We start from the raw sequence: 288,358 nt of genomic DNA on the forward strand, positions 1-288,358 counted from the left end.
AGGTGTTGATTAACTGTGAACAGAAACTTCCCTTTCAATTTCATTTTCAAAAGTTTATATAAGTAGGCTATGTGCGTTCAATAGGCCTAAACATTCTCAGTTTTTTAAAACAAACATTGCTGAAAACAAGTTGCTGTTGCACCTACATTCATTGATTTTGTTAAAGATTTGGTTGATTCAACCAGTGCAGTCCCATACATATATAAGAGGCAGACTATAGATTCAATAACATATTCTAGTCTCTTGACAACAATGTGCTAAATATGAGCCTAGATATTTATCCCAACTGATTCAACACCTTAACCTCAAAGATGCTTGGATTGCAATCTTTCAAACACAAATACAATGTCCACCTATTTTATATTAAGTATTGTAGGCATATTGTATAATTTGCTATGGACTATAGAAACAAAATAGAGATCCAGGATCATAAGAATAATGCCAATTTTAATTTTAAAAAGTATTTATTATATGACCAATCTATAATATTTTAATGTATAAACGTCAGGTCTGTATAATTAATATTATATAAGAAAATTGAAAAAAAGAAAAACAAACTTATTTTAAAAAGATACATGTAGGTAACTTAACACAAATGGCATCAACTTTTAAACCTATCAACTCAATTTCTGATTTGAGTGAAATTTAACAATCATTGTAATTGGATTATTGAAAACAACACTTTTCACAGAGGGTAAAGTTAGGTCTGTTGTTTGTTAAAAAAAAAAAAAAAAGATGCAATTATTGTATTTAAGATTTGAACAGTGTCATGAGAAGAATGAGCTAATATTTGATGCACTACTTACTATTGAAAGAAGTTAGAATCTTATTGAAATTTCTAATAAGATCCTTAGATTACTGAAGTTTGAGCATTTCATATTTTATGCATGATCTCGAGGTTTAGCAATATAATATTTAACATGTGTATGCTTCATTAGTCATCTAGGCCACTTTGGTCAAGGCTTATAATAGCCGAAATATTTATAATAAAAACATGTACTGAAAAACAACAACAACCGTGTCACTAGTACACATTCAGGGTTAGTAGCACTTTTCCATGACAAAATTTTAGGAGATTTTAGGAGGTTTTTTAAGGATGAAATGTATGATGTGTGTGTGTGTGTGTTTCCTATCCATTTGTGTGATACATAGTAAAACATACACAAAACTAAGCATTTATCAAATCAATTATTGTTATTTGATTTTTAAAATAATAAATATCTTGCCAATATGCACAGAAACAATGTTATCAGCTGTTGTATGTCCACAGAAAATGTAATGAAAGTTATCTTTTAATCAAGTAACAACTTGACTGTCATCTCAAAACCTCAAACAAACATTTTTTTTTCAAAGATTTATTTAAAAACATAACAAATGGTTACTTTTCCATTTTTTTTAAATAAGAAGCATTATTAGAGATGCCTTATTCATGATGTATCTTCTCTGTGATGGAAATGTACATTTTTAGTTCCTATGTGTATCTTATAGATACTAGAGTCATGGTGTGCATTTGAGGTAATGTTTTATTCTTTTATTAGTTAACTTAAATCCTTTTCATAAACAGAGCCAGTAATATATAGGGTAATAATGGCCTATTTGAATGTTTAGTTGACATTTGCTTACTAAAAATGGCTTTTGGGTTGGGGGGGGGGGGGGGGGGGGGGGGAATTAGACCTATTCACGTTTTTTTTCCTAGCAGAATCTTTTTCAACCATATAGGCCTAGTTTCCCTGGCTTTTATGAGTGAAATAATTTTTACGGACTTTTCATAGCTGTATGCGAAATATTTTCGTTAAATCTACAGTAGATCTAGACTCTTTTGATCTAAATCACTAATCACTTTTCACGGCTGTGTGAATATTATCTTCACTAAATTTACAGAAGATCTAGACTCTAAAGCTAATTCGGTAAAATTCGCGGACTTTAACTCTAAGTCACTAAATTTTGCGGACTTTTCACGGCTGTGTGAGAATTATCTTCACTAGATTCTAGTGCTTTATAGTTAATCTAGAGTCTATATATAATTTCACTAAAATTCGCGGACTTTTCGCGGCAGTATGCAAATTATCTTCACTGGATATACCGTAGATCTAGAGTCTAGATCTAAGTCACTAAAATTGCGGACTTTTCACTTCTTTGTGTTAATTATCTTCACTAGACTCTAAGTGATTTAGCGTAAATCTAGAATCTAGCGTATTTCTAGAGTAATCTAGACATTAGATGTATCGAGATCATTAAATTGACTAAAATTCACGGAGTTTTCAGGTTAGATGCGAATTATCTTCACTAGATCTAATTTAGATCTAAATCTAAATCTAGATACTATTACAGTTACTAGAGATTAGCTAGATCTAGAAGATTTACCAACTTTCCGCGTGAAGTCACTCTTACACTTACAACAAGAAGATTTTAGGTGAGGGAGGGCCCGGAGGGATGTAGCCTACAAATTAGTCTGGTAATTGCTCTAATTATAGACAATAGTCACTACAGACTAGATCTAGCGCGTCTTTAGTGGTAACAATAAATGGAAACAAACATTTCTAAAATGACTTCAGAAAAATACTGCCAGGTGAAATGCTTGCTTGAGCCAAGGCCATCTTCAATCACGAGATCGCGCTTCACAAGTGGGTGAAAGGCGGTGTAGACGCGTCACTGGTCAGGTCATTAATACAGCCAGCCCGTAAGGTCATGCGATCAGAATGCCTAGTAACGCTGTTGTTATCCCCTCACATTTTTAGCAAGAAATAAGCAAAATTATATTTAAAAAAAAATATTGGGTAAAAATTTTAGGAGAGTGGACAAAATTTTAGGAGACTTTCGGCAATTTTTAGGAGAATTTTAGGATTTTAGGAGACTTTTCATTTTTTAGGAGATTTTAGGAGTTTTTAGGAGCGCTACGAACCCTGACATTACAAGTAAAATTGCAAAACATAAAAACATGTAAAATTGCAAAACATAAAAACATGTTCCTCATTCACTCACACAGCAACATCTAATCACAGCTTCAATGGCTCGCTTCACGTGTCACCTGTCATGATAGCTATAAATTCCTCTTCATTGACTGTGGAACAAAAAAAAAAACAACACTGCTATTAAAATGAAAATCTTTAAATTATAGGCCAGTTCCTTTAAAAAAAAAAAAAAGCTTATTGACCTAAATACAGACATTATTTCTACATTTAATAACATGAATTATAATATATGAGATGAGTTTCTACTTTCATCTTTGTAAACTGTTAAGCTTTTTAAACATTACATATAAATTTAAATTCCATAGTCTTTATTTTTAAAAAATATTGCCACCGAAAATATTTTATATCACAAAATTAGAGAAAATGTGAATTTGTTTTGAACTTTGAAATGTTTAAACAAAGTAAATGGCAATCTTTTTTATTCCAAAAAATAAATTTAACACATTATTTCCTCCTCAGCAGCTAGTTCAATATTAACTGCCGTCAAAATCATTCACCATGATTTCTCAACAAAACATTCGTGTTGGTATGTAAAAAAAAAAATATTTTAATACACACAAATTTGAAGTAAGCTAAGTGAAAAAGGTCATTATTTGTTGCGACTTAAAATGACCATTTGTTAGTGAATAATGAAAAAACTTGGTCAATCATAACATGGTTTGAAACAGGGAGAAGACATTATTTGAACAATAAATTTGTTGAATATGTCACTTTTTGCTATGAATGATCTAATTTTTTTAAAGCTAAAAAAAAAAATAAAAATGTAAAAAATCATCTTTAAATATTATGAAATTCTCAGTATTATGTCTAAGGATTCAGATAACTAGTCCTATATATAAAATGAGCTACTAGTGATTCTTAGATCAGACTGCATTACGCACAATTTTTCTTTTATGGGGGTGTTTTGGGGCCAGTATCTTATTTGGGCCTCTTGATAAAGCATGCAGATTTGGATGACATAGTAGGCATTCTCTGGTGGTACTTCACCAGGGCATGCTTCTTTAGTTCTAGAAAATGTTTTGTCTCTTTCTGCTGTATCCTATTCATAGGCCAAAAAATATTGTTGATAATGTCGGGACAAGTTATATTGTGCATTATTTTTGCCAAAGTTTGGTTGAGAAAATCCATTTTTTGGTTTATATTACTCTCTATTATTTTCTTACTCTCTTTCGGATAGTGAGAAATTTTTTAATGCTTACTCATAATTTCCAGGTTGAAGGATTTTAGGGTATCGTATCCCTGAGTCCATATGTTAAGGAGAGTCAACTGGTTGAATGTTAAGCTGATCACAAAAAACTTTAATTTTCAGACAGAGATTTTTATGTTCACATTTGTGGGTCTTATTTCAACAATAATGAGTAACTAAAAACATGATTCTCAGCTCCAAATTCTATTTTAAAATAGGTGCAAAAGACTTTTGATTGGTAGACTTACTCTCGCCATCGCCATCTCTGTCAAACTCATCGATCATGGCCCTCAATTCCTCATCTGTCATATTTTCACCCAGTTCCCTAGAGATGAAATGAACAAAACAAAAAACATAACTTGAATACTAATACTAATATAATAATTTATTTTTATTATAAAGAAATATATTTTTACAAACAAATGTTTTAAAATAAACAAACCGTGCAACTCTTCTTAGATTACGCAAACTAATTTTCCCAGATGTGTCATCATCAAATAATTTAAAAGCTTTAAGTATCTCTTCTTGTGGATCCCTGTCTAGCATCATGTCTGTCACTATTAGATAAGAAATGAACAAACTGTTGACATATTCAGAAAAAAAAAAAAAGATTTAAATATAAGCGTAAAAAAAATTAAAACTTTATAATAATTTTACAAAAATTTTACTTACTAACTTCATTGAAATCCTCAAAAGAAATCTTGCCTGTACTTTCTCTATCATAATCTCGTAATGTCTTTAATACATCTGCCTTTTTAACATCAAAACCCAGGGCTCTCATGGCCACCTACAGAAAAAAAACAACAATATGAATGTATTGGCAGAAATACTTTCTTTTTGTCACCAATTAACTTTCTTTAACTTAATCTTGTGCTCCAGGGGAGCATAGGCCCACAACCACACCTCTCCACCGAACTTGGTTCTGAGCAGCTTTCTTCCTCTGCTTCCATTTCATTTCAGTATCCTAAACCTCACTGATGACTGACCTCTTCCGGTTTTGCTTGGGACTGCCCACTTTCTTCTTTCCTAGCGGATTCCAATCAAGTGCATGTCTTGCAACATTGGTCACTGGTTTTCACAGGAAGTGTCCTATCCAGCTACACTTTCGTTTTTTGATATCTTGGGCTATGGATTTTTGCCTGGTTCTCTCCCATAAGTTAACTGGTTATCTTCTCCATCCACCTAATCCCCAATATCTGGAGTAGGCTGGAGTTTTTCCATATTTTTTTTTTGACTCTCCATGTCTCTGAGCCATACATAAGGTCCAAATTAATGTTTGCGTTATAGATTCATATCTTGTTTTGTAAAACAGTGACTCTAAGCACCAGATTGCTTGAAGGGTGGAAAAGGTAAAACTAGCTTTATTAATTCAATTTTGTATATCATCATCAGTTCCACCATCTTTACTAACTCTACTTCCCAGAAAGATGATGTGGTCTCTAACAAGGATGTATTTCCCCTGTAGCATGATTGGGTTCTCTTATCTGTTATTTATCCTCATAATGTCCATTTTCTTTTTGTTGACTAGAAGTCCAGTCTTTTTCACAACTTCTGAGAGTCTGGTCCATTTGGTCTGAGCAATTTGTTGTGTCAAAGAGAGGAGGCAGAGTCCTCCAGATATTGTGTTAAGGTCCAATGTACATGTTGCTTTTATTGTCTAACACTGTTTGTCTCATGTCGCCACATTAGCTTATTATTATTAAAATGTACAACTTTATGCCATTTTTGGTAGGTATTTCACCAGCCTTAAGATGGCTGCCTGGTGGGGTGGTATGCTTTCTAGACTGTTGTCACCATGATCATGAGCTCAAACCTTGTCTGCCATAATCCCTTGCTATTGAGCAGAAGTTGGGCTAGGACATAATAATCTTCCACCCCAAAGCTTATAAGCTGCATTTGACTGATGCCAACTGAAGGAGAGGGTTTTTCATGATTTAAGCAATCAATCAATCATTTGACAAGAAAATTTAACTCTTTCTCTGCTTAATTATTTTTCTCGTTACGATAGTATTATTCATTTTGCTCATTTATATTTCACTATCCTTTTATAATTTAACTTCAATAACTTTGTATTTGTTATCAGAAAATGTAATATTTGGTATTGAATTATAGGAGAATGCATGCTCTTTTTACACAACACAAATTTAAGTTTATAAATCCAAAAACTAATTTAGTTTAAAGGGAGTCAAATCAACCTTTGCATCGTCAATTAGGAGAGAAAGAGTTAAGATGTAAATTGAATTGTGTAGAAAGAACAAATTTAAGATGTAAATTGGATTGTACATTTAAACTTCTTTATCTTGTTTAAAAAATATAATGTGGCATTACACACAGTGATACAAACAGAACAAAAGTGAGACCAACTTACTTTAAGCTCATGGTAATCAATGGCTCGATCTTTATCTGTATCAAACAAATCAAAGGCTTCTCTTATTTCTTGCTTCTGTTCTTCAGCAAGTTCACGTTTCTTTTTTTTCTTATTCTTATCCAAGGCAAATTCAGCCCTGTTGCAAAACAAATCATACTAAGTCTTTTTTTTCCCAGGTGGTTAAATCAAACAGAATAGAATAAAAATAACATTTCAACAAAAGAAATTGTGCTGAACAGTTGACCACACTTCAAGACAAATGAATTTAACTCAATGGTTATTATAAATGTCTAAGTTTCACGTTATGAACTTATTTCTATAGCTCAAGTCAAATAAATAAATAAAATGTGCAGGATGTGTCACATTTACTTAACACTAAATTGAGGGGGATAGAAAAAGGATACAAAAGTAATGCAAAGATCATTATCCAGAAAAAAACAACAACTAACTACAAATATGGTCTTATCAAACCCGACTATCTGGGGTTAGTTAAATGTTTAATTTTTAAGATCCAATATTTGAGGGACTTACAGAAAACTCATGCCATATTCTCATTATCGGTACTTCCAGTTACCACCTCCTTCTCAAAAGAAACAATAACAAATCATCTTATAATAACTATGGCCTCATTCAGTCATGGTGCAGCGACTATGGATCATATCATAGAAATGAGAAGAATGCATGGCATTAGCTATGCTCCGAACAATGTTGCCAACACAGCAATTCTTCCTCTCTGCACAGCTGATAGCCAAAGAAACAGCTGATACAGTTTAGGATCAGCTGTATTGCAGGCTCTGCTAGGGTGTAGTACTGCATGATGCAAACTGCCAGCTCCTGATTTTTCATCAGGGTTGACTCCTGAAGCCTTTTGGGTATAGCTGCAAGGTAGTAGAGGTTTGAATTCAGAGTTTTCATTATCCTAGAAAGGGTAGCAAGTCAAGGCTAGCAAGCCTCTCCTGCCCAAAGCTTACTGGTTTAGGCACCTGTTACTAGCCTTTGCCCCTTCTCCTGTTAGTGAAAACAGTTCTGCCATGCCCAATATCTGAGCCACACGTAAAATCCAGGAGTAGGACTGGTTATCAGAGGCTAGTTGAGACTTAAGCCATTGGAAGCCTTTTATAGGTAGTGGAGTGCTTATATCCATTACTACTTCTGATAATAACAAACTTACAGAACCACTGCTCAAAATAGATGGGTGGGAATGAATGACCAAAGAGTTGAATTTTTAAAATTTGCTGTCATCAGACTTTCAAATTGACTACCCAAGTTTGACAACTATAGCCTAAAAACCTTTTGAGCTGAATGGGGGCACAGTGGCTGAGAGGTTAAATTACTATGAAAGAAATTATGCTACTAGAATCTAGATCTAAGAGTCACTCATAATGATCAGAATTCTAATTCTAAATCTAGGCTGATCTCTGGTAATCTTTCTAAACTAGTCACAAGAAAATAAGTCAAGATACAACTAGTCTAGATTGTCTAGATCTAGATTTATACTTTTTTCTGACAGTGAATGAGCATCATCTGAATTAAATTTAATGAAAATTGTATGCAGTATGAGTAATGGCAGTATCAACAGCATTAATATTATAATAAATAATCATATGTCATATGAGTATGCTGCATACTATAAAACTATTATCTATTCTACTTAGATGACTTGACTTAGCCTACTAATACTATTAAACTTTAAAGTACTATCTAGAAGTACTATCTAGACTTCTGACTTAACTCATGATAATACTATTTATAATACAGAATATACTAATAGTAATATAGAGTCTAGTAAGTTAAGTAAGTATTATTATATTATTATTTATTATTATAAATTATAGTATTAGTATAAGTTATAGATCTAAGTATAACTTTACTGACTTTAGTTAAACTTAGTTTAAGTCAGTTTAAGTTTACTTACAAACTTTAAACTTAGTATAATAATTAACAATAAGTCATTGTCATTATTATTAATTTAACTTATTATAAGAGTAATAAGTTAAATAAGTAGATCTAGATCTATATTTATTTAATTTATTAATATTATATTACTATTACTTACTAACTCACTGACTAGTCTAGACTTGTTCAAATAATATAGATCTAGAAATATAAATATATCTACACTCTACAGTGGAACAGGAGAAAATCTAGGTCCTATCCATATTCTAGAAACCTATCTTTTCTACATACATCTAGACTAGATCTAGAGTAGATAGATCTAGATCTACATCTAGACTCTATTACCTTAACGAAAGACTCATTTTTGTTGGTAAACTAGGAACACTAGGTTCAACTTTTTAAAAAAAAAATCGTCTCTATATACACAAATGCAAAATAATTTTAAAAATTTGATTCGAAATAGACTAAAAAGTGAATACCGAAACAAAAAAAAACTGTTTATGTAGTAGTGTAGATCTGATTGTAGGTCTAGATCTAGAATCTAGTCTACTTGGATTATTTTGTTCATTTTTTTTTTTTTATAAATAATTATTAGTGATAGATCTTTATATTAAATAAATAGAGTAGATATAGAGTCTTCTAGATAGATCTAGACCTAATCTATTAATGAATATTATAATATTATTATATAAGTGAACGAAAAGTTCAAAAGGGAATCAATTTACAGATTCGGGATATTTAATGAAACAGTGTTTTGTTTATTTATAGATCTACATCTAGTCTAGATCTAGATCTAACTTTTTAGGCATTCGATTCACCCCGATTCACTGATTAGACCATATAGTCTAATTAGACCTAGATCTACAGATCTATAATATAGACGTCTAGTTCAAGCTGATTAAGTTAAGTTATAAGATTAGACAGAAATGATCAATTCAATATCATGAGACATGATGCAGCGATCACTGTCACTCAAGTCACTGTGTCACACTGCTGTGTGAGTAGTGTGACTCACTGACTGAGTAAAGCCAGTAAAAGTAAAGGTGATTGTTTATGTTTGTCACTTTGTGTCTTAGACAGACGACTTAGAAGTTAGTCCACTCACTTGTCACTAGTCTGTCTATAGTCTATAGTTATAGTGACTATAGTAAAGACTAAAGTATAGATTTAATTAGAATCAGATCTAGTTTGATTATGATAAGATCGACATTATTATTATAAATCTATAATTAATCTAGATCGGTTACCATCTACTAGAGATCTAATTTAGAAAGCCTTCAGGACAGAAGGCTCAAAAGTAAAGTAGCAATAATACATAAAACACTGAACCATAATCTTCAAATACAAAAACAAAATTTAATAAAATACTCTGAAAGACACAAAGATAAAGGCACATTCCTCGTCCCATATGCTAGGACAAATTTGTACAAATACTCCTTCTTCCCTAGTGCTATTAGAGCATGGAATGGGTTGCCTGAGCTAGCCAGGAAAACCAGTGACTTGGCAGAATTTAAGTCATTGGTTAATATGCATGACTAAATGCATGACGCGTAGGACGTAATCATCTTCTTTTTTGAAGTAACGTCTGTATTATATAAGATAAGATAAGATCTATTCTATCTAATTATCTCCTATAGTCTATAGCTAGATCTAGATTCTGGAGTCAGTCTACACTCTTTAATTTTAATACTCTTTTTAAATGATGCTCTGTCACAACCTTACTAAGGAGTTGACTCCCAGTTCAACAAAGGATTTCCTTCATTGAGACCCAATCTCTATAACTGACTCCTAAAATTCGTTTTAGCCATCTTTGTTGAGCCACATTTAGCCTTTTTCAATTTCGGCAGATGACTTTTCACTGCACTTAATTGCACTGGTAGAAATTTGTAACCTCTTTTGGCTATGCTCTTGGAATTAGGTGACTATAGTTTGCTTTATGTTGTATATCGAACAGGAAAGTTTTAGCGTCAAATTATCTGTTGCAGGGTTTTAAACTAAAAAATCTCTGGAGTTTTTTTTTACAAATTCAAAACCCCCTTAGTTACGTTCATAGAATTTGGTGAATTTAGTTTGCTTTCGAACAATATTGAAGAGAGAGGTTTTCAACCACAAAAATCTATATATGTGGATTTTAAACTCAAATCCCGTTGGAGGGGGTTTTAAACACAAAACCCCTCTTTGCTACACTCAAAGAATCTGGTGAATGATGTATGCTTTAGTCTTATATTGAAAGGGGGGTTTTATCGTAAATTTCGGAGGGGGTTTTAAAACCAAAACCCCCTTTAGCTATGCTCTTGGAATTCTGAAATTGTCATTTACATTATTTTATTTTTGTTTTGTTTTATAGAAAAGGGGGATTTAACTGCAAAAAAAAAAACCTTGACTGCGCTGGGGCAAGTGATGGTTTAGTATTAAAATCTCTCCTAAAATAAAGAAAATCAAAGTAAAAAATCTGTCACAAAATTTAATGAATGACCTTGACTAGTGTGTAAATGTGTTAAGAAATTTTAGTTATGATTTTTCTTGATTGAGGATTGTTTTCTATTGTGTTCTTGAATCTGGATATGTAAATTTGATTTGGAGATTGTGACATTATTTCTTTTTATCGGGGGTATTGATTGATCATAGTTGGATTGTGCTTCTGCAATTAAAGAGATACTAGCGATCTGAGAATCGGTGAGTTATTTTCTTTAGTTCAACCCCACGTCTTAACAACTGGTGTCAGAAGTGGGATAGCGCCTATTTTACTTACCAACATGTCTACTTCTAAACGCATTCATGAGCTCCAGATCAACAAAATCCGTAAGGAGTTAAAGAGGCGGGACATCGCAGAATCAGGAAACAAAGAAGCCCTCGTTAGATGTCTGAGAGATGCTTTGAAAGAAGATGGGTTTGACCCGGACACTTACAAGTTTGAAATGAAGGCTGATCTCATCAGAATGTTGAGTGAAATAAAAGAGGAACTTCTAGGGTCAATGCGAGCAATAGCGACTGGTCTGAAAACAGATCTGGAGGAATTCAGAAGTAAGTTAAGGGAGAAAATCGCCGCTGTGAAATCACAGCTTACAGTAAAGATGGAGCAAAAGATTTATATATACACACACACACATACAAATTTGAGTTACTCTTCTAAAAGTGTTATATTCAACAAAGAAAAGGGAATATTTTATGCGCTTAAGTTAAAGCATTTTGTGTTAGCCATTACAATTTGGAATGAAACCAACAAATTTTCTTAGTGTTGGCCATAGTAGTAAGTTTGTAGTGAGTAATGAAGTGTAATAAGAGTGTTTAGTATTCCAAGAACATGTCACAAATATCTTGGTAAAAACTACAAAGTCTAAGTGGTTGGAAGAATTAGTAGTGAATCAGTGAAGGAGTCAGAGCTTTGAATTTTATATTCAGATTTCTGTATTCAAACTGGGACTAATATTTTTGTTTCATTATAATTATTTTCACTTAATGCGCAGTCATGAATGTTCAGGTGACATATACAGTTGTTAGAGGAATGAATCAACAACAACAAAGAAAAAAGAGTGTTTTTTTGTAAACCATTTGTTATTGCTTAATTACATTTTTAACTAGGTATCATTTTTTCTTTGTTTTTGTTTTTTTTTTTATAAAAAAAAATATATAGTCATATTGTATTTTGATTATAGTAAAAATTGAAGACTTGGTCCTTACTGTGAAAACTTTGGCCCATTTTTTTTTTCTACAGTGATTCAGCAATAGTTTTTAGTTCTGCTGTTGTTAATTTTAACCCCCATTCTGTACTATGCTGTCTAGAAATAACCAACTCTATCACAACTAAAAAGTACATTTTTAATGCTTTGTCTAAGTATGAAAAACTTAGAATTCTTTTTTTTTTCTTTTTTTTAAATTAGCAGGTTTAAACTAATTTTGTGGATAATGTAAAAAATCAAAAGAAAATTGTAATGGACATTAATCTTTACTCTTGATTTTTTATATTTTTTATTGAAAAGCCTTTTCCCTAGAAATAATTTCATGATTATTAAAGAATTAAAAGATTCACATAAATACAAACTAAAAAGTCTTAAATAAAAGCATTCATTAGAGGAAAAAAAAAAAAAAACTTTGCATGCAGGATTTAAAATTCCTTAAAAATGTCTTTTTAACTAAATTTGTTTATATATTATGTTAAAAAAACATGATAATATTTTCATTAAAAGTTCTTTGCTAACATTCCTACAATTTCTTTTGAACCATCTAAATTTGATGGAAGTCTGTTTTAGTGAGTCTCACAAGGTTAGCTTTAGGGGGATGCTGAGTTAGTGGCAGGGATATCAAGTGTTCAGTGTGTTTTCTGGTAAAAATACTCTTACACAAGTAGACAAAACTGGCATATAAATTCATTTTAAACTGCAGGTCTGTAGTCAAATAAAATATGATATCATGGAATACTGAAATAGCAGCAGAGCTAAGTTTACAACCACTACCTGAATAAAGAAATACAGATTTATGAAGTGAATGGATATAACAGAGAGATGTGCAACCAATATTTGGTTAAACATTATTTTTATTATTGTTCTCTTTAAAACCCAAGGTAGTCATATAGTGAAAAATGTGGTATAAAAACCCGTATTTAATAGTTTCTTGGTTCAATCTCAACAATATCTAAGTAACATTATTGTTTACTTTTTTTTTTTCAGACATTTTCTTCTTTAGTATCAACTTGTTGGATTGGATGATTTCTGATTGTGTTAAAAACAAATTTGATGGTTTGAAGTTTGAAGTGTTTTTCATAGTTGACACATTTTCTTTATATGTCAAAAATACAACAAACATTTACTGATCTGAAATCTACATTATACCAGACTAATAAAAAATATTGTGTGCTTAAGCTTAGCATCAGTGTTATTGCTGATATTGACCACCTTGGTGGAATGTGCCGCTGTTAATGGGATTAAGTTATTCTGTAATAAACAGGAGAATGAGCGGAAGAGATCAGGATCAAGACCCATCTGAACCTCATGATATTCTACAGTCAGCATCAGTTGGAGAAGAACCTGATCTGCCTTCAATTGTGGCATACCTGATTAGAAGGTAGTCATAGTGTCTGTCTCTGAAACCTCCCAAATGTGCTTAAAATTTATATAGTACTAGACATTGGCTTAATTGAACCCATACAACTGCCTGACAAATGCTAAAACAGTCCCGTTAAAGGATCATCAGTAAATGAGTATTTTTTGTGACAGCAGGATTTCTGTTGTAGGCTAGTCATGGGAGCTCGCTGCTGTACCATCAGAAGGTTAATAGCATTATTCTAAAAATAAAATACTTCCCTTAGTTCAAAGAAATATCCATTTAGTAATGCTAACCAGACTAGTCCAACTTTTTTTTTCTTAATGTTATCTAAAGCTATAACAAAAATGGTACAGATATATGGACAAAAATATATACTTATTTAAAGATAGTGTTCTATGTGAATGCTGCTCCTAGAGTGTAATCATGTTTCTACCCTAAAGGTTTAAAAGCATATCATAAATTTAAAATCAAGTAAAACAGAAATAAGTTAAAAGTAGTCATCACCTTTAAGCTAGATGATCAAAAAGAAGTTGAAAAAAAAAAAATTGTTTTGATACAAAACATAATTTCAATCATAACAAAATAACTACCATTACATTCATTAAATATATTTTTTTAGAAATAAATGCATTTTTATTATTATTTTATTAGCTAGTTCTTTTCATGTTATTGTTGTAGGAGTTTTGGAAAAAAAAATTTTCATGCATGTTATTACCATCTCCAGTGGTCAGATTCGATTCATCAGTCAGGATACAGGAAATTCAGATGACAGTGACGCCTCATCAGATAATGAGTTTACACCATGCACCAAACCCCCTCCTGCCAGTAGGTCAAGGTTTTTATGTTTAATTAATTCTGCATATATTGTAGAAGTTGAAATAAAACATGTTTAGTTGAAGTTGATAATGCTGAGGTAGAACTTGTTTTAAACTAGGTCTTATGTAATGTAACTTATTTGAGAGTAGTGATTGGAGTTAGGGTTATTTCCAACAATCAAAGTCTGTTAATAAAAAGTTACTGTTGCAACTGTCCATAACTGTTATCAATTCACAATTGCTTATGTACTGAGGTATCTTAATTAACAAATAAAACAACACAAAATGATTTTTATACAGCCAACTCACCTATTTTTGTTTCAGTTGAGACACAGCCCAATGTTAAAGCTCTGAAGGTTATATCTGTTATCATAATTATTAATTCTTTTAATTTAAGATAAGTGTTTCAATTCAAGTGTTAACTACACTTTTTTTTATGTTGGACAAATTTTGGTAGAAATAAATTACTTTTACTTAGTTGAACTGCTACTTTATGTTGTGGTTTGTAATTACCACAGGAAAGTGATATCTATTCCTCCATAATGCAGTCATCTGGAAGATGGACCAATAAACTTTGGACCAAACAGTACAAAAGCATAACTATACCTAATTTTATTGCACAGGTTAGTGTTTGCTTTTTTTTTTTCCATTGTAAATGAACTATGGAAACAAAACAAAAAACAAATGAGGGCATTATTAATGCTAGCTAGGGAAGTATTATTAATTGAAGCTTTCTGAGAATTTCTGTGATAGACAAACTGTTAAGAGTAAATACAGAGAAACTCTTTTCTGTTTTTGTTTTTTTAAATGACACATTATGTTCAACTTATTGCTTGCACTCAATAGTAAATAATAATTTTGTCCACCTAAGTCTGCACAACAAAGTATCCAAAGTAATTTTTTTATCTTTTACTAGTAATAATAATTTTGTATTTATTTATTTTTTTAGAGAGAACTAGGTATGAAATCTCAGCAGCAGTTTACCCATGGAGACATGTGTGTTTTAAACTCAAAGTAAATTTATTTTTCTATAGATATTTATATGTGTACTTTAGTAAATCACAAGATCTTCAGTTAAGAACAGATAGATGTATTTAAGCATTAATCACTTTGAACAAGAATAGTACTTGTTACATTAATGATAAAGTCATTGTGTCTAAGTTAAAGTATCTTGTTCACTTGAAGTTTTTCAGACTAGTTTGTGTGTGTCTGTGTGTGCACAATATACTTGTTTTTTTATAAACTTATATACTTTTAAAGTCCTTTTTTTGTGCATTTTGGGAGAATTGTAATGTCTATTGTCTAAAGCAGGAGTGGCCAACCTTTTATTTCCATGTGCCAATTTTTTCCCTTTCTAATTCACATGTGACCCATTTTCCCCCCTTCAGTCCCCTTTAGACATAGTCAGTTATGCACACCCTGTGTACCCTCTGTTTTTTTCATGGAGTGACTCAAGGCCAATAAGTTTTTCAAAGATGTTGCAATGTTCACCAATTCCTCTTATAAAAATGCTTCTATTGGGCAACATCATATATATTATCAGATGTAATCAAGGCTAATAAAGAGAACAGCAGATGTTGCTTCAGATCATCATCTTTTGGTCACCAGAGTGAAACTGCAAGTTGAAGAAGAGTTGGACAGGAGGACACAGAACATCTGGGGATCCAGGGAAATAACTCCACCACCAATTTATGGAGTAGAGACCTGGAGAACCACTATGAAAAAATACAGGTATTAATCAATACCTGCCTCATGAAGATCCTTATGATCCGCTGACCAGACTAGATTTCGAATGAAGAACTGTAGCAAAGAACAAACTAGCAGCCCAATGAAATAAATATCCTTCAGATATGCTGGAGATGGATAGGACATAAACCTACAACCAACATTACAAGACAAGCCCTTACCTGGAACCACCCAGAAAAGAAGAAGAGGGGACGGCCCAAAAATACATGGCACTGCTATTGGGAAGCAGATGGCAAGATAGTTGAAGAAACTCACCCTGAACCGAGATGCCTGGGGGAAGCTGGTTTGTGGTCTATGCCCCAGACAGGACCACAGGCAGAGATGAGATAAGAGATGAATGAAAAGAAGAGCTTGCATGGACATGTAAAAATTTGATGCTAAACAATTAAATTATATAAAACCTTTATGTCCTGGGATTTCGTACCGATTAGTATTAACATGTTGGTCAGTATGAGTGTCATATAGTAGTGATTTAAATTTCTTTGGTACATTTTTATCTAGAAATCAGTTATTATTATTCTTACGAGCAGGCATTCTTTTTCTTGTTTTGTTTTTTTTCTTCATTGCGCGCCACTTGCAATTATGCAATGCCCCATTTTTTGCACATGTACCATAGGTTGACCTCTCCTGGTTCAAAGCATCATGCTTTTAAATATTTATTGATTTTTAAACATTTTCTTTTAGGTTTTTGCCCAACAGATTACGCAAGATTGTTAATTATCATCATAAAAAAGCTTTTTGTGGTATTTACTCAGAAGATGGGAATGTTTTTCTTTCTGCATGTCAAGGTAATATGGTTTTTAACAATTTTCTGTAATATATATATATATCACTACTGCAGCATGGATAGTAAAAATATTTTGTTGTTTCAGAAGGTATACAATTATTATGGTTATCAAAAATACAGTGTATATAATTATAGTTTAGTAAACAGTACTTGACTTCAACAAAAACACTAGAGTTCTTTAAGCAGTGATGCCTTCTTTTTTGAAGTAACGTCTGTATTATATAAGATAAGATAACAAACAATGTAGAAGACATTGTACACAAAAACAAATTAATATTTAAAACTTAAATGTCTTATCTTGTTATTGGCTATTGTGTCAGGAAATAAAAACCACCAGCCATTTTAAAAGCATAGGAAAAAGATGGTTAGACTAATGTTAAGGTGAAAAAAAAAGGAAAGTTTAGGGGGGTGTTTATCTCAATCGCATTTGATAGAAATGTGTGTTCTGGTTGTTAATCCCTCATGAATGTATGGTGCAGCTGAAAATGAGTTAGTTCTTAGTCTGCAGATGGGGATTTCAGCCATCTCGTTTTTGTATTGCTGCAATAAGGATTTCAGTCATACCCCTTAATTTGTGTACTATTACAACATATAGAAACAGGCTAATTTTACAACTCAGATGTCTGTAATGTCTTCTTTGAGTCATGTTTTGAATGGCTAACCAATGTTTTCATACATATCATTTGATTTCTTTAGCATATTATTGCTTTTAAGTTGAATTGGCTATTGATTTTTATTTGTAGATGGGATGAAGTCCATTGTGTAATTGTAAATCTTAATAGATTTTGTGTCTTGTCTTACTGCTGCAAGAGATAGGGGAAAATATGAAGGTATCCTTAATCTTTTGAAGACATTGCCAAAACTATGTCAGCCACATGGAATTTTAGATTTTTAGAAAAGATTCTTGGCTGCCTGGTCGTGCGGTTTGCATGCTGGACTGTCGTTCAGATTCATCGATGGTCCCGGTTTCAAACCCTGCCCGCTCCCATCCCCCGTCGTCCTGCGGGAGGTTTGGACTAGGAAGTAATTATCTTCAACTCTGAAGGAACATCCGAAACATATAAAACAAACAAAACAACAAAACAAACTTTAATATCAGTTGAGACCTTTTATCCTTTAATAGATTTCTTGTTTAACTTGAAAGCTAGGACAAGTAGCTGTGGCTATTGGTTAATTTGTTTTGACTAAATTTTATGTTGATCAGATCTATCTTGATGTCTGTAATTATGCCGTAATGTCCTTTGTTTCAAGCTCTATATGTTGAATATTATTATACATTTGTCAACTCATTTAGCTATAAATCATTATTTATGGTTATGAAATTTTAGATTCTTTTATATTTTAACAACAGGATAAACATATTAATTTATTAAAATAGGGTTCCTACCTTTTTGGCTTGTACTAATATTTCTACATTTTGTTAAAAAATATATAACTTTTTGCTATATTGTGTTCCAAAGAAACTTTTACTCAAAATTAATCAGGAGTAAAATTGTGTTTTCTAGATCAGAATATCCGTGTCTACAATACCAGCAATGAAGAATTTAAATTGATCAAGTCTATCAGAGCTAGAGATGTAGGTTGGAGTGTATTGGATACAGCTTTCAGGTAGCTAGTAATGCTGTTTTCTATTGATCTGTTTGCGTTGAAACTTTGAAACACTTGTAGGTATTGCTAATTAATGTATTGTCACTTGTTTCTTAGAACAAATTATACAAAAAAATACAATCAATGAAATAGCTTGTAATGTAATGTGTTCCTAGTTTTATGATCATCTTTATATAGAATTTTTTTTTCAGCCCTGATGGTAGATATGCAGCTTATTCAAGCTGGTCTGATTGCAGTAAGTATATTAAAAATCTGGTCACTTTTAAAAATTACCATTAATACAGTGTTGCATAAAAAAATATTCACCGGATTATTGTGTTTTCATATTTTTAAAATTAATTATATTAGTGACAACTTAATTGACAGAAACATTTGTGTTTATACATTTATTATATATATTTTATTATACATTTGAAAAATCTAAGTTAACTGTATCTATCCATACAATATTTTCATAGATAAATAAAGATAGTATAATATTTGCATAGATAGATAATTAAAATTTCTGTACAGTAAATTATGTACATCAATGTATTTTTTATAGAAATAAAATGCCTAAATTCTGCTCTTTAGAAGTTACAAACTAGTGCTGTAAGAAAATACCTCTTTTGCTATATACTACAAATATAGGGAATTATATTACATTTCACTCCATACCTTAAAATAGGGCAGAAAAAACAACAACTTTTAATTCTACTTATATATTTAGAAGTATGGTTTCATTATAAATTAAAATCAAGCATCTTTTATGCTATATTTTTATGGTAAAATAATAAAATCAGAGGTAAAAGGCAATTAAATTAATTTTAGAAATGTGTATGTCAAAGTCGTCAGAATTGTTCCCTCTTAATGTATTGCTTCCTTATGATTTGTCTAGTTCACCTGTGCAGTATATATGGTGATCATGATGTCCATGAGGCCTTGCACTTTGACCCTGGAGATCACAGCTTCTGTATCTTTTCCCTCATGTTTTCCTCTGATAACAAAGAGATATTAGGAGGGTAAAGATGATTACTTAAAACTGAATTTATTTTTATTATTACAAATAAGAGAGCTGAGAGTCAAATGCAAACAGAAAAGGAAAAAGAGATCCTTTTTTTTAATACAGCACATGCATTTATTAGTAGTAGAAAATTGGTAGAAAATACTTAAATTAAAATTATTTTTATTTTTTTAATGCTTAATTGTCATTTATATTGTATTATATTATATTGTAATTTATAACTTCATTTCTTTTTCAAAAAGAGCTAGTACATTTTAAAAAAATTAAATTAAACAGTTCATCATATTAGCAATTCATGTTTACTTGCTTGAATGTGATGATAATGTCAGGATCATATTTTTTTTTAGACTTATTTTTTTTTTATGAATAATTATCAAAGTAGGACTTACTGCAAATAATTATCAAAGTTAGCAGGGTGGATTTTTGTCTTTTTTTTAAGTTATTAATTTTAAGATTTTAAATGTGATTTGCATTTTATAATTTCTTTACCAAAAGCTTCATTACCGGTACCATATACTTTTTTCCTGTTAAATTTTTCAGAGAAATTACTTTGTAATCTTTCCTATTGTTACACTGCCAAAACCTTGGATCTGTGTGCCCAATGTAGATTTTTCACATTTAATGATGATTTAAATTTTTTTTTTTAATCTTCAATTAGAATTTCTTTTATTCTTCACTAGCATTTTAGTTTCTAAGCCATCATAAAAAATATGCATTACAGATAGTTCTATAAATCTAGAGTTGAGATTTAATTTATAAATAAAAAAAAACAATATATTTTCTGGCCAACACTTTAGCAACATTTAATTTTATTCAGAAAAAAATGTGCAATGTCTAGAATATATGTCATTGTCTTTTTTGTTGACAGAGCCAATGATGGGAACTTGTATGTATATGACTTAGAGTCCAACAAAAGAACACTGAAGGTAGAAACAAAAAGTAACTCTTTCAATAGGATTTATATGTTTTCTTTCAGAGCTATGTGTGCACATCACTTCTCTTTTCACTTTTCTATTATTCACTGAAGACATTGTAGTTAAAGTTCTCTACAGTTTAAACTTAGTCTAGTCAAGTAAACCTGACAAGAAAATGACTGGAAAGACTTTCATTGAGTGTTTGGTTCCTATTACAGTAGTTGTTAGGAGTTTAAGGTCTAAGTGCAGGTACCAAGAGTTCATAGAGTTTCATCTTGCAAACCAAAGTTCCATCACTTAAAGTGGCTATCATTCAAACCAAACCACCAGCCCTTGACATCAATTCATTCAAAAGTGACAGGATGTGTTCGACTTCATTGAGAGAGAAAACAAAAATAGATCTGTCAGAATTTGAACATAGTGCTTTTTGGTTGCTACTTCAGCAATTCTTAGATTAAGCTGAAGTCGACGTGTTGCACGAATCCTCCTCACTTTAATCAAAATTTTCTGTGCGTCACTTAGTCATCCCTCCAAGCCGTTAGCCCCCTGGATGACAAAAGTGGTCATCATCGAACCACGATGGATGAACTATATATACATACAAATAATTTTCACAGTCTACACATAAACATTTTATTTGGGATGGACTGTGCTTGAACTGTATCATTGGAGAGTGTTTTGTACTTCTATTTAGGAATGATTTATGGGTAGCTAAATTTCATCCTGTTATAGATAGAATGCATATTTTATGTTGTCTTTCTTCTGCCTAGTTCAGTGCATTTTAGATTATTTTCACAAAACTTTAATGTCTCATGTTATAGTAGTTTGAAAATGTAGACCTTTATTCTTTTGCTGACTTTGGTTTTATTGGATAGATTGATGCACATGATGATGATGTCAACACAGTCAGGTTTGCTGATGAAAGTTCACAGATTTTATACAGTGGTGGAGATGATGGTTTGTGTAAGGTGAGTAGACATTTTTGTCTTAATATTTCTTTTCTATACATTTCTATGATTAATTTTGTCAGGCATAATTTTATGAAAAGTTCATATTTAAATTTTTTTATTTAAATGACAAAAAAAAACATTACTAATGTATTTCATTTATATGTTTATCATTGTCCCCTTAAATTACTGGAAGTCACTTGTTTAATTTAATGGTCTTGCAATTCAATTAAAAAAGAGAAGAGCTTCTTGACTTTTCTTGATAATTTTAGAAGAGGATACTGGCAAGTACCTCTAAAGGAAGAAGCTAAACCACTATCCGCATTTAAGACACCATTCGGAGTCTATCAGTGGAATGTGATGAGTTTTGGCTTAGTAAATGCCCCAGCCACTTTTAACAGGATGATGGCAAAGATACTGGGCCACAGAAGAGACACTATTTGCTATTTAGATGATATCTGCATCTTCAGTGAGGACTGGAACGAACACTTACAGAGTCTAAGAGAGATATTTGCTATTATCAAGGGAAACAATGTCCATAAAATGAATGGGACTATAGCATACAGATGAACTATACAAAAATAATATTTGTCAGATTTTTTTAGGTGGTAATATTATTGCTTACTCATTGATTTTTAAAGATATATGTTAATACTAGTCCACCCCTGGTGTAGCATACGCCACTATTTTGCAGGACCAGCCTTAAGCCAATGCAACCTTTGCAAACGCAGTGGGCCCTGCAATTTCAAAGGACTTGTGCTAATTTTAGGTGTAAATTATTAAATTAAACCATTTTATAACTTATAACAGATTCCCGCAGCCTCCTGATTTACCAGGAGCTCCTTGAAATCTCCTGAAAGTGCAAAATATACGAAGTCCTGGAAATCTCCGGAAATTATTAAAATCTTTTGAAAACTCAAAAAAAATCTGAAATATATAGACAAAAAATTTTGTCATTTTGGGTTGTCATTCAAAATGGAAAACGCCAATCTTATGCGCAATGAAAAAAAAACAGCTCCACAATGATTCAGTTCGGCCCTGCTATTTAGTGACGTGTGAATACAGAATAGATTACTTGTTCTCTTTCCATGACTTCTTGGTCACAATGGTTAAGTCCGGCCCTGCCCCTCTTTTTTTTTCGGCTCTTAAATTACATAGGGTAACTCAAGTCCGTCCGACTTGCAAAAATAAAAGAGCGATCTTTCTTTTACATGATGTCCAAACTCTTGAGCCATGAAGGGAATTATATATAGAGATACTGTATGACTTCACTACACGCAAGGCTCATAAAGTAGTTCTGTACATAGTAAAAATGAATAAAATGCAAAGACGAATTTATTTTCTAATACAAACTCTTAAATTTTACTCATTATCCGTATCCCTACCCAAACTTGGCACTGCGAAATCCGTTTTGCATAGGGTCCCACAACGGTTGAGTCCGGCCCTGCTATTTAGTGACTAAAACTATGTAAGGTAGAAATAAAAAAGAGTGATCTTTCCATGACTTCTTGGTCACAATGGTTAAGTCCGGCCCTGCTATTTAGTGACTAAGACTAAGACTGCTTTATTGATCCTTACGGAAATTTGTTGTGATTACAAGGACTCTTTTCTCATATAAAGACAACACAACAGAAAAATACACATAAATACAACAGACACAACATAAAGAGTACATTCAGCAACTACACACAGGTATCTTGATGCTTTTCATGTTCCCTGACCAATGAGTGGCGGTGATAGAGTCTGACTGAGTGAAGTACGAACGAGTTTTTGTACCGCTCTGTTCTTGTTTTGATTGACAGCAGTCGCCCACTTCGTGACGACCTGACGTAGTTCTGATGGAGCGGTTGGCCGTTGTCTTCCAAGATTTTTTCAATTTTTCTTAGGCACTTTTGTTCAAAAAAAGGGAGAATAATACACATTCTCTCCCCCCCCCCCCCCCCCTCTTTTTTTTTTTTCGTAGAGTAACTCTAGTCCATCCAACTTGCAGAAATAAAAAAGTGATCTTTCCTTAACTTCTTGCGTGTCCAAACTCTTGAGCCATGAAGAGAATTTTATATTTTAATATTCTGAAGAGTAAAGCACCTTTTTTAAGTTAAATAAAAATTAGATAATATTTTCATAGAAACTTGTTTTAATACCGTTCAATGTTCGTTACTTCAGGTGTGGGATAGGCGAACACTTAGGGAAGAGAGGCCAGTACCTGTAGGGACACTTGCTGGGCATTGTGATGGAATCACCTACATTGATTCAAAGGTAATGATGGTTTAAAATAGGTTTCAGTTTGATTATAGTTATAATTTAATTTAAAGCATTTCTAGTTTTAAAAAAAAGGGTCTGCATCAGGACATGCTGTTTATCAGTAATGACATGAATTGCCTTAATCATTTGTCCATGTTTTGACATTGTAAAATAAACAAATAACAGAATTACTTCTTATGTCATGCCCCATTTGTGTATTAAATATCTCTAGTAGTTAAAAATATATTTATGTATAAAAAATTGTAATGTATATAAATGATTTATCTTATTCAGGGTGATGCTAGATTTTTTGTGTCCAATTCAAAAGACCAGACTCTAAAATTGTGGGATATTAGATGTTTTTCTGACCAGACAGGCATTGAGGTCAGTTTCATTGCTTGCTTTAGATAGAATTATTTTGACAGTTAATGTGTTGTCCAACTTGATCTGTCAATAAAGTTTTTTGCTCTTGTGATAAACATTTGAAATAATGGTCCAGATTGGATAACAATATTTTGTTTATAAACTTACCACTTGAAATACTCCTGGTAAAAAAAATTAATATTGCTGTTAAGATATTTTACTGTTTTTGTAACCCACTTGCCCCTATTTTCTGTTTGAAAAATATTCTCTACTAGTCGACCGGTGGCGTAGCAAATGCCGCTATTTTGCTGGGCTGGCCTTAGGCCAATGTAACCTATCCCACACTTTCATATTTCATATTAATTCTAGGTGTATAAATTATTAAATTAAACCATTTTATAACCTATAACAGATTTTCCGCTGCCTCCTGATTTACCAGGAGCTCCAGGAAATCTCCTGAAATTGCAAAATATACGAAAAAGTCCTGGAAATATCCGGAAATTATTAAAATCTTTTGAAAACACAAACACAATGGTTAAGTCCGGCCCTGCTATTTAGTGATGGGTGAATACAGAGTAGATTACTTGTTCTCTTTCCATGACTTCTGGGTCACAATAGTTAATTCCAGCCCTACTATTTAGTGATGGGTGAATACTACTTGTTCTCCCCCGTCTCTTTTTTTTACGCCTCTAAAATTACGTGGGGTAACTCTCGTCCGTCTGACTTGTATAAATAAAAGAGTGATCTTTCCATTACTTGGTGTCTAAACTCTTGAGCCATGAAGAAAATTATATTTATAGATTGTCTACCAAAGAGAGATAACTTTGATTACAAAAATAATCAATAAACTATTTTTAAAAAATAAAAAAATAGAAAAATATGTATTGTTTAAAAAATATATACTTTTTATACCTTTAGACTAAAAACAAGTTTAAAAAATGTATGCACTGTGGTATCAACACTTTGGTTTCCAATTTTTTTTTTTATTAATAAATAATATATATATAGTCTGGTTTTCAATTTAAAAAAAAGATGGATTACCTACCTTCTGTTCTGGTTATGAACAAGACATTATGAGATCTTTTTATAGGAGTGTTTTAAAAACTGCTGCTAGGGTTCTACAACATTAGGGAACTAATGTTAACAGCACAGCCTAGCAGTAGGCTCTATTGGCTTACTCTCCAACTTAATGCTGTTAATGAACATTTTTATATTCGTGAATGTTTAAAATGTTAGAAAGATGTTCAGTCAATTTTGGGCTATGTGCTTCATGCTCTACCTCTCAACATTTCCTGTATACTCAGTACACATGTTAAGATGTTAATGTTAAGAAAATAATTATTATTTTATAGGAGACCAAAAAAGTAGTTTCATCACAGCGTTGGGACTACCGTTGGCAGCAGGTTCCCAGAAGAAGTATGTATTTGTTTATGGTACCTGTTATTAAACACTGTGTAAGAAACATGGTGAAAGTAGGAACAATTCTAATTATCTCATGCTGTTTTTATTTTAGTGGCTAAGAAACGTGACCTTAAAGGAGATTCCTCTGTGATGACCTATCGTGGTCACTGTATACTGCATACATTAATTAGATGCAAGTTTTCTCCAGAGGCAAGTACAGGTCAGCGATATGTATATACAGGCTGTGCAACAGGAAGTGTTGTTGGTAAGATGATGATCAAAAGTTATTTCATTGGGCTTGAAAAATAGTATTATAAACTTCTGCATAAAATTGAAGTCTGATTTAATTAAATGGATGACTTTGTAGTCAAGATTTTATGTCATTATTATATAGGGATAGTCAAACTTTTAAGAACGGTTTTAAAAAGCCTGTGAATTTTAATATTTAAAAACCTTTTTTAGGGTAATTTTATTTCCCCAATTTTATTTTTTTTTGTCCTTTCTTTTGATTAGAAGATAATTTGTGCTACCTATGATGTGGAAAATGTGGTCACAAAATCATAATAGTTGTAGCTATTTCTCAAGTGTTGATGTTTGTTGAGTCCTAATCTTAACTGTGCTGGAGTAAAACATTTTTTTTATTGTTAAGGAACTTTTGTGTACCACATGCTCTCAACATTCCATTACTTAATCAATATTATTCCAAGATTTTATTTCAGTAATGGATGGCATTTTTTCAAAGTTTAGTATATATCTAAAATATTTTATCCTTGAGCATGTTTGATTTTTTCTTCTATTCAGTGTATGATATTCTGTCTGGGAAAATAGTACGCAAGTTGGAAGGCCATTCTTCTTGTGTTCGTGATGTTTCATGGCATCCCTACAAGAACACCATCATTAGTACTTCAGTAAGAAAGAAATTATATATTTAAATTTGTATTCATATATATAGTGGATAGCAGGGCTTTTTTTGTGACGGTACGCACCGGTACAGCATACCAGAAACTTTTTCAATGTGGGGAAAAAAATATTACTTTTCTTGTATTTTGACGTAATGTTGAAAGCCCTACACTAAAGAAAAAGTGTGTAATACTGAGATCCTCGCGAGAACAGGCCATCCCAGTATCTTTACGGTCATCAGGCAACGCCACCTGCGCTGGCTTGGATATGTTCGACGGATGGAGGACAATGGCATCCCAAAAATCTGTACGAGCAACTTGCATCTGGCTCAAGAAAAACTGGTTGCCCCCCACCTCCGTTACGTTGATGTGATAGAAAGGGATTTAAAATCAGTAAACATTGATACTGACCATTGGGAAGACATAACCTTAGATCACACTAGTTGGAGAGAGACAGTGACCAAGAAAGCTATAGACAGTGAGAAAACATGGCCTCGATTCTTGAAGAAAAGCGTGCCACACTGCCAGCTCCTCTACCACCAAAGCAAAAGCTACCTTGACATGCAATTTATGTGGACAGGAGAGTCTCTCCAAAATAGGGCTCTACAGCCAGTGTTTGAGATGAACCATAGTCGTTTCATGACTGAAGGAGGCTAATGATGATGATGATGATCTTAACATATATTATTAATTTATTAGTATTTAAAAGTTGGGCAATTAATCACTGAGTAACGGCACCTAATCACTGCATACCGGCCCCTTTATTTTTTTACAAAAAAAAGCACTGTATATAATATATCCTAAGTAGACCAGATACTTCAATTGTTTGTGAAGTTTTAAATTTTTTTTAATAATTTTTTTTTTCAATGTACTGGGTATAAATCATTTTTTAAAATTCTGATGGGTTTTTTTTTCAGTGGGATGGTACTTTAGGCATGTCAGATTTCTGTGATTATAATGCACAAGACATGGAGCCAGATGAAGAAGAGGTCAGTTTATGTCATTTTTTTATGTTGATGCAAGAGCAGATTCAGAACACTTTTAAAGAGAGGGGTGTCATGGTAACCTTCACAAAAATAAAAATGATGACCTCCCTTTTTTTTTTCAGCAAACAAAAAAAAATATAAAGAAATTTCATATTCAGTTAAACAAGACTCGTGATTAGTAAAACACAAAATTTAGAGACACTAAGACACTAGGATAAAAATGATCTTTTCTATCATGGAAACACTCTGATAATTGATAGTCCTTAAAACTTGGTTTGGTTTTCTTTATTTCTTATGTTTTTTTTTAATTTCTCACAGTCTGATATTGAATAGTTTCCCTTTTAAAAAAAACATCCATATTTTTTTTTATTTGACATGTTTCAGATTGTAGTGACATTGGTTAATGAGCACTAATTTCCCATTTTTTGAGTTTTTCAATGTTTTTAATTCTTCTTTTTGTGAACATATGGATACATTTAAAAAAAAAATTGATTCAATTAGGATCAACAATCTACGATTTGTTCTGTTTAGCCTAGATCTAGATATAGTGTCATGGTGTCACAACATATGTATTGACAACTATTACATTAACTGTAACAGAAATAAATTTATTTTATGGGTGCCACCATTTCTGGTACTGCTATAGTGCAAGATTGATAAATTGGGTTTGGGAGACAAAAAGAAAAGAAATATTGAGATTCCAGGTTTAAAAGGTCTCGTTCAGTTGAAAATTAGCTAATACAATTAGATTAATACATGAATAAGCAAAGAACAAAATTTCTTAAAGATATAGTAAGAAGTAAAACATTAATGTAGTTTCTTTTCCTATTAACAATTTTTCTTTTTTTGGACATTGCTCTTGTAAGCCTTGGGTATTGTTAAGGCTTCCGCACGGTGCTGCTTCTTGACAATATGTCTAGTGTAGATCTGACTGGAAGTAACGCTGAACTCAACTAATTCAGTAACACCGGCGAAAGGCCGAAACAATCAAATATGTAGTCGACGCTGGTGTTGTTCTATAACGATCTTTAATACTCAAGAAGGGAATCGTCTGATGTCAGCTATGTCTGTAAATCTGTATCTATTCTATTATACTCAAGTCTACTACTCTACAAGAAGCGTCTTCCTTTTAGCGTCGCTTAGAGCGTTCTTCTTTTTTAAAGATCTGTCACGTCACTTGTCGCTAATTAAAACTTTCCCCTTATTCCCGAAACAAATAACTAATTCCTAATCATGTCATAACAGTATTTATTTGACATTTTTACTTAATTCTGTGTTTCTGTTGTATAGTGTTCAGAGTTCAGGTATGACTAAAGTATAGGTGTAAACATTTTGCAAGTGTGATCTTAGTTTCTGAGTTAATTTTTAATTCCTCAGGAGGGAATCTGTCAAGAAGTTTGACTTCTCTATGTTCTACTTTCAGAGTCCCCTATTTTTCTTTTTCTTTTAATTATTTTTTCACAAACAAAATTAGCAGCCAAAAAAATGAATACATATCTTTTTTTTTTCTTTTAGGTAACCATATTGTCTAGAGACAGTCCAAGATTTGCGACTAAACGTCAGCGCATTAAAAGAACTAGAGAGACTGCTTTTCCAGGACTTTATGATTGAAAAAAAAGGTTAATGTACAAAGTAACATAATCAGTTACATCTGTGTTAAACACCAAGAGCTTATGGTGTAAATATTTACAAGATATCCAGGATGACTGGCTATTTTTGTATTCCTCAAATAACATTCATACATATGCAATTTTTATCTAGTACTGTTTGTCATGAGATTAATGTAAAGTTGACCCTTTATTTTTTGTCTTGCATCTCTATAAATCTGAACAGGGATTAGTTAACTGCTAATTTTAGACATTGATGATTGTAACAGTTGGACATTTGAAATCTACATTTTTTTTTCACTTCAGGTTAAAGGATCTAGGTCTAATCTTGGAGGTGACTGAATGAAACATTATTATTGATTTTTACTATTGTATATAAACAAAATTCATGCAGTGAACAATTAAAATGCCAAGCATGAAATAATTGTTCTAAGCGAAAATTAATTTGGGAAATATGGGTATATTTGTCTTTCAGTGAATGTACTAAAGTTGTTTTTTTTTATAATCAATCTTATCTTGTATCATTTGTTTATTTCTTTCTATTTTGTTGGTTATAGCCTTGTTTTTCTTCTAAGTTAGAGTAGTAACAAAAATATCAAGAATATATATTGATAACTATCTTACAATCTCCAATTCAATATACAGTCTGTGCCTTTTTGTATCTAGTGGTATGTGTAATATTAATGTAGATTAACATAGACTAATGAATTTGCAAGAAAATCATAAATAATACATTTTTTTCTCAAAAGGTTACATGAACATCCTTGTATAAGGCATATTGAATAATAATTCATTATAAGTTTAGTGGTAAGATGTATATTTGTAAATAAATTATAATATACATCTTGTTGTATTATTACTGTGTAAAATGTTGACCACATTGTTAAAATTTTTTTTTTTGTTGAATTGATTTCTGACTCTGTTAAAAGTTCTGTTTTGTGTCCTGTGCATCATCTTTGTTAATTGTTAAGTGCCTTGAATCCCCAATAATATCCTCATGTGTTAAAACAGTTTTTATTTGAGATGTAAAAGCTTAGGGAGTAAAATTCACTTTGAGAAAATGGCTGATTGGTGTGCTTGTGCACTGTCTGCTTTTACTCATCTTAGTCAGAAGCAGTAACCCATTTGAAACTATGAACTCCCAGTCTCCACCATATCTTCAACCTCTAGATCTTTGGACCATGTTATCTCAAGTAGTAAAATTGTATTGACAGTTCTAACATTGTTAACATATAGTGAAAGAACTCAATACTGTGGTTTCTCATGAGCAGAACATTGTTTTCACATCAACCATCTTCTAATTCACAAAATTGTTTCCTCAATAAAAGTTATATTAAAAAAGGGTTAAAACTAATAGTAAATTTTATCTTTTTTTTACATAAGAAAGATGAACACCTTAATATAAATTTTTAACTTTTGCTTTTAGCAAACCAGTAATAGCCTACACTAATCAAGAGCAGTATATCTATAAAAGATAGTTTGTTTTGTCTTTGCTTTTTTTTTAATCAATATTTCTGTAATAGATAAGTCTTGATTTTTTTTTAAATTGTTGGTGAAAGATGTATAGATGTTTTTCCACCACATTGCATTTGGGATTCTTTTCACCACAAGTTCAATAAGTCAATAGATAGTAAGAAATTATTGTACAGATAAAAAAAAGTACATTGTAACTTCTTTGATTAATAAGATTGCAGAAAGCAGCACATTTTTTATTTTATTGAATTCTTGTGTACAATCTAATTCATTCTTATTTGAATACCCAATAACTTGTTTTATAACCTAAACTTAATGATAGAATTAAATATCTACCGTGACAATATATTTTGAACCACATATCTTGTTCATTTATTCGTATGCGACTTGGAGAGGAAATATATTTCAAAAAAAAAAAATCATACTCATTAGCCCTGTTCACTAAAGAGTTGTAAGTTGAGCCAGTGTTGTATTCAAACTTAGTTTGTTATTATCTTGTAAAAACTTTTTCTTCCTCCTTAGTTGTGCTGCTACTTGCTATATTATAAGAGTTGTTTTAATGTTTCTTTTTAATACACTGAAACTGTTGGGAGTGTGATTACAAAAAGTTTGTGTGGTGGATAAAGAAAGTAAAACTATTTTATTTTCTTTTTGAATGTGTTTTCATTATTTAGTCAGAAAAGGTTGTTGTTGTTTTTTTGTTGAATATGATTTTATATTTAGGATCTCAGAATCAATAAGGTTAAATTTTTTTTTTGTATGATGTATCTTTAGAGTCATTAAATTCAAAAGGTTCTAAATTTTCTTTTGGAACATGTACAATGCATCTTTTATTTACAGGTTGGCCTCCTCACTCAGTTTCTATTTTTGTGGACAAGAATTGTATAGTTATGTCTTGTTCATGTGAATGTCGTTTGCTCTTGTTTGAAATATGAAACATTGTATTAAATGTTATTTGAGAAACAATTTTTCTTCTTCATTAATGAAATGTTTAATACCAATTAGTTAACTGAAATCAATACTCAATAATCAATACTTCTTACTTTCATAAGAAAGAAAAGTCAAAAGTACTAAATAAAATACTTTTGAGCATAATGTTGGCATCATTGAGTGATTAACAAAATATAAATGCAATACAATACAATACATAAAGTGGGATGTGTGATTGAAAGGCATAAAGCTCTTAACTACCTTACATGGGGGCTTGAGTTATCTCTTCATGTAGACTGGGAATTCTGTGAGAGTTGTAATTGTTGTGCTTCCAAAGGCAATGTACAATAACACTAGTACTAAAAGTTGTAGCTGTGTCACACATCTGTCTTGTTGTCTTGTTGTTTGTTCCTTGAATTGTTCCATTATTAAATGCTCTGGACGTCAACTGTCAGTGTAAAAAAAAAAGTATGATTGTACCACAAGATCTTGGTAATATTTTGGATCATATCTAAATTAAAGTAATGTAATTCCAACTGATATTCATGTGGAAAACATGTACCTTGATGTCAACCCTGATAACTTCTAGTTCACTTTTGTACCTTTAATAATTAGGACGGACCTGGTGTTTCACCTGTTTGTGTGGTATTCACTCACCTCGATGGTACCGAGTTCATTGGCTGCCATTCCCGTCATCCTGGGAGAGATTTGCACGAAGAAGTAGATCTAGATCATCTTCAAGGAACATCCGAAACGTGTCAAACGTTTTAGAATTGTATGAGCTATTTGTAAGAAGTTTTACTACTACACATAGAGCTGCTGCCTACTCCATAAAGTCTCGCTCCTATATTATCAAATATCCTTAACGTAGGAACAGAATCTTTTCAAACATTTTTTTTTATTGTGGGTAGGGGATTTTCTACACTTTGTTTCAGCGGCCTGATGGAATCATGACGTGGGCAAAGGCGGACTGGCTATATGGGCATTCGGGCAAATACCCAAATGGGCCGGCAGGGACACAGAAAAGACCGCATGGATGCCACTATGAAGGTTTTAAAATATTCTCCGATAATAGTGACACTTTGAGAGTCGTGTGAAAAGAAAAATTAACAGACGTTACGGTGTACTACTAATTTAATCAAACGCATTTTCCCAAATAATGTGATAGCCTACACTCGTAGACGGTGCTACTTTTAGGCTTCCTCCATTTAGGACCTACACACTTAGATATCAAAAAGCAACATAGGTAAGGCTTATATCGCGTAGGCATGCATACAGTTATCGATATATTAGGAATCTAAACCTAATAATTTTGAGGACAGATAGACCTATAATTGGATACCCGTCATACACTAGTGGATCAAGAACTTTGAAATGGGGGTGGGGCGATTTTTTCCCAAACCCTAACGCCCAGTAAACCCTAAGTATATACGCGCGTATAGCATATAAATATCATGAGCGTAGCAAGGAGCGGAACCCCAATCCCCAAATTCCAAGAGCATAGCTAAGAAAGATTTTGATTTTAAAACCCCATCCGAAATTTACGATAAAACCCCCTCTTCAATATAAGACTATCCATACATCAGTCACCAGATTCTAGAACGTAGCCAAGAGGGGTTTTGTGTATAAAAATCCCCTCCAAGGGGTTTAGAGCTAAAAACCACCTCTTCAATATAAAAAAGCAAATTACACACTTTAAATTCTATGAGCGTAGCTAAAGGTTTTGAGTTTAACCCCCCCCCCCTCAGTGGGGTTTGAAGCTAAAAAAATACCTCACCGAATCGGCTAAGATACCAGATACAATATAAAACAAGGTTACAAAAGACAGTTTGTGTGGAAACACAAACTCAAAATCGGCCCCGAAGAGGTCCACCCAGGCAGGCTTCAATATTTTCAGAAAGAACATCCAAATGAAATTATATCAAAGACAAATGAGAGATAAGAATGGAGAAAGAAGGTTAACAGATCTTGTGTAGTGCCCCAACGGTCCCGCACATCAGAGGATAGGTGTAAGTGAATGTAAAGTTAGATGTGAACCTGGCCTAACTAGTTCCCCTTTTAGACCTTGTGGTCTATAGGCCAGATGATGTAAAGTTCATCTGTTTTTGTGGCCTACGGTTAGCGAGGGTGTCATGTAGCCAGCACAACGACCAACCGACTATACTTTTCACCAACTAATGTCAGGTACCCATTAGAGCTGAGTGGACTCAGCCTAGTGGCGCCCAAAGATTCCAAAGTTGAAAATCCCAGTCTTCACCAGGATTCGAATCCGGGTCCCCCGGTTCGGAAGCCAAGCGCTTTACCGCTCAGCCACCGCGTCTCCCCTGGCCTAACTGATGTCTTATAATTGATCTAATTGTTTTGAAAAGGCTCAATCTCTTATTCGAATCCTCAAAAAAAAAAAAAAAAAAAAAAAAAAAAAAAAAAATTCTGCAATATAAAAAATGTTCAGAAAAACAATAAAGTTTATAAGATTAATATTCATTTTAAATTAGGTCTAACTTATAAAGCATACTAATTAGCTTTTTCTATTTAAAAAACTGCTTGCATAACTGATTTTAAAAATGAGATTTTTCGCTTTCAGAAAAAAAAAGTAGCCGTTGCATCAGAACTTTGAATGGTCTAAAATATTGTGATATCGGATTTTCAATATCTTTTCTAGTTTACGAGATCTAAACGGGACGAACGGACAGACGGACAGACGGACAGACATTTCGCACAAAACTAATAGCGTCTTTTCCCCTTTCGGAGGCCGCTAAAAATACATAGTAATTCAACTAATTTTGTTCACAAGCTATGATTTCTAAATAAAAGTAGGAACCACCCCCCCCCCACTCAAAGGTTTTAGGTGGGAAGGGCAGAAGATGTATTCGCCCCCTCCCCCCCCCCCCCAATCGGCTAACAGGGAAACGACATAATATAATGATCTGTTAAAATTCAAGGTGTATAAATTATTAAATTAAACCATTTTATAACTTAAAACAGATTTCCCGCGCCCTCCTGTCGATTTACCATGAGCTCCTGGAAATCTCATGAAATTGCAAAATATACGAAAAAGTCCTTAAAATATACGGAAATATATACACAATAATTATTGTCATTTTGGGGTGTCATTCAATATGGAAAACGCCAATCCTACCCGTGATAAATAAAAACGGCATTATGCATTAGCCGTAATTGTGTAATCATGTGAAAGAAGCTTCTCGCGCCTTAACCTAATGAAGAATTACATGAGGTCAACAATTCTCAAAGATAGATTGAAACATTTGGTAATTCTTGCTATAGAGCGGGATCTATGTAGGAAACAGAATTATTATGATTTACTGTATGACTTTGCTACACGCAAGGCTCGTAAAGTAATTCTGTAGTAAAGATTGAATAAAATGCATAGACAAATTTATTTTCTATTACAAACTCTTTAATTTCACTTATTGTCCGCTTCCCTACCCAAACGTGGCCCCGCGAAATCCGTTTCGAATAGAGCCCCAAAATGCTTAAGTCTGGTCCTGCTATTTAGTGTTTGTAAAATATTTTACATGTTTCGGATATTCCTTCAGAGTTGAAGATAGTTTACTTTTTAGTCCAAATCTCCCGCAAGACGAAGCGGGCAGGGTTTGACAGTCCTGCGACGTGTTCACACTCCCCCCACCCCTTGTTTTCTCGTGGACTATCAGCAGAAATAAGAGAGTGATCTTTCCTTTACTTCTTCTCGTTTAAACTGTTAAGGGAAGAAGAGAAGTATATATATATATATATAAAAAAACTACAAAAAAATCAAACAAAGCATTAGGATTTATTAAAAGAAATTTCTATAAATCAAATAAGAACATAAAACTAAAATGTTACTTAACCTTGGTTAGGCCAATAATAGAATATGCATCCTCCGTTTGGGACCCCTCAACCCAAGAAAACATTAAAAAACTGGAACAGACACAAAATAGAGCAGTGAGATTCATAACAAACGAATATTCACATTTGACTAGAATAACACCTTTAGTAAAATCACTAAATTTAGAAAGCCTTCAGGACAGAAGGCTCAAAAGTAAAGTAGCAATCATACATAAAACACTGAACCATAATCTTCAAATACAAAAACAAAATTTAATAAAATACTCTGAAAGACACAAAGATAAAGGCACATTGCTCGTCCCATATGCTAGGACAAATTTGTACAAATACTCCTTCTTCCATAGTGCTATTAGAGCATGGAATGGGTTGCCTGAGCTAGCCAGGAAAACCAGTGACTTGGCAGAATTTAAGTCATTGGTTAATATGCATGACTAAATGCAAGACGCGTAGGACGTAATCATCTTCTTTTTTGAAGTAACGTCTGTATTATATAAGATAAGATATATATATATATATATATATATATATATATATATATATATATATATATATATATATATATATATATATATATATATATATATATATATATATATATATATATATATATATATATATATATATTAGTATATATTATTAACATAACTAATAAATTCGTATACAAATTGTGTGACTTCTTTACTAAAATTCGTCTTACCCCCCCCCCCCCCCCCCCAAGGGGGTCGGCCGAGAGTGGGGGTCGATCGCCCCTATACCGCCCCCTGGATCCGCCAGTGCAGTCATATTATATAGGCCTACTATGTATGGGCCGTTTATGGTATAAAAATGCCTGGGCCGATTTTGACACCCAGTCCGCCGTTGCTCGTGGGCTGTATTTTGGGCATCACTTTTATAGACAGAAGCTATATAGTTTTAGATAATAGGGCCTACCTAGATTTTGGAGATTCATATAGGCTACATCATATCCAACAACACTCTACTGGATAAAGACATAAACAACAGGATAGCCAAGGCAATAGCCACCATGTCACGGTTGCATAAAAGAGTCTGGGACAACATATTGCTGACTAGCAGTACTAAAGCCCTAGTCTACCGGACCTGTGCGTTGAGCACCTTGCTGTACGGAAGTGAAACATGGTCAACCTACTCATGGCAGGAAAAAAAGCTGAATGTCTTCCACCTCCGATGCCTAAGGCGGATCTTTAAAATAAGGTGGCAAGATAAGATAACAAATGAGGAAGTGCTACGTAGAGCAGGATGCCAGGACATCCGCTCTGTTATCAGCAGCAGACGCCTTGGCTGGCTTGGCCACGTTCGTAGAATGCCAGTAGGTCGACTTCCACAGGACATCCTGTATGGCGATCTAATTGAAGGCAGGAGAGCCGCTGCTCGCCCACTTTTACGTTATACGGATGTATGCAAACGCGACATGAAGCTCTTCAAAATCGACACTGGCAACTGGGAAGAGGTGGCACTGGACAGATCCACATGGAGAGAGAGCATAAAGGAAGGGTCACAGATTGCAGATGTCATACACAACAGAAGCAGAAAGAAGGGTGAAAATGCAATGGCGCCTGGTGATTTTATATGCCCAACCTGTGATCGCAGCTGTGTATCAAGGATTGGCCTCTTTAGTCACACAAGAAGTTGCAAAGGGAAAAGATCGTCTCACGAGACGTAAAATGCCACAGGATAGGCTACATTATATTATTATCATAGTGATTATAAAATATAAATGGATAGGCCCCTATGCATTAAATTTAGGCTGGACACACAGATGGATTCGAGTTGCATGGACACTGGAAATATAGATTTAAATTTTATTCATATAGTATAGATGTAGATCAGTGGCGTTAGGCCTGCTATGTAGCCTAGGCCCTATATGGACCAGTACGGTTAGTTCATGGTGTCACCCCCCCCCCGCCCCCCCCTCCCAAAAAAAAAATCGACTTACCCCAAAATTTCACAAATCATCGTTATTCTATTCTATTTTGTTGAACCATAATAAAGTAAGCTAATTATATGTAGGCCTATTGTATATATTTATTGGTTGTTAAAGAACTCGAATAGTTTCGATTCTATTTTAAAATTTCCTTTTTTTTTTCTTTTTAGGCATTTTATCAATAGTTATTGCATATAATAAAATGAAGGATTATTACAATTAGAAACAGATTTAACATCAAACGAACACGTATTATTAATTAGAATTTTAAGAACTGCTTAAGAAAACCGATTTACATTGTAGGCCTACTCTTATTTCTAGGATGTAACGACCAACGAAACATTGCTGGTTGCTGGTTATTAGGAGGAGAGGGAGGTCTAATAATCTATGGTTTTATGATTTTATCTGATATATTAAGTCCTATATAGTAAATAGATCTATGCGAAACTTCAAAAAGAGCAATTATAAGGGAAAAGGTCTTCTGTTTTAGGAGGTACAATAATTGGGCATAGCACCGGAATTGCCAACAACGAACAAGTTATATTACCGATTTAGGTGTTCTAAAATGAACATAAATCTAGTTTGCATGTAGACCTAGTTCTTTTTAAAAGGATATTAATGAAGTGCATTTAAAATAAATAAGGATACATTTTAGTTGATCTTTTACATCACAACATTTAAAGCTGGAATCTCTTAGAAAACTCATTGACACAACTGTCGGTCCAGGGAAAGACGCCATTCTCAAAGCCGAAAAAGGCTTAAAAGGTAGACTAGAGACGAGTTAGAGTACTTTAGAGTTTAATCTATATAGATTATAGATCTAAATCTAGTCTGTAGAAATATTTAAAATTAGAGATCTCCAGTCTGTAGATCTAAACTACCTTTAAATTTATTTGATCTCTACTGACTCTAGAGCTAGAGTAGTAGATTAGTAGAGACTACTACTAGTAGCTATGCGAAATTCCCGGATGTTGACAGTTTTACAATTGCGGGAAACCTGAGCGGCCATTTTTAATTTTTTTTTACTTTGAAAATTAGTGACAATGACTTTTTGCTTAATTAGTAAATAAAAAATGTTATTTAGGAATCCATATCGATTTTTTAGGTTTAAAATATACATTTTTAAATTAAAAAACTAAAAAAAAAAAAAAATAATAATTTAATGTAAATTTTTTTGGGGTTGAACTTGAGTGATAAAAATAGTTATTATTTGCAGAACTATTACAAGACTCGTATTGCTTCATTTACAAAAAAATATTGTATTTCGTGTAGATAATCCATTTTAACATAGTTCTAAATCATCTACATTGCTTTGTATGTCCAAGGTTTTTTTTTTCTCTTCATTTATGTGAGGTACCCAAAGTTCATTAATGTTAATATGGCGGCCAATGGGACTGACCTTGAATTTTTGCATTTACGTACACATCTTTGAATGAACAAATTGACACATTTTGTTCTATCATTATTTTTGTGTGTAGTATATGCATTTTTCTGTTACTTCTACATAAGATTTGAAATCTCTAGGCCCAAGGATTTTTAATAATAGCATTTCTGTCCTGCATGTAGTATCTACATTGCGAAAACAAAATAAGTTTCTAATTACAGTCACGTGACTACAGTGCACTAATTTGGCCTATTTTTTACTGTAGTCAGGTGTAAACAATAAAACATCTTCGTAATGAAAATGTTCTCTGGAATTCTAGATCTAGATTATAAGTATAGATTCTTCAGCCAGATCTACCTTAAGTGATAAGTAATAATCTATTGATTGCTCAAATGACTGCACAAATGTAGATTATAGATCTAATTTGTAGACTAATTAAATTTTAATTTATAAATCATAAATTGACATAGATCTAGATCTAATTAAATCTAATTATAATCATAGCTAGATGATAACTTCTTTTAACTAGATCTAGACTCTAGATCTAGATTAAAATTATAATAAATATAGAAAATAATTATAATTAATAGAATCTAAGAATCATATAGATAGAATGCCTTTCTTGCCTTGGGCCTTAGACTTATGACTTTTACTAAGTTATACTTAACTTATGGGCTTGGCCTTGAAAATACTAGGCCTAGGTACTAGATCTAGAATAGATTCTAGATGAGTAGAGTCTAAGTGTAGACATTGTAGATATAAGTATAAGATATACTAGGTCTAGATCTGGTATCTTAGATCTAGATTAGATTGACTAGATTTATGAAGTTTTGAAATCAGATCTATTACTGGATCTAGACTTAGACTTAAGTTACAGTCAGTTACTGAGGACTGAGTGAGTTAGACTATTCTAAACAAGCTTTAGAAGACTTTAGCATCTAAAGTGACTAAAGAGCCTGCCTTTAGCCTTAGTGTAGACAGACTGTTGACTTTAAGTAACTATTCTAGACAAGCTTATGCTTAAGCTTAGACTTGACTTAGCCTTAGCCCTTGGGCAGGTCTTCGAGTAAAAATAATTTAATTTTTAATACTAAACTTTAGACTTTAGATCTAACTAGTCTTGTTTAGAAAGATAGATAGCAGATAGATAATATGCTAATTTAGATGGATTGAAAATAATCATCTAGATCTAGTAATGATATGCCTAATAAATATATCTAGATGTATTAAAAAGATAAGACTGTAATAAATCTAGTCCTAGAGTTAAGAGTAATTTATATAATCATAAAATAATTATTATCTATAAAAATCTTAGTCTAAAATAGTCTAAATTTACTATTTTTCTAGTTCTAGTCTTGTCACTATATTCTATGATCTATTTAGACTCAGTAGATACTCTAAAAAGTAAAAAAATAAAGTTTTCCCTTCAGACCTTGCGATCTATGGGGCAGATGATGTTACGGTCATCTGTTTCTTTGGCTAACGGTTAACAAGCAGGGTGTTATGTGACCAACTGCCTTTATTTTACCCAACTAAAGTCAGGTACCCATTAGAGTTGGGTGGACTCAAGGGCGTCCTAAAAATCCCGAAATTCAAAATCCCAGTCTTCATCTGGATTTGAACCCAGGACCTCAGGTTCGGAACCCAAGTGCTTAACCATTCAACCGCAGTGCCCCAGTATTTACTCTACTGTGATTTAAAAAAATAATCATTCAATGTGCAGATGTCTATCCTAGACTTTATAGATAGAAATATAGGAATAGGCAGTCTATATCCAGCTGTAAATCTAGATGCATATATATATATATATATATATATATATATATATATATATATATATATATATATAATACACACAGACACGCTCATGCTACACAGATTAATTTCTGTTTATAAATATTGTTAATCTTCAATAAATCAATCAGTAACAGAGTTTAAAACAATAAGGTATATAAAGGAAAAAAAAATAATACCAGCAAATATAGGTATGTTTCGTAAAATGTTCAGCAATACAAGCTATTTACAAGACACTTAGATATCCAGCCTCGGACGAATATCAAATTTTACTATCTGGTCATATCAGGCTCTGGCCGAATATCAAATAGTACTATTCGGTGCACCATTAATATATATATATATATATATGTGTATATATATATATATATATATATATGTTTGTGTGCTACTGTCCAAGTCTCCTTCGTCAGTTCATGTGTTGTTCTATATAGCTTTGTTTTAGTTTACTCTTCAGTTTTCATTTATTTCTTAATACATATATAAAATTGAATAAATTAAGAAAATAAAAAGAAAAAAAACAAATCCCTTTTCAGATCTTGTGGTCTGTATGGCATGTGATGTATAAAACTAATTTCTGTGTCCAGCGCAACGACCAACTGTCTTTACTATTCCCCAACTAATGTCAGGTACACATTAGAGCTGGTTGGACTCATAGGTGCCCAAAGATACCAAAATTAAAAGTCCCAGTCTTCTCCAGGATTTAAACCTCAGGGGCCCTGGTTTTGGAAGCCAAGCTCAACCCTTAACCCTAACCCTTATCACTCAACCACCGCACCTTTACAAATTACTAATGCTTTAGCCAAAATGCATTTAAGATGATGAGATTTTAAAAAAATTACTTAAAACTTAGCTCAGGAGCTTACCCAACTCATGAAAAAGCAATAATTTAATGGTTTAAAGTGTGTCGTAAAGCATGACTATTACTATCATTCTAGATCTATCATACTATTATATTTTCAAGCCAGAAATGAGTTATATCTTGTTTGGTAATTTATAATAAAAGATTCGTATATAGAAATAAATTTCAATTTATATATTTGCGTAACCTAGTAATATGTAGCTTCATTATATATCATATTAACCCATCATCATATCCAGTGCCTTAATTACAAACTCATTATTTATCCCTCATCAATTACATCAACCTTCTTCAATACATTGCTTATACTTTCATCAAAAATAATAATCAATTGAATGTCTTCTGATTCACTTATAAGTTGGTGAGTGGGGCAACTTCCTCAGGTCCAGAGCATAAGGGGGGACCCGTGATAGAAGATTCCCTTGTTTCTCAATCATTTTTATGATGATTAAAGGCCACTAAATAATATTAGCACACTGGGGCAAAATCTTACAAGCTGCAAATTTATTACAAAACAGTACATAATGTAGTCAAGCAGCCAACAGTACACTAGCTACGTAAGGTACTATATTTTAGATGTTTGTAATAAAAAGGCTGACAGTATAGAGGGGGTTGAGCCAATAAGTGTGATCTGGAACAGTATATATAGTTTACGCTTACTGCTTCTTGGCCCATATATGGCACTGGCCTGGGGCAATAAGGTCATTCATTATTATATATCTTCAAATTTACATTTACACACACACAAAAATTAAACAAATTAATAAAATATATTTAAAAAGAAGTAAAAAAAACAAAACATCCTAAGCTTTTTTTTTTTAATTGGTTTTTTAGCTATCTGATAAACATTAAAGAAATGAAATATGTTTTTGTTCTATTTTCAGAAAACATTATCCTATGTTAACGCATCAAAAAATATGCTTTTTTTTTAAAGCTGTTTCACCTACAACAATAAACTATATATATTATTGTTTGGTAAATAACAATTGCTTCAATAATCTACAATTTAAACAAATAAAATAAAGCAAAATAAATATTTAATTGCAAAACAAAGCATTAAGATAATACCGGATAGTTAAGAAAATTAGAAAAAAAATTAATATAAATAAAATATTATACAACAAATGCTTTTAGTAGGCACATCCTATGCTTTTTTTTTTATATATATATATTTAGCTATGTAATAAAAATTAGCGAAAAGTTACGCATTTTTGTTCAATTTTCAGAAAACCTCATATAGTATGAACAAAAATGCGTTAAAAAAAAAAATAAAATTAACTTCTTGAGCGTATAGATATAATCTATATATCATTGGAAAGCTCAGAACAAGTGCTTCCATAATGTATTATAAAGAATTTAAAAATCTAAAAATAAAATAATATTTTATTACAAAAATAAATTATAATAATGTCATTTTTAGTTGATTAAAAAAAGAAAAAAAAAAATCTGCAAATAAATTTTATAAAACAATTGGATAACTTAATTAAGCACATCCTAAGCTTTAATTTGATATATAGTTTTTATCAAAGTGATGAAAATTAGCGAAATGACATACACTTTAGTTCGATTTTTCAGAAAGTCTCACTTCCTGGGATTCCATTGCTTCAATGTATAAGTGAAAACGCGTCAAATTTTACAACATTTTTTTATCAATTGGACCTATATTAACATTCTATACCTCGTTGGAAAGCTCAGAACAAGATCTTTAATAATTTACTATTAAAATTAAAAAAATAAAATTTCACAAATTTTTATCACATAGCTACTACTAGATCTATGGTAGATTCTTATTAGGCACCCGACTTTCGGGAACTAGGTCAATGTTTTATTTTTTTATTTGGTGAAGGTTTAACTTACAAAAAAACTGAAAGCAGATTCTTATTCTGCAACTAAAGGACTATAAAAATAGTTGTGTTCCTTTGTATTACCACCCATAGTCAAGATTTTATTTTAAAATAAATTGGGTCACCTCATGCTCCTATTTACTATTTTGAACGCAGTTTTTGGGCTTTCTCCTTTAGTTGAACAGTGAGCACCGGTGTTGAACACCACTACGTAATTGCTAATAAATTATATCTGTGTTACTTAAAAATTATTTAAATTGTAGTAAAAGAAGTAGATTTACTTTTGCAATATGTATTTATAGTCTATTTCCTCATATACTCTCTCTCTCTCTTTATATATATATAAGTATAACAGGCAGTGGTGGATAGTTTGTGACACTACACGCTGAGTGTATACCTCTCCTCACTGCCAGCTTATCTTGCGTGATCACATGCAGTGGGCATGGTCTCTGGCTTCAAATTAGCAGCCCACACTTTTTCTTTCATTCATAAGTTATATATTCTAGATATCTCGATCTAGGTCATGTTTATTCATTGAAAAAAACATAGATTTATTAATCGCAATAATATTTCTTAATACGATTTTGCTGTGTTCAAAAAGGAGAATGAGCTGAATTCATTATTATTTGTTTGGACACCCCCTTTTTAAATTTTATTTAACAGCTAATGGTATAAATGTGATTGGAATGTCTTTCTAAAGATGTTTGGAAGCTTATTTTGATATGCCCATCAGCCTACGATCAAACAGGCTCATATTATAGCCTTCATCCCTTATATGGGTATGAATTGCCGGGGGAGGTTAAAACAACAGCTTTACATATACACGGTTACCGCGAATCTAAATAACTGCCATCTGCATTGGAAAAACGGAACAAAATTACTGGAACTTATCTAAAATTGGACATGCGCAGTTCCGAAACGTCGTTTTTAGCTCCAAACATAAAAACAAATGAATTACAAAAAAAAAAAAGCGACCCGTTTAGAAAGGAGAATTTGATGGGGTGTTCAAAATATAAGAGCCTCCTCTAGTAGTTAGAGATATTGTGGCAAAAGTGACTAGATAAGTCTAATAACTAATTAAAAGTTAAAGTTAAAATATATACTAGTTTAGTGATAGATTGAGATTCTAGATCTATAGATTATAATATATCTATAATCTATACTAAAGATCTAGATCTATGATATATAATGACACAGTGACAGTCAAGTCACACTCAGCTCAGTGCACACCAAGATTCAAATCACTGCCACTCACTGCTAGTGTCACTGGTTTGGTTAAATTAAAACTGTTACTGTTAAACTTTGCTAGACTTTTAGAGTTTAAAAGAATACTATGAAGTCTATAAAGTATAAAGCTAACAGTTTGCTGTCTTTCTTTGCGTGTCTACATCCTATGTAGACACTTAGTGATAGGAACTAAACTAAATTTTAAAAGTTAAACTAAAACTAAGTTTCAACTAGAATAAAGTAGTTAAATGATTAGTCTAGTTTATCATGAATTCTAAATTATAGTTAAACTAAACTAAAGAAAATTAATTAAACTATACAAACTTTTTCATAACTTTTAGTTAAATGATTAGTCTAGTTTATCATGAATTCTAAATTATAGTTAAACTAAACTAAAGAAATATATAAATAAATATATTTGTGCTTGTAAAACCTTTAAAAAAGAAAGGTACTTTAAAAAAAATAACTTAATTCATTAACTTATTACTTAACGGAAAATCTTACTTATACCGTTAATGTTTAAAATCTCATTAAATAACCGATTTAGAATTTCACATGACCACTCAACATTGAGCAAACACTATTGCATAACGCACAATGGAAAAAAAAAACGCAGGGTAGTGTAGTATCATCGACTACACACATACAGTACACTAGGCTTACAAGTGTATGTCTACCTGGCCAGTTTGTTAAAATCAGTAGTACACTCTATATTTAAATTTTGGTCAGGGAGGGTGCAATGTGGATTAAGACGTGTTTTTTTTTTCTAGACCTGGTTATCCTTTATGCTTTTAGATCTATATAGGCTTATCTGTCAATTTAGACCTAGATCTCAATAATAAGTCTAGAGACTAGAATCTATTATAAGTTTTGGCTTCATCTAAGGTCTAAGCTATAAAAAGGGTGTACTTGATGTTCCTGCAGTTAAAAAATTATTTTTGCCACAGATGAATTGATTAAAACCACTAAATATTCACCTAAATCGCTAATCAGATTCCCACTATAAACAGAAATTAAACATCACCATGTGACATAAAAAAATTCTAAACAACCCCATTCATAATATTTGCATAGAAGCTTTTGTCAAAAAAATGTTTAACAACATTTTATAATACTGCTACTTTCAAGTGCAGATATTGACTCCCATAACTTCTACTTTACCCTCTTCAAATGCAGACTAACAAAATAGTTGTTGACTGCATCATTTTTTGATAATCAAGTTGTTGATATCACATGACCAGAAAACAGGGATGTGCGTTTCAACAGCTACCACATGTTGAAAAGTTTAACAAATTTTAATTAAACGTTTTAGTTTGTAACTAAAAAAAAATTAATTAAACTACAATTTAAACTTTACTATTTTTTTCTAGTTAAACTTTGGCCTTAATTAATTTTTTTTAGTTTTAAGGTTTCTAACTTTATAGTTAACTTTTACCCAGACAGTTTACACTTATATACAGAGTTGACTATAAAAGTATCTAGATCTAGTAAGTCTAGGTCTACTACTAGTACTACCTACAGTAGTTTACTTTTACAGTTCATTATAAATGTCTATCTAGATTCTAGCTCTGACATTTTAAAAAATTATAAATCAACATTCAACATTGACACTACAGGCTAATTATATCTAGATCTACAACTAAATATTAAAGAGAAACTCTCAATGAATGGTATTTCAAACTTAAGTTATTGACATATACATATATATATTTAAATTCTGCACAAAAGTTTTAATAGTAAACATTGTACATGCCATGTAGTACATCTAGACTAGAACTATAGGAAAGAACTGATATGAATATGTATTTATATATATACATTGAGAACAGGTAACCGTAATATTTGTCATGCTACTATGTTATTTATATATTCTGATTTTTATGGTGGAAATACTATGTGTATTGAAGTTTGCATTTGATTCTTTGTATTTAACATAAACCAGATTTTAGCTGACTTCCTGATCACAGAAACATTTGAACTTACCATCATGCATGTCATGTACCTCTAGGTCTCAGAGGGAAACTCTACTTTTAAAAAATATTCATGGGCCTGCTTATATTCTTATTTTATACACTAAACAAATTTTATATCATCATTAACAGCAGTGCTTAAGTAAAACCTTCATGTGTGCCTGCATGATTTATTTATTAAAGCAGCTTATTTTAAATATTCATTACTAACACAATATATTCCTAATGAGTTGATTGGACTAGATCGTTTTGATCTTAATAAACAGTCAGATGACATGATATGCAACATTACAAGATCAGATTTTATACTGTAACATACCTTATTGCAATATTGCTACAAATTACTGTTGCTTACAAAAGTTTGAAGAACTTATTGATCTACAATGTGACCTGATGTGTTTTTTTTTCTTTTTTAACAAAATCACAGACCTGCCTACCAAAAAAAGTCCAAATGTGTAATGCTGATGGTCAAAATGCGTATTTTGGCACCAGAATGCGTAACACTTACGCGATCCACTATTTTGCCATATATATATATATATATATATATATATATGTGTGTATATATATATATATATATATGTGTGTATATATATATATATATATATGTGTGTATATATATATATATATATATATATATATATATATATATATATATATATATATATATATATATATATATATATATATATATATATATATATATATATATATATATATATATATATATATATATAGTATTAGATCTAGATGTCATGATTAGATCTACAATCTAAATCTAGATCAATACGACAATAGAGATGATATCTAACCTAGATCTGGAATAATCTGGATCTATGTCTATATAATGAATATAATCTACTCTAGATCTGGGCTCAAGAGTGTTACAGAAGCCGTGGATCCGCTACAAACATAGGTCTACTCCAAACTTTCGTAGGCCTACCTTCACCCTTGATCTATTCTATACTAAGACTAAGAATCTAGTCTAGATCTAGACTAGATGTTAGTAGATGTTATCGATCTAGATAATCTAAATCATACTACAACTAAATTGGATCTAGATTGTAGAGTAATGTAGAGAATCATGACATAACGTAATGACTAGCTAGACTCTAGCTAGATCTATTCCTGTATAACAAGTTATCTAGATTCTAGATCTAGAATCCAGATCTAGATCTAGACTAGATATCTACAATGTCACTCAATGTGTTTTGAATTGATAGCACTTCGATATTTTTTTTCTATACAAATGAATACGGGAATCAAGGATTCAACAAAATTTATTTCTACTAATAAACTTACAAACAAAAAAGTCACGTTGGTGTATCAACTAACTGACGGTACCAACCCGCCACTCCCTCACTCTCGCATTCTTCATTTCTAGACTAAATCTAATTGCTTTTAAGAACCAATCAACGTATAGATCTGGGCACAATGTGTTCCCCCACCTTTTCTGTCCCCCCCCCCCCCCCCCCCAATAGGACGGCTTAGCGTGACCGCTCGTAAGCTAGTCAAGAGAGGGAGAAAAAAAAAAGGATACGAAATGCGTAACGCGGCGGGTTAAATGTATACTGTCATTTTTGGGAGATTTTGCGTAACGGTAGGCAGGTCTGAAATCAGCACAAACATTTAATAGTGCATTGGAACTGTTGACATTTTCTCCATGCATTGATTCTTTCAGTGCATTGAAAAAAAAAAAAAAAGAAATATATATTGCAAAAAAAGTTTTTGCTAAAGGATGGAGTTACAAAAAGTGACATAACTTTAAATTTTGTTTTTTTAAGTTTGAACTGAACAAGAAAAAATAATATATACTGGTTTATATTATATATATATATATATATATATATATATATATATAAATTTGAAAATTTGAACAAAAAATCTTGCTGAAAAATGTTATTTGTAACATTCCTTACTTTCGCTGCATGGAAAATATTCATATAATTATACACAATATCTTTGATGAAACTCAATATAAAAAAAAAGCATTCCTTACTACAATAGATATTTTTACTGGCTTCTCATTATAAGCAGATGAACACAAATTCTAATTATTAACTAAATTTCATTTCACTAAAGATCTTTGACCCTAAGTATAATAAATGATTCAAAAGTTGATTCTTACATAGATAACTCTGTCTATACTTCTAAGTAATTATTATACAGTCATATTTCTTCTACCAATAAACTTCATGTTACATCATTCCTGTACCAAACTTTTTTTTTAATAAATAAAATAACTATGTCCAGTATTTAATTAGTGGGAACTAAAGGACTTGTACAACCTTTCTTCCATAAAAAAATAAACAAATATAAACATTTATTAAAGTTAATGTAACAATCACCATTTATGAAGCTAATTGCTGAGAGTAAAATAAACTGAGAGATTTTAATGTTCAAAGTTCCATTGCATTTCTGGCATCCTGGGTTATCACTTGCATCTTTTCTTTATTAATGTTAACTTCACTTTATTAAATGGCTACTATTCAGGCAACAATTACAATGTGTTATCTTCATATCTGTTATCTGACATACTTTTCCATAACTTGCGGGCACCATTACATGCACCTCGTATATATACATATATATAACTAAGCTATCCAATTCAAAAGAAATTATATCTCCTACATAAGGAAAGTAATGTGCTGATTCTTCTAGATCAACATATTTTATTTTCAAATTAAAATAATGATCAGATTTTGTTAATCTTAATGGAGAATTTAACATATGACTCATTAATAGATTTGTTGACATAGTAGTTTTTGAAATCGTGCTAACCATACAACTTTTTGCTTGTAGGAGAACAATCCACTTTGGATGAGTTCATCCTAACTTAACTGAAAGAATATTTCTCTGTGTCAAATATTTATAATTCTTTACGAAATGTTTTTTTTTTTGGTTTGTAATTTGAATTACAAAGCCTCCATATTTCACATTTTCACATGTTTCTTATGATGTGCTGATATTATTTTAAATTTTATGGTTTTTATGTTACTGTTTTTTTTTTTTTTTTTGTTTTTTTTTCATAATAAATTGAATTTTATTTTTATATCTTTAAGAATGTAATTTTTATGATTTATAATAATAATCTTTATTATCCATAAGGAAATTTGTTTTACAATTGTGCATTACAAAAAACAATAGATGATTAGAGAAAACATCATTATATATTAATTTAATATTTTAATTATTTTTGAAACTGTAATGTTTGTGCCCATGAATCTTGAAAACAAATATAATTGTTGCATTTCCATTCACAGTGTTTAATTTGCAAGGGGAAAAAGGCTAGTGTTAATAGCTTCATAGGCTTCATATTAGATATGGTTAATCTATTGGATCAGAAGTTTCCCTCAGAAATTCTCAATGCTCTGTGTAGAGTAGCACAGCTGTTGCTAGTTCATCAAACTAGCTAATATACAATTCCAAAAGGGACAAACACTGTTGCCGTGTATCATAGACCACAAGGTATAATACACCTGTTACAACAAAGTATAAATAGGTGAAATATTTTACTAATCTTTTAAATTCAAAATGAAGCCAAAAAAAAAAAAAAAAAAAGCTGCATTTTATATATGCTAAAATAGCTTTTTGTATGTTCCTTAAGAAAAAAAAAGAAAAAAAAAATTGCTTTTTAATGTATGGACTTATTTGTCTACTATTACATCATCAGGAGACACTTGTAAGTCTGCATGATTGTTAGGTGAGCAAAATAGTTTTGTGATTATTGACAAAGTTTACTTGGTTTGTTGATGAAAGCACACATAGGTGCGCACTGATGCCCCCCTTCTTCTCCCCCCGCCCCCCCTTTTTTTTTCTTGTTAAGGAAACCTTAAAAAAACAAAAACAATTCATAATATGTAAACAAATATTAAATAAAAGATAAATATAAATAAAATAAAAGATAAATATAAGAAACATATTTAAACCTCACTTTTGTGAACTCATTTTGAACCTAGCTTTTTAGGTTTTTAACTTCTCTCTATGAAGTGAATGTAGCAATTATCTTTCAAACTTTCTATCAATTGAATCTAGCAATTATCTTTCAAACTTTCTATCAATTGAATCTAGCAATTATCTTTCAAACTTTCTATCAAGTGAATCTAGCAATTATCTTTCAAACTTTCTATCATGTGAATCTAGCAATTATCTTTCAAACTTTCTATCAAGTGAATGTAGCAATTATCTTTCAAACTTTCTATCAATTGAATCTAACAATTATCTTTCAAAGTTTCTATCAAGTGAATCTAGCAATTATCTTTCAAACTTTCTATCAAGTGAATGTAGCAATTATCTTTCAAACTTTCTATCAAGTGAATGTAGCAATTATCTTTCAAACTTTCTATCAAGTGAATGTAGCAATTATCTTTCAAATTTTCTATCAATTGAATCTAGCAATTATCTTTCAAACTTTCTCTACTTCTTTATAATTACTCACAACTGTTTTCACAAAGTTTCCTTTTCAAGCTGTTAGCTGACATGTTTCTTATCATCACAACAGTGTTAGTTTTATTGAATAACAAATAAGTGTCCAGCAGGTAAAAATCCACAAAAACTATTGAATAACTCTACACATTTAAAACTCACGTGTCTATAGGATGTAATCAAAGAGGGTAAGGGTCACTACATCTTTTATCACTAGAGAAATGTTGGTATAGTGTTCTATATTAAGATTAATCTTTAAGATGGCTGTATATACAGAGGTGCTTCTTGAAATAATCACCAAGTAGTCTAATGAATTACTTATCAACATCATAATGTTTTCCTTTAAAATACTCCAGTTATTATCTTTTAATGGATTAATTTATACATGCTTTTAACCTCTGTGTGCTTTTATCTGTGTTCATATTTAAACACACTGCTTTTAACAATATGCTTCAGCATGTAACTTTGCCCTGCTGATAGAAATTGCTTTTTTTTGTTATAATGTTTATACAGTCATGGTTATAAATTGGTTTCTTTTACATAAGCATCTGGGCTTGACAAAATCAATTACTTGTTGATGTCTAGTTTGAAAAAAGATTTTTAAAAATTCTTATTACATTCAGGTCATTTTGGTTTATCTCAGCTAAACTAAATGACTCATAAGTCATAAAGGCTCTTTGTTGCTGTTAAATTGCAACCTAATTTAGTATCGTTTTTTTTTTTTAAATTAAATGTATCATATTGGAAATATTTTGTTTTTACAATTATTTGATATGTAAACACTGAAGAACATTTAGAATACTGGTAGTTTGATTTGAATGCACACAATGGCACAATATTTTTAGATTTAATTTATTTTCTAATTTGTCAACTATTTCCTTTATATAAAAAAGAAAAACAATGTAACTTCACAATAAAACTATTCAAACCCAAGCAAACCAAATCTTCCTTCCCCCCTCACACACTCTGAGGTCTTTTATAAGCTATGCACCTTTTTACCTGTAAACAACCATGTATGTTACTAACAAACACTTAACCTTTAATTTTGCTTAGATAGATGCAGAGACTGTGTGGAATAAGTTAAATATCAAAATCTTATTAATCTGTAAACATTCAGATTACTGGTATATCCAGAATCTATATAAATTAACTCAGATTATATAAAGGTAGAAAAGAACAATTTGGATTAATCAGTTACTTAGTGTGGTTCGTATGTAGAGACTCTTGTTTTTTCAATTAGTTTTAATTATTTTATACAGAGAAACTTTTTTACCTGTTCAAATGGCCTGTTGTGTGTTCAAGTAATTAAATTTCAAGACATTGTTTCATTATCTGTCTGTATTCCAAAGCATTATTTGATCACAAGCAAGTGGGACTATACAAAAATGGACATTTATATTGTGGTAACTTTGAATATGACGTCACCCACCATAAAGCTTTTTAGCAATCGAAGAAGGACTCTCACTTTCACTGCTCATTTACCCTATTATTCTACTTCAAGGCAAAATTCAAGTTGGCTGCATGGTTGTGCTTCACCTGTGCAATAATCTTCATTTTGGATAAAACTTCAGAAACTTGTAAAACAAAATTAAAGGAAACTACATCCTATGATATTTGCTTTTAGTGTATTCATTATATCTGAAGACAGAAATGGACAATTCATCATAGTTTAGAGAATCCATAGTAGTTATAATTCTACTCTGGTGCTATCAAATTTTTCATTGTTTGACATTAGCAGATGGTAAAACAATATTTTTGACATGGTCAGTGGTTAAGCAGGCCTTCTTGTACACAACCCTCTTCCTCTTCAAGGTTTTTAATTTACTGTCCAAACAAGAAAAAGATAAACCTAGAAGTTTCTGCCTGTTCATTAATAATTCTCAATGAAATATGATTTTTAGGGGCCCCCGAAAGGGGAAAAGATGCTATTAGTTTTGTGCGAAATGTCTGTCCGTCCGTCCAGTTTAGATCTCGTAAACTAGAAAAGATATTGAAAATCCGACATCACAATATTTTACACCATTGAAAGTTCTGATGCAACGGCTACTTTTTTTTTTCTGAAAGCGAAAAAATCTAATTTTTAAAATCAGTTATGCAAGCAGTTTTTAAAGAGAAAAAGCTAATTAGTATGCATTATAAGTTAGACCTAAATTAAAACGAATAGTAATCTTGTAAACGTCATTTTTGTGAACAACTAATTATTGCGGAAATATTTCCTTTTTTTTTTTTTTTTTGGTGCATTCGAATAAGAGATTGATCCTTTTCAAAACAATTACATCTATTATAAGACTTCAGTTAGGCCAGGAGAGGCGCGGTAGCTGAGCGGTAAAGGAATTGGCTTCCGAACTGGGGGCCCCGGGTTCGAATCCTGGTGAAGACTGGGATTTTCAACTTCGGAATCCTTAGGTGCCTCTGAGTCCACCCAGCTCCAATGGGTACCTGATATTAGTTGGGGAAAAGTAAAGGCGGTTGGTCGTTGTGCTGGCTTCATGACACCCTCGCTAACCGTAGGCCACAAAAACAGATGAACTTTACATCATCTGGCCTATAGACCACAAGGTCTGAAAGGGGAACTAGTTAGGCCAGGTTCACATCTAACTTTGCATTCACTTGCACCTATCCTTTGATCTGCTGTACCGTTGGGGCACTACACAAGATCTGTCAACCTTCTTTCTCCATTCTTATCTCTCATTTCTCTTTGATATAATTTCATTTGGATGTTCATTCTGAAAATATTGAATCCTGCCTGGGTGGACCACTTCGGGGCCGATTTTGAGTTTGTATTTCCACACAAACTGTCTTTGTAATCTTGTTACTATTCTTATCATGTTTCTCTGAAAATAAAAACTTTATAGGCTCTTGCATGTTTGCTCACAATACTTGAACCTACTATGACCCCTGCCATGCAAAACCACTGGTTATGTTATCAGAAAATAATTTTTTAATAGATTAAACTTCAGTTTGTTTAATCATATTGCTGGGTGCAGCTACATGTATATTTTTTTTTATCTGAAAAAAAAAACAACACAACTCTTGACATCTTTCTGAAAGTTAATTTTCTTCCCATTTTTTTGTTTCAAGTCATCACTCCTGGAGCCTGACTAATTCTGGTTACAGATTGTAACTAGATCAATACTGTTGATAATCTCTGTTTAAAATTGTGTTTTAGGGTTTGTTTTGTAGATTTTTCAAATGCTGCTGTCCATCATGTTGGAGTGACTGAAGCCTAAGTCTCAATGAGTTATTGTGTGAAAATATTGATTACCAATAAGCGTGCATGTGTGCACATAGCAGGGATACTGATTTATGCTGTGACTGCATTGTTGTCAGTTGAAATTAAGTGTTGTAGGTATTGGATTTCTTTCTTTTCCACTTATTGGTGGTTGATAAACTTATAAGATGGCTGCTTCTGGAAAAGATCTTAAAGGTTTGTCCTTCTCCGCCTGTTTCTTTAGAATAAGTTTTGTTGAAACCCATACAGATATTGAAATTCTCTTTTTTTAGCACTATTTTTATATTAAAAAAAAAGATTAAAAACAAACAACTTAATGTTTTTTTGTACAATCATTGTCTTTAACAATCAATAGTTGAAATTTGATGTTAGGTATGGTAGACTCTAGAACTTACTGAAATAAGCATTAGAAGAGTGAGTTATCTAGTAATCTATTGACATGTCAACTTTTCTTAACAAGTAATCCATTCAGTTCTCTTTTTACAATACCTCTATTCAACTCATAACTTCGTGGAATCTGGAACCTTCTGGGTGGGTTGAATCATAAACACATATCTCAAAAACGGCTTTAACAATATTCCTAGAAATTTGACAGTTGGTGTATATCATTGGGAAAAGAATTATTAGCATGTTGGCCACACTTGGAAAACTCTAATTTCACTGTTATAATTATAAGTATAAAAAGTGGAGGGATGGAACGGGCTAAAAAATGTTCCATTATATTTTAATCTTAATTCATTGGTTAATAAGAAAAAACAAGAACAATATTTAAAATAAAATACTTTTTCAAAACTGTTAAATAACAAATCTATATTCGTATTAATTTTTTTCCTTTTATATACCTTATTGTTTTAAACTGATTGATGAATTTAATCTTAACAGTATTTATAAACTAATTAACTAATCTGTGTAGCATGAGTGTGTGTTTATGTACAAGGCCACCAACTGTAAAGGGTGTGTGGGGAAGGGTCAATGTAAAATATTAAGTATATATTTTACTAGTTAATAATGTAAATTTCTCAAAAGTAAAGTGCAATCTGGCTTGTATAGTGAGTGTTCATGAATTTCAGACCAACAACTGATCATCAGGCTTGTAATTTAAAGTCCAAGGACCGGTTCTGGTTCTGGCTTCAAGGACTTAATACTGATATTAGCTGTTTGTTAATAGTTGGAATCTGAAGCGTTGTAGGTCAATATTTATTGTTTTAGATTAATTCATTTGCGGCAAACGATATTTTATTAACAGCGGGAACATCAATTATACCTATTTATTGTTTGAACCTTAGATGGTGCCGAAGCATAGATTTAATTGTAGTCAGTAGGCCTATTATTGATATCTATGTTTAGATCTACAGTTGTATAGAACTAAGAGAATTAGGAAAACTAACTATAGAAGAAAAAAACTCATCCACACCCTCCCTAGCAAAAAAACATAAATAGACTGTGTGTTCGACTGATTTTAACAACCTGGTCAGATAGCCGTCGTGTGCCTACACATGTATTCCTAGTGTAGTGTGTATAGTTGATGGTGTTGACCATTACACGTTTTTTTTTCCTTGGGCATACACAATCAGTTCATAATAACACTTTTCATACTCTAGTAATGTCTACATCACTGTCTGCTCTATGAAGTGTACCAGCTGTTTGTTGATATGTACTTGGAGTAGTAGAAATACTCAATAAAGAGAGGCTTCTATTGTGGGATATTTTAGTGTTTTTTTTTCCCTCAGCCACAGAACTTTGGCCATGACCTGTTCAATTATACATTGTGTACAACTTGTTTAATAATGTACTAAAAGTATTAACATCTCACCATTGAGAAACATCTCTAAAAAATTTTACAGTAGGGAACATTTACATTAAAAGATACCTTTGTTTAGATAAATGCATCTATATTTTGTCTATAAAATGTATACAAATTGGTTAGTGTCTTCTGGATTTGTTGTTATCTCTGTTGATTATCATTTTGTTGAGGCTCACAAAACTCTATGCTGATGTTTGTATATCTGATTGATTCAAGTTTCACTGCCACCTTGAAGGTTCCATCCACAGCTACATTTGTAGCTGCTTGAGTATATTAAGGTTAAAAAAGAATCTGAGTACACTACCATTGGAAAAGGTTAAAGAAGGAGTACAAAATAGATTTCTCTTGCTCAAAGAAAATATACCTTATTTCTGATAGTGTTTTGCACAAGCCCACCACATTTGCTTATTGCCCTTGACTGCTTTGATTCCCTGCCTAGGAATTCGTTTTTAAGCTTCAATTCTTTTTCCTGTTCTCAGTATGGAACTTTTTTTTCAAAAATATTTATAAGACTTTCTTCTATTAGGTTTTATTTAGGAGTAACCAAATCACACATATATCAGGTTTAATTTACTATCAAAAAATGTTATTTATCAATTGATTTAGAAGCACCTATGTAATAAGCATCTTATTAGCAGCACTGTCTCGAAATACTTAAAGGTATATATATATATATTTTTTTTAAATTTCTTCTTAATTCTGTGAATAAGTAGATTTAACAAGGGGTAATTAAATTTATATATAAAAATATGCTTTTTAAAAGAAAAAGTTATAAATATTTGTTTAATTTATAATGTATTTGCATGAGGAATAACAATTGTGTAAAATTATCTTCATTACTGAATCTTGTAGTATAAATGTATTACTATTTATCTCATTTTATAATTATAACAGGTGTTTTCTGAAGCAAATGCAAACATTTATGCAGGCTAAAATATTAACTAATTAGCTATTCAGTAATATCACAGTTAATGTTTATCCTAATTATAAAACTAATTAAAAAAAACAACACTTAAATTGCTGGTAGTTTAACAAAAAACAATAAATAAGTGAAATGGATTAACCTTGTTTAATTTTGTTTCTTTTTTCAATATTAGTTCAGTTGTTGTTGTTATTGCTTCTATAACATGATGCCTTTAAAATATCTGTAGTAGTATTTCAATTGTAAACATTATTGATACATGTGAAAACAAGTTTTAACCAAGTATTTAGGATATCAGAGTAAACAGTATCATTTTTGTGTGTGTGTTTATTTAAGGTTTTGGCTCTTTGGACAAGGCAGCCATGATGTCACAGCTCCATTCAGGAGATGCAGCAAGCATGTCAGTGCGTGACGTCAAGGATTTGCTTCGCACTGACTTAGAATATGGTCTCCAGAGTGAAGAAGCTCGCCGGCGCTTACATGTTCATGGCCCAAACAATTTTGATATTGCTGTTGAAGAACCCCTATGGAAAAAATATCTGGATCAGGTCTGAGCATGCTGTTTTTTATATCTAGAACTCTTTGCCATGATTTATTTTTGAAAGTAGTATTGTCAATGTGCACAAGTTCAGGAGTTTCTATGTTCCTCTACTTTAAACACAGTGTAGATTATATTTTTATGAATATCTTTACATGGTCTTCCAGATATGAATGATCCATTGGCTATTAGTTTTTACTTTCTGGTCTCTGCTCCAATTTCAGCCTGTTTTTCTTTCTGGGTGTACTCCCATAGCCTTTGATCATAAAAGATCAACTGCAAGGCGGCAGTTATTTAGTTTCAAAATTGTCTCTCCTAGATGTACTGCTATCCCTAGCTAATGAGCTACCTGGGTTTAGAACTATAGCTCTCTATACTTGCTTTTTGCTATTATTTATCCTGATTTTTTCTGATTTATTAAAGTGAAAGTCCTAACCAACTCAACCCTTCATGACTGCAGACCAGTTGGCCTGCGGCTGATTGATATTCACAGCTAGCCCTTACATAAAAGGGCCTTTTAACCTATATGCCACAATGTCCCCTTTTATATAATTATTATAGTGTTTATATAATTGTTTATTTGTAACTTGTCCAAGTTACATCTTGTAACAAGAAGAAGGGCTCATGCCTATGTTTGCAAACAGCGTGTGCAATCACACACCTATATATATATGAGAAGGAAGGACATATCCTATAGGATAAGAGGCTTGTTTCTACTTTTTTATTGCTCATAATATGAAATAAGATTATTGTTTTTTTCAAGCTCTTAAAATTTAATTCCAACACAAGTAATCAATAGCAGTTATAAACATTAACATTATTAAAATGTTATCTAAAAATGATCACCACAAATATCTTTATGAGCTGCTCATCCTGACTTTTCAAAGAGTTTACTTACATTTTTTTTTTTTTACATTTCAGTTTAATAATCCTCTTATCTTGTTGTTGTTGGCATCAGCTGGAATCAGTTTATTTATGAGGCAGTTTGATGATGCTATCAGCATCACTGTAGTGAGTATTACACCTGTTACATGGCTTAACCTCTCACAGTTTGCTGCAAGAAGGATTAGTCTATTCAACTTTTGCACTATTTACCATAATAAAGATTTTAAAAGAATGTACACTATTTACCATACTAAAGATTTTAAAAGAATGTACACTATTTACCATATTAAAGATTTTAAAAGAATGTACACTATTTACCATACTAAAGATTTTAAAAGAATGTACACTATTTACCACATTAAAGATTTTAAAAGAATGTACACTATTTACCATACTAAAGATTTTAAAAGAATGTACACTATTTACCATATTAAAGATTTTAAAAGAATGTACATGATTTACCATACTAAAGATTTTAAAAGAATGTACACTTGCAATTGCAGAAATTGTTTTTGGTTGAAAAAGAATCAGAAAGACTCATCAAAAAGTTCAAATTCCTATTCCATTTTGTCCTTTTTCTACCTAATGATAAACTCTGCAAACACATTTAATATGCTGTCAGCAGAAGTGATAATGGATTGGGAATAATAATTGGAATAATATTATACTTCTGATATAATAACATTGGTAGGGCTGAATGGCTCATTTTAAAGATTTTTTTTTCCTGCCCAGTGGTTTTTAGATACATGCATTGTCATTAAATTATTTAATATAGCAGAATCTGATATTTCAATTTGTATTATTTATTTTTATTTTTTTTATTCCTCTTAAAATGATAAGTATCTATCATTGAAACTAACTAATATTTAAAATGAAGTTTGTAAGCTTTTGAAAAACTTGCACTATTTGATTTTTACGAATTAAACAGTAAAGACAACATGTTTGATGTTTCAATAAATAAGCTCACTGGAATACATAAATTACTTTTTTTTTCTTAAGACATAATTTTGTTATCACCTATTTTATCACTCTATATAAACAACTTTGTTGGAATCTCAAAACTTTTTCCCCCCCAGGCTATCATCATTGTGGTTACAGTAGCTTTTGTCCAGGTAAATATCAACAAGCTCTATAGATGAATTGTTAAAAAACAAAAACTTTTTTAGATTTTAACAGTCGAGAAAATAAATATTTGTTTAGGTTTATACAAATCTGTTTTATCTAATAAATACCTAAACTGATAATTTATAGACAAGAATGTACAGAGAAAATGTCTTATTTAAGGTCTTTTGTATGTAGATATTAGGATTTATAAATAACCTTTTAAATTTTTTGTTTCATTATGTCATCTTATAACGATTCACTTGTTTTGTTGTGTGTAGGAGTACAGATCAGAAAAATCTTTAGAAGCTCTGACTAAACTAGTTCCACCCAAATGTCACTGGTTAGTCGTGTTTACATTTGTTTTATTTAAATTACAATTTTAAAAAATTCTAGTTTCTATTCGTACTTTTTTTAATCGTTTCATGGGTTACATCTCCAGCAACAGCTTCCTTCTTTATTTTTTTTAAATTGTATTTTGTGGTTGTTTTTTTTTTTCTTCTTATTGTTAAGAGTTCAGTTGTATTGTACTTGTTATATTTTAATTTAATATAGTCTACAGAATTTAGTTTTTAATGCATTGAATGTGATAAATTAATTATTTTTTTTTGCTGATGTTATAGTTTACGAGATGGTCACATGATGACCTTTTTGGCCCAGGACCTTGTACCTGGTGATATCATTCACATTAGTATAGGAGACAGAGTACCAGCTGATATACGCCTTTTTGAAGTAAGTTTTGAGAGTGTGATAATACTAGTTTGAAATAGCGTTTCTTATTGTTTTTGTTTTAGATTAGCAACGTGCAACTTTTTATGCCAAATAATCTCTTGCCCTTTATTTACAAGATTGAGGTTTTTATAGAAAATATAATAATTGAAAAATAAAAACATATTTCAGATGTTTATTAAAGTACATTTACTTTATGATGTTCTATATTACTTAACTTGACATATTTACCTTTTACTTTTACAATGAGAAGAGATGTCTTGTACCTCTGTTCTTGACTTGCACAATAGGGAGAGGTCAGAGATTGTCACCTATTTGTGGTATATGACAACACATTCCATTTGATTGTTTATTTATTTCTTATTTTGGATTGTACAGGCTTCAGGGCTTTGTATTGATGAATCCAGCTTCACTGGAGAAATCGAACCTGTGAATAAACTTACAGAGGCTCAGCCTCTGGCACAGGTCTCCAGTCTGAGTGGACAAACTAATATGGCCTTCATGGGGACTTTAGTCAGATGTGGGCAAGGGAAGGTAAGCTCACTTTTGTTTTTTCTAATAACAATAAATTAGCTTTCTAACTAATCTTCAAATGTGTTTTTAAAATTGTATTCAGTGATGGGAATTTTCTGAAAATTTGTGGAATTCCGAAAATTCCTTCTGATCTGATTTTCTAACCAAAAAATCTTGAAAAAAAAAAAAAAATCTGAAATTGTTTCTTTTTTTTTTAATGAAAAAAAAATCCTATTTTATTATTTTTCCATTTTTGGAAGAATGTGAAATAAGATTTGATTTGTTTTGAACATGCGCATATTCTGTCTTATGACACAGTTAAAGTTCTATTTTTAGAAAATCTCATATTATCGTATTAAGTCTAGACCTAGATCTAGGCCCAGATTGACTAGAGTGGTTTGAATCAGTCTAGATAGATATATTCTAGATATGTAGTTTCTTTAATTTTAATACTTTTGATCTAGATCTAGAGCCAGAGCGTCTAGACTTCAATGGCTGCTTGTCAGCTTTTGAAAAGTATCAAAGTTGAGGGTAGCTCAGTTTCATGATCATGATGGTTATGCCTATGCTAGGCAATGCGCTTTGAATTTTTACTCTGTGTTACAATGGCCCCTAGATTTTTTCTAATATGAACCCTGCCTGCCAACTTCCATAAGTTCAAATTGGATTAGACTTAGACATCTAGATCTATTATGATCTAGTAGGCCTACCGTCCATCTATATAGATGTAGGCCTACTTTACATGACTATAGTGAGTTACTAAATATAAGTCTGATAGAATATAGATCTAATAATAATATATTGGATCTAGAGTCACTAAAGATCTAGATCCAAGTTATTATATTTAAGTAGATCTAGATTATAGATAGATCTAGATCTAAAGTGAGAATTATATATTAAAGTTTTTTCTATATCTAACTAATAACTAATCATTAGTCTAAAGTACTCTAGAGCTTTAAAAGCCCAGTGTGGTAGTAGAGATCCACTTCTTGTAAACAACTTGTATCAGCATGAAAAAGAGTCACTTAAGGAAGCCTCAATATGCAGTTTTATTTCTAAACATTCTCTTCCTCTAAGCATTGCTCCTCATCTGGTTGTTCTAGCTTGTCTTGCTTAATAACTCAGCAGAGATTCAGCAGCTTTCTCTCAAATGCTTTTCAAAGCATTTTTTGGTGGACTTCATGTGTAATATACAGTTTCTCCTGTTTAAAATTTAATAATCACTGAAACAAACAAAAGTGTAGCTCGTACTTTTGGAGTATTTCCAAAACTCAAGCATGTTTTGATTTTCAAACACATTAACTCTTTATAGTTGTTTGAGAGAAAAGTTCTTACAATGCCAGTAAAGCAGTTATCTATTATTATTATAGAATGCTCAGACTGCCTGGACCCAGATATATATATATAGTTCATCCATCATGGTTCGATGATGACCACTTTTGACATCCTGGGGGCTGAGGGCTTTGCACTGCGGTTTTGTGCCTCCTCATGTGGCTGGTGAGAGCTATGTAAGCCCAGAATGTTCGGTTGCATACTGGGCAAGTTATTCCAGCTGGAGCTAGTGTCATTGGCCTTGCCTTTCTTCTCTGGCATTTTTCTTCTGTCAGCGCTATTCTCTTTTCTTCAACAATCTGTTCGCCAGTTTTCACAGCGCGATGCCATGATGCTCTGTCCTGTGCACATTGGGCAGGTGGCTGGGTTAATGCTAAATGCTTTCAGAGAAGCTTTGAGGGTGTCCCTAAAGCGTTTTCTTTGACCGCCTTGCGAGCGCTTTCCTTCCCTTAATTGGCCATACAGGAGTCATTAAGGGATGCAGCGGTCTTCCATTCTGCAGACGTGTCCTGCCCATCGCACCTGAGACTGCATCAGGATTGTGTGAATGTTTTGCAGACCTGCTCTTCGAAGGACTTCAATATCTTGTATTTTTTCTTCCCATTTGACATTCAGTATTTTTCTTAGACAAGTCATGAGGAAGTGGTTCAGTTTCTTTGCATGATTTCTGTATCATGTCCACATTTATGAGGCATAGAGCAATGTAGGGAGGATGACAGCTGGATAGATCCCTAGCTTTGTATTTGTGGTGATACCTCGTCTGTTCCAGACATTTTTAGACAGTCTGCCATAGGATGCACTGGCATTGGCAATGCGCAGGTCAATTTCATTATTGATCTTTCCGTTTCTGGAGAGTGTGCTCCCAAGATATGGGAATCTATTCACTGCATTTATATCATGTCCATTTATCTTGATGCTTGGATCCGAGTAGGCTTTCCCTGGAGCAGGCAAATATGAGACTTCAGTCTTTTTTGTGTTAATGGTAAGGCCAAAGTCTTAGCATGCTCTTGAGAAGTCTTGAGAAGTCACTGACAATGCTTTGCAGATCATTTTCAGAGCAGGCATTTAGGGCACAGTTGTCAGCAAATAGCTAGTCCCTTGTTACTGCTGATTTTATTTTTGATTTTGCTTTGAGCCGCCTCTGGTTGAATAGGCCACCATCAAATCTGTATGTTATATTTATCCCGTTTTTTTCTCTATTTTTGAATGCATCTGTCAGTATAGCAGAGAACATGATACTGAACAGTGTAGGTGCTAGGACACAGCCTTGTTTTACCCCGTTTGATACTTCGAAGGGCTCTGATGGTTCTCCACTTTCTTGGACACGAGCCTTTATGCCATCATGAAAAAGTCTCACCATGGATATGAATTTTTGTGGAAATCCATACTTTGACATAATCTTTCAGAGTCCTTCTCTGTTATCAGTGTCAAATGCTTTTGTTAGGTTCACATATATTGAGAAGAGGTCAGCATTTTGTTCTTTGCATTGTATGGGAAATCTAGGAGGGTTATCACCTCTAGTGGACGGACCCAGATATAAAGCATCTGCAAAAAACGTTCTCCTCTCATCTATATGTACAAACAATAGTGCCTTGCATGCATTTTGTCTGCATGTGTGCAGTAAAGCTTATGCAGTGTAATTATTATGTAATACAACATTATTTAAAGAAAATATTAAATAAAATGATTCTACATAATTAAAAAAATTCAGCAACATCTTTTTTTTAAGTCACAGCAACACCCCAGTTCAAAAACGGGGGTGTAAAAAATTTCCTAAAATTTTTTCAAAGTCTGTTCCCATCACTGTGTATTGGAAATTTCTTTATTTTGTATTTAATAAATTGCTACTAATAACTTGTGTGTATACCTGTACTTAAATACACATTTATTTTGACAAAATCAATTTTTCATAATTTTGCAATGCATCTATTGTTTAAAAATTCTAATAATAATAATAATAATCTTTATTACCCATAAGGAAATTTGTCTTACAATTTGTGCATCTATTGTTTGAAAATATTTAATGGACTATATGCTTATTCACATTTGTTATCAATTTTTATTTCATTTTTAAGGGAATTGTTATTGGCACTGGACAAGAATCAGAGTTTGGTGAAATCTTTAAAATGATGCAAGCTGAGGAGGTGGGTTCTTTTAGTATTTATTCAATTAGTATTCAATGTATACTGCTGAATCATACTTAACTAACAAAGCTGTTAATTTTTTTTTTTAAATGTAACATGCAATCTTTTTTTTTTTGTGGTGACTGGATTTGCAGGAGTCACATATCCTCACATCAATGTAATAATAAGTAGAAAGCACGTCTTCATAAATTCTAACTATGTTTAAGAGTGGGTTATTATTGTCATGCCGTCTTGGAGCCTTATGATTACTTGCCTGTTATTCATGTCACTAATGACTTAGGAAGTCTTTATGTTGCTTCATGTAAAATTATGTTAGTGTGCTAAGTCTAAATGTATGTCATTATGATGTTTAATGTATATTTAACCCCTTACAATATGTTATTGATATTTTTCCCTTAGGCTCCCAAAACACCTTTACAAAAAAGTATGGACACACTGGGCAAGCAGTTGTCATTCTACTCCTTTGTAGTCATTGGCATCATTGTTATCATTGGCTGGATACAGGGCAGGAAAATTTTAGACATGTTCACTATTGGTGTCAGGTGGGTAGATAGGACTTACAAAGCAAAGTTTCTGTCACAGAAAATGGGCTTGCATTAACTCTTTCTCTCCTAACTGACGATGTTAAGTACAAGCCACATTATAGTTCTATTTTATTCTATTTTGTAACTCTGGTTTACTTCAGAATAAAAAAACAACTCAACAATGCAAAAGCTGTCTTCAAAAGATTATTTAAGTTCTAATTGCTAAAAATATGTTTTACTTATACAGTTGTTAAATATTCCTCTATCTCCACAACCTTTTAAGGAATAGGTCTGTAACCCAACCATTCAAACTGACTTGAATTAAGGTGTCTTTCTTCAATTTAGCTAATGTTATGCAGAAAGGCTTTGTTTTTGAATTATTGTTCTTTGCCATAATGTCACCAAATTATCTATTTTTGTGGTCTTTATTAAGTTTGGATTTATAAGTTACATTCCCCTATGAATTCCAGTCCAGAGCCCTTATTGAATAATAAATCATTATCTTGTCTAGATTATCTTCTCTAGCTTATCCAGTGTGTACAGTTAATATTATTTCTTATTTTGTCTCTAGCCTTGCAGTAGCTGCTATTCCAGAAGGTCTCCCTATAGTTGTGACTGTCACCTTAGCTATTGGAGTTATGCGCATGGCAAAAAGGAAGGCCATCATAAAAAAACTTCCTGTGGTAGAAACTCTTGGTAAATATTTCATTTTGCCTTAGTTTCTGTTTTCATATAGTCCTTATCAGGTCTTTGCAGAACTCTAGCAGCAGCATCAAAACAGAGTTGGTTCAGGCATTACAGAATGCATAATTAATTAAAAGAATATTTCATATTTTTAGCAGCCCCCTGTCGCGCCCATTGAATTGGTTGCTTAGTGCCGCGTTCATCACTAGGTGATGACGTCATTTGCACTAATTAGTTTTTGTGCAGTGGAATGATCTCCCCTTGTTGCTTGTCACTATTTCTAGTGACGTAGAGAGAGTGTGTGTATGACTTTCATAAGTAAATGCATTATTGTGTTTGAGCTGTCTGTCTGTTACATTTATATTTCAAAACTAAAAGCTTTATCGAAATCAGGATTTTGTTATCACCTTCAGTTATGTACTACTAATGATTAGGACTCCAAAAGTGTTTCTCTTTGTAAGATATGCTTAAAATATAAAAGTTACAAACAATAAGATAGAAAAGTGCTATTCAATAAAGCTTTGTAGGAATTAGTTTATAATTATTTTTATTGTTTAGATGTGTATGCATAGTACATTTTCATGACTTAAAATTGCTGATGCGCTAGACAGCTAAATTTATGAAATAGTTCTAAATATCTGTAAAACATTGTAATTCAGGCTGTGTTGATGTTATCTGTTGTGACAAGACAGGGACATTGACCAAGAATGAGATGACTGTCACTCATATCATAACATCAGATGAGCATCATGCTGAGGTTAGTCTTTTATTTATAGATGATGGTATTCTATGAATTTATTTTTAAAAAAATAGTTTTAGCACAAGTTTTTTATAAGTTTCATAAATAAAGTTCATTTTCTGAAATAGTACATGATTTCCTTACTGGAAACATAATGAGAAGTATGTCATTGTTGTATTATAGAATTGAATGTTCTTGTTAACTTACCTCCTCAGTTGTCAGGGGTAGGCTACAATTCCCCAGGTGACATTCGGGTTGTTCATCTTTCCTCTGACTCTGAACACGATGATGTTGATCGATACATGAGCTCATTCAGGAAGGTCATTGAGGTCAGCATTGAAGAAGTTTGCTTTACCTAGGAAGAAGTTGTGTTTATTAGAAAGAATAGTTCATTTATTACAGGCTGATGTGTTTGTAAATTAACCTTGCACTAATGCTACACCACTGATTAGAATGTGCAGACTAAATTTACTGTATACTAGTGCAACTCTTTAAATGACTGATTTGTGAACACAATACAGTTAAGCCTAAATGGAAATATAGTAATGCTTAAAAATATTTTGCTTTCTCTTGCAGATTGGCTGCATATGCAGCAATGCAGAAATCACCCAAGATGGATTATTAGGCTCACCCACGGAGGGTGCACTGTTAGGGGCAGCTGGAAAAGTATGTTTTATTAGTTTCTTTTTGTGGATTAAAAAAATTTCTGTGCTATGGCTATCAGCCTTAAAGAATAGTTTGTAAAAGTTAAGATATTGTTTTTAACTGTATTTGTTTTTGGGCTGTCGGTCTGTCATGTTCAGATCTCAATCCAAAATCACCTCACCTTCATCCTTCTCTAAATACATGCAATTGGTCTTCCAAAGCATTTCCATAGTTTAGAAATTAAATATGTAAATATTCACTTAATATATTTTCTTTATTGAAACCCTTTCAAAATTATGAAAGAGCCACTTTTTTTCTTACAAAGTTTTTTATAAATATATATATATATATATATATATATATATATATATATATATATATATATATAGGTTAATTCAATGTCATTATTGTGAGTGTGATTTATGAATTAGTGTCACGCATAGTTTTATAAGTGACCAACAGAAGCCACCTATCCTCGCTTGTTTTACCATGTTATCTTGATTACATTTATCTGGCCATTTCTGTCCTGTTATTTGCACTTTCACAATATAGTCAATCGTTTTAGTCAATGTCTTAAGAAAACACATTTTTCTGAACTTTTCACAATTAAGTCCTTCTGACAGCTGATGAAATCTTATTTTTATGTTTAATCTTAATTTTTTTTTTTAACTATTGTCCTGACATTAATATTTAAGCTAGTCATATGTTCCGCCATTCATCTCTTTAGGCTTTCTTGCCCAGTGCTCATGACAACTTTGCTTTCAATTTATATTCATTAGAAGTCTTTCCCACACAGTTCCCTTCATATCATTACAGCATCTTATCCCCTTTACTGTCTAGGGTAGCAATGGAATAGATGTTTTTGCATTAAAAAGACAGGACCTATCAATTTAATCTGCTTTTATGGTTTTATGGTTACCCATTGGCATTTGGTCACTCTGTTGCATTTTGAAATAAATTTTTAAATATCAAGAGTATATAAAGCACAAAATAATTTCCAGCACTTTTAATGGAACAAATGGATTAACAATTTCCATGCAGATTTATTCTGTTGCACTACTTAATAAAGTTGTTTTTCTCAACCCTGTTACTTCTTTTTCAGTTAAAACTGATGGATCCCAAGCATGACTACATAAGGCAAGAGGAGTGGCCTTTTAGCAGTGATACAAAGATAATGATGGTCAAATGTTATCATTTTTTGAACAAAGTAAATATAGTATTCTACATTTACCTGTTGTACATTTTTTTTTATTGAAAAATTCTAATCTTTCTTTTATTGTGTGTGAAGAAATTTAATGAAAATTTTTATTTACATCAAGTCTAAATTTTCAAGAATACCAGCTCAGAATCATTAACTACTTTCACTATATTGTTCAGCACTACATTTTTAAGCTAAATAAATTTCTCTAGTAATCATTTTGATAAATACAAATGTTTTATAAGTTTACCTTAGTATATCTTTTCTGAAAACAGACGCTTGTGTTTGTTAATTTTGTTTTTTTCTGTGGCATTTTCCTTTGTACACACAATTTATAAATGGCTTTCCAAAACAATTTGTTAAATATAAAAACAAACAACTTGGATGTTTGTGTTTTAAATGGAAAAGTAATTCCTGATGTTTCTAAGCTACATGATCAAAATGGAAAGCGTTATTTCATTTCCTCTTTTCAAATAATGAACTTGTTGAAGTCAATTATTACGCTAATTAAAGAGAAGAAAGTGTCAGTAAAATTGATCAGAATAAAGATAAAACAACTCTATATACTACTAACACAGTCGCAGAATCTTTATACCTGCATTTTATGAGTAGTAGATCTGTTTTAGTCAGGAAGTGTATAGAGATTTAAATATATCCTTTCATTCTTTGAAACAATTAGCTGCCAATGTGTATAAATGTGTGTTTGTTTGTCAGAATGACACAATGTACTTTGTGAAAGGTGCCATTGAGCGTGTACTGGATAGGTGTTCCAAATACAAAGTTAATGGATCTACTGAAACCATGACAGACAAACAGAAGGATGTGTATAGAATTCATGCCCACAGCCTAGGACAGACTGGTCTACGAGGTACTTTGATATACAAATTTAACTGGCTCAAACTTTACACTTTGAATGTGATTTATTAAATGTTAAGGTTTGTGTGGCCTATCAGGCTGACAAAACAGAGGGTTTTTTATGTATTAAAAAAATGTGAGTGCTAATTTGATGAAAATTTCATTTTTTTTGTGTGAGTGATTAAGGCTTTATTAGATATAGTTGTTTTTAATTCACAATTTAATATACTGTAAGGTTCTCATTGTTGTTCTTATTAAGAAGCAAATAAGATATTCTCATTTTACTTAGAATTATAACAAGAAAAAAACATACCAAATGGTTGAATTTCAATGCTAAACTTGATTTTAAACTCATCTTTAGTGCTAGCCATGGCCTATGGTGTAGAGAAGACGTCAATGACATTTGCAGGCATGGTGGGTATCATGGATCCACCGAGAGAAGGGGCTAGACAAGCTGTCCAGATGTTGCTGGGCATGGGAGTCAAGGTGAAAATGTTGACTGGTGATAGTGAAGACACGGCTAAGGCTGTAGGTAAATTACAGATTTGAATTTTCCTGATTAGTTTATAGCTCACGATATTGATGACTATAGTGATCAAGAAGTAACAAGTTATAATCAGTAGATGAAGCTTAACATATCAGAAAATTGAGGAAAAAGAGATTTTTAAATTTTGGCTAGTGGTATGTTGCTTAGCCATTTTCATCATTTTTTTTAAAATATTAATGATTAAAATAGATAATATCTTAACTCTTTCTCTCCTAATTGACGATACCATCGTTGATTTGACCTCATTAAATTAAATTAATATTTTGATTGTATAAAATTTACTTTTTGTTCTATAAAAAGAGCATGCATATTCCTAAAATTCTGGACCAAATAAAACACTTTCTGATAACAAACGAAAACGCTATTCAAGCTTTATCATAATAGGGTAGAAAAATACTAATGAGCAAAATGAAGAACTATGTCGGAACGTGGAAAATAATTATGGAGAGAAAGAGTTAAAGACAACTTATAATTGAGCAGTGGCCTTTCCTATTTTATGTTAAGTTGTGATTCATTTTTAAGTATTAGTGCTTGCACCCATAATTGACTTGACTTATGACCCTTGAAGAGTTTTACCTTCTACCAAAACCTCCTGCAGGACCAAAGGGGATGGTAGTAGGTAGAGTTTGAACTGGGGAATCATTAAAACAACACATCTGAGCTCATACCTAGCTTCCATAATTCAATTGATGAAGTTATAAACCAGATGTATTACAGTTTACATCAATATAAATATGACTGTATTATCAACCTCTCTAGCCTCTAGATTAGGTTTGTTTGCTGAAGGTGGTATATCATTATCTGGTGAGTACCTTGAGGAGATTGACATTGCAGAATTGGCCAAAATTATTGACAACATCAGCATCTTTTACCGAGTCACACCTAGACATAAGTTGAAAATTGTCAAGGTGAGCCTTAGACTTTGTCTCATACTAGAATATAGTTCTGATTTCATAGTATCATTTTTTGTTCATTAATAACATTGATTGCATAGTATCTTAATTCTAAATGTACTTTTTGAAAATATTTTACCCTTGCTTTTATTTTTTTAATTATTAGATTACTTTAAATATTAGGACCTGTCACCAAAAAATATGGTGTATGGTTGAATGAGAATTAAAAAAAAAATTGAACTTTTTTTTTGGACCTTCTTGCTGAGAGGTAAATAAAATAAAGTAGTTTTAAATTTAATCCTCATTTTTGAATCTTCTGGACCTCATCTTTGACCCCAATTTTCACCATACCTTACCACTCATAAATGTATTTTTGATTATGGCCCATGGATGAAGACATCAATCTTGTCTTGCATATCTATTGTCATCAACATGAAAATGTGATTTACATAAATTAATTAAAAAAAATGTATATACCTTTTCAATCAATATGTTAATCCTTGGTACAAAAATGTTTTTGTCATTGCCAGGCACTTCAGGCCAACCATCATGTTGTTGGGATGACAGGCGATGGAGTTAATGATGCTGTGGCCTTGAAAACAGCAGACATTGGTATTTCCATGGGCAAAACTGGTACTGACGTTTCCAAAGAGGCTGCCGATATGATTTTAGTGGACGATGACCTCAGTACTGTCTTGTAAGTCTACCTTTAGTTAATATTATTGTCAAGTTAGTCTTTTTTGTGGCCTTAGCATTGTCCTGTAAATATCTAGTGACTTAAATATTGCCTTAATCTGCAAGCCTGCCATATAACCTTAGAACTGTCTTTTAAGTCTGTCCTTTGATTCTGTCATGCTTCTTAATCTTGTAAAAAAAATCAAAATGTAATATCAATATTATATTAAAATATATATTATTATATTATATATTATTAAAACTATTAATGTGAAATATTGAAAGATAATTGCATCAAAAACAAAAGAAACTAACAGCCCTAATGCTACATTGTTGTTCTCTGTTCGCAGGGCAGCCATTGAAGAAGGAAAAGGAATTTTTTATAACATAAAAAATTTTGTGAGGTTCCAGCTTAGCACGTAAGTCATCATTTGTTTTAGGTCAAAGTAATATTCTCTAATCTCATGATGAATAGTCTATAGAGCAGTGTTTCTTAAGCCAGGACGTGCTGACAAATGTGTGCTAAGGTCATTTTTTTTAGGGGCAAAAACTGGTTGTATCTGCATTGATTTGAATTTTGATCAAGTAAAAACATTGTTATCAATGAAAAATTAATTACATTAAGAGAAGTCATTTTATCTTCTATGCCGGCCTACAAAAAGATCAACACATTAAGTGTTCTTTTGAAGAAGAGACATTTCAGTATGTCTTTACAAATGTAATTTTACCTATGTCATATTTCACTGTCTTTCTACTGATGACTTCTTGCCTGCTACAAGATCTGTTGCATAAAATTATTTTATGATGATCGCAACTAATTTAGATGTTCTTAAACTAAATATGCAATAATTGTGCATTACAATTTAATATCAGTTTTTGTCACCCCAACGTTGGCTTTTTCTGACCAGCATTTTTTTTTGTTTTTTACTATGATGAATTGTGCGTTGTAGAAACCTACAGACTAGAATGCCTTTCTGCAGCCTGGAAGGTTAGGAGTGTCACAAGTAAAAGGTTGAGAAACACTGCTTTGTGAAGTGGATTTGAGATATATCTTTTGAACAGCTTGCAATGTTTTGCGTGGCTAGCACACTGACAAACTTCCTGTTTCCTCAACCATAAATTAATTTTCTTGATATCAAATCCTCCACTCTACCAATCAGACCTTTAACTATTTGTTTTTTCTGTTTAAAATATACCTCTTTTGATACTAAAAGTAGTATTAAGTTTTATTGGACATTACCATATCAATATCTAGGCTGTAAATAGAGTATCAAACAAGAGAGGTGTCAGACATTTTTAAATGTTATGACTACGTGAGCACTATGCTATTATTGCATATGTGAGAAGAAAAAAAATGCTAATTCATATTTTGTTGTTCATTCAAATGAATTGAATCTGTTTGAAAATATCTAAAATGACAAACACCATAATGTACAACTATTGTTGACTCTTTGCTGTTAGGAGTATAGCGGCTCTATCACTTGTTGCAATAGCTATGGTCATGCACCTCCCTAACCCACTGAATGCTATGCAGATTCTTTGGATCAACATCATCATGGATGGTCCACCTGCTCAAAGGTCAGTACGGGTTTGAAATGTACATTAAACATCATCAGAAATTTAGTTTACTTATAAAACCCATTAGGAGTTCTAATGTATGTACTAATTTTTTCTTGACTATAATAACAAAATATTGTTTACATTAACAAAATTCTGATGTACTTTATTATACATAATTCCATCTCTTATTTAAAATTAAAACTATTTTCTTTGTAACACTTTGTTTGTAACAGCCTTGGTGTTGAGCCAGTGGATCATGATGTCTTGCGTCAGCCACCTCGTAAAGTAACTGACAACATCATTACACGTAACTTAATGATCAACACTCTTTCTTCTTCCCTTATCATCATTATTGGCACTCTCTGGGTCTTCCATATGGAGGTGAGTTTCACATCAGCCAAAAAAACTTTAAAACGTGTGAGAACTTTTTTTTTTATAAATATTATGCAGGATGGGAGAATGTTGAAAAAAAGAATTTTAAGCCTATTTTTTGGGGTTAATAGAAGTTTATCTCTTCAGTGGCTTAGAGGATTGGGTATTAGTAAATATGATAACTATGTGCCTTTACTCTTTCCAACATTAGAAGTGAAAGGGCTTATAATATACAAAGATCTAAACCATCATGCTCCACTGTATGCTACCAAACAGAAAACAAAAAAGTAAATTTCTTATCATTGCTTCACTTTATTCTCTTGGCCTAAATTGTGCCAATGTGCCATAAAATCTATAATCCAAATCTAAATCTTTTATGGTTGTTCTGTTATTTATTTTTCCTATAACACTGCAAAGTAAAGTCATTAAAATATAACTCTTTGTCTTTGATAAAACAAAGATGTAATGATGCTCAATTGTGGAGCAGAGCATTGCTCGGAATGAGTGAATAAAAATTATAATTTATCTTTTTTCGCATCATGACCTGTACACTCTGTCCCTCATTTAACTAATCTATTTTTGATTATTAAAAGCTTCTATATAAAAAATATCATGATCATTTATACAAACACAGAAACATAATAGTAATGCATAGTAACACCAAAGCCATCTTTTACTCTATGCAATTTCTTTTACATTTTGTGCAAGATATAAATATATACAATTTCAAAGTCCTAACCCTGACAGCATGTGAAATATGTGTGCAAATGAATATTTGAATCCATGATTGTCTAAATTTGATGAGTTTAGCTGAGTAATTGCTTATTCCAGATGGAAGATGGTAAAATCACACCCAGGGACACAACCATGACATTCACTTGTTTTGTTTTGTTTGATATGTTCAATGCTCTCAGCTGTAGGAGTTACGTAAGTTTATTTCTTCTATATAAACATATTGATTTTCTAAATTTAGTTCAGCTTGTTTGATGCAAATAAGTTTGTCCATGTCTTAGTCTATGGTTTTAAATCTTTCTCTCCTAATCGTCAATACCATGGTCAATTTGACCCAATTCTTTCGGAGGAATCGATATATTATCATTTATGCTTAAAAAGTAAGTTGTTTTGTTTTCTTTCCTCCCAAATAGTTTTAATCACTTACAATTTAATCTTGAAAAGTTTTTCTTTGGAAAACATTTTCATTTTCAATGTGTTTTTACCAAAAATGGTAGTTTTTAAAACTGGTGGCTAAAATAAGTCTATATTTACTTTATATTGATTTTCTTTATGGTAGTGTTTTATATTTGTTATTTATTAAGTAAAGTACTTTTAGTTCATTTTGGATCATAAAATATTGCCTAGATTCAGTCTAGATCTATTTCAAATGAGACTTGTCCACAGTCAGTAAGTTTTCATTTTTAAATTACATAATCCAAAATAAAACTTAATTTTGGTTTTGTGAACATCAATTTGTTTTATCTAAAAAAAGATGTGCATTCCCCTTTTCTGATAACAAACAAAAAAGTTATTTAAGTTTAATTCTAACAGTTTAGTGAAATATATAATATAAAATGGATAATTCTATTGGAACAAGGAAAATAATAATGGAGAGAAAGAGTTAATATTAAAAACAGGATAGTATTTCCAATTAAAAGTTGTTGTTTAATTGTTAGTCATTTTTCATTCTTCATTTTCTCTCATGTTCATCTCAACAAGGAAATGCTAAAATATTGCATCCGTTTCTCCAGAGCAAATCAATCTTCCAAATAGGCCTTAGCTCCAACATGATGTTCATCTATGCTGTTGTTGGCTCTATAGTTGGGCAGCTTTTAGTTATTTATCTCCCTCCTTTACAGAAAGTCTTTCAGACTGAAGCCCTTCATCTTGCAGGTATGTGTGTTCATTTGATGTTTAGACTATTCATTTGTTAGTTTGATGCTGGGCTTGCTCAACCCTGTTTGAACTATAGCTGTCTGATCAAGCTCAAAATAACACACAAAAATTAACAGCCTATCTCTTTGGCTGTATAACATAAAAAGTAGAATGAGAACAGAACAGTAACCCCAAAGTAACACCATCTTCTATCACAATAGAAATTAATGTTTTAAATAAAATGCAGAATATATAGGGGTCTGGTCAATGTATAGGACATTACAAGTAATAATAATTTAATAACCAGTCAATTGTAATTTCTGTTTGAAGATGACCTTTCCCCCAATAACTGTTCTAAAAAGTAATCACATTGTAGTTGTACTCAGTCAATATCTAGCAATGAACTTGTAACAGAATTGCCAGTGTCAGTGCTGCTCTTGTGGACTTGTACAATGTACTGTACACAGGAAGATATATAATGACAATATCACATCATGCAGCTTGGTAAACTAGTCTTTAGTTAATAGTTAATTATCCAGTAGAACTTAATATCCCTTGCCTTTTTAAAACATTGTTTGTTTTTTCTTTTGTTTCTCTAGATTTTGCTTTGCTGCTGTCCCTAACATCAACTGTCTTTGTCTTGTCAGAAATAAGAAAGTATTTTATCCGTCGTAGTGAAAACCGGATGCTCCACTTACAAGAGAGTATATTTTATCCAGAGAATATGGTATAGCATTGGCCAGGTTTTTGCTCACTCTCTGTTGTTGGTTTTTAATTTATTGTGACATTTTACAAATCTGTGCTAATTTATATTTATATGAATCATCAGTCAGCACTACACTGAGAAAGTTTTCAACATTCTGAACAGTGTCAATATTTATAAACAGTTATATATATAGTATAATTAGATATATAACTATATATAAACTATATATACAAGAAAAAAAATCACTAATTATGTTAATATTTCAATATTGCAATTTTATACTGTTAAACTCTTTCTCTCCATAATTATTTTCCATGCTCCGACTGAATTATTCATTTTTAACCATATGTATTTCACTACCCTGTTATGTTTAAACTTTGTTTGCTATCAGAAAATGTTACAGTTGGTCCCGAATTAAAGGGGAATAATAAAGAAAGCCATTTTAGATAAAATAAGATGGTTTTAATAAAACCAAAATAAAATTGTATTTTTGATAATGTAATTTAAAAATAAAAACTTACCAACTGTGAACAAGGCTCATTAGAAGTAGACTAGATCTAGGTAATATTTTATGAATCAAATTGAACTAAACATTTTTTTTTTTATGATAGTTATTCATATTTTCACAAAACTAAATAAGTCATTTCCGTCTAACGAACACGTTAAGCCCTGCTGCTGTAATTTTTACGTTTGAGTTTTTATAACTCCGTAATGGTTAGTCCTAGGAAAAAACTGCAAATATCTATAAACTCGTTATCCATTTGTCAATAAAAATAGATATGTTCAGTGATGGGAATTTTCAGAAAATTTTTGGAATTCTGAAAATTTCGTCTGATCTGATTTTCTAGCAAAAAATCTGAAATTTTCCCCAACATTAAAAAAAAAAAAAAATCCAAATTTTCCCAACATTTAAAAAAAAAAAAAAAATCAGAATTAAAAAAAAAATTTTTTGTTTTATGAAAAAAAAATCCGATTTTACTATTTTTCCATTTTCTGAAGAATGCGAAAAAAGATTTTGTATTTGTTTTGAACATGTGCACATCCGGCCCTTTGACACAGTTAAAGTTCTATTTTTAAAAAAATCTCGTCTTACCGTATTGTCTTTTAAGTTAAAATCTCTGTCTTGACTAGAGTGGTTTGAATCAGTCTAGATAGATATATTCTAGATTAGGTATCTAGTTTCTTTAATTTGAATACTTTTGATCTAGATTATCTAGAGCGTCTAGACTTCAATGACTGCTTGCCAGCTTTTGAAAAGTTCAGAAAAGTATCAGAGTATCATGATGCACGGCCGCTATCACGCTATTAATATTTGCTCTGACGATGGCCCCTAGATTTTACTAATTTGAACCCTGCCTGCTGACTTCCATGAGTTCAAATGGGATTAGATTTAGACATCTTAATCTATTATAAGAATTATACGATTTAGATCTAGTATTCCAGTAGACCTACCTACTGGCCATCTAGATCTATATATATTGATTATATAGATGTAAGCCTACTTTACATGACTATAGTGAGTTACTGAGTACAAATCTGATAGAATATAGATTAATAATAATATATTGGATCTAGAGTCACTAGAGATGTAGATCCAAGTTATTAGATTTAAGTAGATCTATAGATAGATCTAGATCTATAGTGAGAAATATATATGTTTTTTCTATATCTAACTAATACTTTAAAAGCCCAGTGTGGTAATGATCCACTTGTAAACAGCTTGTATCAGCATGAAAAAGAGTCACTTAAGGAAGCCTCAATATGCAGTTTTATTGCTAAACATTCTCTTCCTCCAAGCATTGCTCCTCATCTGGTTGTTCTTCCTTGTCTTGCTTAAGAACTCAGCAGCTTTCTCTCCATTGCTTTTCAAAGCATTTTTGGTGGACTTCATGTGCATAGTTTAATAAACAGTTTCTCCTGTACAAAATTTAGTAATCAGTGAAACAAACAGAAGTGTAGCTCATACTTTTGAAGTATTTCCAAAACTCAAGCATGTTTTGATTTTCAAACGCATTAACTCTTTATAGTTGTTTGAGAGAGAAGTTGTTACAATGCCAGTAAAGCAATTATCTATTATAGAATGCTCAGGCTGCCTGCACCTAGATATTGTTAAGACGTGGGATTGAACTAAAGAAAATAATTCACCGATTCTCAGATCGCTGGTATCTCTCTGATTGCAGAAGCACAATCCAACTATGATCAATCAATATCCCCGGTAAAAAGAAATAATGTCACAATCTCCAAATCAAATTGACATATCCCAACTCACTAACACAAAAGAAAACAATGCTCAGTCAAGAAATCCAAAATCATAACTCAAGTTTCTTAACACATTTACACACTAGTAAAGGTCATTTACGCCCAACAGCATAAACAAAAAATCACCCTTCTTCGCATGTGGAAAAAAAGATTAGTCAGAGAGGAACAGGGTTACAACAATATAAAGCATTTGCAAAAAGCTTTCTCCTCTCATCTATATGTACAACAATAGTGCCTTACATTTTGTGTGCATGTGTGCATTAAAGCTTATGCAGTGTTATTATTATGTAATACAAAATTAATTAAAGAAAATCTTAAATAAAATGATTCTACATAATTAAAAAAAATTCAGCTAAATCTTTTTTTAAGTCGTCAGGTCAGTTAAAAAACGGGGTGGAGGAGGGGTTTACAAAATATCTAAAAAAATGTTTAAAGTTTGTTCCCATCACTGTATGTTGTTTTGTTATGCTACGCATAATCACTATAAAATTTGATGCCAAAGAGGGTCAGGTCAATGAGGTTCAGCGCTGACATTAATGAACACCTTCCCCCATTTTGTAACTAAGCCGAACACTGTCAGTGCGCTAACGAACACTTCATAGTTATTATATTAAAAAAATGTTATTATCCTTAATTTCCTTTTTTTTATATCAATTTCTTTTTACGCCAACTAAAAACAGACGGGTCAATGCTACTTTTCCCAAGTTCTAAAGCTCCTTTCTCTTCTTTTAATTGACACCACAACCAGGCCATTGGACAAAACAGTTTTTTACCTATGTGGCTTACATGGTGGACAAAATAAAAATTCTGCGATTCTGCATGTCTAGCCCGCTTACTCTGCTCAGTGTAGTGATTATATTCTCTCCTTGATCATGGTTGGTACCTGGTCGATCAATAATTGATTCTTCCTCCTTTGCCCCCATGCACTGATATGCCTACAATCATTTTTTTTTGTGTGGGTTGTGTGGTAAGTCATACATTTGTTGTTAGTACTACTTTGTAGGTTATAACAAATGTGTAGAAAGTGTTTGGGGGGGGGGGGGGAGAATGAGAGAGGCAATGTGTGAATCATCGTATTTGTTTATTAATTTTATTTTAGGGCATTTTTTACTTAGTGACCAATAATTGTTTGTTGATAACTATTAGCAACCATGTTGTTTGATGTTGTTTTAAAAACGAAATGGTGTTATATAACAAACAAACTATGTTTTTTTAGAAAGATGTGTACATGTTTATATACAGCAAATATTTACATTTTAAGTGACATTATAGCAGATAATAAGATACTGTACACAAAAGATGATATACACATTTAAACACAGCATACATTTACGTTTGATTCAACAAAAGATGTGAACAAATTAATCTTAGAACATTTTTATATATTAATACATTATATTCATTTAGGATGGATACTAAGAAGCACATATAAGGAGCCTCAAAGTTCAATGCATTACGAATGCAACACCAACTGCACACAAATCTTAAAATCTCTTAGCTGTTTTTCTGTCATATGTTTTGCTGTTTGTGTGCAGACAGAGTGCCACCAAGAGTCACATGTCACAGAGAACCTAAAGATTCCCTAGTTCTTTAGTGCTACAGCCCAGACAGTTTTCGTTAATGAATATGTCTAGAGGGTCCATATCATCGTCTCCCTTGGCTAACGCCTTCTCAATTCTTTTCTACTTTAGTGGTGTCAGTGTCATTTACTTGCGTTTGACCTGTTTCAGTTTTGCATCAAGCACCATTATTTTTTCCCCATTGCTCTTCTTTTTTTTTTTCTCTTTTTCACCTGTTTTTTTTTTTTTCGTTTTCAATATTTTTTTTTTTTGTTCAGTAGTGTCTTTTGTTCTTTCTCTTCTATTTTTCTTCTTTGTTTATCTTCTCTTTTCTGTTTGTTTTCAATTTTCTTCTTTTCTTCTTCTTCCTTCTCTATAATTCTACGTTCAAGAACCTCTCTAAATTCATGTCCACTTATTATACTTGATAGGATTAGGGTAGTTCGAGTTTTGCCTTTCCTATTTTGCTTTAAAACATGGTATTTTGAAAATATCTTGAGTCAATAATTTGGCTTTAGGTGGTGGTGGAACTTCCAGTGGAGCTTCCGTAAAATGAATGTTTCATCAATCCTGTTAGTTAAAGCTTCAAATTCCTTAAATTCCTTAAATTTCATAGACAGTATCATTGAAGATTTGGTTATCACAGTCCGTTAGTCTTGAAAAAACATCAATAGTTCTGTCTTTGTCATTTCATCAAAAATGAAATAAGTGTACTGTTTCAGTGCTTCTATTTTTTTCCACATTCAATTTTACAGGGTTGGATAGAGGGATTTCGGGTGGAGATTGGGACTTAGAAGCAACACAGAGAATTGGATTTACATATGTTGAGTGTGCTATAGGTGTTTCTTGGATCAAATGGGACATACATCTAGAGGCTTCAGGTAATTGGAATGTAAATGGTGAGTTGTTTAGAGAGGTATTTTGTCGCAAAGGAGAACTGGGGACTTGACTTTGAAATGAGCTGTCACATTCCTGTGATTTTGCTTGTTCCTGTGAGGCATCTTCTTCTTGTTCAATGTACAAGACTGAAGCTTTGTGGTGCAGTTTTGGTATATTTGCTAACTCAGATTCTGTTGATTCTGCTTCTGTATGTATAGCATCTTGTTCAATGAAGGAGACTGAGGCTTGCGTTGGGGTTGCACGAGGTGATGTTGGGCTGACATCTTCAGATAAATAGGATTTACTTGGCCATAACTTTTTGGAGCTTATTGTTTGGGTTCAAAGGGTAAATTCTGGCTCCTCTGAAGCTACTGGAAGCTATTTCTGGAGTAGTCACACTGGCCCATACAGGTTTCACGACTCCAGAAAATGACTCCAAGCTAATACCATCACCATTATCCGAAACTTTCTTCCTAATGGCTTTCAACCATGCTGATTAATGGAGCAAAAAAATGCCTGGTCGAGGGGCTGCATAATATGGCTGGCATGTGGCAGGAGGCAGTACAGGAGGATATTATTCTGGGAGCAAATAAGGGATGTATCTAAAAGAGAAGTGTGGCTTGTGTGTCCGTCCTCAAGCAATAAAATGGGTTTAGGTAGGTGGATTGTTGAAGGAATGAAAATATCCCTAAGCCAAGAATAAAATATAGGGGCTGTGATCCACCCTTTATCAGAGAACTGTAGTAGTGCTTCTGGAAAATTTTCAAGTAAGTTGTGTTTTGGCACCCTGTTGATATGGATATATTAGCTAAGGTGGCATGTACTGTCCTGACACACTGCAACATGCCAAGACCGTGACTTGATTTTTTGTTTGATGTAATGGAGTACACATTTTTGCTTCCCTTACAGGCTACAACTTTGCGACTTTTCATGTTGAAAATGAAACCAGTTTCGTCCACATTAAATATACGATCTGAACTTGTAAATATGGTTGGATCTATGGAATTTATGTTTACTTGAAAGTTTTCAAACCATTCTTTTAAAGACTTAGGCGTAATTAGTGCCCCGTCTTTGGAAAGCAACATTGGGATCCATGTTCTTGATTCCTGTTGAATAATCCTTTCACCCACTGTTTGCTTGGCAGTGCAATCTTACTTTCTTGGTTATTCTTTCGCGCAGCTATAATGGCTTGTGCAGTCTCACGAACCTCATCAATAGTTTTTCCAAAGCCTTGTTGGGACAATTCTATGAGCCATTTTACTAGGCTTTTCTCTTCACCTTTGGTTAAAAGTAACTTAGCAACTAGGGGTTGTCATCATCATCATCAAACTCCATTTGCAAAGCCTGTAGTACAGATTTTGAGTCAGTGACCACAACAATCTGTGTTGCCCTCAAATGTCCCTCGCTGAGTTGAGAGTCAATGACATTTAAGGCTTCACAGACTGACATGGTCTTGCATCAAAGCTGCAAACACTACCACATGGTCCAAAGATTTTTACTGAGTAAGAGCCAAGAAAATCAATGTAGGCTCCATAGCCTGCTCTTCCAGAATCTATCAATGCTGACCAGGGGATTTGGGGACCCGTGGGGATTGACCTCTTTGGGGGCCCTTTGCATTTTGACATTCGACATCATGATATAAGATACTTTAATTAATAAATATATAACCCTACATTCAAATTGGTACAGTATATCAGTAAAATTAACAAGAAATATTCATTAAGACTCTTTTAATGAGTAATACCGTTGTTTATTGGCGAAAAAAATGCATAAGTGACAAAATTCATATTGCTTCACGTCGTGCTTTCTGTGCAGCCAAGGCATCTATAACATCATCTACATCGATAGTGTCTGGTATTAGTGACTCCACTGACATTAAAACCATGCTAAGCTTTTCTTGTGTCATTGTGCTCCTTGAGCTTTGAGAATGATTTCTCACATAACGCAATGGAAGTGGCTTAAGTTAGCAGTATTCGAATGGATGTTGCAAGGTTTGAGCACACATTATTACCATATGAAGCCAGCTTCCTAAATATGTCAATTGGTGATTGTGGCACTGGTTTGTTGATGAAAAGAGCATGTGCATCAATGACATTATTGAACAAGCGATTTGCCTGTATTTCATCAAATAGGAAAAAAAACGTAACACAGTTTTTCATCAGCGTGTCATTATCAATAGACTCCAAGAGGTGTCTTGGTTCAAGAAGAAACCCAAAGGTATCCACATGGTTTCCCAGCCTTTGGAATCTGTCCTTTATCTCCATATGAAGTCTGTCCATCACTTTTGTCACAACATGTTTGAATTGCAGTTCTATTGACAGTCCTACATCAGAAGTCGACTCCCCATCAAATATTTTCTTTCTTCTGGTTGTTTTGATTACAGGAAATCCATAGCATTCGATGGGTGATCAGTTTTTGTCCGTTTCTCATCATTTTGCTGCTACACACTTCAGAATATCTCTCCAATACTGCTGATTTTTCTAAATTTGCACATGAAACATATGTGACAGTTCATATGGTTTTGCCTTAAGCTTTTCTTCTTTTAGCTTCCACTTCAAAAAAACGTCTCTGTGGTGGACTCCTTCTTCATGTTCTTTCAGTCTCTCAGGTTTCTTACATTTGGTGAAATCAACTCCTGGTTTGCCTCAGAAAACAGTAGGCATGCAAAACAAAATAGACGTCCCAAGCCAAGTGTGGAGAGAAGAGAGCCAAGATCGGTTACAAATTTCTCCTGTTGGAAGCTTTCTAGTGAATCATGATGTCAAACTTTGTGATTTTTTTGTATAAACTCTACTGGAGACAATATCGTTCATCTTTGTTTTGGAAAATAAGCTACCCTTTAATAGAATTTTGCTAGCAGTTCCTCGGGTAAAATTCCAGGCTGGGTCTATCCAAAATCTTTGTACTTTATTACAGTTTCTTTCACTTCTGGAGAAAGTGATTTTGGAAGAACATCACTTGACTCATTATCTGTATCCCTTACTTCAGATGTTTTCTCTGACTGTGGTAAAAAGTATTCCCCTGGAGTTTCTTAAGCACTACTTCTCTCATCAAGAGACATTTTCACTTCTCTGCTGTATCTTTGTATGAATCATCTGAATAGTGATACTTTTCTTCGACACGTTCATGGTCCCCTTTGATTTCAGTGTTCTTATCAGACTTCTTCTTAATTGATAAGGATGATGAAATAAACTTCCTTATTATACCAAGTTACTTCCTGAGAGTAACACAGCATTAGTCAGCGCTAAGGAAGTTAATCCTTGAAATTGAGAGTAGCCCCGCACGGAAAGAGTTAATAATCTGTGTGGAGTACATGCAACAAGGTCAGTAACTTATATAACAAAGTGAAAGCAGGATTACATGACAGTGACGTAATATTTATTTTTAAAAAATTCGGACACTCATTTGGGGACCTCATGTGGGGGCTCGGGGGGATCTTCAAATTCTCCCCCTCCTCCCCCCACCCTAGCTACGCCACTGATGCCGACCCATCAGTATATGCAAAAATAGCACTGGGCTTGAAGGCATTAATGGTCTCCAATGCTAGAGTTTGAAGGTCGTTAGAAGAACGACTTAGCTTAGTGGCATTAGGGTCTACTAGTTTCAAACGTCTTTCTGGGGTTGTTGGGCGACACTAAGGGGAAAGAGGATGAAAACGTTGAATGTTTTATCGGTTGGTGGAGAGGCCAGCTTTATCAGATAGTCTAGTGGCATGATGAATAAAAGACTTCATCTGGATATGTGTTCTGCATTTCCAACCATACACTAGTTTTCTAGCTGGGAGGTATTCATCCAGCCTTTTATACCGCTCAAAGCAGGTCACTACTGACCTTTCCCTCCTAAGGTTTAGTGGACCTACATTAGCCATTATTTCAGCAACTAGAGGTATCTTCCCATGTAATTTGTCATGCAGAGTTGTTAAGGGTATTTTGTGGAATTTTGATGCTTGTCTTATTGACATTTTATTCATTTTAATGCCATTTATAGCAGCTTTTAGGACTTCAATGTCATGACGAGTCCTAGTACCAGATTTCTTAGTAGGCATTTTGAATTAATTACTGATCTAAAAAAAACTAAAAAGAAAAAAAAAGTGTTCGTTAGATTACAAAGACAAGTATACTAAAAGTAAAAAAAAAGCCTCATTTAATTTTGTTTTAGCTCAATTGAAAATCTATTATATTGAACACATCTGTTTCCCCATCTAATTAAAAGCAAAATAGACTGGTCTCATTATACTGATGCGTCATCAGAATTCAAAATAGCACTAAGCCCTGACCTACTCTTACTTCTTCCCAATAAGGAGAAGGAAAAAAAATCCATACCTATTGACTTTGTCCTCGACTGAACTTGAACTCTCAGCATAGAAATAGCAAAACATGTGTAGGAAGTGTAAGAGAATGGTTCCTGCGCAGTACCAAAAGTAGTAGATTCCCAGTAAACATGCAAATAAAGACTAGTTGATAATAGCCTGGGGTGTTTGCTAATATCAGAAAACAATGGGTGTTCGTTAGACAGAAATGACTATATATAACAGATATAAAACATTTCAATGAACAGGTGGGTGTACTGTTGGAATATACAATTCATTTGGAAAAATATAACATTTTTTTTAGCCCCCACTCTTTAAAAAAATCATTTTTGGTAAGAACACAAATGAAAAAATCTGCATTTTGTTTTTCAAAAGGAAACTAAATTAAAAGCAATGATAAACACTTTGGGAGCAAAGAAAACAAAACAACTGACTTTTTAAGCATTGACAATAATATAGTTGATTAAGCTGTAAGAATGTAGTACGATCCATGATGGTATCTTCAATAAGGAGAGAAAGAGTTAAACATCTGATGTGAAATATACACTTTGTCCTGGATTTCAAGCTAAGAAGACTTGAGCTATATTATTTTTCCTTTTTAGATAGTGCTCTCTGTCATAAAGCAACTTTCTTGTTTAAGATACTATGTCTATTTTTTTATTTTTATTTTGGAGGTGGTGGGGGTGGAAAGTTGTAATACCAACAGTGGTGTACTTATAAGTTTCCCACCTTTAATCTGCTCAGATTGCATTCGAGACAGATTTTACATTGAAGCACTGTTTTTCTTATATTTAATTTCTAGTAGACATAATAGTCAAAGTCTACCTTTAATTTTCATTGAAGTTTTACTGTAACTGGAAGTTATAGCAGATCTAAGAATGATAGTGTAAGTGTGCTTTTTGTTCTCTGCTTGAGTGAAATAATTGTAACTTTCTGTAGCCAGACAACATTTATTTTCTGGTCTGTGATACGTAGAGTTGAACTTAAAAGTTGTTTTAATTGTATAGATTTATCCTTTTTTTGTAAAAAAAAATCCTTGATAAGTACATAGTAAATGTTTTTGTTCAAATGTAAGTAATTAGTGTTTTTTTTTAATGATTGTAGCAAAAATGAATAATTTACTGATACTTCATCTTTTGATTACTTATGTTAATCTGATTATACAGCACAAATGTGACATTCGATGGTACTGAGTAACTGAGTCAAACATTCCTGACATTGTTGGTCTAGCTACATTTGTTTTTTTAGCTCTCTAGACATTTTGTGTTTTTGTACTGTAAAGAAATTGGACTCCTAAGAATATTAGTTCAGTTTTTCTCATTAATGTGTGATTTATGCAGATTATATTTTATTTTGGTTTGCTCATTAACATTTAATGTTCTGAGCTGAGCTGTGTGGACAAGTCCCAGGTGTGTGAGTGTGTGGATGAATCTATAAGGGTCCATGTAATTATCCATGTTTAACAAAAAAGAAAGAGCTTGGCTTAGAGAGCAGGGTGTAGAGAGTGTGTGCTGTTTGGGCTATGAAGGTACTGTAGCCAATCTGAATCTCAATCTAGTTTCTTAACTTCTTAATAAATTATTTATTGATAGAAATGCATGTATTATTTCTCTGTCATGATGATATAATAATTGGATGAAAAGCACCTTTTAAATACCAATACTTGGTATACATAATGCTGTCACCAATGATTCTTGGTGTGTGTGTGCATTATTCTGACAAAAGTGTACATTTAAAATTCATGTGAGATACTTCTAATTACTTAATATGTTCTAATTCTTATATTAAATCTCACAATGAACGCAAACTAAGTAGAATAATTGAATGTGATATTTGTATTACCTGTGGTGCACCTTTTTTCCCCTTTGTTTGCAGGCACCAAAAAAACAACACAACTTGAGTATTTGATTATGTATAATGTTAATATGATTCAGAAAAGTGTTGATGATTATTTTTAATTTTTTCAAATTATAAATTATGCCAGACAATCAAAGAATTTTCTCCATTTTTTTTTCTGAAGTTGAAATCCATTTAGCTTTGTATTATTACTAACAATAGTTAGCATTATGAAATATGTTTTCTTTCTAAGATAATTTTATTGAACCAATCAAATGGAAATTCAGTTTGACTACAATTGACAACCTCAGCGTAACTACTTTACAAAAACAATATGGATGAAAAATTCGAACAACATTCACTCACAAAACACATACACATTCACAACAAACGCTTTATGAGTTTGACTTCTATGTACTTCTCAATGACAACAGCTGATCTTGAAACACTCTGACCGATAGTGGGATAAAGGAGTTTTTAAATCTTTCTGTTTTAGTCCTAATGGAAAGGAGATGACCACTTCATTCAGATCTTATGTAACAGTGGTTTAATGGGGTGCAGGTTGTCTTAAAGAATTGAGAGTGTTTTGGAAATGCATCTTTCTTGAAAAAGCTCTTCAAGAGATGGTAGCTGTATTTGAGTGATATATGATGCTTTCTTAATTAGTCTATTCAGTCTATGTCTTTGTGCCAGTGAAGTATTACCATACCAGCAGGTGATGGCAAAGTTGATTAAACTGCTGATAGTTGCTGTGTAGAAAACTTTCTTAGCTTTCTGAGATAGAAGAGTCGCTGGTGAATTTTCTTGTATATGTTTTGAAAGTGTTCACTCCATTTCAGTTTGTTTTTGATAGTTGTACCTAGCTATTTATATTCTTGTACTTGTTCTATGGTTTGGTTATTTATCTGAATTTCTGCAATATGGTCTTTGTTTTTCCTAAAATCAATAATCATTTCTTTAGTTTTCTGAACAGTTAAAATTAGAAAGTTATCTATACACCATTGGTAAAAGGTGTTAATTGTTGAATGGTATATATTTTCGTCACCTGCAATAAGGCCAATGATTGCTGTGTTATCAGCAAATTTTATGATGGGAGTGTCAGCTGATGAGCTCTGAATGTCATTTGTATATATGGTATACAATACTGGTGACAGGACGCACCCCTGCGGCGCTCCAGTGCTAAGTTCTCTCGTGCTTGACACATGCCCGTTTACTTTTACATATTGTAGGTGTTTGATAAGAAAGTTTAGAATCCAAGCTTATGTTTTTGCTAACGTTCAATTCAGATAGTTTTTTTTTTTGATGGTGTTGAATGCGGATAAAAATTCTACGAATAATACTCTGGCGTAGTGTCTCTGAGTTTCAAGATGATGGTATAGACAATTCAGCATAAATAGTATTGCATCTTCTGTACTTCTTGACGGTTTATAAGTGAACTGGTGTGGATTGAGACGTGTTTTGACTTCTTTCAGTTGATGTTTTAAAATCATTTTCTCCAGGCACTTCATAGGAATTGATGTAAGTGCTAAGGGACGTAAGTCATTGTTGCAAGCAATGATCTTCTTTTTGGGTACTGAAATTATTTCGGGATGTCTTCCAAATGGAAGGTATTTTGTGCGTTTCTATTTAATTTATTAGGTCGTGGAAAAAAAAAATATTCAAATTTGAGAACCGTTCTTTTTTTTTCCCCAGCCCATACAAAATATGCTTTTTAGTTGCTAGAACCACTGCCCTGGTTTATATTTTTAATCTAATGTGTATTGAAGATATTTGGTTAACATGGTCTGCTTAGCATGAGGTACTTATCAAAGCTACCATTGTCAATTATTAACAAAGAGAGATTACAAAAAGAGTTTATATTTTCACACCTCATAGGTACCAATGGTCATCTGCTTGGTAACAAAGTCGTTTTCAATATTTTTAGCATGAATATAAGAACCTCTGAAGTACAAACAACTATCAACATCCAAAAGGCTCCCTCCATACAAAATAAACATGTGCCAGGTGAAAAAGTCCTTCCCTTTGGTCAAGTGTCTGAAGGACTTTATGTTTCAGCAGACCATGTTGCACTAGTAATAAATAACACTATTACACTGCCAGTTTAATTTGTCTTAAAAATATGGTTAATATGTACTTGCTAGATGTATTCTTTTTTTTAAAACAAAGATAAAGATTTAAAAAAATGCTTGGAAAAAAAAACACACACACACAACAAAGCTTAGCTAAGGGGAAAAACTCCACATCTTTAACTTTATCTTAATAATGTAGAAGTTTTATTTTTGTGTTTTTGAGATCCAAATGTGACACACTAGACCCACAGAAAACCACTGACGGGGGCCATTAAAAACATTGATCACTGGAATGCTTACATTTAATGTATCTGAGGCTGTCTGGTATTAATAAGTAAAATTAATTAGCAAACATAAAGTCTAAACAGATCATGTCTAAAACAGGTACATGAAATTTACATATTTACCAATACAAATTAATAATTGATACAAGAAATGGTTTTCAAAAGCATATTTTTTATTTTGTAATATTTTTTTTAACCTGCTAAAACACAAAAAATAGTAATAAAAATACACATTTAAAAAAATGTATATTTTGGAAAAGAAACTACTAAAAAATTTGTTGGTATTTTCAATTTTGCATATGTTTTTAATGAAATTTTATTTTGTAATATAATTCATGTGAGGCATACAATAGTCCTAATATTGACAATATTTATGAGTACCATAAAAGAATTTGACTATTTTTAAGAAAGGATGCAGATGTATTTTTGTTACATAAGAAGTCAACGTTGACAATGTTGTAACTCAACTATGTTAAGTATGTTAAATAATTGCTGATCACTTCATGACTACCTACCATAATCGGGATTTTTCAAAATGTAATAAAGGATAACCAGATCTTTACATTTAAACAAATAAAATCATTGTCTAGCTAGAAGGGCTAACTGTTAATTACTAGCAATGCATCTTATTGTCGGATTAAGACAAATATGTATGCAAGTATGCACTAGATTTTTTGTTCTCACTCAACTGATTGTCTGGTAGTAACAATAAGTTTAACCTGATAGTGATAGTTCATAACAAAACATGAATGAAAATTATAGATTTTGTATGCATTCAAATTTCCTTAAAGTATTTTTTTTTTAAATACAGTAGTATCAGACAATTCCAACTTGTGTGACACTTTATCAACAAATGTGGGGAACTGCTCAAAATGACCTTGCCATATTTCTGCAAGATATCACTGACTTTTCATGACCACTCTCTCATTGTGTCTACTTTGTGTATGACCACTCTCTCAGTGTGTCTGCTTTGTGTATGACCACTCTCTCAGTGTGTCTGCTTTGTGTATTTGAATTTGTTGTTTTTTTTTCCTAATGTTTGGGAACAAAACTGACCTATGCAATATAGCTCCATTGCCTGCAAGTGCATCAATAATGTGTACATGCAATTGAAGCCTAAAGTCAAGTTTTGTTTTGCTCTATTTACTTGTGTAACATTGTGTTGGTTCATAGAAAGAGTTTGTAATGTAAACATTTGTAGAGTTGTTGTTTTTTTTTTTATGTGCAGATACTTTTTGAGTTTTAGTATTGACAGACTGAGAACTGGGGTGCCTAAAATTAGTTTAAAAGTTAGAGAAACTAACAAATGTAATGTGACTAACTAGATAACCATATTACTATTGTAATAGATGTCTTCTTTTAACAAGAACTCTTAAGAATTGACAGTTGAATGTAATGCCTGGTGGCTACTTTCTGGGACATCTTGTGAGTGTATTTACAAAATGTGCTCTGTGTCTTCCTTTCAATCTCGTATAAAAACTTGCATCTAAAATTGGCCTTAAAAAAAATTAACCATCATTCTTGATAAATGTAGCCAAAGAGAAGCTTCTATTTCATAAGTTTTTTATTTGACATGTGAGTCCACTACAATGAGTGGTTGGACTACATTTTCAAAACCAAAAAAATTAGGTGTGAAAACCTTGAAATCTTATGTTCATTTTTTTGTTATAAATAATATTTCTCTTGTATAACATTTGTATTTTATTCTAGATTATATGCATATTAATCTGTATGACTGTTTCAAAGTGTTGACCATAAGATCAGAGTAGAATTGCTTGTAGAGGAATGAAGAAGAGAGTTTTTTTGTTTTACTATCTTAGTCACAAAGTAGAAAAATGACTCATGTCTTTTCTCCTTGGCTTTGTTAATGGTGGCAATAGAGCTATTTCATTTTTAATGAGCAAAACATGAATGAAAATTATAAATTTTGGATTAAAAAAAAAATACAGTAGTATCAGACAATTCCAACTAGTGTGAAACTATTTATCAGAAGGTAACTTCTGACACTGTAAAAGTATATTTAGATTTTAAAACTTACCCTTTACTTATATATCAAATACTGAGTTAAACATTTGGGTCAATGTTTAAAAACATTTTAGTTTTCTATGTATCAATAATTTTTACCAAAATAAGATTTGTTGCTCTTTATTTTCTTTCTGGTAGGTTTCAAAGATACTTTATTTTTAAAAGTCTTTACTAAATAGCTTAAACAGTTTTTTTTTTTTTTTTTTTATTTCCTTTAGTGTAAGCCCCTTTGAACCCTTCTTTCTATTTGTAAAACATCATTATTTATTTTTACAGCATGAAGATATCAGGTAAAAAAATCAACAAAGTTTAAACCATTTTTGTTCTTTTAAATTTTTGTTTCACAAGAGCATTAGAATGATTTATACTGTGTATTCTTTTCAGTTCATTATAATTTCATTTTGTATTTAGGTTTTTGTTATTTAAATTTTAAAATTGTGTCAGGTTTGATTAATATAAATTTATTAGTAAATTGTAATTATTTTATTAGTTAATTAAATTACTTATATTCTAATGTTATTTACAAATATAGAGTGAGAAAATATTCAGTCAATGAAAAATCAAAATGAAGCTAAAAAATAAAAAGTTTGTGTTCTGAACTGTTTACAGTAAGATAAGATTACTTAATTGGTCCAAAAAATGAAAATTGAGTTTTATAATTGTCCACTTCAGGATTACTACTAAATGCTAACAATAACAATATAGATGCAAACACTAACAACCAGTTGTTAACAGTGAAATAGAAATGTCAGAACAGAACAGTGGTTAAACTATTCATTCTGGTGTTATCTTGTTTTTCTGCTGATTTAGCTTAAGTTTTCAAGGGTTCAACACAATGCATATATAAATAAAAATAAATATTTTAACTGCATGATAAAAATACAACTAAACAAAAAAAAAATAGGACTAGATCTTGGTTGTGAAGTGTAACTCTATTTGTACTTCAAATCTAATACATTGTGCTAGGAGGAGTACATTAGACAAATATTCACTAAGAAAGCCAGTAGGGAGTTATTAGATTGACATTCACTAAGAAAGCCAGTAGGGAGTTATTAGATTGACATTCACTAAGAAAGCCAGTAGGGAGGTATTAGATTGACATTCACTAAGAAAGCCAGTAGGGAGTTATTAGATTGACATTCACTAAGAAAGCCAGTAGGGAGTTATTAGATTGACATTCACTAAGAAAGCCAGTAGGGAGTTATTAGATTGACATTCACTAAGAAAGCCAGTAGGGAGTTATTAGATTGACATTCACTAAGAAAGCCAGTAGGGAGTTATTAGATTGACATTCACTAAATGATGAATACAATTTTTGTGTTGTTTTACAGTGAAGAGTTCTTAACATCAGCTTCAAGTTTCCTCTCTCAGACACAATTGTAAGCACCCATGACTTGCAGCTTGAGTCATTGGTGCTGCTCTGATGGTCACCAATGTCATGAATCAATCTAAACTATTTCTGCCATCGTCTTGCTCATGCTGTAGTAGCTATTTCAGCTGGTCTTGCTCATGCTGTAGTAGCTATTTCAGCTGGTAGCACTTGTTTTGGTTTTTCAAACTTATGTCAGACTATAAAAGGGCATTTTATGACATTTGTATTTAACTTTTTAGTATTATTTTTGTTTGATTGATAGCAGTTGAACTTATGGCTAAAGCTGTTGAGAAATGGTCTTGTATTATTGATTTTATACCAAACTTGTGTGGACTAAATGAAGAAACATTCATTTGTATTTCCTTAATACTTGTTTTAATCTACAATTATCATTATTATTTTTTTTGTTTTTTTCTACCAAGGATGAATTGTTTTTATTTTACTTTGGGATAATTTGAACACAATTATATTGTATACTGTATTGAGAGCCATTGTGATATTCAGTTGAGAAATTAAACTATTAATTACTGCTTTAATTATATTTAGTGTGAGCATGACTTCGGTAGAGATGTTTATGCATTGTCAAAATAATTTACATTGCTAGATTGATTTATTTGTGTTTGGCACTTTGTGAGCGGTTCCTTTCTATCTATAATATTTTACTTGCACTGAGATTGTATTTTATGTTCATTATGAGGTACGCCCCCATTATTTTGTCATAATCAAATTAATGACTTTATCATTAAATATGTTACACAGGGTTTTCATAAGTCTGAAAAAAAAAAAAAGGCAACAACATGGTTTTATTAGCAGTCTCTTAGGAATTTTTTTTAAAAAAAAATTTACTTAACACCTGTCACAATACATGGTTCTTTTGTTTAAAGAATAAATCCTCTGGGCTAAAGTTTGACACAGAAATAAATATTAGGGTGCTCATAAATGTTTTATTTAATATCCACATACACGGTTAGTTTTTAAGCATTCCCCCCCCCCTCATAATGATATATTAAATAATTATATATGTTTACTATATGATCAATGAAACTTTATGTATATTTTGTTTTCATGTGACTAGAAATAAGTTTGTTTTATTAAGAAAGAAAGAAGTAAGTTATACACAACACGTCCATTACTTCATCATTCATAGGAAGCAATTACTTTGTAACTATGTCCCCCCCCCCCCCCGCTTCTCTCTCTTTTTTTTTTGTCCTATTTGACTGCTGTAGTGAAAGTGATGACTGCAGGTTGCATTGAATGGCTTGAATGTGTGAAAGAGGACAGCTGTACTGTTTCTCATTGTACATAGTGCACTGAACTTGGCCTGCTGATATACTTTGGGATAACTTATTCAAATGTTTAATCTTTGTGAATTAACTAGAAATGCCTTGATGTGTGAACTGCATCAAACTGTACAAAACAAATACATTTTATGGTCTGAATTGACAACTGGGCATTCAGGTTTTCTTTGTGTCAATTGTTTAGTTTTTATGATTGACAGTTTAAATGTTATCTTTGCATCCACACTAAGCCCTCACCTTGACCATACTTGTTCTTGTTGTCATTTAGGGGATAAAGGGATAATACCAATTAGTGAATTATTTCTTTCCTGAGCAGAGGTCTTTTATAGGCTACAGACATTAACAGTTCAGTGTTTCTCAAACTGTGTGCCGCGGCACACTAGTGTACCGCCGAAGATTTGCAGGTGTGCCGCGGGAGTTTTCAGAACGCCACACGTGCAGCGTTACACAGGTCTGCCTAATATTAAATTTTTATTTTACGTTGCGATGACATCCCCACTTGTAACGACAGTAAAATTAGTGGGTCGCTCCATAGTGACGGAAAGGGGTGTTAGCTATTCAGGTTATGGAATTGTCCACTATACATATATTATTATAATGACTCAAATGTTGGCCGCCTTAGCAGACGCACTGCAGTTCTTGTAACGATAAAATAAGCGATGTGTTTCATGTAAATTGTTTAGGTGTATGCTAATAATAACAAATTATCAATAAGCGTTATTTATTATCCATGGAGAAATACGTTAGCAAGAATGAAACTGCGAAAGTGTTAAATGAAAAGCAAGGAACCAAACGAAGGTACAAAGAAGATTACATCGGATATGGTTTCTTATCTTCTGGACCTGAAGATGCTCCATTGCCATTCTGTCTGATCTGCAATGCAACTCTGTCGAATGAGGCGCTTGTACCAAGCAAATTGAGGAGACACTTGGAAACAAAACAACCAGCTGTAAAAGCGCAACCGAAGGAATACTTTGAAAACATCATGGCTCAACAAAATAAACAAGCTAAGAAACTTACAAACTACCTAAAGCTGCCAGAAAAGTGATTGATTGCAAGTTATAAGGTTGCTCAGTTATTAGCAAAACGCAAGAAAGCACACACAGAGGCTGAATCAGTCATTGCACCAGCTTTAGCAATAGTTGTTGAAACTATCCTTGGACCCGATGCCGCCGAAAAGTTAAAAAAGTTCCTTTGTCAAATAATACTATCTCGCGCGGAATTGAAGACTTATCGTCAAATTTACAAGATCAAATCTGCGAACACTTCAACGTGACTGACGATGAAGTGTCTCTGCTGTGGTCTCTTCAAGTTGATGAATCCACTGACGTTAGCGGCAAAGCCCATCTGCTAGCTTTTATTCGGTTCATAAAGGATGAAAAATGTATCAACGAACTCTTATTTTGCAAAGACTTACCAACTACGACCAAGGGCGAAGATATTTTCAAAGTGGTGAACGAAAACATTTTGCTATTCAATCTACAGTGGAAAAACTGTGTCAGCGTTTGCACCGATGGCTGTCCTTCCATGCAGGGAAATAGAAAGGGATTCATCACTCTTGTGCGTCAAGAAAATCCAAAGTATTAGTTGTTCACTGCATGATCAACAGATAAGCTCTTGCATTCAAATCTTTGCCGAAAGATTTGATGTCTGTTCTGGATCAAGTGATTGAAGTTGTAAACTTCATCAAATCTCGATCGCTAGCATCCCGACTTCCCACTCAGCTCTGTGAATGGATTCAGACTACAAATGTCTCCTGTATCACACCAACGTTCGTTGTCTCTCAGGGGGGAAAAGTGTTAAAGCGTGTCGTCCAACTCAAGGCTGAGCTGATTTCATTCTTGGAGGCTGAAAAAAAAGACTTTCTATTCATGACGAGATCTGGTGGGTTAAGGTGACATTTCTCTGTGATTTATTTGACAAATTAAATTAATTGAATTTAAGTCTTCAAGGACCATCGGAAAACATCATCACTGCATCCTCAAAACTGAAGTCATTTGGTGAAAAATTGTCTTTGTGGCAAAGTAAGATCTCGAAAGGAGTCTTCAACTGCTTTCCTACATACAATGAATGTGTTTCAAATAAAGAAATCACCTCCGAAATTCTGGACACTTTGACACACTTGCAGTCAGCATTGCAGCATTACTTTCCAACAGTTGGAAGTAAAGAGTATGGATGGGTCAGCTATCCATTTGGAAACAATGGAGCTACAAATCTGACAACTGAAGAAGCAGAGCAGCTCATTGATTTAAAAAACGATGCAGTTCTTAAGTCAATTTTTGCCGAGAAAAGCCTGGATGTGTTTTGGATTTCAATCAAGTTATATCCGGCAATCAGTTTAAAAGCATTCTTAAATTTGCATCTTCATGGTTTTGTGAGTTGAGATTTTCAGCACTGACTGAAATCAAGTCTAAGAAAAGAGAGAGGCTTCTTACAATAGACGATGAAATGCGAGTTTGTTTGTCGACTCTGGAGCCTTGTTTAGATCGCATTTGCTCTCAAAAACAGGCAAACCCTTCACATTAAATGTAATACTCAAAAACAGGTAAAATCTTTTTTTTTTCCTTTTTATTATAAAACAACTGTTGCTCGTGGTGTGCCGCGAAATTTTTGTAGTTTTTTTTACTGTGCCGCCAGACAAAAAAGTTTGAGAAACACTGCATGATTAACTACATCCCTTTTTCTAGTCCTGTTTCTCTTTCTAGTCAAATTGTTAATCTGATGAGTAAAACTACATTTCAATTAGAGACTACTTCCTGGAAGATGCAAAAAGAATCAAGTCAGTCTTGGTTTTAGGACGTTGATAAATATAATATAAATATAGAGTTGAAGCTAGGTGCTGGAACAATTGTGATACATACATATATTAAACATAAATGAATAGCAGCATCAGAGACCAAGTTTTTAAGAGAGAAAGTAGTGAATTAAATGCCTTGGTCGGTGCAGTCCCTTATTTTCATAGCATTTAATTCACTACTTTCTCTCTTAAAAACTTGGTCCCTGGTGCTGCTATTCATTATGTTTAATATATGTATGATAATATAATAACATAATATTGTCAGATTGGTATTATTCATAAAAAACTACTTTTGACTACAAAGTTTATTTGAACTCAGTCTGTCAGTCTGGGTGGAATCTTGTAGACATTTCTCTCCCACTTTCCAGTCTCAGATCAAATTAAAACTTTACACAAATATTGTAATCAAAAAAATTAATGTTAGTCAATTAGTTATTATAACTCATTTTGTTTAATAATATGTATTAAGGGGAGATGAGCCTGGTATGTGAAAGCTACAGTCATTCGTTAAAAATGTTAAACTATAAACTTTTTTTTAGATTTTATAACATTGAATTGCTCAGTGGCAAATGTGTCGTATTTCCATAATATAGGCTCAAGATTGAATTCAGACTTTAGAAAAAACGTAGCAAAAACAATTCATTAAAATATTTCCAATCGCAAAAATTTATTATTGTTAATTTATTATAGATATTATCAAAGAGATGATTGATTTATATTCATACAATTTCACTCAATGTAAATTTTGCTTAAAAAAAAAGGATTTTTTACTTGGAATTCAATAGCTCTTCAGTAGGTTGTTTTCTTCTACTTATAAAGCATTTAATTATTTTTAAAAATATATTGTTTTAACTGAGAAACTAGAATATAGGCTGAAAGTAAAAATAGAAGAGAAAGACATTGTTTTATTAATACAGATAACAGTTACATTGGACAGTCATTTAGCAAACAAATTTTATTTACTTTTTACTAACATGTACAAGTATTCATTAAAAAAACAAACAAATAAGAATGGAATAACATTGTTTAAATGGCCACTAAAGAAATACTTGGACACAAATATTTACACTACCAGAAGTATTTTAAATTGTCAATTTTCTTTTTACAAGCTATGAACAATAAATATACAAATAAATATGGGGCATACATTAAAACTGAGTGGACTCAGGGAGATCTAATTCAAACTCCTAACCCTCATGATTTTAAATGCCTAGCACTGGACCACCTGCCTCATTATCATTTAAGTACTATCAGATAAATATTATCACAGACTGGAAGAAGAGGTTTCCAATAGATGGTCAGTCTCGCAGTGTAGATACAATAGTCTTCAATAGGTCACATTTACTGTTAGTCATCTGAGATTTGGATCCACCTGCCTGCAGGTCATGAAGCAGGTCAACCAAACGTGGAAGCACATTGGCCAACTTAACTTGAACCCGTGCCTGGATAGAGTGATGAAGAATGCACAATTAATTTTATCAACTTTACATCTTGTACATTTCCCAATGCTCTAGAGAAAACTTATTATGTACCTTGTGATTGTTATAAATGAATGCCCAGAGTGCTGAGATGGCAACCAGCTGTTTCTTCTCATCACTAGTATTGTCCATTTGATCCATGAGCACTGCTATCAATCTGTCTGTAGTTATACAGGGAGAAAAAAAAAGTTAACATGGTTGAAAGTCAAACTGTAATCATCAATGTGAAAAATTTAAAATGTCTTGATCCCTATGCCACAGTACATACCACCATGTTATATTGAAACTAGCAATAGGCTGTCTGAACTGGTCAGTAAAACTAGACCCAAGTCAACTAGATTTTTAATATTTAAGATTAAATGAACAGAAAGATCAGGAAATAAAAAGCATGATACATATGCTACATTTATTATGCACACAAAGAAATAAATAAAAAGCTTTAACAAGTTTTCACTTTGATCCAGCAAACTAATTCTGTTTTCCACAAACATTTACGACAAAGGAAATTGAAATGGAAAAGGGGGGGGGGGTAAAGTACAGTTCAACTGATCCATGTTATCTTTAAGCTCACCTAGTTTTGTGGCGGTGTGGCCAGCTACCCACTAGTCCCGAGTATTCATTAGAGCTTTGGATGTGTGTGAGTTAAAAATCTGTTTCATGGTTTAATTGAGGTGGTCTTTAGTTTGAAATTGTACAGACACATTTTAAAGTGAATTGACTTCAGAGTAAAACATTGATATAATAAGTATACACTATGAAGTTACTAAACTAATTTATTACAAGATTCTTTTTTTTTTGTTGCTTTTTTATTGTATAGGCTACATTTATTAAAATGTAAATAAATGTAGCTCCTTTATGTCAATGTGATTAAGAATCTAGCAAGTGACATCCTTGTGTCAGAAAAGATATGATTGTGAAACTTTTTTTTCCACACAACCAGGCCAACAGCAACAACTACAAGGCTAAGCTTACAACTCACTACAAGAAAGAAAACACATAAATTTTCCATTGAGTTTTACTTTATGTCATTGTCAGTGAGTCCCTATCAAATCATTAATCCAATGGTACTCCTGTTCTATAGCTGTTTTATTGTACTTACCAACTGCAAGAAGTTTGGGCTTGTTGGTACTGTGGCAGCACAAGTTTCTAATGATCAGAGTAGAGCAGTGCTGACAGTGAGTTGATCCTGCCTCCAACATGTCCAGTAAGACTGTCAATACATCTGAAGGAGAGAAGAACATAGTTTTCTCAGTCATTGAGAGAGTTTACTAGTTAACTATGTTGGGCTAACAAATATCCAACAAAATGTGACCAACCAGAAATATAACAAACCTGGTATTTTAAGTATTATTTGTTGTCCATCAACACTAAATGACAGAGCTGTGAGAAGGTCACACCACAACATATCTATAGCAACTCTGACCTTGCTTCTTTTTCTACGGGGGTTAAGTTGGGAGAATTGATTCAAGAATGTACTCTGAGAAAGATATATTAGGATAGAAATTTAGTTTAAATAAATTATACAATAATCTTATCTTATTTAACATTTATTTTATCTCAATCTTAAATTGAAATAAAATATCTGAAATGATAAAAGAATCTGCTTTTCAAATATGTGACATAGCAGCTAAATTGTACTGTTTTAGCTGACATGTTTTTCGAGTACTTACATAAAGGTTGATACAGCACTTCAAAATTGCAAAAAAATAATTGTATATTTCGTATTAACTTCCCCTCCCTCTCTAACACAGAAACTTGAAATAATTTTAATTTATTGGAATGTTTGATTTGTACCGCACTTGTAGTTTTAGCAATAACTTTGTTTATTTATAGTTTTCAAACAATATCTAAAATTCACTACATTCTATATCACCTTTAAGAGAATGTTTCTACATTCAGCATTCATCACTAGGTTTGTTAAAAGTGAAAACGTAAGCTTGAGAATGGGTGAGCACTCATCTCGGTCTAGCTCTCTTTGTGCCAGCTTCAGGACACCATGCAGGATTGTCAACTGCCCACTTGGCTTTGTGGATTGTGCAGACATAGGCAAAGAAAGAGACCCTGCAGCTGAGAAAACGATGTAGACATAAGTTTACAACTCATTTCAAAGTTAACCAAATTTCAAATAGTTTCTGAATAGGTAATGATTAAAATAATGGTCTGAAAGGGTTTTGGGCCAAAATAAAGATGATTAATTTCATGTTTTATTTTTTTCTAAATAGGGAAAAAAAAACAACATGAAATTAATCATCTTAATTTTGTGTTAACATCTTTAATATTTTGTTCATTTCAGATTATTCAGATGCTTATGAAAGTAGCTAAGGTCCAACCTATGTTTCTAAAAAGCTCTTCAAGTCTAGAAACTATATTTGAGAGCTGTCAGTGGTCACGTTCTATACACTATTGGTCATTTTTTTTAGCCTTAATTTACATATCTTAGGCGGTTGATATGTTGATTTGCCTTTGAGTCTGATAACTTCTGTTCCTATGAGACCATCAAAATCTTCCATCAAATACAGATCTATAATTGCCCTGATACTGATGTCCCCATAGGAAGACATTGAAAAGGAACAATCTTATTCCAACTGGGGTTCTGAACTAGTCTTCAGTGTTATTTATAAGGTATAAAGTCACTGTCAGTCTGATGATAATGGTTCTGGATTATTTTGTTTGTTTTTTTATTATGCATGTTCAAGTTGTGGCCCAGAGCACTCCATACCAAACTACATCATAAGACCATCTTGAAATGAAAAAAGAAAATGATTACATTAAATCATAATTACATTATACATACCACTGTTGCAGTGGGCAGAATAAACTGTCAGTAGGGACAAAATACTGGATAATAATGATGTGTCTTGATGGCACCATGCCCACAACTTTTGTACAACCACTATCAAACCACCATGATAGCAAGTAACCTGTCAATAAAACTACTGGTAAAGGAAACAGTTGGAAAATAACTGTTTTCTATTTTAAAATATGACTAACCAAATAATTCAGCAACTAAGAAGACCATGTTTATATGGTAACTAAGGAAAACTTTTTTTTTCTAGCAACTGACCTTGACATTGGCATTGTTAAACATTAAATTATGTAGGAAATCAAACATGAGAACAAGTTCTTGCAGGTAAGGGCCTTCCTGTAAAACATACATCACATTTTTTAAAGATAGAAGTTTAGTATAACTCTTGCAATTGTCATGAATTGTCTCAAATTTTTGGTCAGCAGAGACTGGCAGAATTTTATTTTTATCTATCTTCCTAATCATTTATCAGTTTATTTACTTTCAAATGTTTTTAAGTTATATTGTCATACCTTTCTTCCACCAACTTTGACCATGTCCAGTGTTTCCAGGCTTAGTGAAGCATGAGTTTGTTTTAAATAGTCTAATGCAACCTCAACCAAACCAGCTGGGAACAAAAAACAAAATTTAAAAAATTATTTTATTTACAGGAAAAATACTTTTCTTTGTTAAAAATATCTTCTTGAATAGTTCATTATCAATACATTACAAAGGCATTAGGAATCACCCATTTCCAGAGCTAAGATTCCAGAGTGACATAGAAACTATTTAAATTAACTTTCCCAATCAGATGTTTGGGGCCACTACACAATGGATCAGGAAGGACATGAAAATATCTGCATTTGTAGTTGTTTAGTTATATACAAAATGATTTTTTTTCTAAATGATTAAAATTCTTATCTTTGTCTTTATAGAGGCAATTTTCACAAGTCAAATTGCACCATGGCATTTAAGTCATTGAATTTGGTTGGCTTGTTTGCTATATCATATAGTAGCACTTCCCACTCTGTCATGATTTTGGATATGATTGTGATGATTAAAAGTGGGCATGGGACCAGAGTGCTGTCTCTGGATGATGTGTAGCCAAACTTGAACATCCATTCTAATGAACATGGTACTTTTGGTTCTCACCTAAGTGGTGGACTGAAGTGATTGGGAGAGAAAGGAGAATGTAATTTCTTTACTTAAGACAAGTGACAAAAATGCACAATTATTCACAATATGGTGAATTAAATATAGTGAAATAAGGAACAGTCCAGACCACTGCATCAACTATGGACCCTCCAATGGAAATACTCTGAATAGCAGCTACAAATAAAAAGTAGCTGCATTATTTAATTCACTAACAACTAAAGAATTTATCAAAATAATTTTTAATAAAATCCTCACAATTATTACACAAAGCTAAATTTAGCTTCTCTCTCTATATTTTTTCTTTAACATGGCTATTTTTAGCATTTTTTTCTATATTTGTAATGAACAGTAAATAATATTATAATATATATATATATATATATATTCTCTTACCGTCCAGAGCAAACTCCTTTGCTGATTGAGAGATAGCTAGCAAGGATTTAAAGGCTGAAATAACCTTTAATTTCCTAGAGGCTTCTTTTGTTCCCTTCTCTTCAACATTTATCTTAATGACAGACTCAAACCAGCGGACTAGAGTTTTACAAATCTGTCTGCCTGTTGTTTTTGTCTCTTTCAAATGTTCTAGACTATCTAGAGAAATCAAATCAAATATGTGATTTTTCTTGTTATTAGATGTACAAAAAAGTGAAAAGCTTTTATTCATTAAGTTTAAATAAAACAATAACAACTTAGGGCAACTGGCTATAAAATGGTACATTTCTTCATATACATCTTCATTTATAATCTGTGGGGTTTTATGTCTCAAGAGACTATATTTTCCCTTTGCAACTTCTCATGTTACTAAGAGGCCAATCCTCAATACACAGCTGTGATCACAGGTTGGGCATCTGTACTCACCAGGCGCTGTTGCACTTTCACCCTTCTTTCTACTTCTCATGTGTACACCATCTGCAATCCAAGACCATTGCTCTCCATATTATGGGTCTATCCAGAGCCTCATTTTACCAACTATTAGTGTCAATTTGAAGACATTCATGTTGCATTTGCATACATAAGTATACCTTAAAAGTGGGCGACCTGTGGCTCTCCTGCCTTCTATTAGATCACCATACAGAATGTCTTGTGGTTGTCGACCTTGTGAAAATTTCCAAGCCAGCCAAGACATCTAGTGCTGCTAAAAGAGAGCATGTCCTGGCATCCATCCTCTTCGTAGCACTTCCTCATTGGTTATTTTATCTTGCCACCTTATTTTAAGAATCTGCCTTAAGCATCGGAGGTGGAAGATATTCAGCTTTTTTTTTTACTGCCAAGAGCAGGTTGATCATGTTTTACTAGCATATAGTAGAGTGTTCATCACAATGGTCCAGTAAACTAGGTGTAGTGGAGTGGATATTTATTTATTATGAGAATAAATTTTGTAGGTAAACCGAAGGGAACCAAAAACAAAGAACTTATCCTAACACCTAGATTCATGGGCTCAATCAGTACTCTATACAATAAACATAAATACATCACTGACCATCTTCTAGTGAGGTGTCCAAAAGTTCTGACACAGAAGCCGTATCCAACAATCTCTCTGGATTTTTCACAAGAGCCAGACTTTCTTCACTGCAAAGCAAAGTCAGGAAATCCAAACAAGCCAATTGTAGGCTCAGTTTATCCAGACTTCTGTCATCCAGTATTAAGCAAAGACATTCTAGATAATGGCAATTTTAAAAACAGAATTGAAACATGAATTTAGTTTATATACTAGTACAAATAGTTAATATTGCCCATGTTTTTTTTTTGAAAAGGTAAAAGTCAATACAACTGTATTGAAAACTTTTTGAAACTCTGTCTGGGGAGGCGGGAGGAAAGACATTCAAACATATACTCTGGTCTCTTCAATGATCTCAAGACATTCAAACATATACTCTGGCCTGTTCAATGATCTCAAGACATTCAAACATATACTCTGGTCTCTTCAATGATCTCAAGACATTCAAACATATACTCTGGCCTGTTCAATGATCTCAAGACATTCAAACATATACTCTGGTCTCTTCAATGATCTCAAGACATTCAAACATATACTCTGGTCTCTTCAATGATCTCAAGACATTCAAACATATACTCTGGTCTCTTCAATGATCTCAAGACATTCAAACATATACTCTGGTCTCTTCAATGATCTCAAGACATTCAAACATATACTCTGGTCTCTTCAATGATCTTAAGACATTCAAACATATACTCTGGTCTCTTCAATGATCTCAAGACATTCAAACATATACTCTGGTCTCTTCAATGATCTCAAGACATTCAAACATATACTCTGGTCTCTTCAATGATCTCAAGACATTCAAACATATACTCTGGTCTCTTCAATGATCTCAAGACATTCAAACATATACTCTGGTCTCTTCAATGATCTCAAGACATTCAAACATATACTCTGGTCTCTTCAATGATCTCAAGAGTATCCATGCCACATTTCATAAAGATTGGTCAAAGGCTGTTGATTCATAGGCAATACAGACAGACACATTTGCTTAATATTCATGATATTTAAAGATATATAATATTTATTTGTATTTTGTCAGTGTCATTGAAATTCAAGAAAGATTCACAGAGTCTATAGTAGAAATACTACTGTTCGTGTGTTTAAGATAAAAGTAAGTGTTAATATGAAATAGATTTACAGTGATCTATGATCTTGTGCACCTGAGCACTAATGGACATGCAGCAAAAACACAAAACAAATATATTTTTAGAAAACATGTCTTTTGTAGTTTAATTGCATTTCATTAGTTTAAAGCAGACAGATCTATTACTAAATGAGATGGAGAAAAATTGTTAGTTTAGCTCAACAAGTCACATCTCACTATAATTAACAATTACAGTTACACTACAATTTTAAACCTGATGTGGTGTATAAATCAAAACTTTTTATTTTGGATTAAAGATTTAACTTGCTAGAAAAAAAAGCACATTGTATCTACCTATAAGTGGTGTCCATATTGGTCCCAGTACTTGTGTAACTGTAGTCAATGTGCTCACCTCACGCTTTTGTAGTAGACTTGACAGTAAGTTGAGCACACTCAGGGAGACATTGTCAAAGGCTTTGGCCACATCATCCTTTTCTGGAAAGATTAAACATTTGTTGTACCATTTCTACTCTTAGCTAACATTTTCTTTATGTAAGATTAGAAGTTGGTCAGAAACTTAAGTAAAAAAAATGAAACATGCAAAATTAAAAAAAAAAAAATTTTTAAAACAAAGCTTATATTAAGTGTATCTATTACTTTGGATCAGTCATGTAATTAAATTTGTAATAAGCCTCAGACGACAATATATAAATGAGACTAATTCAGCTTAGTCAAGTACTATTTCTTTCCCTTGTTTAAGATACTCAACAAAGTAATTTATTACTGATAGTTAATTAACTAATTGGTTAGTTTTGTTTTTATTGATTCTTGCGTTGTCAGGTAAAAGAAATAATTGTGCGAAATTTCAGCTTGATCAGAGATTGGGTGTCAAGAGAAAAAACGTACAAACTTTTGTCCAGACATTCAGACCAAGTCAGTTGATATAAGCTTAGTAAAAATGTAATTATCTATTTCAAGCTAAAATTGTACACATAGTATTATGGATAGATAGTTAATAACACAAATGTTGTGGGTTAAATCCCCATACTGGCATTTTTTCTCTCTCTTTTTTTCAATGACATAATATGAATTGTGAGTATACCATATTAGTAGATTATAAAGTAAGAGTTTGTTTATTTGTTTTACTAAAAAATGGAAATCTTAAGTTATGAAAGTGAAAACTATTTTTGTGATGGTTACTTTAAGTACTGTAAATGTCAATAACCTGCCCCAGACTTACCTAGCCACTGCAACACAAGCAACAGAGACAGAGATTTTAGGCCAGACTTATTGTCCAGGATGTCTAGCCTTGACCTTGTATCCAAGGCTACACAGGCAGTTAACAGATTAGCTATGGATTCGAACATATGCAGAAGATCTATGAGGACGAGGGCACTAGCTGACCCAGGCTGTCCATTGGTCATCTCATCACACAGCACTTGTACAAACCCTGGTTTTACAAGACTGCAAGGACAAAATGATACAGAAGATAAAATCTAAATCATATCTTGAAATAAGAATAAACAGTTTTGGGGCCAAGGTAATTGGCTTTGTGCATCTTTTATCTTAACAAACAAACAAACAAAAATCCACTGCTTACCTAATAAGAGATGAGAGTATTCCCTTGCTCCTCATTTTGTCCAGACAAGATTCTGGTGTGAGTACAAGCACATTTCTTAACAATGTGACTACTGCTGAGAGAAGACCAGGTGTGGCCAGGCTTTGTGACGGTGGAGTTCCATGCCCTTGTGCTGAATCACATACGTGGTCTGCAGTAAGATGAGGACCAAACAAATCATTATTTCTTTTTGTTTTCCATTAACAAAATATAGACTTTTGTTTGGTTTAAATGAACTGAATCTTTTCTTAAACTATAAAAAAATGTTCATTCTATTTTTGTATAAGAAAAATTTGACATTATGTTTATAAGAAACAGTTCTAATAAAAACAATGGAAAAAAGATTTAGTTATCACTCTTTGTCTCTGTTCTCAAATGTTCTCTACTTACCTTCTATGGAAGCTTGTGTGCTGGTTGAAGAACTGAATGTGTTTCTCTGGGCAGGGGATTTAGTTTTTTCTAAAGTTGTCTACACAAAAAAAGAAAAAAAAAAACATCCTCCTGATACCATGTTAAGATAAGCTGTTAAATTCTTAATATTCATTTGTACTTTAAAAGATGCAAATAAATCAATTTAAAAAAAAAAAAAAGCATACTCTGAGTCTAGGTGTCAGGTTGGATAATGTGAAGTCAGAAGATAAGCTGGACACTGTAGTCAATCCTGTCCTTGCTGTCTTTTCTGCACTGCTAGTTTCTGTGAATTAATCATGATAATAGTGGAAAAAAAAAAACAACAACATTATTTCAACAAAAGGTGACAAATACTTTTCAAGAAACCTGTCACAGACAACACAGATAATTTAATGGACCTAACTGTACTTGAGTGAATTATGTGAATACAGAGTGTGAAGATGTCTATACTGAACATGAGTTTCTATATGACCAGAAGTAAGATTGTAGGAGAGATTGAGAGTTTTAGTTAGTCAAGCTAAGTCAGTTGAAGAAGTAAGTCCACAGTAGTTAGTTGAAGAAGTCAGTGGATATTGCTAGTCAATTAAATAAGTCAAATTTTAGTTACTTGAAGAAGTCAATTGAAATTGTTAGATGAAGTTGTTAATTTTATTTTTGTAATAAGTTGAATGTAATAAGTTGAAGCCAAGTAGTTGTATTGATAAAACAAGTTTATGTTAATGGGCTTAGTGATATGAATGCATTACAATAGGAAGCTAGAAAGTTATTATATACATCTAATATTGTCATTGAAAGTTGTCTTTATATAATGATGTCAGAAGTCTGAAAACAATTCATAGCTGATTATTAAACAAAACTGATATACAACTAACCACTTGAAGAGATGGAGATGGTCAAATCATTAGACGCCTCCATGATAGGAAAGGAATCAGTAGTTACCAATAAGGGATGCACCAATGAAGTAGAACAAAATGTGGTCACCATGTCTGAGACAGTAAGGTAAAATTTAGTGTGGTCCAGAAGAGCTTCCAGGGCATTGATACCAGTCAAAGTGACCTGAATGTTGAATGGATAATTGAAAATATTTTAAATCCATAACTTTTTATATATTAAAATCTGGATAATCATGAACAGAAGCACATATTAGATGGTAAACAAAATTCTACATCAATATGTCGGCAACACATATGCACATCCTAGAATTTTTCTATAGTTTATTATTTTGCTTTCATTTTAATTTACAGGAAAAATAATCCTTCAGAAAGTAGTACATTTACTGAACAGTTATAAGCTTCAGGAAAAATTAATTGTTAAAGTATTCTATGTATTAAACACATGAAGAAAATACAACAAATTAACTAATTCATTAAAACACAAAAGCACTACACTAAAAACTAAAGCAATGTGTCTGTCTTATTGCACTATCAGAAGGGACCAACCTGACAGTCAGGATCTATAACTACAGGACCTTGCCAAGTTCCAGGAGTTGTCTCCACATTCCCACTAGGCATTGTCTGGGATGTCAAATTGATCAACAACAGAGCTGCCTGTAGGTGACAAGGACCAAAACCAATTTATACTTGGGTTGTGTGTCAACTGTTGTTTTTTTATCAGAGATATATATAAAAATGAAAAATGTTTAACTAGTCAAACTTCAAATATAAAAATTCCAAAAATTAGACCAGAATCACAAATTATTTTTTTGCTCATGAACCCCTTATGTAGACTTCATTTTCAAATACCTTTCCTTACTCCCTCTCCAACCAGTCATAAGTTAAAAAATCAGATATTATTAAAACAAGACCAGTCTGAAATGTCAGACCTGTTGTTGAACCACACAACATTCCAATGGATCCAACAAAATGCTGAATGCTGCTCCCCAGAGTCCTCCAGGAATATGTTTGCAGTTAGAATTCACCAACAGACGACCAGCTTCAGTTGAAGTCAAGGCCACAGCTATTCCCAACCCTGCAGCACGCACCTGGCAACAAAAAAAAGGTATTAATTTATTTAAGGGCACTAAATGTTAATATAAGTAGGAAGTTTTGAAATGAATTATCCCATTTTTGCTATATCAGTAATCTGACAATTGTTGGAAACATTTTTTATGGCCTCCTTCAGTTACAAAGCAACTATGGATCATCTCATTAAGCCTAGGTATTATCTATGGTTGAAATGATGTTGCCCACACAGCAGCTCCCCAATCTCTATGCAGCTGATATGCAGGAACATTAGGCGCCAATACAGTAACATGATACCAGCAGTGCCCAGGTTGTGCCAGAGTATAGAACTGTGTGCTGCAAGCTGCCTAAGAGTTTTTTCTCTGGTTTGACTTCCAAAACCTTTCTCATTTTCGGGTATTGCACAAAGACAGCAGATGTTTGGATTCAGAGTTTTTTTTTGTTTTTTTTTAAATTATCCATTGTAAAAATAATGAGGAACATATTATCCTGACTAAACAACACAATAACAACATATGCAATAATTTTGTATAAACACACTCAAGCAAAGAGAACACTTTCAGCTGGCTAATTAAGAAAACAATTTGTGAATTAATTTTATAATAATCACACGATCTAGATTAGGAAAACTTTAATCAAAATGAATGTGATTCATTCATGTCAAATGAAGATTTCATGAAATAATCTTAAGACTTTTTTTTCCATTTAAATAATACTCTGAAACCTAAATGTTAGTAAATAATCATACATTTTGTATCTTATTCTTGGCTTTCATTGTGATAATTTAGTTTGTATTGTAAATAACTATTGTGGTTTCAAAATCTGAACTTTAATAAATGAACAACAAATCTTATTATTATATATTATCTCACAGATTCTCACATATTAAGGGAACAAAAAAATGTGCCTGCGTTGATTAGGCTAGCTGTGTTTTGTTATGCTCTACCCGCGATGTTTAGTACTTGAAAATGTAACTAAGTCCAACTGGAGGTAACACTGAACTCAATACTGGAACAGATAACACTGATGAAAGGCCAACAATCAATAAATAGATTCGACTGATTCAAAAGTACTCAAACTTCTTTTAAGCTGGTTACAAAAATGCTAGTTCATGAATCCAGATACAAGGCCAATCAATGTGAAAGCAATTAGAGAGATCTTGGTATACATGAAAGTTTTATCAGGGCAAATAAAATGTGAGTTTTAAGATTCAAAGTAGATGACTTATTTACTTTATGTCTTTTGTTCTTCTGCAGTGAATTATAAGTGACACTACAGAAGAGCAAAACTGACAAGGACAAACAAACAAAAATAATTGAGATAATGTTTTCCACTCTACTAACCTCAGGGTCTCTATAAGCCCACAAAGTCAGCAGCCAATTAAGACCTTGGTCAACGCCATTGCTAGGATCTTGCCTGGTATAGAGCCAACTTTTGACCCAACCCTGGAGAAACAGATGAACAAAAAAACTCTATAAAAAATAGTAATTAATAGTCTATAATTTTTTTTTCTGAGTTGAAGACCACAGGACAAATTAATGCCAGATACATTTTCCAAGCTATCAATTTAGTTAAAATATTTAAACACTTTATATTTTTTGGTTAATGATACATTTTTAGTGAAAAGACAGAATGAATTAAGTTAATAATGAAAAGGTGTAAATTCAGAAAAAAACAACTTATCTAGTTATTAACTAATAGATCAGAATATCTGAGTTCCTGTGATCTTCATTAAAAAATTAATTAACCATGAAAAGTATCTTTTGAATGAACTATTCAAAGCGAATGGATAAAAAATATCAGTTTGTTTGTTGGGCCACTACAAATATGTTCATAAATGTAGCCGATTCTTTAATTGTATAAACTATAACTGATACAGCATTGAAAAACAACTAGGAAGCATTGGAGTTTAAAATATTAAATAAAAGAAATAAAACACTTGCAAGCAAACTTTAAAAGTGGAGGAAAAAAATGAAAAAAAAATTTTGGTCAGATTTAGCTTTTGTAAGGACATGCCGCTGACTAGAAAGTTTATATAGAAAATATGCTGATTGAATAACTTACTGGGTCATCTGACTTGGTTATCATTTCATAAGCAAGATGTCTCAGACACAAAGAGCAGGACTTGGTCACTCCCTTGCCCATATAAGATCGAGAAGCTCCACCTCGACCTATGTGAAAGGACCACACAACCTGACCAAAAAAAAAAAATTTTCACATGGTAAAAAAATTTGTTGAGATGAAACTATTAATTAATATATGAAAGAATGACAGAATATTTGTCAGCTAATTTAAAGGTTTTTGTATTTTTTTCATTCCATGCTTTCCTATTCTACAGATTAGATAATACAAAGTGTTTACTTCCAGCAGACTGTTGAGAAGTTGATTACACAAAGAAATACTGTCCATAGACCCACATTCACAGCTCCAGCCAGGCCTGTAGAAGAAGTAAGTTTCTTTCTTATTAGAATTACTAATGCAAATGCCTAATGCAAAGTATGAAGTATAAATGTATTAATTAAGAAAAAAGATGAAGTTCCATTTCTCAATAAAAGCAAACATCTAAACAATTTTTTTTCTCTAAATGACTACACAGAAGTTTTAGTTAAACAATGAGAACCAAAACCTAACCTATGAAACAAATACAGCAGGGTCTATTTTACCTGGCAGTGATGTGCATCAAGCAGAAGAGGGAGCTCTCTAGGGATGCTAAATTGTAAAAGTGTGGGGCATCACCAATATTAAAGCCTCGCTGCAGAGTTCTGACAATCTCACCTCTCAGTTGTAATGGCTTCACTCTAAATGGGAAACAATTCATGACTGAAGAGTTTATTATCTTATAACAAACATTTCCAAGCCAATTATATCATATGCAAAAAAAATAAATTTTTAACAAAAACAATTTCTAGAAATGTTTACTTGTATTTTTTATCACAAGAAGTGTTTTAAAACAATCTACTATAACTTGTTTGAAATATCATCGCTGTTTCATCATACCTGTAACTGAGTTGATATGGTAAACTCAAATTGACACTTGTCAGGTAGTTTAATAATTCTTTGTTCAAACGTCTGTAAAATAATTGAACATATACATGTAGAATTATGGAAAACTTGAGATTTATATCTAAACAAGAAGTAAGTGAACAAAAACTTGAAGTCTGTAATGAATGTTACCTGATAGTGTTTTTATATTCAGGCTCTACTGGTAATCCTGGTTTGTTTAACAGACTTATCATTGGTCCCTCAGGCTGGTAAATCTTGTCCATCAGCCAGGCAAGGGCTGGGCATGGGGAGCCAACACTGGGCTTTAGGCAGTGTAAGACAGAGTTCATGAAGCTCAGAATATGTAACAGCAGGGATTGGTCAGACTGAGATGTAGGGGTCACCATCATGAACCTGAGGTCAAGATAAATGCAGTGTGTATACTTCACACAGGAATTATTAAATAGACACATAAAAAATAAATTATATCAAATTTCAATGAATTCCTGGTCTGTATTTAAGCTTATATATGTAGTAAAGCTAATAAATATACAACTAATATTCTACATTGGACAACTAAATAATGTTTTTTTTTTAATAAGTTATGTGTTACAGTATGTTATTAATGTGTTATTATTGTATGATGATCTAAAAGCAGGCAGGAGAGATACACTGTTGTATGTAAGTGGGACAGAAGCTTTTCAAGTCTGACACCACAGAAAAAAAACACAGGATAGACCCATATGGAGGGCAAGCACTAAGGAGGGGTCACAGATGCTGAACACACCAAAAGTAAAGAAAAGGTTGAAAACGAGGCAGCATCTGATGATTACTGTGAATCTAGGTTTGGCCTCTTTAGTCACACAAGAAGTTGCAAAGGGAGAAGATCATCTCTCTATATTTAAAATGCCACAGAATGTTATAAAAATAATGAGTATGATATACTCCGAAATCTCACTTGTTAAAAACTAGGAACCACTCCTGGTTGGAGAAATACTGAATGACCAGTGGCACTGGGAGTGCAGTAGTGTAGGACATCATCCTGTCCACAGCAGCCATAACTGTGGAGTGGTCAGTAGCTTGCTGTATGGTCAAGATATTACTTTTTAAGCACCAAGGTATGTGGGATATCTCAAGCACTTCACACTCCACTGGTGTCAGAATTAATTGGTCACTGAATCTAATAAAAAAAAATAAACAAAAAGACAATCAAATAGACCAGTGGTTCTCAAGCTTTTTAGCTCAAAGGCTGACACTTTCAACATACACAGGATACTTACTCTTTATTTGTTTCTGAGAAAAATGGAGTTTTGAATGAGTCCAGTAACTGGTCAATACCAGCTTGCCATGCACAATTCCAGGTTATTTTCATCATTTCACTTGGCCCACTTGTGGTCATTATGTCCTTGGAGGGATCAGGCAGAGTGATAGCACTAGGACTGGTCAGATAGTGGACCTGGGGCTTGAAGGGTACCCTGTATCTGTAAAAATTAATCTTTAAGATAAAAAAAAATGAAGACACACACAAATGTAGCAAATAAATAAAACAATAGTTCTCAGTGAGCAAAAAAAAAACCATCTAAGAACTCAGAATAAGTTTTAAAAATTATTTATTATTTTTGAACTGTAACATGTAGACTCAAAGAAAACAAAGCTGCCTCCAATTGATGCCAGTACAGTCACCAATTAAATTCATTGGACTCAGACTAAAGCAACTAAAATTTTATCCAATAAAATTTTAACCCAGGATAGTTGGGGCATAATTTAATAGATTCACCAACAAAATCTTTTCAATAATAAATTTGATATAAACATTTTTTGGTTGTCATATTTTTAGTTCAAAAGTTAAGTTGTAAATAGGACTATGAGGTTGATAATTTACCTTTGAACAATCTGAACTGGCAAGCTGAACTTTGTGCCAGGTGTCTGGGACTGGCCAAAACTGGTTAAGAAGAGCAAAAGACAAATTAATTGCAATAACTGCAAACAGGCAAATATTTCTTTTTACAAATATTTATTTTTATGATAATTATGGTGTTTTTATCCTATCACCTCTCTACATTCACACCACACTGCACATTGACTGTACAAATACCATACCTAACATCAAACTTGGCAACCTCATCAAACAGTAAAAGTGTTAGAATATGTGAAACATCTGCTCTAATTGATTCACTCTCTTGATGGATAAGACCCACTTTAAAAGAAAAACAAAAAAAATTACATATGCTAGAACCATAAAGAACAAAGAATATATGGTATGTTTTATATGCATGAGCCTATGAATATATTGTTATAAACCTGGTGGTGGCACAGAGAAGGGTAGTGGTGTGTATGTGTAGTCAGCCGACTCAAATCGCCCCAGGCCAGCGCTAGACGAGCGGTCAACCGTGACGAGCTACGACGGTCAGCCGAGTCGAGTGTCAACAGGACAGTTCGGGAAGGATCGCCATCGTGAACAGAGCTCAGGATGTCACGAGAGTTGTTGTCATCTTTGACCACCTAGAAACGTCGAGCGGCGTTCTGTCCGGTTCGAGAAGGCCAGTAGGGACCCTATTAAGAGCGGAGGTGACGCAGTCAAGACGGTCGAGAAAAGAGGTTCAGAGCCCCCGGTTCACTACAGTCCGGTCAACTACAGCACAGTTCAGCGGTGTGGTTCTGTACGGAGCATTACGACGGTTCAGTGCGGAGTACTGTCAAGTACAGTTGAGATGACTGGCATCTTGACCTTGGTCTGTGATCGAGTCCGACACAACGAGCCTAGTGTGTGAAGTCAGTCCTGAACTGTTGAACCCAGTGCAAGCCCGAAACGAGACGGAGAGGCCAGTGCAAGAGTTGATACGGCGTTACGGTGTTATCGGAGAGATATTTGTACAGCGTACATGTTGCCAATTGTACAGTATTGGCTATTATTTATTCAACTATTAAAGTGTTACGTTACTCTGGAGCCCTGAGTTGTCAAGTTCTTTACGTTGGTGGTGTATGGTGCAGTTTGCAGAGAGCCTGGATAGTGAGATTGGTAACACTATTTAGAATTGATAATGATAAACTTTAACCATTGGGTACACAAAAAGTAATATAAAATATACATCATTATATAATGGTTTCCTAACTTGAACTGGCTTAAGATATTGTCTTTCATATTAACTGCCTTTCAGAACTATTTATTTTAGTCCTTAAAAGGAAATGTACTTGAACTTAACTTTAAAGCGAAGACCTCATTATGTAAGCATGACAGCTATTTAAAAAAAAGAAATTAAGAAAAAATGAAACTCACTTTTTTTGTATGGCATTTTATAGTGAATTTTTGTTTCAAATTTAAAAGCAATATAGGCGTGTAGTTTAAAACAAAAAATTAAAGTTATTTAAGAATATTAAAAGGGTTGCCCATTCAACTAAAATACGTAAGTAAAGTGAATTAGAATTAAATAGGTAGTCTTTGTGAATACAGCAATGTTGTGAAGGGCATCATATTATTAGGTTCTCTTGAAAGTCTCGGGTCAGAATCTTAGTGAAGACCAGTATTTTAAAATATCTGGATTTTTAGGACGTCCTTGAGTCCACCCAACTCTGATAGGTACCTGACATTAGTCTGAGAAAGTAAAAACAGGCCACATAACACCCTCATTAACCACAGAAACATGACTTATGCAACATCTGCCCTAAAGATTGCAAAATATGAAAGGGGAACTTTACTTTTAATTATTTATTGTTGAAATGAAAAACAACATTTACATTTCAATTCAGCACATTTTCTATTTCTAAATAAATCTCAATGTTTAATTACATCTTGATGTAATGTATTCATAATGACATCAATAGGCAGGATTTAAATGATACCCCAATGATTAGGTTTTCTACAAAGTTATTTATGAAGATAAATTCAATACAGGTAGCGAATGATGCAGGCAAAATTTAAGTTTATGAAAACTAGTGAATAGCATATTGCAAACAAAATAAAGATGTTCACATTATATAAGTTTTATTGTATCTAAAAAAGACTTACCTCTTATTAAAGAGTAATATAAAGGTTGGTCTTTGGCCAATGTATGTCGTAGAGCATAGTCATAGTGTGTCAAATAACGCAGTATAGATATACAGGCAGGGAGATTAGAATTACTGTTGTCCTAAAGTAAGAAAAAAGTTCTTCTTTTAAATATATAAATAACAAACAAGACATCTATTTTAGCAAACCATTCAAGTGCAGCAAATTAAAATGAATATATCTTGCTTTCTGCTTAGTTTTAAAAGTTACTATATATTATTATATTGATATCAAAAGTAATTATTACAGGTCTCCCAGAAAAATAATAACAGGACAGACACCTGCAGCTTTTTGAATTCTATAACTGCATAGTGCAATCTTCTGCTGAGTGCTTGGCTTACATGTTTCTATAGTGAAATATTAAAACTTTGTTTTACAAGTTAGGATACTATTAAACCCTAGCCTAGCTGGACAGTGTTCAAATTAAGGACTATCATGACCACAGTCCCAACAGCATACCACAGAACCAGGCAGTGGACTACATCATTACCTGGACATTTTCTTCTTTTTTGAGTACAGAATGTTGTACAATGAAGCAGACCACTTCCACCCCTCCTGATGACTTGAAGGCAGCATGAAGATGGGGATCTAAAATAAGAAAACAATGAAGATTCATATAAATATTCATTTTTCTGGGATATCACTGAAACAATTGTATGAGTGTCAAATATTTCATGAAAGATGGAAGCATTACCTTTCAACATGATAGCCATCTGCTCTCCAGCTGATTTTTTTACCCCTGGGTCTACAGGATGTGAGGTAAATATATCATAAACCTGCTTCAGGCCTTCTTCCTGAAAAATAATTAAAAAACAACTGTCGCAAACAATTTTTAGATAATAAAGTAGAAGTTAAAAGCTGGACTACAACTAATGTAATCCATCTGAAAAGTTGTATTGAATTGAAAAGCAACTATTAAAATAACACATGAAATTAAAAAATATATTATTGTTTCCTAAGATTAAGAGCTGATTAAGAACTGATGTGTAATGGGTTTTTATTATAGTTCTGTTCTTATTTAGCATTAATAAATTCTCTTTTGATCCGTTTAGTGTTGTTTCTATTTGTTTTTTATGTTCAATTCAAATCCAAACTCTTTTAAATATATAAATAAGTTAAATTGCTAGCTTCTTTTCAGCTCTTATCTAAGTTTATTTTGTTGGTCCCACTAAACATTGAGTTGAATACTATAGTCATTAGCGGAGAGTACGGAAACTAAATTAGAATACAAGAAAAATTTAACACAAATATTCAACAAACCTTAAAGACAGAACGACTTGTGTCATCCTCAACTAACTGAGGAGACGGCAAAATTAAAAGGGAAGACATTTTGTCCACGTCAAAGTTGTCAGGAAGTTTATTTTCTGCCATTGTCTCACTTCTGAGGAACCATTTCACATGTTTGGCAGCATCCATTCTCAATCTAGCAAATTTAGCATTTAAATATTGGTGATAATAATTAGCAATACAGAGTTGTATTTTCAAATTAAAGTACATTTACAAACTGTTTTTTTTTTGTAACATTTTTATTATTCTACTAGAATATCTAGACTTCTTGTCTAACCTTTCTTATATATAGTTTTAATAAGTTATGATACAAAAATATAAGTATATCAGAACATACAGTATATTATTATTATTATCATGTATTTTAGAATGTATTTGTTATATGACAATATAATTCAAAAATAGTAGTTGTTTTGTCAAAACAATCTATAAAATGCCTTACATATAAAAGAAGTTTCAGTTAGAAAGTAAATTAATTTTTCCAAATACACAATGTGACTTGAACATTTGCACTGACAATCTAAAGCACTAAATGCACAACTAGCCAAACATTGTAGCATGGGACCAATTCACTTACTTTTTATCTGACAGACACATTAGCCTCAGACTTCCTCTTAACTTCTCAAACAAGGGAAGGTTATGAGTTGTGGTGGTTGGATCCAAGATGTACCAGAGACTGCGACCAAGAGGTGTGGTGTGATCTGTGTAACCCTGGACATGCAAAAAAAAATTATATGGTGACCAATGAACAACCAGCATAAATGAGTACTATTGCATCTAAGGATCAATATTTTGTTATTCTTAAAGAAGTTTTAAAGTATGAATCAATAATCAAAACAGATTATGAATAGTCAGTGTGCAAGATGTACTGGGCTGAAAATCCTTTTTGAAACATGAATCCCATAGATTTTATATTTACTAAATAACAATTTTTAGGAAGAAATATTTTTCAATAGATGAATCAAAATTGAGTAATTTTTTTTTACAAATAAGAAAATGTGCTTTTTACATAGAAGAACTCAAAGGGGAGAGGTCAATTTTCCCATTAAAATTGGAAAGTGATACTAATCTGAATTAATTACTATGTTCCATCTTTTTTAAATATGCATTATAATTTTTTTACTTTAATATAGCTCATGTGTATTTCCTAGCCATATGTTCCATCTTTTTTAAATATGCATTATAATTTTTTTACTTTAATATAGCTCATGTGTATTTCCTAGCCATATTTGTTGCTCAAAGCAGAGAGTAGTTTGATTTCTTCCATGGTGTAGGTTCACATTCTATATTTGGTGTTTTAAAACAACTCTTAATGTTTACCTGTAACACTGGTAATGATTTCATCAAGGCCAAGAGAAACTCCTGCCAAAGACCTTCTGTCATTAAAAGCTGTGACTGCAGGAGGTGGTTCAGGCTGTCAGCTGAACATGACCTGACCTAAAGTCATTCCAGAATATCCAATTAAAAGTTAACTAGTCAAAAAAATTAAAAACAAAACAATATTTTTATTAAACACAATTAACAAAAATAACATAAGAGACTAAAAAAAAATATTTTAAATTTTTTTTTTAATGTCAAATATGAATTTTCTTAGAAAAGCTATATTTTTACATTTTTAGAGACGTAACTAAATATCTGACTAATGTTAACCGTTGTATAAAAAGTTATATGCCTTTTTTACTACCATTTTTTTAAATAGGTAATATAGAGCTTTAAATGTAAAAACAGTAAAACCTTAGCAACAGAATCAGCCAAACCAAAACATGTTATTTCATATAGAACATCTGGGTTGATGAGAAACTTGGTTAGCAAGCAGGACTGTGACTTTGGATCTGTGGCTTGGCTCACTTGAAGATTTTTCTAAAAGACAAAGGGTAAAATGTAAGAAATTATTACAACTGGTTTTTTTTTTTCATTCTTCAACAGCTTTTTAACTTTTAAGTTAACTTTTAAATATTTTACATAAGGTAATACTATAAAATGGACAACAAAGCTTTCTTTAATTAAGTTAGTCATTAAATTTAACCAAAAAAATTCAAGTCTTCCAGGAAATAATTTTAATGACCTTTCTATATGACTTTGAGACATAGGTGTTAAATAGAAATCATCTAAAGCTACTGGAATGATTCCAATATAAGTGAGGTGTCAAGCGGTGAACATAGAGCTGAACAGCAACACTGGTTGGTGCATATCTATCTCTTGTAGGAGAAAAATGCATGCTAAGCAATTTTTTACAGTGAGCTCATTAAAAGTTAGTGTAACTGAAGAGCTCCATAGAAGATTTCAATTCAGATGTCAGCTAACTGTCACTGGCATAAGGTAGAAATTAGCTTATGAAAGGTACAGCTTGTAAAATTTTACAAAGCCCAAGAAAAGCTACCATTGAAGAACGGATCAGAAAATGAAAGAAAAAAAAACAAACACTTAAAAAAACTCCCAGTATACTATAGCTTCACTTATGTTGATATTTCAAATACTCCACTCTTATTTATACTTTAGACAATATTACTTTTTGAACATTATGTCAAATAATTTTTTTAATGGGAAAATGTGCTTCCATCCAGGTCAGATTTAGAATAATATTCTGAGATATAAACAAACAAGTACTTTTCTACCATGTGTCATAAGAAGTGTTTGTATGAGATCATAATTTTAAGTAATGGCCACAAAAGTTAGCTACCTTGATTGTGTCAGCAATGGTCACGTAGCATACTAGCCTAACACTGTCAATAGGATATGACATCAGCTGTAGTAGGACACCAGTACACTGAGTTACTACTGACCTCTCTGCTGCCTTACTGCTACACCTGTTGACATAGGCAAATATTTTACCCAAACAGAAGCCAGTTCAACAATAAACAAGGAAAACATACAAAATACTTTTTAAAAAAAACAACAACTTATATTAAGTATAATTGTATCAATTAGTTTAGTCATGTATGATTGACCTAGACATATAAATCTGTGTGATAGAAATATTTTTACCAAGTGTTTTTGCTTAGCTTTTAGCTTTCACAATGTGCTATGATCCTATCACATGTCTGGACCAGTTGTGAAAGGGGGAAGGAAAAAAGGAGTATCGCAAGATTCCTTAAGGGAACTAATTCAACTTATACCACCACGTTTGTCAAGTACAATTTCCCATTAAGAAATATATATATATAGAGAGAGATTTTTAATTATATTCAATATTCATAATTAACAAACATGAGCAGAGCATATCTTTTATGTTAACATAAAAATGTCTTTAAAATTTATTGTTTAATTTTTTAAATTGAAAAACAAAAAAGCAACAAAAACATCAATGAAGAAATGGAAGGAATCAACAACAACAAATGGAAGAAAAAAGTTTTAATGTACTTACAATTTAGAAATAAAACAGACAAATCTTGAAACAAATGGCAAGTGAAGATGATAACTCAGACTGGAAATGGATTCCTCTGCCATGTCTGCTAGATCTGATACACTCACATTCTGAGAAGAGGATATAACAATGCATTTTGTTTCTTTATCCATTAAGTAATTTAGATTTTTATTTTAGATTAAAAAAATATTGACCATATGAAAATAATAGTGATCAGTAACAGAACTGGGAACTAAATGTTTGGTGGGAGACTAATTGTAGTGCTACCTCTACATGACCTACACATTTGTTGTTAGCCTTACAAAAACACATGCATTTGGAATAGAAAGAGACAAGTTCAGCATACATTTTTTATTGTGTAATATAACTGAACTTGAATTTTTTTTAACACAACCAGTATTGATACAACTAGCTGTTGAAATGTAGTCACATAACTAATTATTATTATTATAATTGACAAATACTAAACTTATTTGAATTATAAATGAAGCCAAAATTTTTAAAAATATATATATAGATATATTTTTCCCAAATGAGGATTTTCATTAAACTAAACACTATAATAAGTAGTGCAACAAAGTAAGCCACATACACACAATGGTAGAGGAATATTTTCTAGTTAAGAATAAATTATTAAATCTATTGTGTGCTAATTAAACACAGGACAAGCTTTACATTTCCTACTAGTTCAATCATTGAGCTCACCTTAGCATCAACCTGCATACAAAACTGGCATGTCTTGTTGAGTGATCTACATATGTCTACCACATGTTGGAAATCTGTGGGAACAGAGAGGCCCAGTTTTTGGGCCACAGCCAACATGACAGATCTGTATCTGGAATTGGCAAGAGCCAAGGCCTCATCATAGACAATACTTGGTACTATTAACTTGAGTTTCTCTGGTAACTGTACCTGTAAACAGATTCATAGTATATCTTAATTCATATTCATTTTTAATTCTCTCTGTATATGTATGTGTTTCTATGTGTGTGTGTGTGTGTATGCATATTTCTGTGCGTATGAAAAAAAAGTAACTGTTTCAAATACATTTCAAGTTAAATTAGAGAATATCATAAAACAGTTTAAGACACGACTTCAAATACAGAACAACAACACACTTTCTTGTAAAAAAAAAATGAAAAATCTTATTATAGTTTGTATTATTAAGAAAATAACATTTAACAGGATCTGTCTACAAAGGATCTTTCAAGTCAAATCAAATCCAACAGCTCAGAAAAGGCTGATGATTTTTAAAGTGTGCAACAAAATGCAGAGTTGCAGCATTTCGCCTACAAGGTCGCAGTGTAATGGTTTTCAATGTTGAAGTGGCTATATCCTTAACAGATTGTACAAATAGACTGGTTTAAAACAATGACAGTGTCTGAGAAAAACTGAATTTCAGCAAAGAAAGATATATAGAAAAATGAAAGACATTCATATTAGTTGCAGTAAAAAAAAACAAAAGATGACGAAAAGAAAATTGTATTACATTAGGTATTGACAATGTATGACTAACCATGTCTAAGGGCATCATTGTGAGAAAACTGGTCAGTGTGTGAACCAAACCCATGTAGAGGATACGATGAGTGGAAACTTCAGCCAAACTAGACTCTTTTGGGGTGATTGTATGTTGACGATGATGGTGATAGGTTAAGAGGTCAGTGAAGCAATCCACACAATCAACTAACCTGTCCACCTTGGTAACAAAAAAACAACATTTTATCATTATTTGTTCTTAATTTTTTGTTTGTTTTGTTTTTATCTTATTTTTTTTTTAATTTTGGTGCAGTTTGACTGGTCTCATCTAATTCTAAAGCCTCTTTCATAGGAATGAGATGAAAGCCTGGGCAGTTCTCCCTCTCCTTCTGTGGCTCAGATAATCGGTCAGTGGTACTGTTATCACTAACAGAAAGGACAAAGCAAGTTTTGTGCAGGAGGGGGCTTGTTATTAAAATATATTATTATAATCAAATGAATAAAGAAGAACTAAGCTACCCCAAAAAAGTTATCCCAAAAGATATTTATGCTTAGACTAAACATAATATTTTTACAAAGACCATTTCTATTTAATGCCTAATGTCGCCACTGACCACATCCCGAGAAGTACTCCTATTGTCTGTCCAAATGCCCATATCTAAAGTTGGCATCAACAGGTTCAAGGCTTCCTGGATCAACTCAATCACAGCTACACCTAGCACTTTAGAGGAAGTGTGCATCTTTGGCAAGATCCGCTGCAGCACTGATACACAGAACTGTGGAACAGTCAGTTGATGTTGAATTAGGGATGGCTCATCATCCATGTCAAGCTGGTCATCAGGCTCAGTGTTCACACTAGATGATCTGGGAAATAGAAAGCATATAGAGATCCAAGGAAATACATTGAGGGATTTTCAATAACTACTTTGTTTTATTATCAAACATTTTTACTAAACATTAACATTATGAATTGGGTTCACCATAGAATTTCTTCCTTTTTTTTTCTGACAGACACATACATTTTACTTGACAGTTTTATGAATGCCTTAGCAGAGTATTTTTAAGACTTTTAACTAGACATTTATTTTCCATTGCCAATGTTAAAGTTTTGATAATGTCAATATGATGAGAAAAGTGAACAAATTTAGGAACACCAGCAAATGGCTAAATGTGTGTGTAAGAAAGAGGGACTGTTCCATGAGATGAGCTAAGCAAAGGCATTTCATTCCTAAGGACTAAGAGAATTCACTAGCACGAAAAAAAGTGCCCTGGAAAGTTATAATGTATTTGTTCCACTATTCCTTTGGGGATGGGAAAAATAATATTCCAGATAGACAAGATACACCAACTTTTTTAATGCAGCAAATCACTTTTTTCCATCCTTACAAGGATATATACTTTTATATTTGTGTGCTACCATTTCTTTAGATAAGCAAATTTCACTACTTGTGCTAAGACATTACATAAAAACAATGAAACATAAATAGGGTAAAATCCTATGTTGAAAAATAAAAATGTTTTCATACTGCTGATAATACAGATAATACAGAAAACAACAAATACATAATACATAATAAGGCTTCCTAGTGTGACATCTTTCACATATGGTTAAAAAAAAAAAGTTCCCATTCGGGACCATGCGGTTTATAGGGCATCTGTTTCTCTGGCCCACATATATATATATAAAGTGATAGATTTATAAACAGCAAAAAGTTTTACCTCCCCAAAAATATCTTAAGATTTTTTTTTATATATTTTCTTATGTTAAAAAATATTTCTGTCAAAATTCAAAAACTAAGTTAACTTTTAGAATTGAACAAAAATTTTCCAACTATTTCCACCAAAGTATAAATAACAAATAAGATTTAATTATAGATCCTGAGATGGAGAACCATGACTAACCTACTATCAGAAGGTGTAGTTTCTACATCCTGTCCATCACCTCGATGTCGTTGGTTACCCCAATCAAAGTAGTTTCTTCTCTGTGGGTAAGCACCTCGACTGCTGTCAGTGGAGTGCATTGCAGATGTGTCAGTAGATGATGAGGCATTAAAATCTGTTGTATATAGCACTTAGTTTTTTAAATAATTCTTTAGATATCTTTAGAAATAAAGCAATGAAAAAGAAAAGAAAATGGTCAAAGTAAATATTTCATATAGTTCATCCATTGGGCTCTCAACATTACTTCTTGTATAATTGAACAAAATTCTCCACTCTAATTACAAATCCTAATCACCTTGTTTCAATGTATACATGGACGGATCCTGGAAACTATGTATCCTGACCTGAAGGCTCTTCAAATAACAAGTTAAGGTTTTACAAGCTTGGATCACAATCAGGCAGTCTAGAGGATCTGGGAGAGATGTGATGGACAACAGATTCTGTTAAGAATGAATATACAAGTTACAGCTTTAGGTATAATAAAAAACACAATTATAAACTCTTTTTAAACATGGAGAAATATATTAAAGTATAATACACCTTTTTTTTTTATTTTCATAAAAAATGTCTCAAATAATTTCCATTCATGGGGTATAGAAGGTTTTGATGTTAATTGTTTCTACAATCAAATTAAAAAAAAAAAGAAATGAAACAATTCTTACTTGTCATTAAGTACAAAAAAAAATGTTTTACTCTAGAAATTATGTCCTATTGTCAATTTTCTGTCAGATTGAGTCTCTCATTGTCAATGCTATAAAATTCTTTTTTTTTTTCCCCTGTAAATGTTTTAAATTACTTAAAGCTTAATTTTCAATAATTTTCATTTGCTAAGCATCTTGATCTTTCATTCCCTTACCCAGTATGTGTTTGAAGAAGGTGCCTAAATTTTCTTTTTTTTTTACTATGCTTTTACTGATGTTGGAATCAATGATTTTCTGAAGATTTTCATTGTAAGTGTTTTTCAAGGTATTAATTTAGAATGCTTTGATTAAATATGGATAAATCTCACTGAATTTTTTTTTTCAATCTGATCATAAAATATTTCCTATACCTAGTCTCTAGCTTAAAATAACTTTTGATCTTATAAACAATAATTTGTTTCATATAAAAAGGACATGCTTTTGCATTTAATTCTATGCTAAATATAAAACTTTCTGAAAACAATAAAAAAAAGTTATTGAAATTTAATCATAATATGGTAGGTCTAGCGAATAATTTCATCAGAATGAGGGAAATAATTATGGAGAGTAAGAGTAAAAAGATGAAACAATGTGTGACAAAGAAAAATAAGAATAAAAAGGATATAGTTAAATTGAGAAGCCATTAAATTATTCTTTCAAGGCAAAGCTTACACTGGCAAGGTATCACTTAACTGGAGCTAAAGCTAATTCTGGTCCTATTTCCATGCATTTAGTTATTTTAATTATTTTTAAATGCAAGTCTGTTTCTGTAGCACTATTTACTGTCTCGTGTGTAGATTAAAAGAAAAGAATTCATTAAGGCAATATGGCTACCTTTAGGATTTCTGGCCTCTGTAAGAACAACTCAGCGGGGAAGTCTTGGAAGACAACATCAGCCAGAAACTCACAGGCACCAATCAACATTGTTGGGTCTTTTGTTTGCAAAGTGCTAAGGATGACATACAAAATATTTTCACAGAAGGTAAAAAAAAAAAGAGAGTAGAACCACTTTATGGAATGAAGTGGTTGTAAAATGTATTTTCAAGGGTTTAAATCCAGGTGAAGACTCATTTGTTTACATTTTTTTTTCAAAAGTATAATGTGCTTTATATGAAAAGTTAATAATAATTTACTTTATATAGTGCTGCAATCTGACGGCAAAGAGCTGTTGTGGCACTAGGTCAAAAGGATTAAGTCAAGTAAATAAAGTTTACATAGGAACTTTCTCCAGTTAAAACATATAGCCAAGAAGATACAAGTTTGATGTCTGTAAAAGGTTGGTGATTTTAAAATTAAATTTTCTCAGGATACAGTTAGTGCGCACTGTAAATAAATAATTACTAATTGTCTATTATTTATTACATTTAATTTGAAAATAATGCTAATCAAGTTTTATTTATTCTTTCTTATATTAATTGGACAGCTAAATTGTTATTAAAAGGTCAAAGTTTTATTTCACATAAAGAAGTGTACAACCACACAGGTGGTTATTTCAAATACCAAATAGAAATAACTAGTTGTCAGCCTAGTGGAGTGAAATGTAACAAGACTTAACCAATTGTTGGTACCTTTTAGTTGACTCTATCACTTGCTGGTCTGTCTGTGTCAGAGGTAACCAAGGGAAGGTGGACAGATGAAATAAGCCAAGATCTGAAAAGAATCAAATGTTTGACAAAAAGATATCCTGTCCCCTATAATAACAGAAATAATAATAATAAAATTTATAATAATAACTATAACTATGTTCTTTGATACAATAACCTTAACTCGTATTTTTACCAATGGAATAAGGTGATACTCCTTAAGAGAAACATTTTTTTTGTACATTCAATAAGCTTAAAGGAAAACACTGGAAATTAAGCTTTATTGATTTACAACAATGAAATCTAAAATCTCCAGCAAACCCCATTTGTTTATTTATTTTTTGGTGATCAACAAATTTACTATATATTTAATATAAAAAAATACCCCATATGCAGATTTATAAAATATTGAATAGTATAAAAAATCAAATGTAGAGAGTATACTTCAAATATTTAAAAGTTAGAGGCTAGAGAAGGCCTGTGTTTATTTTAATTTTGCTCAACTCTTTCAGTGCAAATTATTTTGGTAGAAAAAATGGAGTTTTCTGGGATGATCACAAATTTTCAAGGAGGGAAGAGTTACTAAAACTAACAGAACTTTATTATTTTATTAATTAATCTAACATATTTAATTTTATTTTAAAGGAAAATGAATGGGCTACAAAAGTATAATAAATAAAATAAATTATTCAAACAATTTTTGTAAAAATTAATTTTGAACTTACCATGGAAATGGGAAATATATAAAAAAAATTCATTAAAAAAATCAATATACTTAAAGATTTAACCTTTTAATTAAACATTTAATTCATAAATATTTGAAAAATTCACAAAACTATACACATTTTATTAAACTTCAAATATCATAAAAGATGAAAAAAAGCACTAAGAAATTGTATTATTTACATTTTTCGGATCCCGAGAAATAAACTTAAAAGAGGAACCACTAATACAGTGTTGTCTTTTTTTTTTTTTTTAAATTTGTCCTGCAAACAATTTACTACCAAATCACTCTCATATCCGGAAAATTAACAAAAGAGAGAGAAATAAAAAGTTTAACCTAAAAAAGATAAGTGAAAGTGAAAAAAATTTTATATACCAAGTTACTCGCTGAGAGTAATGCTGCACTGACCAGCGCGAGGGAAGTTACTCGCTGAGAGTAACACCGCACTGAAAGAGTTAAATTTTTTTTTTTTCAGTAAACATGAAAAAAGGAAAAATGCTGCACCTTGTGAATCATGATTCCTAAATATGTCAGAACATATCAAGCCACAGTTATTGGCAACCATGTCAACTTGATGACCAGTGCATTGGCCACTTTGCCTTGGTGATGTAGTGAAATAGCTTGGAGTGTCATGTAAGCTCAGTCTGTCCATACTGGCAGTCATGTGTAAACCTGTGCTGTCTGAGCCTCTTGATGCACCCCAGATAGCTAGATTACAAAAAAACAAAAAAAAAAAAAACAACTAATTACAAGTTTTAATTTACAAAAAAAAAAATATTTAACCTTGTGTGCCTTTTCAACTTAAAACTACATTCTCCTTTGACATCTAGCAGTCTACATGATAGAAGATGTAAGCTCAACTTCGGTCTGCATGACAGAACATTATGTTCCAGTGTTTCTAGGTAATGAAGATGTCTATTCAAACTAATGGCCAACCACATTTACATTTTCCATCTAGGTCAGATACCCATTAAGAGCTTAGTGAACTCAAGGGCTTGTCCATTCTTGCCAGCTCAGGTAAAACAACCAATGGATTCGAAAAGGCAACACCTGGCCTTCTTTTGAACTAAACAAAAATAAACAGCTCGAATACTAGATATCACATAAACAAAAATGTGTTTTTAGAAATGTATTTACTCAATAGATTCAACTCACATAAATTTCACATTCTTAAGGTTTGTTTTCTTGAATTTCAAAAATATAATCTTACTTTAATAAAGCATGTTGTTGTACATTCAAATGAATATGATTCTCTAGTGTTGAAGACAAAATAAGAACAAATATTGTCATTTGAAAAAAATAACAACTTTTTTTTTCAACCACTATGATTTCAATGAAACATTTATTTTAACTATGGTTTAACTTATTAATTCAAATAATTAGGGAACACATTAAGCATGTACATTGAATATTGATTAGATATAGAAGTATTAAAGGCAATTCCAAAAATTATTAACAAACTAAATTCCTAAAAGAGCATGACAAGTTCTTAATTACCACTATCAGTTGGTTTATGGTAGATACATTCTGTTGCATGTTCTTCTTCTTTGGTCTCTGGAAGAATCATGATACTTTCCAGAATTTGATCTATAATTGGTCTGTGGGCAGGCTCAATGTCTGAACGAAGCTGAGTTAAAAACTCAATACCACCAATATCTTGGATCAGCTGTGCACCAGAGGAATACTGTAAGAAATATTTTAATAGAATGTTGTAAATTTTGCTCTCAATAATCTAATTAGCATATATATAAATAATGAATTTAATAAAATGGACTGATGAAGCTAAATGTATTTATGTTTTATTTCTTTAAATTGCTTTTGTATAGCACAACTTTCATGCTTTTAGCTCATTGCGCTATGGTCCAATCTCTTTTGTGGGCCAGAGGTGGAGGGGTTAGCTAGGAGATGTTGTCATGCTGCCTTTAAATCAGGTTTCAAACTCAAGCCCCCCAGTAGCCAAGAATTAAGTGCCTCTGAGCCACCCATGCCAATAGTAATATCTAAATATTCCTCTCCAGCATTAACTTCTTCAGCTAAAAGCTGCTGTGTAACCTGAACCATAAAAGGCTGTTCTTCTCATTTGCTCAATACTGCCATACAATGTTTTAGTTATCCTTTGTATGTAGATGTATCAGTTGGGTGGCATAGTTTTCTGTGATTATGAGACATACACTGACTGCTAACATGAAAAACAAGAATGGGAATAGTAGCTGAAAGTGTGCCAAATAAAGAGAACTTTTCAATAAACAATCTTTATCACCAGTCATAACAAAGAGACTGCCCCTAAACACATCGTCTGTATTAAAGGATACTGTCAGACATAAGCAAAAATAATCATAAATTACTTTTTTTAAAAAGTTTTAGAGCCAATCATTGATTTTTCATCAACTATTACAGTCTTTATGAAGCTTTCTGTAAGAACTTGGAGATTTTTAGAGTTAGTCTTTACTAGATTTTTTTATACCAATAGAATAAAAGTAAGAATATAAACTAAGCATATTTTTATGCATCTAGCAAAATGAAACTGTCATCTGTAATGGTATCGTCAATATCAATAATATAGTAAAATGTTAAACAAAAGACGATTTAACTTTTTTTTTTTAAATCATGAAATAATGAACTATGTTACCTGAGACAATCTATTTAACAAGGAAAGAACTTCTGTTTTATGTGTACAGTCTGGGACATTGAACCATTCCAGCAATCGTATATATAGTTGCTTCTCATGAATGATGTCCGCATAGCAAATCAACTTATGATCCAGCTTGGACTGGATGTTCTCCAATGCACGAACCCGAATTTCTTCAAGAGAATGCCCTTCAGAGAAAAATATGTGTGACTTAATAATCTATGAAATAAAATGGTTGAAAGGAGAAAATTCAAGAATTAGATCATTTTAAAAATATATAAATTTCTATGTTTTGCTTTTAAAGCCTCACAAAAATCATGACCATTCAATGTGACCAGCACTACCACAAAAAGATCTGAATTTTAAATTTAATATAAATGTGTAGCAAAACAAAGCTACATATGTGTATGGTAGATAAATTTAATGATATATATATATAGAGAGAGAGTAGAATTAGAGTTAGATCTAGACTGTCTAGAGTCTAGACATAGATGTTGGCTTCGATAGATGAATGGGATTATAAACTACGTTAGGAATTCAAAATTTGCAGATATAAGTAACAAATTCATGTAAAAATGCTTTTGAAACACAAATTTGAAGGTTAATTTTATTAAATCAATAGATTATATTTTGTATTTTCATGTGTCAAAGTAAAAAACTATCTTATCAAAAAGTAGTTTTAAAAATTAGATCTAGATCTTTTCAATCTTCTCTCTTGTAATAATGATAAACATAGCCTAGCCCTAGATCAATGAAATTGTAATACTTTCATAGAGTTAGGCAACTTTTTTTTTTTGAGGGTCTTAAGTTTGTAGCCAAGGAACATTTATGCCAAGTTTTATTAAGATTGGTCAAACGGTTTTGATTTCTATGCTGGACATACATATGCCTTACATTCTACTCTATAGTATAGATATTCACAGATATATATATATCTTTCAAAACAAACTATAAATTCTATGCTTTTACTTAAATTACTAAATCTACATAAATGTATGTTTGAACATTTCATTTTTTATTAAATATCATCCAAATTCTATATATATACTCTAGACCTAGATTTAATTTTAGATCTCGAAGTTAGATCTAGATCTAGATACTAATCTAGTAATGCTAGAAGATAGAAGTCTAGCCCTAACCTTTCTTAAAAATAAGTTTTGTATTAGATTTAATTAGATCTAGACTTTACAAGAAGATAATAGATACTACGGTCTATGCTGCTTCTGCACAGGTACTAGACCAAGATCTAGTGAATCACTAGTGATAGAATGTAACTGTAGGATTCTAATTAATCTAATTATAAATCTAGATTTCTAGATCTAATAGTTAATACTCATTGAAATTGATCTATCATCTAGACTAGATCTATTTATATAGCATAAGAAATGTAACTTCCTGTTTTTGAATTCGACTTATTAATTTTTTAGTTTGAAAGACCAAAATGTTATTGCAAGTGAAAAAAAAAAGGCTGATACCGAGCCGGCAAGCTTTTTTTTTTACTTTGATTTTGCTGGCATGCCAGCTATAGCCGGAGATCTTGCATCCATGATCTAGATCTCTAGTGACTCTAGACTAGAATCATACTCCTCAGCAATGAGGATTTTGCTCTAAATCTAAATCTAGATCATAGTAGATCTAATCAAGATTTAAGATTGAGTGATTTTTTAAATATTTTTTTTTTTAGTTTAAAAAAGTTAAGTAGAGTAAAAAAAACTATTTTCTTCAGCACGGTGCCACACTGTCTGTGCAGTGGACAGAGCTATGATACAGTTATATATATATATAAGTATAGATAGATCCAAATGCATAGGATTACCAGCTCGAGAAAAAAAAGTAACATTTTCATCTAAGCCTCTCCCTATCCCAAGAAGTAAATAGATTGTGTGTCTGACTGATTCGAACAAACTGGTCAGTGTAAGGCTAGTCGAGACTACGTGTAATCGGTCATGACCAGACAACCAAGCGATAGTGTTTATTGTGTGTTGAGTGGCCTGGCGAGAAAATACACACTGCTGTCGTTAGTCAAGCATGTAAATCTACTTTTAATACGCATTTTTTCTTTGCTTACAAAATCCTAGATCTAACTGCATAGACGAAGATATATTTCTTTTATAAGAATGTAAACTTTGCTGTATGGTCTCCTGTTATACAATAAGTCAATAGATTAAAACACATTTGTGACGTCACATAGAAACCCGGTGAAAGTCTGTTTTGGATGCACAGGAAAATTACGTTGGAAAAACATCAATTACTAAGTTATTACTGCAAATAAAAAAAAAAGAATAATATATTCATTATCTGTAAATCAAAACACATATTATATCAAAAATTGTCAAAACTATCGGAGTTTCCTAAGCTAAGTAAAAGTAAGTTACTTACCAAGCTTTCTAAAAAGTCCGTTAAAGTCTACATCTTTTCTCAACTGATCTCCCATTTCACAGTTTGACAATATCTTTTAGGTCTACACCTTAAGAATCTAAACAAAATGTCACGTTATTGGCATTATGTTTTCAAGCTGAAAGAGACTTATATGAAAACACAAAACATGCAGCTACTTGAAATCACTAAGATTCAGCCATACTTGTAAACATTGTTATTGTAAATGTAAAAAAAAGACCGAAAGATAACAAACGAAAAATGAAAATAATGAAACATAAATTTAATTTTATTACAAAAATGTAGATTCTAGTCTATATATTTTAGATTCAAACTTTAATTATTTTTTTATTCAGAAATTTTATTATTTGATATTTTCAAATAATATGGTTTAACACGATGAAGAGTAATGTGTTTTTTTCGTTAAGAATTAGAGATCTGGGTCTAGATTTTGAAGTACATTTTTCAAAGTTTTCGGCTTTTAGATATAATTCATTAATTATTTTTCTTTTCTACGTTGGCACATCATTTCTAACACTTAAACAATATATATAGGGACCTATTAAAGGCTAGTATGTATTTGCGTTTACTGTTCAGACTAAACGAATATTTAGTGATACAAATTTGATATCTGCCAAGATAGCGTGTTATTGTTTTGTTGTGCGTATATGTGTAGGCCTATACAATGCTTATAAAATGTTTGTAAAATGTTTTGTAAAATGTTTTACATGTTTCGGATGTTCCTTCAGAGTTGAAGATAATTACTTTCTAGTCCAAACCTCCCGCAGGACGACGGGGGATGGGAGCGGGCAGGGTTTGAACCCTCGACCATCGATAAATGTGAACGACAGTCCAGCGCGCAAACCGCACGACCAGGCAGCCATCCTGCTTATTTTGTGGGAGTGTTATTTTTGTTTTTGTATTAGGCCCCTCCCCCCTTTTTTTCTCGCCTGACAGGGAATCTGGAAATTTAAACCACTTTTTTTTTTTTTTGAGAAACGTTATTTCAGGCCTGCGATCTTCTTACTGAAAGAAATATTGAGTTGTAGAATGTAGACCAGTGATTCCCAAAGTGCATATGGGAGGCGACCGCAAGCCAAAGGCGATCTTCTTTAGCGAACATAAAGTAGGATGGCGTAACAAAGCATAAGCGCTGCAAAGATCAACTCAGGCGCCATTTCACCCTCTTTGACATAGAAGAAAGTAGCTGGCAGCAGATGGCCTCTGAAACAGACAGTTGGAGAACTCTCACAAAGACTGCTGGACAAATATTTGAGAAAGAAAAACCTTTATTGAAGACGGAAAGAAAACTTAAATAATCCGACAGGGGAAAACGGCTTTGTCTGCACGAGTTGCGGGAAAATATTCAGGTCGCAACTGGGCTTGCATAGTCACGTGAAACACAGCACGCATCCTTAATCTTCCAAATCGAAGACATTGACATAACCAATGCTTTATTTATTTGCCATAATTCTTTGTTGAACGCTAGGTGTGTAATTTAACATCAGGGCAGAGAATATTAAAGAAAAGAACTAGGCTGGTGTTCCCTTGCCCCCCATGCCTATGTGATATTAAATGCACTGTAAATACTTGTTTCATGAAAAAACAAACATGGGAACAAACTATTTACTGTACACGAAAGTAAGTTTATCTGTTCAGACCGTGCATCCCAACAGTCGATCAAACAAAAAATGCAAACGCTGCCGAAACTGCCAATAACTTTACTATACTACTGCAATGAATTGCTTATCGTCGCGTTGGACAAGCCAGCGATCAACGCTAAACTGGCAGTTCTAATATTCTTCTTTACGTTGCAGCTCTTGCATCGTTTTAGGATGAAGACAAAACAAGTTGAACTGAGCATTATTATTGCTTGAAAAGCGAGACGTTATGAAGAATCAATATATGTAATGTTCTGTAATAACTCCCAAATTCCAAAAACAAATCCTCAACAGCACCAATTCAATAACAAGTTTGTCTGCCAGCAGTGTCGTCTTACTCAGGATGCCACCCTTGAAGTGTTTTTCAGCATGGTCACGTTGGTTTTTGATTGTGTCATTAATGTGAATGCTGGTGTGCTGTTGAGCGGCCACTTATGCTAAGATTGATACATTACGGAAACTGGTTGACGGCAATTAAAAGGAAAGCTCTAACCATGGGCGTAGCCAGGCCCCCCCCATCCGAAATGAAATCCCCCCCCCCGCAGGGGGAGGGGGAAAGGAATTTAGTGACTGATTTTTTGCTTTGATTTTGGTTATTTTAGGTGAGATTTTAATACTAAACCATCACTTGCCCCAGCACAGCCAAGGGTTTTTGAGTTTAAAACCCCTACAAGGAGGGTTTGACTTTAAACCCCTACCAGGGGGGTTTGACTTTAAACCCCCCTACCAGGGGTTTTTGTAGTTAAATCCCCCTCTTCTATAAAACAAAACCAAAAAAAATGCAAACGACCATCCCCAAATTCCAAGAGCACAGTCAATTAAGTACTTGATTTTAAAACTCCCTCTAAAATTTACGATAAACCCCCTCTTCAATATAAAAAAAGCAAATTACACACTAAAAATTCCATGAGCGTAGCTAATTAGGTTTTGACTCAGTTTTGAGTTTAAACCCCCCAACAGCGGGGTTTGAAGGTAAAAAATACGTCTTTAATATTAAAAACATACACTCAAAATTCTATGGCTGTAGTCAAAGGGGTTTTGAGTTTCAACTTCCCTCCAGCGGAGTTTGAAGCTGAAAAAAATACATCTTCAATGTAAAAAAAAAAGCAAATTACGCACTCAAAATCAATGAGCGTTGCCAAAAGGGTTTTTTGAGTTTAAACCCCCTTTCAGAGGGGTTTGATGCTAAAAAATACCTCTTCAATATAAAAAAAAAGCAAATTACACACTAAAATTATTTGAGCGTAGCCAAGCCAATTGGGGGTTTTGAGTTTAAACACCTCTCCTACAGAGGATTTTTTTTTAAACCCCTCCAGATGGTTTTGAGTTTAAAATCTCCTTACAGAGCTTTTTGAGGTGGAAAACCTCTATCTTCATATATTATTCTAAAGCAAACTACAGTTTCCAAATTCTATGACTATAGCTAAATGGGGTTTTGAATTAAAAAAAAGAAAAAACAACTCAAGAGATTTTTAAGTTTAAAACCCCCAACAGATGATTTTGACGATAAAACTTCCCTTTTCGATATAAAATCTAAAGCAAACTCAGTCACCTGATTCCAAAAGCGTATTCAAATGAGTTTACACATTTCTACCAGTGGCGGGGCTCCATTAATAAGTTGTAGTGAATAGTCATCTGCCGAAATTGAAAAACACTAAATGTGACTTTTAAAAGATGGCTAAGACAGATTTTAGGAGTCAGTTATAGAGATCGGGTCTAAATCAAGGAAATCCTATGCCGAACTGGGAGTCGACCCCTTAGTAAGATTGTGACAGAGCGTCGCATGAGGTTTGCGGGACATGTTCTCCGACAAAATGAATTACGCGTTATAAGAGTAGCGATGACATGCTAGTACAACTGGGCTCCACACATTTATGGAGGTCCTCAGAGCAAGTGGAAGAGGCTTCAGACATTACCAGTGACAGATTTTTGTAGAAGCAGCTTGACGGCAAATGCGCCTAACGGCGCGGGGGGTGGGGGTGGGGAGCCTAAGTCGGTAAGAAAAGCACATTAGGTTTTTGAAATAAAACTTTTTAATAGCAGGAAAATGCACTGTTAGATGAAGAAAAAATTCCCCCCCCCCGAAAAAAAAATCCTGGTTATGCCCATGGCTCTAACCGCAAGACCACATGTACAAAGATGACTGCACTCTTCACTCTTGTTCAAAGAAACTTTCACATATGTCAAATCAAAAGACAGCTGGCAAGGATTTTTCCTCCAAGACCAAAAAAAAATAAAATAAAAAATAATAATAATAAAAAATAAATTAAAAATTATCATATTCTAGGCCTTTACTAAATTTAATGATAACTATTAATTTTGTGCTAATTAAAACAAATCGTCACGACCAACGTGCTATAGAATATTGAATTGCAAGCCTATAATAAAGCGCACATGGTCGGACGTGAACTACAGGTTAGTCTATTCTAGTTTATTATAATAATATCTTATCATTATTAACTTTATTTCAGTGGAACATGTTAAGTTGCTTTCTAGCAGAAGTTATTTTAATATAAAGGTGTAAACAAACTGGCTAAAATTTGGCAACTCAGAATTCAGAGGGTTGTACGTAAATGGTCAGCCATCAATTCCTGATAAGCCTAGGCTCGTCTACAACAAAAGTACTTCAGTCACCAGTGGAAGATCTACTTTTTCAGTTGCTATTAAGATTTAAATTGATCTGATGGTGCAAAAAATAGCTAGAATTTGGCTCCTCAGAATCCAGGGTATGTGTGTGTGTGTGTGTGCAAGTGCACCACCTTGCACCCTCCCCTGCGGGCGCCCATGAATAGGTCTCTCCTCTCTACATCTGGGTTCTCTATAGGAGACATCTAATGCTCTTCTAACGCTTCCATCAAAGGTGTCTGCACTCCATAATGTGCACACCTTGCAGTTCACTTATGTTTTGCTGGAGACATGATCGAACGAAAGCAGCTGGAATCAGTTGGCCTCTGAAAGAGACAGCTGAAGAGATCAAACGAAGTTCTCAAGGCACACAGTTGAGGCCCAAGGAAAAGCCATTGCTTACGTCAGGCGCAGACGAAAATAGAGTTTACATAGACTCCTACGGACAAAGGCTGTTTCTGAATTAAATGTGGTAAAATATGCAGGCCATGGGCGTAGCCAGAATTTTTTCGTGGGGGGGGGGAGGGTTGGGAATTTTAAAAATATGTGTGTGTGTCTTTGTACGTAATTAATTCATTCTTTCTGAGGATGTTTATTTTACCCTAGAATAATGTTCCTGGAGTTAGTGGAAAGACTGAAGACAAACTTGTGGGCCCTTAGGGGTTAGCCTTAATTGTCATAGGCCCGGGTTCATTGAACGCCTTCGCGCCATGGATGCTAGTCATTGCTACGCCACTGGTGAAATGGTAATTAAAATAAGATTTATAACTCACTACAAATTTAGTTCTAATACACGCCCTTTCTATCTCACGTCTGACAATAGATAACCTTCTCTTCAACGTTCACACGTCCTATTATTCACTTTGATGGACATCTAGATCTAGATTCTAGGGGCAAGCAATAGTTTCAAGTTACACCAACAAACTCTTCAGCCTACAAAAACATTTCTCAACTTTTTTCCTGGTTACATCAAAAGCACGCATTTACATTTTATAACACATGTGAATATTGTGAACCAATTGTAGGGATCGAATTAATGTTGAATAGAATCTAGATCTAGTCGCCTGTGAACTAGTTGTCGGGTTTCCCTATTTACCAACACTTATCTTAGTGTCTATTGCTTAGGGTCATTGCGGGAAAAAGATTATACGGGAAAACCCGATAAGCAAGTATTCGAAGGGAAACAACTCTTTTTTTTTTATTGCCTTATTGTTTATATTAGTGATCAAAAGATTTTAATGCAGTCTAGATTCTTAGATCTTATGCTGTTAGTGTCGCCACTTGTTTTGAAAGATTTCTTTTTTTTTTATCATTACTTTAGATTAGGTAGATCTAGATGTATGATTTGTGGATAAACCTTGAAATCTCGGACCTTTAAATGTTATCTATACCATAGATTAGATAAATTGTCTCTATTTACAAATTCATTGAAATTGCATTTCCCCTAGACCAAACTCGGCCTCTGTGAAGTTGGACTTTGACCCGTAATCAGCCACTTTTTTGAAAATTCGTAGTCTAGATATATCTATATAATTCTCTATGACACATGATTGATTGTCTTCTGACAAATGAAGTTTCAAAAAAAAAATATTATTTAATGGGTAAGAGTATATAATAGTTAATAGATCTACTTATTATATAGACAAGTCACAAATTTTACATAGGATAGATTCTAGATTATTCATTATTGTAGAATGTGTAATGAAGTTTAAATAATAATATAATTTCATTATGATTATAGAAAAATAGATCTAGATATATAAAAATAATAGATCATCTAGATTCTAGATTTATTAAATGTATACTATCATTACTCTCTAGATCTAGCTAGACATATATATTATAGACTTATATACTAATAATAGATATGTAATTATAGATATCATCTAACTCTAGAATACTCTAGATTATAGAATAGATCTAGATCTAGTAAATAATATTAAATATGATTTTTCTTCTAAATAAAGGCCTCTATTATAGTTATCTATCATCTACTAATTAGTCTTAGTTAGATTATGATTTTTGATTATAGATTTAGATTCAAAATCTATTCTATATCTATAGTATACTCTGTAATACTCTATAGGCCAGTGGTCTTCAAAGGGGGCACTAGCACCCTCTGGGGGGCAATTTTGTGGAATTGGGATACGCTGGGAGCAAAAGGGACAGTATGGGGTACTGGGCACAATAGGGGGTGTAAGGGGGTGCTAGGCACAATAGGGAGTGGTAAGGGGGCACTGGGCATAAAAGGGGGACGTAGAGATGAAAGAAGAAACTAGAGATGCACTGAAACAAAACAAATAAGAAATTTCTTCATAATTAACACTGACTATCTAAATATAGGACAAATTATAGTTATCTTGCTTCTAATTTAAGAACAGAAACAACGTTAGTAATTGAGTTAGAGATATCCCTTTTTCTATGTTTAAACTCTTACTCTGTTGCTGTAATCTGAGGGTATCTATTGTCTTTAGTAAACATATATGTTTTGATAAACAAAGTAGGTAATAGGCTTTTTAGATTATAGTTTATTTTATCTACATATGTAATACATTAATATGTAAATGTTAATTAAAATAAGCGCTAAAGCTAAAATTCAAATAATTTAATCTATTTTTTAACAATGAAAACATTGACAAAGTCACTAGTTAGGAGAATAGCCTAGTAAGCACACATCTATGCCTCCATAAGATTTATTGCACTGCCTCCAGGTAAAAAGTATTTCCTAAAAAAAAATAATCTAGTGTTCTACTTTAGATGACAACATTCTCAAATGAGGTTATGGCACCAAGTCGACTTTACAAACATATAGCAATATATATATATATCCAAAATAAATTTAAGAATATTCCTTAACATTTAAAAAATTTTCTACTATTCGAACAATATTTAAAAAAACACAACAAAAAAAAATCCCCCAAAAAATCAGCAAAGCAGAATATGTCTTTGTGGCCTCAGAAAATTGTATAGCCTTTTTTTATTTTTTTTGCCAAAAAACCCCCCAACAAACTTTAGTCTTCTGATGTTTGAAAATTGATTGAAACTAAAATTAAAAGTGTTAAAAACTTATCTGTGACTCAAAAAGTTATGTAGCTTGATTCGACCTATGGGGCACCATCAGTGGTGGACGTTACAAAGGCTTCATAGTAACTTAGGATAAAGAAAATACAGATCTATCCACTATGCATTCACCTTGTGAGTTGGGATACATGGTCAACATCTTGTTAAAACTTTAGCCCACAATTTCATTCCTATAAAAATTTTAATAAAATTCAAACCCATACTGAAAAAACAAGTTTTGTGAAACAAATAATGAGCAACATGTTAAACTCTTATTGTAAACTGACATTTGCTGGATTTTGAAAGGGAGTTGTATTGCTCGTTTTGTTAAGCTCTTTAATATAATATTTGAAATTTTTTTGAGAAACAGGAAGATTCAATGGTTGGCGATGACTTTAAGCAGGCTAAACAAAAGATTTATTCTACACAGCAGGCATTTAACGCAAATGAATGAAACAAACCTCCGACTGCAAGGAAATCCTTTTTTCTTTCATTGAGATATTATATCTATTTTAAAGGGTTTTACAATCTCACATAACTTGTTTGTCGACAAATGAATTACTGCCTAAGGTGTTATGACATGATTAGGAATTAGGTATTTGTTTTGGGAATAAGGGGAAAGTTTTACTTAGTGATAAATGACGTGACAGATCTTTAAAAAGTAAGAATGCTCTACTAGACGCTATCAACAAGACGCTCTTCATTAGGACAGTAAGAATAGGAAGAATTAGATAGATGGCTAGTAATAAAGGACATCTGATGGTTCCCTTATTGAGTATTAAAAGTGTTGAGTATTGCTTAACACTAGCATCAACTCCATTTATCAATTGTTGGCCTTTCATTTTTTCTTATTTCAATGTCTATGCAATTCACATAACAATGCTCTATGAAGAAATGACAATTCATTTCTTGGATGTAATAAATTAACATATGTTAATTTTTAAACATCTGTTACTGATGTTCTTATCTTATCTATCTTATCTTATATAATACAGACGTTACTTAAAAAAAGAAGATGATTACGTCCTACGCGTCGTGCATTTAGTCATGCATATTAACCAATGACTTAAATTCTGCCAAGTCACTGGTTTTCTTGGTTAGCTCAGGCAACCCATTCCATGCTCTAATAGCACTAGGGAAGAAGGAGTATTTGTACAAATTTGTCCTAGCATATGGGGCGAGGAATGTGCCTTTATCTTTGTGTCTTTCAGAGTATTTTTATTAAATTCTGTTTTTTGTATTTGAAGATTATGGTTCAGTGTTTTATGTATGATTGCTACTTTACTTTTGAGCCTTCTGTCCTGAAGGCTTTCTAAATTTAGTGATTTTACTAAAGGTGTTACTCTAGTCAAATGTGAATATTCGTTTGTTATGAATCTCACTGCTCTATTTTGTGTCTGTTCCAGTTTCTTAATGTTTTCTTGAGTTGAGCGGTCCCAAACGGAGGATGCATATTCTATTATTGGCCTAACCAAGGTTAAATAACATTTTAGTTTTATGTTCTTATTTGATTTATAGAAATTTCTTTTAATAAATCCTAATGCTTTGTTTTATTTTTTTGTAGTTTCATCAATTTTTGAATTCCATGGTAGTTTTTCATTTATTATAACACCTAAGTATTTTGCGTTTTTAGTCTGTGTTACTGGTTTGCCATGAATAAGATAAGTGGAATTAATTGTTTTAGTTTTTTTGTTACTCTTAACAACTGACATTTTTCTGGGTGGAAAGACATGCTCCAATTTGATTCCCATTTCTGTAATTCATCTAATTCTCTTTGTAAAATATCTGTGTCTTGTGTTGTTTTTATTGTTCGATATATTATGCAATCGTCTGCAAATAATCTGACTTTTGTTCCTGAAGTAATGCAATTTGGTAAATCATTTATGTAAATTAAAAATAGTAGTGGACCCAAGACTGTTCCTTGAGGTACACCTGTGTTTACTGTTATCGGTGTTGATTTAGAGCCATTTATTATTACAGTTTGTTCAAATTGAATTGCAGGAAAAAAATAGATTTACAAAATGATGCATAAAAAAATCAATGAGTAAGCAAAGAAATAGACTGGATTTAGCCTAGAAAAGACCTTCGCCTTACTTTGACTTATTTCTAATATTGTCAGACTGCAGGAGGTACAAGCTTCCCATTAACTTAATTTAATTTTTTAGTGAATTCACAAATAATAATATTTATATAAAATAAAGAAGTGTGCTCAGAATACCGGCAGACTAGGATTTTGGTTGCCGTAGTCAATTTGATATTTTCCCAGACACACTTGAAGAGTTTTGCCATTGCTGCAAAAGCCTTTCCTATATATATTTTGATATATATATATATATAAATATGTGTGTGTCAATTATTTTGAAGAGTAGCTTTAATTATAGATAACTCTAAAGAAAACAGAAATTTTAAAGAAAATTGGAACTCACTTTTCAGAAAAATGAAAACAACAAAAAACTTAAATGCTGCTTCTAGGGGCTCAGCAAACCCAACTCAGTTTGAGTCAGGTTTTGAACTCGAGCCCCCTTGAAAGGTAACCAAGGAATGTATGCCTCTCAGTCAGATATCTCACTAAACAATTGCAGCTATATGTTTCTTGTCTCGTTTTGATTGAGACATGATTAGCTCTTCAATTCGTTGCAGATAAATTTCTGTTACATTGTACTACATTAGGGGACTACTGTAAACAACACATTCTGTTTCAATAGTTGTTGATGGGTTATTGGCTTGAAAATAAATTTAAATACAGAGACTAATTCTGTTATATATAAGGATTTTTTTTTTTAGAAAGAGGGATTTCATGGCCTATCTTTAGTTGAACATCTTTATGATTCTAATTCTCTTTCTATTATAGAGTTAAGCATTATTTTTTTAATTTAGGGCCTTCCAGTTGGGGTGGGGCAACTTCCAAGTCATATACACAGTTACTTTTTTTTGCTAATTATATACTGAAGTAACACAATTTATTATAAGTTGATTGAAGTTTCATCCTTTTAAACTCAATCCACAGATGATGAATATAAATCCAAACCTAACAATTCACGGGGAAAAATCAAACACAATCTGTTAATCTGTATAAATATCAATAATATAAAGCAGAAAGTAAGGCTTATGTATGTAATGTAATGTATGTATGTATGTAATATCCCAAATAGAAATTAAAACTTTTTGACCAGTCTTGATAAAACTTGGCATAAATGTTGCTTGGATACTAACTGGTAAATCTTATGTAAGCACTCAACGAAAGGAAAGAGGTAATAATAGCTGATGTATTTATTTACAGCTAAACAAGTAGTTAGACATGGACTTCAGCTATCAAGTCACAGGGAGTAATGTCTTAAGTTCTACAAGTCCTACTTAACACTAGAACAGACCACCGACTACTCACTTCCCAGTGTCGCTCCAGGTCCTCCCAACAGTTCATACTCCCATAACTTCAGCCGGATCTACAACAGTCCTTCCTCCTAGTATCACCATGTCTTCTCCTACTCATGTTGAACAGTGCTCTGATGTGCACCATCAGTGTTGGTGCGGGAGTGGAGTTACAACAATATATAAAGTAGCCTTAAAACAAACTTAAGACCATCAAAAAAAATGAAATCATTACAATTTTATGGATCTAGGTCTTATAGCCATGTTAACATTAGACAAGACTGAAAGGTCATTCATGTACTTAGCTGGAAATCTAGCGAAGGCTAGATCTATTCTTCTCAAAATTTTTTACTTTTACACATGAAGATACAAAATATAGTCCATGCATTCATTTAATTATTTAATCAAATTAACCTTCAGATTTGTGTTTCAAAAGCATTTTACATTTAATAAATTTATTCCCTAATGCTGTGACTTTATCCTTCTTGACATACATTTAATAGCCATTTATGATATCACACACTTCTTACATTAAACACTACTAAAAGGTCACGCATGCACATAGCTGGAAATGTTGCGAATGCTAGATGTACTCTTTACAAAGATAGTTTTTTTTACTTAATCACATGAATATACAAAATATATATTAATTTCATTATTTAATCAAATTAACCTTCAAATATGTGTTTCAAAAACATTTTTACATAAATTTGTTCACTATAGCTGCAAAATGTGACTTTATCCTTCTCGACATATATTTTAATAGCGCCATTGGTGTCGCACACACCTTACATGCGCAGTGTAAACACACTTTGATTGGACAGGCAAGATGAGGCTCTATATGGAGGATATTAATTATACTAACACAAAATAATAAGCTTATTGAGCCCGTGAATTCACTCTTATAATAATAGATCTACATCTATTATAATAGTATCTAGACTTTAGATCTAAATATATATATTAATAGCCCCATTCATACTATTTTACATTCACGCATTCGCTTTACTTATAACATTATTATTTTGTTTAATTGTTTCTGATGCACTATATCAGTTACTAGGCAGTAATACGCAGATTAAGACCCGCGGGCCACAGGTTATATATGGCTAGTTACTTCAATAAACTTAAAATCTAAAAGCTTGAACCAGCTAACAATGAACAGTGAACAATGAACCCTGTCTTCTGTTATAGACCTGTATAAAGACCTTTCCAGAAACCACAACAATTCTTAACTGTTTTTTTTTCTGTAATATTCATTGTTATACACAACAAACTTGAAGTTTCACTGGACATCTAGAACAGAATTCATCTTTTCTGACCTACTTTATTTACAGAACTAAATGTGCAGTCGACAGAGGGCCTGTCTTTTATTTATTTGCTTTTGTCTACTTTAATCTGCCAATTAGTTACTCTTACAGGAAACACAAAACTACTGCATAAAATTCATGATTTGAACTTTGATACAGAAATTATATGCATACTACTTTCATCAGGGGGCCCGGCAGTGGAATGTAAAGCGCTTGTCTTCATCCCTGGTCACTTAATCCCTGTTACTGGTCATTTAACCACTGCCATTTTATCCCCAATAATTTAATTCCATGGATTAAGTGACTTGGGGATGAAACCTTCCAAACCTAGTGGTCTCTGGTTCAAATCTAGGTGAAGACTGGGATTTTAAATCTCAGGACATCCCTGAGTCCACACCTCTAATGGGTGCAGGACATTAGTGGTGGACAGTAAAGGCCCTTGTTCATTGTACTGGCCACATGATACCCTTGTTAACCATTGGCCATAGAAACAAATGACCTATACATCATCTGCCCATATAGATGGCTTGGTCTGAAAAGGGGGGGTAACTTCTTTTTTTACTTTCACCTAGTAGGGAATGTAATACTTTTGAAAAATGGACAAAGATTATTTGTGACTTGTGAAAAATCTCACATTTTCTGAAGCCAGTACCTCAAGACAGAAATTTTTTGAAAGTAAATATTGTATAAATGTTTGCTATAATCATGTATTGTTTTTTGTAATGCCCAATTGTAAAAAAAATTTCCTCATGGATAATAAAGATTATTATTATTTGAAATACCAGAGTATAAAAGGCAGCAAAACTTGAAATTCTGGGTTCATTGTGTATTGTGCTTCATTTCTGTGGATTTATCTTTCTAATGTATTTGTATAGTGTTTCTTTTATTTGAATTATTGTGCATGCCTAATCATCATATAATTCTGGTTTGTGTTCTTAAAGTATTAAATTTTATTAAGTAGATAATTGTAGATTTATCACCACTTCATAAATCTCTGGCTAAGCTTGGATTTTGTTTTCTAAACTTATTAGAAATATTGATTTTTATTAACCATGCCATATTTCCTTTTTTTTTGGGTGTTTTATTGTCTGCATCAATAAACTAAAGTCCATGGGTAACAGGCTGTAGTGCTTGTATTTTGTTGGCCATAAGTACTGTGGCTTTACACAGTGACAACTTTATATATTTAGTGTATGATGTATATCAATGGAGTTGCATTGAATGGTTTTATTTAATTTGTTTTTATTACAGTTGACAATTGGCTTGGGAGAATACTTAAATCTGGATCAACCAAGGAAATATTTAATTCCTTCCAAAATGGAAAGAACTGAATTGGTAAGTAAATTTGAAAATGAAATATAATTTGTTTATCTTGTCGTAGTAATTATGTAATTAAAATAAATAAAAAGCTGGCTAGAAGAAGAACAATGTCTTTCTAAAAATTGGTCCAAAACAAATGGAAATTCAGTTAAATTGTCTACCCCAGCATTACTATTATAACAATGACAATGGCAAACATAGCCACTTAATCACTTTATCCAGATTTGATGTAACTGTGGTTTAATGGGTGCAAATTGTCTTTAAGAATTTTATGTATTGAGGAAAAGTATCTTCCATGAGATAGTTTTCTTTAAGAAATTGTAGCTGTATTAGTGTGATATAAGATGCTTCTTTTATTAGTCTATTTAATCACTCTCTTCGTGTCATGATAATGGCCAAATAAAACATGGTAGAAATATTTCAGAGTATATTTTCAACCCTTACAATGATGGTAGTATAATTTATTGACCAAGTGCAAATTCTAATATCCCATTATTCTCAAAGAAGATGTATGGTAGTAATCACTAATAGCTGTAGTAAAAGATGGACCTCTCCAGAGTTTATTAAGGTGTGTGGTATTAACTGGTGCACCATTATAGTCAATAAAAGTTTCAGAATGCTGACAGAAAGCGACATAATTCCAGAAGAAAAAAAAGCAAGAGAGTAAGAAAAACTACATTACTCGATCACATGACCATGACATGGGGCATATTTGTGTGTACTAGTAGTACCTTTCCTTTTCCATTGACAGCAATTGACCTGTGTGATTTGCTTGAGCAACATGTAGGTCGCACACACATTAACACTATCAGTCAGCCACTGGAGTTACAACAGTATGATAAATAATCTTGCACCCAAATTATATATGTTGCATTTACATTAGATGCATATCAGTTACACCATAATTCCTCTTAACTTTACCCGTACAATGGCAAAATGAGTCTTAATTTTTCAAAATAAAATATAGTTAATTTTTAACTATGACTTTATTTGAAAGAGTACAAGCAGAAATTTTTTTATCATTAATAAAATTAATTTGTGTGAAATATTATTTCATCTATTATGCAAATTTGATTCTTGTCAATGAGGTGAACTTTAAAATATAAAAATATTCCAGTATTGGATTTCAAACCTTTTTTCGTACACACATGAAAACTTTCCACATGCTGGTGATATTTGCATAATTAATAGCCTCAGATCATCATTGACTGTTATTGTATCTAATGGAATGCAGATTAAAGCAATTACACTAAATTGACTGATGATATGGTTTGACTGAAAGTGCTTGTTTGTTTGAGGGGGAGGAATGGGAGGAGACTGAAGAGTAAAAATAAAACAATATAATATTCTAATACACAGTAGTATTTTTAGCATTATGATGATGTATTTATTTTTAATTGAGCATCAAACAGTGTCACAAACAGCTTTAAGAAAATAATACTATAAATAAGTATGATGAAATTAAGGACACATTCCAACTTCATTGCAACTTGTCTTACTTCTAAGTATCATTCTAATGTTCCTTTCTGATTGTGACATCAAGTAGAGTAGTCATGACCAAAGACTCATGTCTAACAATGTTCAAAACCCTGACCTTACTTTTGTTCACAGCATTAATTAGTTTCTCCTGTTTGTCTGCTAAACCATGTACCTGCAGCATAACAAACCCATTATGCAGCATTCTTAAATAAACATTTACATGGATAGCCCTGTATTGAATTTTTCATCTCAGCATTTAAAGTTTAGCTTTTGAATTCACTTAAAGTTGACTGTCTAAAAAAACAACAACTTCTTCAATAAATATTTATACTAAAAAAAACAACCTTATGTATTACAGAATGCTTTCATAATTTATTATCTCTAATAAATTATCTCCTTATAACTTGATCTAAAAAGTGAACCACATTAAATCAGTTTGCAATAAAAATATACTTGCCATGAAATAACAAATCTACTCTTTATTTAAATAGTTTAAAAAAAAATATTGCTTTTTCAATTATTTAGAAAGATGATTCATCTGGGGAGATGACTGTATTCATACCATCAGAAACCAAAAATTTGAAAGACCAGGACTCTTGTGTGAAATTTTCAGATGAAAAAGAAGATGAAGAGGATGAACGAGAGCATTGGACACGTGGTCTTGACTTCATCTTGTCATTGATTGGCTATGCTGTTGGCGTGAGCAACCTTTGGAGATTTCCATATCTAGCTTTGAGAAATGGAGGAGGTATAACTTTTTATTTTCTTTACCTTTGATGAGATTGCAAATAGAATGTATGTAACTATACAACACAAAATCTTGTCTAGGATGTCTTAAGAGTGGAATGTATGTAACTATAGAACACAAAATCTTGTCTAGGATGTCTTAAGAGTGGAATGTTTGTAACTAGAATACACAAAATCTTCTCTGGGGTTCCTCAATACATAAGTATAAAAATCAAAACAGTGCCATTTTTTAATAAATTTATGTTAAGAGTAACATCATTAGTAAATTCAATATATTTGTAGACTCTGTATGACAGAATATTAAAAAAGTTAAGTAGTGATAATTCTTAAAGCTCTACACCAAAGATTATGTACATAAACATTGTTCATAAAATGCTCAAAGGCTAAAAAAATAAAGGCACTTTGCCTATCCCATATAAATAAACCAGCAAATTAAAGAACTTAATTGCAAGTGCCATTCAGATAGGAATAACATTACTTGAATTAATCAGCTAAACAATCAATTAATTAGATTAAGCTCTGGTCTCTTATGACCACATCCCTAATGAATGCGAACATTATATTTTTAAAATTATGAAGCAAGGTCTTACTTGCTATGCTGGCCCAAAAGCTGCTTCCTTAGGAAGTTTCCTTGTTTTCTGTTAATAATTACACTTTAATTGCAGTCATCTATTAATACTTCATTTAATGTTATTTAATTATTTCAGGTGCTTTTTTGATCCCATATTTCTTTTTTCTGTTTATGTGTGGCATCCCCTTGTTTTATCTAGAGGTATGTCTTGGTCAGTTTTCAGGCATCAGTTCCATGTTTGTCTGGAAACTGTGTCCTGCTTTTAAAGGTCAGTTTGCATTTGTTTGAAATATTAATTTCCACAATGATTTTTCAATGAATAAAATTAAATAATAAATAGTTTTTTTTTTTTTTTTTTACTTTGAACTCATTTAACCAAAGCAATAAAAAAGCAATAAAAAATGATTCTATTAAACCATTTAAATTGACAATAGAAGAAAAACAAATATAAATGGCTTTATTGCTTGCAAATCAAAAACTGATTTATAAAATGTTACTAAATAGCTTGTTATTGTGTTTATATAGAGATAGAGATTTGGAAAGTGTGGTTGAGAGCTGAGTACGCTTGAACTTGGCTTGCCTACCTTTCAAGGGGGCTCAAAGTTTTACACTCGACCCGAGCAGAAAACCTCTCAGATACTCCCTCCCCCCACTGGTCCACAGATGAGATTGGACCATAGTGTTCTGAGCATGCTATAAGCGTGAAAGCTATTAAAAAAAATTAAATTAAAAATATATTGTTAATCTGCTAAACAATAAAAAACTAAAAAAAGTTTTTTATTTTTTTAGGTATTGGTTATGGCATGGTAATTGTATCTGGTATGGCATGTATCTACTACAATGCAGTCCTCTCTTGGGTCATCTACTATCTCATCAATTCCTTCTACCCTGATCTGCCATGGGCCTCTTGTGACCACTGGTGGAACACTAAATGTTGTGTTGACCGCAGGGTCCAGGGAAATCAAACTGATAATACCACTGAAAGTATATTCACTCAGACTGCACAGTGTAATGACACATCAAAACTAAAAACTGCTGCAGAGGAGTTTTGGCAGTAAGTAAATATTTCTTTTTATTTAAATTAAAGAATCTAACAATGGGGATCAGCTATTAAATAATGGAAATTATTAGCTATGTGTTGAAGATATTAAGCATAAATCTCTTACAATTTGAAGACATTGCTTAAGTCTATCTGCTCTAGGGAGTAAAAATAGTTCTGGTATTTTTACAGAAGTGTCAAAGTGTGACTAATGATCATTGCTAGTATCATTTGTCTTTACTTTTTCTGCAGCTGATAGATACCCATTAAATCTGTGTGGACTTACGCAATTACTAAATTTAAATTTAAAGTTCTCAGTTTGGTAGCTAAACAATTTTACCACCTGACCACCATATCCTTTTAATGTGAACTTTACATATTTTAAAAATGATAAAAGTTGTCAAACAAAATCCCCTGAAGCAGAATGATACAGAAATGTTTGGATCAATTGATGATCTGAACTGTGGACCTATAAGTCTGCAGTGAAAGAGAAAATATGTTATCAACTAATGTAATCCTAACCCAAAAATTACAGAAAGTGAATTGCATAAAAAGTCACTTAAGAGTAGATACAGCATACTCCAACTTACTGTCAGTTGTATACTCACTTTGCTGGTCAGTGATTCTTACAATACAAATGCTCATGGAAATTGAAAATAAAATGTTCAGTGTTATACAATGTGATTCTTACAATACAATGCTCAATGCTTCATTTTTATCCTTTACTAAGGATAAGGGTGACTAAATTGTGTGTGTCGGGGTGGGGGGGGGGGTTAACAGAAATGATATGTATACTGTACAATCAACCCATTCAAAAAAATTGTAAAAAAAAAAATTTACATAAAATAACTATATAACTCCCCTTACTGTTATGTGAATAACTCTTATCAATACCTTAATAAATTTAAATGATTTTTTTAGATACCAGGATTGTTTAGATAATGTGTCTGCCAATGCTAAAATACACATTTTTTTGTTGTTAAAATGTTTTTTGGACACTGATATAAATATACACAATCATGCAGATTTCTTTTATTACTGAGCTTATATCAAGTCACTCCATCTGTCTGTCTGGTCAAACTCTGTTGCACGCTATTTCTCCCACTTCCTGAATCACTATTACTATTATCCATGACAACGCATGAAGCAATCAAAGAATTAATCAATTAAATCAACTAGTCAAGGTTAATTAATTTTGTTTTATAAGGAAAATGTACTAAGCTAACGGGAGATAAGCCTCACAATAATGATATTGTGATAATGATATATGACAGCGATTGAATGTTGTTGTTCCCCCAAAGTGCAAATGGACTCTTGTCAACTTACAAGGTGATGCTAAAAGTCACAAGACCAAGAGAATAACTTACACCATTGTATACAGTTAGCATGGATTTAAAATCATTAAAGCAATTTTAACAAATATAAGCAAAGTTAATAAATCTCAAAGAACTAGATATGCAGCCATTAGCTGTTGAGAAGTGGCTTCACTTGCTTAGGCCCTTTGAAAAATGTATCTCTTCAGTCTCTCACTGTGAGGCTGATAAAAGTAACTATTGGAAAACTACTTAGTTTCTAGTGTATTCCAGTAAATAAGTGAATGCCCAACAAGTAAATAAGTGAATGCCCAACGTTTGAAGACTCAGTCAAAGTTTCAGATTATTTATGTTAAAACTAAGAATGAAATTTTTTCAAGACACATCAACTGACAAAAGATACTTAGACAATAACACAGTAAATCAATGTTGTGAACACATTCTTACTACGTTACCCAAACATAAACAAGTATCAACTATTTCACCACTTTCATTCTGCCTAGAATAGTAAAGCAAAGTAATTGTTGGTCATTTTGAAATGTAAAAAGTCCTTAGTTATTCTAAGTACATGGTTTACCTGTGAAAAATTTTTTTTTCTTCTCTAAGTGGGATAATTAGTGACCAGGGCTTTGGTTTTTAAATAAATAGATTAATGCATGAGCTGATCCTTTTTCATCCTTGAGTTTTGTAAGGTCTCTAAACTTTAATCTTAGGTACAATGTATTGAGAAAGTCCACAGGACTGGATGACTTCGGCGAGATACAAGTCCACAGTGCAATGTGTCTACTGGCAGCCTGGATTTTAGTGTGTCTGTGTCTTGTTAAGGGAGTTAAATCCTTAGGAAAAGTAAGATCTTCATTCTTTTTTAAATTTATATTTAAATTTTTTTCTGGTTGCTAGCACTTTATTTGTATCTGTGTAAACTGTGTTCCACGGAACCCTAGTGTTCTATGAGGCCTGAATAGGTATTCCACAAACTACTGGAAGAATTAACTAGTAGGCCACCACTTGAAATAATCTCTCTAAAAAAAAAAAAGCAAAGTGTACCGCTAAATACTCAGAATGTGTGAAGTGTTCCATTAAGGAAAAAGTTTAGGAAACACTGTATGGCTTTTTGAATTAACTTCAATCCTGTAATTAATTAAATTTGGCTCTTTTGGCTGACGAGTTTGGCAACCACTGACCTTGAATGATTTTTGTCTTTTCTATTGAATATTCTTGTTTATACCAAGCTTATATCCGTCTGTCTGGTCAACATATTTTACACATTTTTTCACTCACTTTTAATACCTGTATATTTGCACAATCATTTATTGTTGATGACAACATATGAATCAATAAAAAAAAAAAATTGATTATTCAATAATTCATATTTAATTAATTAATTTTGTTTTTAATGGAAAATGTACTAAATTAGCAATGGGCCATCTGTGACAGTATACTCTATAAGTATACTCTATGTTTCCCAAACTGTACTAGGGTTCCGCAAGACCTGAATAGGTGTTCCACAAACTAATAGAATAATTAACTAGTAGGCCAGCACATGAATTAATCTCTCTAAAAAAATAAGTAAAGTGTTCCGCTAAATACTCAGAATGTGGGAAGTGTTCCATTTAGGAAAAAGTTTGGGTTGCCTTGTGTAAAATGTCATTCGTGATAGCTAAAGGTAAGATATTTTTATAGATACATAGAAAGGTACATTTTCTGTTCTTCTCTTTCATTTAATTTTTTTCATTTAATTAAATCACAATGCGGATAGCTATGTATTTCAATTTAAAAAAAAAGAAAAAAAAACTTGAGAAAAATAAAGATCAATCTTTTAACAGGTTGTGTATGTTACTGCATTATTGCCATATCTTCTTCTGACGATCTTCCTTATACGAGGGCTCATGTTGCCTGGAGCTCTAGAAGGCATTCGCTTTTATGTTACGCCAGATTTTGAAAAGTTAAAAAGTCTTACAGTAAGTTGTTTATTTTAGGTTTGCCAGCATTCATAATGTTAACTTTGTGTCTGTAAATGAAAAAAAATATGGGTAAAGCCAAAGCCAACTATTTTGAGGAATTTAGTAATATGTATATATTGTTTTCATATTGTTAGTTTTACAATTTGTTAACATTGTAATCATCATATGATGCGATAAAAAAATGATTACAAATAACAAGATGATTAAGCATTAGGGTTTATTAAAAGAAATCTCTACAAATCAAATAAGACTATAAAACGTAAATGTAACACATTTAGTAAAATCCTTAAATTTAGAAAGCTTCAGGATAGAAGACTTTAAAGTAGCAATTATATATAAAACACTAAACCATAATCTTCAAATACAAAAACAAAATATAATAAAATACTCAGGCAAAAATATAAAGGCACATTCCTTTTTTCTGTAGGCTAAGACAAATTTGTACAAGTATTCCTTCTTCCCTAGTGATATTAGAGCATGGAATGGGTTGCCTGAGTCAGCCAGGAAAACCAGTGACTTGGCAGGATTTAAGTCATTGACTGACATGCATGACTAGATTGACCTGTGTAGGACATGCATAGGATGTAATCATCTTTGGTTTTTGAAGTAACATCTGCATTTTATAAGATAATATAAGATTACAAAGATAGTTTGTGTGGAAAAACAAACACAGGATCGGCTCCGAAGTTGTCCACTAAGGGAGGTAAAAAGGTAGGTTTCAATAATTTCAGCATGAATATCATTTCTATGAACTATCAACAACTACAACCCAATCTGTGCCAACTCAAAAAGAAGAGTTGTGTACGTAGGCTATTGTAATATTAGGCAACAGGGTACGGAGATATATTAATGTTTTTAATATTACATTGTTAATATTCATTTGTATTCAATGAACTGACACTAATGAAGATATGGTTCATTCAATGTGAATTTGGCCTAACTGATGTTATGGAATGATTATCTAATTGATTTAATTGTTTTGTAACTGACCAATCTTTCATTCAAGGCCTCAAGAAATACACTTTTCCTTTTGGTTATATGACTACTGCTATATGGTACATTGAACTCCACTTCTATAAAATAAAACACTGCTTATTAATTGTTGTTTAAAATTTTGTATAACTTATATACATGCTAAATGCATTCTTTCTCTTCTAAAACAGAAGTAAACATTTTACTTAAAGTATAACAGAAAACACTTTATTTAGTAAAAAAATATTTTCTTACATTTGTTTTAGAAAAAAAAAAGAAACTGTTTGCATTAATAATATACGCTAGTAATCATCTCTATTACTAATGCAGTCTCCTCTGTTTAATATTAATGGTTACTAGTTGTAAAAATGGTGTATTTTATGAAAAAACTGCCTGCATAGTTAATTTTAAAAATTCCAGCTTTTTCTTTCAGAAAAGAAAAAAAGCAGTCATTGCTTCAGAACTTTAAAAAATCTAAAATATTGGATTTTCAATATCTTTTCTAGTTTTTGAGATCTATAATGGGATGGACAGATGGACAGACAGATCACACAAAACAAATAGCAGCTATTCCTCTTTCAGGGGCCACTACAAAATAATATACATTTTTTTCAATTTGTTAGGGATATAGATATTTCTATTCTAATTGTTTTTTGTATAGGTTTGGGTTGAGGCATGTGTTCAGGTATTTTATTCTCTTGGACCTGCCTGGGGAGGTCTGATAACAATGGCCAGCTTTAACAAGTTTAATAACAAATGTTTCAGGTAGGCCTTAATACTTTTTTTTTATGAACTGTCGGCTATAATTATGAACCAATCAAAATTTACCATAATTACATGTTTGCACAATCATATTCATAAACATTAATTGTTTTGTAATATTGTTTTTTAATTATAAACTTTGTTTAGAGTAAAAATAAGATTTTAAAGATGTGAAAGTATTTTAGTTAATTAAAAGTTAGTTTTGAGTTCTGCCAATTATACATTGTTTTCTGTGAATATGGTTGCTTAAAAAAAACTGATTTTAAATTGTTTAGAGCAAGAAATGAAGTTGCATCAAAAGCACCATTTTTTTGTTATTGTTAATCTTTTACTACATGCCATTGACTTTGGTATGTTTTGTTTCAGGGATGTTATGATTGCTTCTATGGCAGATGGACTCACAAGTTTTTATGGTGGATTTGTCATATTTGCTGTTGTAGGCTTCATGGCCAAAGAATCCAATGTTTCTGTTTCTGAAGTGGCTACACAGGGTAAGAAGTCTGAAGAGAAGGATATACAATGCTTGTGATTTTTTTAGTGTTTATTAACTCTTTATCTCCGTAATTATTTTCCATGCTATGACAGAATTACTCATTTTTCACATTTGTGCATTCTACCCTGTTATGATTAAACTTCAATAACATTTTTGTTTATAATTAGAAAACATTACTTTTGGTCTAGAATTATAGGAGAATGCATGCTCTTTTTATTTAACACTAATACATGTTTATAAAACCGAAAATTAATTTAATTTAATTGGGTCAAATCAATGATGGTATCATTAATTAGGAGAGAAAGAGTTAAATGATAGAACACCGTTGAATTTTTAAGTATCTAATTAGAGTTAATGTACTGTATTGAAGCCTGTAAGTGTAAACAGATAATTTTAAAAAATAGGTTGTAAATAGGATGTAAATAACTTTAAAAACATGTAAATGCATGCATATGCTGTGTTCAAGCTTTTTTAACAGTTGTATCAAGTATTAATTTACCACATTAGCTTACAACTATTGAAAATTACTAGCTCATTGGAAATTGAACTAATAGTCTGAAAACAGTGTACACCGTAACAGCATAGAGGTCATCACAGTTTAACCTTTAACACCTTTCACTGCAGTCATATTAAGTTTCTTATGCTGACCAGATGCATCTAAAAATAAGAACCTCATTTGTAACCTTATTCACATTAAATGATACATTTTACATAATATAAACTTATGAATGTTTGTGTATTATTTTAAATTCTATCCCATCCCATTGGTTTTTGTTCTTTATAGGCCCAGGTCTTGCACTTGTAGCTTACCCTGAGGCCATTGCTAGGCTGCCTGTTCCCCAACTCTGGTCAGTGTTATTTTTTATCATGTTATTATCTCTGGGATTGGACAGTCAAGTAAGTGGACTTTGAAATTAATTTATAGAACATTGACACATACATATAAAATAACTTTTTTTTAGGGACAGTTTTAGTAGCTCAGTTGAATTTTGTGATTTTTGTTAAGCTTAAAATAAATAATTCAAAATATCTGCATTTTCCCCACAGAATCATGATGAAATGCTATTGTATTATTGTTTTTTTTTTTCAGTTTGGCATGTTTGAAACAGTGGTGGCTGGACTGATAGATGCCTTCCCAAAACAACTAAAAAAGAAGCGTGTCTGGCTTACATTTGGCATTGCTATGATTAGCTTTATTGTTTCACTTCCAGTTGCTACAAATGTAATTTTTTATTTATCTCTGTTTTTATAAAATTTTAATGAATTGGGTCAGTCTTAGAATCATGACAAATAGAGTAAAACAGCCTCCTTAATGTTGATGTCATGCTAAATAACATAAATCAGATTTTTATTAACTGTTGATGGGAACTTTATTGTATGAAAATGTTTATGCTTGTCTCAGCATTGTTTGTACAGCAACCTTGGGTTATTTTACATTTTAACATTTTTTGGTACTATTCAATTTTTTTTTATAGTCAATATGAAATAATTTATGTTAATGCTAAAACAATTTTGTGTTGAAGTTAGTAATTTTACTTTCCAGCATTATTATGAATTACAAAAACACATTATCTTCAATGTACATTAGATCTAATTGTTATGGAAAATTGCATAGAAAATTGCCTTTGCTTCTTGACTCAGCTTTGCAGCAAGTAGTGCTTGAGAAACAGTGAAGTTTAAGTTCTCATACTTTTAATACTTCAAAGTATAATGACATATAATGTACTGTAACGTTACTCTTTCAGACCTTGAGATCCATGGGGCAGATGATGTACAGGTCATCTGTTTCTGTGGCCCACAATTAATGAGGGTAATATGTGGCCAGGACAATGACCAACCTCCTTTACTTTTCCCCTACTAATGTTAGGTACCCATTAGAGGTGGATGGACTGAATGTACAGGGGTAAAATTATGCAAAATGAATTGATTAATCATACTGGCTAGAAATGAGAATCTTCTCCTTGTTTATTCACAATAAGTCAAATATAGAATGAGCTGTCTGCACCATGTCGACCATATTAGTTTTGATAAGACTGCATTATTTATATATTTTTACTTCTAAATTATCATTTTAATAGCACTTAGGCTTGTTCAATATTTTTTTGTTTCTATCGATTTACTGGTTTGTTAAATATTTGTTGGTATCTATGCATTTACTATACAGATTTGATTACTGTAAAGGCTGGTATATGTCTGTCTTTACAGGCTGGTATTTATGTATTTACTCTGCTTGACTGGTTTGTGGCTGCTTTTTGTGTAATGGTGACCTCCCTAATAGAGTGTATTGTCATTGCTTGGATATATGGTAGTCAAAATTTTGTTTATATATAAATTTATTAGTAAATTGATTACATCATAAATTTATGTACACCTACTAGGAGTTTTGAGGCATAAAACGTAACATATATTTTTATCATGTTATCTATTTGTCCCCAGGCGTGGACAGATTCTGTGAGGACATTGAAATGATGATTGGAAGGAAACCAAATTACTTTATGCAAATCTGTTGGGCAGTTATAACTCCAATTATTATGTTGGTTAGTAATATTTCATTTCAGAATTCTGAGGTGCATAAGTATAATCAAAGTTTGAAGCTTGGATTAGTTTATTGTTTAAAATAGTTTTAGTTTTACTAGATGTTAAACTCTCAAAAGATTTTGAGGCATGTTTATTGATAGCTTTATTTGTTCTTTAAATAAAACTATTTAAATTCACATATAGTTATTTTAATAATAAGCCTATATTCCAGAATTCCATTTAACAAAATTTCTTTATTTTTCTGTTTTAGGTCGCCTTCATTTTTACCTGTGTCAAATACACACTCCCTGTCTATGACAAGTACATCTTCCCATTACATGCTAACATTATTGGCTTCATCATTTCATTCTTACCACTTCTACCCATTCCTCTCTGTATGGCTTATGTCATTTATCATAGAGGAGGAAGCTTTTCACAGGTATAGTGAACTTCTTTGATAGTGTGGTAGCTACTTCATTTTTAATTATGGTATCCTTTAAACCAGTGGTATTCAAAGGGGCCAAAATTAAAATAGGGGTGGTGCTGGGAGCCAAAGGGGAGGTAAGAGGTGTTGGGTTCAAAAGGGCCATGCACAGATGAAAGAAGAAACTAGAGATGCTCTGAAACAAAACAAATAAAAGTCTTCAAAGTTAGCAAATTAAAGATAAACAAATTATGATTAGCTTGCTTCAAATTTAAGAACAGAAAACAATGCTAGAGTTTTTTTTTTTTTTTAAGTTTCGGAATTCCTTTATTCTATGATATTTTTATGCAAGCAGTAGTGTCTATTTTCATTTGTAGTTTATTATTTAATTAATAAACAGCCCTAAACATTTTTTAAATTATAGCTTATTTTATATAATGTATACATGATGTAGCACTATCAATGGATGGATGCTACAAAAGGAAAATCTAGAAATGTTTATAATTCACTGGCAACAGCTTGTTGCTAAAAGGTTGAGCCCATAACTTCATTCATCTTTAAATCACTTTATAAAAACTGTTAATAAAATACACAGCCATGTTAAAATTTAGTGCATCTTTGAAAATTTTTGTGAAAAAAAATGATTGGCAACATGTTTGACGGTGGGTCAACTGCTTTAAACCATTTCAGATTTCTAACTGTATTTTATTTAGAATTCCTTCACATTATTAATAAGTATTATTTCACATTCTATTTAAAGATAGTCAAGTAAATGTTTATCTAAAAAGCTTCCACATAATATATATCCTAGTACTTTAATTATTTTTTATTAGTAGTTATACCCTGTTTATAGGTATAGTATAATTAAATACTTTAATATTGTGTTTAACTATTGTGTTAAATCATATTTTTTTTTCTTATGAAAATGCTTTATTATGCATTTTAAGAAAGTGTACTATTTGCGTTGAAAAAAATATTTTGGATACAATATGTTCTTTAAATATAAATGTATTTTTCTTTCTAATTCAACAAATCTAGTTGTTTTTATTATTTGAGTATTTTACTTTATAATTTGTTTTTCTAAACAGCACTAAAAAGAAATGAAAATAAGGAATATTTTTTTTAGTTATTTGCTTTGCTACATGTTTTTGTCATGTAGAGCAAAAAAAAATTTGTTTTAGAGGTCGAGTTACAATTAAGGTACTAACCTATCAAACTATTTTTGTTACCAGCGCTTGTGTTCATCATTCCAACCTGATGCTGATTGGGGCCCAGCTCCAAAACATTTGAGAGATGAGTACCAGTTAAAGTTGGAGAAACGACGACATCGGCCACACTGGTTTATTGCTTTATTTAAAAGAATAAAGTTATGATAATTAGTCCTGATCTAGTTAGGTTAAATTTTATTATTGTTGAGAATTGACCAATTGTCTGATGACTATATATATGTTTTTGTATTTGGTACATTTAATAAAAAAATTGAATTTGACAAAATGGTGTACAATCAAATGAAATCAAAGTATAACTTAGATCTGGCTTTGTATTTTTTTTTTATAATAGGCATAGCCCATTCTAAGGGGAAAATTGTAAAGAAAAAGGCTGTATTAAGAATGTGTTAATGTAAATGTATATATTTATATAAAGGAAACGGATACATTTTAGAGTATTCATAATTTAAATTTTTTAATAATTTCTTTAAAAAATGGACAATCACTGTCGATTCATATTTTTAGGTTGTGGTGACCATAAAATATATCAATTTAGATCTTTAGATTATTTTGAGTCCTAGCCCCTTTGATTCAATGAACTACTGAATTGCACCCTGGAAGGTCTTTTTTAAACCTGTATTTGTTACTTTTTACTGGAAGAGCTTCAAAGTGCAATAGTTCCACAGGAGAAATGATTTGATAATTTAGATCCACTTTGTGGATGGGTCAAGGCTGAGATAGAGTTCTTGATTCTCTAGTAGGGTAATTAAATAATTAGTCTTTTGATTCCTTTTTTTTTAAAATCAGTTTTTATCATATGCAGTGAAGTTTACTGATCAAGTACAGTAATTTGTACCAGTAACCAAAAAAAGAAAACATTTTATAACATTTTTAGTTATGCTGTTGTACTTGTAGCAGTGGCCTTGTAAAAAAAAAAAAGCATATTTGTGCACTAAATAAATTATTACACATTTTTATAACAGGAAATTAAATATATCACTGCCATATTTCTCTTGATCTGCAGAGGAAATATTCTTAGCTCATTATGTTTATAATTTTTAATATTCTTTTAATATCTATAAGCTTTTTTTTTTCTTTTCAAAATATTGATTTCTTCTTTTCTTTCTTGATTACCCATGAAATTAACTTGATTCTTTTTGATTATCACAACAAAAGCTTCATTTCATAATTTTAAGAATTTCCTTCTTTGGTGAAAATGTTTAAGCTTGTAGCAATTTACATATACGTTTAAGTGCCATGTATGATTTCTATTATTAATTTGTCATATTCAGGTATAAGTCAACCCAAAAAAATGTACTGAACATCTCAATATATTTTTAACACAATTTTAGAATATTATATCATGCCTTATTAGTAGAAATTTTTTATACATGTTTTTTTTTAATGTTATTTTCTATATAGAGTTTTGTTCTGGCTTTATTTATTTCAGTTCAAATTTCAAAAGGACTTTTATAAATACAATCCTTTATGTAGTTACCTAGTCAAAGTTTGAATGTGCTGTATAATCTTTATCATCATCATTTGGACATTTATGTAACAGTCATTTGATACAAAATGTGCTTTAATTTGAAAGTTCAAAGACTCAAAAAACACTGTACATGCATGTTGTTCATATTTTCTTTAATTTGAGAAGTAAAATAGACAAATTATATTAATATTTATTTCTACCATGACTGCCCCATCCTTTGAAATTATTCCTAAGTTTTCATTATTTTGATGCTTTTTCTATGTATCACATTATATTATGCATAACACATAACAAAAATTTAAAGGTATAAATATTTTCATGGAGTTTATAATTTTCAGGTTTTGAAAGTTTACATTATTTTGTGTAATAATATTTTTATGCTAATTATACATTTGCTGATAGACATAAATCAAAACAACTTCATTATATGTAATATATATTTATTTATTTATGTGATGAAACTGAAAAAAAAATGTGTACATCCATAACATTTTGATACATTTTAATCACATTTATTTTTACTAAGATTCTTTTTTGATTGTTTTTGACCAAACCAGTCTTAATTTGATCATGAATTTTCTTTGTTCATTTAAGTAAATATCAAAATGATCAGAATTTCACAAAAACAGCACAAAATAATTCTTACAGGAGTTTCTCAGGTTTTATCCAGAAGGATGACAGTTAATTTCTCATTGTAAAGCCACATGTCTTCTGAACTGAGGGTGTCTTGGGCTTGAATCCCAGGAAAGACTTGAATTTTAAATTTCAATTTTTAAGGGTGCTCTGATTCTACCCAACTTTAATAGGTACCTGACATTTGTTGGAGAAAAGTAAAGGTCGGTTGCTAGTTGTGCTGGCCACATGACATCCTTGTTAACTATGGGTCACAGAAAGAGATGACCTTTACATCATCTGCCCCATAGTTCGAAAGGTCTTAAAAGAGAACCTTGTATTGTTAATAATAATAATACTTTAATTTATATAATGCTATAAACAAAAATAATATAGATCAAAGGCCCTATAAAACAGGTAAAGAACAGAATAAGCACTTCCTCATTATCACTGATTATCACTGTGTTATCCTGGCTCACTGGCTTGACATAGACTTTTTATTATTATATTAGCTAATTGTGTCTGTCTGGATGGAATCTTTTACATTATATTTCTCCAACTTCTTATTCTTGGATCAAGTTGAAACTTTGTACAATCATTCATTGTCAATGAACCAATAAAAAAAATTAACCAATTAGTTATCAATGAGTAGTATTTCATTTTATGTAGAAAATGTACTAAGCAAAAGGGTGATAAGCCTTTTTCAGAGAATCAGGTCCTTTGCTAAAAAATTCAAACTATAGACTTTTCTAGACCATAAAACCTTTGATTTTTTAAACTAGTTGTATATCTCAGAGGTTAATGTGCAGGCCTTCCATCCTAGAGGCTGGAAACCCCGAGTTCAAATTCAGACTTTAGCAAATTTAAAAAAAATAGTTTTTGAAAAAGCAAAACGAAAGCCTTCTCCCATACACCCCCACCCACCAGCTAGTTCCCAAAAGTGATTGGACCATAGCGTTATGAGCATTACCCGGTATATAAGTGTGAAAGTTGCAAAAAAAAAAATTTTATTTCCAATTGCACAAATTTAGATCTACTAAAAATTAACTACATGATTGATTCAAATAATTGATGCTATTTCAATCAATATAATTTTTTTTTTTTAAAGTATTTTTTATATATTCTACTTGTTTTCTGAGTTTTCTGCATTTGGGGTATGCAAGTTGTTGCCATTGAAATGTATCCTTAGTATCTTAGCTTTATCCCAGCTGATGTCTTCTTTAGATGCCACTGAAAGTAATAAAATCATTCAGTTAATTGATTATCTGTCATCAACTTTTTGTGCTTAAAATAAAGAACATTTAGTCTGTAAACATTTACATTTATCTCTATGACCAAAACTTTAACTGCTATAACATAATGCCATTATCCTGCTGTTAATAATTTATATATTGTCTGGTCAAATAACTTATGAATAACTTTGAATGTTATTTCCATGTTAAAAAGTGTGTTATACTTTGTTTGGTTATTTATAAAAAGAGATGTTCCACTGTGCGAGCTTGTATTTAATTGTAATAATTAAATGAAAAAAAAACTACAAAATTTTTTTTTTTTTTGCTTTAGATGACTTTAAAAAGACTTAACCTATGACTGTTTTTTTATTTTTAAAGTTTATAATTAATTCATAATATCCAACCTAAATTAGGTTCATTATTTCATTTCATAATTGAAAAGTGACACACAATTGAAAAAACTTTCATGTTTCTGTTTAAAGACTCTCATTTATTCATTATTTGCACAGCGCTCCCGCTAGGTAACCTAACTGGCAAGGGAGGGGTGTCTTTCGTTACACTAACTCTAAAAGAACCTATTCTACGCCCGTAAAAATGAATTAATTGGCTGAATGTAATGAAGAATTTAAAAAATCCTGGCTACGCCCATGCCATGCCTATTGGGAATAAATGCTTGCCAAAGGGGAACATTTTTGCAGAGCTGAAAGAAGGTCAGAATAACAGAGGTGTCCCACCATCCTATGGAAGCGATATAAAGATCAACTCAAACACAAGCAGCTTGAAAGGCAAAGACTTATAGCCTTCATTACTTCGTCACTAAAATCATACTGCTGCGCTCCTTGGTCATGGCCACATTCTTGTATGCATGCGCTTCTTGGAAGCCACCTGCAGAGAGGAGGATCCTAGCAATAACATTAAGTTGCTTATAGATGGATATATAGCGTAGGCCTAATAGGCATATCAGCTACAAAGACCGCATCACAAATGAGGAGATTTGAATCAGTATCACAATGGTGAATGGGACTCACAATGAACTGCTGAATACTTTTAAAAAAAAAAAGGAACCTAAAGCTTTAACAAAAGGTCCTCATGGCTCACAAAAGCCTTCCTTCCAGGAACAGTTCCTAGAAAGGAAGAAAGAGGCAAAGAAAGTGATGGGAAGGCAAATTAAAAAGAGATTTTATTCAAGGAAAAAGACAGATCATGTTTGATTTTTTCTTTTTTTTTTATACCTAAGTTTTTCTCGAGACATCAGTTGTCGAGCTGTTTACAATTACATCCTTGTGCTTTTGCCTCTTTTCTTTTATCTCTTTTGTGGGCTTTCTTAGCCTCTTTTTGTGCTCTCTGCTTCTTTTTTTTACATAAAAAAGACCATGTTCAATGCCCCAACGATGCCCCAACGATTCAACAGATTAGGGACAGGTGAATGTGATATATTTGGGCCAAGGACTCTGACTCTGGATCCATCCATTTATCTACCTATCTATAATCTATATACATGGGTTATACTCAAATTTTAAGTGGTTAACTTTTTAAAAATATTTAGATCTATCTTTAAAGAATCCATCTAAGGTCAAAATCATGTCAAAACACTTTCTGACAAACTTCTAATTTCATTTATATAATGTCAACCAATTATTATTTTAAAATATATCTTTTCCCATTTTATTTATTTATTTATTTTCATTAAATTGTCTAATGTAGATTTATATCAATAGACGATCCCTGGCCCCATCAAAGGGAAGCTATTAAGAAAATATTTTAATTATAAACAACAAAAAATATGGGGACTGACATGCCGTAAAGCTGAAATTTTCAATACTTCGAAAAGTTTCAAAGATTTATATAGACCTAGTCTTAAATTTATTTAGTAGATCTAGATCTATATCTAGATTGGGTGTATAATTTTGTTAAAGGGTAGGCCTGACTCTAGTCACTCTTAGATTTAGATCTAGTTTACGTTAAGACAGTTACTGAGTTATTTGAGTTAGTTAAGTCTCTACTCTCTAGACTAGTCACTCTAATGATACTCTAATCTAACACTCTAACTACTCTAAGTACTCTAACCTAACTCTAGTAAAATAGTTAACTCTAGTAGACTCTAGTTACTCATTCGTCTCAGTATATAGAGTAAAGGATGGTTGTCGGACACGCTAAGGCGGCTAAGCCATTCTCCTGCCATTTTTAAGTTTCAAAATTCATAACTCCGTAATGGTCTAACCTAAGAATAAAGTGATGGTGTCAATGAATTCGTTTTGACTATAAAAATAGCTATTTTGTAATGTATCACTACGCATAGTTAAAATTAGATCTGATGTGAAGAGGGGTAGGTTGGGTTTTCTGATGCGTTAAAGTTTTCGTCATGGTTTTTGTCTCTGTAAAAGTTGTTGGCCGGTTTGGAGATTTATGGGACACTTCAAAGGAAATAGATGTCTTCTATATATTAAACATGTTATTATTAAGACATTTCATCCTTAATTTTATTATTCTGTACATTAGCTCAACGACACAAGCCATATTATCACTTTTCCCACGCTCCACGCTTTCATTCTCGGCTTGTAACTGACGTCACACCATGGCCACTACTTTGGGCCTAGCCTAGCTGGTCGCGCTAGGGGAAAAAAATCGCCTCTGTTGGGGGGGGGGGGGAGAAGAGGAGGAGTATTCTCTCTAGTCTACCTACGGGGCACTTTTTTTTCCCCGTAGCACAGCTCCACTGACGCAGTGCGTGCCTGTCTCACCTTAGCCTTTATGGTACCAGTCAGATAATTGCTAGTCTCCTGCTCTCTCTCTCACCTGCTTTTTTTTTTTTTTTTTTTTTTAGAGCGTGTAATGGTATGCTTAAGAGACGTGGAAAAAAGGGGAAAGGGGGGGGGGGGAGACTTCATGTAGTATACTCTCTTTTGATTTTGACAATCTCTTAGAATGTTGATGTTTCACACAATGGCCATTTAGCACACCTGGTCGATCAATAATTGTAGGCTCGAGGTCTACAATGATATTGCTATTGTGACTTTTTTTTTCAGCTGCCCATTGATGCCAATTTATTATTGTATAGAGATGTGCACTTGGGTGCTATAACATTTGTACATATTTGTTGCATATTAAATGGTTTAAAATAAATGGTTATATGTTTTGCATACACCACATTAACTTTTTTTTTTATAAATATGTTACGAATTTTTTTTTTTTTTGTGAAACATGTAACAAACACACACAAGAACACATACATAACTTAAATATACATTTTCTACTATATTATTTTAACAAACAACAAAATTATTCTTGTAAATGTTTAAAAAAAAAACAATAACAATTTGTTTATTTCCCCATAAGTACTGTGTCAAGTTATTTCCCTTTGATGACTAGCGTCATATGACGATATGTTTTCTTATTCAGAAAGGTAAAACTTGTTGGCCACCCCCTATTTACATGTTTAAGTGGGAAAGGAGAGTCTGGGTTGTACAATCTATCTGTTTCTAGTGCCTATTTAGAAGCATTATATCTGGGTTTTAATTGGGTAATGCATCTAGGGGCTTAAAAATCGTCTTAGCTCCAGACCCTATCTCGTTCTTCCCCTTGGGAGAAAAAAAGCTAAGTTTTACAGTAGTCTACTTTGACCCCAGATAAAATTACTTTCTCTCAATATAAAAGGGAGCTGTACGTGTCGGAAGTGTGACAAAATAGTCCATGCGCAATATTTATGCGGAAGTTGGGTAGTAAACATTCAAATAAAGAAGATTTAATAATAATACATCGAGGTGTCCGATATGCGAGACGAAACCTGGGCGTCCGACAACCATCCTTTACTCTAGAGTAGTTTATGCTATTCGGACACCTAGGCCCAAATTTGAAAGTTTAACTTTGACAGCGCATTATTTAACAATGGTTCGACATAGAAAAGAAAATGAAGTATCAAAATCTTCTTTAGTTTAAGGAGAATAAGGATGACTACTTATATTTGTACCCCTAACCTGTATTTGTTATTATATTTAAGGTCAAAGAGGCAGTGTGTTTTCATTTAATTCAGACAAATTTGACCCACATTATTTGATTCCGGACACAATTATTTATTTCGGACAGTCTCTATATTTAGGCCTCAATAAACTCAGATTTTAATTCTTTACTAACATTAACTCAATTTTAAGATCCCCAGGCATAACCCCTCACATTAAATCATTATGATGTTTTGGAATTATGCATAAATACGAACACAAAAAATAAAAATATGAACACACTTGTTCTACTGGGATAGTGACTTCTACACAGACTTTTAGACTTATTTATGTTTGAATTGTTTGCATGATTAGATGTGTGTTGAATGTTTGTGTTTTTTGTTTATTAATTTAATAAATTTCTAATACAGATATCAGATGATCTTTTGTAGTATAGTACAGGCTAGGATAGCCATTCTTGCCTAACTGAATCCTCTATATTCTCTCTATATAAATCTAGATCTATCTAGTAGGTCTAGATCTAAGCATTTAACTTCATTCAATGTACCAAGCTCACTCCAAACATTTGCCCATTTATTCTCTATTAAAAAAACAACAAACGAACAAATATAATATAAGATCATTTTTTATTGATGTCCAAAACTGGCTGTCCGAAATAAATTTTGGTAAGAAAATCGTAATTTAATTCGGACACCCTATTAATTTTTTATTTGTATGGAATCAGACAACTTGGCTTATTAATCAAATAAATTAGCTCCAAAAACAGAATAAATATTGCCGGACTCATTAGTATAGACTTAGCTAATCAAAAAATATAGTCTTAACCCTAGGAAGAGGTAAAGTCATCCGGGTAACATAGGAAAAAACAACAACCTGACTAGCTAATTTGAAATTCGTTTTTTTTTACATAAAAAGACAGCTAAATGGAAGGAAATTGGGTCAGAATCATTGGAAAATGGACAAGCACATTATACAGCGTGCTAGTTTTATAATAAATATTAAAATAATTATTTAATGACCACGAAAACAGTGAATGTCCGAATTCATGTAATGTCCGAAATAAATAAACTACTATAGTAGTAATCTTAATAAATAAATATAATAATAATATAATATTATAATTTAAAATCTAGTGAATTCTAGTGACTTAGTAATAGTATACTAGGGGTCTAGTAATTATAATAAGTAAGTATACTACTAGATTTAGATCTAGATCTAGTTATTGTAGTAATCTAGTTACAATCTACTATCTAGAAATACTAGTCTAGTCAGTCTAGTAACACAACACTTATAAGTTATTTATCTATAATAATAAAATACAGGTCAGCTCTTCAAAAAAGTCTTAGTCTTGGAAAGAAGTAGAGTAGTTTATTTATTCCGGACATTACAGTACATCTCGCTGTTTTTGTGGTCATTACATCTTTGTTAGTTTATTTTGATATTTAATATGAAACTAGCATGCTGTATTATCAGTGTATAAAAAAGTATAATAATAATATAATAATTAATTTGCGTGTCCATTTTCCAATGATTCTGACCCAATTTCCTTCCATTTAGCTGTCTTTTTATGTAAGAAAAAAGAATTTCAAATTTATAAGTCAAATATAAGTCATGTATATTATTATTATATATATTTATATATAAACATGTATATATATATGTTACCAGGATGACTCTCTTCCTTGGGTTAAGACTTTATTTTTTGGTTGGCTAAGTCTATGGTCAGTATAAAGTAAAGTAAAGTTCCCTTTCACTAGACCTTGTGGTCTATAGGGTAGATGATGTAAAGGTAATTTATTTCCGAGGCCTATGGTTTACGAGGGTGTCATGTGATCAGCACAACAACCAACCACCTTTACTTTTCCCAAACTAATGTTAGGTACCCATTAGAGCTGAGTGGACTCAGAGGCGCCCAAAGATCCCGAAATTAAAAATCCCAGGATTCGAACCCTGGACCCCTGGTTCGGAAGCCAAGTGCTTTACCGCCAAGCCACCGCATCTCTTTGTCAGTATAGTCTATGCTAATGGGCCCGGCAATGTTTATTCTGTTTTTGGAGCTGATTTAAATATGATTCATAAGCCAAGTTGTTTGATTCCATTAAAAAAATAAAATTAATAGGGTGTTTGAATTAAATTACGATTTTCATTCCAAAATTTATTCCAAACAACCAGTTTTAGACATCAATGTTAATGATCTAAAATATTATATTTGTTTTTTTGTTGATTTTTTTAAAACTTCTACGCATGCAGCACCCGCTTTGTGGAGGAAGAGGAAACCATGTGTGTTTCTTTTTTTTTCCCCCAGATTTGCCTTATTCCAGTTCGATAGGTTGGGAAAACTACATGTTCTTGAATTGTTTGAGTGCATAAATGCACCATGCACAAGCTCTTACTAAAACAGTTTAATGATGTCAGATAATGATGATAATCCTTTCAAAAATATGTTTTATATTAGGCTAATACACTTTTTAAGAAAAAAAAATATTAAAAGGCTGTTAAAATTATATTTTTTATGTCTTTTCAGCATAAAAAATGACCTGGTCTGATTTGACCTTGTTTCAATGTGAGGGTGCAACAGAATATTAAAAAAAAACAACCTTTATGGTTTATTGATGCTGTACCATCAAATGCATAAATCAATTTATTGTTTTTGTTGTTTTTTTTAAATCTAAAGCAGGAATAAAACAGTTGAAGTAAGAAATACAAATGTTGACCAACAAGATCTTCATCAAGAAAACCAGGTTGGGTGGCGTGATGAAAATTGTCCGTGAACACTATCTGAGAGATGATATTAGCTGTGGCTCAATGGCATGTGTTAAAAATTGTCAAGGTTTGGAAAGAGAGCCTCTAGAAGAGTCACCTGACTCTGATAGCTCACTGTTGCGGAAGAGTCATTATATTATTCCAGATACTAATGTTGTACTTCATCAAGTAAGTAGCAAGGGCTTTTTCAGTATTCTCAAATTACAAGTAAAAATACTGGTCTCCTACAGACTTGAACTCAATAGGCTTGACAGTACACCAGCAAAAAACAACAACACTGTGAACCTTGAACTAAAAAAAGTGAAGTCTATGCACACCTCCTTAATGAAAACAATTAAAAAGTGATTGAGGATTGGGGGATTTTGTACATTTTATATCTTTTGTTATTATTTGTTACTGATATGTATCTTATCTATTGTGTTTTAACATATGCATATTTTTTTTTTCCAGATTGATGTTCTAGAAGATCCTTCAATAAAAAATGTCATAATTCTCCAGACAGTTCTTGATGAAGTAAGGAACTTATTTAAACAAAAAAAGATTTCTGATCTTGTTGTTAAAGCAACATGTGATTAATCTAAACAAAATAATTTTTTGTTTAGTAATTAGATGCTTAATTTAAATTTTTTAAAAATATACTGTTTATGTCATTGTCTTGTGTTATAAGCCCTTTGTTTCTTAAGCTTTTTTTTCCCCAAGTACCTTATCTTATCTTATCTTCTTATCTTATCTTATATAATACAGACGTTACTTCAAAAAAGAAGATGATTACGTCCTACGCGTCATGCATTTAGTCATGCATATTAACCAATGACTTAAATTCTGCCAAGTCACTGGTTTTCCTGGCTAGCTCAGGCAACCCATTCCATGCTCTAATAGCACTAGGGAAGAAGGAGTATTTGTACAAATTTGTCCTAGCATATGGGACGAGGAATGTGCCTTTATCTTTGTGTCTTTCAGAGTATTTTATTAAATTTTGTTTTTGTATTTGAAGATTATGGTTCAGTGTTTTATGTATGATTGCTACTTTACTTTTGAGCCTTCTGTCCTGAAGGCTTTCTAAATTTAGTGATTTTACTAAAGGTGTTACTCTAGTCAAATGTGAATATTCGTTTGTTATGAATCTCACTGCTCTATTTTGTGTCTGTTCCAGTTTCTTAATGTTTTCTTGAGTTGAGGGGTCCCAAACGGAGGATGCATATTCTATTATTGGCCTAACCAAGATTAAGTAACATTTTAGTTTTATGTTCTTATTTGATTTATAGAAATTTCTTTTAATAAATCCTAATGCTTTGTTTGATTTTTTTGTAGTTTCATCAATATGTGGATTCCATGATAGTTTTTCATTTATTATAACACCTAGGTATTTTGCGTTTTTAGTCTGTGATACTGGTTTGCCATGAATAAGATAAGTGGAATTAATTTGTTTTAGTTTTTTTGTTACTCTTAACAACTGACATTTTTCTGGGTGGAAAGACATGCTCCAATATGATTCCCATTTCTGTAATTCATCTAATTCTCTTTGTAAAATATCTGTGTCTTGTGTTGTTTTTATTGTTCTATATATTATGCAATCGTCTGCAAATAATCTGACTTTTGTTCCTGAACTAATGCAATTTGGTAAATCATTTATGTAAATTAAAAATAGTAGTGGACCCAAGACTGTACCTTGAGGTACACCTGAGTTTACTGTTATCGGTGTTGATTTAGAGCCATTTATTATTACAGTTTGTTCTCTCCCTATCAGAAAGTCTTTAATCCACTGATGCAGTGGACCATTAATGCCGAAATATTTTAATTTTTTAAGCAAACTATGGTGGTGAACTTTGTCAAAAGCCTTAGAAAAATCTAGTAAGATTTGTTCACTATTATCTAAACCTGTGATTAACCACTATTACCTGTGATATATATATATATATAAAGCAAGCAATTCATTCCATTTTATAACAAAGTATTTTTATAAACTTAGACTAAGTTTTTTATCTTTAAAAGTTAAATTGGTTATTCATTATTGTTATAATTACATGTTATGTAGATACGACACAGAAGTGCACCAGTGTACAAAAGAGTTACTGAAATGATATCAAGCTCACAAAAACATTTCTATACATATTGCAATGAGTTTAACATGTAAGTTTTTTTTTTTTTTTTTTTTTATAAATATTGTAATTTTAGCATAAGTGATATTTTAATTTAAACACAATATGGTGCAAATAGCTTTTCATCTTCATTAGAATCTTATTTATTTTATTTTTTTCTAGCTAAGTAATATAATAACTAAATAGTTGTATCAATAATAAATATAGTTATTACTGTCAAAATTTGTTTTAGAGAGCATTGTTGTTCCTCAAACAATGTGACGTATGCAAGTTTGGAGTTGCCTCCATGCCTGTAATTAAACACACCAAAGAAACAAGTGTAGAATATAATTTTCTTGAGTTTGATATGTTTAAATCAATTCAATGAAACAAGTAATCCAGCGATGAACAAATGTACATAAAACATAATTCTTTTGTATGAATAGAACAATAGTTTGACTGACATATTGTTAAATAAATAAAGCACAGTGAAAATGCTGAGAATCAGTAATTAATGATCACAGATTAAAAATTTCTGAACCATAACCCAGATAGGGTTCCACGACTATTCGTTCACTGACATTTCATTCACCGACAAATCGTTCACGCGACTATTCGTTCACCCGACAATTCGTTCACGTGACATATCGCTCACAGACTATTCGCTCACAGACAACTTGTTCACTGACAACTTGTTCACCGACAGTTGGTTCACGACAAATCGTTCACGCGACTATTCGTTCACGGCACGGACAGATTGTTCACAGACAAATCATTCACTGGATAGTAACATATTGTTAATAATATATATTCTCGTCGCGTGTTTAATTTATTTACATTAAAACTTTTGTAGCTATTATTTCCAAATGCAAAAAATTTCTAGAGATCAGGTCAAATCTGAGTTTATTTAATTTCGTTGTTGTTGTTGATATTTTGTTAATGAGCACTGTAGTTTATGTGATAAAAATTATACTTAAAGTAAAAAAAAAAAAAGAGATCTTACAAGCTAGCTGAAAAATGTAAACGGGCCCTCACTTTACTATAGGTAACATTTTTACTTTCACTTTTAATATACCTTTACACCCCCCTCTTTTTTTTTCATCTACCGGGAATCTACCCATTCATCTGGATACTCTAGTTAACACCTACTGGAGTGCTAGACAGACTGGCTCCTCTGGAAGTAAAAAAACTTTATTGGACATTGCCTATACACATGTTCAATCTGTTAACATTGAAAATATCTACTAGACACTAGTATAGTACTTTCCATCAAGTTTAAAAGAAGTTTTATTGTTATTTTTATTTTAGTTAACTTGTTTCTATATGTGACCACCCATTGGTAGACTAATTTGATTGCTTGGACCTCAATAACAAATTTATTGAAACAATTTTATTTTGTTGTATTGCGATAAATTATAATTTTTTGATAGGGAACCAAAATATTTCCTAGTGTTGTATATGTAATTAGTTTTTTTTTTCTTAGATGTCTTAATTGGTAAGTATTAACCTTAGATCTGTATCTAGTATGTGAGGTTCAGAGTTGAACAGTGAAACCATATATTGTACCAAATCTAGTACCATTGTTAAAAATCTAAATTATCTCTCGTAAAAACACTGAAAGGATTGTGGAAAAAATACTAGTGCATCTGAGCTAGCCAGGAAAACCAGTGACTTGGCAGAATGCATGACGCGTAGGGCGTAATCATCTTCTTTTTTGAAGAAACGTCTGTATTATATAAGATAAGATTTGTTTTTGTTAATAAGATATCAATAAAATGGGTATGTTAATTAAACATCTGGACCGCTATTAAGAAGATAAGCAAATATGGGTAGGTCGAACAAGATTACATGATGGACATGAGTGTAAAAGAAGGCCTACATGTTGAAAGTAAAAATGTTACCTATAGTAAAGTGAGGTCCCATTTAAATGTTTCAGCTTGCTTGTAAGATCCCTTTTTTCTTTTAAGTATAATTTTTTATCACATACTGTCCTCGTTAACAAAATATTAACTACAAACAAACACAAATTTACAAAGAATTTCGGATCAGGCCCGATCTCTAGCAATTTTTTTGTTTTTGGAAATATCCAGTGAACGAATTGTTAGTGAAATATTTGTCGCGTGAATGATTTGTCGTGAACCAACTGTTGGTGAACAAGTTGTCGGTGAACAAGTTGTCTGTGAGCGAATAGTCGCGTGAACGAATTGTCTTGTGAACGATTTGTCGGTGAATGAAATGTCAGTGAACGAATTGTCGTGTCCCTCCCAGATAGATAGTTTTCCTTTCCTTATGTAGTCTTCTAAAAAGACCTTTTTGGATAGTTACATAGTTTTTTTTATCTATCTTTCTAAGTCTTTCTTTTTAAAATGATTAATAATAATTATTTTTGTTAATTATCAAATATATACAATTTCTATTTTGCTTCAAACATTGTGTCCACTTAGGAACACATACGTTGAGCGTAAGCCTGGTGAAAGTGCCAATGATAGAAATGACAGGGCTATTAGAAAAGCTGTTGGATGGTACTCTAGTCATTTAAAAGATGCTGGGGTACTTGTTTTGCTGCTCACTAATGATGTGGAAAACCTAAAGTATGCCCTCTCCAAAAATTTAAATGCCTATACAAGTAAGTCTTGAGAGAAAAAAATGAATTTTAAATGAAAAATTGATTATTATTTGATAATAAGAATATAAATTTAAAAAAATGTGTAATGTTATTGATGTCAGCAAAGTTGTATTCAGTTAGAGCTGCTATTCTGGGATACCTTATCAATTAGTAAGGGTTTCTTTTATATAAAACAAAGGTTTAAATACAAATCACAAAACAGGTAGGATGATATTTTTAATTGAGTCCATAGCTATTAATGTAAATAAATAATTAAATGATCTTTTTTTCTTTTGTTAAATAATTAGAACTTAATTTTATTCTTGTACTAAATAGAACATATTAAAGTCTCATGATTGGGATTTATCAGGTTTTAAATGAATTTTACATGCTTTTCAAATATACTTTCTTCCAAAACATATATACTTTATAAATGTGATTTTTAGGCAGGAATAAATCTCTAAATAAAAGTGCATATATTTTTAAAGATATTTATTGTAATAATTTTAATATTGAATTCAGTTTGAGGAACTCAGTAAAAAATTTTGTCGAATTAGTTGTACTATTCCGTGGATCATTATTACATTTGTAAAATAAGAGATTTTTAAAATATGTATAATAAATATATTATATTGAAATTTCTATGTTAAAACTCATTTTATTTTCCAATCACTGTAACTCAGCAATAAAATTATAACTTGAATTAATTTAAATACAATGAATTATAAGAAAGGGAAGGCTAGTTTGTCCTTGTACAATAACAGAATGAATGGAAAATATATGAACAGAAAGAGTTAAAATTCATTAATGCTAGAAACAAAAGTAACTGTCTCCTTCTAATTCCACTTTTATATGTTTTGCAATATTTTTTGTTTCTGGCTGACACACCCCAAACTATTTGCCTGAATTTGTTTTTCTCATGTTTATATTTTAAATGTAATGATCACATTGTTTCTTTAACTTTCTAGTCTATGACTATGTGAAAAGCTTATCCAATAAAACAATTGTGGACAGGCTTGCCAACCCTCTCAATCAATCTGTAAGTACTAATTTTAATTTTTGTCAAAGTAATTTTTTTTTTTTCAGTTTTAATATCAGTTATTTAAATTTGTGTTATTATTTCAAGAACAAAATATGTCTATACTTGTTAAAAGGGGCTACAGTGTTATTCGGTAAAAATGATGTATACAACTAATTTAGTATTAAAATAACAAGTAATTGAAAATGGATATTAATGAATGATGGAATTATTGAAATATAGATTTTCAAATAAAAATTAGAAGGCAATGAGAAAAAAAAATTACTTCTTAGTATTAACAAGACAAAAATGTTTTTTTACAAAAACTTGGATTAAATACCATGTAATTCATTCCATGTCAGTATACTTCATTCTATTTCATTGTACTTAATTGTGTTACTTACCATGGTAACTAAGTGGTGAAAGTGCAAAGCAACAAATCTTATTGCAAATTTAATTTTGAATTATAAATTAGTCTTCAAAGTTTTACATATAGAATAGAGTTAAAGTGAACATCCATATACTTTTTGAGTATTTTTACACTCACCACATGAATGTGTGTGTTAACTGTTCAGTTATAAAATTGTCTTTATCATCCCTTAATCTATAAATAGACTGTTATCTCCCCTTGTTGGTACATTTAACGAGTTCCCATTAAACCATCAAAAGAATTTTTTTCATCATGCTGTTACAACACCTTGGGTTTTAATAGAACTTTTTATTGATTAGATCTCAGACAAGAACAAAGTTTTATTTGCTGAACACTTGGGCATGGCAGAGATCCAGAAGGGCATACGCTCTGGAAAGTACCTGCAGGGGACAATACTTATAAGCAGAGAGAACTACTTGGAGGCCAATGTCAGCATCAGAGATAAAGACCAAATGGTAAACATTAAACTGCTATTGATTTTTGGGGTCTTAATATGAATAGTTTATGCAGCCTTGAATAATGCTTGACCAAAAATATCCTGTTTTGCTATAATTAAAAAAAACAACAACATATTCCTTGGTTTTGTTTGTTATATAAATTATAATTACATGAAATGTCAAGTTTTTGTCTTATCCTAAAAAGAAGCTATGTAATATTGTGCATGATTACAGGCAGATTGTTCAATTCTTTCACTTTTTGTTACATTTTGTAGTTTCATGTTTATACATACAATAAGGTCCCATAGAAAACCTACCTTCACCTATCCCTTTGTCTGCTGGACCATTGGGGCACCACATGATCTATTACAGGATTTAAAAAAAAATAAAGGTCAAACAATGGAAAACACCTAAGCATTCAGAAAGCTAGAAAATACAGAGCACCACTTTTAATTAAAATCAAATCAACACACTTTATTAAAAACTAAAAACATTTTAGAAACTTTTTTATAACCCTTTGAAGTAATATGAATTCAGATTAAAAATCCATTAAAAATTATTATAGATGGAATAGTGGTTTTAATTGCACATACTTAAAAAAACATCTTGCTTGTACCATATTAATAATAATAAAAAAGTATTTAGATTTTTGCTCTATTATTATTATTATTATTTACAAAATTAATTTTAGTTTTTTTTTTTTTTTTTATTTAGGTGTTTGTTCAAGGATTACAAAATCTTAACAGAGCTGTGAATGATGATGTAGTGGTGATTGAAATCTTGCCAGAATCTGAATGGAGTTGCCCGTCTTCCATGGTGCTGGCAGAGGATGAAGGGAAGGATGAAGAAGACGAGGAGAATAGGGGACTAAATGACAGTGTAAGTATTGTCCTTGGGTCAGCAGTCACTGCATTAGTTTCACATGTACATGTTTTATTTCAACTTCATTCTAATATAGTTAATAAGTTTAATGTTGTTATAGACAATGTAGAAGAATATGTTAGAAAGTTTAGTTTTCTTTTACACTTTTGCGATGGTTTTCAATAAGGGCTGGAAGTTTAGTATTTAGTCACTGATTCTACTTAACACTATCAGGATTTAGAGAAAAGCTTGTGGGTTATTATTCAAGCCACACAATACTTATAATTTATAGAGCTTTAAACCACAAAAAGGAGAAATTAAACATGACTACACATTTTCAGTGGGAAACTGAGATTATTAATTGCAATGTCAAATACTTTGTTTCAGGAAAAACTGATTCAAAATAAAGTGCCACGGGAACTTCGTCAGCCCACTGGTAGGGTTGTTGGCATTGTTAAAAGAAACTGGAGGCAATACTGTGGCATATTGCAACCATCCATATTAAAAGAGGTAATGTGTTTTTGACTGGGCTAAACTGATGTTGCACTCACTGGCTCTTATCAACTGTTTTGTTTAGAGTAGAGGTGAACTATAAGGGCAGTAACTGAAGAAAAAAACAACACTGTATAGAATGAAAAAAGTGTTTTAAATTTAAATCCAGCTATCCATATTGTTCTGGTTTTTCTGAGCTTTTATTAAACATTGATTGGAATGAAGTTGGTTTGAAAACATTTGAATTATTTTTTGTTTTAAATAATCTGGACAATGTTTATTTTGAAGATATCAGACAGACCAAATGTTGAAAAAGAAATGACTAATTAAAAACTTGGGTGCAACTACTGTTCAAATATACAAGAAATCTAAACATTGAATAAATAATGTTTACTTAGTCCTTCCAGGTCACACACACTCTGGTCTCAATAATGGGTGATAGACTTAAATTTATGAATTCAGAAAATAGGTTTTGATGCGCGTAACCCTTATGTAATCCTTGTTATGAAGTTGTTGCCTTTTTTTTTTTGTACAGTAAACTTTTTTGTGTGTACATTTCTACCTAATGAGTTTGGATCAAAATGAGTAGAAATATTAAATGTTTTAAAATAAAATTTTACTCTTTTTTTCATCACTAGAGAACTAGACATTTGTTCATACCTGCAGAGAAACGAATACCAAAGATAAGAATTGAAACAAGGCAGTCAGATGCACTGGCTTCAAAGAGGATTATAGTAGCTATTGATAGTTGGCCTCGTAACTCTAGATATCCTTTGGTTTGTTCTTTTTTTATTTCTTTATCCATTTATATGTTATTAATTCTAATTGATTAATGCCATTATGTTTCTATTATGACTTTATGTTTGCTCTCTGTAAAGGGTCACTTTGTCCGCTGCCTTGGTGGAGTTGGAGATAAAGATACAGAGAATGAAGTTCTTCTTTTGGAACATGATGTCCCTCATTCCAATTTCTCTGAAGCTGTTCTTAGCTTTCTACCGAAAATGCCATGGACAATCACAGAAGAGGTTTTTGAATACATTTTTTTAGAAATCAATTTTACTATTAAATAACTTTTAACTTAACATTGTTACCTTTATGTTAGGTAATGATGATAAATATCATAAAAATAAAAAGTTCTTAATTTTTTGAGTGAACTTAATGAATTCATTAGGACCTGAAGAGGCGCAGGGATCTGCGGCACCTTGACATTTGTAGTGTTGACCCTCCTGGCTGTACAGATATAGATGATGCTCTTCACTGTAGATCTTTATCAAATGGAAACTTTGAGGTACCTACTCATTGATCTTTTCATTAATAAGTTGCGACTGTTAAACATAATTATTGAGTAAAAAAAATGGTGAATGCTACTTTGGTAATAATTCTTAAAATAAAAGTAAGTAATAGTCAAGCTAGAAAATAATTTTTTTTTATAGAGCAAAATTTCTGTTGTCTAAAGTGATAAAGAAATTTATATTTTCTGTCTTCCCCAAATCATGTCTTCACCTATTCATTATGACCATTACAAATGTTTGTTTAACTTTTCTTGTATCTTGCTTGAATTTGTTTTATTGTTTCTTTGCTCAGGTTGGTGTGCACATAGCAGATGTTTCTCACTTCATTCGACCAGGCAATGCTCTGGACCAAGAGGCAGCCAACAGAGGAACTACTGTTTATCTAACAGACAAAGTAAGTCATGAATGAGTCCTACAATACAGTTATGGAAATCTAAAACAGTAATCTACTGGCTATACAGAATCATAGAGTTTGAAACTATAAGAGTAAAATATTTGTTTAGTTCAATAGGATCATTTTCATACATGGTTTTTTGAAATATTGTCAATTGTTGTATTTATTGTATTCATGGATAAATGTAAAGAGGAAGTCATTCTTGTGATTGTCTAATAACTAAATGTGTTAGTTATATTGATTGAAATACAAGCTATCAATAATATGTCTGTCCGAAATAATTATTTTCAGAAGTTTTTACATACAGGAATTATGAAATAATTATCTTGTTACTCTCCAAATAAATATTTTCAGAGAATAGACATGGTACCAGACTTACTAAGTTCTAACTTATGTTCACTTCGAAGTGGAGTTAACAGGTACAGGTTTAACTTTATTTCTCTATATGAAACATTTTCTTCCTAAGACAATTTTGTGTAGAAGATGCTAAAATGATAAGTAAAAAAAAATATTATTTTTCTCACAGATTTGCATTTTCAGTTCTATGGGAGATGACTCCTCAGGCAGATATCATTAGTACAGATTTCACCAAGAGTATTATTGATTCCAAGGTAAGTTTATATTTGTAATTAGGAACAAATACTTTTGTTCAAAGCTCTCATTTTATCTGAGAAGTTTCTGTTTTCTGAAACTTGTAGTTTAAAATAATTTTCAATGTATCTTTTTTTTTTTTTTATTATATTTATTATTATTATTTTATTATAGTTTAATGTCAGCAATAGAGTTAGAACAAGGATTACTTTGAAATTTTTATTTTAATGTCATCACACACACACACTTTTCTTTATTAGTAAACATTGCTTCCAACTTCCATCTTAGATCACAATAATTTAATTAAAATTCTTCTATTAACTGTGTCTTAAAAAGAACCTAGTTAAGTTTTTTTGGAAAGAAAACAAACATTTGGTTATTATATGCATTGCATATATTTTATATACAAATGTATCTAGTAAAGTTATGCCTGTTTGTTTATCATTTACAGCTGTTTATTTCTTTTTTCAGGCATCACTGACGTATGCAGAAGCTCAGTTGAAAATAGATGATCCTAATGCTTCAGATAATTTGACCAAAAGCTTGCGAGGTCTTAATCATCTGGCGAAAATTCTAAAGAAAAAGAGATTAGACAATGGGTAATAAACTTGATTTAATAAGAAAACTCTTTTTTGTGACCATTTGCACTTGCTTGTCCTTTTATGTCTGTTTGTATTTTATTATATTGAAACAACACATTATAAGAATGGCAAATGTTAATCTCTGTTCCCAGAGCTTTGAGCTTAGCTTCAACCGAGGTCAGGTTTTTTGTTGATAGTGAGACCAATGATCCCATTGATGTTCAGACTAAAGAACTCAGGTATTTCTTTTTTTTAATCACTCATTTAAATATTGATCACTACATTCTTTCCCTAACAGTTACTTTAAAGTTATGGGGGAATTAAAAACCTGTTAAGGATAATTGTAATAGTTATTAAAATATCATTAATCTTTATATAGGAATAACCCTTTGAGAAAAACAAAGTTTCATTATAAAAAAACTGGTAGTAGCTTCCTATCTTTTATCCAGGGAAACTAATTCTATGGTGGAAGAATTCATGTTGCTGGCAAACATTGCAGTGGCAGAGAAAATTCTCAAGGAGTTTCCAGACAATGCTTTACTGCGACGTCATCCGTCTCCACCTGTGTCAAATTTTGATCCTTTGATCAAAGCAGCTGCTTCAAAAGTGAGTCAGCGTTGGCCATTTTCGTGAAATAAATGAGCTGAATGCATCTTTTATTTTCTGAAGCAAATGTCAGGCAACCTATTGTAACCTTAACAGTTGGATGGATTAAGACATCTCAAAATATACCATTTAGTTGTAGTTTTTATTATGTTTACTCTTCAAACTTAACTATAACTAATAATTAATAATTTAACTGAAAATAGTAATAAAATATTTGTACACTTTGCTTCATTTAGGGTTTTAAAATAGATGTCTCCTCTGGTAAAGGTTTAGCTGACAGTTTGGACAAAGCTGTTGTACCAGAGAATCCTTATTTTAACACAATGCTGCGTATAATGACTACACGATGCATGATGCAGGCTGTGTATTTCTGTAGTGGAATGTTGCAGCCAATGGACTATCTCCATTATGGTCTGGCCACTCCTATATATACTCACTTCACCTCACCCATTAGAAGGTAAGTTCTAATAGGTACAATGGTCTGAAAACATTTTTTTTCACGTTTATATAAAGTCTGTATATTTCTTGTATGTCTGAATTTTTGCCATTGATATTTTGACCATTCTACTTGTGGACAAGCTCATGCTAGATAACAACACATGAACCAATAAAAAAATCAAACAATCTTGGCGAGTGGTTAGATCTAAGTGTGACACACATAAGTTCAATGTTAAGGTCACAAACCTTTCTGTTACATTGTTTGAGTTGCAGTATTCTTTAAAATGATTTTTACTTGTACAAAAACACTATTAAATAGTTTAATCTTAGACTCAGTGACTTAAATATATCAGTGGTCGAAAACAAAAAATGATTGCAAAAATTTTATGACTAAAAAGATGAAAATAATAAAAAGTAAAAAAAAAAAGTAAAAAAAAACCCCAATTCTTATGCACTAAAATAATAAAAGTGTTGGGTGTGAATTTCACTTTTAATATTAGCATAGGTTTTTTTTTGTTTTTTTTTTGTTTACTTTTTTTAAATTTTTTTTTGTATAAATGTATCTCTACAAAAGAAATAACAAAATAATATTTATTCTATATTTTTGAAGAAATCTCCAAAGTAAAAAAAAATCATTGGAAGAAGCTACCATGGCACAAATATGTTATTTATCAACAAGTCCAATGTTACATTTGAAGATTTCACAAGATGTAAAATCACTGTATTAATCTATTGTTTTCCATTATTATTTTTTATTTCTAATTGACATCTTAAAAATCAAAATCATTTGGTTTGCTCCCTCAGATATTCAGATATTATTGCTCACCGTTTGCTAGCAGTTAGTATTGGTGCCGATGCATCATATCCAGAGCTGTTGGAAAAGACTAAGATCCAGGTATAGTTATAGAGCTGTTTTAACAGTTTTTATTAACCAGAATTGTATATCTACTTAGCAGACTTGCCAGGAGAGTTGATGCACTTGTTGCCCCACAAAAAAAACAAAACATTATTTATTATATTTATTTATTTATAGAGTCTGTGCAACAACTTGAACTACAGGCATAAGATGGCCCAGTATGCTGGTAGAGCTTCAGTCAATTTACACACACATGTAAGTCATTACAGAAGAATCAGTTCAAATGTATTTATTCTATATAGACATGTAACTAAAAAATGAATTTACTTATTTTTATGTCCTACAATATTTTAATTTGATTGCATATTGAAAAAAAAAAATCCAAAGTTAACTTTTATAATGTGGTGTAAAGTAGTATCCTGATAAAATATGCAATAGTTTATGTCAATTCATTCTTTTAATACTACATTTAAAAAGTCATTTTTAATTTAAAGATGTCAAATAAATGTTTTCCATTAAACTTTTTTTGGCAGCTTTTCTTTAAAACTCGTGTACAAGACGAGCAAGGTCATGTGTTATTTGTACGTAAGAATGCCCTGCAGATTCTCATTCCAAAGTATGGTCTTGAGGGTACTGTGTTCCTGAATGATGAAGGCCAGAAGACCTCAAGCTTGTTTGTTTATGATGAAGAGGTAGGCCAAACAAAATGTGGTAAAGGTTTCATTTTAACTTTGTTTCAAAAGGAGCTCAAAATTAATTAAATCATAGGAATCTCATTATTCAGTGAGGGCCAGCCTACATCTAGAATGCCATATCTAGTCAGTGACACTGTGCTTTCTGGCCCCTTATAAACTTCTGCACCCAGTGCATAATGAAACGAATGAGGTTCAGGTCCATTTGTATCGACAACTTATTTTGATGATGCGTGCAGGAAATATTCCACTGGCTGAGTAGAGTTGGGCACCACTGTCATAGGTTTTCTTACACGTACAACCTCTCTATGTCTTCAACATTTTTATCTGCTGTTCCCTTATATTTTGTTTGTCCACTAGATGAACACACAGACAGCTGGTAATGTGACCATTCATGTATTTGACCCAGTGATTGTCCAGCTAAGCATTGACCGATCCAATGTCCAGCACATGAAACTTTCTTTAAAACTGGTGAAGCCTGAGGTGAGTAGCTACTTTTTTTCCTTGACCTTTTTCCACTAAAACAAATTTATTGAACATAAAACATGATTTAGGGGCTTAAAGGCAATGTACCTGGATTTTGATTTGAAAGGTTTTGTTTACAATTATAATGGAATTAAGGTCTTTCTTGCTTTCGTACATCTTTTTAATGGCACTAGACTCCAAATTGAAACACAACAAGTGTCCATCTCTCTTTATTTCTCTCAATTCTCACATGTTCTCTTGATTTCACCCAGTGGGTGGCCTGTCCAGTCCTTTGTGTTATATTTCTTTTTTTCTGGTGACTGTCTCTCTTCCGATCTCCTGATACTATTACCTTTCATACTGGTTGCTAATGTCCTTGTTCTTGTCATAAAACTCTTAACATTGATTTTTTTTTAGAGTCGCCCAGAGGTCTTTATTGGTAACTTATAAGCCCTCTGACCTTAGAATTTTGGGTTGATGATCAACGAAAAAAAAAACAGTTAACAACCTCTTTTACTATGAATCTCTGCATTACTGAAGTAACTTGACATGTTTCTGATTTATCTAAACAGATATTTGCATTTTGTCAACAGATTCCTGGTTTCAGTGTCCCATCTGTTAAAGATACTTCTACTTTATCAACACAAGAGCCTGTTGGAAAATCAGCTCAGAAGAAAAGAAAGATGATGTAAAAGTCATTAGTTCTTTGTTCAGTGAATTCTTGCTGTTCATGACAAACATTTAGCTTTAGTTGAATTAACAATGCCATCTTTTTATGTTTTCTTGAATGAATGGATCATTTTTAAACATTGTTATTTTGCATTGCAAATTATTGATGTAAATCTTTTGTCAAAATATATACCTGATGAATGTTTGGGTTTTTAACTAATGGCTAATAAGGCAGCAAGGTCTTGTTGTTCAAATGATAAACTTCTTGTTAATGTAATCATAATGGCAACATTTAAGTCAATAAATGTTGACATTAAAAAAAAAAAGATTTTTTTTGTTTAAAGTTGTTTTTAATTCAATCAATGATGTCATTATAAACAATGCACTAGTAAATGAAATCAATAAAACTAATTCCTTTATATTCTATGCTAAATATTAATTAAAAGAAATAATATAAAGCAAAACAAAAAAATCACTGAATACCAACATTCATTTCCCGAGAGCAAGAATGTAGTTTTGGTTGAATGAATGTTAATGTTTGCTGGTGTTAATAATCATACAAATACTTGTTATTAGACTTTCAAATTGTCACCTCTTATTATATCAGTTAATATAAGTTAGTGCAACAAACATACAATAAATTGATACATACACATTATCACAATTTAAAAAAACAACAACTCTCAACTAATAGCTACAGAAAAAAAATTGCTACATTCTTGCTCAGAAGGATAAGTTTAGTTTCTGAGATCAGAGCAGTTGCTGAACATGCAACTGGACATTGAGCAAGTAACCTGCCATATGTCACAAAAACAAATTTACTGAAAGTCTAAAGAATGATTAATGGGGCTTTAAGTAGCAAGTAGATAATAATTTTACTTTTCATTAATGAAAGACTCAAAGTGAAAGATGCATAGAAATTTTTCTAGTATATATTAAATTTTGAGGCTGGTAAGTAACATTAGAAACATGTAACTTGTGAACCAGTTCTCCTTGAATCTAAACTAAAAAATAAAAGCACGATTCTAGGAAAATTTATTATTGGATGGAATATCAAATGTTTGATTGTATGTTCATTCTAATCAATGCAAAAAAATTCTTTATTAATTCTGAAAAAAAAAAACAATTCTTGACAATATAAATAAATATTTGTATATTATAAAAATAACAGCATTCACTCTCAAATATATATAAAAAAAAATAGAAAGTTACACTCTGTGTAGATCTACAGAACTCTAATATACTAGAGGATTGTTTGAATATATGGGTGTACAAAAACATTTCTACCAAGAAATCAAAATGCTTTGAAAAAAAAGGTCTGTGTAACAAAGTTATTTGACATCCTCTACTGAGACATAGCTCATGTCAACAGCACACATACATGCATTTAAGAACTGCATACTGATATGACACTTGCAGGTTTCAAGAATTACAAACATGTTGTTTATAATTTTGAAAAATGTACAGATTTAGACAAAAATCTTGGACAGTACATGGGTTTAATTAAAATGGACGTATTTGGTATGGACCATGGGAATTATAAAAAGAAGAATAGACAGTACTAAATACAATGCATAATAGGGTGTATAGAGTTCTTGAAAGAATGAACAAGACAACATACAATATAGAATGGATGGAATAGAATTTACAAAAGAATGGGTGGTACAATAACAATGAACAAATCTGGTACAGAAGGTCAAATATTTGCTATAATAAAGAACAGGTTGTACTGGGGACAATCAGGAACCAGCAATAGTCAAGATTGCCCAGTGTAATGAATTACAAACATTCAAAAAGTTCTGATTAAAATAAATATCACTGCATATCACATTTAAATAAAAATGTATGCAAACAAAAGATACTATTTATAAATAAACAACCAGACAATATATTTTTTCATGGAATGTTGCAAGTAAGCAGCCCACCTTAGCATACTCAGTAACTCAGTCATATACACTTAGTGACCTGGTAACATGAAATAGCCTGCCACACGAATATAAGAGACATTGTAACCAAAGGAGAACAGTAGCCAACCTAATGCATAAAATAGAAGGGATGGTAAAACATAAAATAGAACCAAACTATCAAAGCCTTTTACTAGATTGATTTAAATGTATGTAATGGAAAATTTCCCTTAGACAAATGAAAGTTAAATAGGATACAGTTAGTGTAATTAATTTGAACAGACTTGCTTTGAAACGTTTACATTTGAAGAAGGAAATTCAAATGTAATCATCTTGTCCATTTAAATTAAAAAAAACAACTCTATTAATTAAAAGTATGTTAATCTTAAAAATTCAACTTTAAAAAAAATTTAATTGAATGTCACAAACACTGATAAAAGAATTGTTAATTCTTTGTAAAGATTAAGGTATTTAATATATACAATAATGCTTGCATATCGGAAACCGTAAATGCTCATGCTAAACTAAGAATTGATCTAAAAATGTCCTCCAAACTCAATTGTCAATATGAAGAGAAATAAACCTAATCTAATGTTTAACATATCTATTAAGCTCATAAACAAACACTTCAAGTTATTTTATTTTTTTTTAATTTGTATAATTGCTTAAATAAATAAATAAAATGAACAATTTAATACTGCTTACATTTTTTACAGCAATGTGACAAAAGTTAAACATTTTATTTACTCTGGACAACTATATTTTATGTTGCCCACAATATTAAAATTTAAACTAAAACTCAAGTTAGAGGAACAATGTTCTTAATGTTTATTTATGTTGTTTCTAATGCCACTAAAGGAAAAATGAGAACATTTATTTAAAATTTCATTTTAGTAGTCTAACAGCTAATTATTTCCATTTTCATTGCACTCAAATTGATTCTATCTACACAATATTCTAAATTGAAGCAGCCTTTAAAGCTTTACAGTCAAACTTCGAAATGAAGAGCTACCAAGTTACACTTATCAACAGTGTGGCAGGGGGAAACACTTTAGCAAACTGATATCCTCAATAGTTAATGTTCCTTCAACTCAAAAGTAAGTATATTGAATTTGATGAAATTGATACGATTTTGAGCTTATCTTTCTTGGAAAGAGATAATTGTTTGAAAGAACATGTTTGGCTATTCTTCCAAGAACAGCAGTTGATCAACAATAAAACAATCCGATGGGTTTTTCACAAATTTTCTCAACCCTTCCATGATTTCTTTCTCAGACTTTTCTTTTTGTTTCTTTGAATTTCTGGCAGACTTGAGATAAGTGTAGGCTTTGTTGAACACATCCTCACCTAATATCTTGATACATTCACTGTAAGTAATTAAAATAATATTTTTAAAAGATGCTTTTTTTTATAGTAATGTAATGGTATTCAAACAAATCAAAGTAAAGAATGAAAATGAAATACATTTACTTAAGTAAATCAACATATGTATATCTCAATACTGTACCAGAGCTGTGGGATTTTAAAGTTATTGTAATGGGTTTTGCTTGAGTTTATGACATCATGGAGCTACTGCTATAAATAGAAGTTATGATTTCACTCATTTCTTTTTATTTCTATTGTAAATTGTTTTAACTTTTCAAAGTCACTAATCCATAAATTAGTGTTTAATAATAAAAGAATTACTGCAAATCATAAACAGATTTTGTGAGCAGATTAAAAACTAAACAACTAAAAGAATTGTACGTACGCTCTCATATTTTTTATCTTTGTTTCCTTAGCATGTGGACCAAATGCACCAGAAACTGAATCATCACTTACTATAGTAGATTCTGAAAAAAATTGAAACAATTGTTTCTGGTAAAAAAAAAACAAGGTTTTTGAATTAAATGCTTATAATTTAAAAAAAAAGCACTTTATTGTTGTATATTACTCTTATCCTATCCTCTAGCAGCAAGTATTACTTTATGTACCATTATAAATCATCATATCCAAGAAAACGGCAAACAGGTTTTGTATAAATCTCTCTACTACACTGTTCTCCTTAGAGGGAAAAACTGATAGATTGATTTTTTAGTCTAATATGATATTTTCATCCTTCAAGCAACTCTTTGGTGAACTTGGAGACCAACCAAGCTAAGATAGACTAGCTCACAATCTATCACTCATAACTTCAACTTCTATGATGATTTCACCAAAAGTGCCTGTGCTACATTAAGGATATGAAATAGCTAGTCTAAAAAATGATAATGATGTTCTGGTGAATGTGAATGTAGAGAGGCAATATTTAAAGTCGACAGTGGTACTGAGTAGGGCACAAATGACAAAAAAAAATAATTAAATCAGTCCTTGAAAGAAAAAATCTTCAAATGCATCAGTTGTGTCAAAATATGTATGCTTCTGCAGTTTTCATTGCCTTATAACAATTTGCTATCTAGCTTAATTTGTATAACTATGAGAATATAAGAATGTTTTTAAAGCATCTAATAGGCAGTGGAAATCTTTTGGGAGGAAAAAAAAAAAGACTAATTGTGCAGGCCCTAAACATCTTTCAAAACTAAATGGTGGCTGAAACAAGTTCAATCTTTTTTTTTACATGCTCTTGTGATTTTTGCTCAATTATGTTTAATGATTTAATTTTGTTTAAGTGAAAAAAAAACCCAATATACTGACCTCCACTGTTGTTGTCAAGTGCTTGTTCTAGACACTTGATGAAATCATCCTCTTCTTTAGCCAAACTTTCTTCTGTCAGTGTCCTGTCATCACTGTCCCTTCTGTTGTCTGTTTTGCCTACCACAATATCATCTTCATCATCATCAAATCCAAACTGCTCATAGTAAGTCTCAGCCAGATCTGGTGTGTCAGGAATACCTTTAACACAGTACATAATGACCCTATTTCCCTTACTTCATGATAATACATTACATCAATTTTATAGTTTAGCTTTTTCTTAAAAGACAAACATAAGCAATTCTATTTTATTTTATCTTATAATTTACAGATGTTTCTTAAGAAGAAGATTATTGAAATTCTAGGGAGCATTTCATTCAGTTTCATATTTAATAAATAAGCTACCTGGTTCTGTGGTATGTGCTAACCACAAAAATTGTTTAATATATGCAAAATGTGTATGTAGATCAATTCTGCCTATTACCATATCCAGCTGTCCAGCAGCAGGTTTGGGCTAAGATGTAATACTTTTCAATTCTAAAGGAACATCCTATACATCTAAAACAAATAATCTTTACAAATTATTTACCCCTCAAACAGTAATGTGGTATGTGCTAGAGAGATAAAAGAGCTCTTATCAGAGAAAATGAGTGTTCAACTGCAGGTGGGACAGAGCTCTAAAACCAGGATTTCAGGATGCTCTTAATTTCTTTAAAATCTAATGAATGACTGACATATTACTGGTTTAGTACAAGAATTTGCTGGTTGCATAATACTTTCATAAGTCATTTTAAAAGTGAAAGCTTTGTAACTATCATTCAGATCTTTAAGTCTTCATAAGGATGTTATTGCTAAAAATGCTGATAGATTAAATGTTTTGCTGATGTTTTAAAGTAAAAAAAAAAAAGGATCATATTATGGTGTAAGCCAAAGTCATACTTGTATTATTGTATTTTTTTCAGTCTTTTTTTTTAACTCTGTTCAACAATTTTTACAGAATCTGAAGCAAAGATTTAAATGCAAATTATTGAGGACCAATTGTGTTTAAATAAATTGATTTTTAAACTCACAAGAAATTAACTTGACATCACCAATATAACAATGCTGTTTGAGAGGGAAAGTCAAACTTGAACATAATTTTGGATCAGGAATATTTAATTTATTTCCACAGAACTGTATTTCATAGTCTTTGTAGGTAATAGTAGAGAAAAACATCCATGTTAAACTTACCATCTTTAAAATCCAATGATGAATGTTCTCTATCATAAACCATAAGATCCTTCATTGGGGTGATAGCACGATCCTTTGGGTTCGCCCCAAAGGTTAAACTAAGGGTATTTGGAGAGTGTTCTGTTAAAGTTCGGGGCGTGTCATAAGAATGTGTTCGTGTCAACCTCTCACTCCTTTCAGTTTTACTGCTGCCTATACTTTTTGACTTTGGGTCAGTGCGCTTTCTAATAACAGTGCGTTGTATAATGGTCTCTTCATCTTGACTATAGTCATCAAATTCTTCTGATTTTATATCCTCTGACGTAAACAAATATTAATTTTTAAAAGTATGCTTTTTAGGTATGAATATCTATTATACATCTATATATATCTATATACATTTTGATTTAAAATACCAAATATGTATATTGAATAAAAAATATCTATACATATAAAGATATATTTTTAGTATATACTACCTAAAGAATATTTATATTTGGATGGTTTATCAAGTCGAGGATCTTTCACTGTCAGTGCTTCCTTTAATATTTCCCCTTCACCATATCCACCTTTCCATGCTGGGAGCTGGTAATAACAAAATTATCTCATGTAATACAATGAAAAACGAAAAAAAAACTGAATATTATAAACTTTTATAATAAAAAAATGAAACATTCTAGAATTCTTGTTAAAAATTGGAGTAAATGTTATTTTTAATTATAATTGGATACATTAATCAGAGTAGACTTTTAGATAGGTAGGTCACCTCAGGCAACTTAAAATTGACTAGCACAACTTTAATTGAGGCTACTTAATTAATGTGACTCATTGTACCCGATACATATAAAGAGACTTTTGGAGTCAGTAATATGCCTGTGATTATTTTGTTCATGCTGAATTCTGAAATTTCCTCAGAATTAGCCTTGCAATAATGTTGCAATCACCAAAATAAGAAGTCAATAGAATGAAAGAACTATTGCTTACGGTTGTTTGTTCAAAACTTGTCTTGATTTTTTCTCTTCTTTTGGTGTTCTCAACAAGCTGTATTTGTGTAACTTTACTGGAAACAAGAGATGAAAAAAAAAGCGTGAAAAGCTTATGATCTAATCTGCAGGGTTTTGATTATTAAGATCAAACTGACTGTCATTTCAGATTTGTGACATATAGGGGTATAAATAAAAAAAAATAGAAACTTGAGAACCAGTGCTTAGGTTTGTGAGTTCTGATTCACATAGTCATGAGTGAAGAGTGAAAGATCACTGGAATTCAGGTAAGGTCAGTTGAAGATCAGTACCTGTTAGTGAACAGTTGAGATTAGTACCCTGTAGAGCAGTGATGCCCAAAATATGCCCCACAGGCCAGATCCGGCCCGCGACGTGATTCCATCCGGCCCAGCGAAACGTCGGCACAAAATATAGAAAATCCCCTCGCCCCCCCCCCCACCAAAAAAAAAATTTTAAATATTTTTTTTAATGTATCTTTACCCTTACTTTTTTTCTAATGGATTACTACCAAGGCATTTAACATTTGTGCATTCATGAAATAGGACAATAGAATACTAGTAAAAGTGAACGGATCTTCACTTTTTTGTAGAACATGATAACCTTGCTAGCCAACATGTTTGTTTTTATAAAGAAAGTGTGGCTGATATTAAAAAAAACAGAACTTACGCCATTTTTTAAAGTGTAAAGAGAAAATTCAAATATCCCAATAATTCAATGTAAGTACTAGATCCTCTGGTTTGAAAAAGTTTTGGGTCAATTTCATTTATTTTTGTATCTTTTCCATCATGTGGCCCGCAACACTAGTGTTGGACATTAAAATGGCCCGCAGATTGAATTAGGTTGGGCAACACTGCTGTAGAGGATGGGAGAATTAGTACCTGATAGTGCCTGTAATACCAAGGTATTATCAAATATTAGATATGTGTGCCTGCTATAATGGATTTTCTTCTTGTTATATATGAAGCCACTGTAAGTTTTGTTAATAGTAATGATAGTAATAAATTAATTTATAGTAAAAAAAATTAAGAGGGATGAGTCACTAAGTGCAAGCAAATTTCATATAATTACTTTTACATTTTAAAATAATCTAAACTAAGATAAAAATAATCATTTGTTAAATGTTATTGGAATATAAATTAACAAATTTGCAGTGGATAACTTACGCCAATTCATGGGCTTTTTTATCAGCTTCAAGTCTTTTCTTCTGCAACAACTTCTCCCTAGCTGTCAACTTTTTGCCATCAATATCTTCTGCTTCACTTCTGCTATTACTGTCTGTTGATCTGTCTAAAGTAGATCTCACATCTTCTAAGTGTGATTTCTCTCTTCTAGAGGAACAATTGTTAGATACATATTAGAAAATCATCAATTCCACAAGTTTATTTGTTTTACAGATTTCAAAATTTGCTTCATAAATGAATATTATTTTGCCCTAGCCCAAACCTCTAACAGCACAGCAGAGGATGACAGCTGGGAGGGTTTGAGCTCAGGGCTATTTGTGGTAACTGTCTGAAGTGCATAACATGACCAGACAATGATTAATTTTAATAAGTCTGAGTTCAAATATTTTGAGATTTGGCACTAAAAGCTATTGTCTTAAGTAAGTAGAAAATATGACAAGCATTTCTTCCTTTAAGATAAGTGGAACAGCTGATTTAAAATTCACTCGTTTAGCTAAGTATATAGCTGTAGACATCAGCATGGCTGTTTCTATTTTCTCTAATAAATTTCCAATACTTATTACATTTAAACATATAAGCATATTTTAATTATTTTAATATCATGATTGGAATGCATTTATTGATATAATATATTTTTCCCACTCACAGTAGTGATGCCAACTCAGATGCTTCCCTTTCTGCTAAATCTGGATTCATATTATGTTTTGATTTGTATTCTTCTGTCAGTGTATCTTTCATTTTCTGAAAATAAAAATTTTAATCACATAAACTAGTGAAATAAAAAAAAAAATCTTTTAAAGGAAACAAAAATTAGGGATTCTTGAAATAAATGTAATGCATAAGTATAAACAGAAATATTTAGGGAAAAAAATTACTGTCATATGCTTTTCAATAAATGGAATTTTAGTGACTTCTGTTGCAGAAGGTCTTTTCTCTGGGTCTTTAGTCAGCATTCTGAAAAAAAAAAGGGTTTCTATATTTTATTATTTTTAAAATGTTGAACAATTACATTTTTCAATCTGGCACACCAATAAAAAAATAGAATCAGTCAGTAAGCACTGCTAATTAACTAGCTTTGGGAGCATATAAAAGACTTTTGCACTAAAAAATTGTCATGCAAAAGATTGATTATTGGAATTATTGTGACAGGATATCAGAACTGTCAAATCTTCATCCCAACTAAGCTTTACCTAAGCAATTATGCTAAGTGCTAGATGTATGCTTAACTAATGTTGATTGCAAGTTAAACTCATTCCCAAGGCTAGTAAGAAAATGTTAGAAATGCCAGATAGAAGTAGATTAAAAAACTTTATTTGTACTTTAGTTGAACTTTATTTGTACTTTATTTGTACTTTAGTTGTAAAACTTTTAAAGAAAAAAAAAAAACTTACTTTTTAAAAACATCATTAAGATCTTTTGAATATTTTTCAGGAAGGTTAGGAGGATCTTTCTCAACAATTTTGTACATGACAGCCATGAGACCTTGGCCCATAAAGGCATGCTCTAGAGAGCACATTTCATAGAGGATGCATCCTATAGACCTAAATATAAACAAATTTAAATGATTCAAACATCACCCATAATATATAACATATTTATATTGATAAAGTTTTAAACCACCAAAATACATTTTTTTTGAATTATCATATAATCGTTAGCTTTAAATATGAAAGATAAACAAAATACAATTTTGATAAAATATTTTTATTTGTGGGGTGCAATTATCTTCTCCTTTGAAGGAACTTCTGTAATTTATAAGCTAAAATGAAGAACTTGTTTGAATTAGTTATATTATAATGAATTGTTAAAAAAAAGGAACACTTTAAAACAAAACAATTAAGAAGAGGATATCAGAAAAATTAATTTCTGAATCTATTGAAGTGCTACAAATTAACTCTTCATAAAGGACTTCTTCCTCAACCCTATAGCAAAATAAACATACCATATATCAGACTTTGAGTTGTAACCTTCATGTTTAAGTACTTCTGGACTCATATAATAAGGTGTGCCAGTAAATGTGGATGCCATGTCAGAGGTGTTCATTAATATGCGAGAAATCCCAAAATCTCCAATCTTCATCAAGTTTTTGCGAATAAAGATGTTTCTAAACATCAAATTTAGATATATAAAGGCTTGATAAAACTTCAAAGTCACTGTTTATTTATATTTTTTTTTAGATAAGACAGAAAAATTTAAACTAAAACGTTAATAATGTAAACATAATTTAATGTACACATAATTATAATTAGAATATATATTGAGTGATGCTTAAAATACATCTAAAAAAACTATTATTAAGAAAGAAAAGTTGTTTTTATTTTGTATAAAATTATATTGGTGTGAATCAAAATAAACTCTTCAATGAAGTGTGCAGAAGTTTACCTAGTTTTCAAGTCTCTGTGAAGAACTCTGCGGCTATGCATATACTGCACTGCTAAAATAAGCTGTATTATCCAATTCAATATAGTTTTTTCATCAAATGATTTTCCTTGTTTTTTGAATTCTTCAATTTTGTGGTCAAGGTCTCCACCCTGGGAAAAAAAGTTATAATAATGTGTAAACAATATCATTAAATTTAAACAGGTAGTTACTTAAAAACAGTTTTTTTAAGGACAATTCCTCCTTTGTGAAACTGACGAGTTTTGTAAGAGTGATTAATAATTAATGTTTGATTGATTAAAAAAAGGAGTCCCCCATCTAAATAAAAATTCTAGTTACACCCATGTATATATATATAGTTTGTCCATCAAGGTTTGATGATGACCACTTTTGTCATTCAGGGAGCTGAGGGTTTTGCATGAGGGTTTTGTGCCTTCTCATGTGGCTGGTGAGACCTATGTGAGCCCGGAATGTTCGGCTGCACACTGGGCAGTTTATTCCAGCTGGAGCTAATGTCATTGGCCTTCCCACTTCTGCCAGTGCTATTCTCTTTTCCTCTGCAATTTTTGTGCCAGATTTCACAGCATGGTGTCATGATGCTCTATCATGTGCTTCCATCTCCCATGTATATATCTACTTAGAGTATATAAAATTCTAGTTTGGTGATATAGACCCAGACATGATATACTAAAAGAAAGTTGTCTAGAGAAATACTGGATCTAGATCTAGTTAGAGATATGGAATAGAAGATTCTAGATGGTTGATAGGCTGGCCAGAATACTGCATGGTATAAAAGATCCTAATTTATTGATATAGATCCTGACATAGAAGCATAAAATAGTATGCAAAATGGTTACTGAACATCTATTTGTTTATTTAATTCTTTATTGAATATGATCAGGAATTTCCACTGTTGTGTGTTCAGGATATAGATTGTCTAGAGCTCTGGACCAAATTTAATTTCAAAATTATTATATTTAGAAAAATTATAATGGTCAAACCAGAGTTTTCCTGTGTGGCAAATAAGCTAGTATTTTTCCCACAAATATGCATAAATGTCATATTTCTAGGAAAATCTTTACAGCTGTTGAGATTCATGTTTAGCCAAGTTTTGCTAATGAAGAAATAGCAAGCTTATAAAAATGATTGTAAAAAGTAATATAAAATATTTTTTTTTAAAAAGACAATTTCTCCTTAATAAAGCTAATCAAATTAATTGCACAAGCAATTACTTTGCTCTTAATAGGCCTACTGCTACATGAAAAGAGTAGTCAAGACTAGAATACTGGATGTAGATATATGATAAGAGAAATTGTAAAAGAAAAAAAAATAAATTTTGAAACAAGTCATGAAATGGATTCTACAGTAACAACAAAATCATTATTATGATAAACATCATCTCACCTCACAGTATTCTGTGATAATACAGAAATATTCACTGTCAATGAAACTGTCATGAAATTTAACAATACCAGGATGGTCAAGCTTGGACAGCAGCCTGGCTTCATGCATGGCATCAACAGTTTCATCTGGCTGCAGATCTCCAACTGGTATCTCTTTCAACACTTTCCTGGAATGTAATTTTTAGAATTCTAAAGAAAAGAAAAAGTCAAATGGGTTTTATATTACAGGTATTGACTATCACTCTTTAAAACCCAAACTTCTGCAGAACATCATGAAATAAAAGCTGCCAGTTAGACTTTAATTTAGTTTAATTATTCTAAAAATGTAAATCACATACAACATGGCAAGGCAGTTAAATTTCATATGCATACATATTATGGCCAAAGTTGACAGTTCTTGTTCCAATATCAAACAGCTGTTTCACACTTAGTGAGGTTTAGATTGAACTTACATACTTTAAAGGATTCATGTCTGTTACTTTATGATGTTGCATGAAGTCAATATTTGATATGTTGGTGCATTAAACTCCAGTAAGCAGCACAACTTTCATTCAGGTTTTTGCCATGAAAGTTTTTTTAATGGGAAGCTGTGCATTGAAAAGTGCTCTAATGGGGGTCAACACAATAGACATAAAAATACTCTCAAGGAATGTGGAACAAACACACATGACTGGGAAATGGTAGCCCTTGATTGCTCGTTATGGCATGGAGTCATGAGCATTGGTGTTTCAAGCTAAGTGGACAGCCACCAGCTAGAACTAAAAGCAATTAAAAAAAAACAACTAAGAGCAAAAGTAACAGCACAATGACCAACTGCCTTTACTTTTCCCCAACTAATGCTAAGTACTCAATAGAGGTGGGTAAACTCACAGGTGCCATACAAAATCTGAAATTCAAAATCACAATCTTCACAGAGATTCAAACCAGAGACCCCCTCAGTTCTGAAGCTAAGTGATTTACTATCAAGCCACTATGCCCCCAATATTTTGTATTTAATAGTTTTTTTTAGTTGTGTATAAATATTTAGAAGAATTTAACAACCTCTTTAGGTACTTAGTTTTTATAAGGAGTCTTATTAATTTAGTTTTATTTATAAAGCCCCACATAATAAATAAGTAGCACATTGACCTCACCTCATTGACATTTTAAAACCAATAGTAAAAAAAAAAAAATAACAACTATATTTTACAATTCACTCAGAAAATCTAGTAAATCAAGATTTACTTCTATTAATTGTAGAGAACTTGTTGATTAATAAAGGCTGGATAGAATGCATGAAAAATCTCAATAATTAAACCTACAACTCATTATTGCACTTTGTATCCTTGCATAAGAATGCTGTTCCGAAATTGCCACTCCCAAGTTTTTTAACAACTTCATATCTGTTGGCTAGCACTCTTGCTTCTTTGGTGGTCCTGTCTTTTGTTGCTCTGCCAAGTGGCATGTTGCATAGTGTTAGATCTGCTTGTTTTATAAATGATGCATTATCTGTTTGACCTAACAACAAGAACAAAAAAGTTTTATTATTTTTTTTTTTTATAATGCCATTTTCATATGCAACTCAGTGAATAGTTTGTTAATATATTTTCATGGAAGATAAACTAGAGTTGAATTATAACTGTCTGGTTTACAAATAAAAATAGTTGCTTTAGCAGCTGCAATTTGATTGAAAGTAGGCTACAATGGATTTACAAAGTAAATAAAGTATTGTTACATAGATGACATAACCTAGCCTTTTTTCTGGAAATTAGGTTTCGACTTAGGAATGGATAACATAACAATTCAAGTGACATAACAGCATTAGGGCCAAAGCTGATTTTAAATTTCCATTTGCCTACAGGAAGCTCATGCAGAGAATAAACAATTATATGTTATATGTATAAGTATCAGCCATCAATTAAGTGGTTAAAGTTAAAGCTTATAATTTAATTACAGATGGGCATTGGTAGTGAGTCTAGAAATATTACATCTCATTGAAGTATTTTTTATCTTAAGATTTCAATAATTGAACCTAGTCTCATTAGATCTAGACCAATGCATTAGTAACAACTGAAAGTTTTTGGAAAGGACTTTTTTTTCAATAGGCCTTAGACTCTAATAATCCCACACAATTCATTGCATTTGGCAGCAAGCTGTCTTTATGGAAATTTGTCTCTTGCAATGTTTCCAGGGGCCTCTGCCCATGAAGGCACAGTAACAAGTAATTTCCAAAAGTACTGTCAGATAGATGAGTTAACATAGCCTTTTTTCTGGAAACTAGGATTTGACTTAGAAATAGAATTCGAGAGTGACATAAGAGCATTACTGCCAATGCTGTTTGCATTTTACTTATTTTGGACTCCATGTTATTGCTATGTTTGAGATATGATTGATTTTATTTTAAAAAGCTAACTTTTCTCTAAAATGCTCAAACTAACATGCATATATAACTGCATCATGACATGCTAACAAAATTCAAAACATTTACAATAAATTTGATTTTTTAAAATGTCATTGATGATCATCATCAGTGGTTTTGAGTTGCATTTGTTTTTTCCATGTTATGGATATCCATTCAGAGTTGAAGATATTTATATACAGCTTAACTCAAACCTCCTGCAAGACGATGGGGGATGGCAGTGAGCAGGATATGAAGCCAGGACCATCAAGATGGCTGAAACAACAATCCGGCACACATATACTACATGACCAGGCACCCTTTAATACACAAATAGTAATAGATGTAAAATTGTAGACTTAGATAATCTAGACATTCTAGTCTAGATTCTAGCATCAAAGAAGTCAAAAGAATCAATATATTATATATCATTCGATCATAATGATGATCATATTTTCAAACTGCTTAAAGGGTATGTGAGCCTGTAACCATGTGCAAAGTTGATACTTTAGTCATTTAGACTTAGAATTCTTTGTTACTTTGTTGATAATAAAATTAGGAATAAACAAATCATTAGTCATAAAAGCATTACAATAGCAAAAAATGTAGGACTAATTATTATCATTATGATTATCATTAACCGACATTATGACTGTCACTATTGTGACTATATATAATTATAATGATTACCATTATTTTTTTATTATAATGTAGACTAGGCCTAGGCCCTACGAGTTATGGCAGGAGGCTACACTGTAGCCTACAGTGAGTAACTAGTCTAGATTGACTAGATCTAGATCTATGTCTATATAGTCACTATATTAAATATTATTTTATTTTTATAGTGTGGAGTAATTTAGACTAGATTGTGACTAGTCTGACTAGATAATTTGTTGATAATTAGATCTAGATGATCATGATACATTGATTATAATTGATACTAATGATAGATTTATTTTAAATTTAGTGATCTTATTCTTAAGGTAATAATTCGACGGTTGGGACCCCTTTGAACAATGCTACGCAACAGACCTAGTTCCAGATCTAGACTAGATTTAGATTCAAACCAACTTACACCATAAAGGTGAGAAATGAAGCTTCTGTTTGACACGATCAATTTGGCAGAGTGGCGTCTATTGTTACCAAGTAGTATGGTTTACTGTCGTAAATTACTATTTTACGACAACTGCCAAATGCACATACCTATATCTATGGTCTTTAGCAAATAATTCAACTGACCTATATATAGATCTATGTGAATTTGGATTCTCTACCACTATTCTATTAAAATTCTAACTGAAAATAAGATAGATAATTCTATATGGTTCGTTTATATCACTATCAGTGATGCCCAAAAGCGATGAAATTGACCCGAAGCAATTTTATTACAAACGTGTGGATCTAATACTTAATTGGGACAAATGAAAGTCTGTTTTTTTTTACGCGTCGGAAAATGGCATGACTTCCTTTTCATTGTAGCTAGTTTGACCAACGAATCATTTTCTTGTGTCTCTTTTTTTTTAATTTTTTTTTTATCATCGAATCTCTGAGCGTAGTTTAACAATCTTTTTATTATCGGCCCGAACCAAGAAAACTTAGAATACTGTCATATTTTTTTTATATTTGCCATTTATATCTTGTTGTTTTTTTAAACAGCCACACTTCCTATACAAATAAAATATGTTGGTTTATGATCATGTTCAAGAAAAAAAAGGTCCATTAACTTTTCTTGGTAGATGATAAATTGAGAGTCCCATTCAAATTGTTGTTTCTTCGGCTCTCCATTTCATAAACGAACAAAACAAAAAAAGTGGGAGCCTTAACGTATGTAAACATGCATCAGTCAACTTTTTTTTTTTTTTTTTTTTTTTTTTTGAAAAAAAAAAAAAAGGGGGGGGGGGATTTTCTACACTTTGTACCGACGTTTCGGCGGGTTGAAACGGCGCCTTCGACATACAAAGCCTTAGCTCTGACCCGATCGCGGCCTACGTCATCACTCGTCAGAGGCCAAGGTTTTGCGTCACTGATGATGCGTGCGAAACCACTGTGTTGCTGTGTAGTGTACATAGACAGAAAAATTTCTTTTGAAACAAATAGAATCTTCATCTAAATATGATTTAGACTTTTCAAAACATTCACCATGGATTAAAACTCTAGATCTACAATGGTGAACAAATGTCTCGTTTTGTAAAGGATATAGATCTAGCACGGAGGTCACGGTTGAAACCACGTCGCGTGCCGGATCTGGCCCTCGGGTCGTATTTTTTGGCATTACTGATTTATATGATCAAGATCTAGATAAAAGTTTGAGTTTAGAGTAGGGAATACATTTTTTTTCTGGAACGTAGCAAAAAAAGTCTTTATTTATATTTAAATTTATAGACAAAGGCTCTAAAAAAAAACAAAAAACAACTGACGGGTAACAGCTACCAGGAAAAGAAAACAGATAAATTTGAAATTTTACAAGCTGGCAAAAATGAGAAATTCATAAATTACTATGAGGCGATTTAAGTCTGAGCTGGTTCGGGCATGCTGGTCAAATGTTGACACCATTTGATGGCCCGAGTGTCAAAAGGTGCGACAAGCACCCTCTATAGTGACGCCACTGCCTGAAGGAAGGTCTTTTCAAGCCCAGGAGACCTTGTGATATGCACATAAAGTTTTTACTTGCGTTTTTTTTTACAATAATTTGGAGGTCATTGTGGGGTGCTGTTGCCTTTATGATCCTGTTTCGAATCTCCTCATTTGTGATGCGGTCTTTGTAGACGATACCTAGAATCCTTCTGTAGCATCTCAATTCCATTGCTAGGACCTTCTCTCTATTTCTGCAGTTAGCGTCCAAGATTCGCAAGCACATCACCTAGCAGGTCGAGGAACCAGTCTAGCATCCACGTTGGAGAACTGGGTGGTTTAAGGTCCGTGATTCGAGCCCCGCTGGGAGAGTATCTATAATATGTTTCACCATATTTTTTTAGCATTCTTCTCTAAATTACCATGTTACCTTAGTGCTGCTATTTTTATATGTAACATATTTAATATTTTCAGCACAAATATCAGAAGTTCTGAAGTACAAACTATCACCATGATCCATGATCTTTCCATACAAAATAGACGATAGTGTTACCGATGTGACTATAATAGTTGGCATGATCACGTCGTAATTACTATGACTATAATAATAATAATAATAATAATAATAATCTTTATTATCCGTAAGGAAATTTGTCTTACAATTTGTGCATTACACCAAACAAAAAACATTATAACTATAAGAAACCAAAAAGTACATTCACACCAGACTCACTCATAATTTACATGTGACAAAGTTTGTACCAGATTGTTCTTATTTAATGATTTGATTGCCAGGGGAACAAAAGAGTGTTTGTGTCTGCTTGTCTTTGCTATCGGTGTCTTGTATCTCTTTTGTGATGGTAAAATCACAAAATCCTGACACAAAGGGTGATTCTTTATTTCGAGGATCTTGTTAGCTTTTTTATAGATGTTTGTCTCAAACAACTGCCCAAATGGGGTTTGTTTTTTGCCAATGATTTTGCCTTATTATCATGTTAATATTCATAATTAAATGAAAATATGGTTCAACGTGAGCTTGGCCTAACGGATGTAATTAAATGATTATGTAACTGATGGTTGATAATTTTGATAAACACTCAAAGTAGGCGATGAATGGTCTCTTGAAGTCCTTCCCTATAATAACAAAGCCAGCGTTTTTTCAGGTCTACTAAGCTTCGAAATGTATATTTTTTCTTCAAACAAATCTGCCATTCACAACACCTTTTTAATGGAATCTAGTGACTGGTAGGAAACAGATCAATGTGTAAAATGATTTTTTTGTTTTTTAGGAGGGGGTCGAACCTCAACCTTCCAGGCTACACTCATGACATTTTGTAACTAGATTAAATTTGCTTAAGTTTTTTTTAATCTAAAAGAAGGGGGTGTTAATTCCCCCCCCCCCTGGAATTTAGAGACTTTTTTTTCATGCTGTTAAGTGTTACTTGAATTCTTGTAATTTACTTTATTAATCTATTACTGGTAGGAAAACAGATTCAAATTGAGCTGCTGATATCACATTGTTGAAGTCTGGTCAATATGCTTCAAGATATGCAATAGTAGGCCCAATAAATAAGGACATCTAAACGAACCTTTTTGTTTGAAGGTTGAAGGGAGCGAACTGTGTCTGCGAATGAATGTTATACCATGGTTATACCTACGAAAATGAAAGTAAAATAAAACAAAAAGAAAAAAAACATTGACAATATTTTAATTCATAAAATTAATTTTATTGATTATAAGAAAGATGGTATAATACGGTGTAGAAACAGTGAAGTTTAGTACAAACAATTTTCGAACGAAAAAGTCTGTTGGTAGGCCTACTTAAAATTTATTAGTTTGAGCTTCTAAGTCATTTTCTAGATGAATTTTAATGAAATATACCTCCTGGTCTTTCATTTTTTAAATACTTGTAAGGGTATAAATTGACAATATTATGTTAACGGTACAAGCATTGATTTACAACTGAAAGTAATATATTTAGTGGTAACCTTGTCAACATTTTTGTATAAAACAAAACACTTCACAACCACAAGGGTACGGAACCAGGCACATAGATTCAGATGTGAAAGCGCTGTATGCTACACAGTTTGGCCATTATAGACTCACATCAGGGCCGGCCTTAGGAAGTTGGAGGCCCTATGCGAAGTGTATAGGGTAGCCACAAATGAAATAGAAAACTAAAACTAAAACCCAAAAATATGCAATGATTTAAAAACCTTCCTGTATTTATATCTAAATCAACAAATAAGTTAAATTCATATATTGCTGATGGCATTTCAAAATGAAGAGTAGAATTAGCGTTTCAACATTTCACCAAAAAAATGGTCCTCTAACATAGGTAGTCTAACTAGCAGATCTAAACAATGGTCTTCTAACATAGGCAGTCTAACTGTAGATCTAAACAATGGTCTTCTAACATAGGTAATCTAACTAGTAGATTTAAACAATGGTCTTCTAACATATGTAGTCTAACTAGTAAATCTAAATAATGGTCTTCTAACATAGGTAGTCTAACTAGTATATCTAAACAATGGTCTTCTAACATAGGTAGTCTAACTAGTAGATTTAAACAATGGTCTTCTAACCACTAGCGGATCCAGATTTTTTTCCAAACCCTAACCCTAACGCCCAGGAAACCCTAACCCTATACATAAACGTGCGTACAGCATATATATATATATATATATATATATATATATATATATATATATATATATATATATATATATATATATATATATATATATATATATATTTATATTATATATATAATAATAATAATAATAAGCAGTATTTCTCAGTATTTTCTTGCATTCTTCACTGCAGAAATGCATTCTCCTGACATCTAAAGCTCTTTATCCATCAGTGGAGTTCGGGGCGAAGCCCCGACGCCAAAAGCGTTTTCTTGCATTTTTCACTGCAGAAATGCCTGCTCCTGACATCTACAGCTCACTATTCATCAGTGATTTTCGAGGCGACGCTTAAAGCGTTTTCATGCATTATTCACTGAAGAAACGCATTCTCCTGAGATCTGCAGCTCATTATTAATCAGTGGAGTTCGGGGCGAAGCCCCGACGCCAAAAGCGTTTTCTTGCATTTTTCACTGCAGAAACGCCTGCTCCTGACATCTACAGCTCACTATTCATCAGTGAGTTTCGGGGCGAAGCCCCGACGCTTAAAGCGTTTTCATGCATTTTTCACTGAAGAAACGCATTCTCCTGACATCTACAGCTCATTATTAATCAGTGGAGTTCGGGGCCGCGACGCTAAAAGCGTTTTCTTGCATTTTCATTTTTTTTTTACATTTTGTAATTTCTTAACTATAATACAAAAAGAAAAATTATTGCTTTGTCCGATAAGGGAAAGGAGATGGAATGTATCGCCCCTCCCACCTTTTTCCTTTTATATTTACTAATCATAAAATTTGAGATTAGAGTGTGGTGCGACATAATATACAAATGGTTTCACATATCAATTATATAGATATTCAACTATTTTTGTTCACAAACTATGATTCCTCCATAAAAATAGGACCACTCCCCACTCAGAGGGCTAGAGCGGGGAGGGCAGTACATGCAATCGCCCCCCCCCTTACCCCACGGAATCGGCCAAGATACCAGAAGGGGAGCGACATAATATCAAATTTATATATCAATTCAACTAATCTTGCTCACAAACTATGATTTCTCTTTAAAAGTAGGACCGCCCCCCCCACTCAAAGGGTTTAGGTGGGAAGGGCAGTAGAGGTTTCGCCCCCCCCCCCCACCAATCGGACAACAGGGGAACGACATAATATAGAGATCGGTTAAAATATCAATAAGTTTTAATCATATAAATATTTAATTGATTCTTTTAGCAAGCTGTGATTTCTACAAATAAATTGGACCGCCCCCCCACTCAAAAGTTTATGGTTGGGGGGGGGCTGATTGATGCTATCGCCCCCTCCCGACCCCACCAAATCGGCCAACATACTAGAGGGGGGGGGCGAAATAATCTAAAAATAGTTTGAAATATAAATAATTAGTATATATTATTAACATAAGTAATAAATTCGTATACAAATTGTGTGACTTCTATACTAAAATTCGTCCGCCCCCCCCTTCGGGGGGGGGGGGGGTCGGCCGAGTGGGGGGGGGGGCGATCGCCCCTACCGCCCCCCCCTGGATCCGCCAGTGCTTCTAACATAGGTAGTCTAACTAGTAGATCTAAACAATGGTCTTCTAACATATGTAGTCTATCTAGTAAATCTAAACAATGGTCTTCTAACATATGTAGTCTAACTAGTAGATCTAAACAATGGTCTTCTAACATATGTAATCTAACTAGTAGATCTAAACAATGGTCTTCTAACATAGGTAGTCTAACAAGTAGATCTAAACAATGGTCTTCTAACATAGGTAGTCTAACTAGCAGATCTAAACATTCACGAATAAACCTTAGACCATAGTAGAGACTTAGAGACTAGGCTAGCAGACATAAAGACAGAGGGTTCTGCTATGTTTGAGATTCGATCCATGTTTCACAATTATTTCTCTAAAAAAATTCTTTGAGACCTGTGCGAGGCCGCCACCAATCGGAGGCCTTGGTGCCTAGTTTGCCTATGCCTAAGGCCGGGCCTGCTGACATTAATCAATTCAATCAAGGCACTGACTCATACAACTAATCCAACATAATCCTAGAGTAAATACTATTCGTGAACATATATGACGTAATGACTAGAATGCAGACGAATGGGTAAAGCTGAGTGCTTTCCCTTGACCAGATTTGACAATCATGTTTAAATTTAAATACATACATTCTTTATCAGTCTAATTAATGAAAGGAAGGCTTTTTTAAAGATGAAATATGAATATAAACGAGTATAATTAGATCTATATGTATATTATGCAATTTGTAATATTTATCATATTTTTAAAACATCAACATTTTAGGGAGGCAAAAAGGCTTTTTATGTTTTTTTAAAGTATTTATAAAAGATCTCCTCCGCGAAATCTGCGCGCCATGTTTAACTGAGTTCTTCTGTAGACGATTTGGTCTTTTCTATGTCCACCTCAATCGCGACCTCCTTTTCTCCATCCAACTTGGTCTCGTCGATTTCCACGACGTCTGTCTTGACCTCTTCAAGTGGCGCCTTTTCTGGTTCAGGTGCTTGCTTCTTTGGTTTTTTGGTTCGGAGAAGGCATTTCTTGGCTCCAGCAAAAGTGGCACCAGCTGAGAAGATGTAGTCGTAAGACAGACCAGCAAGCAGAGCTCCTGTTATGGGTCCTACCCAAAATATCTGTGAATGTAAAATACACAAAGAACAATGGAGAGTATTTCATTTGTTTGAGACAGAAATATAAAGAAAAGTTTTTTGCTAAATGTAGCGTACATTTTTAAATTGGGGAAAATGTAAAACCACTAATTAAAAAGATATTAATAATCAGGGCCGGATTTAAGTATGTGGAAGCCCAGGGTCGGATTTTATTTTTCAAAAGCTTTAATAAAAATCAACTTAATAATAATTAATATATGAATGCAGGCCATACTTTAAAAGAGAGTACTTGCAAGTTAAATAAAATTTTCCTTCAATTAAAATATTATAAAATATGCATATTTTACGGACCAATGATGTAAATTTTTAGGTTTTATGTAATGTAGGACATCCGGAGCTACTTTGATATATTACGAGCATGTTGAAAGTTAGTTATAGTAGGCCAATAAGCGGAAACTTTTTAACCACGACATCAAAATTTTGTCGGTGAAAATGCGAACAAAATGTTTAAAGAAATGCATAAAGTTAGTGACCCGTCGCAATATAGATTTTTCTGTTTTGTGGGGGACTTCTCTTTTTTTTTTTCAAATACCAAAAGAGGCTTGACATGCCAGTGGGTAGGCTTATGTGTGTGTGTGTGTATGTGCAATTATCAGTATGCGTGTCTGTGAGTAGCCTACTTTGAGTGGGCCACTATTCTCTCAGTGACGCCACCTCGGTGCATTCAGATTAAGTAGACACTGGCTCACATTGTAGTTCATGTCGAGGCTATCACGTGACATCTGTAGCAACAAGACGCCATATGTCTTCTACAGTAAGACACGCAAACTTACAGTCTGTTTACAATATGTCCATCATTTTTATAAAACAAATATTTTCTTTGTTAAATTGTAAATGGAAAAAAAGGTCAAGATTTTATGACATCCTTAGGGAAAATTAAAAGGATTAGCAGATTTTTTAAAATAAACCCACCAGACATCAGATATGATTTATTTGGTGATGATAGTTTAATGAAACTCAACTTATAAATAGATACGCTTATATAGATCTAAAACTAAATAGGTCAAGTAACAGAAACAGCGGCTTGTCATTGCAAGTTTAAGGCAGAGCAATCACTATTTAACGATGAAATCATGAAACCCCATTCAAACATATAGGCTACGCCCATGAACATTTCCAATAGTGTAGGCGTAGTTCTAATAATGTCATTTACGCTTTAGATATTTTAATTCACTACCATTCCGTAGAGCGTGATGAATGTGCTGTGAATACATAAAGCTACAAAGTTGTATGTGTTTTTCTGAATGTTTGCATCACTTGCGGATAAATGTGTGCGTGTTTACAAAGGACTGAAGGAACGTGTGTGTGTGTGAGTTCGCGAGAGAATGTGTAAATGTTCTTTGTAGCCTTGACCTGTTATCAGGTATGTGCCACTTCAGCACTCCACCCCACCCCCTTAACTGTTCTCCCCTCCCCGACAGAGAAACAACACAAGAAGCGTCAACCAAACAAATAAATGTGTTCTCTCTGGAATGGCATCGTAGTTTAGTGAGCAACAACTAGTGAGCCTTGAATGACTCAATGAGAAAGTACTCACGCTCACCACACTCTCAAGGCAAAACCAGGGCCGTTCAGAGGCTGTGGTACACAAGGGAGCAATCTTCAATGCTGTCCTTATAGCCACACTTTTCACCCCCACCACCCCTCTGTAAAATGCAGAGTCTTGTATAAATGTATGGAGTCATTAGCAGATCTAGAATGAGAAATGGAGCATAGGGCCTAAGCGAATTCAAAATCTGAAGTATTCCAAGAGAGAGAAAGAGAGAGAGAGAAAGTAAGAGAGAGAGAAACTCGGATAGAGAAAAAAGGGAGAGAGAGAGAGAGTGAGACGCAAGAGAGAGAGAGAGAAAGAGTTAGTTATATATTTTTTCTCTTTCCTCTAATAGATCTAACTTCTAAGTCTATAATTTCCTGGGTCAAAATTCACCAAATGAACCGCCTGTGGTTCCATGTTTCTTTTTAAATGGGGAGATAAAAACAAAACTAACGCTTCCGGAAGATAACAGCAATTTCTCTCCCTTTTTATGAGATAAGATACAAGCCACGCCTCACTCTCGTTCTTCAAACAATGCTGACACAAGTTCATTGGGAACCAAAATCTCGCCCAAAATTAAAACAAAGACTCGCCCTTTTCTCATCAGTTTTTACTCTGGACTTTTTTCTTTAGACAAAAAAAAAAAACAACAAACAAACAAACAAACAAAAAAAAAAGCCAACAGAAAATCGGCTGACATATAACCGGCGACCGGTACATAGACACATATACAGACTGGACGATAAAGAACAAATTATTATAGGAAACATTTGCGAAACAAATAAATTTGTTAGAGTTATACAGCAGTTATGAGCAGTGTAAAAGTAAAAGTATTTATAGTTGTTTTTTTTCAGCCATAACCTATATAATTAACAGAACCCCTCCTGTATTATTATATCTCTAATCGTGCCTACCAAATCTATGCCAGGCGGGATTTATGATTATCTTTTGTTTTAAAATGTTTTTATTTTAGCTTTTTTGTGTCTTCTGCTGAAAAAAAATCCCTTAATAGATGTATTCAGCTTTAACTTGAATTTTGCCTATGACCTCGCACTAAATGCAAAATCGAGCTAGTTGCCAATTTATCTGATTTTGTAAGAAGAATAAATCTTTTTTTTTTCTCTTTATTACATGTAACGTTATTAATTTTGAATGAATGAATAAGGTTAATAATTATTATTTAAAAAAATATAAGTGTACTCTAAATGAATATATGGAGTGGCTGAGGAGTAAAGTACTTGGAACCGGAAGTCCCGTGTTCGAAATTCTACTCATTATCTCAGAAATGTCATCAAAATATGCTATTAATGATTGAGATCTATCCACCTCACTCTATACTATGGAAATATATAGGACTGTGACAAGGTTTCAATGTTCTACGCGCGTTTAGTCATTGGCAGATGATTTGGAGCTAGAACAGATCAACATTTCGAGTATTTATTGCTTAGACATGAATGACTTTGCTGTCGTTTCGTTTAGACCCAACATTTGCATAAGAAGCTCTGCTGGGTTGGACTAATGGCCAGATTTTTTCGTCTTAGTCGTTCTGCACAAATATTTTCTTTTTGTGGGGTTGAATACCACGACTGAACACATGACTAAAGGCATACATTCAATAGAACATACTGAATAGTATAACTGAAAAGTAGAGCCACTAGTAAAGTTGAAGACAAAAAGATATATTATATTTTGACTTTAAAAAAAAAGCCTGACGAATAATGTCAGTTTGCTATAGCTGAGTATCACGTGACCTGACGTCTAGGACTTAGTTGTCATTAAACAAAAGTCCACTTGGAGGGAAACTTGAGTTATGCAGATTATAAAATCTCGATTTTAATAGACCAAGTAGATTTTTTAAGCAGTTGTGGATTTTATTTTTTTTTAATTCTTTTCTCCCAAAAAAAGAATACAACAGAAATGGTTTCATGTAAACTATGGTCTTTTTCAAAGCAACCATTAAATTATTAATAATAAATGAGATGAATTCCAGGGCATGGTTGAAACGATGTCTCCCACACAGCTTTATGTCCAAAGGAACGACAAGTGCCCATACAATTTGAGGTCAGCGGCGTCGCAGACTCTGCCAGGGTGCAGCACTGAGTGCTGTAATTGTTGCCAGCTCCTGATTTTTCCTCGGGGTTGACTTCTGATTCGTTGGCCATGTTTGGGTATAGACGCAAGACATCAGAGGTTTTAATTCTAGAATAAAACAAAACCATTGCTAGAATTTACGCGTTGTCCTTTTTTTTTTTACAGCTTCTTGATCGAGGGGCGTGGTTGCTGAGCAGTAAAGCGCTTTGCTTCAGAACCGGGATCCGGGGCTCGAATCCTGGTGAGGACTGGGATTTTCAATTGCGGTATCTTCGGGAGCCTCTGAGTCCACCCATCTGTAATGGGTACCTTACATTATTTGGGGAAAAGTAAAGTCGGTTGGTCGTTGTGCTGGCCACATGACAATCTCGTTAACGTAGACCACAGAAACAGATGACCTTGACATCATCAGCCCTAGAGACCACAGAAACAGATGACCTTGACATCATCAGCCCTAGAGACCACAGAAACAGATGACCTTGACATCATCAGCCCTAGAGACCACAGAAACAGATGAGCTTGACATCATCAGCCCTAGAGACCACAGAAACAGATGAGCTTGACATCATCAGCCCTAGAGACCACAAGTTAGTCTGAATGTCTTGATGGACGAAGTTGAAAGGGAGGGAAAGAATTGTATGTGGGAAGCGTGGTCGAGAGGCTAAGTGCGCTTGAACTTGGCTTGTCTTGGCTACCTAGAAGGGGGCTCGAGGTTCGACACCTCGGAAAACCAACTCCTAGATACCCCACTGGTCTACAAATGAGATTGGACCAAAACGCTCTGAGCATGCTATAAGCATGAAAGTAGCGCTATATAAAAGCTATAATAATAAAATAATGTTCTCGTTTTGCCAAAGAGGATGTTGAAGATAATGATGAGGATTAAAAAACAATCTATAGAGAGGCAGAAGAAAAGGGTGTGGCACTGTGCAATGACACATCAGAATAACCGTTAAAGTAGTAAAGTCAGTTAAGTTCCCCTTTCAAGCCCTGTGGTCTATAGATGATGTAAAGAATAACTGTTACATAAATACAAAAAATATCCAAAACATGCAAACATGCATTTCTCAGCATCAGTTACCTCCCTTGTCTGACACATCAGGGTGTTAGAGGCGTTATCTGCCCAGGACATAAGCCACACGGCTTACCTTCTGAGACAGACGCGTGAGATCTAACAATCATAGATGATCATGTTTGTTATTGTTATGATGGGGGGGGGGGGGTTGCCGCCATTTGTCTGGTCCATATTTAAAATAACAATAGAATAAAGAAACTTGATATGAACTAAGAAAAAAAAAGGTTAGATTGAGAAAATATTTCTTAATGTCACTTTTATTTAAGAAATTATTATGTTTAAAATTTCTAAACCAAACTAAAAATGTGTCTTAAAGAGCTAAATATTAAACAATTTTAATAATAATCTCTGCGTGCTGTGAAAGCAAAACAAGAAACGGACTCTTCAAACATCCATGTATAAACAAATGAGTAGTTAGATGAAGAAACAGAACAATTAAAAGCATTAGCCAATTTAAAAAACTGGCATTTAGAGTTAGGCTTTTATTTGATTTCACGAATCAGTTTGTGTTAGGATTTCATTTCTTATAAAAGGAAAAGCTGACTTCACTCCCTATCCTTTGACGTCGAAGTAATTTTTGTGTGTGCTCAGTGGATGACACCATCTTAAAATATGATGAAATACATGGGCTCAACACTGTCTCATCGAACAACGAGATTAGTCTTTATACTTCTGACTCTGCAATTTTATACACTCAAAAAAGAATATGAAATCTGGAGATCTAGAATGAATATAGGTCTACACTATTTTCCATAAAGTTTAAACAAAGCAACCCATTTTAATGTTAAAACCACCAAATGTGAAGGGTGTGGCTAGTAAAACCCAGCAACATTTACCCAGACGAAAGTTTGTGGGAAAAAAACATTTACAATGTGCAACCTGCAAAAATATTTATCTTTCTCTTTTTTTAATAGCTATAAAGTTTTTTGTTTTTTTAAATGCTTTTTAATGTTCTGTTCTAAAACATTGAACTTTCCCATAATCTTGTTGCTGTATGTATTGGAAAGTACAAGTCTTAACACTCAGACTTTATTGTACAGAATTCAATTGTTTAGTTTCTTCTTACCACATATATTAAGTGTTATTGAAAATTTCCATGATAAACAAAACAATGTCAAGGACGCTTAAATGAATTCACGGTTGCCAACTAAATAAAAAATGAACCTTAATTTTATCAATATCTAATACGTTGGAGTTGATCTTTGTAACAAATTTCATTTATTTACGCTAGTTAGCTGCCTGTTATGAAGTTTGTGTTCGTGATAGTGCGTTTCTATGGTGACGGTGGGAAGAGGTTAACGATTGGCTGTGAATGATGCAACATAGGTGGCATTGTCGTCATTTGGTCTTAGGAGAATCAACTTTAGAACGAGAGACTGACATGTCATGTTATTGTAGTGAGTTAGATTTTGTGAAAGAATATTATTACTTAAGTCTACTCCAGTTATTTGCTCTCATATCAACTTGATTTTGTCTCTATTATAAATAAAGTTCTATTTAGTTTTGTTCACAAAGAAGTTGTTCAAGTTTTATTAGGTAAGAGATATATTACGCCTGCAACGTTTTTTTCTATCAGCAGTTTGGTGCTACAAGTCAACGAAAGGTAACAACACTGCCCTTTTTTTGAGAACTAGTTTTATGTCACAGAGTAAAAGTCTAATGTGTTCTCCATATTGAGATGGTTTCGTGCTATAAAGAGATTAGAACATTTTATTCTGAAAAAAAAATCATATTTAACTCTTTCTCTCCGTAATTATCTACCATATTCTGGTGGAATCAACGTTGGTATCGTCAGCTATGAGAGAAAGAGTTAAAAAACATAACTTATCAACAGTTCCTTTCGTTTTGTACACCGGATAGACCAAAAAGCTTGTTATGACTCGTGTTCCTCCATGGATGAAAATCTTCAATAAACATGCGATATGGAAATTCGTAGTTTTCCAATCGGTTTAGAAATGACTATGCGACCAGTGTCTTTATTTAGTTCTACCTAAAATATGACAAGTGTTAAGACAAATCAAGTTAATCTGACTGTCACTCTCCCAGGCGGTATTACTGATCACAACTAAAAAAAAAATTTTTAATAATACTAAATATGGAAATAAATATGAACGAGTTTAAAACAGATTTGTATCTACCATGTATTATAATTATTGATACTTTTGTTTAATTGAAAGAGATTCCAAGAGTCGTTATTTCAGATAGAAACAAAAATCCAGCGAATTCTGAGAGCTCATGTGTTTTTTTTTTCCTTTTTACATTTCATTGAGATTATATAGGCCTAATTGCAAACATAATTAATTAGGGCTAGTTTGTCCTAACAAAAAAACGTCAGGCATAAACTATTTTTAAATATAAATACATAGACTCTATTATAAAAGGTCAGGTAACCTAGTTTACTGTACATTGTATTTCAATACAGTTCACATGAATGGATGCGTTATTGAGATATTGTTAAGGTTTTGGGACAATGAAAAATACAGTTATAATCCTACTTCCTACTTACCTAAAGGGGAGACAATTGTATTGAGGTTAGTTGTACATTGTGCTTTTGCTCAATACTTTTAATGTGCACTTATTTAAATTACATTATATGTGGTTCTTCTATGCATCTACGCTACAAATCAAGTTTATGCTATTAAATTATTCAATACTCTACAGTGGTTTTGTGTTCTTTGAATTTTATCACAGTGTTACGCTCGGGTTTGAGTTCTAGCGTCAGTGGATCTACATCTAGAGATAATGAGAAGGCTACACAAGAGTCACATTTGCAAAAGAAATGCTTTCTGAAACAATCTTTACGTTTAACGGAAACTCTTGGCGGAAATCTCTCCCCCCCACACACACACTATATCTTATGAAACACTCCCACTCTTTCTGCATCACCTCTCTCCCCATCAAACTCATTGGTACAAGATGAAATGACTAAAAGGATGGCTTGTATATTTGAACATGTCCCCCGTGTTCTCAGAACTTGATGGAATGGTGGTGTCGGAGGTGGGATAGAGCGATAAGAAGGCTGACAGTGCTGTTATTTGTTTCCTGGTCTTATCACCCTTGGGCCACTGGCACATGTTCTCTCGTAAATGGAGATTTTAAGATCAAGATGGGGTTATCCCCCTTCTCTTTTTTCACTTCTTCTGATGGTTTCCCTTGTGTGTCTGATGAAGTATGGAATATGGGAGGTAGACAAGGAGTAATGATGGACCATGTTTGAGGGAGGAGTGAGAGGGAGAGGTCAAGTGAAAAGAGAGGGGAGCAATATAAAATTAATGATATGGAAAGGGTGAGGCGAAATCAGAAGTGTGGACGGGGTTTACACAAATGACTTACTTGTTATGTACAAATAGTAGACTATATACAAATCAAAGTTATACGCCCTTTCTATATTTTCAAGTTCTTTCCCCCTGGTAGAGGGCATCAGTGCGCATGTCATAAACTCCTATCCCGCATTCTCATTAATTCTCATTAGTTGTGTGTGTGTTTTGTTCTAAAATGTCCGGAACGTGTTGGCAGATTTGAAGGGAATTTCGGGAAGGAATTGTCGGGTTAGGATATTAACAATCACAAAGTGAACAGATATGGAACGTGGCCCATATAAAAGGTTATCTAACCAACACCCATCCCTTATTTAAAAAATAAATAATTCTAGCTCTATATCTAAATGATCCGCTAAAGGACACTATCCGTCATAATTCTAAGCAGTGGCTATTGCTTCCCATGCTTTTGATAATCTTCGGTAGTGGTGTTATCGTAAAAAGTAAAATACCTTTCAGTCCTTGCAATCTATTGTGCAGACTCCTTTCAGTCCTTGCAATCTATAGTGCAGATCCCTTTCAGTCCCTGCAATCTATAGTGCAGACCCTTTCAGTCCTTGCAATCTATAGTGCAGACCCCGTTCAGTCCATGCAATCTATAGTGCAGATCCCTTTCAGTCCATGCAAAATATAGTGCAGACCCCTTTCAGTCCTTGCCATCTATAGTGCAGATCCCTTTCAGTCCATGCAAAATATAGTGCAGATCCCTTTCAGTCCTTGCAATCTATATTGCAGACTCCTTTCAGTCCTTGCAATCTATAAAGCAGACCCCTTTCAGTCCTTGCAATCTATAGTGCAGACCCCTTTCAGTCCTTGCCATCTATAGTGCAGACCCCTTTCAGTCCTTGCAATCTATAGTGCAGACCCCTTTCAGTCCTTGCAATCTATAGTGCAGACCCTTTCAGTCCTTGCAACCTATAGTGCAGACCCCTTTCAGCCCTTGCAATCTATAGTGCAGATCCCTTTCAGTCCTTGTAATCTGTAGTGCAGACCCCTTTCAGTCCTTGCAATCTATAGTGCAGACCCCTTTCAGTCCTTGCCATCTATAGTGCAGACCCCTTACAGTCCTTGCAATCTATAGTGCAGACCCCTTTCAGTCCATGCAATCTATAGTGCAGACCCCTTTCAGTCGATGCAATCTATAGTGCAGACCCTTTCAGTCCTTGCAACCTATAGTGCAGACCCCTTTCAGCCCTTGCAATCTATAGTGCAGATCCCTTTCAGTCCTTGCAATCTATAGTGCAGACCCCTTTCATTCCTTGCAATCTATAGTGCAGACCCTTTTCATTCCTTGCAATCTATAGTGCAGATCCCTTTCAGTCTTTGCAATCTATAGTTCAGACCCCTTTCATTCCTTGCAATCTGTAGTGCAGACCCATTTCATTCCTTGCAATCTATAGTGCAGATCCCTTTCAGTCCTTGCAATCTGTAGTGCAGACCCCTTTCAGTCCTTGCAATCTATAGTGCAGACCCCTTTCAGTCCTTGCAATCTATAGTGCAGACCCCTTTCATTCCTTGCAATCTATAGTGCAGACCCTTTCAGTCCTTGCAATCTATAGTGCAGATCCCTTTCAGTCCTTGCAATCTATAGTGCAGACCCCTTTCAGTCCTTGCAATCTATAGTGCAGATCCCTTTCAGTCCTTGCAATCTGTAGTGCAGACCCCTTTCAGTCCTTGCAATCTATAGTGCAGACCCCTTTCAGTCCTTGCAATCTATAGTGCAGACCCCTTTCATTCCTTGCAATCTATAGAGCAGTCCCTTTCAGTCCTTGCAATCTATAGTGCAGACCCCTTTCAGTCCATGCAATCTATAGTGCAGACCCCTTTCATTCCTTGCAATCTATAGTGCAGACCCTTTCAGTCCTTGCAATCTATAGTGCATATCCCTTTCAGTCCTTGCAATCTATAGTGCAGACCCCTTTCATTCCTTGCAATCTATAGTTCAGACCCCTTTCATTCCTTGCAATCTATAGTGCAGACCCCTTTCATTCCTTGCAATCTATAGTGCAGACCCTTTCAGTCCTTGCAATCTATAGTGCAGACCCCTTTCATTCCTTGCTATCTATAGTGCAGACCCCTTTCAGTCCTTGCAATCTATAGTGCAGATCCCTTTCAGTCCTTGCAATCTATATTGCAGACTCCTTTCAGTCCTTGCAATCTATAAAGCAGACCCCTTTCAGTCCTTGCAATCTATAGTGCAGACCCCTTTCAGTCCTTGCCATCTATAGTGCAGACCCCTTTCAGTCCTTGCAATCTATAGTGCAGACCCCTTTCAGTCCTTGCAATCTATAGTGCAGACCCTTTCAGTCCTTGCAACCTATAGTGCAGACCCCTTTCAGCCCTTGCAATCTATAGTGCAGATCCCTTTCAGTCCTTGTAATCTGTAGTGCAGACCCCTTTCAGTCCTTGCAATCTATAGTGCAGACCCCTTTCAGTCCTTGCCATCTATAGTGCAGACCCCTTTCAGTCCTTGCAATCTATAGTGCAGACCCCTTTCAGTCCATGCAATCTATAGTGCAGACCCCTTTCAGTCGATGCAATCTATAGTGCAGACCCTTTCAGTCCTTGCAACCTATAGTGCAGACCCCTTTCAGCCCTTGCAATCTATAGTGCAGATCCCTTTCAGTCCTTGCAATCTATAGTGCAGACCCCTTTCATTCCTTGCAATCTATAGTGCAGACCCTTTTCATTCCTTGCAATCTATAGTGCAGATCCCTTTCAGTCTTTGCAATCTATAGTTCAGACCCCTTTCATTCCTTGCAATCTGTAGTGCAGACCCATTTCATTCCTTGCAATCTATAGTGCAGATCCCTTTCAGTCCTTGCAATCTGTAGTGCAGACCCCTTTCAGTCCTTGCAATCTATAGTGCAGACCCCTTTCAGTCCTTGCAATCTATAGTGCAGACCCCTTTCATTCCTTGCAATCTATAGTGCAGACCCTTTCAGTCCTTGCAATCTATAGTGCAGATCCCTTTCAGTCCTTGCAATCTATAGTGCAGACCCCTTTCAGTCCTTGCAATCTATAGTGCAGATCCCTTTCAGTCCTTGCAATCTGTAGTGCAGACCCCTTTCAGTCCTTGCAATCTATAGTGCAGACCCCTTTCAGTCCTTGCAATCTATAGTGCAGACCCCTTTCATTCCTTGCAATCTATAGAGCAGTCCCTTTCAGTCCTTGCAATCTATAGTGCAGACCCCTTTCAGTCCATGCAATCTATAGTGCAGACCCCTTTCATTCCTTGCAATCTATAGTGCAGACCCTTTCAGTCCTTGCAATCTATAGTGCATATCCCTTTCAGTCCTTGCAATCTATAGTGCAGACCCCTTTCATTCCTTGCAATCTATAGTTCAGACCCCTTTCATTCCTTGCAATCTATAGTGCAGACCCCTTTCATTCCTTGCAATCTATAGTGCAGACCCTTTCAGTCCTTGCAATCTATAGTGCAGACCCCTTTCATTCCTTGCTATCTATAGTGCAGACCCCTTTCAGTCCTTGCAATCTATAGTGCAGATCCCTTTCAGTCCTTGCAATCTATAGTGCAGACTCCTTTCAGTCCTTGCAATCTAAAGTGCAGATCCCTTTCAGTCCCTGCAATCTATAGTGCAGACCCCTTTCAGCCCTTGCAATCTATAGTGCAGATCACTTTCAGTCCATGCAATATATAGTGCAGACCCCTTTCAGTCCTTGCCATCTATAGTGCAGACCCCTTTCAGTCCTTGCAATCTATAGTGCAGACCAATTTCAGTCCATGCAATCTATAGTGCAGACCCCTTTCAGTCCTTGCAATGCAGACCCCTTTCTGTCCTTGCAATCTATAGTGCAGACCCCTTTCATTCCTTGCAATCTATAGTGCAGACCCTTTTCATTCCTTGCAATCTATAGTGCAGATCCCTTTCAGTCCTTGCAATCTATAGTGCAGACCCCTTTCATTCCTTGCAATCTGTAGTGCAGACCCCTTTCATTCCTTGCAATCTATAGTGCAGACCCTTTCAGTCCTTGCAATCTATAGTGCAGACCCCTTTCAGCCCTTGCAATCTATAGTGCAGATCCCTTTCAGTCCTTGCAATCTATAGTGTAGACCCCTTTCATTCCTTGCAATCTATAGTGCAGACCCTTTCAGTCCTTGCAATCTATAGTGCAGACCCCTTTCATTCCTTGCTATCTATAGTGCAGACCCCTTTCAGTCCTTGCAATCTATAGTGCAGATCCCTTTCAGTCCTTGCAATCTATAGTGCAGACCCCTTTCATTCCTTGCAATCTGTAGTGCAGACCCCTTTCATTCCTTGCAATCTTTAGTGCAGACCCTTTCAGTCCCTGCAATCTATAGTGCAGACCCCTTTCAGTCCATGCAATCTATAGTGCAGATCCCTTTCAGTCCTTGCAATCTATAGTGCAGACCCTTTCAGTCCTTGCAATCTATAGTGCAGACCCCTTTCAGCCCTTGCAATCTATAGTGCAGATCCCTTTCAGTCCTTGCAATCTATAGTGTAGACCCCTTTCATTCCTTGCAATCTATAGTGCAGACCCTTTCAATCCTTGCAATCTATAGTGCAGACCCCTTTCATTCCTTGCTATCTATAGTGCAGACCCCTTTCAGTCCTTGCAATCTATAGTGCAGATCCCTTTCAGTCCTTGCAATCTATAGTGCAGATCCCTTTCAGTCCTTGCAATCTATAGTGCAGACCCCTTTCATTCCTTGCAATCTGTAGTGCAGACCCCTTTCATTCCTTGCAATCTTTAGTGCAGACCCTTTCAGTCCCTGCAATCTATAGTGCAGACCCCTTTCAGTCCATGCAATCTATAGTGCAGATCCCTTTCAGTCCTTGCAATCTATAGTGCAGATCCCTTTCAGTCCCTGCAATCTATAGTGCAGACCCCTTTCAGTCCTTGCCATCTATAGTGCAGACCCCTTTCAGTCCTTGCAATCTATAGTGCAGACCAAATTCAGTCCATGCAATCTATACTGCAGACCCTTTTCAGTCCTTGCAATCTATAGTGCAGACCCCTTTCATTCCTTGCAATCTATAGTGCAGACCCTTTTCATTCCTTGCAATCTATAGTGCAGATCCCTTTCAGTCCTTGCAATCTATAGTGCAGACCCCTTTCATTCCTTGCAATCTGTAGTGCAGACCCCTTTCATTCCTTGCAATCTATAGTGCAGACCCTTTCAGTCCTTGCAATCTATAGTGCAGACCCCTTTCAGTCCATGCAATCTATAGTGCAGACCCCTTTCATTCCTTGCAATCTATAGTGCAGACCCCTTTCATTCCTTGCAATCTATAGTGCAGACCCTTTTCATTCCTTGCAATCTATAGTGCAGATCCCTTTCAGTCCTTGCAATCTATAGTGCAGACCCCTTTCATTCCTTGCAATCTGTAGTGCAGACCCCTTTCATTCCTTGCAATCTATAGTGCAGACCCTTTCAGTCCTTGCAATCTATAGTGCAGACCCCTTTCAGTCCATGCAATCTATAGTGCAGACCCCTTTCATTCCTTGCAATCTATAGTGCAGACCCTTTCAGTCCGTGCAATCTATAGTGCATATCCCTTTCAGTCCTTGCAATCTATAGTGCAGACCCCTTTCATTCCTTGCAATCTATAGTGCAGACCCCTTTCAGTCCATGCAATCTATAGTGCAGATCCCTTTCAGTCCTTGCCATCTATAGTGCAGACCCCTTTCAGTCCTTGCAATCTATAGTGCAGACCAATTTCAGTCCATGCAATCTATAGTGCAGACCCCTTTCAGTCCTTGCCATCTATAGTGCAGACCCCTTTCAGTCCTTGCAATCTATAGTGCAGACCAATTTCAGTCCATGCAATCTATAGTGCAGACCCCTTTCAGTCCTTGCAATCTATAGTGCAGACCCTTTCAGACCTTGCAATCTATAGTGCAGACCCATTTCAGTCCTTGCAATCTATAGTGCAGACCCCTTTCATTCCTTGCAATCTATAGTGCAGACCCTTTTCATTCCTTGCAATCTATAGTGCAGATCCCTTTCAGTCCTTGCAATCTATAGTGCAGACCCCTTTCATTCCTTGCAATCTAAAGTGCAGACGCCTTTCATTCCTTGCAATCTATAGTGCAGTCCCTTTCAGTCCTTGCAATCTATAGTGCAGACCCCTTTCAGTCCATGCAATCTATAGTGCAGACCCCTTTCAGTCCATGCAATCTATAGTGCAGACCCCTTTCATTCCTTGCAATCTATAGTGCAGACCCTTTCAGTCCTTGCAATCTATAGTGCATATCCCTTTCAGTCCTTGCAATCTATAGTGCAGACCCCTTTCATTCCTTGCAATCTATAGTTCAGACCCCTTTCATTCCTTGCAATATATAGTGCAGACCCCTTTCATTCCTTGCAATCTATAGTGCAGACCCTTTCAGTCCTTGCAATCTATAGTGCAGACCCCTTTCATTCCTTGCAATCTATAGTGCAGACCCCTTTCAGTCCTTGCAATCTATAGTGCAGATCCCTTTCAGTCCTTGCAATCTATAGTGCAGATCCCTTTCAGTCCTTGCAATCTATAGTGCAGATCCCTTTCAGTCCTTGCAATCTATAGTGCAGACCCCTTTCAGTCCATGCAATCTATAGTGCAGACCCTTTCAGTCCTTGCAATCTATAGTGCAGACCAATTTCAGTCCATGCAATCTATAGTGCAGACCCCTTTCAGTCCTTGCAATCTATAGTGCAGACCCTTTCAGACCTTGCAATCTATTGTGCAGACCCCTTTCAGTCCATGCAATCTATAGTGCAGACCCCTTTCAGTCCTTGCAATCTGTAGTGCAGACCCCTTTCAGTCCTTGCAATCTATAGTGCAGATCCCTTTCAGTCCTTGCAATCTATAGTGCAGACTCCTTTCAGTCCTTGCCATCTATAGTGCAGACCCCTTTCAGTCCTTGCAATCTATAGTGCAGACCCCTTTCAGTCCTTGCAATCTATAGTGCAGACTCCTTTCAGTCCTTGCCATCTATAGTGCAGACTCCTTTCAGTCCTTGCCATCTATAGTGCAGACCCCTTTCAGTCCTTGCAATCTATAGTGCAGACCCCTTTCATTCCTTGCAATCTATAGTGCAGACCCTTTCAGTCCTTGCAATCTATAGTGCAGACCCCTTTCATTCCTTGCAATCTATAGTGCAGACCCCTTTCAGTCCTTGCAATCTATAGTGCAGATCCCTTTCAGTCCTTGCAATCTATAGTGCAGACTCCTTTCAGTCCTTGCAATCTATAGTGCAGATCCCTTTCAGTCCTTGCAATGTATAGTGCAGACCACTTTCAGTCCTTGCAATCTATAGTGCAGACCCTTTCAGTCCTTGCAATCTATAGTGCAGACCAATTTCAGTCCATGCAATCTATAGTGCAGACCCCTTTCAGTCCTTGCAATCTATAGTGCAGACCCTTTCAGACCTTGCAATCTATAGTGCAGACCCCTTTCAGTCCTTGCAATCTATAGTGCAGACCCCTTTCATTCCTTGCAATCTATAGTGCAGACCCCTTTCAGTCCTTGCAATCTATAGTGCAGACCCCTTTCAGTCCTTGCAATCTATAGTGCAGACCCCTTTCAGTCCTTGCAATCTATAGTGCAGATCCCTTTCAGTCCTTGCAATCTATAGTGCAGACCCCTTTCATTCCTTGCAATCTGTAGTGCAGACCCCTTTCATTCCTTGCAATCTTTAGTGCAGACCCTTTCAGTCCCTGCAATCTATAGTGCAGACCCCTTTCAGTCCATGCAATCTATAGTGCAGATCCCTTTCAGTCCTTGCAATCTATAGTGCAGATCCCTTTCAGTCCCTGCAATCTATAGTGCAGACCCCTTTCAGTCCTTGCCATCTATAGTGCAGACCCCTTTCAGTCCTTGCAATCTATAGTGCAGACCAAATTCAGTCCATGCAATCTATACTGCAGACCCTTTTCAGTCCTTGCAATCTATAGTGCAGACCCCTTTCATTCCTTGCAATCTATAGTGCAGACCCTTTTCATTCCTTGCAATCTATAGTGCAGATCCCTTTCAGTCCTTGCAATCTATAGTGCAGACCCCTTTCATTCCTTGCAATCTGTAGTGCAGACCCCTTTCATTCCTTGCAATCTATAGTGCAGACCCTTTCAGTCCTTGCAATCTATAGTGCAGACCCCTTTCAGTCCATGCAATCTATAGTGCAGACCCCTTTCATTCCTTGCAATCTATAGTGCAGACCCCTTTCATTCCTTGCAATCTATAGTGCAGACCCTTTTCATTCCTTGCAATCTATAGTGCAGATCCCTTTCAGTCCTTGCAATCTATAGTGCAGACCCCTTTCATTCCTTGCAATCTGTAGTGCAGACCCCTTTCATTCCTTGCAATCTATAGTGCAGACCCTTTCAGTCCTTGCAATCTATAGTGCAGACCCCTTTCAGTCCATGCAATCTATAGTGCAGACCCCTTTCATTCCTTGCAATCTATAGTGCAGACCCTTTCAGTCCGTGCAATCTATAGTGCATATCCCTTTCAGTCCTTGCAATCTATAGTGCAGACCCCTTTCATTCCTTGCAATCTATAGTGCAGACCCCTTTCAGTCCATGCAATCTATAGTGCAGATCCCTTTCAGTCCTTGCCATCTATAGTGCAGACCCCTTTCAGTCCTTGCAATCTATAGTGCAGACCAATTTCAGTCCATGCAATCTATAGTGCAGACCCCTTTCAGTCCTTGCCATCTATAGTGCAGACCCCTTTCAGTCCTTGCAATCTATAGTGCAGACCAATTTCAGTCCATGCAATCTATAGTGCAGACCCCTTTCAGTCCTTGCAATCTATAGTGCAGACCCTTTCAGACCTTGCAATCTATAGTGCAGACCCATTTCAGTCCTTGCAATCTATAGTGCAGACCCCTTTCATTCCTTGCAATCTATAGTGCAGACCCTTTTCATTCCTTGCAATCTATAGTGCAGATCCCTTTCAGTCCTTGCAATCTATAGTGCAGACCCCTTTCATTCCTTGCAATCTAAAGTGCAGACGCCTTTCATTCCTTGCAATCTATAGTGCAGTCCCTTTCAGTCCTTGCAATCTATAGTGCAGACCCCTTTCAGTCCATGCAATCTATAGTGCAGACCCCTTTCAGTCCATGCAATCTATAGTGCAGACCCCTTTCATTCCTTGCAATCTATAGTGCAGACCCTTTCAGTCCTTGCAATCTATAGTGCATATCCCTTTCAGTCCTTGCAATCTATAGTGCAGACCCCTTTCATTCCTTGCAATCTATAGTTCAGACCCCTTTCATTCCTTGCAATATATAGTGCAGACCCCTTTCATTCCTTGCAATCTATAGTGCAGACCCTTTCAGTCCTTGCAATCTATAGTGAAGACCCCTTTCATTCCTTGCAATCTATAGTGCAGACCCTTTCAGTCCTTGCAATCTATAGTGCAGATCCCTTTCAGTCCTTGCAATCTATAGTGCAGATCCCTTTCAGTCCTTGCAATCTATAGTGCAGATCCCTTTCAGTCCTTGCAATCTATAGTGCAGACCCCTTTCAGTCCATGCAATCTATAGTGCAGACCCTTTCAGTCCTTGCAATCTATAGTGCAGACCAATTTCAGTCCATGCAATCTATAGTGCAGACCCCTTTCAGTCCTTGCAATCTATAGTGCAGACCCTTTCAGACCTTGCAATCTATTGTGCAGACCCCTTTCAGTCCATGCAATCTATAGTGCAGACCCCTTTCAGTCCTTGCAATCTGTAGTGCAGACCCCTTTCAGTCCTTGCAATCTATAGTGCAGATCCCTTTCAGTCCTTGCAATCTATAGTGCAGACTCCTTTCAGTCCTTGCCATCTATAGTGCAGACCCCTTTCAGTCCTTGCAATCTATAGTGCAGACCCCTTTCAGTCCTTGCAATCTATAGTGCAGACTCCTTTCAGTCCTTGCCATCTATAGTGCAGACCCCTTTCAGTCCTTGCAATCTATAGTGCAGACCCCTTTCATTCCTTGCAATCTATAGTGCAGACCCTTTCAGTCCTTGCAATCTATAGTGCAGACCCCTTTCATTCCTTGCAATCTATAGTGCAGACCCCTTTCAGTCCTTGCAATCTATAGTGCAGATCCCTTTCAGTCCTTGCAATCTATAGTGCAGACTCCTTTCAGTCCTTGCAATCTATAGTGCAGATCCCTTTCAGTCCTTGCAATGTATAGTGCAGACCACTTTCAGTCCTTGCAATCTATAGTGCAGACCCTTTCAGTCCTTGCAATCTATAGTGCAGACCAATTTCAGTCCATGCAATCTATAGTGCAGACCCCTTTCAGTCCTTGCAATCTATAGTGCAGACCCTTTCAGACCTTGCAATCTATAGTGCAGACCCCTTTCAGTCCTTGCAATCTATAGTGCAGACCCCTTTCAGTCCTTGCAATCTATAGTGCAGACCCCTTTCAGTCCTTGCAATCTATAGTGCAGACCCCTTTCAGTCCTTGCAATCTATAGTGCAGACCCCTTTCAGTCCTTGCAATCTATAGTGCAGACCCCTTTCAGTCCTTGCAATCTATAGTGCAGACCCCTTTCATTCCTTGCAATCTATAGTGCAGACCCTTTCAGTCCTTGCAATCTATAGTGCAGACCCCTTTCAGTCCTTGCAATCTATAGTGCAGATCCCTTTCAGTCCTTGCAATCTATAGTGCAGACTCCTTTCAGTCCTTGCCATCTATAGTGCAGACCCCTTTCAGTCCTTGCAATCTATAGTGCAGACCCCTTTCAGTCCTTGCAATCTATAGTGCAGACTCCTTTCAGTCCTTGCCATCTATAGTGCAGACTCCTTTCAGTCCTTGCCATCTATAGTGCAGACCCCTTTCAGTCCTTGCAATCTATAGTGCAGACCCCTTTCATTCCTTGCAATCTATAGTGCAGACCCTTTCAGTCCTTGCAATCTATAGTGCAGACCCCTTTCATTCCTTGCAATCTATAGTGCAGACCCCTTTCAGTCCTTGCAATCTATAGTGCAGACCCCTTTCATTCCTTGCTATCTATAGTGCAGACCCCTTTCAGTCCTTGCAATCTATAGTGCAGATCCCTTTCAGTCCTTGCAATCTATAGTGCAGACTCCTTTCAGTCCTTGCAATCTATAGTGCAGATCCCTTTCAGTCCCTGCAATCTATAGTGCAGACCCCTTTAAGCCCTTGCAATCTATAGTGCAGATCACTTTCAGTCCATGTAATATATAGTGCAGACCCCTTTCAGTCCTTGCCATCTATAGTGCAGACCCCTTTCAGTCCTTGCAATCTATAGTGCAGACCAATTTCAGTCCATGCAATCTATAGTGCAGACCCCTTTCAGTCCTTGCAATGCAGACCCATTTCTGTCCTTGCAATCTATAGTGCAGACCCCTTTCATTCCTTGCAATCTATAGTGCAGACCCTTTTCATTCCTTGCAATCTATAGTGCAGATCCCTTTCAGTCCTTGCAATCTATAGTGCAGACCCCTTTCATTCCTTGCAATCTGTAGTGCAGACCCCTTTCATTCCTTGCAATCTATAGTGCAGACCCTTTCAGTCCTTGCAATCTATAGTGCAGACCCCTTTCAGCCCTTGCAATCTATAGTGCAGATCCCATTCAGTCCTTGCAATCTATAGTGTAGACCCCTTTCATTCCTTGCAATCTATAGTGCAGACCCTTTCAGTCCTTGCAATCTATAGTGCAGACCCCTTTCATTCCTTGCTATCTATAGTGCAGACCCCTTTCAGTCCTTGCAATCTATAGTGCAGATCCCTTTCAGTCCTTGCAATCTATAGTGCAGATCCCTTTCAGTCCTTGCAATCTATAGTGCAGACCCCTTTCATTCCTTGCAATCTGTAGTGCAGACCCCTTTCATTCCTTGCAATCTTTAGTGCAGACCCTTTCAGTCCCTGCAATCTATAGTGCAGACCCCTTTCAGTCCATGCAATCTATAGTGCAGATCCCTTTCAGTCCTTGCAATCTATAGTGCAGATCCCTTTCAGTCCTTGCAATCTATAGTGTAGACCCCTTTCATTCCTTGCAATCTATAGTGCAGACCCTTTCAGTCCTTGCAATCTATAGTGCAGACCCCTTTCATTCCTTGCTATCTATAGTGCAGACCCCTTTCAGTCCTTGCAATCTATAGTGCAGATCCCTTTCAGTCCTTGCAATCTATAGTGCAGATCCCTTTCAGTCCTTGCAATCTATAGTGCAGACCCCTTTCATTCCTTGCAATCTGTAGTGCAGACCCCTTTCATTCCTTGCAATCTTTAGTGCAGACCCTTTCAGTCCCTGCAATCTATAGTGCAGACCCCTTTCAGTCCATGCAATCTATAGTGCAGATCCCTTTCAGTCCTTGCAATCTATAGTGCAGATCCCTTTCAGTCCCTGCAATCTATAGTGCAGACCCCTTTCAGTCCTTGCCATCTATAGTGCAGACCCCTTTCAGTCCTTGCAATCTATAGTGCAGACCAAATTCAGTCCATGCAATCTATACTGCAGACCCTTTTCAGTCCTTGCAATCTATAGTGCAGACCCCTTTCATTCCTTGCAATCTATAGTGCAGACCCTTTTCATTCCTTGCAATCTATAGTGCAGATCCCTTTCAGTCCTTGCAATCTATAGTGCAGACCCCTTTCATTCCTTGCAATCTGTAGTGCAGACCCCTTTCATTCCTTGCAATCTATAGTGCAGACCCTTTCAGTCCTTGCAATCTATAGTGCAGACCCCTTTCAGTCCATGCAATCTATAGTGCAGACCCCTTTCATTCCTTGCAATCTATAGTGCAGACCCTTTTCATTCCTTGCAATCTATAGTGCAGATCCCTTTCAGTCCTTGCAATCTATAGTGCAGACCCCTTTCATTCCTTGCAATCTGTAGTGCAGACCCCTTTCATTCCTTGCAATCTATAGTGCAGTCCCTTTCAGTCCTTGCAATCTATAGTGCAGACCCCTTTCAGTCCATGCAATCTATAGTGCAGACCCCTTTCAGTCCATGCAATCTATAGTGCAGACCCCTTTCATTCCTTGCAATCTATAGTGCAGACCCTTTCAGTCCTTGCAATCTATAGTGCATATCCCTTTCAGTCCTTGCAATCTATAGTGCAGACCCCTTTCATTCCTTGCAATCTTTAGTTCAGACCCCTTTCATTCCTTGCAATATATAGTGCAGACCCCTTTCATTCCTTGCAATCTATAGTGCAGACCCTTTCAGTCCTTGCAATCTATAGTGCAGACCCCTTTCATTCCTTGCAATCTATAGTGCAGACCCCTTTCAGTCCTTGCAATCTATAGTGCAGATCCCTTTCAGTCCTTGCAATCTATAGTGCAGATCCCTTTCAGTCCTTGCAATCTATAGTGCAGATCCCTTTCAGTCCTTGCAATCTATAGTGCAGACCCCTTTCAGTCCTTGCAATCTATAGTGCAGACCCTTTCAGTCCTTGCAATCTATAGTGCAGACCAATTTCAGTCCATGCAATCTATAGTGCAGACCCCTTTCAGTCCTTGCAATCTATAGTGGAGACCCTTTCAGACCTTGCAATCTATTGTGCAGACCCCTTTCAGTCCATGCAATCTATAGTGCAGACCCCTTTCAGTCCTTGCAATCTGTAGTGCAGACCCCTTTCAGTCCTTGCAATCTATAGTGCAGATCCCTTTCAGTCCTTGCAATCTATAGTGCAGACTCCTTTCAGTCCTTGCCATCTATAGTGCAGACCCCTTTCAGTCCTTGCAATCTATAGTGCAGACCCCTTTCAGTCCTTGCAATCTATAGTGCAGACCCCTTTCAGTCTTTGCAATCTATAGTGCAGACCCCTTTCAGTCCTTGCAATCTATAGTGCAGACCCTTTTCAGTCCATGCAATCTGTTGTGCAGACCCCTTTCAGTCCTTGCAATCTATAGTGCAGACCCCTTTCAGTCCTTGCAATCTATAGTGCAGACCCTTTCAGTCCTTGCAATCTATAGTGCAGACCAATTTCAGTCCATGCAATCTATAGTGCAGACCCCTTTCAGTCCTTGCAATCTATAGTGCAGATCCCTTTTAGTCCTTGCAATGTATAGTGCAGACCCCTTTCAGTCCTTGCAATCTATAGTGCAGACCTTTTCAGTCCTTGCAATCTATAGTGCAGACCAATTTCAGTCCATGCAATCTATAGTGCAGACCCCTTTCAGTCCTTGCAATCTATAGTGCAGACCCTTTCAGACCTTGCAATCTATAGTGCAGACCCCTTTCAGTCCTTGCAATCTATAGTGCAGACCCCTTTCAGTCCTTGCAATCTATAGTGCAGACCCCTTTCAGTTCTTGCAATGTATAGTGCAGACCCCTTTCAGTCTTTGCAATCTATAGTGCAGACCCCTTTCAGTCCTTGCAATCTATAGTGCAGACCCTTTTCAGTCCATGCAATCTGTTGTGCAGACCCCTTTCAGTCATTGCAATCTATAGTGCAGACCCCTTTCAGTCCTTGCAATCTATAGTGCAGACCCCTTTCAGTCCATGCAATCTATAGTGCAGATGATGTTAAAATTCTTTGTTTCTGTGGCCGACAGTTAACGAGGGTGTCATGTGGCCAGCACGATGACCATCCACCTTTACTTTCCCTAACTAATGTCGGGTAGCCTACTCAATAGATTTGCTTGACTCTGAGACGTCTTATGAATGTCCCAAAATTCAAAATACCGAGATTCGAGACCAAGACTCATCTGGTAGGAAACTAATAAAAGTCACAATGACTGCCCGCTCATGTCGTCACGGTGATTCCTTGTTCGAATCTTGCCCGCTGCCCTATCCTGACGTTATTCAAAGGGTTTTGGTCTAGAGCAGGGGTCGGCAACCTGCGGCTCGCGAGCCACATGCGGCTCTTTGGAAGTTAAGTTGCGGCTCTTTAGTTCTATACCCAAATATTATTTATTTCATCGAAAAAAATTTGAATCGATTAAGTAAGATTTGGCACCGATTCTATCTATCAGACACTTGTACTTGATTTTCATCGCACCTCTTCCCATGTCTTCAAATGTAACATATCTGCAGGTGGAAGATATTCCACTTTCTTCTGCCTTATCAATGATATAGATAATTCTTGCGACATAAAAGACACGGCACAAGTTAGCTTTCTTTCAGATATATGTCTTCCCAAGCATTGCTAGCGCTCTCGTGATAAACTAGAGGAGAAGATTTAGCGAATGCCGTGCAAAAATGCCTTGAAGACAATACGATCGATTTAAATAAATTTATTTCAATAGCAACTGATGGAGCCAGAAGTATGACAGGAAAAAATAAAGCAGAATCTGCGAGTCTCCACGCATTTCTTAGTTTCACTGCCTACTCCAGCAAGAATTGCTGGTCAATAGCACTCTACCATCGTCAGTTTAAAGAATTCTTAAACGAAATGGAGACTCAATATTCCGACCTTCTTCTTCCCAATAATAATAATAATCTTTATTATCCGTAAGGAAATTTGTCTTACAATTTGTGCATTACACCAAACAAAAAACATTATAACTATAAGAAACCAAAGTGTACATTCACACCAGACTTTGTTCTTGAATGAAATAAATACATTCCTAAATGATAAAAGTATTAATCACCCTGAATTGGAGGGCGACAAATGGTTGCAAAAATGTTACTCCATGATGGATATATCAGCAAAAGTAATTAAGATGAATCTAAAACTACAAGAAAATGAAAACCCAGCCGATGTTTTGGTAGAAGATCAGAGCGGTGGCTGAGCAGTAAAGCGCTTGGCTTCCAAACCGTCCCATGTTCGAATCTTGGTGAAGACTGGGATTTTTAATCTCTGGGTATTTTTAGGCGCTTCTAAATCCATCCATCTCTAATGGATACCTGACATTCGTTGGGAAAAATAAAGGCGGTTGGTCGTTGTGCTGGTCACATGACACCCTCGTTAACCGTGGACAACAGAAAGAGATGACTTTTACATCATCTACCCTATAGATCGCAAGGTCTGAAAGGGGAACTTGACTTATTCAGAGCGGCAAGTTACTACATTTTCACTTTCTAAAGCAATATCGCGATAAAACCAGTTGACAGGAATTACTTTAGCACGGTTATTTTTTAAAAAGTGCAGATGAATTTGCTGAGAGATTGGAGCATCTCAAAACCAACAAAACCATTCTAGCATTCATAATAAATATCCTCAACACAAATAGTAACGAAATCCACATTAAGCCATTTGGAATTGATACTGGACTTTAAAAAGTAAAGCTTTTTGGAGTGGAGAATTTACAGATTTGAAAAGTAAGCTGGAAGAGTTGGAGGTCCAGAAAAGTTTGTACGTAACGCAACAAAAGTGGACAGCTTTCCAAGAAATGCCGCGAGATATTCGACACATGGAACTGTCTTCCATATTGCTACAGTAAAGTGAAAAGTTTGGCAATAGGAGTGCTAACTATATTCGGATTGACATATTCATGCAAGCAAGCATTTTCTTACATGAATATAATTAAACCTAAAGTAAGAAGCCAACTAACAAATGAAAATTTAGAGTCTTGTTTGAAACTAAAATCAACATGTTATGAGCCAAATGTATCCAAACTTTCTAAAACTAAAACCATCGCTTTCATTGAATTTGTTTGCTCAATTGTTTTGTTATTGAAGTACAAGTTAGTGTTGTATGTAAATGGTTAATTCTTGTAATTTATTTACTTACATAATAAGTAATTATTTAATAATTCCATAAATATTTTATCTATTTTGTTGTGAAAAACACTAATCATATATTAATAAATAGATATTTTCTTATGAATAAATAGATTCGTTTTTCTTTATCAAAGAACTTTATTTATGCGAGTACTATTTATAGTTGGCAACAAAAAACTTTGTGGCTCTTTAAAAACTTTCAAAAATGGAAATTGTAATTTTTGGCTCTTCCGACTCAAAAGGTTGCCGACCCCTGGTCTAGAGGGTCTGAAGGAACATCCTAAACTTTTTTTATATGTCAATGTTAATACCAAAAACAAAGAAAAATGCTTAACATGTGAAAATACCCCTGTTTCAACCTCATTTATGATATTTAATGGCAAACTTTCGTGACATACCTCAAACACAATTCAACCCCCCTCCCCAATTCCCGATTATATATTTTTCACATCATTCTTTTATCTAAATGAAAAGGAAATAGATCTAATATATTTTTCAAAGTTTTATACAACATTAAAAAGAAATGAGAAGAAAATATGTAGGGCCTATATATTAGAAATGTTATTTAATCTGTGATGGAGAAAACAACAACTCAAACAAGGTCTGTGTTTTATCTAGCCTACATCTATAACTCTTTTCTCCGTCTAGTGTGTAAAGAAATGAAGGTCAAATAGGGTGTTCAGATTTTGTGTTTCCACCCTCCTCCATCTTTTTTTTAGCAAAACTTTTAGGCCAGTGGTGTTAAAGAGTTTGTGTGCTTGTACGTGACCGATTAGATGATATACTAAGTTATTAGGCCCCGTCGTCTGGAACTTGAGCACGCCATGTTTATTTGTTTAACTTCCGGTTCACACCGTTTATCTGCATCCTGTTGCTATTGTCCAGTTGTTTTTTTTCACACATCTGTCAAATCTGTTGTTTTAAACACATTCAGACATGGCCACAGGAATTATTTTTTTTTACATCTTCAGACCTAGCGCCACGTCAAACTATCTGGTAATAAGGATATCACAGATATACAGCAACGTATGACTGTACATCAAGATAGTTTGGAAATACAAGACTGCTTGAAAGAGTGAGAAAAGTAGACAACTAAAGCAAAAAAAAATCTTTATGTATATACAGTGCTTTTTTTTGTAAATAATAGGTGCCGGTACTCAGTGATTGATTGTCTAACTTTTAACTACTAATAAATTAATAATATAAGTTTAAATACAAGAAAAGTAATAATTTTTTCCCCACATTCAATATATATATATATATATATATATATATATATATATATATATATATAAAGAAAGAGAGGTGAAATGGCATAGTAAAATGCACTTGTTTAACAACTGAACTAAACATGTTGCTATATAATTATTTTTTTTTCAAATGTTTTAAGAAACAGTCAGAAATTCGATGGACTTCATTGACTTTTAATTGTCCCACTATCACATGACCACAACGTGTGACAAACACGTGTTTCTATAAAGTGTAGTTTTGTTTTTTTTTCCTTTTATAAAAAAAGCAATCTATTTAAAAAAAAACAACTTAGGTAAGTGATCCAAGCGAAGAAAAAAAAATCCACTCTTGTAATAGTAAAATGATCCATGACCCTTGACCCCGGGTCTTTCTAAGTTAATTGACTTCTACTTCCCAAGTTTATTTGCATACTTACCCAATGTGTTTCCCAGTAATTGGCGATCAGGGCGGGGCCGAAACTACGTGCAGGGTTCAGACCAGCCCTGGTGTATGGAATCTGAAAGAAAAACAAACGCCAGGAAACAGTGAGACACAATTTAGTTGACACTCAAGCATTCCTAGACACATTCACTTCTTCCTAGAGAAAGTAGGTCAAAGGTTGGAAGTTAGTCCAAAGTACAAGATGCAGTAATTCGATGGTTGATTAGCTTAGCTGATAGATCTAAAAAAAATCGATATCGTGGATTAGATTCCCATTCTAGCCATTTTTTTCCTTAAGTTTTTTATGAAACACAAGTGTTTAATTTACAATTATTTGAGCATAACATGTTTGGACTAGACGAGGTATCATCAGAAGCACAAAGGAGTCTATCGAGCTGACATCCTCTCTACATTGCTCTATATCTCAGAAACATGGATAATATAAAAAAACATGAAAAAAAACAACAACTTGGAAACCAATTTCTCATTTGTCTCAGAAAAATACTGAATGTTCAATGCCAACTAAGCGAAGGGAAGCGATCACAACGTGGACAAAGAAAACGCTTCAGGGACACCCTCAAAGCTTCTCTGAAAGCCTTCAGCCTTGACCCTGCCAACTGGGAGACAGAAACACATGACAGAGCATCATGGCGTCGCGCTGTGAAAACTGGCCCACAAATAGCCTAAGACAGGGAACAACGCTGGAAGAAGAAAAGCGTCAGAGAAAAAAAAAGCAAGGCCAATGACACTAGGTCTAGTTGGAATAACCTGCATAGTGTGCAGACGAATGTTCCGGGCTCACATAGGTCTCACCAGTCAAATGAGGAGGCACAAAGCCCCAGTGACTAAAGTGTTCATTATTGAACAACGATGGACCAAGTTATATATATATTAATTAACAGTATTACATTTATCTGAAATTCTCTTTTTTCTTTACTATTTATACAAACATCCGGAACAATCTATTATATAAACTTTTCAATTGTATTCATACCTAAAAATTATTGCGATGTTTTGAAACGTAAAATAAAGGTTAATCAATTTTAATAACTTTTAGTTGTTTTTTTTTTATATCAAGATGACGGATAGACCGACTGACAGACAAAACGCAAAAACAATGCGGCTTTGATCCTCTTTAAATAAATTCTATTAGAACTCAGTGCACCAATGTATATGAACCCTCGTCAAATATCTCGTGTAAATAAAGACATTTTTAGGGTACCGGTACTAGCCTATTGTGAGGTAATGGAATTTTTTTTTCTTTGACGTCATATGAATGAACTCTTTAAATGTAATGTTAAAAGAACGCACTCGGTGCACCAATGTCTATGAACACTCGATAAATGGCTCGTAATGATGAAGGTGATTTTTAGTCTAGCTAGGCCGTGTGACGTAGTGTTTTTTTTTCCTTTGACGTGATATGGAATGAATTCTTTAATTAAAAGAAATGCTAAAAGAACGCACTCGGTGCACCAATGTCTATGATCACTCGATAAATGGCTCGTAATGATGAAGGCGATTTTTTATTCTAGCTAGGTCGTGTGACGTAGTGTTTTTTTTTCCTTTGACGTCATATGGAATGAATTCTTTAAAAGAAATGCTTAAAGAACGCACTCGTTGCACCAAAGTCTATGAACACTCGATAAATGGCTCGTATCGATGAAGGTGATTTTTAGTCTAGCTAGGCCGTGTGACGTAGTGTTTTTTTTTCCTTTGACGTGATATGGAATGAATTCTTTAATTAAAAGAAATGCTAAAAGAACGCACTCGGTGCACCAATGTCTATGATCACTCGATAAATGGCTCGTAATGATGAAGGCGATTTTTTATTCTAGCTAGGTCGTGTGACGTAGTGTTTTTTTTTCCTTTGACGTCATATGGAATGAATTCTTTAAAAGAAATGCTTAAAGAACGCACTCGTTGCACCAAAGTCTATGAACACTCGATAAATGGCTCGTATCGATGAAGGCGTTGTTTTTGTATTTGAAGATTATGGTTCAGTGTTTTATGTATAGTTGCTACTTTACTTTTGAGTCTTCTGTCCTGAAGGCTTTCTAAATTTAGTGATTTTACTAAAGGTGCTACTCTGGTTAAGTGTGAATATTCGTTTGTTATGAATCTCACTGCTCTATTTTGTGTCTGTTCCAGTTTCTTAATGTTATCTTTAGAAAAATGGTAAGTGGAAGTAATAAATGACAAAGACCGCATCACAAATGAAGAGATTAGAAAAAGGATTACTACAACACTAGGACCCCAGAATAGCTTGCTAACTACTGTCAAACAAAACAAAGTAAACTTAAACTCTATGGCTATATCCTCTCAGGGCTCGCAAAGACTTTCCTTCAGAGTAAAAGAAGAAGAATCGATGGGAAGACATCAAAGAATGGACGGACCTGTCATTGAGATTCTATCCAAGGCAAAAACAACAACATAAGAGTGGAGAAAGACTGTCACCATATCTTGTGTGATGTCCCAACGTTTCATCAGACGAAAGGATAGGTGACAGTGACCATTATGACCAAGAAGTCATGAAAAGAGAAGACGTAATCTACTATGTATATTCACCCGTCACTAAATAGCAGGGCCGGACTTAACCATTGTGGGGCCCTATGCGAAACGGATTTTGAGGGGGCAAGTTTGGGTAGGGAAGCGTATAATAAGTGAAATTTAAGAGTTTGTATTAGAAAATAAATTCGTCTATTCGTTTATTCATTCTTTACTACGTACAGAATTACTTTACGAGCCTTGCGTGTAGCAAAGTCTTACAGTATATCATAATAATTCTGTTTCCTATATAGATCACACTCAATAGCTGAAATTACCAAATGTGTCAATCTATCTTTGAGAATTGTTGACCTCAAGTAATTCTTTATTAGTCTGAGGCGCGAGAAGCTTCTTTTACCAGATTACACAATTACGGCTAATGCATAATGCCGTTTTTATTTATCGCCCAAAAATGACAATTTTTGTCTATATATTTCCATATATTTTAAGGACTTTTCGTATATTTTGCAATCTCGGGAGATTTCCAGGAGCTCCTGGTAAATCGACAAGAGGGCGCGGGAAATCAGTTTTAAGTTTAAAAAATGGTTTAATTTAATTTATACACCTTGACTTAGCACGGGTCCTATGAAAGTGCGGGGCCCACTGAATCGCATAGGTTGCAGTGGCCTAAGGCCTGCCCTGCAAAATAGCGGCGTATGCTACGCCGCCGGTCGACTAGTTGTATATAATATATTTAGTATACTCGGTACATTCAAACTGAAGAGTGACATGGTAAAAAAAAAAAAAGAATTCTATGTTGATTGAAAGAGCTCTGACTTACTGCAAATAAGTGGCCTACGACAACAGCAAGTCCGATGGTCAGTGGGAAAGATCCTCTTAGGTCACTTCTTTTGTCATCCAGAGATGAGAAGAAGGCCAGAACATACACGAATGTCACCAAGACCTCAACACCAAAACCTTTTGGATGGAACAGAACATATTTGATGATACGAGATAAATAAAAAAGTCACTTGATAAGTCATCAGTTTTACACGCAATAAGTCACCAATTTAACACTCAATAAATCACCGGCTTAACTCTTAATAAGTCACCAATTTAATACTCAATAAGTCACCGATTTCACACTCAGTAAGTCACTGATTAAACACTCAATAAGTCACCAGTTTAACACACATAATGTCGAAACTCTTTAGAAAAATGGTAAGTGGACGTAATAAAAAGGAAAATAAATAGTACTTTGAACGAGATAAAAACCTACATTGACAATGGTGTCACTTCAAGCTAGTTGACTATGTACACACTCTGATTTTCTTCCTATCAGTGACAGTCTACTTCTATTCCTTCTAACTGTGACAAAGGTCTATCTAAACAAAGCAAGACTCACCTTGGGCTGAACTGATCCCAGTCTGTAAAGCGTTGGACCCGAATTGGGATCGAGCTGGACCAAGACCGTACAACAAACCCGCACCAACCACTCCTCCTATCACTTGAGCAAGTATGTACAATACACCTCTATAAGTAAGAAAGAAAAGTCAATACCGGAATATAAGTTTGTCCAGGTTTGAAGAGTAAGATTTAAAAGAATGACCATGTCTAATAAACTCGATATTTTCATACAGGGAGGCAAATCCATACATATTAAGATATTTGGTGTATCCGGTGTACAGAAGTTTTGATTAGCAAATTTTTTTCATAAACCATAAACCATAAATTTTCTGCACTTTTCATCACCGTGGAATCAAATGTGACTCCATAGTTACTCTTCACGTGTAGAGCAAAGTAATTTTTAGCGGCCCCCGAAAGGGAAAAAGACGCTATTAGTTTTGTGTGGTTTGTCTGTCCGTCCGTCTGTCCCGTTTAGATCTCGTAAACTAGAAAAGATATTGAAAATCCGACATCATAATATTTTAGACCATTCAAATTTCTGATAAACGGCTACTTTATTCTTTTCTGAAAGCGAAAAATCTAATTTTTAAAATCAATTATGAAAGCAGTTTTTTTCATAAAAATACACCATTTTTACAACTATTCACTATTAATAGTAACAAACACTGGAGGCTATTTAGTAAAGGAGATAATTACTTACCATATTTATGCAAACGGTTTTAGATTTTTTTCCCAAAAACATATTTTTTTTTTACAATTGTATTACAAAGTTAATTAAGTAAATTCTGTCATACTAACTACTACATTTACTTTTATTTTTGAAAAGATAAAAAATCTATTTAGTATGTATATAAGTGGGGCATAATGTACAACAACAATTAATAAGTAGTTTTACATATCACAGTGATTTCAGGATAGCATGTAGCTAGTCGGAGATTTTTTCTTTGGACCCTTTACAAAACAATTAGACCACTTAGATAATCATTATAAGAAATCTGTTAGGCCAGGTTCACATCTAACTTCCCATTCACTTTTACCTATCCCTTGGTCTGCTGGACCGTTGGGGCACCACACAAGATCTGTCAACCTTCATTTTCCATTCTTCTGTCATTTGCCTTTGATAGAATTTCATTCTGATATTCTTTATGAAAAGATTGAAACCTGCCTTTTTACTGTCTGGGTGGACCACTTCGGGGGCTGATTTTGAGTTTGTGTTTTCACACAAACTGTCATTGTAACCATTTTATTCTTTAGATAGTAACAGTGATCTTTCAATATGACGTCCTGTTGATTTGTCTATTTATTAAAAAATATCTAACAATCTTTCACTTTTCATTTTCTTTTTTCCTTTGGGTGACATAAGTTCGCTACCACATTGATTGAAATCGCTTTCTCCTCAACCCTCTTTTTTTTTTTAGAAAGAGTAAACAAAGAGCAGATTACTCTTATTAACTTTCAGTGTGAAAATCCTCCATTGGATATTGTCCACATAGTTTCATGCTAAAGGTTATTTACTGTAGGTAATCTACTCTTTCTTTACACATTTGAGTTTAACTTGAAAAAATGCAAAACAGCAAAAAAAAAAAAAAAATTAGATGTATGTTTTTTTTTTATGTATAGTTTATCAAGATGTCAATATTCTGTACACCAGATACATAACAAAACTTGCTATTAATGGCTTTGCCTTCATTTTAATGAAAATCTCCAACATTCGATAATTAAAACTAGTTTTAAATTTCAATATGCCTGTATTTTTTTCTCTTGCTGTTCCTTCGCAATTCATCACAAGTATTCTCAAACATTCAGTGCAAGATGTCTAGACTGAAATGATTTCAGAGTCCCCTACCTTACGATGCTCACCCGCCGCGTGAACAAGGCAGCAACTGTGATTGCTGGATTGAAGTGAGCGCCTGAGATGTGGTTAAAGATCCACACCACTGTGGCAACAGCGAGGCCGAAGGTCAGCGCAACCCGGACATGGTCTGATGTTCCATTGACCCATGTGCCACATCCCAAAAGTGTGATCACTGGAATAGGGAAGAAAATAGTTAAAAGACGAAACATTATTGAGCTAATATTATTAGTTAAAAGACGAAACGTTATTGAGCTAATACGAATAGTTAAAAGACGATACGTTATTGAGCTAATATTCATTGTTTAGACCGAATTAGTCAAAGTTTGATATGAAATACCTTGAAGTGTTCATCTGCCAAGTATTAATCTTACATTCAGTGTTTAGAGTTTAGATCAAATTATTATTTACAGTCTATAGTAAAGTAAGGTATCTATCTATTCATGATCTTGCGATCTATAGGGCAGATGCTGTAAAGGTAATTTGTTTCTATTGCCCATGTTGGCAAACGAGGCTGTTTTGTGGCCAGCACAAGACCAACCGCTTTACTTTCCCCAACTCATCTCAGCTACTCTTTAGAGGTAGCATATGCAATCATTTTTAAGTACGTATAGAAAGGCATTGAGTCTCTTTGATTAAAATAATTAGTTGACGTGAACGCTGTGGTCATAATAGTAGATCACATGGGAACCGAAATTTACGACTTCGAATGCTTTTTTTTTTTTTAAAGTCTTACTTTTCAAAGTAACAAGAAAATAGAAAGCTAATATAGGGGTATAACCTCGTAGGCGACCCCTGTTTGAATTATACATTACGTTTTTAAAAAATCAAATTTAACTTTTAAAAAAATATATTTTTTGCTTTCATAAGACTTGAACCAATTTTCGTGATTTAAAAGTGACACCTAGACAGACAGACAACACATACACACACACAAACACACAAATATCTGCTTTTCCCCTTCTATAGCTACTTTAAAAAACACTATTATTCAATGTGTATTCTGGTGTTTTCCACACAACCTGCTAACTTTATGTTCAACTATATGTTAAAGGCCAGCAATTTGTGTGTGTAAAGTCTGTAAATGTTCAGCCAATTATCTTGGATGTGACCTGTATCATGGTATATCTGTACCATGCGGAGAGAGCAAGACGCCAAAGGAGTAAATTCATTCTACATGCATTCAATCAGTAAATGAGAGTCAATGTGTACACACGGGCACGTAACTCTGGGTGTCCAACTGAGCAAATATTTATATTTTTTAAACATGGACCTGAAGATACATATTTAAGATGGTAGACTTTAGTACAAGAAAATGTATGTAGGTGTCTTACAACTCTTTTGAAAATAGTTTCACCTGTTAATTAATTAAATAGTTGCATGGTCGAGCGGTATGCGCGCTGGACTGTCGTTCGTTCGTCTCGATGGTTCCGGGTTCATACCCTGCCCGCTGCCTTCCCTCATCGTCCTGCGGTTACTTGTGTGTGTTATGAAGCCTCATACTTCTGTACATAAGAAACACCAGACGTCTGTACATAATAAAGCCTCAGACTTCTGTACACAATGAAGCCTCAGACTTCTGTACATAAAAAAGCCTCATATGTCTGTACATAATGAAGGCTCATACTTCTGTACATAAAGAAGCCTCATACGTCTGTACATAATGAAGGCTCATACTTCTGTACATAAAGAAGCCTCATACGTCTGTACATAATGAAGGCTCATACTTCTGTACATAAAGAAGCCTCATACGTCTGTACATGAAGTAGCCTCAGACTTCTGTACATAATGAAGGCTCACACCTCTGTACACAATGAAACCTCAGACTTCTGAAAATAAATAAGCCTCATACATTTGTACATAATGAAGCCTTATACGTCTGTACAGAATAAAGCCTCAGTCTACGTAATGAAGCCTCGAGATCAATTTTTGTACATGAAGAAGCCTCATACATATGTACATAAAGAAGCCTCATACTTCTGTACATAAAGAAGCCTCATACTTCTGTACATAAAGAAGCCTCATACATTTGTACATAATGAAGCCTTATACGTCTGTACAGAATAAAGCCTCAGTCTACGTAATGAAGCCTCGAGATCAATGTTTGTGGCGCTGATGCGACCCTTGATACAAACATTGGAGATGCACATAGACCAAACAAGTTTGGATAGCACTCTATTTTACGAATCTATTTCTGACATTTTTCGCTTGGGAAGACGTGTCTCATGATACGAGTGAATAATTCTAAGGAATGTTTTGAAAAGTGAAGACACTGAAAATCTTCATCTCAACATTTCAACCGGCCAATGGTCACTTTAATAACATCAAAACGTCTGGACGTATATTCTTTGTTCTGTTTCCTTTAATAACATCCAAGCGTCTGGACTTATATGCTTTGTTCTGTTTCCGTACTTTGCTTAACATTACGCTACATACTACACTGGAACGTTGGAATGCTGGAGGAAACCAAATCTACAACTTCCTAAGCTTCAGTTGGCCTTAGAGTTCATTGTTCGTCCCTTACCGCACCCATTGGCGGATCCAGGGGGGGGGGGCGGTAGGGGTGATCGCCCCCCCCCCTTTGGGGAGACGGACGAATTTCAGTATAGAATTCACACAATTTGTATACGAATTTATTAATTATCTTAATAATATATACTAATTATTTATATTTCAACCCATTTAATGATCATTTCACGGCTTGCTAACAGAGTCTATTAAATATATATATGATTAAAACTTGTTATTGGTATTTTAACCGGTCTTTATATTATGTAGTTCATCTGTTGGCCGATTGGGGGGGGGGGGAGCGAATACCTCTACTGCCCTTCCCATCTAAACCCTTTGAGTGGGGGGGGGGGCGGTCCGTTTTTATGGAGAAATCATAGTATGTGAACAAAATTAGTCGAATATCTATATAATATAAACAGGTGGAAGTGCGATACATGCAATCACCTTCCCCCCATCGGACAAACCAATACTTTTTCTTTTTGTATTATAGTTAAGAAATTACAAACTTTTAAAAATCTGTCACTAATATAATTTATATAGGCTATAAAGTAAATTCTTATATCGAGTCGCCCAACCCCTATTCTTTAATGCAAAATGCAATCATTAGCAGAAATAATAAAAAGGAGCGAGGATTAATCGTTTTCATTTTATCGCCCTTCCCCTTTCCAGACAGAGTTTGTGTAATTTCACATGAATTTATCATAACTATTTTAAGAAAGACTTTGCTTTGGAAAAGTTATAGGCCTAATTCAAACGAAATTTTTCAATATAACAGTCACGGTTGAGATGAGTTCAAAAGCCAGATAATCTTTTCCTGGTCGACTTTTTCCAACCTTTACTCTATCTCATATTTTTCTAGTTGAATAAATTTAGGACTATAATTCAAAATTTATGCTTACATTTTATTTAATATTATTAATCGAATATTTTTTTTTCGGCGGCGATCCTCAAAGCCTTAATCTAAATATGTGGGGTATCTTATCTTTTCAAAGAACAAATCGTTTTTATTTGCAATGTATTAATGGACTATAAATTCATATTAGAATATCTTTCCACATTTTTCAAAAGGTCCTTTATAATAGAATGAATAATAAGCTGTATGTCAGGAGAATGCGTTACTGCTGTGAAGAATGTCAGAAAACGCTTTTAGCGTCGAGGCTTCGCCCCGAACCTCACTGATGAATAATATGCTGTAGATGTAAGGAGAATGCGTTTCTGCAGTGAAGAATGTACGAAAATGCTTTTGGCGTCTGGGCTTCGCCCCGAACCCCACTAATAATGAATGAGCTGTAGATGTCAGGAGAATGCGTTTCAGCCATGAAAATGCAAGAAAACGCTTTTGGCGTCGGGGATTCGCCCCGAACCCCACTGTTTAATAATGAGCGTTAGATGTCAGGAGAATGCGTTTCTGCAGTGAAAAGTGCAAGAAAACGCTTTTGGCGTCGGGGCTTCGCCCCGAACCCCTCTTGGGAAAGCTTACAGCGCTCTCTCAGACCCCCAAGCTTGCAAGAGAAAGGCCTCAACATGACTGTTTTTTTTTGTTTTTTTTCGTTGAAGATAGAGAAACAGTCTTATTTTATTCTCATATATCAAATATATATATGTATATATATATATATATATATATATATATATATATATATATATATATATATATATAAATATATATGCTGTATGCACGTTTATGCATAGGGTTTACTGGGCGTTAGGGTTAGGGTTTGGAAAAAAATCGCCCCCCCCCCACTCCAAAGTTCTGGATCCGCACCCTCCCATTAAACATGGACGCGATGACGTCACATGGATAACTAACATGTAGATCACCTTGCCACTTTTCACTTTTGACATTTTAATGGTTCCTTCTGCATGACATGAAGTTTACAGACATGTTTCTTCAGGGAATTCGTTGTTAAGTTCATGTTTCTTAAGGCACGTGTTGAAGCGTCAATTAAGTTTTCAGCATTATCATTAGCACGTGCAGACACAGGTTTGAGTACATGGGAGGGTCACTTTATATCTGCTTGATGATGATAATGAGAGAGAGAGAGAGAAAGAGAAAGATAGGCAATATATTTTAAACATAGCATGAATTTTTGTTGGCTAATGTTGGTTACTTAACCTTTGACCTATGTTGCTCAAACGATACATAGCAACATTGGTAGAAACAAGACCAAACCAATCTAGATCTCAATATAGTTTGAAATATAATTCTATACTTATATTTTTTGTTAATATTTGTGTGTCGTCACATAACTAAAAGCTCACAAAAACACATTTCCTTGCAGTTCTAGATTTTTTTTTTTAGTTTTATAGGGGGGGAAAAGATATTCAATGCTTTACTTTGCCATTAAGCTTAATGCTCACTTCAGGGGAGTAGCAAGAAATTTTCCATCGTTTGGGGGCTAGGGAGCTGACCTCTTTGGGGGATCCCTGCATTTTGCTTGATATTTAATTTTTAATATAAAAAAACTCATTTGGGGCCCCCCTCAAGTGGTTGAGGGGGGCCCGGGGGATTTTCAAATTCTCCCCTCCTCCTCCCCCCACCCTAGTTACGCCACTGGGTCCCTTTAAGCATCACCAAGATTACTTTGTCATCAAGCTCAATGGGCCATTAAGCATAACCGAGATTACTTTTGTCATCAGTCTCAATGTGCCCGTGCTACTGGGCGGTGATAGTGTAACTATTGCCTGAGAGAAAATAAAGGCAAAGATACAGTTTGATTTGGTTATTGCTGTTGAAAACTTCTTTAAAAAAAAAAAAGTTGTAGGTAAAGTTGCGAGTGAATAGAACAAAAAGAATAGGTTATTAAAAGATAAATTTAGAACTTGAGTGTCTCTGGCATAAAGAGAGAAAGAGAGAGAAAGAGAGATAGATAGAGAGAAAGAAAGAGAGAAGGAGGGAGGGAGGCCATGTGATATTGACAAAATTGAGAGAAGCATTCAATCAGCATTCTAAGATATTATTTTTTAAAAATTAGCTCCTTCAAAAGTGTGCCATAGACTTATTTCCTTTCTAGAAATATTTGAGATTCAGCCAATATCTGAAAAAAATAATTTGAGAGAAAACAAGATTACAAAGACAGTTAGTGTGGAAACACAAACTCAAAACAAGTGGTCCACCCAGGCAGGCTTCAATATTTTCAGAAAGAACATCCAAATGAAATTATATCAAAGACAAATGAGAGATAAGAATGGAGAAAGAAGGTTGACAGATCTTGTGTAGTGCCCCAACGGTAAAGCTGATCAAAAGATAGGTGCAAGTGAATGCAAAGTATTGCAAAGTTAGATGTGAACCTGGCCTAACTAGTTCCCCTTTCAGACCTTGTGGTATATAGGGCAGATGATGTAAAGTTCATCTGTTTTTGTGGCCTACGGTTAACGAGGGTGTCATGTAGCCAGCACAGCGACCAACCGCCTTTACTTTTCCCCAACTAATATCAGGTACCCATTGGAGCTGGGTGGACTCAGAGGCGCCTAAGGATTCCAAAGTAGAAAATCCCAGTCTTCACCAGGATTCGAACCCGGGCCCGCCCGGTTCGGAAGCCAAGCGCTTTACCGCTCATCTACCGCGCCTCTCGTGGCGTAACTGATGTCTTATAATTGATGTAATTTTTTGAAAAGGTTCAATCTCTTATTCGAATGCTCAAAAAAAAAAATTAAAAAAAATTTCGCAATAAAAAATAGTTCTCGTAAATGATGTTTACAAGATTACTATTCGTTTTTATTTAGGCCTAACTTATAATGCATACTAATTAGCTTTTTCTTTTTAAAAAACTGCTTGCATAACTGATTTTAAAAATTAGATTTTTCGCTTTCAGAAAAAAAAAAAGTAGCCGTTGCATCAGAACTTTGAATGGTCTAAAATATTGTGATGTCGGATTTTTAATATCTTTTCTAGTTTACGAGATCTAAACGGGACAGACGGACAGACGGACAGACATTTCGCACAAAACTAATAGCGTCTTTTCCCCTTTCGGGGGCCGCTAAAAGTGATTTGCGTTCAAATCTTAGAATAGCCAGTGTTCAACAAAATAACTTTTGTTTAACCTTTTGTCTCTGTTAAAAAAATAACTGCCTTCAATAACCAAAGTTTGGTTTAGGCCAAATTGGTACTTAAATTTTCCTCTAATGTTCAAAATTGTATTTCCAGAACTATTGATTTTCATCTACGTTGGAGGAATTAATGTTACATCCCCCTTCATCCCCCACGAGGTCCCTCTGCAAGACAATTAACTGTACCATAAACATACTTTTGCATGGTGTAGGGTGTGGAAACGGTAAAAAAGGTACACTTTGAATGCGAGGCCTGGTGCCCCCGTTAGCAACCCTAACGCCACTTCTGCTTACAAATCATGTAAAAGGGATGGCTCCTTTTCGCCAGTTACAAAAAAACTTGTACAAAACGGTAATACAATGTCAGCTTTAACTGAGAGTCTTGGCGATGAAGAAAAAAAATGTGTAATATTTCCGGTGGCTACACGGACCCAGCGGGGAAGTTGTGGAGCAAGGGGCGACAGACAAAAAGATTAAAAAAAAACTATTAAGTTATCGCAAAAAAAAAAAAAAAAAGAATAATTAAAACGTACTGAGTGAGCACAAAAAAAAAAGAACAAAATCACGTGACCTAGGTGTCTACGCAGGTCCGGATGGTTCTACCAAAGTGTTAAGACTAAGAGCATGTACACGAGGCCTGTTTATCTTGTCCCCCCTGTCTCTGCAGCACCAGTGGTTTCACGGCGCCAGTGTTTAAAAAAAATGGGGGGGGGGAGACGAGAGGAATGAGGGAATAGTATTGCTTTCATCTCTTGGTAGCCTCCCCTCCCCCCCTTTATTCTAAGGCGGGAGTTTAAAACGAAGAGGCTTATTGCTACTAGTTCTAGAAGGAATCTCCTTTTGGCGTTCGTTTTTTTTTGTGTCGCATGTTTGGATTAAAGATGACTTAAAGTTAGATATTAAATAATACTATTACTGAAAGATGATCCTGTTTTGTTTCTCCCAGAGAATCCTATAATGAGAGCCTCAGGTCAAGTAAAGACTTAGCCTCAGGTCAAGTAAAGACTAAGCCTCAGGTCAAGTAAAGACTTATCCTCAGGTCAAGTAAAGACTTAGCCTCAGGTCAAGTAAAGACTTATCCGCAAGAAAGAGTATAATGGCAAATAAGGAGAGATTGAGGAAGCGATTAAGGAATGGACGGGCCTGTCTATGGTCAAAGACACAGAGGAATGAAGAAAAACCGTAGACAGATCTTTTGTGATGCCCCATCGGTCCAACAGACTAAAGGACAGATGAAGGTGAAGTTACTTCTTGGGCAACAAAAGGAAAAGGGTGTATGAAAGGAAGTGTCTAAAGCGAAAGTATATGCCCAGTGAAAGTATATGCCAAGTGAAAGTACATGTCCAGCGAAAGTACATGTCCATCGAGGAAAAAGATGTGATCGATCTAAAAGCTTACGCCATTTTGTGTCATCCACACAAACTATTTGCGCTAACTCTAATGTCAAATCAGCAGGCGATGCTCAACGTAAATTTAAATAACATCCAGTTGACTGAAATCATTGCCTTCATACAGCTAGTGATACAGTTGGAATGATAAGTACGATACATATTTTTATAGAAATAAAATTATAACTAAACACAAAATTTATCGTAATTTATATAAGGAACTGACCTCAAAACTGTGACGAAAACCTTATCAAAGTTTAAATTTTATGTGTATTATTACTATACTACCATCCAACATCGTGTTTAACTACTGCAATTATTTTACTTGTATTTAAAGCATTGTTTTTCCTTAGTAATAATGTGTCTCCCCTTTATACGAGTTATAGAATTAGACAGTGCTTTTTTTTTTTGTAAAAAAAATGAAATAGGTGCCGGTACTCAGTGATGGATTGCCTAACTTTTAACTACTAACAAATTAATAATGAACGTTAAAATACAAGAAAAGTCATAATTTTTTCCCCACATTAAAAAGGTACCGGTACCTACCGCCACACAAAAAAAAAAGCACTGGAATTTGAGCTTGGGAAAATTCTCAAATTTTTAACTTAAATGCAGAAATGTTGGGGAAAAAAACAACATCATGTGACCAAAGAACTCGTGACATGTACTTTAGTGCAGTTGTTTATAAAATAAGTTGATCTAGACTAGATGCTGGCAGAGAAAATGTAATGCAAGAAACAGCGAAGTATTTAAGGTTTGTTTCCGATCTAGTTTGAGCCAACTAATATCACGCTTCAGTGGTATTTGGAGCTTCTGACCATAGTAGTGGTGATGCTTACTACATCAGCCCTAAAACTTCTAAAAAAAAACTTTAAATCATTTTATTATGACCATTGTATTGGATGGCTGCCTGGTCATGTGGTATGCGCTCTGGACTCTTGTTCGATGGTCTCTATGGTCAGTGGTTTAAACCCTGTCTGCTGCTATCCCCCGTTGGCCTGTGGGAGGTTTGTGATAGGATGTGATTATCTTCAAAGCTGTAGGAACATCCGAAACTTGTAAAACATAAAACATACTTGATACGCATAATTATTAGCGCCTAAACGTGATTTGTATAATTATTAGCGCCTTAACTTGATTCGTATAATTATAAGAGCCTTAACTTGATTCGCATAATTATTAGCGCCTTAAGTTTTGCATCGCATAATTATTATCTCCTTAACACAATATTTAGCTTCAATTTTGCTCTCAATGTGTAAAGAACGACTTCATTGTAATGAACAAAGTTGTCAAAACAGACTCACCTAATGTTCCAATGAACTCAGATGGCAAGGCTAGCCACAAGTTAGCAGAGCGGAGATCTTCTACGTTTTCCTTCATGATCCTAAGCATGGCATATGGAAGTCGCTACTGACTATTCAAACTTTTTTTTTTGTTGCACTTTTTTCACTCACGGGGGGCAAAGCGCAAACACACTCACGGAAATAAGTACTATATTCTTACGCTTGACTAAGTAGCAGCGACTTTCTAGCGGCTTCTCTCCGGACACTGGAAGCTCATTGGTTAGTTTTGAAGAAAAAAAATGGCTCAACGGTTCCTCTGCTACCCCTGGGGAGGGAATCACTAGCTCTGTGGAAGGATGGGGTAAAGTATGCTCGATCTAAAACGCGCGCGACCCAGATGGTGGAAGCTACGGGGCAGTAATGATTCGTTTTTATACATCTTTCCAGGCCTTCCCAGTTCTAACCCTCCCCTCCCCCCTCCCTTCAGTCCCCGCAGATACACTCACACAAAATGCTGGAACCCACCTGCAGTTATGTACATCCCCCTCCCCCATTACTATACAACCAAGCAACTACCACCCATACATAAACTTTAACACCCCCCTCCATTTTCCCCCCTCTACTATCACTACACTGAAGCTACATTATCTAAAGAAAGAAAAAAAAAGGGGGGGGGTTGCAAGGGTAAAAATGGAGCAGGGGGTGGGGGGTATGAGAATAAAAAAATAGAGCGAAGAAACAAAATTCCTCTTCTGGAATTCGAACCACCATCCAGCCCAAGGACGCTGCTAGCGTAGTGTAGAGCGTAAACACTGGCGGTTGTGGTGTAGATTGTTCAGATAGGGTGGGAAGGCCGGTGGTTGAAAGGGGGGAGGGTTATCATTGAGTGAGGGTAAAGTTGGGTGAGCAAAGAAATGAACTAGCCAGTGCTTGATAGACCAGTGGATAGTCTACTTCACGCCACGGAATGAATCCTGCTCTTGTTTGAACAGAAATTCCAGATATGCTAACGCGAACATCCAACCAAACAAGAAGAAACTCTAATTCGTGCACACTTCTTAATACAAGCGTTTCTAGGTTATCTCCGTGTCCTGAGTGTCCGCTTCATCTAAATACCATTTATAGCTTTCATTTCTTTATTATCGCCTTTGAGGTGTACACATGTCGCTTAAACCCATAGCTCATTACAGAGCATAATCTATAAGTACAATGCTAAGCTGTCACCATGGCCGAAGTATATCCATGTAAAAAACGGCGGTATGTCATGGTTATGTGTTAAGAGCTTAAATGTCATTGGTGTGCGTACAAATGGCATCAAGGCATTTATTTGTGTGCTAAAATGTCAGATTTGTGTGTATGTGTGTGTGTGAATGCCGTAACATTTGTTTTGGGTAACCAAAATAACTTTTACTCTGTGTATCTGATAGTCTTGGACTGTACTGCGAGGAGTTAAGATGGCGGGGACACGCCGGAAGTTTATCTTTCAGAGTACTATAAATAAAACAAAAAATCAGAAAAGAACAAGAGATGAAAATTTAATTGTACAGCTCAAAAGACCACTCTGTCCTTTAATATCCTAATGCAGATGTCCAACCGTCAAGTCTGTAATAGAGAAAAGAATACCTAAAAATTATCTTATCTTATACAAAACAGACGTTACTCCAAAAAAGAAGATGATTACGTCCTACGGCTACGCGTCATGCATTTAGTCATGCATATTTACCAATGACCTAAATTCTGCCAAGTCACTGGTTTTCCTGGCTAGCTCAGGCAACCCATTCCATTCTCTAATAGCACTAGGGAAGAAGGAGCATTTGTACAAATTTGTTCTAGCATATGGAACGAGGAATGTGCCACGCCTCCTTAACGTTGCTTTACGGATCATTAACAGGCTTTGTCTTCGATTCCAAAGATTAAGAATGAGCGTAGTATTTTAGGTATCTATGCAAACACAGTTGCGAGCTGAATCTTTTGCCACACCTGATGTAGACCATTGTTTGCCGTGGGTCTATTTAAGTTTTTGTTTTGGTTGTCTGCACCTCTCTTCGTCTAGAGCTTTTTTTTTTATTTTGGTGTCAAAAGTGTGTCCTTCGACTTTTGCCATAGCTCTTCCAATGTCTCTATCACATGCCATCAGCTGCCAACTCTACACCAGTGAGGGGGCTCAATGGTATCTGAGTTGATCTTAATCGCGCCGTGTGGACACCACTGTTACGATATCTTCTTTTATTCTCGAAAAAAAAAATGAACGCATTAGGCATGGGGTCATTCCTCATACGTGACTGGTGTCTGACCCAGCGCAGCTGTCGAATTTAAAAAAAAAGTATTTTTTCTACATTGTACACCTGCCTCCTGCAGAACATAATTATTTGTAAGGTAGTCTTGTCAGCGTATGCCCATTAAGTAGAGCGAAGGCATCTTTGGTGGAAACAATTGAGAAGCCTCATGACATACATGTAAGGGCCATACAAAAGTCTGATTAGAACCATTGCTTTATAAACATTGGTAGGCAAAGAGACCTAGACAATCACATATTCATTTGGATGCGACCAAAAGCGTTTATGGCCATAGCCAGAGACGGAGCGTTCAGAAAAGATACAAAGATACAGTGACACTGGAGACAGCGCTCTTTCTTTGAGTGGCTCTTTTCTGCTTACTGCCAACCTTCCAGGTGCCTCTAAGAACTGTCTACGGTCTCGTCATACTAATTAGAAAAGCTGATAGACTCAGTGGTGGACAGAGGATTAGAGTTTGCATTTGAGCAACAAAAGATTTGTCTCTAAGTCTATTGCTGAAATTCCACAGGGAACAGTTCAAACCAAACTTATGACTTCTCAGCAACTGATGACGTTGACACAGCAATAGGAAAACTTGACATAAAGGAGCTGGCTCTGATGGTCTTCTAGTAGATGTCCTTAAAATGGCAAGTGCTGCTCTCACGAAAAGTTTAACAGATCTCTTCACTCAAAGCATTCGGGACTGTTCGGGGACTTCATCTTTCTATACAAATTTAATTAAATCAAAATGCAATTCGGACGCAAAGTTTGAGCAGCCAACCTGAACATGTTAAAGGAAATAGTTTTCTTAATCAAATTAGCAAAAAAATCACATTAATTACAATTTTAAATAAATTAAGTATAATTTATAGCAATTAAAAGCAAACAAGAAAAAAACAACAAAGTTATCGTTCTACAATGTTTATCATCTAAATTCCAAAACCTAATTTTCCCGAGCTTTATGTAAACATGTTATTATAGAAGAAGCTTGTTTGTGTTAGGGATTCCCTTTTTTTTTTTTAAAGAGAGATCTATGTTTTGACGTCATTGACCAATATGCCCAGATTTGTGGGAAAACCCGATTCTTCTCTGAGGATGTAGACTGCTAGGAGTGGAAATCTACAAGCTTATCTACCTTGTATCTTCTGTGTATTGTTACCCCCCCCCCCCGCCTCCTTTTTCTTTTACATCTCCCCCTCACATTACTTTATTTTTTTTTGCCTAAAAACTTTTCTAAAGTGAGATGAGGACAATATGGACTTATTAGTATAAGGGGAGGGGGGCGGCGAGGTGAACGATGAAGCGAGACACTAAAGGTCAAAGGTTGGGACTTCAGTCTCTTGATAAGGCCAGACACTAACTGCGTCTTTTGTTCGTCCCATAAACCTTGCTGGTCAGTTTGAGAATGGGGGACATTTGATAACCCCATCTGAGTTCACTCCCCCGTCCACTGAAACTCTCCTGCGCCCGATCCAATTTCCTCACTAGTCTTGTTTATAAACAATTGAGTCTCCGCCAGCTCCCTTTCCTTCCCGTCTAACCTTTGGAATAGCATCAGGTACTTATTGGTCTATTGGTTGGCATAAGATACTTATTGGTCTATGGGTTGGCATAAGATATTTATTAGTCTATGGGTTGGCATAAGATACTTACTGGTCTATGGGTTGGCATAAGATACTTATTGGTCTTTGATTTGGCATAAAATACTTATTAGACTATGGGTTGGCATAAGATACTTACTGGTTTATGGGTTGGCATAAGATACTAATTGGTCTATGGGTTGGCATAAAATACTTATTGGTCTATGGGTTGGCATAAGATACTAATTGGTCTATGGGTTGGCATAAGATACTTATTAGTCTTTGATTCGGCATAAGATACTTATTGGTCTATGGGTTGGCACGAGATACTTATTGGTCTTTGATTTGGCATAAAATACTTATTAGTCTATGGGGTTGACAACAGATACTTACTGGTCTATGGGTTGGCATAAGATACTAATTGGTCTATGGGTTGGCATAAAATACTTATTGGTCTATGGGTTGGCATAAGATACTTACTGGTCTATGGGTTGGCATAAGATACTAATTGGTCTATGAGTTGGCATAAGATACTTATTGGTCTATGGGTTGGCACAAGATATTTATTGGTCTATGGGTTGGCATAAGATACTTATTGGTCTAGGGGTTGGCTTATTTAACAGTCGAAGGACTGAAAATGAGTTCGGATACTAGGGGTCTGTTACTTTAATTTGATTGGTTCTTTTGGTTAAGTTTTGGGGTCCATATGTATTCTCCAGACTTTTTGTAGTCTAAAGCATGTCCTAGCAAAATTCGATTTTTTTTTTATATTCGACTAAATTGTTACCCGTGCTACGATACGTTGAAATAGTTGGTTGAAATGTTTATCTTGCCGGAACGCTCTAAAACCCATCAAGAAAACGGCCTTCATTACAACGCTTCCCCGCCCTCAACAAAATTTTCTAGTCCCGGGTTCGAATTCTGGCGAAGACTGTTATTTTTACTTTAGGGATCTTCAGGGCGCCTCTGAGTCCACCCAGCTCTAATTGGTACCTGACATCAGTTGGGGAAACGTAAAGGCTGTTGGTCATTGTGCTGGCCACATGGCACACTCGTTAACCGTCGGCCACAGAAACAGATGACCTTTACATCATCTGCCCCATAGATATCAAGGTCTGAGAGGGGAGCTTTACTTTTCAAATTCTATACCCCAACCTCGAACTTTTCAGCCGCCCCATTTTTTTGTTCATCCTTTCAATGAATAGCTGGCACAGTTTTAACAAAACATATCCCCCCCTTTAGCATATAATAATGCACCAGTACTACATTCTGTACACCTAAATAGTAAAAGTACAGCGGAACGTCTATTATCCGAATTAATATGCGACGGTGTGCGTGTCCGGACAACCGAATGCCGGCGAATCCGGAATATAATAAACTGTCCATTTCACCAACATTATAAAGAAAACCTACTTTTTGATACCATTTGTATATTATGTCGCGCCACACTTCAATCTCAAATTAAATCATTAGTAAATATCAAATGAGAGAGAGGGTGGTACCAGGCACCTTACCGAATCAGAAACCCCATTAGTAACGAACCATGCTGTGATTACTCCCTTAGAGTACGGAAGAGGAAGCGGGCTGTGAGTTGTAAGGTTGCCTTGTCCCCGTACAAGGACAGACCTTTTTCCGCACATGGACCAGTATTCTCTCTCTCTCTCTCTCTCTCTCTCTCAATTCCTTGTCCCGATCGTCCCCCATGCAGAGCTCGGCATTCATAAAGAATATGCTCTATTGTCTCGTCGTCCTCGACGCAGTGGCGGCACCGTGTGTAGTAGTTCACCTTCCACCGTCCAAAGTACGTGCCTATTGGACAGTGCCCGACTCGGAACTGGGCTAGGACTGCCTGCTCCGCATGGCAGAGCTCCCACCACGCGTCTGTATGGTCTGGTCTACTCAACTGCCTGTGTAGCTCTCGGCCCTTGTGGAAAGCGTCCCAACCGTCGAACCCATGTGCCAACAAACGGGTGTCGGTTAGGGATCGTACACTTGTGAGGGACCAGGCAACTTACAGACTTACAGACCAATACCTTTTTCTTTTGTTTGTTTTAATCAATAATGGAATCTATCACATAGGTGCTGCTTAATAAATCTAGAAAAATCCTAAAACCCTGTTAAAGCAAAAAAACATGGTAAACATTGTTCAACTCAGTAACACCAAGAAACCTAATCAACACTAATTAACCCATTAAAACCGAGAAACCTATAAATCACTAGTCTGCAGGAGACAATGCAGAATTAACATTTAGTTGTCAATTGAACTGTGAACAAATTCTAAAGAAGGTTCTCACTATGTTTGGAGTGGGCTCCCGGGCTATTAAAGAGTATGACCGAATAAGAGTACATCCAGAAGGCGCAGACGACTTAGGTGACCATCCATGGCCTGGTGGTCCGAGGGAATGCGCCTCGAAAGTTAATGCGTTACTAAAAGCCTCGACTGCGCCAAACAGATTTTTGTTCATTAATTGATAGCAATATTAACAGTCATCTCTTTCCCGCGACCATTAGGCTGTATTGTCGATGATGTTAAATGCATTGAAAGTTTTGAAAAAATCAAACGGAACAACCAGACACACTCAATGACTGTGATTTGCTTTTGCACTAAATATCAGGTTAGAATTTATCCTGTGACTACATGTATGGAGTGAGATAGTATCGCATGGCTGCCTGGTCGTGCGGTTTGCGCGCTGGACTGTCGTTCAGATTTATCGATGGTCGAGGGTTCAAACCCTGCCCGCTCTCATCCCCAGTCGTCCTGCGGGAGGTTTGGACTAGGAAGTAATTATCTTCAACTCTGAAGGAACATCCGAAACATGTAAAACATTTTACAAACAAACAATCTCATGGGAACATGATGTCAGTCTCTACAAGTACATTGAAGTATTACTCTTGAGGTTAGGAACATTTTGTGTGACTGGATCAGACAAAAGTGACAAACTGGTGACAAAAATTGCTTGTCAATTTTTTCGAAAACAATTTGCTTATCTGGCAAAGACGTCAAAAAAAAAACAGGGTTGCCAAGAAAGACAAACATTCCATTAAAAGGTTGCCAAGAAAGACAAACATTCCATTAAAAGGGTTGCCAAGAAAGACAAACATTCCATTAAAAGGGTTGCCAAGAAAGACAAACATTCCATTAAAAGGGTTGCCAAGAAAGACAAACATTCCATTAAAAGGGTTGCCAAGAAAGACAAACATTCCATTAAAAGGGTTGCCAAGAAAGACAAACATTCCATTAAAAGGGTTGTCAAGAAAGACAAACATTCCATTAAAAGGGTTGTCAAGAAAGACAAACATTCCATTAAAAGGGTTGTCAAGAAAGACAAACATTCCATTAAAAGGGTTGCCAAGAAAGACAAACATTCCATTAAAAGGGTTGCCAAGAAAGACAAACATTCCATTAAAAGGGTTGTCAAGAAAGACAAACATTCCATTAAAAGGGTTGCCAAGAAAGACAAACATTCCATTAAAAGGGTTGCCAAGAAAGACAAACATTCCATTAAAAGGGTTGTCAAGAAAGACAAACATTCCATTAAAAGGGTTGCCAAGAAAGACAAACATTCCATTCAAAGGGTTGCCAAGAAAGACAAACATTCCATTCAAAGGGTTGCCAAGAAAGACAAACATTCCATTCAAAGGGTTCCGATCAACTATTCAAATCCCATAAAGGCGTATAACAGATTTGTAAAATAGCCTAGTATGATTGATTCTATAAAAAAAATAAATAAATAAACAATGTGCATGAAATCAATGTTTTGAACATTTTGGCTTTCTCTATTACTTTTTAAGTTAAAAAAGTATTTCAAAACTGCTAATATTCAAGAATATACTTGAGCTATAGTAGTGACTTCTAAGCTTACGAATTATAGAAGATCTAGCAAAATATATCTCGCCCATATGAAAGTTAGATCTTGTCCCGCCACTGAGGTGATCGATTTTTATTTACCAAAACAGAGACTCTCAAAATGGAAACAATAATACTACTTTGGGGTCTCTGTCGCCTCTGCACATATTTGAAGTTTGACTCTAAGAGTTTGAGACTCACTTCAGAGCTCTTCCATACGTTCCATTCTCAACATTCTTTTTGGTTGTTGAATTGTGGAGATAATTTGTGTTAATTTTTGCTCTAATGGGGACTCCTGGTAAATGGCAGACGACTCGCCACTCCCATCCAGGAAACAGACAATAGTTCTACTCATCCTTCCCTTCCCCATCCCTCTAATAAAACAACAAAATGTGTAGTTTCTCTCCTCACTTTCGCTATTTCCCCTTTCTCTGCCCAGGTCAAGGGTCATCCGCTAATAATTCTTTGATTGTCACGCTCAGAAGATGGTTATAGTAAAGCAAGAGTGTTTATTTTTGTCTATTTCTACCGATAGCATCGTTAGTGGACTCTCTAGTTAATGACCTAACAATGCTCTATTAACGTGACTCTTTATCATCGAATTTTCGGCTCCACTTCAACGTTTACCAAACAATCCACCTGAGGCTTCGCACAAGTAGCGCACAAACAAGACGAAAATCAAAGTAAATGTAAACTATTTTTTTCTGCACACTAACTCATGGGCAGCCCCTGCGGCATAGCAGTACTCCACATCATCGTTGGCCTCCTTCAGTCGTAGAACGACTATGGTTCATCTCAGAGCACACTTCCTTATGTGGCTGTGGATCCCTATTTTGGAGAGAAACTACCGTCCACAGATAGAGTAGGTTAAGGTGGCTTTTGTTTCGGTGGTAGAAGAGCTGGCCATTTTTCGGATTGTGCGTTTTTCTTCCTGAGCTGAGACCCATGTACTTTCACTGTCCATAGCTTTCTTGGTCACTGTCTCTCTCCATCTGTTGCGGTCTAGAGCTATGTCTTCCCAATTATCAGTATTGATGTTCACTGATTTGAGATCACGTTTTATTACATCTATGTAACGGAAGTGGGGGCGACCAGTTTTTCTTGTGCCAGTCGCGAGTTGACCATAGAGGATGACTTTCTGGATGCGCTTGTCCTCCATCCGGCGAACATGTCCAAGCCAGCGCAAACGGCGTTGTCTGAGGGCTGTAAAGATGCTGGGAATACCTGATCGCGCAAGGATCTCAGTATTGCACACTTTTTCTTTCCATGTGACATTCAAGATCCTACGGAGACATCTCAAATGGAATGAGTTCAGTTTTCTCTCTTGCTTTGCGTAGGTGGTCCATGATTCACTGCCATATAGCAGTGTACTCATAACGCATGCCTTGTAGACTTCCATTTTGGTCACCGTAGTTAGCTTATGGTTTTCCCAAACTCTTGGTCTGAGTTCAGCGAATGTCGAGGCCGCCTTCCCTATACGTTTTTTCATCTCTTCTTCTAGAGACAAGTCAATCTTGAATTGTGGATCCCAGATAGCAGAATTCGTTTACGACGTCCAGCTTGTTATCGTCTATGAGGATGGAGGGTGGTGCTGTAGCAGGTGGTCCCATAACATTTGTTTTCTTAGTGCTAATAGTCAAGCTATATTCTTTACAGGCCTGAGAGAAGCGGGACATTAGTGACTGAAGTTCCTCTTGCGTGTGTGCCACTACCGCTGCGTCATCCGCGTATAGCATATCTCTTACGAGGGTGGCTCTGATTTTAGTTTTGGCCCTCAGTCTGGCAATATTTAGGAGTTTGCCATCAAATCTGGAGTGGAGATAGATGCCTTTAGTGGATTTGTCAAACGCGTTGTGGATTAGCAGTGAAAATAATATTCCAAAGAGGGTTGGGGCCAGGACACATCCTTGTTTAACTCCGCTGTTTATACTGAAACTTTCAGAGCTGGCACCGTTGAATTGCACTGTACCCATCATATTTTGGTGGAAAGATATGATTACATTTAGTAGCTTGGGTGGACAGCCTATTATCTGTAAAATTTTAAAGAGGCCATCTCTGCTAACTAGATCGAAGGCCTTTGTCAGGTCAATAAAACAGTTAGGAACAAAACAAGCTAACACGAACTGCCCATTAAAAGTATTGTTTTAAAAAATGTAAGTATGAACGAGTATGTATAAGTATTATCTTTTGAAAGTAAATATGCACGTTTTTGGATGTCCCTAACTAAATAGTGCTATACATGATGCAATGAATACGTTTTCTAAGTTACACACAGTTTTACTACATGTATCTGGCACATACCAAAACATCTATCTATCTTTCTATCTATCTAGCTATCTTTTCTTTCTTTCTTTCTTTCGAACTGTTTTATGCGTATGAAAGATGATTTTCATTTTAATTTAAAACAACAAAGGTTTCAAGTGTTGTAGTTGCACCTGCATTTCATTTAATTTTCAATTTTTTTTTACTAAATTCGGATTTTTCATTGCGCTAACATTTGTAAAGATTTAAACATGACAGACGAATAGACAGCATAAAAACAATGGCGGCATTTCCCTTTTCAGGAATTTCTAAAAACAGTGTGGGCAAATGAACAAAAACAATTCAAACGAGCAAAAAAAAATATTTTTAAGTCTATATCTGGACTAAAATAAAAAAGATCTTTTGATTTATTCTCTGCTAAAGATTGGCTGCTTATAAGTAGTAGGTTTGAAACAAGACAATTATATTTCAAGTTTTAAACTGACTAAATCTTACCTGTGTACTAGTTGATGTTACTCAGGTGTACAATCTTGTCAGGTGAATAAGTATTAAATAGAATATGTCCAAGTTGATGCCCCTGCTTCACCTTTAATATAAAGTTACAACACGTTACAATGTAATGTAGCATGGTATATAAATTTACTTTGAAAAGTTACCAAGATTTAGTCAGAACAACTACATAGATTTTCTTTTTCTTCGTAGAAACTAAAACCTGAAACACTATGGAGTCGAAACTCAAAAGCCTGTGTTAACACCTAAAACGGCTCTAACGATTTTCCTAGAAATTACATGTATATCCTTGGAAAAAGAATCATCAGCTCGTTGGCCACACTGGGAATACTTTTAGTTTGACCATTATAATGTTTGTAAAGTATACAAAGAAATAAATTTAAATTTCGATAGAAGTAGAAGAGAAAAAATAATTAGTCTATAAGTTCTATAAGAAAGATTTTGTCTTTTTAAAGTATTTTAAACTTTTTTTTCTTGATTCGTTAGTATGTAGTCTCGGGACCCAAACATCCTGTGTTTTTAATTTGGTCTTGCAGGGTTTTCTATATCTATCGTATTTTTCTATAATTTGAACAGGTTCACCACTTTATTGTCTGTTCCGCTCATGAACCAATGAACCCTCTCGAAGGTGAAGAATAAATAAATAGATAAATACTATATATATATATATAAGCGTGTGTGGGAAAATACCAAATTGACCACGCAACAAAAATCCTGGTCTACAATGCCTGCGTTCTGAGCACACATTTCTTAATGGCAGTGAGAGCTGGGCAACTTACATGCGTCAAGAACACAAATTAAATAGCTTCCACCTACGCTGCCTGCAACGCATAATGTGCATCTCCTGCAGGGATCGTGTCACCAACCAGGAAGTTTTGACACGGGTCAACATGCACAATCATGGCTCGGTCATGTCACTCGCATGCCAGATGGAAGAATCCCTAAAGACATCCTATACGCTGAGCTTGCAGAGGGAGCTAAACCCAAAGGCGCCCAAGACTAACCTACAGAGATGTCTGCAAGCGAGACATGAGAGCCACGGGCATAGACCAAAGTATGTGGGAGGAGAATACCCAAGAGCGGACAGCATGGAGACAGACTGTACGTGCTGGTACGAACTTCGCCGAATGCAAAAGAAACGAAGCTGCATCAGCCAAGAGAAAGAAAAAGAAATCTGCCCGGTCAGCTAGCCCTACGACACGCACGAACTTTGGCAAACTCTGCTGTACCAGAATTGGCTTGATCAGTCACTCCAGATTCTGCCCCATCTCAAGATGTAACCAAAGCCAGTGACTCACTTGGTCGCATCCATTGTCTTCCGAGATAGAAGGAGCCATATATATATATATATATATATATATAAATCTTTTGATTTGAGGATGGGAGTGGAAAGGCGATTTTTTTTTGGGGTGGGGGGAGGGCTGATTTGATTGTTTGGTTTGATGTTCCTTAGCCTCACCCTCTACATCGGAGGTCTACTAATAAAGGAACAAAGTGAATAGCTGTTTTTTTTTTTTACAACTGGCTGAGTTAAACCTTCTCTTGGTCGACGAGTCAAAGACCGTGACTTTTAACTTTGAGAAAAAGACATTAAAAAATGAATGTAAATACGATTAGTACGTTAAAATCCTAAGCTCTTGCTCGAGTCATAAGATTAGAATGAAGGCGTTAAAGAGAGTAGCTGCTTTTTTTTTTATATAACTGGCTGAGTTAAACCTTCTTTAGATAAAGGAGTCAAAGATTGTGACCTTGAACTTTGAAAATGCATAAAAAGTGAATGTAAATACAATTAGTACGTTATAAGTTATAATCCTAAGTTCTTGCTAGTGTTATAAAATTAGAATCAAAGCGTCCACACGTCTGTGGAAATCTTGGATAAAAAAAGGCATTGCACTTCATGATTTTTATGCTTCAGATTTGCACATTGTGATTTTGGATCATTATCTGTTCAATACCTCATTCACCTTCACATATCCCTTAGTCTGTTGAATCATTGGGGCACCACACATGATCAGTCAACCGTCTTTCTCCATTCCATTTTTAATCACTTTGTTCGTGATGCGGTCTTTGTTTAATACCTAGTCCAATTGAAAGATTTAGAAGCACACCAGTAAGCTAGTTCAAACTGTTAATCTAGACTAAACGGAAATGGGAGAACTGGAATATATAGTCTATGTTTTGTAGCAGTCTCTATAGATAGTATAGATGAACCATTTTGGTAACTGATTTTATGACTATCTATTGTGAGTGTTTTAGCTTCATACAAATCAAGCATGATATCAAATCAGTATTAGAAACGACGATCTAACAACACCGCAGCCAACAACAAATTGTAGCTAATCTTTTAATTGTATACGATACATATTTGGGACGAAGTTGTGAATGAGTTCTCAGCGAGATAGATAATGTACTAAGCAACAGAATACTAAGCAAAGGATCAGACTCAGAGTTATAATGAAAGAGTGCATCTGAACAAACCAAAAAGTCAAACCTGCTGGCATCAGGTCATAATAGGAAATGAATGAATGTGTATGAATGACTGGCACGTGCAGTCTATTTCTGTCATGCACTGGGAGGGAGGTAATTCCTCAGACATTGTTGCGTTGTTGCCCCAGTGAATGCGATATGCTGGGATGCAGGGTCCATACGCCCGCTTGAATTCAACGAATCTGACAAGTCAGGCAGTCAGGTTCACACCTGGATACAGTCAAGGTAAGCGTTGATGACCAGGTTAATGTATCTCATTGCTGGGTGGGTTAGGTATGGGTAGCATGGAAAAGGGGGGGGGGGAGGAAATGTATACCGCACTAGCCTACAGTCAACCAGATACATTTTGTTTTCTACATCTGTTTCTATCAGACACATACTCATTGCCAGAAATATATTGATAATTAGAAAGCAAATTATTATCGTCACGACAGTCCCGTGTTTGTACCCTGCCTCCATCCCCGTGCCGTCTTGCTAGAGGTTTGAACTAGGACGTTAAAATCATTTCTGTTGAAAATTCAAAACGTATCAAGAAAAAACATTGAAATAAATGTGATTTGTTCTTCAAGTAGTAAGTGGTGGCAGAGTGGCAAAGTACTTGGGTTCCGAACCCGGGGTCCTGGGTTAGAATCTCGGTGAAGACTGTTTTTTTTTTTAATTTCTAGATTTATTGGGCGCTTCTGAGTCCACCCAACTGTAATGGGTACCTGATTTTAATTGGGGAAAGTAAAGGCGGTTGGTCGTTGTGATGGCCAAATGACACCCTCGTTAACCGTGGGCTAAAGAAACGGATGACTTTAACATCTGCCCTATAGATCGCAAGGTCTGAAATGGGAACTACTTCAAGTAGTAAGAACCAAGTTTTATGAAATAGCAGCGCCTTGGACATGCGTGGACAACAACAGCCTTTATATTTCTTGAACTCTGTTTCAGCTTACATTGCTTACACGATGATAAACCCTATTCTTCTTAACAGTAAAGCCAAAAGGTACAGTTCTAGGGTATCCAGTGAATGGACATAGGCCTGCTCGTAACCATGAAACGCGATATGATTAATGGGAGGGTAGAGTAGGTCTGAGAGTGCATTCTTCATTCTATCATGATATATTTAAAAATGTGAACACATGTTTGTGTGTGTGGTTGGCATGACTCGTAAATTCAGTTAGCGTTGCACTTCGAAATAAAAAGTCCATTTTAAAATATAGCACAAAGAGTAATCAAAGGAGCACAGCTTCATTAACATTTTTAAACACTTTTTAAAGAATGGTGCAGAAATCTACTATGACACTGATTTCAACATATTAAAAGAAGTTTCAAGAAACTTGTAAAGTTGACTAATTTATATTCATCAAAAGAGAGAGTTGGACTTAGTCATTTTTTTTACCTTTCTTGAGACAGCACCACCAGCTTGTCTCAGTATTGACTTATGACTTATGTTCCTGACCTAAAGACAGAAGCCAGCACCATACCAACAGATCATCAAGTGGAACCGGAACCTTGGAACCTGACCAGAGGACTTTATCTGAGAACCGTACCATACCGTGGCAGCACCAGGAGAGATTGGCCTAACTCAGTACTGCCTATCGAATAGCCTTTGTGGGAGCACACCTTGCCTTGCCTAAGACTAAGACAGTGGGGAACTTGTGTGGAACTGACCGTTGTAGCTCCGTGGACTGAACAAAGGGGATCTAACTAAAGATAAGTTTATTTTTTCTCTCCATTATTATTATCTATTTTAGGGACAGTAGATCTTTGTTAAGAGCAGGTTGCCTGATAAGGGCGTCATTATAGGACACATTAGAAAGTGGACCTGCTCCATTTAATAAAGTCTCAATGATTGTTTAGATTGTCTTGTTTTGTTCGTATCCACGTACATTTTATTTTTTTTAGAAGTCAGTTGAAGTCATCTTTATTTGTCTCTTTCAGTGTATACTTCCTCTAAAAAGTCTCATCTCATTAGAATAGATTTATTTTTTGTGTGTTTTATTATGTTTATTTTACATTATTCTTATTATATATTAGTAATTTTATCTTAAGTAGATAAGGTAAGCCACGTTTAATCTAGATTATAAATTCTAGATTGTTTCCAGGTATTAACTAAATTGTTATACCTATGAGAGCCTTAGATCTATTTTATCCTGAAGACAACTAAGTCTAAGGAGTAATTATTTATATATAGATCTTTTGTCCCGATTAATCGGTTGACATTATCTTATCTATAGATGTGTTTAAACACAGTCTAATTGGTCTGAATAAAATTTTTGTCAGTATCACTGGATTGTGATTTACTGTTGGAGGTATAATATTGATTTATCTATTTGAAGTTGTATTGAATCTAGACTAGTGACTAGAATAGTCCTAGGGGTATTTATTGGCAAGAAGTAAGTCCATTGAATTAAGTATTGAGGTATTGATAAAAGTATATATGATATTTGTTTATGTGGCCTAAAGTAAGTCCACTGAATTAAGGTGATATAAAATTTGGAGTTGTATTCAAGTATTGTGGCTGTGAGTAAGTCCACTGAGGTAATATTTGTTGATATAATATTGAGCAAAGGTATTTAAATATATATATATTACAAGAAGTATTTGAAAGTGAGTTTTTGTGAAAACTAAATTGTGATATTTAGGCCAATAGGGAGGCCATATCAAAACTATAATGAGACATTGTTTAAAATAAAATAAGCATAATGGCAACAGCTCCAAACTTTGATTATATGGAGACTTTTCGCCAGCAAATTATTGCTGAGGCTAAACAGCTAGAACTTAAAGGGAAGGACCTAACTAGCTATGTGCAGCAAATGGTGACAATAGAGAGAGATAGAATAGATAAGATAGAAATGGAAAAGAATAAACTAGAAATAGAGCGTAGAGAGAAAGAAAAGGATAGGGAAGCACAATTAATAAAAGGAAAGAAGAAGATAGGAAATTACAATATGATCTTGAGAAATTGAGAATTGAAGCTGAACAAAATAAACAAAAAGTTAATAGCAATAATACTAATGATAGATCTAATACTAATACTACCAGTGCCCCAGACAATCACATTGAAACCAATAATAGTAATATTCATACAAACAACACTAATATTTCAAGTGATAACAACCATTGGTTGAGGAAAAAACTACAACCCTTTCAGGAGGCTAGAGATTTCAGGAGGCTAGAGATTGTATTTCAGACTACCTAAAGAGATATGAAATTAAAATGGTTAATTGCAATAAACTGGCCCAACTTTTAAGAGAGTTTGACTCTTATCGGCTGGACATCCTTGGGATCTGCGAGATGCGGTGGACGTCAAGTGGAAAAATTATCAATGATGGCAAGACAATAATATATTCAGGACATGACAAGGAGCACATTGGTGGTGTAGGAATCATCATGTCTAAAATAGCAGCTTCAGCGCTAATTGCTTGGAAGCCGATCAGTGACCGCATCATTACAGCTCGACTCCAAACAAAGCAAATTAAAGTCACTACCATCCAAGCTTATGCCCCTACAGAGGATGCAGAAGATACCATCAAAGATCAGTTCTATAATCAACTACAAACCACTCTTGATGAAACACCTACTCACGACCTAATTCTACTGATGGGAGATTTTAATGCCAAAATCAATCCCAACCGAACTGGCTTTGAATATGTAATGGGACCATATGGCTCTGCAGAAAACATCAGTGATAATGGCGAGCGTTTGATTTCTCTCTGCGCATCCAACAGCCTTTCAATTGGAAACACATATTTTAAGCACAAACAAATACACAAAAAAACATGGCGATCACCAAATGGGGAAACCTTCAACGAGATAGATTACATTTGCATCTCCAAACGATGGAGGTCATCTCTGTTAGACGTGCGGACCCGCAGAGGAGCTGATATCGGCTCAGACCACTACCTTGTCAGTGGCAAATGTAAGCTCCGATTGAAACGCCAACCAAAACGAGCCACACGACCCCGCCCATTTAATGTAGAGAAGCTTAAAGACGGCAATACTGCAGCACAGTTCCAATTGAAACTAACGAACCGCTTTGAGGCTCTTGCAGATATATTGACCCTTGAAGAAGAGTGGGCCAACTTCAAAGATACCACTATTGGGTGCGCAGAAGAAGTTATCGGAAGGAGGCGAGGTTCATACAAGGAACGGTGGATACAAGACAGAACATGGAAATTGATAGATGAGAGGAAAGAGGCCAAACGTAGACGAGATCAGAAAAATGAAACACAGGATCGCAGCCTAGCGGAAGAAGCCTATAGGGAAGCAGATCTGAAAGTAAAGAGAAGCTGTCGGCAAGATAAACGGGACTGGATTGAGCAGAAAGGACAAGAGGCACAAGCAGCTGCAAGCAGAAATGACACAAAAACCCTCCATCGTATTGTCCGAGATCTCACTGGAGCAAAGAGTGGACATGGGGCACCAATAAAAGACAAGCAAGGCAAAACTTTGTTAACGAAAGAAGAACAGGATGCAAGATGGGTAGAGCACTTTAAAGAGACCCTTAACCAACTGTCGCCAGACATAACTTACATATTCAAGGACCCCTCTCCAGACAATGATCTCAAGGTCAAGACAGACCCAATAACTGCTGAGGAGGTTACCATGGCCATTGCAGTGCTAAATAATAACAAAGCACCAGGACTAGACATGATATCAGCAGAAATGCTAAAATATGGGGGACAGTGCATTGTTAACAGAATGACTGATCTCTTAAATCTCTGTTGGCGAACTTCAAAAGTCCCAGAGGACTGGCAAAAGGGAGTGATTGTAAAGCTTCCAAAAAAGGGCAACTTGGCAGACTGTAACAACTGGAGGGGCATTACTCTCCTCTCTGTCCCAGGCAAAGTTTTCAGCACTGTTTTGTTGAGACGGCTTCAACAGTCTGTAGATGAAAGGCTCAGAGAAGAACAAGCAGGTTTCCGAAGAGGCAGATCATGTACAGAGCAGATTTTCGTTTTACGAAATATCATAGAACAAAGTTTTGAGTACCAACAACGGCTAACGATCAGTTTCGTGGACTTCAAAAAAGCGTTTGATAGTGTCCACCGAGAATCACTATGGAAAATAGTTAGAGAATACGGTATACCAGAAAAATTCGTCCAGATCCTACGACACCTTTACAGTCAGTCTAGTTGCTGCATTAAAACAGAAGAGGGAACAACAGAGTTTTTTACAATCGAGACAGGTGTGAGACAGGGGTGCATCTTATCTCCCTTCCTTTTCCTCCTAGCCATCGACTACATAATGAGGAGAGCAATGAACCAGACTGCCTTTGGTATTCCATGGCATGAACAACTCCGATTGACGGACTTGGACTTTGCTGATGATGTTGCACTACTCGGGGCTACAAATAAATGCATTCAAGAAATGACGGAGAGCCTAGACAGAGAGGCACCCAAAATTGGCCTCCGCATAAACTTGGATAAGACTAAAATTATGCGAGTGGGATATAAGGCAAAGGGTGTCCCCGTCAGACTTGGCGAGTCAAAGCTTGAAGAGCTGGACAAGTTCACGTACCTTGGCAGCATCATAACAAATGATGGAGACGCTTACCATGATGTAGCGTGCCGAATAGGAAAGGCAGGGAGCATTTTCCAAAGGCTGCAGCCTATTTGGACTAGCCAAGCCATTGGACTCGAGACAAAAATACACCTTCTCAACACAATCGTCATTCCAACTGCTACATATGCATGTGAGACGTGGAAGTCATCTGTCAAAATTGAGAAAAGACTAAATGTGGCTCAACAGAGATGGCTGAGACGGATTTTAAGAGTCAGATACACAGACCGGATCTCAAACAAGGAAATCCTTTGCCGAACTGGGAGTCGAACACTTAGTGAGGTTGTGACTGAGCGTCGCATGAGGTTTGCGGGACATGTTCTACGTCAAAATGAATTACGCACACCAAGAGTTGCGATAACATGGAAGCCAAAACGAGGAAAGCGCAAACAGGGACGTCCTCGTATTACCTGGCGACACACCTTCATGGAGGACCTCAGAACAGTGGACACCAGATGGGAAGAGGCTTCAGACATTGCCAGTGACAGATCATTATGGAGACAGCTTGCCGCCCAATGCGCCGAACGGCGCGGGAGGACCTAAGTCTAAGTCTAAGTAATTGCAATATAAGGGAGGAAGACGCTAGGCTAGCGACGACAGAGGACTGTGCCCTTTTTATTGTTTATTAAATTGTTGAAGTTATCAGCCTGCGTTATTAAGTATATTCTTGATTCATTCTGTTGTTGTGTCATATGGACTCGCATACACCATTAACATATATATACTCATCAACAAAATAGACCATCAACACAACACAAAGCTTTTTTTTTTCAATCGATCAATTGCATATCTAGAAATCCATTATCAATTCCTAATGGCTCAATGTGAATTTCGTTATTATTTGTGCTAGGAGGATTTTTTTTTATAAATGCTACAATGTTTGTTTTCAATTGCTCAAATCTGTCAATAAATTCATCTTTATGTTTTCCTAACTGTGCTGAAGTAACTCGTGTCAACAGTAGCACTAGTTTTACCGCAATATTACTTTACAAATTGAACATCAAGTAACTCGTATCAACAGTTGCACTGGTTTGATCACAATATTACTTTACAAATTGAACATGAAGTAACTCGTGTCAACAGTTGCACTGGTTTGATCACAATATTACTTTACAAATTGAACATGAAGTAACTCGTGTCAACAGTTGCACTGGTTTGATCACAATATTACTTTACAAATTGAACATGAAGTAACTCGTGTCAACAGTTGCACTGGTTTGATCGCCATATTACTTTACAAATTGAACATGAAGTAACTCGTGTCAACAGTTGCACTGGTTTGATCGCCATATTACTTTACAAATTGAACATGAAGTAACTCGTGTCAACAGTTGCACTGGTTTGATCGCCATATTGCTTTACAAATTGAACATGAACTAACTGACCGTTCTGAATATCTTCTGCAAAAAGAATACATTTCTCTTCAAAACAAACGAGTTCTTCGACCAAAACATAGGCTGGGTTTTACTTTCCTTGCAGTTGAAGATTCAGCTCATTTCATTTCATTGTTATATCCACCATAAAGTAAAATGCTTGCAACCATTTGTCGTTCCTCTAATTCAGGGTGATTGATGCCTTTTTCATTTAGAAATGTATTTAATTTATTCAAGCACAAAGCAAAACGTTTCAACGCCTTACCTTTGGAAAACTATCGAACTTTATTGTAAAGAAGGAGGTCGGAATCTCCATTTCATTAAGAATTTTTTAAACTGACGATGGTAGAGTGCTTTTGACAAGATGCTGTTAAAAATCTTGATTACCAAATTCATGACCTCAACTATTTCGGCCGGAGATGTTTGGAAACAAAGATCTACTTGGTGTATTATGCAGTGAAACGTAAGAATTTCGCGGTTTATTTTTCGCCAAAGAATCGTAGTTGACCCTTTTATTTTTTCCTGTCATACTTTTTTCTCCATCAGTTGCTATTGAAACGATTTTATTTATATTGATTATATTGCCTTCAATGTATTTTGCACGACATTAGCTGTATCTTCTCTTCTAGTTTGTCACGAGAGCGGTAGCAATCCTAGAAGTTCTTCTTTTGGATCTTGGTAAGACATATATCAGATCTGACAAAAAGGTCAACTTGATCCGTGTCTTTTATCTCGCAAGACTCACATATATATATCGAGTGATAAGGCAGAAGAAAGTTGAATATCTTCCACCTGCAAATATGTTACATTTCAAGGCATGGGGCGGGGTGCGCTGAAAAGCGAGTACAGGTGGCTGAGAGATAGAATCGGTGCCTAATCCTCGTTAATCGAATCAGAACAATTTTTTATTCTTTTTTTATAAAATAAATAATGTTTGCGCATGAAACTAAAGAGCCTCAGCCGTATGTGGCTCGCGAGCCGCAGGTTGCCGATCCCTGTACTGGCCCATCTTGAAAAATTGTGTAATCATATCCTCTTAGGAAAGACTACCGCTTCATTTGGTGTAAAGTTAAAGGCAGCCTTCTTGGTTGAATTTTTCAAGATGTCCCATCATAAGTATTGTTGACTCATATTTGGTTTAGATAAATTTTACACTATATTAACCCACTGTTTGGGCCAACATGATTTAATAGGGCAGCACACTATATTAGTCCAATGGTCAGCCAAAGGTAGTCTACCATGAGCAACACTCTATATTAAACCTGTCCAGCATGAGCAACACTCTATATTAAACCTGTCCAGCATGAGCAACACTCTATATTAAACCTGTCCAGCATGAGCAACACTCTATATTAAACCTGTCCAGCATGAGCAACACTCTATATTAAACCTGTCCAGCATGAGCAACACTCTATATTAAACTAGTCCAGCATGAGCAACACTCTATATTAAACCTGTCCAGCATGAGCAACACTCTATATTAAACCTGTCCAGCATGAGCAACACTCTATATTAAACCTGTCCAGCATGAGCAACACTCTATATTAAACCTGTCCAGCATGAGCAACACTCTATATTAAACCTGTCCAGCATGAGCAACACTCTATATTAAACCTGTCCAGCATGAGCAACACTCTATATTAAACCTGTCCAGCATGAGCAACACTCTATATTAAACCAGTCCAGCATGAGCAACACTCTATATTAAACCTGTCCAGCATGAGCAACACTCTATATTAAACCTGTCCAGCATGAGCAACACTCTATATTAAACCTGTCCAGCATGAGCAACACTCTATATTAAACCTGTCCAGCATGAGCAACACTCTATATTAAACCTGTCCAGCATGAGCAACACTCTATATTAAACCTGTCCAGCATGAGCAACACTCTATATTAAACCTGTCCAGCATGAGCAACACTCTATATTAAACCAGTCCAGCATGAGCAACACTCTATATTAAACCTGTCCAGCATGAGCAACACTCTATATTAAACCTGTCCAGCATGAGCAACACTCTATATTAAACCAGTCCAGCATGAGCAACACTCTATATTAAACCTGTCCAGCATGAGCAACACTCTATATTAAACCTGTCCAGCATGAGCAACACTCTATATTAAACCTGTCCAGCATGAGCAACACTCTATATTAAACCTGTCCAGCATGAGCAACACTCTATATTAAACCTGTCCAGCATGAGCAACACTCTATATTAAACCTGTCCAGCATGAGCAACACTCTATATTAAACCTGTCCAGCATGAGCAACACTCTATATTAAACCTGTCCAGCATGAGCAACACTCTATATTAAACCAGTCCAGCATGAGCAACACTCTATATTAAACCTGTCCAGCATGAGCAACACTCTATATTAAACCTGTCCAGCATAAGCAACACTCTATATTAAACCTGTCCAGCATGAGCAATACTCTATATTAAACCTGTCCAGCATGAGCAACACTCTATATTAAACCTGTCCAGCATGAGCAACACTCTATATTAAACCTGTCCAGCATGAGCAACACTCTATATTAAACCTGTCCAGCATGAGCAGTACCAGGAAAAAGAAGAAGGTGAAGACGGAGAAAGCGATGGGAAGACATCATAAAAGAATGGACGGGCCTGCCATTGAAAGAGGTTCTAACAAAAGCAAAAGATAGAGAGGAATGGAGAAAGACGTCGCCAAATCTTGCATGGTGCCCCAACGGTCCAACAGACTGAAGGATAGGTAAAGGTAAGGTAACATAAGTAGTACTCTTTATATATTTAACCTATGAGCATAACTCTATATTAAAATATTCTTATATGAACTGGAAACTACATTAAACCAGTGACTTTTACAGTCTAACATCAGCACTATATATTAAACCAGTGACTTTTACAGTCTAACATCAGCACTTTATATTAAACAAGTGACTTTTACAGTCTAACATCAGCACTTTATATTAAAGCAGTCTAAAATGAGCAACACTCTATATTAAACCCGTCTAGCATAGGTAGCTCACTATATTAAACCAGTCTAGCATGAGTAGCTCACTATATTAAACCTGTCTAGCATCAGTAGCTCACTATATTAAACCTGTCTAGCATCAGTAGCTCACTATATTAAACCTGTCTAGCATCAGTAGCTCACTATTTTAAACCCGTCTAGCATGGGTAGCTCACTATATTAAACCTGTCTAGCATGAGTAGCTCACTATATTAAACCTGTCTAGCATCAGTAGCTCACTATATTAAACCTGTCTAGCATGGTTAGCTCATTATTTTAAACCCATCTAGCATCAGTAGCTCACTATATTAAACCTGTCTAGCATCAGTAGCTCACTATATTAAACCTGTCTAGCATCAGTAGCTCACTATTTTAAACCCGTCTAGCATGGGTAGCTCACTATATTAAACCTGTCTAGCATGAGTAGCTCACTATATTAAACCTGTCTAGCATCAGTAACTCACTATATTAAACCCGTCTAGCATCAGTAACTCACTATATTAAACCCGTCTAGCATGGGTAGCTAACTATATTAAACCCGTCTAGCATGAGTAGCTCACTATATTAAACCCGTCTAGCATCAGTAGCTCACTATATTAAACCCGTCTAGCATCAGTAGCTCACTATATTAAACCCGTCTAGCATAGGTAGCTCACTATATTAAACCAGTCTAGCATGAATAGCTCACTATATTAAACCTGTCTAGCATCAGTAGCTCACTATATTAAACCTGTCTAGCATCAGTAGCTCACTATATTAAACCTGTCTAGCATCAGTAGCTCACTATATTAAACCTGTCTAGCATCAGTAGCTCACTATTTTAAACCCGTCTAGCATGGGTAGCTCACTATATTAAACCTGTCTAGCATGAGTAGCTCACTATATTAAACCTGTCTAGCATCAGTAGCTCACTATATTAAACCTGTCTAGCATGGTTAGCTCATTATTTTAAACCCATCTAGCATCAGTAGCTCACTATATTAAACCTGTCTAGCATGAGTAGCTCACTATATTAAACCTGTCTAGCATCAGTAACTCACTATATTAAACCTGTCTAGCATCAGTAGCTCATTATTTTAAACCCATCTAGCATCAGTAGCTCACTATATTAAACCTGTCTAGCATCAGTAGCTCACTATATTAAACCTGTCTAGCATCAGTAGCTCACTATATTAAACCTGTCTAGCATCAGTAGCTCACTATTTTAAACCCGTCTAGCATGGGTAGCTCACTATATTAAACCTGTCTAGCATGAGTAGCTCACTATATTAAACCTGTCTAGCATCAGTAACTCACTATATTAAACCCGTCTAGCATCAGTAACTCACTATATTAAACCCGTCTAGCATGGGTAGCTAACTATATTAAACCCGTCTAGCATGAGTAGCTCACTATATTAAACCCGTCTAGCATCAGTAGCTCACTATATTAAACCCGTCTAGCATCAGTAGCTCACTATATTAAACCCGTCTAGCATAGGTAGCTCACTATATTAAACCAGTCTAGCATGAATAGCTCACTATATTAAACCTGTCTAGCATCAGTAGCTCACTATATTAAACCTGTCTAGCATCAGTAGCTCACTATATTAAACCTGTCTAGCATCAGTAGCTCACTATTTTAAACCCGTCTAGCATGGGTAGCTCACTATATTAAACCTGTCTAGCATGAGTAGCTCACTATATTAAACCTGTCTAGCATCAGTAGCTCACTATATTAAACCTGTCTAGCATGGTTAGCTCATTATTTTAAACCCATCTAGCATCAGTAGCTCATTATATTAAACGTGTCTAGCATCAATAGCTCACTATTTTAAACCTGTCTAGCATGGGTAGCTCATTATTTTAAACCCATCTAGCATCAGTAGCTCATTATTTTAAACCTGTCTAGCATCAGTAGCTCACTAAATTAAACCTGTCTAGCATGAGTAGCTCACTATATTAAACCTGTCTAGCATCAGTAGCTCACTATATTAAACCTGTCTAGCATGGGTAGCTCATTATTTTAAACCCGTCTAGCATCAGTAGCCAACTATATTAAACCCGTCTAGCATCAGAAGCTCACTATATTAAACCTGTCTAGCATGAGTAGCTCACTATATTAAACCTGTATGGCATGAGTAGCTCACTATATTAAACCTGTCTAGCTTGGGTAGCTCATTATTTTAAACCCGTTTAGCATCAGTAGCTTATTATATTAAACCTGTCTAGCATGAGAAGCTCACTATATTAAACCTGTCTAGCATGGGTAGCTCATTATTTTAAACCCGTCTAGCTTGAGTAGCTCACTATATTAAACCTGTCTAGTATGAGTAGCTCACTATATTAAACCCGTCTAGCATCAGTAGCTCACTATATTAAACCTTTCTAGCATGGGTAGCTCATTATTTTAAACCCGTCTAGCATGAGTAGCTCACTATATTAAACCTGTCTAACATGAGTAGCTCACTATATTAAACCTGTCTAGCATGTGTAGCTCACTATATTAAACCCGTCTAGCATGGGTAGCTCATTATTTTAAACCCGTCTAGCATCAGTAACTCACTATATTAAACCCGTCTAGCATCAGTAACTCACTATATTAAAACCGTCTAGCATGGGTAGCTAACTATATTAAACCCGTCTAGCATGAGTAGCTCACTATATTAAACCCGTCTAGCATCAGTAGCTCACTATATTAAACCCGTCTAGCATGGGTAGCTCACTATATTAAACCCGTCTAGCATCAGTAGCTCACTATATTAAACCCGTCTAGCATGGGTAGCTCACTTTATTAAACCTGTCTGGCATGGGTAGCTCATTATTTTAAACCCGTCTAGCATCAGTAGCTCACTATATTAAACCTTTCTAGCATGGGTAGCTCATTATTTTAAACCCGTCTAGCATGAGTAGCTCACTATATTAAACCTGTCTAACATGAGTAGCTCACTATATTAAACCTGTCTAGCATGGGTAGCTCACTATATTAAACCCGTCTAGCATGGGTAGCTCATTATTTTAAACCCGTCTAGCATCAGTAACTCACTATATTAAACCCGTCTAGCATCAGTAACTCACTATATTAAACCCGTCTAGCATGGGTAGCTAACTATATTAAACCCGTCTAGCATGAGTAGCTCACTATATTAAACCCGTCTAGCATCAGTAGCTCACTATATTAAACCCGTCTAGCATGGGTAGCTCACTTTATTAAACCTGTCTGGCATGGGTAGCTCATTATTTTAAACCTGTCTAGCATCAGTAGCTCACTATATTAAACCTGTCTAGCATGAGTAGCTCAATATATTAAACCCGTCTAGCATCAGTAGCTCACTATATTAAACATGTCTAGCATGGGTAGCTCACTATATTAAACCTGTCTAGCATGGGTAGCTCACTATATTAAACCTGTCTAGCATGGGTAGCTCACTATATTAAACCTGTCTAGCACCAGTAGCTCACTATAATAAACCTGTCTAGCATGTGTAGCTCATTATTTTAAACCCGTCTAGCATTAGTAGCTCACTTTTTAAACCCGTCTAGCATCAGTAGCTCACTATATTAAACCTGTCTAGCATGGGTAGCTCACTATTTTAAACCCGTCTAGCATCAGTAGCTCACTATTTTAAACCTGTCTAGCATGAGTACCTCACTATATTAAACCTGTCTAGCACGAGTAGCTCACTATATTAAACCTGTCTAGCATGGGTAGCTCACTATATTAAACCTGTCTAGCATGGGTAGCTCATTATTTTAAACCTGTCTAGCATCAGTAGCTCACTATATTAAACCTGTCTAGCATGGGTAGCTCATTATTTTAAACCCGTCTAGCATCAGTAGCTCACTATATTAAACCCGTCTAGCATCAGTAGCTCACTATATTAAACCTGTCTAGCATGGGTAGCTAATTATTTTAAACCTGTCTAGCATGAGTAGCTCACTATATTAAACCTGTCTAACATGAGTAGCTCACTATATTAAACCTGTCTAGCATAGGTAGCTCAATATATTAAACCCGTCTAGCATGGGTAGCTCATTATTTTAAACCCGTCTAGCATCAGTAGCTCACTATATTAAACCCGTCTAGCATCAGTAGCTTACTATATTAAACCTGTCTAGCATCAGTAGCTCACTATATTAAACCTGTCTAGCATGGGTAGCTCATTATTTTAAACCCGTCTAGCATCAGTAGCTCACTATATTAAACCCGTCTAGCATCAGTAACTCACTATATTAAACCTGTCTAGCATGGGTAGCTAAATATTTTAAACCTGTCTAGCATGGGTAGCTCACTTTATTAAACCTATCTGGCATGGGTAGCTCATTATTTTAAACCCGTCTAGCATCAGTAGCTCACTATATTAAACCTTTCTAGCATGGGTAGCTCATTATTTTAAACCCGTCTAGCATGAGTAGCTCACTATATTAAACCTGTCTAACATGAGTAGCTCACTATATTAAACCTGTCTAGCATGGGTAGCTCACTATATTAAACCCGTCTAGCATGGGTAGCTCATTATTTTAAACCCGTCTAGCATCAGTAACTCACTATATTAAACCCGTCTAGCATCAGTAACTCACTATATTAAACCCGTCTAGCATGGGTAGCTAACTATATTAAACCCGTCTAGCATGCGTAGCTCACTATATTAAACCCGTCTAGCATCAGTAGCTCACTATATTAAACCTGTCTAGCATGGGTAGCTCATTATTTTAAACCCGTCTAGCATCAGTAGCTCACTATATTAAACCTGTCTAGCATGGGTAGCTCACTATATTAAACCCGTCTAGCATCAGTAGCTTACTATATTAAACCTGTCTAGCATCAGTAGCTCACTATATTAAACCTGTCTAGCATGGGTAGCTCATTATTTTAAACCCGTCTAGCATCAGTAGCTCACTATATTAAACCCGTCTAGCATCAGTAACTCACTATATTAAACCTGTCTAGCATGGGTAGCTTAATATTTTAAACCTGTCTAGCATGGGTAGCTCACTTTATTAAACCTATCTGGCATGGGTAGCTCATTATTTTAAACCCGTCTAGCATCAGTAGCTCACTATATTAAACCTTTCTAGCATGGGTAGCTCATTATTTTAAACCCGTCTAGCATGAGTAGCTCACTATATTAAACCTGTCTAACATGAGTAGCTCACTATATTAAACCTGTCTAGCATGGGTAGCTCACTATATTAAACCCGTCTAGCATGGGTAGCTCATTATTTTAAACCCGTCTAGCATCAGTAACTCACTATATTAAACCCGTCTAGCATCAGTAACTCACTATATTAAACCCGTCTAGCATGGGTAGCTAACTATATTAAACCCGTCTAGCATGCGTAGCTCACTATATTAAACCCGTCTAGCATCAGTAGCTCACTATATTAAACCCGTCTAGCATGGGTAGCTCACTATATTAAACCCGTCTAGCATCAGTAGCTCACTATATTAAACCCGTCTAGCATGGGTAGCTCACTTTATTAAACCTGTCTAGCATCAGTAGCTCACTATATTAAACCTGTCTAGCATGGGTAGCTCATTATTTTAAACCCGTCTAGCATCAGTAGCTCACTATATTAAACCCGTCTAGCATCAGTAGCTCACTATATTAAACCTGTCTAGCATGGGTAGCTTATTATTTTAAACCTGTCTAGCATGGGTAGCTCACTTTATTAAACCTGTCTGGCATGGGTAGCTCATTATTTTAAACCCGTCTAGCATCAGTAGCTCACTATATTAAACCTTTCTAGCATGGGTAGCTCATTATTTTAAACCCGTCTAGCATGAGTAGCTCACTATATTAAACCTGTCTAACATGAGTAGCTCACTATATTAAACCTGTCTAGCATGGGTAGCTCACTATATTAAACCCGTCTAGCATGGGTAGCTCATTATTTTAAACCCGTCTAGCATCAGTAACTCACTATATTAAACCCGTCTAGCATCAGTAACTCACTATATTAAACCCGTCTAGCATGGGTAGCTAACTATATTAAACCCGTCTAGCATGCGTAGCTCACTATATTAAACCCGTCTAGCATCAGTAGCTCACTATATTAAACCCGTCTAGCATGGGTAGCTCACTATATTAAACCCGTCTAGCATCAGTAGCTCACTATATTAAACCCGTCTAGCATGGGTAGCTCACTTTATTAAACCTGTCTGGCATGGGTAGCTCATTATTTTAAACCCGTCTAGCATCAGTAGCTCACTATATTAAACCTGTCTAGCATGAGTAGTTCACTATATTAAACCCGTCTAGCATCAGTAGCTCACTATATTAAACATGTCTAGCATGGGTAGCTCACTATATTAAACCTGTCTAGCATGGGTAGCTCACTATATTAAACCTGTCTAGCATGGGTAGCTCACTATATTAAACCTGTCTAGCATCAGTAGCTCACTATAATAAACCTGTCTAGCATGTGTAGCTCATTATTTTAAACCCGTCTAGCATTAGTAGCTCACTTTTTAAACCCCTCTAGCATCAGTAGCTCACTATATTAAACCTGTCTAGCATGGGTAGCTCACTATTTTAAACCCGTCTAGCATCAGTAGCTCACTATTTTAAACCTGTCTAGCATGAGTACCTCACTATATTAAACCTGTCTAGCACGAGTAGCTCACTATATTAAACCTGTCTAGCATGGGTAGCTTATTATTTTAAACCTGTCTAGCATGGGTAGCTCACTTTATTAAACCTGTCTGGCATGGGTAGCTCATTATTTTAAACCCGTCTAGCATCAGTAGCTCACTATATTAAACCTTTCTAGCATGGGTAGCTCATTATTTTAAACCCGTCTAGCATGAGTAGCTCACTATATTAAACCTGTCTAACATGAGTAGCTCACTATATTAAACCTGTCTAGCATGGGTAGCTCACTATATTAAACCCGTCTAGCATGGGTAGCTCATTATTTTAAACCCGTCTAGCATCAGTAACTCACTATATTAAACCCGTCTAGCATCAGTAACTCACTATATTAAACCCGTCTAGCATGGGTAGCTAACTATATTAAACCCGTCTAGCATGCGTAGCTCACTATATTAAACCCGTCTAGCATCAGTAGCTCACTATATTAAACCCGTCTAGCATGGGTAGCTCACTATATTAAACCCGTCTAGCATCAGTAGCTCACTATATTAAACCCGTCTAGCATGGGTAGCTCACTTTATTAAACCTGTCTGGCATGGGTAGCTCATTATTTTAAACCCGTCTAGCATCAGTAGCTCACTATATTAAACCTGTCTAGCATGAGTAGTTCACTATATTAAACCCGTCTAGCATCAGTAGCTCACTATATTAAACATGTCTAGCATGGGTAGCTCACTATATTAAACCTGTCTAGCATGGGTAGCTCACTATATTAAACCTGTCTAGCATGGGTAGCTCACTATATTAAACCTGTCTAGCATCAGTAGCTCACTATAATAAACCTGTCTAGCATGTGTAGCTCATTATTTTAAACCCGTCTAGCATTAGTAGCTCACTTTTTAAACCCCTCTAGCATCAGTAGCTCACTATATTAAACCTGTCTAGCATGGGTAGCTCACTATTTTAAACCCGTCTAGCATCAGTAGCTCACTATTTTAAACCTGTCTAGCATGAGTACCTCACTATATTAAACCTGTCTAGCACGAGTAGCTCACTATATTAAACCTGTCTAGCATGGGTAGCTCACTATATTAAACCTGTCTAGCATGGGTAGCTCATTTTTTTAAACCTGTCTAGCATCAGTAGCTCACTATATTAAACCTGTCTAGCATGGGTAGCTCATTTTTTTAAACCCGTCTAGCATCAGTAGCTCACAATATTAAACCCGTCTAGCATCAGTAGCTCACTATATTAAACCTGTCTAGCATGGGTAGCTAATTATTTTAAACCTGTCTAGCATGAGTAGCTCACTATATTAAACCTGTCTAACATGAGTAGCTGACTATATTAAACCTGTCTAGCATGGGTAGCTCACTATATTAAACCCGTCTAGCATGGGTAGCTAATTATTTTAAACCCGTCTAGCATCAGTAGCTAACTATATTTAACCGGTCTAGCATGGGTAGCTCACTATATTAAACCCGTCTAGCATGGGTAGCTCACTATATTAAACCCGTCTAGCATCAGTAGCTCATTATTTTAAACTTGTCTAGCATCAGTAGCTCACTATATTAAACCTGTCTAGCATCAGTAGCTGACTATATTAAACCTGTCTAGCATGAGTAGCTCACTATTTTAAACCTGTCTAGCATGGGTAGCTCACTATATTAAACCTGTCTAGCATGGGTAGCTCACTATATTAAAACTGTCTAGCATGGGTAGCTCATTATTTTAAACCCGTCTAGCATCAGTAGCTCACTATATAAAACCTGTCTAGCATGGGTAGCTCACTATATGAAACCTGTCTAGCATGGGTAGCTCACTATATTAAACCTGTCTAGCATGGGTAGCTCACTATATTAAACCTGTCTAGCATCAGTAGCTCACTATAATAAACCTTTCTAGCATGGGTAGCTCATTATTTAAAACCCGTCTAGCATTAGTAGCTCACTATTTAAACCCGTCTAGCATCAGTAGCTCACTATATTAAACCTGTCTAGCATGGGTAGCTCACTATTTTAAACCCGTCTAGCATCAGTAGCTCACTATTTTAAACCTGTCTAGCATGGGTAGCTCACTATATTAAACCTGTCTAGCATGAGTACCTCACTATATTAAACCTGTCTAGCACGAGTAGCTCACTATATTTAACCTGTCTAGCATGGGTAGCTCACTATATTAAACCTGTCTAGCATGGGTAGCTCATTATTTTAAACCCGTCTAGCATCAGTAACTCACTATATTAAACCCGTCTAGCATCAGTAACTCACTATATTAAACCTGTCTAGCATGGGTAGCTCATTATTTTAAACCCGTCTAGCTTGAGTAGCTCACTATATTAAACCTGTCTAGTATGAGTAGCTCACTATATTAAACCCGTCTAGCATCAGTAGCTCACTATATTAAACCTTTCTAGCATGGGTAGCTCATTATTTTAAACCCGTCTAGCATGAGTAGCTCACTATATTAAACCTGTCTAACATGAGTAGCTCACTATATTAAACCTGTCTAGCATGTGTAGCTCACTATATTAAACCCGTCTAGCATGGGTAGCTCATTATTTTAAACCCGTCTAGCATCAGTAACTCACTATATTAAACCCGTCTAGCATCAGTAACTCACTATATTAAAACCGTCTAGCATGGGTAGCTAACTATATTAAACCCGTCTAGCATGAGTAGCTCACTATATTAAACCCGTCTAGCATCAGTAGCTCACTATATTAAACCCGTCTAGCATGGGTAGCTCACTATATTAAACCCGTCTAGCATCAGTAGCTCACTATATTAAACCCGTCTAGCATGGGTAGCTCACTTTATTAAACCTGTCTGGCATGGGTAGCTCATTATTTTAAACCCGTCTAGCATCAGTAGCTCACTATATTAAACCTTTCTAGCATGGGTAGCTCATTATTTTAAACCCGTCTAGCATGAGTAGCTCACTATATTAAACCTGTCTAACATGAGTAGCTCACTATATTAAACCTGTCTAGCATGGGTAGCTCACTATATTAAACCCGTCTAGCATGGGTAGCTCATTATTTTAAACCCGTCTAGCATCAGTAACTCACTATATTAAACCCGTCTAGCATCAGTAACTCACTATATTAAACCCGTCTAGCATGGGTAGCTAACTATATTAAACCCGTCTAGCATGAGTAGCTCACTATATTAAACCCGTCTAGCATCAGTAGCTCACTATATTAAACCCGTCTAGCATGGGTAGCTCACTTTATTAAACCTGTCTGGCATGGGTAGCTCATTATTTTAAACCTGTCTAGCATCAGTAGCTCACTATATTAAACCTGTCTAGCATGAGTAGCTCAATATATTAAACCCGTCTAGCATCAGTAGCTCACTATATTAAACATGTCTAGCATGGGTAGCTCACTATATTAAACCTGTCTAGCATGGGTAGCTCACTATATTAAACCTGTCTAGCATGGGTAGCTCACTATATTAAACCTGTCTAGCACCAGTAGCTCACTATAATAAACCTGTCTAGCATGTGTAGCTCATTATTTTAAACCCGTCTAGCATTAGTAGCTCACTTTTTAAACCCGTCTAGCATCAGTAGCTCACTATATTAAACCTGTCTAGCATGGGTAGCTCACTATTTTAAACCCGTCTAGCATCAGTAGCTCACTATTTTAAACCTGTCTAGCATGAGTACCTCACTATATTAAACCTGTCTAGCACGAGTAGCTCACTATATTAAACCTGTCTAGCATGGGTAGCTCACTATATTAAACCTGTCTAGCATGGGTAGCTCATTATTTTAAACCTGTCTAGCATCAGTAGCTCACTATATTAAACCTGTCTAGCATGGGTAGCTCATTATTTTAAACCCGTCTAGCATCAGTAGCTCACTATATTAAACCCGTCTAGCATCAGTAGCTCACTATATTAAACCTGTCTAGCATGGGTAGCTAATTATTTTAAACCTGTCTAGCATGAGTAGCTCACTATATTAAACCTGTCTAACATGAGTAGCTCACTATATTAAACCTGTCTAGCATAGGTAGCTCAATATATTAAACCCGTCTAGCATGGGTAGCTCATTATTTTAAACCCGTCTAGCATCAGTAGCTCACTATATTAAACCCGTCTAGCATCAGTAGCTTACTATATTAAACCTGTCTAGCATCAGTAGCTCACTATATTAAACCTGTCTAGCATGGGTAGCTCATTATTTTAAACCCGTCTAGCATCAGTAGCTCACTATATTAAACCCGTCTAGCATCAGTAACTCACTATATTAAACCTGTCTAGCATGGGTAGCTTAATATTTTAAACCTGTCTAGCATGGGTAGCTCACTTTATTAAACCTATCTGGCATGGGTAGCTCATTATTTTAAACCCGTCTAGCATCAGTAGCTCACTATATTAAACCTTTCTAGCATGGGTAGCTCATTATTTTAAACCCGTCTAGCATGAGTAGCTCACTATATTAAACCTGTCTAACATGAGTAGCTCACTATATTAAACCTGTCTAGCATGGGTAGCTCACTATATTAAACCCGTCTAGCATGGGTAGCTCATTATTTTAAACCCGTCTAGCATCAGTAACTCACTATATTAAACCCGTCTAGCATCAGTAACTCACTATATTAAACCCGTCTAGCATGGGTAGCTAACTATATTAAACCCGTCTAGCATGCGTAGCTCACTATATTAAACCCGTCTAGCATCAGTAGCTCACTATATTAAACCTGTCTAGCATGGGTAGCTCATTATTTTAAACCCGTCTAGCATCAGTAGCTCACTATATTAAACCTGTCTAGCATGGGTAGCTCACTATATTAAACCCGTCTAGCATCAGTAGCTTACTATATTAAACCTGTCTAGCATCAGTAGCTCACTATATTAAACCTGTCTAGCATGGGTAGCTCATTATTTTAAACCCGTCTAGCATCAGTAGCTCACTATATTAAACCCGTCTAGCATCAGTAACTCACTATATTAAACCTGTCTAGCATGGGTAGCTTAATATTTTAAACCTGTCTAGCATGGGTAGCTCACTTTATTAAACCTATCTGGCATGGGTAGCTCATTATTTTAAACCCGTCTAGCATCAGTAGCTCACTATATTAAACCTTTCTAGCATGGGTAGCTCATTATTTTAAACCCGTCTAGCATGAGTAGCTCACTATATTAAACCTGTCTAACATGAGTAGCTCACTATATTAAACCTGTCTAGCATGGGTAGCTCACTATATTAAACCCGTCTAGCATGGGTAGCTCATTATTTTAAACCCGTCTAGCATCAGTAACTCACTATATTAAACCCGTCTAGCATCAGTAACTCACTATATTAAACCCGTCTAGCATGGGTAGCTAACTATATTAAACCCGTCTAGCATGCGTAGCTCACTATATTAAACCCGTCTAGCATCAGTAGCTCACTATATTAAACCCGTCTAGCATGGGTAGCTCACTATATTAAACCCGTCTAGCATCAGTAGCTCACTATATTAAACCCGTCTAGCATGGGTAGCTCACTTTATTAAACCTGTCTAGCATCAGTAGCTCACTATATTAAACCTGTCTAGCATGGGTAGCTCATTATTTTAAACCCGTCTAGCATCAGTAGCTCACTATATTAAACCCGTCTAGCATCAGTAGCTCACTATATTAAACCTGTCTAGCATGGGTAGCTTATTATTTTAAACCTGTCTAGCATGGGTAGCTCACTTTATTAAACCTGTCTGGCATGGGTAGCTCATTATTTTAAACCCGTCTAGCATCAGTAGCTCACTATATTAAACCCGTCTAGCATGGGTAGCTAACTATATTAAACCCGTCTAGCATGCGTAGCTCACTATATTAAACCCGTCTAGCATCAGTAGCTCACTATATTAAACCCGTCTAGCATGGGTAGCTCACTATATTAAACCCGTCTAGCATCAGTAGCTCACTATATTAAACCCGTCTAGCATGGGTAGCTCACTTTATTAAACCTGTCTAGCATCAGTAGCTCACTATATTAAACCTGTCTAGCATGGGTAGCTCATTATTTTAAACCCGTCTAGCATCAGTAGCTCACTATATTAAACCCGTCTAGCATCAGTAGCTCACTATATTAAACCTGTCTAGCATGGGTAGCTTATTATTTTAAACCTGTCTAGCATGGGTAGCTCACTTTATTAAACCTGTCTGGCATGGGTAGCTCATTATTTTAAACCCGTCTAGCATCAGTAGCTCACTATATTAAACCTTTCTAGCATGGGTAGCTCATTATTTTAAACCCGTCTAGCATGAGTAGCTCACTATATTAAACCTGTCTAACATGAGTAGCTCACTATATTAAACCTGTCTAGCATGGGTAGCTCACTATATTAAACCCGTCTAGCATGGGTAGCTCATTATTTTAAACCCGTCTAGCATCAGTAACTCACTATATTAAACCCGTCTAGCATCAGTAACTCACTATATTAAACCCGTCTAGCATGGGTAGCTAACTATATTAAACCCGTCTAGCATGCGTAGCTCACTATATTAAACCCGTCTAGCATCAGTAGCTCACTATATTAAACCCGTCTAGCATGGGTAGCTCACTATATTAAACCCGTCTAGCATCAGTAGCTCACTATATTAAACCCGTCTAGCATGGGTAGCTCACTTTATTAAACCTGTCTGGCATGGGTAGCTCATTATTTTAAACCCGTCTAGCATCAGTAGCTCACTATATTAAACCTGTCTAGCATGAGTAGTTCACTATATTAAACCCGTCTAGCATCAGTAGCTCACTATATTAAACATGTCTAGCATGGGTAGCTCACTATATTAAACCTGTCTAGCATGGGTAGCTCACTATATTAAACCTGTCTAGCATGGGTAGCTCACTATATTAAACCTGTCTAGCATCAGTAGCTCACTATAATAAACCTGTCTAGCATGTGTAGCTCATTATTTTAAACCCGTCTAGCATTAGTAGCTCACTTTTTAAACCCCTCTAGCATCAGTAGCTCACTATATTAAACCTGTCTAGCATGGGTAGCTCACTATTTTAAACCCGTCTAGCATCAGTAGCTCACTATTTTAAACCTGTCTAGCATGAGTACCTCACTATATTAAACCTGTCTAGCACGAGTAGCTCACTATATTAAACCTGTCTAGCATGGGTAGCTTATTATTTTAAACCTGTCTAGCATGGGTAGCTCACTTTATTAAACCTGTCTGGCATGGGTAGCTCATTATTTTAAACCCGTCTAGCATCAGTAGCTCACTATATTAAACCTTTCTAGCATGGGTAGCTCATTATTTTAAACCCGTCTAGCATGAGTAGCTCACTATATTAAACCTGTCTAACATGAGTAGCTCACTATATTAAACCTGTCTAGCATGGGTAGCTCACTATATTAAACCCGTCTAGCATGGGTAGCTCATTATTTTAAACCCGTCTAGCATCAGTAACTCACTATATTAAACCCGTCTAGCATCAGTAACTCACTATATTAAACCCGTCTAGCATGGGTAGCTAACTATATTAAACCCGTCTAGCATGCGTAGCTCACTATATTAAACCCGTCTAGCATCAGTAGCTCACTATATTAAACCCGTCTAGCATGGGTAGCTCACTATATTAAACCCGTCTAGCATCAGTAGCTCACTATATTAAACCCGTCTAGCATGGGTAGCTCACTTTATTAAACCTGTCTGGCATGGGTAGCTCATTATTTTAAACCCGTCTAGCATCAGTAGCTCACTATATTAAACCTGTCTAGCATGAGTAGTTCACTATATTAAACCCGTCTAGCATCAGTAGCTCACTATATTAAACATGTCTAGCATGGGTAGCTCACTATATTAAACCTGTCTAGCATGGGTAGCTCACTATATTAAACCTGTCTAGCATGGGTAGCTCACTATATTAAACCTGTCTAGCATCAGTAGCTCACTATAATAAACCTGTCTAGCATGTGTAGCTCATTATTTTAAACCCGTCTAGCATTAGTAGCTCACTTTTTAAACCCCTCTAGCATCAGTAGCTCACTATATTAAACCTGTCTAGCATGGGTAGCTCACTATTTTAAACCCGTCTAGCATCAGTAGCTCACTATTTTAAACCTGTCTAGCATGAGTACCTCACTATATTAAACCTGTCTAGCACGAGTAGCTCACTATATTAAACCTGTCTAGCATGGGTAGCTCACTATATTAAACCTGTCTAGCATGGGTAGCTCATTTTTTTAAACCTGTCTAGCATCAGTAGCTCACTATATTAAACCTGTCTAGCATGGGTAGCTCATTTTTTTAAACCCGTCTAGCATCAGTAGCTCACAATATTAAACCCGTCTAGCATCAGTAGCTCACTATATTAAACCTGTCTAGCATGGGTAGCTAATTATTTTAAACCTGTCTAGCATGAGTAGCTCACTATATTAAACCTGTCTAACATGAGTAGCTGACTATATTAAACCTGTCTAGCATGGGTAGCTCACTATATTAAACCCGTCTAGCATGGGTAGCTAATTATTTTAAACCCGTCTAGCATCAGTAGCTAACTATATTTAACCGGTCTAGCATGGGTAGCTCACTATATTAAACCCGTCTAGCATGGGTAGCTCACTATATTAAACCCGTCTAGCATCAGTAGCTCATTATTTTAAACTTGTCTAGCATCAGTAGCTCACTATATTAAACCTGTCTAGCATCAGTAGCTGACTATATTAAACCTGTCTAGCATGAGTAGCTCACTATTTTAAACCTGTCTAGCATGGGTAGCTCACTATATTAAACCTGTCTAGCATGGGTAGCTCACTATATTAAAACTGTCTAGCATGGGTAGCTCATTATTTTAAACCCGTCTAGCATCAGTAGCTCACTATATAAAACCTGTCTAGCATGGGTAGCTCACTATATGAAACCTGTCTAGCATGGGTAGCTCACTATATTAAACCTGTCTAGCATGGGTAGCTCACTATATTAAACCTGTCTAGCATCAGTAGCTCACTATAATAAACCTTTCTAGCATGGGTAGCTCATTATTTAAAACCCGTCTAGCATTAGTAGCTCACTATTTAAACCCGTCTAGCATCAGTAGCTCACTATATTAAACCTGTCTAGCATGGGTAGCTCACTATTTTAAACCCGTCTAGCATCAGTAGCTCACTATTTTAAACCTGTCTAGCATGGGTAGCTCACTATATTAAACCTGTCTAGCATGAGTACCTCACTATATTAAACCTGTCTAGCACGAGTAGCTCACTATATTTAACCTGTCTAGCATGGGTAGCTCACTATATTAAACCTGTCTAGCATGGGTAGCTCATTATTTTAAACCCTTCTAGCATCAGTAGCACACTATATTAAACCTGTCTAGCATGGGTAGCTCATTATTTTAAACCCGTCTAGCATCAGTAGCTCACTATATTAAACCCGTCTAGCATCAGTAGCTCACTATATTAAACCTGTCTAGCATGGGTAGCTTATTATTTTAAACCTGTCTAGCATGGGTAGCTCACTATTTTAAACCTGTCTAGCATGGGTAGCTCATTATTTTAAACCCGTCTATCATTAGTAGCTTACTATATTTAACCTGTCTAGCATGGGTAGCTCATTATTTTAAACCCGTCTAGCATCAGTAGCTCACTATTTTAAACCTGTCTAGCATGAGTAGCTCACTATTTTAAACCTGTCTAGCATGGGTAGCTCACTATTTTAAACCTGTCTAGCATGGGTAGCTCACTATATTAAACCCGTCTAGCATCAGTAGCTCACTATATTAAACCTGTCTATCATGGGTAGCTCACTATATTAAACCTGTCTAGCATCAGTAGCTCACTATATTAAACCTGTCTAGCATCAGTAGCTTACTATTTTAAACCTGTCTAGCATGGGTAGCTTACTTTATTAAACCTGTCTAGCATGGGTAGCTCATTATTTTAAACCCGTCTAGCTTGAGTAGCTCACTATATTAAACCTGTCTAGTATGAGTAGCTCACTATATTAAACCCGTCTAGCATCAGTAGCTCACTATATTAAACCTTTCTAGCATGGGTAGCTCATTATTTTAAACCCGTCTAGCATGAGTAGCTCACTATATTAAACCTGTCTAACATGAGTAGCTCACTATATTAAACCTGTCTAGCATGGGTAGCTCACTATATTAAACCCGTCTAGCATGGGTAGCTCATTATTTTAAACCCGTCTAGCATCAGTAACTCACTATATTAAACCCGTCTAGCATCAGTAACTCACTATATTAAAACCGTCTAGCATGGGTAGCTAACTATATTAAACCCGTCTAGCATGAGTAGCTCACTATATTAAACCCGTCTAGCATCAGTAGCTCACTATATTAAACCTGTCTAGCATCAGTAGCTGACTATATTAAACCTGTCTAGCATGAGTAGCTCACTATTTTAAACCTGTCTAGCATGGGTAGCTCACTATATTAAACCTGTCTAGCATGGGTAGCTCACTATATTAAAACTGTCTAGCATGGGTAGCTCATTATTTTAAACCCGTCTAGCATCAGTAGCTCACTATATAAAACCTGTCTAGCATGGGTAGCTCACTATATGAAACCTGTCTAGCATGGGTAGCTCACTATATTAAACCTGTCTAGCATGGGTAGCTCACTATATTAAACCTGTCTAGCATCAGTAGCTCACTATAATAAACCTTTCTAGCATGGGTAGCTCATTATTTAAAACCCGTCTAGCATTAGTAGCTCACTATTTAAACCCGTCTAGCATCAGTAGCTCACTATATTAAACCTGTCTAGCATGGGTAGCTCACTATTTTAAACCCGTCTAGCATCAGTAGCTCACTATTTTAAACCTGTTTAGCATGGGTAGCTCACTATATTAAACCTGTCTAGCATGAGTACCTCACTATATTAAACCTGTCTAGCACGAGTAGCTCACTATATTTAACCTGTCTAGCATGGGTAGCTCACTATATTAAACCTGTCTAGCATGGGTAGCTCATTATTTTAAACCCTTCTAGCATCAGTAGCTCACTATATTAAACCCGTCTAGCATGGGTAGCTCACTATATTAAACCCGTCTAGCATCAGTAGCTCACTATATTAAACCCGTCTAGCATGGGTAGCTCACTTTATTAAACCTGTCTGGCATGGGTAGCTCATTATTTTAAACCCGTCTAGCATCAGTAGCTCACTATATTAAACCTGTCTAGCATGAGTAGTTCACTATATTAAACCCGTCTAGCATCAGTAGCTCACTATATTAAACATGTCTAGCATGGGTAGCTCACTATATTAAACCTGTCTAGCATGGGTAGCTCACTATATTAAACCTGTCTAGCATGGGTAGCTCACTATATTAAACCTGTCTAGCATCAGTAGCTCACTATAATAAACCTGTCTAGCATGTGTAGCTCATTATTTTAAACCCGTCTAGCATTAGTAGCTCACTTTTTAAACCCCTCTAGCATCAGTAGCTCACTATATTAAACCTGTCTAGCATGGGTAGCTCACTATTTTAAACCCGTCTAGCATCAGTAGCTCACTATTTTAAACCTGTCTAGCATGAGTACCTCACTATATTAAACCTGTCTAGCACGAGTAGCTCACTATATTAAACCTGTCTAGCATGGGTAGCTTATTATTTTAAACCTGTCTAGCATGGGTAGCTCACTTTATTAAACCTGTCTGGCATGGGTAGCTCATTATTTTAAACCCGTCTAGCATCAGTAGCTCACTATATTAAACCTTTCTAGCATGGGTAGCTCATTATTTTAAACCCTTCTAGCATGAGTAGCTCACTATATTAAACCTGTCTAACATGAGTAGCTCACTATATTAAACCTGTCTAGCATGGGTAGCTCACTATATTAAACCCGTCTAGCATGGGTAGCTCATTATTTTAAACCCGTCTAGCATCAGTAACTCACTATATTAAACCCGTCTAGCATCAGTAACTCACTATATTAAACCCGTCTAGCATGGGTAGCTAACTATATTAAACCCGTCTAGCATGCGTAGCTCACTATATTAAACCTGTCTAGCATCAGTAGCTCACTATAATAAACCTGTCTAGCATGTGTAGCTCATTATTTTAAACCCGTCTAGCATTAGTAGCTTACTTTTTAAACCCCTCTAGCATCAGTAGCTCACTATATTAAACCTGTCTAGCATGGGTAGCTCACTATTTTAAACCCGTCTAGCATCAGTAGCTCACTATTTTAAACCTGTCTAGCATGAGTACCTCACTATATTAAACCTGTCTAGCACGAGTAGCTCACTATATTAAACCTGTCTAGCATGGGTAGCTCACTATATTAAACCTGTCTAGCATGGGTAGCTCATTTTTTTAAACCTGTCTAGCATCAGTAGCTCACTATATTAAACCTGTCTAGCATGGGTAGCTCATTTTTTTAAACCCGTCTAGCATCAGTAGCTCACAATATTAAACCCGTCTAGCATCAGTAGCTCACTATATTGAACCTGTCTAGCATGGGTAGCTAATTATTTTAAACCTGTCTAGCATGAGTAGCTCACTATATTAAACCTGTCTAACATGAGTAGCTGACTATATTAAACCTGTCTAGCATGGGTAGCTCACTATATTAAACCCGTCTAGCATGGGTAGCTAATTATTTTAAACCCGTCTAGCATCAGTAGCTAACTATATTTAACCGGTCTAGCATGGGTAGCTCACTATATTAAACCCGTCTAGCATCAGTAGCTCATTATTTTAAACTTGTCTAGCATCAGTAGCTCACTATATTAAACCTGTCTAGCATCAGTAGCTGACTATATTAAACCTGTCTAGCATGAGTAGCTCACTATTTTAAACCTGTCTAGCATGGGTAGCTCACTATATTAAACCTGTCTAGCATGGGTAGCTCACTATATTAAAACTGTCTAGCATGGGTAGCTCATTATTTTAAACCCGTCTAGCATCAGTAGCTCACTATATAAAACCTGTCTAGCATGGGTAGCTCACTATATGAAACCTGTCTAGCATGGGTAGCTCACTATATTAAACCTGTCTAGCATGGGTAGCTCACTATTTTAAACCTGTCTAGCATGAGTACCTCACTATATTAAACCTGTCTAGCACGAGTAGCTCACTATATTAAACCTGTCTAGCATGGGTAGCTCACTATATTAAACCTGTCTAGCATGGGTAGCTCATTTTTTTAAACCTGTCTAGCATCAGTAGCTCACTATATTAAACCTGTCTAGCATGGGTAGCTCATTTTTTTAAACCCGTCTAGCATCAGTAGCTCACAATATTAAACCCGTCTAGCATCAGTAGCTCACTATATTAAACCTGTCTAGCATGGGTAGCTAATTATTTTAAACCTGTCTAGCATGAGTAGCTCACTATATTAAACCTGTCTAACATGAGTAGCTGACTATATTAAACCTGTCTAGCATGGGTAGCTCACTATATTAAACCCGTCTAGCATGGGTAGCTAATTATTTTAAACCCGTCTAGCATCAGTAGCTAACTATATTTAACCGGTCTAGCATGGGTAGCTCACTATATTAAACCCGTCTAGCATCAGTAGCTCATTATTTTAAACTTGTCTAGCATCAGTAG

General features: G+C 34.2%; 9 protein-coding genes across 21 annotated transcripts; 5 read left to right on the plus strand and 4 right to left on the minus strand.

Annotated features, from left to right (window-relative positions):
- Positions 1 to 427: 427 nt before the first annotated feature.
- LOC106052871 (centrin-3) lies at positions 428 to 8,887 on the minus strand. The gene is made up of 7 exons (XM_056035124.1): positions 8,768 to 8,887; positions 6,527 to 6,662; positions 4,831 to 4,945; positions 4,601 to 4,715; positions 4,407 to 4,483; positions 2,907 to 3,061; positions 428 to 1,031 (listed from the first exon to the last, which is right to left on the minus strand). The coding sequence occupies exons 1-6, from the start codon at positions 8,782 to 8,784 to the stop codon at positions 3,018 to 3,020; spliced, it is 504 nt and encodes a 167-aa protein (XP_055891099.1). The 5' UTR covers positions 8,785 to 8,887; the 3' UTR covers positions 428 to 1,031; positions 2,907 to 3,017.
- A 108-nt stretch (positions 8,888 to 8,995) lies between these two features.
- LOC106052865 (DDB1- and CUL4-associated factor 11-like) lies at positions 8,996 to 31,221 on the plus strand. Of its 4 annotated transcripts, none has more exons than XM_013208323.2 (19): positions 8,996 to 9,465; positions 13,090 to 13,483; positions 14,190 to 14,290; positions 14,605 to 14,636; positions 14,799 to 14,903; positions 15,230 to 15,294; positions 16,711 to 16,814; positions 18,319 to 18,421; positions 18,613 to 18,656; positions 19,299 to 19,422; positions 20,293 to 20,350; positions 21,214 to 21,306; positions 23,449 to 23,541; positions 23,821 to 23,910; positions 25,242 to 25,305; positions 25,403 to 25,555; positions 26,092 to 26,198; positions 27,107 to 27,178; positions 28,691 to 31,221. In XM_013208323.2, exons 2-19 carry the CDS (start codon positions 13,338 to 13,340, stop codon positions 28,784 to 28,786), a joined length of 1,650 nt encoding a protein of 549 aa, XP_013063777.2. In that variant the 5' UTR covers positions 8,996 to 9,465; positions 13,090 to 13,337; the 3' UTR covers positions 28,787 to 31,221. The 4 variants fall into 4 exon arrangements, with proteins under 4 accessions (XP_013063777.2, XP_055891100.1, XP_055891102.1 ...); XM_056035125.1 differs by having other exon boundaries at positions 8,996 to 9,459; XM_056035127.1 differs by having other exon boundaries at positions 8,996 to 9,406.
- Positions 11,179 to 13,232, plus strand: LOC129927119 (scaffold attachment factor B2-like). The gene is made up of 2 exons (XM_056034342.1): positions 11,179 to 11,446; positions 13,090 to 13,232. Exons 1-2 carry the CDS (start codon positions 11,179 to 11,181, stop codon positions 13,230 to 13,232), a joined length of 411 nt encoding a protein of 136 aa, XP_055890317.1.
- Positions 31,222 to 37,490: 6,269 nt separating the features above from the next.
- LOC106052858 (calcium-transporting ATPase type 2C member 1-like) lies at positions 37,491 to 91,364 on the plus strand. 5 transcript variants are annotated; one of them, XM_056035070.1, is made up of 26 exons: positions 37,491 to 37,741; positions 49,731 to 49,760; positions 56,777 to 56,988; positions 57,900 to 57,989; positions 58,940 to 58,975; positions 59,246 to 59,307; positions 59,588 to 59,696; positions 60,072 to 60,227; positions 63,614 to 63,682; positions 64,082 to 64,224; positions 64,778 to 64,902; positions 65,550 to 65,647; positions 65,845 to 65,958; positions 66,206 to 66,295; positions 67,377 to 67,481; positions 68,187 to 68,340; positions 68,689 to 68,859; positions 69,634 to 69,782; positions 70,298 to 70,464; positions 70,793 to 70,861; positions 71,904 to 72,020; positions 72,236 to 72,383; positions 73,206 to 73,301; positions 74,120 to 74,261; positions 74,843 to 74,970; positions 90,446 to 91,364. In XM_056035070.1, the coding sequence occupies exons 3-26, from the start codon at positions 56,803 to 56,805 to the stop codon at positions 90,461 to 90,463; spliced, it is 2,742 nt and encodes a 913-aa protein (XP_055891045.1). In that variant the 5' UTR covers positions 37,491 to 37,741; positions 49,731 to 49,760; positions 56,777 to 56,802; the 3' UTR covers positions 90,464 to 91,364. The 5 variants fall into 5 exon arrangements, with proteins under 5 accessions (XP_055891045.1, XP_055891046.1, XP_055891047.1 ...); XM_056035072.1 differs by lacking the exon at positions 37,491 to 37,741 and adding an exon at positions 49,232 to 49,525; XM_056035071.1 differs by lacking the exon at positions 49,731 to 49,760.
- A 5,208-nt stretch (positions 91,365 to 96,572) lies between these two features.
- LOC106052869 (rotatin-like) lies at positions 96,573 to 136,085 on the minus strand. 3 transcript variants are annotated; one of them, XM_056035213.1, is made up of 49 exons: positions 135,993 to 136,085; positions 130,723 to 130,819; positions 128,344 to 128,531; positions 127,212 to 127,398; positions 126,219 to 126,422; positions 124,976 to 125,057; positions 124,242 to 124,356; positions 123,023 to 123,167; positions 122,689 to 122,842; positions 121,401 to 121,650; positions 120,827 to 121,006; positions 120,016 to 120,222; positions 119,311 to 119,420; positions 118,627 to 118,753; positions 117,681 to 117,806; positions 117,267 to 117,383; positions 116,524 to 116,657; positions 115,920 to 116,082; positions 115,354 to 115,453; positions 115,150 to 115,247; positions 114,621 to 114,741; positions 112,715 to 112,811; positions 112,497 to 112,556; positions 111,895 to 112,095; positions 111,573 to 111,794; positions 110,807 to 111,028; positions 110,630 to 110,701; positions 110,296 to 110,430; positions 109,994 to 110,069; positions 109,697 to 109,825; positions 108,976 to 109,077; positions 107,494 to 107,652; positions 107,111 to 107,218; positions 106,544 to 106,727; positions 105,857 to 105,954; positions 105,651 to 105,729; positions 105,243 to 105,411; positions 104,883 to 105,106; positions 103,997 to 104,137; positions 102,535 to 102,711; positions 101,448 to 101,645; positions 100,433 to 100,527; positions 100,179 to 100,256; positions 99,909 to 100,035; positions 98,988 to 99,181; positions 98,447 to 98,591; positions 98,214 to 98,336; positions 97,169 to 97,275; positions 96,573 to 97,078 (listed from the first exon to the last, which is right to left on the minus strand). In XM_056035213.1, exons 2-49 carry the CDS (start codon positions 130,775 to 130,777, stop codon positions 96,935 to 96,937), a joined length of 6,729 nt encoding a protein of 2,242 aa, XP_055891188.1. In that variant the 5' UTR covers positions 130,778 to 130,819; positions 135,993 to 136,085; the 3' UTR covers positions 96,573 to 96,934. The 3 variants fall into 3 exon arrangements, with proteins under 3 accessions (XP_055891188.1, XP_055891187.1, XP_013063783.2); XM_056035212.1 differs by lacking the exon at positions 135,993 to 136,085 and adding an exon at positions 135,779 to 135,953; XM_013208329.2 differs by lacking the exon at positions 135,993 to 136,085 and having other exon boundaries at positions 130,723 to 130,932.
- Positions 136,086 to 136,198: 113 nt separating this feature from the next.
- Positions 136,199 to 160,541, plus strand: LOC106052872 (sodium- and chloride-dependent glycine transporter 1-like). The gene is made up of 15 exons (XM_013208333.2): positions 136,199 to 136,606; positions 143,996 to 144,079; positions 146,069 to 146,291; positions 146,998 to 147,129; positions 147,651 to 147,915; positions 149,927 to 150,059; positions 151,040 to 151,174; positions 152,811 to 152,914; positions 153,278 to 153,402; positions 154,189 to 154,301; positions 154,495 to 154,626; positions 155,610 to 155,709; positions 155,841 to 155,941; positions 156,193 to 156,360; positions 157,578 to 160,541. The coding sequence occupies exons 2-15, from the start codon at positions 144,062 to 144,064 to the stop codon at positions 157,716 to 157,718; spliced, it is 1,890 nt and encodes a 629-aa protein (XP_013063787.1). The 5' UTR covers positions 136,199 to 136,606; positions 143,996 to 144,061; the 3' UTR covers positions 157,719 to 160,541.
- A 2,110-nt stretch (positions 160,542 to 162,651) lies between these two features.
- LOC106052859 (exosome complex exonuclease RRP44-like) lies at positions 162,652 to 182,448 on the plus strand. Of its 2 annotated transcripts, none has more exons than XM_056034524.1 (24): positions 162,652 to 162,803; positions 167,517 to 167,773; positions 168,056 to 168,118; positions 169,641 to 169,735; positions 172,128 to 172,309; positions 173,257 to 173,327; positions 174,036 to 174,191; positions 174,888 to 175,052; positions 175,422 to 175,544; positions 176,165 to 176,302; positions 176,405 to 176,551; positions 176,698 to 176,814; positions 177,111 to 177,212; positions 177,567 to 177,631; positions 177,739 to 177,823; positions 178,275 to 178,402; positions 178,537 to 178,623; positions 178,834 to 178,990; positions 179,227 to 179,447; positions 180,233 to 180,323; positions 180,462 to 180,539; positions 180,818 to 180,976; positions 181,337 to 181,459; positions 182,035 to 182,448. In XM_056034524.1, exons 2-24 carry the CDS (start codon positions 167,549 to 167,551, stop codon positions 182,131 to 182,133), a joined length of 2,877 nt encoding a protein of 958 aa, XP_055890499.1. In that variant the 5' UTR covers positions 162,652 to 162,803; positions 167,517 to 167,548; the 3' UTR covers positions 182,134 to 182,448. The 2 variants fall into 2 exon arrangements, with proteins under 2 accessions (XP_055890499.1, XP_055890500.1); XM_056034525.1 differs by having other exon boundaries at positions 167,520 to 167,773.
- A 39-nt stretch (positions 182,449 to 182,487) lies between these two features.
- On the minus strand, positions 182,488 to 197,387 carry LOC106052867 (serine/threonine-protein kinase Nek11-like). 3 transcript variants are annotated; one of them, XM_056034527.1, is made up of 15 exons: positions 197,313 to 197,387; positions 195,162 to 195,357; positions 193,862 to 194,027; positions 192,461 to 192,609; positions 192,021 to 192,182; positions 191,470 to 191,619; positions 190,954 to 191,032; positions 190,725 to 190,819; positions 190,061 to 190,225; positions 188,878 to 188,953; positions 188,373 to 188,478; positions 187,915 to 188,211; positions 186,688 to 186,885; positions 185,765 to 185,846; positions 182,488 to 185,381 (listed from the first exon to the last, which is right to left on the minus strand). In XM_056034527.1, the coding sequence occupies exons 2-15, from the start codon at positions 195,302 to 195,304 to the stop codon at positions 185,198 to 185,200; spliced, it is 2,052 nt and encodes a 683-aa protein (XP_055890502.1). In that variant the 5' UTR covers positions 195,305 to 195,357; positions 197,313 to 197,387; the 3' UTR covers positions 182,488 to 185,197. The 3 variants fall into 3 exon arrangements, with proteins under 3 accessions (XP_055890502.1, XP_055890503.1, XP_055890501.1); XM_056034528.1 differs by having other exon boundaries at positions 186,688 to 186,867; positions 197,270 to 197,372; XM_056034526.1 differs by having other exon boundaries at positions 197,270 to 197,371.
- Positions 197,388 to 203,672: 6,285 nt separating this feature from the next.
- On the minus strand, positions 203,673 to 245,795 carry LOC106052870 (aquaporin-5-like). The gene is made up of 6 exons (XM_013208330.2): positions 245,405 to 245,795; positions 236,146 to 236,326; positions 234,298 to 234,425; positions 233,734 to 233,870; positions 230,404 to 230,484; positions 203,673 to 204,086 (listed from the first exon to the last, which is right to left on the minus strand). The coding sequence occupies exons 1-6, from the start codon at positions 245,490 to 245,492 to the stop codon at positions 203,814 to 203,816; spliced, it is 888 nt and encodes a 295-aa protein (XP_013063784.2). The 5' UTR covers positions 245,493 to 245,795; the 3' UTR covers positions 203,673 to 203,813.
- Between the last annotated feature and the right edge of the window lie 42,563 nt (positions 245,796 to 288,358).

This window comes from Biomphalaria glabrata, chromosome 7, assembly GCF_947242115.1.
Source record: "Biomphalaria glabrata chromosome 7, xgBioGlab47.1, whole genome shotgun sequence".
Taxonomy (NCBI): domain Eukaryota; kingdom Metazoa; phylum Mollusca; class Gastropoda; family Planorbidae; genus Biomphalaria; species Biomphalaria glabrata.

Bases quoted from the DNA above. Each gene is read 5' to 3' on its own strand.
- LOC106052871 (XM_056035124.1), bottom strand. The intron at 4,946-6,526 runs GTAAGTTGGTCT...TTTTTTCTGTAG, and splicing joins TTGATTACCATGAGCTTAAA to GTGGCCATGAGAGCCCTGGG. The intron at 4,716-4,830 runs GTAAGTAAAATT...CTTATCTAATAG, and splicing joins TGAGGATTTCAATGAAGTTA to TGACAGACATGATGCTAGAC.
- LOC129927119 (XM_056034342.1), top strand. From the start codon at position 11,179: ATGTCTACTTCTAAACGCATTCATGAGCTCCAGATCAACAAAATCCGT. The intron at 11,447-13,089 runs GTAAGTTAAGGG...TTTTTTTTTCAG, and splicing joins AGATCTGGAGGAATTCAGAA to ACATTTTCTTCTTTAGTATC.
- LOC106052865 (XM_013208323.2), top strand. From the start codon at position 13,338: ATGGGATTAAGTTATTCTGTAATAAACAGGAGAATGAGCGGAAGAGAT. The intron at 13,484-14,189 runs GTAGTCATAGTG...TACCATCTCCAG, and splicing joins GTGGCATACCTGATTAGAAG to TGGTCAGATTCGATTCATCA. The intron at 26,199-27,106 runs GTAAGAAAGAAA...TTTTTTTTTCAG, and splicing joins ACACCATCATTAGTACTTCA to TGGGATGGTACTTTAGGCAT.
- LOC106052858 (XM_056035068.1), top strand. From the start codon at position 53,882: ATGGCTGCTTCTGGAAAAGATCTTAAAG. The intron at 56,989-57,899 runs GTCTGAGCATGC...TTTACATTTCAG, and splicing joins GGAAAAAATATCTGGATCAG to TTTAATAATCCTCTTATCTT. The intron at 72,021-72,235 runs GTCAGTACGGGT...TGTTTGTAACAG, and splicing joins GATGGTCCACCTGCTCAAAG to CCTTGGTGTTGAGCCAGTGG.
- LOC106052869 (XM_056035213.1), bottom strand. From the start codon at position 130,777: ATGGGAGATCAGTTGAGAAAAGATGTAGACTTTAACGGACTTTTTAGA. The intron at 120,223-120,826 runs GTTAGTCATACA...ATCTGTTTACAG, and splicing joins CAATGATGCCCTTAGACATG to GTACAGTTACCAGAGAAACT. The intron at 110,431-110,629 runs GTATGATGAAAC...TTTCCCATTTAG, and splicing joins CCATATCAACTCAGTTACAG to AGTGAAGCCATTACAACTGA.
- LOC106052872 (XM_013208333.2), top strand. The intron at 150,060-151,039 runs GTAAGATCTTCA...ATCTTTTAACAG, and splicing joins GAGTTAAATCCTTAGGAAAA to GTTGTGTATGTTACTGCATT. The intron at 154,627-155,609 runs GTAATTTTTTAT...CTGTCTTTACAG, and splicing joins CACTTCCAGTTGCTACAAAT to GCTGGTATTTATGTATTTAC.
- LOC106052859 (XM_056034524.1), top strand. From the start codon at position 167,549: ATGTTGACCAACAAGATCTTCATCAAGAAAACCAGGTTGGGTGGCGTG. The intron at 177,632-177,738 runs GTACAGGTTTAA...TTTTTCTCACAG, and splicing joins CTTCGAAGTGGAGTTAACAG to ATTTGCATTTTCAGTTCTAT. The intron at 180,324-180,461 runs GTATAGTTATAG...ATTTATTTATAG, and splicing joins TGGAAAAGACTAAGATCCAG to AGTCTGTGCAACAACTTGAA.
- LOC106052867 (XM_056034527.1), bottom strand. From the start codon at position 195,304: ATGCCACTTGGCAGAGCAACAAAAGACAGGACCACCAAAGAAGCAAGA. The intron at 194,028-195,161 runs GTAGGTTTAATT...ATTACATTCCAG, and splicing joins ACAAAGTGCAATAATGAGTT to GAAAGTGTTGAAAGAGATAC. The intron at 190,820-190,953 runs GTAATTTTTTTC...TTTTATTTTCAG, and splicing joins TTATTGAAAAGCATATGACA to AAAATGAAAGATACACTGAC.
- LOC106052870 (XM_013208330.2), bottom strand. From the start codon at position 245,492: ATGCTTAGGATCATGAAGGAAAACGTAGAAGATCTCCGCTCTGCTAAC. The intron at 236,327-245,404 runs GTGAGTCTGTTT...TCCCTATTCCAG, and splicing joins TGAGTTCATTGGAACATTAG to TGATCACACTTTTGGGATGT. The intron at 233,871-234,297 runs GTGAGTCTTGCT...TCCATCCAAAAG, and splicing joins TGGGATCAGTTCAGCCCAAG to GTTTTGGTGTTGAGGTCTTG.